The 274,285-nt window shown below is 41.5% G+C and overlaps 7 protein-coding genes, 2 long non-coding RNA genes and 1 other non-coding gene across 33 annotated transcripts; 4 read left to right on the forward strand and 6 right to left on the reverse strand.

Moving 5' to 3' along the window:
- The first annotated feature begins 5,059 nt into the window (after positions 1 to 5,059).
- On the forward strand, positions 5,060 to 15,429 carry LOC134734651 (acidic mammalian chitinase). 2 transcript variants are annotated; one of them, XM_063628021.1, is made up of 11 exons: positions 5,060 to 5,162; positions 6,656 to 6,685; positions 7,157 to 7,358; positions 9,502 to 9,558; positions 10,232 to 10,397; positions 12,642 to 12,766; positions 12,940 to 13,063; positions 13,348 to 13,533; positions 13,975 to 14,094; positions 14,182 to 14,323; positions 15,069 to 15,429. In XM_063628021.1, exons 1-11 carry the CDS (start codon positions 5,138 to 5,140, stop codon positions 15,332 to 15,334), a joined length of 1,443 nt encoding a protein of 480 aa, XP_063484091.1. In that variant the 5' UTR covers positions 5,060 to 5,137; the 3' UTR covers positions 15,335 to 15,429. The 2 variants fall into 2 exon arrangements, with proteins under 2 accessions (XP_063484091.1, XP_063484092.1); XM_063628022.1 differs by lacking the exon at positions 7,157 to 7,358.
- On the reverse strand, positions 9,874 to 19,704 carry LOC134734652 (uncharacterized). The gene is made up of 3 exons (XR_010117766.1): positions 19,594 to 19,704; positions 11,814 to 11,917; positions 9,874 to 10,469 (listed from the first exon to the last, which is right to left on the reverse strand). It is a non-coding gene; the product is annotated as an uncharacterized lncRNA (long non-coding RNA).
- A 153-nt stretch (positions 19,705 to 19,857) lies between these two features.
- Positions 19,858 to 49,273, forward strand: CIMAP3 (ciliary microtubule associated protein 3). Of its 9 annotated transcripts, none has more exons than XR_010117387.1 (9): positions 28,336 to 28,480; positions 35,772 to 36,093; positions 36,332 to 36,471; positions 37,084 to 37,182; positions 38,250 to 38,380; positions 39,841 to 39,958; positions 47,835 to 48,292; positions 48,471 to 48,572; positions 48,858 to 49,273. XR_010117387.1 is itself a non-coding variant. In XM_063624634.1 (7 exons), the coding sequence occupies exons 2-7, from the start codon at positions 36,075 to 36,077 to the stop codon at positions 41,333 to 41,335; spliced, it is 576 nt and encodes a 191-aa protein (XP_063480704.1). In that variant the 5' UTR covers positions 28,293 to 28,415; positions 35,772 to 36,074; the 3' UTR covers positions 41,336 to 43,032. The 9 variants fall into 9 exon arrangements, 4 of the variants coding, with proteins under 4 accessions (XP_063480702.1, XP_063480704.1, XP_063480706.1 ...); XR_010117385.1 differs by lacking the exon at positions 28,336 to 28,480 and having other exon boundaries at positions 35,657 to 36,093; positions 47,835 to 48,028; positions 48,249 to 48,292; XR_010117388.1 differs by lacking the exons at positions 28,336 to 28,480; positions 37,084 to 37,182 and having other exon boundaries at positions 35,643 to 36,093; positions 47,835 to 48,028; positions 48,249 to 48,292.
- A 29,142-nt stretch (positions 49,274 to 78,415) lies between these two features.
- On the reverse strand, positions 78,416 to 101,978 carry OVGP1 (oviductal glycoprotein 1). 3 transcript variants are annotated; one of them, XM_063625650.1, is made up of 11 exons: positions 91,834 to 91,873; positions 91,204 to 91,233; positions 90,580 to 90,784; positions 89,527 to 89,583; positions 87,688 to 87,853; positions 87,072 to 87,196; positions 85,713 to 85,821; positions 85,424 to 85,609; positions 83,761 to 83,877; positions 80,467 to 80,602; positions 78,416 to 79,483 (listed from the first exon to the last, which is right to left on the reverse strand). In XM_063625650.1, exons 1-11 carry the CDS (start codon positions 91,856 to 91,858, stop codon positions 78,561 to 78,563), a joined length of 2,079 nt encoding a protein of 692 aa, XP_063481720.1. In that variant the 5' UTR covers positions 91,859 to 91,873; the 3' UTR covers positions 78,416 to 78,560. The 3 variants fall into 3 exon arrangements, with proteins under 3 accessions (XP_063481720.1, XP_063481722.1, XP_063481721.1); XM_063625652.1 differs by lacking the exon at positions 85,424 to 85,609 and having other exon boundaries at positions 91,204 to 101,978; XM_063625651.1 differs by lacking the exons at positions 85,424 to 85,609; positions 91,204 to 91,233; positions 91,834 to 91,873 and having other exon boundaries at positions 89,527 to 90,669.
- A 2,558-nt stretch (positions 101,979 to 104,536) lies between these two features.
- On the reverse strand, positions 104,537 to 113,561 carry WDR77 (WD repeat domain 77). Of its 4 annotated transcripts, none has more exons than XM_063625654.1 (10): positions 113,352 to 113,561; positions 112,915 to 113,100; positions 111,756 to 111,897; positions 111,416 to 111,465; positions 108,378 to 108,448; positions 108,191 to 108,245; positions 107,647 to 107,718; positions 106,973 to 107,081; positions 106,315 to 106,383; positions 104,537 to 105,678 (listed from the first exon to the last, which is right to left on the reverse strand). In XM_063625654.1, exons 1-10 carry the CDS (start codon positions 113,464 to 113,466, stop codon positions 105,519 to 105,521), a joined length of 1,029 nt encoding a protein of 342 aa, XP_063481724.1. In that variant the 5' UTR covers positions 113,467 to 113,561; the 3' UTR covers positions 104,537 to 105,518. The 4 variants fall into 4 exon arrangements, with proteins under 4 accessions (XP_063481724.1, XP_063481725.1, XP_063481723.1 ...); XM_063625655.1 differs by having other exon boundaries at positions 104,537 to 105,672; positions 113,352 to 113,486; XM_063625653.1 differs by having other exon boundaries at positions 106,315 to 106,419; positions 113,352 to 113,486.
- Positions 113,562 to 113,593: 32 nt separating this feature from the next.
- ATP5PB (ATP synthase peripheral stalk-membrane subunit b) lies at positions 113,594 to 125,799 on the forward strand. Its single transcript, XM_063625657.1, has 7 exons — positions 113,594 to 113,869; positions 114,125 to 114,161; positions 118,473 to 118,618; positions 120,334 to 120,497; positions 120,871 to 120,996; positions 123,623 to 123,802; positions 125,391 to 125,799. The coding sequence occupies exons 1-7, from the start codon at positions 113,830 to 113,832 to the stop codon at positions 125,466 to 125,468; spliced, it is 771 nt and encodes a 256-aa protein (XP_063481727.1). The 5' UTR covers positions 113,594 to 113,829; the 3' UTR covers positions 125,469 to 125,799.
- A 13,545-nt stretch (positions 125,800 to 139,344) lies between these two features.
- Positions 139,345 to 144,081, forward strand: C12H1orf162 (chromosome 12 C1orf162 homolog). The gene is made up of 6 exons (XM_063625658.1): positions 139,345 to 139,606; positions 141,588 to 141,635; positions 142,374 to 142,443; positions 142,910 to 143,004; positions 143,295 to 143,344; positions 143,552 to 144,081. Exons 2-6 carry the CDS (start codon positions 141,599 to 141,601, stop codon positions 143,690 to 143,692), a joined length of 393 nt encoding a protein of 130 aa, XP_063481728.1. The 5' UTR covers positions 139,345 to 139,606; positions 141,588 to 141,598; the 3' UTR covers positions 143,693 to 144,081.
- Positions 144,082 to 148,883: 4,802 nt separating this feature from the next.
- ADORA3 (adenosine A3 receptor) lies at positions 148,884 to 224,049 on the reverse strand. Of its 7 annotated transcripts, none has more exons than XM_063625664.1 (6): positions 223,930 to 224,049; positions 156,185 to 156,291; positions 154,207 to 154,554; positions 152,107 to 152,173; positions 151,269 to 151,369; positions 148,884 to 149,296 (listed from the first exon to the last, which is right to left on the reverse strand). In XM_063625664.1, exons 2-6 carry the CDS (start codon positions 156,222 to 156,224, stop codon positions 149,226 to 149,228), a joined length of 627 nt encoding a protein of 208 aa, XP_063481734.1. In that variant the 5' UTR covers positions 156,225 to 156,291; positions 223,930 to 224,049; the 3' UTR covers positions 148,884 to 149,225. The 7 variants fall into 7 exon arrangements, with proteins under 7 accessions (XP_063481734.1, XP_063481732.1, XP_063481729.1 ...); XM_063625662.1 differs by lacking the exon at positions 223,930 to 224,049 and adding an exon at positions 171,456 to 171,526; XM_063625659.1 differs by lacking the exon at positions 223,930 to 224,049 and adding an exon at positions 167,850 to 168,510.
- Positions 155,847 to 155,953, reverse strand: LOC134734966 (U6 spliceosomal RNA). The gene has a single exon (XR_010117833.1). It is a non-coding gene; the product is annotated as a U6 spliceosomal RNA (small nuclear RNA).
- A 33,091-nt stretch (positions 224,050 to 257,140) lies between the features above and the next one.
- LOC134734152 (uncharacterized) lies at positions 257,141 to 270,968 on the reverse strand. 4 transcript variants are annotated; one of them, XR_010117496.1, is made up of 4 exons: positions 270,706 to 270,968; positions 264,756 to 265,975; positions 264,495 to 264,627; positions 259,021 to 260,219 (listed from the first exon to the last, which is right to left on the reverse strand). It is a non-coding gene; the product is annotated as an uncharacterized lncRNA (long non-coding RNA). The 4 variants fall into 4 exon arrangements; XR_010117499.1 differs by lacking the exon at positions 264,756 to 265,975 and adding an exon at positions 267,324 to 267,523 and having other exon boundaries at positions 270,706 to 270,769; XR_010117498.1 differs by lacking the exons at positions 264,756 to 265,975; positions 270,706 to 270,968 and adding an exon at positions 267,324 to 267,713 and having other exon boundaries at positions 257,141 to 260,219.
- Between the last annotated feature and the right edge of the window lie 3,317 nt (positions 270,969 to 274,285).

Raw genomic sequence — 274,285 nt, forward strand, 5'->3', positions numbered from 1 at the left:
CCTCCCAAGACTAAACCAGGAAGAAGTTGAATCCTGAATAGACCAATAACAGGCTCTGAAATTGTGGCAATAATCAATAGTTTACCAACCGAAAAGAGTCCAGGACCAAATGGATTCACAGCCGAATTCTACCAGAGGTACAAGGAGGAACTGGTACCGTTCCTTCTGAAACTATTCCAATCAATAGAAAAAGAGGGAATCCTCCCTAACTCATTTTATGAGGCCAGCATCATCCTGATACCAAAGCCCGGCAGAGACACAACCAAAAAAGAGAATTTTAGACCAATATCCTTGATGAACATTGATGCAAAAATCCTCAATAAAATACTGGCAAATCAAATCCAGCAGCATATCAAAAAGCTTATCCACCATGATCAAGTGGGCTTCACCCTTGGGATGCAAGCCTGGTTCAACATATGCAAATCAATAAATGTAATCCAGCATATAAACTGAACCGAAGACAAAAACCACATAATTACCTCAATAGATGCAGAAAAGGCCTTTGACAAAATTCAACATGCTAAAAACTCTCAATAAATTAGGTATTGATGGGACGTATCTCAAAATAATAAGAGCTATCTATGACAAACCCACAGCCAATATCATACTGAATGGGCAAAAACTGGAAGCATTCCCTTTGAAAACTGGCACAAGACAGGGATGCTCTCTCTCACCACTCCTATTCAACATAGTGTTCGAAGTTCTGGCCAGGGCAATTAGGCAGGAGAAGGAAATAAAGGGTATTCAATTAGGAAAAGAGGAAGTCAAATTGTCCCTGTTTGCAGATGACATGATTGTATATGTAGAAAACCCCATTGTCTCAGCCCAGAATCTCCTTAAGCTGATAAGCAACTTCAGCAAAGTCTCAGGATACAAAATCAATGTACAAAAATCACAAGCATTCTTATACACCAATAACAGAAAAACAGAGAGCCAAATCATGAGTGAACTCCCATTCACAATTGCTTCAAAGAGAATAAAATACCTAGGAATCCAACTTACAAGGAAAGTGAAGGACCTCTTCAAGGAGAACTACAAACCAGTGCTCAATGAAATAAAAGAGGATACAAACAAATCGAAGAACATTCCATGCTCCTGGGTTGGAAGAATCAATATCATGAAAATGGTCATACTGCCCAAGGTAATTTATAGATTCAATGCCATCCCCATCAAGCTACCAATGACTTTCTTCACAGAATTGGAAAAAACTACTTTAAAGTTCATATGGAACCAAAAAGTAGCCCGCATCGCCACGTCAATCTAAGCCAAAAGAACAAAGCTGGAGGCATCACACTACCTGACTTCAAACTATACTACAAGGCTATAGTAACCAAAACAGCATCGTACTGGTACCAAAACAGAGATATAGATCAATGGAACGGAACAGAGCCCGCAGAAATAATGCCGCATATCTACAACTATCTGATCTTTGACAAACCTGACGAAAACAAGAAATGGGGAAAGGATTCCCTATTTAATAAATGGTGCTGGGAAAACTGGCTAGCCATATGTAGAAAGCTGAAACTGGATCCCTTCCTTATACCTTATACAAAAATTAATTCAAGATGGATTAAAGACTTACATGTTAGACCTAAAACTATAAAAACCCTAGAAGAAAACCTAGGCAATACCATTCAGGACATATGCATGGGAAAGGACTTCATGTCTAAGACAACAAAAGCAATGGCAACAAAAGCCAAAATTGAAAATGGGATCTAGTTAAACTAAAGAGCTTCTGCACAGCAAAAGAAACTACCATCAGAGTGAACAGGCAACCTACAAAACGGGAGAAAATTTTCTCAACCTACTCATCTGACAAAGGGCTAATATCCAGAATCTACAATGAACTCAAACAAATTTACAAGAAAAAAACAAACAACCCCATCAAAAAGTGGGTGAAGGACATGAACAAACACTTCTCAAAAGAAGACATTTATGCAGCCAAAAAACACATGAAAAAATGTTCATCGTCACTGGCCATCAGAGAAATGCAAATCAAAACCACAATGAGATACCATCTCACACCGGTTAGAATGGCCATCATTAAAAAGTCAGGGAACAACAGGTGCTGGAGAGGATGTGGAGAAATAGAAACACTTTTACGCTGTTGGTGGGACTGTAAACTAGTTCAACCATTGTGGAAGTCAGTGTGGCAATTTCTCAGGGATCTAGAACTAGAAATACCATTTGATCCAGCCATCCCATTACTGGGTATATACCCAAAGGACTATAAATCATGCTGCTATAAAGACACATGCACACATATGTTTATTGCGGCACTATTCACAATAGCAAAGACTTGGAACCAAGCCAAATGTCCAACAACGATAGACTGGATTAAGAAAATGTGGCACATATACACCATGGAATACTATGCAGCCATAAAAAATGATGAGTTCATGTCCTTTGTAGGGACATGGATGAAACTGGAAATCATCATTCTCAGTAAACTATCACAAGGATAAAAAACCAAACACCGCATGTTCTCACTCATAGGTCGGAACTGAACAATGGGAACACATGGACACAGGAAGGGGAACATCACACACTGGGGACTGTTGTGGGGTGGGGGGAGGGGGGAGGGATAGCATTAGGAGATATACCTAATGCTTAATGACGAGTTAATGGGTGCAGCACACCAACATGGCACATGTATACATATGTAACAAACCTGCACATTGTGCACATGTACCCTAAAACTTAAAGTATAATAATAATAAAATTAAAAAAAAAACTATTCATTCTATGACTCATAATGGCAGTAATTCTTTCCAATAACCAAGTGCTCAGATGGGATGCAAGTTTGCTGGGGCTCTTAAGGAGCTATTAAAAAGAAATGTTTAATCTATAGGTCATGCCATTTATTTAGAACCAGGGATGCCAAATTCAATAGAAAATACCTCACTAGATATAAATGATAGCTACACCCGATAGTCCTGAATACGATAAACCTGGAGCTACTGGCTTTGCTGTTTGTTTTTGCAAATCCTTGACTTTAATTTGACGTTCTGACTCTTTGGCTCAACTGTATTCTCTTGACTACCTTGGGAAAATGCCTCACGCAGTTTAACTTGGACCAAAACTTACCTACTTAATGCAGGGATCTGGATCTGGTGTTTAATAGCTGATTAATTTTCTCATCAGCAAAATTGGTGTGATAGTAATAATCTTCTTTATAGGGTAAAAGAAACAATAAAGTCAAGCCCTCTGATGATAGTCATTTTTTTTAGTCACTCAGTTTTCACTTTTTATTCTTTTAGAATTTCATTTTGTGACCAGTCCTTGTGAAAATGTAAATCCAAGTGCCCTGCCCTTTCCCTAATCGCGGGTCTGGTGTCATACAACAATATGCTTTTTCCCCGGGATTTAATTCTTGTCATTCATGGATGGAAAATAAAATCGGAGTTTATTTCTCCTAAGCCTTCCTCCCACACCCCTCCCCATAGAAAGACTTGGTTTCTATTGTATTAGAGGCAGGTTCTGTATTCTTTTTGATTATGTGAGTTTCTTCATGTCTTTCAAATATATTGATTTGTGCTTCTTAGAGTTGGTTTTGATTGCTTACAGAATTAAAGCCTAAGTGATACAAGCACCAAATACAGTCTCTGGCACATAGTAGGTACTTGTAGTGTTTGTTGATATGATTATTTTCACAATTGAAATGTTCCCTGAACAACACACACTAGGGCCTGTCAGTGGGGGTGGCAGGAGGGAGAGCATCAGGAAAAATAGCTAACATATGCTGGGCTTAATATGTAGGCGATGGGTTAATAGGGACAGCAAACCACCATGGCACATGTTTACCTATGTAACAAACCTGCACACCCTGCACATGTACCCTGGAACTAAAATAAAATAAAAATTTTTCCTGGCAGCACTTCTGTTAGACTTTCTCTGGTTCTGAGAGTAGAACAAAACACTTAACCTACTGATCACAGGAAGAATGGATACAATTTAGTTTCCAAATGTGATAAATGGATAAACCTGTCCGGACTCACAAGAACTCTGCTAAGGTGCTGAAATCCCATAATGATCACCCATATTCCTGCCAACTGCATTCCTGGTATTGTCACAAGACAGTATCATATAAGCAATACAGAAAATATGTGCTAGAGTACATAAAGTAAATCAGAAGAAGGAGAGACCATTAAGATAGAAAAGATCTGAATTGGACTTTGAAGAACTGCTAAGATTGGGATAGGCAGTGAGGATAAGGAGACACTGCAGGCAAGACATTACAGGCAAGGCGTGGAGGGATAACTCGAGCAAAGACATGCAAGGCATGTTTGAGGGCAAAGAATAGACCTTTGGCCAAAGGAGAAATGTATTATAGAACAATGGTAGTGAATTATGTTTGGAAGGGGTAGATTGGAGTTAATTTAAATACAAAATTCCAGAAATGGTCAAATGCAAATATTTCTATGAAGAGACTCATTTCAATATCATCAATATTATTTCTATGCATTAGCAGCACAAAGTTTTTAGGGGATGTAATTTGAAACTACAGAACACTAGAGAGTTCTTGGTGACCTTTAGAGGGGACATTTTGGGATCCAAACATTCTTAGATAAAGTTATCATATAGTCATGACTTGAAGACATTCCAAAGAACATGTGTGAGTAGAATATTGAGAAAGTAGCACCTAAAGAGGGAAGATTTCTTAGGCACTGATTGTATGAATTACATATGAATAATTCCATGAGGAAAAAAAGGTTTACGAACAGCTAATAACTTCCAAAGTTTCTTTTTATTTATTTTTTCATAAAGACTTGCTTTGATGCCAGATACAAAATGTCCACAACAGAAAATCTAACCACAGTATCTAAATAGTTGCTTATCAGCCCTTGGAACTGCCAAAAAAGCTATTAAACTGGTGCTTTCCATGGTGATGGTCTCCACCACCCTGTTAGGAGCCATGACATTGTTCTGTCCTTGTTGGGCAGAGAAGGTGGTGGGAGGGTGTAGGTTGAAGGTCTTGGGAGGGTGTTTGTAGAAGAGAAGGTCCGTTGATTTACTGATTAACTACATATACATCTGGGTCAAATTGTTCTCCATTTAGAAGCCTTTGTGATAACCACGGAATCAGAACATACAAAAAGCCAATCTAGGCTCTGTGGGACTGGTGCTGACTGCAACCATGACAAAGCTTATTCTCCTCACAGGTGGGTTTGTAATCAGAGATTGACCCTTTATCTTATCTAGTTTCTTTTTCTCTCACAGGCTCTGACAATCATGAAGTGGTCTTCATACTACATCCCTATACTTTTCCATTCTTCTTTCATCATTTCAAATTTCAAATGAATCTTGTTATATACAAATCAGTCTGCCTTTTGTTCTCTTAACTTCAGCTGACTCTGGTAACATTTCTGCTTTTGTTAATCCCATAGACTTTGTCCTAAAGGAAAAGCATACTTTCTCTTAGTGTTAGCCTTACTCTTTCTTTTTTTTTTTTTTTTTTGAGGCAGAGTCTCGCTGTGTTACCCAGGTTGGAGTGCAGTGGCGCGATCTCCGCTCACTGCAAGCTCCGCCTCCCGGGTTCACGCCATTCTCCTGCTTCAGCCTCTCCGAGTAGCTGGGACTACAGGCACCCGCCACCATGCCCAGCTAATTTTTTGTATTTTTAGTAGAGACGAGGTTTCACCGTGGTCTCGATCTCCTGACCTCGTGATCCGCCCGCCTTGGCCTCCCAAAGTGCTGGGATTACAAGCATGAGCCACCGTGCCCGGCCGCCTTACTCTTTCATCTTTTGTTCAGCCATTCCTTTTTCTTTGCTCTTCTTCCTATGCCGTCTCATTTTAATTGGAATAATGTTTATTTATTTGCTTATGTCCTTGGACTAGCTTTTTCGGGGAAGAAAATCAGTAGGAACTGAGATAGAGTTATGCAAGTTGTCATTGTTCTGCTGTTTTCAGAATTATTTCTCTATTCCCCTATTATCCTACTGAGTTGATGATGTACCATAAACATGTTAGAAATTAAATTATTCAAGGAGGTTGATTCAGTAAGTTGTTTAGAGCCAAGTCATACCAAGAATTTATTAGTTGCTCTAGAGCTGGGATTTGCAAACTGTTTAAGCTTCAGAACCTTTTCCAAATGAAACCTCAAGCTCAATTTATAAAACAATCAGAGTAGAAGAGTTGCTTTGTAGAAGTCAGGGAAAGGCATCTGGAGTCTCACCCCATAGTTCCTAGCTCTTCTCTCCTCATATAAGGCCTCCTGAAAGTCATTCCAAAAAACCCCTAAAGCCCAGAAGATACTGAATTCTCTGATTTAGCAGATGCCTTATCTGTTGGAAGGCTGTGTTCTATCACTCAGGTAGGGGAAGAACGAATGGATGTGTCATCATTGAGTACAGTGATCAGTTGGTGATTTCAGTAACTTCATCTTCCATAGATAGTAAACTTCGGACTCAGCATTCAGTAACATTTATTTGTGACATGGAAGGTGTGAGACGAAGGCACCATGGTCATTTTTGATAAAGGTGGGGAAAGGTAGATCTACTGTTGTATTCACTGAAAAGCCTTTGGAATCACCAGCAAATTTCACTGAGGCTGTAACAATTTATGACAAATTGGAAGGCAATCAATCCTTCAGAATTAGATTCTACGGGGTACAGACAATTGGTTCAAACTATATGCTTTTTCTTTCTATCTAGGTCTTGTCCTTGTACTGAATTTGCAGCTGGGTAAGTCATGGACTCCGTGTTTTATCATTGAATGTGTATATACGAGATAAACCATACTAGGGAAAGAGAGCCGCTGTTTGCTTCACAGACAGATGGGTTTGATTTGGGAGTAATCTAGTGTTTTGGATTGGCTGTCACTGCTATACTCTCCAGCATGACCATCTGAATTATAAACTGGTATTCACTGGGCTTCATAGGACTATGGGCATCTTTTCTTAGAAGGCTGCAAGCTAGGCTTATCCAAAATCCCAAAATGAATCTGTCAACGTTAAAAATAAACAACTCCAAGTTAGTGACCAGTTCTGAGTTAGAATCTTAGGATGCATCTGCAAGAGTGTTCATACTAACTACCTCCACACAGAGATCAGGCATCTGAGGCACAGTGTGGGAAACAGAGGCAGGGCCAAAATTCACAGCACACTTCAGCGGATCCTAAACCAGGCCATTATCCCTCCTGCTGACTACACACAGGCTCTGCCTACCAGCTGACATGCTACTTCATCAACTGGGCCCAGTACCGGCCAGGCCTGGGGCGCTTCATGCCTGATGACATCGACCCCTGTCTCTGTACCCACCTGATCTACGCTTTTGCTGGGATGCGGAACAACGAGATCACCACCACGGAATGGAATGATGTGACTCTCTACCAAGTTTTCAATGGCCTGAAAAATAAGTAGGAGGAGGGAGATATTTAATGTGGTATCCCCTTTTTCAGTACTTCCCAAATATTAATGCTTCTTAAAATGTAGTTCAGATCCATGGATCTGAGATGGGGACCAAGACTCTGCATTTCATTTTTCTTTTATAATTGACAAAAATTGTGTGTGTTTATTATGGACAATGTAATGTTTTGAAATATGTACACGGTGTGGAATGGCTCAATCGAACTATCAACATATGCATTTCCACAAATACTTAATGTTTTTTGTAGTGAGAACACTTAAAATGTACTGTTAGCAATTTTCAAAATACAATATATTGTTACTAATAATAGTAACCATGTTGTACAATAGACCTCTGCAACTTATTCCTCATTTCTAACTGAAATTTTGTATCCTTTGACCAACATTACCCCCAACCCCCATCCCCACACCACCCTCAGCCTCTGCTAACCACCATTCTACTATATACTTCTATGAGTTCAACTTCTTTTAGATTCCACTTATAAGTGAAATCATGTGGTATTTGTCTTTCTGTGCCTGGTTTATCTCACTTAACATAATATCCTCCAGGTTTATCCATATTGCTGCAAATGGCAGGATTTCCACCTCTTTTTTAAGACTTACTAGTATTCATTGTATATAAAGACCACATTTTCTTTGTCCATTCATCCATTGATGGGCACTTAGGTTGATTCCACATCTTAGCTATTGTAAATAGTGCTGCAATGAACATGGAAATTCAGATATCTCTTCAACACACTGATTTCATTTCCTTTGGATATAAACCCAGTAGTGTAACTGCTGGATCATATGGTAGTTATTTCTTTGATTTTTTGAGGAACATCTATATTGTTTTCCATAATGGTTATACTAATGTTCATTCCTACCAACAGTGTGCAAGAGTTCCTTTTTTTTCCACGTCCTCTCCAACACTTACCTTTCATCTTTTTGATAACAGCCATTCTAACTGGATTGAGTGGTGTCTCATTCGATTTTGATATGTATTTCTCTGATGATTAGGGATGTTGAGCATTTTTTATACACTTGTTGACCATTGGTATGTCTTCTTTTGAGAAATGTCTATTCAAGTCCTTGGCCCATTTTTTAATCAGGTTATTTGCTTTCTTACTACTGAGTTGTATAAATTTCCTATAAAGTTTTGATACTAACTCCTTACTTGATATATGGTTTCCAACTATTTTCTCCTATTCCATAGGTAGTCTTTTCACTCTGTTTCCTTTGTCATGCAAAAGTTTTTTAGCTTGATGTAATCCCATTTGTCTATTTTTGCTTTTGTTGCTGCACTTTCCAGGTCATATCCAAAAAATTCTTGCTGTAGCTCTTGGAGCTTTTTTTAAGGTTTTCTTTCAGTAGTTTTACAGTTTGAGGTCGTAAATTTAGGTCTTTAATCCATTCTGAGTTGACTGTTCAGTTTAGTCATATTTAAGAGAAGGAAAGCTACAGGTGATTGCTACTATCAGTAATGACATTATCGTGAATACAGCTACTAGAATTTAAGTTACAATGACTAAGAGTAAATAAACTCCTTTACAGCAGTGTTTTGTGAAGTGTGGTCCATTGACAACTTGCCTCAAAATCATGTGAGGTACTTGAGTAAGTGTTAGTCCCTACTGCAATCCAGCCGAATTGGAATCTCAGAGGAAGGGGTGATAAACCCAGATTTTTAATGTTGTCCTCCCACAACCCTTGCACTTAATTATTATGTATGTTAATGTTTGGGAATCTCTATTAGAGAGAATGTGTATAATTTCAAGCCAATTAATTTATTTTAACATTACAGAGGCTAAAAATGTAATTAAGCTCAAGCAACATTTACCATTTTATCTGATAGAATAGAATATGATATTAGCTATTTATGCTTTTTAAACTTACACATATCAAAGATACTGCCAATACACAATATTTTTTAAAGCCCAGTTTCAAAATTTAGATTTCCCTAGGGAACCCTGAGTGCATTCATGACAAGAACACCACAAAGAATTTTTATAAAGGAAGTTTTCAGTAGGGGAGGAAAATCGTTCTACAAAAGGCAAAACAAAAATATCTGACCAGATCCAATACTAAAGCAATGTATTTTAAATGGAGGGAGTCATGAATTTTGAAATTTATCTGTTTCTATCCTTTGCTTTACAGAAACAGCCAGCTGAAAACTCTCCTGGCCATTGGAGGCTGGAATTTCGGGACTGCCCCGTAAGTCTTCTATGGAGAGCATGTTATTCGTTTGCTATTGAAAACAAGTTAGCCCCATGTGATCACTGTCCCCTTAGACTTCACAGTCTAAGACAGGGTATTGAGGATGTACATAAACAAATATATGAATTAAATAAATTGCTATACCAGAACCTCAATATTAAGTGGAACACAATTTATTTCATACATTTAATTTGGTGGACATTTGGGGGCCCTATCCACAGAGGTTTACTTACTGAGGTTCCCAAACAACCTCTTCTTAAAGTATTTCAAGAGTACAAACCCTGAGGAGAGTGTTATAGTGCTTCCCTCTATTTATCTTCTGGTGGGAGGAGGAATGAGAAAATCACACAAATAAACAAGAGGACTTCTTGGAGGGTACATGTTTGAGGAAGGAACACAGTGTGCTGGATTTGCCAGGTATTCAAAGAAACAATGGCAACTTGAGAGAAAGAGCAGAGTTGAGGGGATAACAAAATAAAGGGAATGTTAAGGTACCATGGCTGGGAAGAGTAGTGATTACAAAGGAAGGAGAGGAGAAAACCAAGAACATGCTTTACTCTGGGCTATGGGTCCTGATGAAGGGCTCTGAGGCAGAAATTGAGAGCTTGATTTTACTCCAAGGTGTTGGGACCACCAAGGCCTCACCCTGCCTTCTTTGGGTCTCCCTCAGTTTCACTACCGTGGTTTCTACTCCTGAGAACCGCCAGACTTTCATCACCTCAGTCATCAAATTCCTGCGCCAGTATGAGTTTGACGGGCTGGACTTTGACTGGGAGTACCCTGGCTCTCGTGGGAGCCCTCCTCAGGACAAGCATCTCTTCACTGTCCTGGTGCAGGTGGGGAAGGAAGTCACGGTCTTTAGTCCAAAAAAGATTCAAAGTCTTTCTTTCCGAGGAGAATTGGTGGCTCTAGGGTAAAACAAAACTTGAATTTAAACTGATAGAATGTTAGCATTGCGAAGATTCTTATATATCATGCGTTCATTAAACAAACATTCAATGGCAACAACAAAACAACATGTGAGCTCTGTGCCAGGCACTGCTCTACATGTTGTTTTAAGAACCATAACTCATTTCATCTTCATATTTACTCCATGGCATACATACTATAAGTATTATAATCTTTATTTTAAAGATGAGGAAACTAAAGAACAGAGAGGGTTTAAGTAACTTGCCCAAGATCACACAACTAGTAGGCATCATAACTTCCTCTGCAGTTTGGCTACAGAGTCCATTGCTTCTAAGCATTACAGTAGGCTGCCCATTATTACTGAACACATATTCTGTGGCAGACACTGTCAGGCTAAATGTAAGAATAAGACACTATCCTTGGCTTTGAAGAACTTCTGAGGTGGAAGACTGAAAAAATATGAACAATGACAGTGCATTGTGATAAATGCCATGCTAGAGGTCTGCAGAGTACAAAAGTAACAAGGAAAGAGGGTAACTAATTCTGCTCTGGGGCAGGATCAGAAAGCGTTTCCTAGAGAAAGTAATGCCTGGGCTCAGTCTTGAAAGAAACTGGTGTTAACCAATTAAGTGAAGATGGGAATGGCACAAATGATATACAGATAAGTGTGAGCAAGTGGGTGAGTAATGGCTGTGAAGTTGCATGAAGAACCAGATAATGTGAGAACTTTTATATTATGTTCAGGAATTTGCACTTTACCCTTGATTCAATGGGACTGTTTTGAAGAATTTTAAATAGTAGAGAGCTGGGTTTAACCATAGAGGATAAATTAAAAGGAGATGGGAAGGCATGGATAGAATTAGGAGGTTATTGCATTAAATCAAGCAAGAAATGATCAGGGCCCCAAAAAAGGCTCTAACACTGAGAGAAGAAGAGGATATACATAAGAGATATCAAGAGGATAGAATCAATAGGATTTGGAGATCAACTGGAAATAGGAAACGGAGAGGACCTCCAGTTTTCTGACTTTGAGGATGGGTTTGATTTTAATGCTATTAACTAAGACGGTAAATACAGGAAGAAGTGTAGATTTGAAAGAAGAATTGACCTTGAACTTGATGAGTATGAGGTATCTGTAGAGCATCCTAACGGAATGCCCAGTAGGCATCAGATAAATACCAATCTGGAGTTCAGAACAAAAAAGCTTGACTTGATATACTTGGTTTTTAGACTTACTGTCTCCCAAGACAGATCGTTTGCTATACCATTCTATGTAACAGATCATCACCCAGCCTCTGAATAGTTTCAATGTTAAGTAATAGGTGAAAAGTCAATTTACTTACTTGTTGAATTGCTCTAATGATCATAAAGGAATATCTCTTTCTTGGCTGGAACATGCCTCTAGTCATAATTTATAACTTCTGGTCATTGTTTCTAGTTCTTCCTGCTGAAGCAACAGAGAATAAGACTGCACCTTTTGCAGTATATGGGCTTAATGTCTTAAGACAGCTGTAATGCTTTGCCTATAATTTCTCTTATTCCAGTTAAATATCTTAATTCCTTCAATCAGTAACCACATGACAATTTTCGGAACCAGCCTTCACTGGAACATACTCTGGCACGCCCTAATAGTGTAATTATAAGAACTAAACCCAGTACTCCAAATGAGATAACAGTCGTGAAGATACAGGTGGATTAATCTCTAGTATTGAATGGGAACCTATCATCTAGCTGTTACCGCCTTCCTTATTGGCCAATTCACCATTTTATTTGATGGGATGTCAGTCCTATAAAGTAGTTCATCTACTTTATGAAACAAATTTCTATACTGCTGGATGTAGGGTATCACTGCAACTATAGCTTCAAAGTATAGAGATACAATGGAGTCCTGATGGTCATCTGGGATCTGGGTTTTGGTCATGACCTACCTACTAACTCACTGTGGGACTTTGGTGAAGTGTCCTAACTCTTATGCATATTAGATAGCCAGAAAATTCAATAATATTATCTATCCTATCTACTTTATTAGGTTGTTGAGAGACTAAAGTAAAATAAAATATGTGAAAGCAATTTAAGAGAAAGAAGCATTATACAAACATATGTTTATTATTATTATTTAAGGAGCTAAAATCAGCATCACAGATGTCCTATTAAGCCTTATTATTCTGCAGGAAATGCGTGAAGGTTTTGAGCAGGAGGCCAAGCAGATCAACAAGCCCAGGCTGATGGTCACTGCTGCAGTAGCTGCTGGTATCTCCAACATCCAGTCTGGCTATGAGATTCCCCAACTGTCACAGTGAGTGATGTGCCTTATCTTCAAACTCCTGGAGGTGTCACTCGGGCACACTAGACTTGTCTGGCTTGCTATTCAGGGACCTTGTTTAGGAGACTTTGGAAGTGGTGTCCTGTGCCTGCATAGGTGTGGGAAATGACCATCAGAATGATTTTAAAGCCTCTGTCCCACATCAGGTACCTGGACTACATCCATGTCATGACCTACGACCTCTATGGCCCCTGGGAGGGCTACACTGGAGAGAACAGTCCCCTCTACAAATACCCGACTGACAATGGCAACAATGCCTACCTCAATGTGGTGAGTCCCTGTAAAGATGCAAGAGCAGACCAGAGATGATGACGAAAATCACATAGAGACTGGGACGCAAAGTAAACATAAATTCTGCAAGTGTCTCATTTAAACAACTGTCTCAAGTTGATCGTATTTCATTAACTACAACTTCACCAAAATGTTTTGAAAAAAACACTAATCCATCTGCAATTAACAGCATAGAGTTTTACCTGTTGGAATAGGGGACTAATATAACTAAGCACTGGATCCTCAGCTGGTTGGGCCCTGTAACTAACCCACTGACATTGCAGGATTATGTCATGAACTACTGGAAGGACAATGGGGCCCCAGCTGAGAAGCTCATCGTTGGATTCCCTACCTATGGACACACCTTCATCCTGAGCAACCCCTCCAACACTGGAATTGGTGCCCCCACCCCTGGTGCTGGTCCTGCTGGGCCCTATACCAGGGAGTCTGGGATCTGGGCTTACTATGAGGTATGTAGATTGGACTGAAAAGTGCTCTGCGAATTCCATGCACTGTGCCTTAGGGCTAGAATCTGCTGAAATCTTGAATGTTCATTCTGTCTCCTACCTAAGTGCTTTAAACACAGCTGCTTAAAGTGTTTAAATAACATTCATTTACATAATCCAAATGAAGAGCATTTAACAATGCATAATATCCCTTCACACAACAGACTACCTTTTTAATGTAATTTATATTAGCACACAGGTAATAAAATAAATATGCCTCTCATATTACTGTGGGTTCCCAAAATTATTTGACAAGCAACTTGATCCTCTTTACTACAAATAAAAGCCTGTAATTAGAAATTGAGCAAAACCCCAACTGGAAACATGAAAGAAGAAAAATTTGAAACATGTTTTTCTTTAATGGGAGTAACATTTAAAAGATTTGAATCTCTTGACTTTTGAAAGATCTGTACCTTCCTGAAAAATGGAGCCACTCAGGAATGGGATACCCCTCAGGAAGTGCCTTATGCCTCTCAGGGCAATGTGTGGGTTGGCTGTGACAACGTCAAGAGCTTCGATATTAAGGTAAGATCAGTCCCTTAAATGTGCTGAGGTCCCAGCCCTGAGTCCCAAGAAAGCAAATGATTCCTGTTATCCTCTTTCTTTAAACAGGCTCAATGGCTTAAGCACAACGAATTTGGAGGCGCCATGGTCTGGGCCATTGATCTGGATGACTTCACTGGCACTTTCTGCAACCAGGGCAAGTTTCCCCTAATCTCCACCCTGAAGAAGGCCCTCGGCCTGCAGAGTGCAAGTAAGTGACTGAGGGGGAATGCCAAGGTGTATAAATGCCTCTTCTCCAACTCAAAAAGCAACCCTGATGTCTTCCCACCTCCCCCCTGCCCAGGGATCCTCTTTCCACTTCACCTCACTGCTCTTGCCCAAATGAGAGACGAGTTTTACCCTTGAACGGCCATGTCAGGAACATGATGCACTTATGGGAAGCCAGGCCTAACTGGGTGGGTGTTCTAAGTCTGCTAAGTCTTAAGGGTGTGGAAGAGCCTCAAGAAATTATACTAACATCAATATAAGTATCTGCTTCTCTATGAATCCCTTATTCAAAGTCTTTCTCAGCCCACCTGGGGAGATTTAAGAAACCCTCACCAATGCTCACATACCTCTAATCAGTGATTCAGGGGACGTATCAATTCTCTAAATTTTTTCCAGATTTTTCCTAGAATTCATTTGTTCACCATTTATGCCCAGATTCTAGAAAAGTGTTTTGCATACATTTGGTGGTTAGTAAATATTTTTTTGAAAGATTTAGATGTTATAAGGAAAGAGCAGCCTTTTTTTTACAATTAAAAGCCAGGCTGACTTGACATAATAGCTTTACTTATCTCCTGAATATGGAGCTACTTTCTCTTCTCAGTTGCAGGGATCCAGAGCCAACTGCACCCCACCTCCACACTTCCACTCCCACAGTTCTCTTCACCTCTAGGTGAAGCTTAGAGCCTCTCCCAAGCCCACTAGTCTGCTCTTACTGCTGTATGTTTCAGGTTGCACGGCTCCAGCTCAGCCCATTGAGCCAATAACTGCTGCTACCAGTGGCAGCGGGAGTGGCAGCGGGAACGGGAGCGGGAGTAGCAGCTCTGGAGGCAGCTCGGGAGGCAGTGGATTCTGTGCTGGCAAAGCCAATGGCCTCTACCCCGTGGCAAATAACAGAAATGCCTTCTGGCACTGCATGAATGGAGTCACGTACCAGCAGAACTGTCAGGCCGGGCTTGTCTTCGACACCAGCTGTGACTGCTGCAACTGGGCATAAACCTGACCTGGTCTATATTCCCTAGAGTTCCAGTCTCTTTTGCTTAGGATGTATTGCTCCTACCAAAAGTCCTGCAATAAAATCAGGTCAAAACATGACTGTCCTTGCTTTTAAGTGATTTGGGTGGAAACCTTTTCCAGATATGAAAATAGGAGCTATGCATGGGGGTGGAGTGGTGGAGTAGAGTGTGGGAGGAAGTGGTGGAGCCAACAGCACCACAGTCTTCTATCTGCCTGTGTTTGTCTGCATGAAGTTTGGAAGCTGTAAGGAGGAAATGTCTGAATGTTTGGTGCATGGGAGGGATGAGGATATGAAGAGGATAGGTCTGTCACCAGGCAGTTTTCCTCAGGAAGGAGCTGAAGTGCTTCTGTAAGACTGGGGGACATGGGCAGTGCTGCCTGGCTTGCTCAAGGAGTGGAAGACTGGGACATCCTCTCCACTTCTACTGAAGACCTAGATCTGGTCCAACACCTCCTGGACTGGCAGCTTTGGGAAGATTTGTGCAGTAGACTCCATTTAGGGTGTCTGCCTAGCCCATGGGCCAGCCAGGCTCCCTTTCTCAGGAGACGACACCTACCATTGGAATTGTAGTGGTGGCCACCAGCTGCTGTGCTTGTATGCATACCCCCTCCCATGGCTTGGCTGATAGACTGGGATAGACATCAGGCTCAAGAGGGCCAATAAGATCATCACACCTCAGAATTTGCAGCTCGGAACAAGGAATTGCCTGTCATCACTCGTGTGGGTGGGTCTGCAATATGTAAGATCAGGAGCTGTAGCGAGGGACTAGGGGGAAGGAAAAGTTATCCTAGATGCAGAGCTGAGCTACAGACAAAAGCCAGGATGTGAGATGAGAGAGAACATTTACTGATAGATGGCTTTCTTCTTCTTTTTTTTGAGATGAAGTCTCGATCTATCAGCAGGCTGCAGTGCAGCGGCGTGATCTCGGCTCACTGCAACCTCCGCCTCCCGGGTTCAAGTGATTCTCCTGCCTCAGCCTTCCAAGTATCTGGGATTACAGGCACGTGCCACCATGCCCAGCTAATTTTTGCATTTTTAGTAGAGACGAGGTTTCACCATGTTGGTCAGGCTGGTCTCAAACTCCTGACCTCAAGTGATCCACCCACCTCGGCCTCCCAAAGTGCTGGGATTATAGGCATGAGGCACCATGCCTGGCCAGATAGATGGCTTTCTAGCTTTTGATTATAGTTCCTTCCTGAGGCACAGATGCACTTTTGCCTGTGGATTTTGTGAAATATCCCTATAACAACATAATAAATTCCTCTTTGCTGCTTAAGCTGACTAAAGTTTGTTTCTTTTACATGCAAATGAAAGAAACCTAAATAACGTAATGAGAATATAAGGGCTCATTTCTTTTTTCTGGCATTTGTAGTATGTGTCAAACTGTTCTAAGTGTTTTACATGTATTTTCCTATTTAGTTTTCCTAGCAACTTTATGAGGTGGATAACGTTAACTCCAGGAAACTGAAGTAGAGATGAATTAATTAACCTGCCCCAAATCACACAGCTAGTTAGTTGCAGAGCCAGATACATAGCCAGGTGGGCTGGCCCCAGAGCTCACAGTCTTATCTACTATGTTTTACTTGCCTCCCTTGACACACACCACATTGTTCTCATGGGAGATGACAGCACTGGTGGCAGTGAGGAGGTGCAACCACTCTCTGGGCAACATCATTTATTCATAAACTCACACCATTTATTGATTATTATGTGTCATGTGATATTCTAGGTATGGAAGACATAGTGGTAAATAAGACATACTCTACTCTCATGGGGATTATATTTTGCTTGTGGAAGTGTTAGATGATAAATAAGCAAATGAACAAATGAGAAAAGTAAAACAGTGGCCGGGCGCGGTGGCTCAAGCCTGTAATCCCAGCACTTTGGGAGGCCGAGGCAGGCGGATCACGAGGTCAGGAGATCGAGACCATCCTGGCTAACACAGTGAAACCCCATCTCTACTAAAAATACAAAAAATTAGCCGGACGTGTTGGCAGGCGCCTGTAGTCCCAGCTACTCGGGAGGCTGAGGCAGGAGAATGGCATGAACCCGGGAGGCGGAGCTTGCAGTGAGCCGAGATCGCGCCATTGCACTCCCGCCTGGGAGACAGAGCAAGACTCCGTCTCAAAAAAAAAAAAAAAAGAAAAGTAAAACAGTGATAGAAAGTGACCAAAAGAGGACATTACTTTATTTGGAGCAATCCTAGAAGGCTTCTCTGAGGAGGTCCTATACAAGATGGCCTTGACAGTCAAAAAGAGTTGTCTGTTTTGGGATCTGGGAAAAGTGTGTTTTGGGCAGAGGGACTAAGTGCAAAGTCCTTGAGGTGGAAATGAACATGGAGTGTTAGATACAAGAAGCCCAGCATGGCCATGAGGTGGTGGGCACAGAGAAGAAATAGGCAGGGGTCAGACCATGCAAGGTCTTGAAACATGGTTAGAAGTTTGTGTTTTATTGTAAGTGGGCTGTGAAGCCATTGGAGAGTGATAGCGGGGATGAGGTTGGTGACAGGATCTAAATTCAACATTAATGAGATGAGACTGGAATAGGATTAAAGAATATAGGAAAATGGCACTCATGGTGATGGTAGCCAATGGATTGACTGAGCACCTTTGCGACATGCCTTGAAGATTGAAGACAGAAGTGGGGGACTTGTGTCTTCAATGAACAGAGGAAGGCAAGAGACAGTAAAAGTGGGTATCACTAGTAATGTCATTATATTTCTAGTCAAAGAATGATGAAATCTGGAGTAAAATAGAGCATAGAAATTTTGGGGGTGGATTTTGAAAGCGATTTCCTATTTAGGTCACTACTAAAGTAAATAGCACTGAGTGGGGACATGGGGATGTGGGACTCTGCAGTTAATGAAAAAATGACATGACATCAGCTGTTGGCTTTGAGGAAGAGCATCTTTGAACAACATGGTGTCCAGTGGCTAAATCAAAGTGGTTTTCAAAACTAGCACCTTTTTCAATGCCACTATTTTCCCACAAAGATGAATTCTGCCACCATTTCTAGAACAGGGAAATTATTGCAGCCAAAAAAAGTAGTGTCCCCTCCATTTTTCTTCCTATTTTTACATATTAATTGGTCATTCAAATGCATGTTTACTGTGCACCTACTATGTGCAAAAAGAGGGTGAGCATGAGCTAGCTCCCCTGACCACTCTGACCTCACCTCCAACAATTCTCACTCACTCCATTTCGACTATGTCATCTTCTTGCTGTTTCTCAAGAATTCCAGGCATGTGTTGCCTCAGAGCCTTCATACAAGCTAGAACACACTTTCCATAGATTTCCATTTGACTCTTTCCCTCACTTTCTTCAGGCTTTTCCTGGAAGTCACCTTCTCAGTGAGGTCTTTCCTGGCCACTCAACCTAATTTTGAAACCCCGTTTCTCCGCCTCTCCCTGCTGTGCTTCTTTTGCCTTTTCTTGACACTTGTCACTACCTGACCTACCATTCATTTAATGTATTTATCTTTTTTATCATCTACCTCCCTCACTAGTATTAACCTCCATGAGGAAAGGCATTTCTGTTCACTGCAACATTCTCACTGCCTAGAACAAGACCTGGCATATTATAAGGGAATAAATACTTGGTGAATTAATAAATGAATGAGGTAAAGGAAGTGAGATAGGAATTAACAAGCTGACGCCTCATGTCAGGTGGTGTGTGGTCCATGGCAGACTTCTCTCAGCAGACACAAAGGGTTGGGTAGGCCTGTAGTTTCATGCAGGCCAGTCCTGGGTGCCTACTACTCACAGGAGGATGAATTCTCTCTTCTTGTTACCTGCCTGCAATTTCCCATCCCCAGGCATAGAAGATAACATGTTATGCCCTGACTGTGCTAAGAGAAATAAGAAGATGATAAAAAGATTAATGACAATAGAGAAGTAGCAGCAACCTGTTTGAATACAATGTAAGAGACCAGAATATGCCGCCTCAAAATAAGTATTATTTTGATTTGAAGGCAACTGAAAAGAGTCACATACAAGAGAAATTCTCTACCTTCCCACTATAGGCTAAAAAACAGGACATAAATTTATAAAAGTCTCTTGTCCATTCTCTACCAGGAAAGACAAATGGTGGTGAGCCTGTAGATGACTTGCATCCCAATCATTGCTGTGCGGTGTCCTGACCATATTTGGTGTCTCCTGATGCCTTCAGTACTGACTTATTAAACATTTAGCTGTACAGAAAAAAAAAAAAGCTGAATATTTCAAACATCAGGCAATGTACTTTATACAGGTTATCTCCTACTTAGTGAGTATTATCCCCAGGTTTCAGGGTGAGGAAATCAAGACCTTGTGATGATAAGCAACTTGCCAAGGATCACAGAGCTGGTAATTAGTGGACCTCATTCTCAAAAATTAGGCCTCTCTGGCTCTCTTTAAACCACAATGCTGCCTTGCACAAATCAATGTCACAATGACTTGAAGAGGGACTTCCAGAGTGGGGCTGTTGCTTAGCAGCCATTCTTAGTTACACCCTTCATTTTCTTGATTAAAGTCCCCATGTGAGAGTGGCAACTCATGGAAATAATACATGAGAGATCCAGGCTTACTGGAAGTTCCCCTGAGGACCTGTTCTTGCCCAGAACGACTGAGAAATCCAGAAGGTCCGTGCTATCTTCTCCACCTGGGAGCTTGAGAGGCAACAAAACCATATCATGGATCAGACAGCCATACATCTGGAACTTTGGTAATGGTAATCATGTTCTTGGATTCTAGTAGACGTATGAAAACTCATCCTTTTAGCATTGGAGTCTAACCGGAAAGATGGAGAATATTCACAAGGTCTCTGATTACACAAGTTCTCCGATTCTGGATGGAGGCAGAAAGAGTGTTCCATTCACCAAATTATGTGCTTCAGCAAGGGCCAGCTCCCATCTTAGTAAACCTGCACTGTTTTTTCATTTGCACAAAGATACCCTTGGAGCTAGCTGCAGCCCTGGGCATGGAGGTGGTAAAGTGGAAGTGCCTTAATATTTGTTAAACACCAAATACAGGTTAGTCCCTCACTGTATACGATTTGTCCTTGTGTTAGCTCTGAAATTCTTATGGCATCCTTAGGAGGAAAGAAATGATGCATGCCATTTTATAGATAAACAAAGGCTTAGGAAGTTTAAGTAACTTCCACAAGGTCACATAGCTAGTCAATGACAGAATAATACTTACTGAAAGCCAGTGCTGAGAAATTTCAAAGCCTTTATTCATTCCTCTACCACCAGATGGTAGATGTAGGTTTTAAGAAAGTTTGGAAGATAGTATATAGAAAGTATATTTTCCTCCTCTCTTTCTCTCTTCTCCAAAATAGAGATCTCTATTCTCTTGGATAGGGATTCTCAAGCTTTGAGTGGTAGATTATTTTATAACACCCTATTTATTATCCTAAAATTAGAATTAATTCATGGATAACATAACCTACTACATATAATTTCACAAACAACTTGGTATAATGCCCTAACTACAAAGTAAAGGAGAAAAAAAATTTCCAACAAAATAATATGGATTTCAGTATATAAATGTTTAGATGTAACTACTTTAGAGACAATGAAGTACTCAGATTCTTGCACCATATGTGGTATAATGAATTAGTCTAGAATAAAGAGGTCAAAAGTCCTTTCATACAAGCAGTTTAGGAAAATAAAAGAATCTAGTTATAAGTGGACACCAGAACAAAAACCAGAATTAGGAGAATTAATAACGCTCCAGATTTACCAATTTCTGATAGCAGAAAAAGGTAAATAGCTTTAGTTGAAACAGGAATAATAACTAGACAAATTACAAGCCATTGAAATGAAAAAAGGAAGAGAGTGTAAATATGCTATTTTTTTACTGATGCATTATATTTTACCTATTTATGGGGTACATGTGATATTGTTACTTGCACAGAATGTGTAATGACCAAGTCAGGGTATTTGAGGTGTCCAGTACTTTGAGTATTTGTCACTTCTATATATCAGGAACAATTCAAGTCCTCTCTTCCAGTTACTTTGAAATATACAATTTCCTATCAGTAACCATAGTCACTCTGCTGTTGAATGACAGAACTTACACCTTGTATCTAAGTGTATGTTTGTACCTGTTAACCTATCTCTGTTCATCCCCCACCACCCACTCACCCTTTCCAGCCTCTAGTATCTATCATTCTACTCTCTATTCTCTACCTTTATGAGATCAACTTTTTTAGCTCCTACATATAAATGACATTGTCTTTCTGTGTCTGGGTTATTTCACTTAACATAATGACCTCGGGTTCCATCCATGTTGCTACAAGTGACATGATTTCACTCTTTTTTATAACCAAATAGTATTTCATTGGGTATATATACTACATTTTCTCTATCCATTCATCTGTTTATTTAATATCTTTACAATTGTGAATATTGCTGCAATAAACACACAAATGCAGGTATCCCCTTGATATACTGCTAGATCATATGGTAGTTCTATTTCCAGATTTTTGCAATTTCCATACTGTTTCCCATAGTAGTTATACTAATTCCCATTTCTGCCAACAATATATAAGAGTTCCCTTTTCTCCACATCTTCACCACCATCTGTTATTTTTAGTCTTTTTAATAATAGCCATTCTAGGCTGGGCGCGGTGGCTCACGCTTGTAATCCCAGCACTTTGGGAGGCCGAGGCGGGCGGATCACGAGGTCAGGAGATCGAGACCATGGTGAAACCCCGTCTCTACTAAAAATACAAAAAATTAGCCAGGCGTGGTGGCGGGCGCCTGTAGTCCCAGCTACTCGGAGAGGCTGAGGCAGGAGAATGGCGTGAACCCGGGAGGCGGAGCTTGCAGTGAGCCAAGATTGCGCCACTGCACTCCAGCCTGGGTGACAGAGCGAGACTCCGTCTCAAAAAAAAAAAAAATAGCCATTCTAACTGGGGTAAGATGGTATCTCTTTGTGGTTTTAATTTGCATTTTTCCGATGATTAGTAATGTTGAGCTTTTTTTCATATACACATTAGTCATTTCTTTGTCTTCTTTTGAAAATTGCATATTCATGTCTCTTGTCCAATTTTTAGTGAGATTATTTGTTTTTTATTTTTGAGTTGTTTTACTTCCTTGTATATTGTGGATATTAGTTCCTGTTTATGAATACTTTGCAAATATTTTCTCCTATTCAACAGGTTATCTCTTCACTCTATTGATTGCCTCATTTGCTGCACAGAAGCTTTTTAGTTTAATATAGTCGATTTGTCTATTTTTTAATTATCTGTGCTTTTGATGTCTTAGCCATAAAGTCTTTGTCTAGACCAATGTCCTGAAGTGTTTTCCCTATGTTTTCTTCTAGTAGTTTTATAGTTTCAAGTCTTACATTTAAATCCTTGATAAATCTTATGTTGATTTTTTTATATGATGAGAGATAGAGGTCCAGTTTCATTCTTTTGCATTTGAATATCCACCTCTCTTTGTTGTGTCTGTGCCAGGTTTTGGTATCAAGATGATGCTAGCCTCATAGAATGCGTTAGGGAGGAGTCCCTCCTCCTCAATTTTTTGGAATCATTTCTGTAGGAAAATGGTCCCAGCTCTTCTTTGTCCTTCTGGTAGAATTCTGCTGTGAATCTATCAGGTCCCAGGCTTTTTTTTATTTGTAGGCTATGTATTACTGATTCAGTTTCAGAGCTTGTCATTGGCCTATTCAGGGAATTAATTTCTTCCTGGCTCAGTCTTGGGAGGGTGTGTGTGTCCAGGAATTTATCCATCTCTTCTAAGTTGTCTAGTTTTTATGCATAGAGGTGTTCTTAGTAGTTTCTGATGGTTGTTTTTATTTCTGTGGGGTCAGTTGTAACATTCCCTTATCATTTCTAATTGTATTCATTTGGATCCTCCCTCTTTTCTTCTCTATTAGTCTAGCTAGTGGCCTATTTTATTAATTTTTCCAAAAGCCAACTCCTGGATTTACTGATTTTTTGAAGTTTTTTTTGTCTTAATTTCCTGCAGTTAAGCTCTGATTTTTGTTATTTCTCATCTTCTGCAAGCTTTGGGGTTGATTTTTTCTTGCTTCTCTAACTCTTTCAGTTGTGAAGTTAGGTTAATTTGAGATCTTTCTAATGTTCTGATGTGGGCATTTAATGCTATGAATTTTCCTCTTAACGCTACTTTAGCTGTGTCCCAGAGATTCTGGTATGTTGTTATCTTTGTTCTCATTATTTTCAAAGAAGTTCTTTTTTTTTTTTTTTTTTTGAGACGGAGTCTCACTCTTTCGCCAAGGCTGGAGTGCAGTGGCGCGATCTTGGCTCACTGCAGGCTCCACCCCCTGGGATTCACACCATTCTCCTGCCTCAGCCTCCCGCGTAGCTGGGACTACAGGTGCCCACCACCTCGCCCAGCTAATTTTTTGTATTTTTAGTAGAGATGGGGTTTCACCGTGTTAGCCAGGATGGTCTCGATCTCCTGACCTCGTGATCCACCCGCCTCAGCCTCCCAAAGTGCTGGGATTACAGGTGTGAGCCACTGCGCCCGGCTCAAAGAACTTCTTGACTTCTGCCTTAATTTCATGATTTGCCCAAAAGTCACTCAGAGGCATATAGTTTAATTTCCATGTAATTACATAGTTTTGAGTGATTTTCGTAGTCTTGACTTCTATTTTTATTGTGCTGTGGTTTAAGAGTGTGTTTGGTATGATTCTGGTTCTTTTACATTTGTTGAGGATTATTTTATGTCCAATTATGTGGTCGATTTTAGAGTATGTGCCAGGTGGCAATGAAAAGAATGTATATTCTGTTGTTTTTAGATAGAGAGTTCTGTAAAGGTCTATCAGATCCATTGGGTCCAATGTTGAGTTTAGGTCCTGAATATCTTTGTTAATTTTCTTCCTCAATGATCTGTCTAACACTGTCAGTGGAGTGTTGAAGTCTCTCAATATTATTGTGTAGGAGTCTATGTCTTTTTGCAGGTTGCTAAGAACTTGCTTTATGAATCCGTGTGCTTCTGTATTGGGTGCATATATATTTAGGAAAGTTAGGCCTTCTTGTTGAATTGAACCATTTACCATTATGTAATGCCCTTCTTTGTCTTTTTTTATCTTTGTTAGTTTGAAATCTGTTTTGTTGGAAATTAAAAGGCAACTCCTCCTTTTTTCTGTTTTCCATTTACTTGATGGATTTTCCTACTTCACTTTATTTTCAGCCTATGAGCGTCATTACTTGTGAGATACGTCTCTTGAAGACAGCACACCATTAGGTCTTGCTTTTTTATCCAGCTTGCCACTCTGTGCCTTTTAAGTGGGGCATTCAGCCCAGTTACATTCAAGGTTCATATTAGTATGTGTGGATTTGATCCTATCATTGTGCTGTTGGCTGGTTATTATGTTGGCTTGTTTGTTTAGTTGCTTTACAATTACACTGGTCTGTGTGCTTAAGTGTGTTTTTGTGTTAGCTAGTAGTGGTCTTTCTTTTCTATATTTAGTGCTCCTCTCAAGATCTCTTGTAAGGCAGGCCTGGTAATGAATTCCCTCAACATTTACTTATCTGAAAAGGATCTTATTTCTCCTTCACTTAGGAGGCTTAATTTGGCTGGATATGAAATTCTTGGTTGAATACTGTTTTTCTTTAAAAATGTTGAATATAGGCCTCCAATTTCTTCCAGCTTGCAGGGTTTCAGCAGAGAGGTCCCCTGTTAGCCTCATGGGGTTCCCTTTGTAGGTGACCTGACCTTTCTCTCTAGCTGCTTTTAACATTCTTTCTTTCATTTGGACCTTGGAAAATCTGATGATTGTATGTCTTGGGGATGATCTTCTTGTGTAGAATCTTGCAGGAGTTCTCTGTATTTCCTGAATTTGACTGTTGGCCTCTCTAGCATGGTTGGGGAAGTTTTCATGGATGATATACTGATATATGTTTTCCAAGTTGTTTGCTTTCTTCCCCTCCCTTTCAGGGATGCCAATGATTCATAAATTTGGCCTTTTCACATAAACCCATATATATACGTGTATATATATACACACATATATATATATACACGTGTGTGTGTATATATATATATATATATATATACACACATATATATATTTTTTTTTTTTGAGATGGAGTTTTGCTCTTGTTGCCCAGGCTGGAGTGCAGTGGGGCACAATCTCAGTTCACTGCAGCCTCCAACTCCCAGGTTCAAGTGATTCTCCTGCCTCAGCCTCCTGAGTAGCTGGGACTACAGGCACGCAATACCATGCCTGGCTAATTTTGTATTTTTAGTAGAGACAGGGTTTCACCATGTAGGCCAGGCTGGTCTTGAACTCCTGGCCTCAGATGATCTGCCTGCCTCAGCCTCCCAAAGTGCTGAGATCACAGGCATGAGCCACCACACCCAGTCATAATCCCATATTTCTCAGAAGTTTTGTTCATTCCTTTTCATTTTTTTCTTTATTTTTGTCTGACTGTCTTATTTCAGAGAACCAGTATTCAAGTTCTGAGATTCTTTCCTCAGCTTGGTTTATTCTGGTGTCAATACTTGTGATTGCATTGTGAAATTCTTGTATTGTGTTTTTCAGCTCTGTCAGATCCTTTAGGTTCTTTTTTATACCAGCTATTTTGTCCTTCAGCTCCTGTATTGCTTTATTGTGATTTTTATTTTTCCTGGATTAGGTTTTGCTATCCTCCTGAATCTCGATAATCTTTGTTCCTATCCATATTCTGAATTCTATTTCTGTTATTCCAGCCAGTTCAGCCTAGTTAAAAACTCTTGTTGGAGAGCTGGTATGGTCATTTGGAGGACAAACCACAGTCTGGCCTTTTGAGTTACTAGAGTTCTTGCATTTGTTCTTTCTCATCTCTGTCTGTGGATGTTCATTTAACTGCAGTGTAGACTGAGTACAATCACTAGACTTCTTTTCTGGATGTTTTCACCAGGCTGAGGCTTCGTGCAGGGCCTTTATTTGAAGCTGACTTCTTGTCTCTGGTTTCAGAGGGAGGTTTGTTAGTGAGGTATTTTTGGTGTTGAAGCTTTGGGGTGTGATCCAGCAAGTGGCACTTGGGCTTATTGGTCAGTCGGTAGACTCTTGCTCGGTTATGCAGCTTCCTATGTTTCTGCACAGTTGCAGCATTTTCTTTTTCAATGCTCTGAAATTGCAGAGTTCCTCTCCCGCTTCAGTGCTGGCTGTAGATTGTGACTTGGCACTCCTGATCTGCCCACTGCAGCTCTGGGGTGATCTCAGTGCTTATGTTTCTTCCCCACCATGGAGGCAGCAGAGGAAGAGATCTTAGCAGTGGTTGTGGCCAAGGGTTACTTGCTTGTCTCCTGGGGGCTCCACCCCAAAGAGATGCAGTTCAGCAATCACTCAGTGCAATCAACCCAGGATGGAGGGCCTGTGCTGTGGGCCCAAGCCAGGGGTTCCTCGTCTGGTGATGAGCAGTTGTGGGGACCCATGGGAGATGAACTGGCCTCTTCTCCTCTCCTTCATTTCTGAAAAATATCTTTACTGGGAATAATATTCTTGACTGGCAGTTTTTTCTATTCACTTTGAAAACTCAAAGCACTTTGAAAATATCAAACCCATTCTCTCCTGCCCTATAAGGTTTCTGCTGAGAAATCTGCTACTAATCTAATAGTTGAATAGACATTCCTTTGTGTGTGACTTGATACTTTTCTCTTGCTGCTTTCAAAATTCTTTCTTTGTCTTTTACTTTTGACAATTTGAATACAATGTGCCTCAGGACCTGTTTGGGTGGAATCAATTTAGCATTCTTTGAGCTTCCTGAACCTGGATGTCTGTCTCTTTCCCTAGACTTGGGAAGTTTTTTGATATTATTTCATTTAAATATGTTTCTCTCACATTTTCTCTTCACTTCTGCAATGCCCATAGTATGGACTTAATGATGTCCATAAATCCTGTAATCTTTCTTCATTCTAATTCTTTCTTCTTCTTTTTTTTAATCTGCCTGTGTTATTTCAAAGGACATGTCTTTTAAGTTCAGAAATTGTTTCTTCTACTTAGTCTAGTCTGTTTTTGAATCTCAATTAATTGTATATTTATTTATTTCATTCATTGAATTATTCAGCTCTAGGAGTTGTTTGGTTCTTTTTTATGATATCTATCCCTTTGTTAAATTTCTTATCCAAATCATGAACTGTTTTCCTTATTTCATTGAATTGTCTACCTGCATTCTTTGTAGCTCACTAGGATTCCTTAATATTATTATTTTAAATTCTTTTTGGGGGGTGGCGTTCCATATATTTCCTTGTGATTGTGGTCTGTTACTGGAGAATATTTTTTTGGTGTATGGTGGCGACATGTTTTCTTGCTTTGTCATGTTGATGTGTCCCTACATTGATTTCTACACATCTGATAGGAAAGTCATCTCTTCAAATGTTATGCAGTAGGTTTCATAAAGAAAGACTTATTTATATGAATGGGTCTTGGGATGTCAGTTCAGGGAGGGTGCATTGGTCTTGTTCTAGGTGGAGTAGTAGTGTGTTCTCCATGTAGTGACCAGCTATAAACCACAATGATGGCATTTGAGAGTTTCTCAGTGGCTTAGGCTAAGAGAATTGGTGGCAATGATGATTTAGTTTTGTCAGAGTGGGTTCACTAAGCTGTTTTTCAGATCAGGGGCATGTGTATGCATAGGGTGGGTTGGCCAACTTGGAGTCTGGCTCACCAGGATTTGAGCCACACGGCTGTTATTCTGGCTAGTAGAATGGGCATGTGGTTACTTGGAGGTGTGCCTGCCTAGGCAATCTGTGGGGCTGTTATGCAGTTGTTTGGATTTTTGGTTGGCCTGAGGATGTGTCTTCTGGAGACAACCCACAGCAGTTTCTCAGGTCTGGGACCCAGCTCTATGACTGCTTCGTTGCCCTAAGGCCATGTTTGTCATATGTAGCCCATCAGGCTATTTCTCAGGCCTGGATTGTGGTCATATGGCTTCTTGGCTGGTCTAGTTATGAGTCTGCAGTGGGAGGCCTATAAAGCTATTTCTGTGGCTTGGGACACAGACCCACAGCTACTTGGCTGGACTGGGGGCATTTCTGCAAACAGTAGACCACCGGAATGTTTCAGAGGCCTGAGACGTAGGCACAGGACTGCTCAACTGGCCTAGGAGTATCTTTGCTTGAGGTGATCTGTGGGGCTGGTTCTCAGGTCTGGCATGTAGGTTCAAGGTTTATTTGGCTGGTCTGGAGGTATGCACAGGACTTTTCTGAGACACAGACACAGGGCTGCTCAGCTGGTCTGGAGGGGTGGCCTGTGGGACTGCTTCTTGGGCCTGGGACAATGGTGCATAGCTGCTTGGCTGATCTAGGGATGTGTCTGCAGGAGGTAACCCACAGGACAGTTTCTGAGGCCCAGAACATGAGCAAACAGCTGCTCAGCTGGCCTGGGGGCTTGCCCTCCAGGGGCGACCTGTGAATTTCTCAGTCCTGGGGCATAGATACATATTTGCTCCACCAGCCCAGAGGCGTTTGTACAAGGTGCCACCTGTGGAGCTGTTTCTCAAGCTCTAATTGTGGGCACAGGGGCAGTGGACAGGTCAAGGGCCTGTCTGCAGTGAGTAGGGCATCTCAGGGCTGTTTTTCAGGCCCTGGATGCAGGCCCATAGCCACTCCACTGGCCTGGGAGCATGTCAGCTGCTCAGAGGCTTGAGAGTCTCTCCTGTTGGGGGAGTGTGAACAGCAGTTTGGCTGGCCTGAAGGCAAGTTCACCCTGGATGGAACTTTCAGGCTATTCCCCTGGCTGGAGGTGAAAGCAGTGGGAATTGTTTTCCCTGCTGTGCAGGACCAGCATCACAGCCTATCCTAGATCAGGCTCCACACTGCTGGGGTTGCAACTTTCAACCACCAGTGGAAGCTTGTGGAATAAAGATGGAGCTGCAGTGCTGGAAAGATGCAGTGGCTATTGGCCCCCAGAGAAGGAAGCACTCCAGAAGTACCTCAGGTCTCAAGATGGCTCCATGCTGCAGCAGCTTGGCTCATAGAGGGGTGAGGTGTATATCCTTGTGCTCCTAATCTGGGGCAATGCAGCTGTGTGATTTCCCAGCATATCTCCAAACTGGGCTCAGGGCTCATGAGGACTGTGGTATTCTCCTGTTGTAAGGACTGTAGGTGTTTGTGGTGACTGGTGGGAATCTTCTGCTTACCTTTTCCCCACAATGGGAAGTCCCTCCTGACTCCCAGCAGATTTGATTCAGGTGGGGAAGGAGAGGCTGCAGAGGAAGGGTGCCTCCATTCTGCCCTCCTGGACTTCCCATGACCACAGATGCATCTTTACTCCCCCACTGTACTATAGCACTCTCTGTCTGATACTCTGGTCAAATCTTAGCTGTTTATTCATTGCCTTGGTAACTTCTTCTTTTGGGGAGTGTGAGAAACAAATGTCAGGCATCTGCAATCAGCCCTCTTGCTGATGTTCAGAACCTCACAAGCTGAAGTAGGCAATTCCGAGCTGGAAGGCCTGGTCTGTCATTCTCATTGCATATGCAGTCCATCGTTGATCAAAATGTCTTTATGTGGTAAGTGACTGTATTGGTATAGATTTGATGCTTTTTACTTTCATTAATAGTTTAGGTAGTATTAATATTTGTAGGTAATCACAGTGTTTTTTGAAAACAGTGTTTACATTATCAGTGATATAAAGCATATTTCACAAAGTACCTTGAAAATATGGTAATCCTTTCTTGCATCGGTAAACTGGTTTGCTTCAGACTAATTCTCCAGCTGAGAACAGGTAGAAAAGGCTGGACTAAATAACTAGAATATATATGTTTGACGATATCAAAGATATACCAAGAAAGAAAGAACATGCAAAGCCAAAATCTCAGAGAGAAAAGTGGCGACAGTTTAGGAAGCGCAGAGCTCCAATCATTTACTAGAGCTGAGGCAAATCTGGGCTTAGAGCACCACCTAGAGCTCAAAAGGAGGCAGCGACCTAGCAGTAAAGAATCTAATAGTAAATATATCCAATAAAAACCAAAACAAGCCAGACGGAGAAGGCATACTTCAATGCCAAGACACAGATGTACATTCACAAGAAACAGAAGCAGACAGGGAACCATCACCTCCCCAAATGGACAAAGCAAGGAACCAGTAACTGACCCTACTGAGATAGGATATGTGAGTTCTCTGACCAGAAATTCAAAATAGCAGTTTTAAGGGAACTCAGTGATCTCTAAGATAACACAGAAAAGCAATTCAGAAACTTATCAGAGAAATTTTAAAGAAATTTAAATGACAATTTTTAAAAATTTTAAAAATGGAACTGAGAAAATAATTTTCTGAACTGAAAGATTCATTAGAGGCTCTCAACAGCAGAATGGATCAATGAAAGGAAAGAATCAGTGAGCTCAAAGATGGATTATTTGAAAATAAACAGATGCCATGCAAGGTGGCTCATGCCTGTTAATCCCAGCACTTTGGAAGGCTGAGGTTGGCAGATCACTTGAGCTCAGGAGTTTGAGACCAGCCTGGCCAACATGGCAAAACTCTGTCTCTACCAAAAATACAAAAATTAGCTGGGCGTGGTGGTGTGCACCTGTAATCCCAACTACTTGGGAGGCTGAGGCAGAAAAATCACTTGAACATGGGAGGAGGAGGTTGCAGTGAGCTGAGATTGGGCCGTTGCACTCCAGCCTGGGTGACAGAGTGAGTCTCTGTCTCAAAAAAAAAGAAAGAAAGAAAGAAAGAAAAGAAAAGAAACAGAGAAGAAAAAGAAAAAAAAAGAATAAAAAACATAGAAAATTTCCTACAAGATATACAAAATTACCTCAAAAGACCCAATCTAAGAATTATTGGTGTTCAAGGGGGAGTCGAGCAGGAGCAAGGGATGGAATCTCATTCAAAGAAATAATAACAGAAAACTTTCCAAAACTTGAGAACGATATAAACATCTATGTACAGTAAGGTCTGACAACATTAAACAGATATGACTCAAATAAGACTACCCCAAGGAATAAACTCTCAAAGGTCAAGGAGAAAGAGAAGATCCTAAAAGCGGCAAGAGGAAAGAAGCAAACAACATATAAGGATCCCCAATTCATCCAGCAACAGATTCCTCAATGGAAACTATACAGGCTAGGAGTAAGTGTAATGACATTTTCAAAGTGCTGAAAGAAAAAAACTGCCAGCTAAGAATACCGTATCCAGCCGGGCGCGGTGGCTCACGCTTGTAATCCCAGCACTTTGGGAGGCCGAGGCTGGCGGATCACGAGGTCAGGAGATCGAGACCACGGTGAAACCCCGTCTCTACTAAAAAATACAAAAAATTAGCCGGGCGTGGTGGCAGGCGTCTGTAGTCCCAGCTACTCGGAGAGGCTGAGGCAGGAGAATGGCGTGAACCCGGGAGGCGGAGCTTGCAGTGAGCCGAGATTGCGCCACTGCACTCCAGCCTGGGCGACAGAGCGAGACTCCGTCTCAAAAAAAAAAAAAAAAAAAGGAATACCGTATCCAGGTGGCCATGTCTAAGTTCTGTACATGAGTGGAAATGATGTGTCCAACTTTCAGGCCTTGCCTTCTTGGTCCCTTTCTCTTTCCACAAACTGAGACCTAGTAAGAGCATCAGCCTTGGAGCCAAAAGTGGAACCCTTTGTTGAGATATCCCTTGTTGAGATAAATTCTTAGTGTGAGAAGGCCAGCTAGGGGTTTGTGCCCAGGAGACCTGTGGGATGAACTTCCTACAGCTTTGCGCTGCTGAACGGCCACTGTGATTTGGCATCTCCTTTAGCTGAGTTACAGAGTTTTCAGGGCTGGTTAGGTAATCCTGCCTCCTCCCTTTGCCTCTGCCTGTTTTCAGGTATATTTCTCCCCCCAGGCACTGTGATGCTTCCTGTGGGTTAAGGCCGGGGCATATCTTCTGCAAGGAAACCCAAGATAGTGGGAAAACTGGTTGTCCATCTCAATATCACTTTTTCCAATGCAGAAACTGAGCTGGAGGAAAATTTTCCACATGCTTGTTCTGGGCAGAATGGCAGGAGGGGTGCCACAGATGTGGAATTCCAATTCTCTTACCATCTGCTTGGAATTTTTTCACTTCTCATGGCCCTGGCAACTGTTTTCATATTTGAATTCTGGGATATTGTTGGTGATAATCCCAGTGCTGTATATTTGGTTTTGGTTTTCTAGAGGAGGCAAAGAGTAAAGCCAGTTTGCTTCTATGCTGCTATTTTGGAACTGGAAGTCCATTCATTCTTGTTTTTCAGCTTTTCTAATCTGCTGTTAAACCCATACGTTGAATTATTATTTTCAGCAATAATACTTTTTATTTCTACAATTTTATTCGATTCATTTATTGTTTCTAAATTCTTCATCTTGTCATTTAATTTCTTAAATATGGTAATCAGCTTTATCCTCTGTGTTGAATTGATTATTATTTAATTCAGTAATTCTAAAATGAGACAAATCTATTTAAAACATTATACCAAAAATTGAATCTACTTATCCTCATTAAATTAGACCATTGCAACAGAGCAAGTAATCCCCTGGAATAATAATAATTCTTATATGTCCTCAGAGACAGCCAAGTGAGAAAAGCCATTAACTGTCTCATAAAGCTATAACAGTCTCCATAAACATCTGGCATCCTCTTGATACTATAAAATGTGCATGATGGAAACTACTGAATTCTTAAGGTCTTCATCAAAACTGGCTACACTATAAAACTTTGTCTAAGTATTCCCTGGTACTAGCAGACACCTGCATGAGTTCCTTCGTGCATGGTCATCATTCAAAAACTGGCATTTTGGCATTTCTTAGAGCTACCTGAAATTCTGCATTAGCCTCTTATCATTACACTGATGGTTATACAGGAGATACACATGACACATAGACAGTCTGTCTTTGACTATACAATGTTCGGTCTGGCTTTACTGAAAAGTTGATAAATTTTGCATCAATCAGGATGTAGATGGGCCCAGTTAAGTTATGTTGATCACATTGGTAATATGAACAGAGATTGATGGGAAATTTCTCTTTCCTTGGGTATACTGGGATCTTTATTGACTTTGTTTTTAGAGTCTGATCTTTTTCTTTTAGCCTCTTACCTAAGAAGTCAAGCATTTGCTTTATGTTATTTCCTTGCTTTCTTTGGCTTCCCTATGTTCACCTTGCAGTCCTGTTGCTTTCTCCAAAATCTCAAACCAAGTATGGTTATTTTAAAGTCCATGTTTGATGGCTCCGATATCTGGATTTTTCTGTGGGTCTGTTTCTACTCTCTTTTATTATAAGCTCTTGTTTTATATCAAATGCCAAACATTTTGCATGAAAAAGATTGTAAAAATTAGTTGAGTCTCTGGATGATATCTTCAGAAAATACTTTTGTTTATTACATGCAATAAGGATAGAAGTAGATCACTTTAATGCAACTGGGAACTGAACTGGTGCAAAGCTGAACTTCAGGGTTTTTTGACAGCTGGTCTATTTCTTGTTTACCCTTATTCCTAGGGTTTATCTCTTTGAAGTTCCGACTTAAACTTCAAACTGTGTTTTCCAGTCTCCCCTTCTCCATGGCCAACCTAAATCTTGTTTCTAAGTTCTCAGAGGCTGTCTAACCAAAGTTCTGCTCAAATCTTCTGCTTCTCAGCCAGCTTTTTATTTAGCAAGCGTTGCAATGGAACAGCAGCACCAAGGTTGAACTCACCACTTTGGGCTTCTCTTCTCTCTGAGATTTTGGCTCTGAATGTTTTTTCTTTCTGGGTATATCTTTGATATCTTCAAACATATATATTTTACTTATTCAATTCACCTGTTCTCAGCTGGAGAATTAGTCTGAAGCAAACCAGTCTACCAAAGTAAGAATGGCTTACCACATTTTCAAGACACTTTGCGAAATATGTTTCATGTCACAAATAATGTAAACATTATTTTCAAAAAGCACATTAATACCTACAAACGTTAATATTACCTAAATTATTAATGAAAGTAAAAATCATCAAATCCATACCAATACAGTCATACACCGCATGAAGACATTTTGATCAATGATGAAGTGTATATACAATGGTGGCTCCCTAAAATTACAATGGAGCAGCCCTATATAGGTGTACCATTTTTAATTTTAAACCATAGTTTTACTGTTCCTTTTCTATGTTTAGGTAAGTTTAGATAGACAAATACTTGATATCATGTTACAATTGTCTACAGTATTCAATACGGTAATGTGCTGTACTGGTTTGTAGCCTAGGAGTAACAGGCCATACTATAAGCCTAGTTGTGTAGTAGGCTATACCATCTAGGTCTGTGTTAAGTATAGTCTATGACGTTCGCACAACAAAGTCGCCTAATGACACACTTCTTAGAAAACATCCTCATCACTAAGTAATGGGTGATTGCATTTCTTTACATTTTATTTATTATCAGTATTATTGCAACTGTATTTTAAGTAGACAAAATGCTTGGCGTAAATTATACAATAATTTTCAGACCCTGTCTTTATTCCATTTAAGCTTAGCTCATCATAACAACCTTCTATATTACTGGGCTTTCTGCATTATTTCCTATAAATGTCTTCACAATGTTAATATATATGACTACTATTAATTATTTTTGTAGAGTCCAACAGGACATATTTGAATGTCATGTGGGACATGGGACAATTCACTGTATGCCTGGGCAATGCAGTGTAGGATGTCTAGCCTCCCTAGCCTGTTGACCAGGAACAACACCCCAACAATTTTTAACAAGCAAAAATTCTTCCACAAATTTCCAAAACACCCTCTGGGAGTCACTGTCACCCTTTTAGGAAAGTCTACCTTAGATCTATAAAAATCATCCCTGAAGGCCGTGCTAACGCGGAGTATGTGTGGATTCCAGGGTCAACAGCTGTAAAGGGTCAAAGTATGGACCAGTCACCCTGGGTGTTCTGTTACCTCTAACACCTGGACAACTCCTAAAGCCATCCTAAAAATCTAGTGAAAACAAGCTAGTATTAATAACCACGGCAAAGGCAAAAAAGACAAAACACACTCTGATCTTTTTTTCTTCAGTTATTATTTTCAGTGATAATAACCTGTTGTATGTCACCCACCAAGTACCACGTTCTGAACTGTTTTAATCCTGTCATCTTGATCCTCTCAATAACCCTATATAGAGGAATTTTTATTCCCAATTTAGAGATGAGAAAACTGGGGCTTAGAAATTTGACTGCCCCAACTTGTGAAAAAAAAAACTATTAGTCTTCTCTGATTCCGTGGCATTCTACCCGGTCCACGCAAGGCCTCCGGTTCTTTTAAAACCTCGCGCCCCCTCCCCCGGCCCCCCGGGATAGAATGGGCAACCTGATTGGAGGGGCTTGAGGAAAAGGAAAAATGGTCTAACAGCCTAATATGGAACTAGCTGTCAGCTCAACTCTGCCCCCTACTCCTCTGCTGGGGTGTTACCCAGGGAGTCCACCCCGGTACGCTGCAGCGGCTGCCTTTCTACTTTCACTTTACTTGCTGGTGGCCTGGACTTCGGGACGTTCAGAACCCCACTGTCCTTCCCTCTACAGCAGCGCATTCCTCTTGGCCCAGCTTCCAAAGCTATTTGCCGCCCCGTCAACCCTGCAGCCCCTACAGCCGCGAATCCAGGAAACCCTCTACCGGCAGCCCAGCTACTGAGTTTACAATCCCCTGGGCTTTGGGCTCCAAGGTGCGGGTTCCTGCCCCAGTAATGGCTCGGTGGACGCCGCAACTTGCCGCGCAGGCGCGCTCGGGCCCTCTCCCCATCCCCGCTCTCCGCAGCTGGGAATCACGGGACTAGCCTTCGTTTCCTTGGCAACGCAGTACACAAGTGCTAGCCCTAGCAGCTCGCGATGTGCTACAGCAAAGCAGGTGAGGAGGGCTGCCAGAAGCCTAGAATAGAGGGCCGGTAGGGGGAAGGGTGGGGAATTTGGGAAAGACGAAGTGGGAGGAAGTGCATTTCGCCCCCCTCCATGGAGTTTGGCGAGGTTTTGTAAGCTCACGGTTGGGCCCTGTCCTCTGCTCAGTCTCCCCGACCTTCCCCTCCCGGAACGCGCTCACGTAGACCCAGGTGCCGTCCCTCACGTGGAGCCTCTCCTCTTTATTTTAGACGCTGCGGATAACTACCCTTTTGGAACATGTCAACAGAGGAAACTTTTTCCTCACTTCCATCTCCCAAATTTGCTTGGGAACAAGTTTGTCCCTCTTAGGGGATCACCCCACAGAGGGCCTGGGTGTTACTTATCAGATGTGAGTATTTACCTCCCCTTAGATGCGCCTCCGTTCCCCGGCTATTGACGGATAGCCAAGTTTCCAAGTTTCGTAAAAGAAAAAATTATATGGGACTTGAGATCTTCAGAGTCCCAGCATAAGAAAGCGCTCTGTTCTTCTGCAAGCAGCTGTTTCAGCCAATGCCAGAGATTAAAGGATTATTGCTCCCCGCCTTGCACCTCCATTAAACGCAAGCCCTAGCTTCATATAATCCCTACTCCGTCCTCACTTCCAAAGGCCTCTGAGCCAATACCAGTTACCCTCCCATTCCTCCAAACCTCAGGCTGACAGTTGCATTAGAGTAAGTTCAGCTCTGTGGGGCTCCGAAGACTGATTCATTCGAATATATGGCAATGTCCTATAGTCTACGTATCCAGCCACACCCCTCTACAAAGTTACCTGTATTACTTGTGTAATTCTATGGTCTTGACCTCAAAGGAGTCAAGACAAGAAAGAATAATCCCTTGCAGAGAAGGTTCAGATGGGAACATGCTAAGCTCACTCCATTTCGATGGCCCTGATGTTCTCTGACTATGCGTTGTTTTTTTGTTTGTTTGTTTGTTTGTTTGTTTTTTAATGTACCACTCAAAGGGATATGGCTTGGCATACGACTTATCTAAGATCCCAACCAGTATAAAAGGATATACTTTGGGAGCCAGAACAGCTGTGAGGTTTAAGCCAATACAGAAGGTAATGTGCTGGGATTTTAGTGTTATCCACATTCTTGCACGCATTTGCACAGGAGTGCAAAGGGCAGAGAGCAAGAGGGGGGTGATCTAAAAGAATATGCCCTGAAATTAAAGAAAAGTAGGCATTTAAGCAAAAGCTGTTAAGAAGCCTATCTGAGGCCGGGCGCGGTGGCTCAAGCCTGTAATCCCAGCACTTTGGGAGGCCGAGGCGGGCGTATCACGAGGTCAGGAGATCGAGACCATCCTGGCTAACACGGTGAAACCCCGTGTCTACTAAAAATACAAAAAATTAGCCGGGCGTGTTGGCGGGCACCTGTAGTCCCAGCTACTCGGGAGGCTGAGGCAGGAGAATGGCGTGAACCCGGGAGGCGGAGCTAGCAGTGAGCCGAGATCGCGCCACTGCACTCCAGCCTGGGGGACAGAGAAAGACTTCGTCTCAAAAAAAAAATAAAAATAAAAAAAATAAAAAGCCTATCTGAAAAGCTTGGGCATTAACATTGCAAATATGGGTGTGAGTGTACTGGGGAGAGTGGAAAACAATTTAGTGAAGAAATGGTCCCAACACAGGGCTTTAAGTGTTGAGATGCCTGAGGTTAAACATTTGAAGCTTGTGTTTATATACATTATATTATCTTGTCAGTTAAAAAACAAATTCCAATTTTTCCACCCTTTTGTACGATTGGGTTTCAAGTGTAAAGTTCAGTAGGGGATCCTAATCTCTTATTGGACATTTTCCTGACTCTTGAGCTTTAGGAGCAGAGATACTGTCTCTAAAAATCTCTGAGTGAGATGTTAAGGGTAGTGGCTGTGATAAGTTGCCTTGGTTCTCTACCCATCCTATATTTATTTCTACAACTTATACAGTATGTATCACTAGGTAGCTGAACCACACCCATATGTCGGTTTTCTACCTACCGAAGACTTATTTCTGTAGCTTGAGGTGGCTGAACCATAGCTGATTTATGAACAGAAAGAGGATGATTCTGTTTTTTCTACCTGGAAGGCTTTATGTGTATATATATATATATATATCACTCTGTAACATAATGATCTTTTTCTTGGAAACAGGAAACAACACCTCATGCAGGCATGTACCAGAAAGTAAGTCCTCAGCAGGAAAAACACAAACAAAATTTTGCTCCATTTAATGTCTTGGTGCCTCGATTTAAGAACTACCCAAAGGACACTTACTATCCCAGGTATGTCTCCTCTCTTTTGGTGCACTTCAACAAAAAAGCAATAGGAGGAAAAGAAGTACGTAATAAGAAAAGAAGCACATAAAGAAGGAATGACATCCAAACCATCCCAGTTAAATAAGGAACCATTCAGAGATTTAATTAATTGTCTCATAGATTTCTGGCATTGTAGAATGTAGAATCATAGTTACTCATTCAATGAATTTTTACTAATATGCCAGGCAGTTTTGTAGGTTTGATAGATTTTGCAGTAAATCCATCACACAAGGCTCCTGATTTCTTGGGGCTTACATTCTAGAGTCCAGACAGAGCACAAGCAAATACGCAAGAAAATATCGATAGTAATAGAGTGACCATATAATTTGTTAGTCAAACCATGACACTTCTGAGAGTAAAAGGGGGCCTATTAATAATTCTACCAAGACAATAGCCATAAGGTAGGGACTGTCATGGACAAACCAGGAAGTAGGTTGTCCAGGCTACAAAGAAGGTACAACAGGATGACAATATGATAGGGAGTGATGGCCTGGAGTCTACTTTAGAAAGGGTTGAAGAAATGGCAGTTAACCTGAGATGTAAATGACAAGACTGAGCCAGCCCTGTGAAGATCTGGGGACCAAGCATTCCTAGCAGAAGGAACAGCAAGTGCAAAGGCTATAAATTGGGAAGGAATTTGACGTGAACAAAAAGGCATGCTAGCATGGCTAGAGTGTAGTGAGCAAGTAGGAAATGAGACAGAAATCGAGGGCATGCTGGAGCACATAGGCCTTGCAGGCCAACAGGCTTACTCTCAATGCTTTAGGAAGCTATTCAGAATGTATAGACTTGTAGGGCAAAAGATCAAGGACTTTCTCTTATTGATGAGAAATCCAAGGATCACAGAGTGAATGTAACTTTCTCAAGTTGCATTAAGGAAGTAGAAGCATTGAGTCTTGACCCCCATGTCCAGTCCGTTATTTCCTGACAGTAAAGAGTCTACACCAAAAGACAAAGTGTGATGAACAAAGACAATTTTTAAATGACCCCATTGTCAAGAAAATTTAACTGGCTATGCTTTGCTTTGCTTTGCCTACATTGCAGGTAGATTATCACTGCACTTTTATCACCAACTTTAAATAGTGGGCAGTACTAATTCATCACTGCTTTAGATCTCTTTCATCACCCACCGCTTCTAGGACCTTCTCGTCTCTCAGCTATAGATACTGAGGTACAGAAATATCTTTTAATCTGGAGTCGATCTGTGCTCTAACTGGATGTCAAGATTGTCAAGTTAGATGTTTAACGCTAACATCTAACTTGAAATACATTAACAGGTAAAGGAATCCCATGCTTAATTAAAAAGCTAATCAATCTGTTGCCTTTTTCCAAGAGGTTAGGCCTAGTTCAGGGACGGCTCTGGTACTGACGGAGTTTGTGTATGGTCACTAACTCATTAGACACGATGCTTGTATTTTTATTTCTAGCCCTGGTGCATACAACCCAGAGAAGAAGCCACCACCAAAAATTGCCTGGCCAATGAAATTTGGATCTCCAGACTGGGCTCAGGTTCCATGTCTACAGAAAAGAACCCTAAAAGCTGAGGTAATAAGATTGGACTTCTGTAGAAGACTCTTATTCAATCTAGTACTTTCATAGGTATCAGGGACTCTTTTTTTTTTTTTTTTTTTTTTGAGACGGAGTCTTTCTCTGTCCCCCAGGCTGGAGTGCGGTGGCGCGATCTCGGCTCACCGCAACCTCCACCTCCTGGGTTCACGCCATTCTCCTGCCTCAGCCTCCCGAGTAGCTGGGACCACAGGCGCCCGCCAGCACGCCCGGCTAATTTTTTTGTATTTTTTTAGTAGAGACGGGGTTTCACCGTGTTAGCCAGGATGGTCTCGATCTCCTGACCTCGTGATCCACCCGCCTCGGCCTCCCAAAGTGCTGGGATTACAGGCTTGAGCCACCGCGCCCGGCCTGGTATCAGGGACTCTTAATTAGGGGTCTGTGAATGAACTTCAGGAAGTCCTTGATCCCAAAAAATTATATGCACAATTTTGTGTGTATATGAATTTGAGGAACTTTTTGGAGAATTACACTATTTCATTAGATTCTTAAAGGTATATATGACTAAACAAAAGTGACATTTTCTTATTTGATCCCTAAATAACTTTGGATTAAGTGATTTGTGCAGGTTTCACAACTGGAACCCGGATCTTGTGACTCCTAATACATTGCTCTTTCCAACATATCCCTTGAGTACTAGATCACTGAGGAGCCATAGAGAATTCAGCTAAGAGCATGGATTCTGGGGACAAACTGCCTGGATTCAAATACTAGCTGCAGTATTTACTTGTTGTGTAATCTTGTGCAAATCTTTTGACTTTTCAAAGCCTCAGTTTTTTAATCTGTAAAATGGGTATTACAATAGAATGAATCCGATAAGGTTATAAAGAAAATGTGGAAAATCATTTAACACAGTACCTGATAACATAGTAATTGTTCAATCTGTTAGCTATCATAATTCCAGAGGTGCTTTTTTTCTTTCCTAGTGGAAATTTTCATTAATTCTACAATTATTTATTAAATGCCAAATGTATTAACATTATTGCATTAGGGCCTATGGGTAACAACTCAAGAATTAAACATATAGTCCTTGACTTCAAGAAGCCCACCAACTGCTTGGGGATTTACTAAGTACTAATAATTCCTAGCATGGTATACACTATAGTAAGATGATAAAGGGTAGATGTACATACAAATTTTGGGAGAATCACTAAGGCTAGATTACTATGGAGTTGGGATTCACCTCCATAATGTACAGTTTTTTTTTTTTTTTTTGCATAACTGGGAAGACCAGAGGCAGAGGGTTCTCATTAGAATATTGATCTAGACAACATTCTTTCATTGCAGCTGTCCACAGACAAAGAGTTTAGAAAGCATCGGAACCGTGTGGCCTACCTAAGCCTGTATTATAATTAAGCAGCTGTGACTACCTTCACGTGCTCCTCTTATACACAGACTCTCCAGGACTGAGGACAGAGCTGCTCTTCTTCTTCTGCATTACTGTGGCCCTCTGGTCTGGCAGCCTGGAGCCCAGGGAGGGACAGGGGCTTATAGCTGCTGTATGAGAACATAAAGACTAGTGCACAGTGCTATCTCCATCTACTGACTTGTGGTGTACACATGTGTGTCTGGCTCTGTGGGTTCCTGTTGGGTGCTGAGTTGGGTGATTTCATTTTAGTGAAATATTTGTGGGCCCCTGCTCTCTAGTTCTAATTCCCAGGAGCCAATTTTATATATTCTACCACTAAGCCCTGGTCATAGGAGGCTGTTAGCCTATACAAATCAAGGGTTTGGATGGGATTTGGGCTTGCTAGATACAGAAAACACTTAAGGCAGATTAAAACATGTATTGGAGCTCTTCCAATTGTGTTCCTCAGTGTGGAGTGGGAAGGTCTTGATTTGGTTGACTTTCCCAGATTGACATAAAACTCAAAAACCAAAAAATTGCCCCTTTCCGATGACATCATCCATTTAGTCTGTGAGTCAACATATATACTGAGGTCCTACTATGTGTTGAGCAGAGCAGTAAGCACTGGGGATATGGCAGGAATCAAAATAAACTTATCTACTAAGTCCTTGGGCCTGGCCTGAAGTCAGAGGAGGACGCCCCAGGGCAGCTAGTGGATTGGGTCTGCCCTCCAATCTGAATGACCCCCTAGAACCTTACAAGTCATTCTGGGGTTAAAAAGGTCATAACATTTATAGCACCAGACTGACTTGTAAGCAGCTACATTTAAAGTACTTACCCAGACACTCAGGCCTGAGAGGTAGACCCCTTTCCTTCCAGAACTAGCTGAAATAAGTATAGTTTGTTCAGGATTGGCACTAAATATGATCTAATCTTTTAATAAGAGGGTCTTTTTGTACCCACTTAGGCTTCTTCGTAATTACCAGAACGGTGATAAGCCTGCATGTGTCTGGACACCAAAGATTGAGAAGTTCCCAGTGGCTGCAAGAGAGCCTACTGTAACCTTCATGGCCACCCCCTGATGAGCGTTAGCTGGGGAAAGGGCTAGCAAGAGGTGAAGCCTCCTGGCCATATGATGCTGGGGGTGCCTAATTCCTTAAAGGCCAAGGTCTTCTGAAATAATAATGGTGAAGGACAGAAAAATCTTTATGAGAAATCACATAGGATATATTAAGATAATGATAAAGATGCCACAGCAAGAACATACCTAATATATACACTTCTTTTAATCTGATGATTTAATGATTTCTGTTATCTTGTTAAGAAGTATTTATGACTTGAGATAAGTCAGGATTAACTCTTATCACCTCTCCTGCACACCTCCCTCCTTTTTCTCCTTTGTACCCACATGTGCAGATTTTTTCAGGGGTGATAATTTAGCATTTAATGTTTTTCTTTTTCTGCTTCAAGGTCTTAGGTCCCTTTGGAGGATATTGATGGGGGTGGGGGTGAGGATAGAACATCTTTTACACTGTTTGGTACATAGACGCTCAAAGCTTTTCCCAGGGAAGGGAACTCTCTAAAATAGTAATCTGATCTGATGAAAGATAAAATTTTAATATAGCTTCAATTAACCTTCAAGGTCCTTTAAAGTGCTACATTGTATATAGAAGTAATAAAGTACAAATGAACACGAAGACTAAAACATACTGTGCCATATTTATTTTACATCTAGACTTGGTTCGAGTAGTTTATAGTATTTTTAGGTCTTAATAGAGTTAAGCTTTATTATAATGCTGTTTTAGTGGGGTAAAGCTTCCAATGTGACAGATTTATATAATATGTAGACTACATGACATATTGGAGGATGTAGTTTGACATGCAGACAACAGAATCTGTGACACTAGGATTTTACGAGTACGTTTAAGGCCAGTTGCAACACTTACAGTTCTGCTCCAACCTTGGGCATACTTGAGGTGAAAGGTATTGCCTTCCACACACCAGTAGAATTTGTTATTATCTTCAGGATTACTATAAATGCCGTCTGCTTTACCACTACAGAAAGCTCCATCTCCCCTACTACCCCCATCACTGCAGCCTTCTCCATCACTTCCCCCATCACTGCCACCTTCTCCACCACTGCCACTGCCTCTGCCAATATTAGCACAGAAGCCTTCACTTCTGGGTGTCACAGGTCGGTTATACCAGCTGTTGACAGCTAGTGGAATACATTCTGAAAGAATAAAAACATTTCAAAGCATCATCATGACCTCTTTTAAACATAGAAACAAGCAGCTCTGGACATTCCCCTATATCAGTTCTGTTCTCAGAGAACTGGAGGGAAGCTGTAGCTGGGAAGAATGCTGCACGGGGACAGATGTCCAAAGCAGGGAGGAGGGAAACAAAGGCCTCTGGGGTCCTAGCAGGATGTTAAGCCTGGGCTTCCATTCCAGTTCCACTAGAGGGGAAATAAACCCAAACCTACAGTGATAGGAAAGGACTTTATGTTGAGATTCATTAATATTTGGGTTTTCATAGGGGAGGCTTATCTGTCAGTATTTCTGTCATATGTAATATATTTGGGTTTTTGTTACCTTGTTATGCTTTGTCTTTTTTTTTTTTTTGGAGACGGAGTCTCGCTCTGTCGCCCAGGCTGGAGTGCAGTGGCACAATCTCGGCTCACTGCAACCTCCGCCTCCCGGGTTCAGGCCATTCTCCTGCCTCAGCCTCCCGAGTAGCTGGGACTACAGGCACCCGCCACCATGCCCGGCTAATTTTTTGTATTTTTAGTAGAGATGGGGTTTCACTGTGTTAGCCAGGATGGTCTCGATCTCCTGACCTCGTGATCCACCCACCTCTGCCTCCCAAAGTGCTGGGATTACAGGCGTGAGCCACTGCGCCTGACCTATGCTTTGTCTTTTGTGCTCTGCGTTTGCTTGCTTTGTTTCAGCACTGTTTTTCCCTTCTTTCCTCTTCCACGATGATTCAGAAGTTAATATTTCATTTTCCTCTACCAGTAGAATGCTCTCAACCACTAAAATTTTCTGGCTCACTGTTTAATTTGAGCAAATAATTTTTTTTTGTTTTTTTGAGACAGAGTCTCACCCTGTCGCCCAGGCTGGAGTGCAGTGGCACGATCTTGGCTCACCGCAACCTCTGCCTCCTGAGTTCAAGCAATTCTCCTGCCTCAGTCTCCTGAGTAGCCAGGACTACAGGCACGCGCCACCACTCCCAGCTAATTTTTTGTGTTCTGTAGTAGAGATAGGGTTTCACCATATTGGCCAGGCCGGTCTCGAACTCCTGACCTCATGATCCACCTGCCTCAGCCTCCCAAAGTGTTGGGATTACAGGCATTAGCCACCATGCCCAGCCAAGCAAATCATTTTATAATCTCTCATAGGTTTTTAAAGTTCTAAAAATCAATAATTATATTAATTTCCTTAGAGACCTAAGGAACCTCTCAGATAGCATCTTCCACTTCTCTATCTCCACTTTTGGACCTGCCCCAAGGGATGCTTAATCCAAGGAACATACAAAGCCCATGAAGGGCAGGAGTTTCTTGCTTCATATGTTGAGACCCATCAGCCACCTGAGTGTTTGTCCCTGATCCTTTTTATGATGTCCCTCTAGCCATCCTCATCAAGACCCAGACAACAAAATTTATGCATCTAAATTAGGAAATGGTGCACTGCCATGAGTGAGAGAATTGATCTAGCTCAAAGATAAATGCCAGTATATACAGGCATACCTCAAAGATGTTGCAGGCTCAGTTCCAGGCCACCACAATAAAGTAAATGTTGCAATAAAATGAGTCACACAAGTTTTTTGGTTTCCTGGTGCATATAAAAGTTATGTTTACACTCTACTGTAGTCTATTTAGTGTGAAATAGCATTATGTCTAAAACAGTGTACATACCTTAATTTTAAAATATTTTATTGCCAAAAAATGTTAACAACTATCTACACCTTCAGTGAGCCATAATCTTTTTGCTGATGGAGCATCTTGCCTCAATGTTGATGGTTGCTGACTGATGGTGGTTGCTAAAGGTTGGGGTGGCTGTACCAATTTCTTAAGATAACAATAAAGTCTGCTACATCAAATTCAAATTGACTTCCTTTCATGAAAGATTTCTGTGTAGTCTGCAATGCTACTTGAAAATATTTCACCCACAATAGAACTTCTCTCAAAATTGGAGTCAATTCTCTCAAACTCTGCTGCTACTTTATCAACTAAGTTTATGTAATATTCTAAATCCTTTGTGGTCATTTCAACAATGTTCACAGCGTCTTCACCAAGAGTAGATTTTATCTCAAGAAACTACATTCTTTGCTCATCCATAAGAAGCAACTCATCATTTGTTCACGTTTTATCATGAAATTGCAGCAATTCAGTCCCATCTTCAGGCTCCACTTCTAATTCTAGTTCTCTTGCTATTTCCACCACATCTGCAGTGACTTCCTCTACTAAAGTCTTGAACACATCAAAGTCATCCATAAGGGTTGGAATCAACTACTTCTAAACTTCTGTTAATGTTGATATTTTGACATCTTCCCTTGAATCACACAGGTTGTTGATAGTATCTTAGAATGGTGAATTCTCTCCAGAAGGTTTTCCATTTACTTTTCCCAGATTAATCAGAGGAATCACTCTGTACAGCAGCTATAGCCTTATAAAATGTATTTCCTAAATGATAAGACTTGGAAGTCAAAATTACTATTGATCCATTTGCTGCAGAATGGATGTTGTGTTTAGCAGGCATAAAAACAACAATAATCTCTCTGTATATCTCCATCCAGGCCCTTTGGTAACTAGATGCATTGTCAATGGCCAGTAATATTTTAAAAGACATTTTTTCTGAGCAGTAGGTCTCAACAGTGGTCTAAAAATATTCAAGAAGCCATACTGTAAACAGATGTGCTGTGATCCATGCCTTATTGTTCCATTGATACACCACAGGCAGAGTAATTTGAACATTAATTATTAAGGGACCTAGGATTTTCAGAATGGTTAATGAGCATTGGCTTCAACTTAAAGTCACCAGCTGCATTAGCTCCTAACAAGAGAGTCAACCTGTCCTTTGAAGCTTTGAAGCCAGGCATTGACTTATCCTCTGTAGTTACAAAAGTCCTAGATGAGCATGTTCTTCCAACAGAAGGATGTCTTGTCTACCTTAGCTACCTAAATAACTAAATCTGTTATTTAGTGTAGCCTCCTTTACCAATGATCTTAACTACATCGCCTGGATAACTTGTTGCAGCTTCTATGTCAACACTTGCTGCTTTGCCTTACTCTTTCGTGTTGTAGAGGTGGCTTCTTTCTTTAAACCTCATGAACCAATCTCTGCTAGCTTCACACTTTTTTTCTTTAGCTTCATCACTCCTCTCAGTCTTCATAGAATTGAAAAGAGTTAGCACCTGGCTCTGGATTAGTCTTTGGCTTAAGGGAAAGTTATGGCTGGTTTGATCTTCTATCTAGACCACTAAAACTTTCTTCATATGGCAATAAGACTGTTTTACTTTTTTATCAGTCATGTGTTCACTAGACTAGCACTTTTAATTTCTTTCAAGAACTTTTTCCTCTGCATTCACAACATGGCTAACTGGTACAAAAGGCCTAGCTTTTGGCACATCTTGGCTTTCAACACGCCTTCCTCACTAAGCTTAGCTTTTGATTTAAAGTGAGAGATATGCAACTTTTCCTTTCACTTGAACACTTAGGATATTGTAGTGTTAGTTAATTGGCCTAATTTCAATTTTGTTCTGTCTTAGGGAATAGGGAGGCTCTGGGAGAGGAAGAGAGATAGGGAAACGGCCAGTCAGTGAAGCAGTCAGAACACATACATTTATTGGTTAAGTTCATTGTCTTACATGAGTGCTATTACTGGTGTCCCAAAACAATTAGAATGACAACATTCAAGATCACTAATCATAGATCACCATAGTAGAAATAATAGTAGTAAAAACATTTGAAATACTGTGAGAATTACCAAAATGTAACATAGAGACATAAAATGAGCACATGCTGTTGGAAAAACAGCCCTGATAGATTTTCTTATCACAGGGTTGCTGCAAACCTTCAATTTGTGAAAAATACAATATCTGCAAAGCACAATGAAGTGAAGTGCAATAAAACAAGACATGTCTGTATATTAAGCTGGTTTTCAGGATTTTCAGTTCCTGGCCTAAATTTTTCTGAGCAACAAGGCCTAGGTCTAGGGTATCTAGTGTATTCAAATTCTAGCTATCAAACTTAGCACTGGTCCCACAACTAAAAAACAGATTTCTAAGAGGGCACTTTCTGTAAGTGTATCCCTTTTTCTCAGCTGTGAGGGCCTAGAAGTTCCCTGGCTGTCTCCATGCACCCTGGTCTCTCTATCTTTGCTGTTCTTTGCAGCCTAACCTGCATCTTCTTCAGAACAGCATGTTGGACTTAGTCATGACACACCTGAGGACAGACTCAGGTGTGACTTCAGCTTGCTTATGAGCAGGTATTTCCTCTCATTGCAGAAGGACCTTGAGAAGTCACCCAAATCAATGGTCCAAACCATGGACCCAGCAAAATTGTTCCCCTTGAGAAAGACCACCTGTGGATAAAAAGTGTACTTGGACCAGAATCAGATGGCATCCATTCAACAAGCAGACAACTGAGTATGGGCTGACAGGTGACAATAGGGAGATAAATGCTTTTCTTCTATAAAAAGGTATGTGCTTTGTGGATTCAAGACATAATTGACAGACTCAGCTCTTTTCTTGTTTTCTTGTCCTATTTAATAAACTCTTGGGTAGTAAATATAAATAAAGCTATTATTTATTTAATTCTAGTATTAAATAGCATTAGGCTAAGCTATATTTTTACATTATTACTCAATTTTCACAATACTTCACAACTACTATATAGATTCTATTATTATTCTTTCATAGATTTTTGGAACTCACCCAGTCTCAGACTGAAGATTTAGAACAAGGTATAACTGATTCCAAAGCCTAAACTCTTAACCACTGCACTATAAGGCCCCTTCCTTCCTCCTTGTCAGCCACCTTTCTCCTGACCCACATTCTGTAATGAACAAACAGAGTGATATAGTGGAAAGAACCTAGACTGTGAGCCAGACCACATATTCAATTACTGCTTTTCTTTTCCAGCTATGTGACCTTGGACTAGTCTATGAGCATCTATGATCCTCAGCTTATATACCTGTAAAATGGAGAGGCTGTTTTTTACTACACTGGATTGTGTATAATCAAGTAAGATAATGGTTGTAAATTCTTGGTTTATAAGAGTAAAGCATTTAGGTAAAAATATAAAGGGATATTTTTATTATTGTCATTAAACGTGATGGTCTTCAACCAATCTTATAACGATATAATCTTAAAATCATCACATATACTAGTAGAGATTCACAATGGACAAACATTGGGAAACTTTAATCATATTGGAAAATTCTAGTATATTTTGGTATATTGTGCTATATGTTATATATTGTATTATTGAATATTATATTTAATTATATAATTTTCTCTGTCTTGGAGAAAAAGTGTCAGGCCTCTGAGCCCAAGCCAAGCCATCGCATCCCCTGTGACTTGCACAGATACACCCAGATGGCCTGAAGTAACTGAAGAATCACAAAAGAAGTGAATATGCCCTGCCCCACCTTAACTGATTTCCACCACAAAAGAAGTGAAAATGGCCGGTCCTTGCCTTAAGTGATGACATTACCTTGTGAAAGTCCTTTTACTAGCTCATCCTGGCTCAAAAAGCTCCCCCACTGAGCACCTTGTGACCCCCACTCTGCCCGCCGGAGAACAACTCCCCTTTGACTGTGATTTTCCTTTATCTAAACAAATCCTATAAAACGGCCCCACCCTTATCTCCCTTCGCTGACTCTCTTTTTGGACTCAGCCTGCCTGCACCCAGGTGAAATAAACAGCCATGTTGCTCACACAAAGCCTGTTTGGTGGTCTCTTCACACGGACGCGCGTGAAAGTAAGTAATAATAAGGTTGGTCTACCCTTTCTCTAGTCATATTTAAAATCTTGAAATCACATGTCTTAGGAAAGTGGTCTCCTGATGAATGTAGGATTTGAAGCCAGAATTGTTATTTTTTAGTGATGCTCATACTTTGTACCCATTGCTTTCAATGGTGTCATAACCAATCCACTCAGTGTTTTTGTAAGCATATGGGACTTTTTGATCTTCAATCCATGTACTTGTGGCTCCACTTAAGAATGTGCAGATCTATGGGGGAATGGAGAAGGCAATGTTGAGTCCTTTACAGATCTATGCCATGTATTGGAGGAGAAAGGACTTAAACAGGAGAAAAAATAAGAAGGAATGGGAGGGTGTGGAAAAGAGGACATTAAGAAATCTACAGTAATCTCACATATTTTTCCAGAAAGTGATTTTGTCTCATAAAATGAAGACATAAATTTCCATGAAACCAGGCTACAAACAAGTATAATTCTAATTCTATACCCAGTTTATTTGGGAAATGGTAAGCACGGCTATGTGTGCTGTGGTTATGTTTGCTCTTGAGTTTTTAGCAAACACTGCTTATCATTCATCCATCGGTCTCAGAATTTTCAGGACAGAATTCAAGTAAACACAATTAATTCAACTTGTAAGTAAGATTGAATTATTTATTATACCTGGGCTAGCCTATTAAAATCTTTCTTTTTTTTTTTTTTTTTTTTGAGACGGAGTCTCGCTCTTTCACCCAGGCTGGAGTGCAGTGGCGCGACCTCGGCTCACTGCAAGCTCCGCCTCCCAGGTTCACGCCATTCTCCTGCCTCAGCCTCCGAGTAGCTGGGACTACAGGCGCCTGCCACCGCGCCCGGCTTTTTGTATTTTTAGTAGAGACGGGGTTTCACCGTGTTAGCCAGGATGGTCTCGATCTCCTGACCTCGTGATCCGCCCGTCTCGGCCTCCCAAAGTGCTGGGATTACAGGCGTGAGCCACCGCGCCTGGCGCCTATTAAAATCTTTCTGTGGTTGTTTACATGGGTATAGTAGAATCTGGTATTACTTCGAGGTTGTGAGAATGATGGTATGCTTCAAAGCCCAAAAAGGAAATTCACATATTTTTTCCCAAGTGAAACTGTTCCACAGCCATCAAGCTGCTTATTCTCAGAACAATGAGAAGCCAGGGTATAGGAACTCAAGAGAATAGTGACAGGGTGAATTGGAGAGTGAAGGAATTTTCCCCAGTGCATCTGAAGTCTGAATTAGCCATGTCAGTTACCTCATAGTAAGTCCTGAACCCAGCCTCGCATGCAGGAGGACCAGATGACCCTGCTCTACCTGAGGTGTCAGAGCTTCTGAGCCAGAAGGTCCTCCCATAGGTGGAGAGCTCTGTGATGAGCTTCTCTGCTAGGACCCCGTTGTCTCTCCAGTACATCATGGCATAGTCCTGAAGAAGGAAACATTATTTCATCACCAGTGTTTGTGAAGGGGTGTCCTGCCCCTCCACACCTGTGGGCGTTTCTCGTCCGGTGGGACGAGAGACCGAGAAAAGAAAGAGACACAGAGACAAAGTATAGAGAAAGAAAAGTGGGCCCAGGGGACCGGTGCTCAGCATAGGGAGGATTCCCACCGGCGCCGGTCTCTGAGTTCCCTCAGTATTTACTGATCATTATCTCTACCATCTGGGAGAGGGGGATGTGGCAGGACAATAGGGTAATAGTGGGGAGAGGGTCAGCAGGAAAACATGTGAACAAATGTCTCTATATTATAAACAAGGTAAAGAAAAAGGCGCTGTGCATGGATGTGCACATACATAAACATCTCAATGCATTAAAGAGCAGTATTGCCACCAGCCCTAAGGCGGTTTTCTCCTATCTCAGTAGATGGAATACACAACCGGGTTTTACGCCCAGACAGTCCATTGCCCAGGGACGAGCTGGAGACAGATGCCTTCCTCTTATCTCAACTGCAAAGAGGCCTTCCTCTTTTACTAATCCTCCTCAGCACAGACCCTTTACGGGTGTCGGGCTGGGGGACGGTCAGGTCTTTCCCTTCCCACGAGGCCATTTTTCAGACTATTACATGGGGAGAAACCTTGGATGATACCTGGCTTTCCTAGGCAGAGGTCCCTGCAGCCTTCTGCAGTGTTTTGTGTCCCTGGGTACTTGAGATTAGGGAGTGGTGATGACTTTTAACAACATGCTGCCTTCAAACATTGAGACAAGACCTCCCTCATGAGAGGTTTTGACAACAACATCTCTCTTTGATCTGGTAATATCCATTTCCCTTCTGTGTTCTCTTTAGCTCCATTCTTACTAACTTCTCTTTTTCAATGGAAGAGAAAATGGGGGTTGCAGTAGGAGAAGGAAGGCATGGATTTAAATGAAAAACAGGTGTTTCAGAATAAATGGCAACTAGCTTTGCTATCTGATCTGTGAGATTATTTCCCTGACTTATGAAAGACAAGTTCTTTTGATGCCCTGGGACATGTACAATAGCTATCTCTTCTGGCAATTGGAGATTGTTGAGGACATGAACAATTAGTTCTCTATGAACTAAATCTTGGCCTCTACTATTGATAAGACCCCTCTCCATCTAAATTTTTCCAAATGTGTGTGCCACTCTAAAGGCATACTTAAGAGTTGGTATAGATAGTTCCTTCTTGGTTTGTAAATGTTCTAAAGCTTGGCTGAGTGCAAACAGTTCACACATCTGGGCAGACCAATTATTAGGCAGTCTTCCTGATTCTACTGCTTCAAGCAGTTCTCCATCAATTACTGAATACCTAGTAGGTCTTTTCCCTTCAAATACCCAGGAGGACGTATCTATGAATAAGTGCCACCCTGTCTTGAAGGGAGTTTCTCCTAAGTCTGGTCGAACTTTTGTGTGGTAATCAATCAAATCTAAACATGTATGCTCTCTTTTTAAGCTTGGATCCCCTGTTAGAAAGCCTACTGGATTAAGTGAATTATCAGTAGTTAATATTAAATCATCTTTTTCCAGTAGGATAGCCTCATATTTTAAAATCCTTGAGTCAGTGATCCACCTTCCTGCTTTCTGATTTAAAATAGTTCTAACTTGGTGGGGCATGCTTACTGTTAATTTTCCTCCAAAGGTTAACTTCCTACTTTCTTCAACTCATACTGCTGTAGCCATGGTGGATTAGATATATTGGGGCCACTTATGAGTGACTGGGTCTAAGACTCTTGACAGGAAGGCCACGGGCTGTCAGCGGCCTCCATGATCTTGGGTAAACACTCCTAGAGCTACCCCATTATTCACGTTAACAAAAAGGTGAAATGGCTTTTCTAGGGAGGGTAGAGCTAGAATAGGGTGGTTATGAGCATCTCTTTTAACTCTTCAACTTGCTGGATTTCCTCAGAAGTCTACAAGAGACAATAAGGCTTCCACTGGGTAAGTTTCTCATATAGAAGTTTACTTTTTAATGCATATGAGTCAATCCATAAATGGCAATGTCCAATTAGTACTAAAAATTTCCTGAGTTCTTGTTCAGTTTGAGGCAGGGGTAGGGAAACAATTCCCTCCACTCTTTTAGGCCATATTCTTCATTTACCTGCACTGATTAGGTGACCTAAGTATTTAACTTCAGGTTCTACATACTGAAGTTTCCCTTTTGAAACCTGCAACCCCTCACATTGCAAGTGATTGAGAATATGTGTAGAGAAGTCACCTACTTCCTTTATATCTTTACTAGATATAAGGAGATCATCCACTTACTGAAGCAGACATATTTGCTTAGAGACTATGACTTTCTCTAGTACTTATTCTAGAATCTGACCAAAATGGTTGGGGGAGTCTGTGAACCTTTGGGGCAAGACTGTCCATTGATATTTTTGTCTCTGCCCCGAATGGGGATCTTCCTACTCAAAAGCAAATACATTTTGGCTATCCTCAGCCAAGGGGAATGCCCAGAAGGCATCCTTTAAATCTATCACTGTAAACCGCTGATGATTGTACGGAATTTTGCTAAAAATAGTGTAAGGGTTAAGAACAACGGGATGAGTAGTCTGTTTGATTAATGGCTCTAAGATCTTGCACTAATCGATATGACCTATCTGATTTCTTGACAGGCAGGATTGGGGTATTGTAAAGAGAAATACAGGGCTCAGGAAACCCATCTTTAATGAGACTTTCAATTACAGGCTTTAGCCCTACCCTGCCCTCTAAAGGAATGGAGTATTGCTTTCTCCTTACTATTTCCCCAGGAGTTTTTAGTTTGATATGTTATTGGAGGGATTTGGAATTTTCCTCTATTTCCTTCCTTTGACCAGACATCAGGATGAATACATTTCTCATCCACAGCAGTGAGTAAGTGTAGTGAAATGAGGAATCCCTTAGGGCTCACTTGAAGGCCTATATTTAGCCTTAGCATTAAGTCTCTTCCTAATAGATTAGTTCCAGCTTCAGGAATTAATAAAAATTGAATATGAGTAAATCAATCTTGATATCTGACTTCCGTGCTTTCTAAAATTTTTGCCTTAAATCCTTCTTTTACCCCTGAGACTAAAATTCTTCTGAAGGGCAGGTAAGACCAGGTGGAGGGAAACAAACAGGAATGTGAAGCCCCTGAATCGACTAAAAAGGTGATAAATTCACGTTTAGGTCCCACCTCCAAATTTCAAGGGCTCCTGGTGGGACTCAAAATAAAAGTGGCGGAGTCCTTGACTCCCCTATTGTTCTTCAAAAGTCATGAGTGTGAAAGTTGCTCTCTCTTTCTTTAGTTCAGGACATTTTCCCTTGAAGTGTCCTGTTCTACATTTGTAGCATCTATCTTGTCCTTCCTTCTCAGTTTTATTATTCTCTGCCTTTGCTCCCCTATACCCCTTAGAGGGTTTGTTAAACAAGGGCCTTAATCCTCCAGATGAAGGCTTGGGTCCTCTAAAGGAGGGTTTCGGCCCCTTATAATCTCTGGTCCCTTGAAAGCCCTGCTTAGAGATATACGGGTTTGGAGCCATCTGTTGGAAGGTGGATAATATGTTTTGTCTTTTGTTTTTGTTTTTCCTCATTTCTTCTCACATATACTTTTTGAGCCTCCCTGAGAAGTTCACTCAGGGGATGGTCCTCCTAATTTTCTGTCTTTTGTAGTTTTTTGGAAATGTCTGGCCAACTTTTAGTAATGAAGTGAAGTTTTAACATTCCTTGTCTAAGGGGATTTTCTAAATTGAGGCCTGCATATTGTCTCATTTGCTCCCTCAATCTATTTAAGAATCTAGTGGGTCCTTCATCTTTTTCCTGTTGAATATCAAATGCTGTAGAAATATTTTGAGTTCGGGGTACTGATTCTTGAATTTCTTTTATTATCTTCTCCCTTAGGTCCTGCATGTTTTCCCAGTGATTTGCATTGTTATTTTCCCATTGGGGGTCTCGGGCAGGAAATTTATGGTTCACAGGTGGAACATTTTGACCAGGAGGGTGCTCACGTTCCTAAACCGCCACAGCAGCCCTGCGAATCATACTTTGTTCTTCCTCTGAAAAGAGGATGTCTAAGATGGACATCAACTCGGCCCAAGTGTATATCTGAAGTCCTAGAAATTGATCAATTTGATCTGCTACTCTAAAAGGGTCATCCAGTAATGGCTTAAGCTCCTTTTTAAAATTCTGGACTTCTGAACTAGTCAAGGGAGCATTTACAAAGCCAATGCCCACCCCCCCCAACCCCCCTTTTGGTACTTCTCTTAGAGGAAAGAAAGTTGGATCTGGCTCTTTAGTTGTGGAGGGAAATGGAAAGTTTTGAATATGTTTTTACAATGCCCTATCTCACATTGAAGCCCCTTTAAGGAGAGATACTTAATAGGTTGGGGGGGCAGCCTCACAAGACGGTAATTCCGCAAAGTCTGGATTATAGGGAGGAGGAGCAATATAAGTAAGGGAAGAATGTGGGGCGATAGTCAGAGAGGCACCACAAGCAGGTGAGAGATCCGCAGCAGCAGCTGGAGGAATGGAACACAGGCAAGTGACACAGGTGAGGGAGTGGCCTGAAATGGCTGGGGAGTAACCTGAAACCACAGCCGGAGGGATGGTACAGGCTAGAGAGTGGCCTGAAATGGGAACCAGAGGAGGGGGATGGGCGCGGGACAGGGGGCGGGGCAACCAGAAGAGTGACACAAGCAGGGGCGGGGCTTGAAATGGAAATGGAAACCGGAGGGGCGGGATCCGGGACAGCCAGAAGAGTGATGCAAGCAGGGGAGGGTCCTGAAATGGAAACGGGAACTGGAGGGGCAGGATCGGTGATGCAAGTAGGGGAGGGATCTGAAGCGGCAACCAGAGGAGCGGGATTGGAGGCACTGAATGGAAGAAGGTGATCTAGAGGGTCCCACGTGTTAGTGGGTGTGGGTTGTCTAGATATGGGTACTCTTTCCCTTCCAGACGGGTTGGTTTCTGGCTTTCTCCTTCCGGATTCTTTTTTTTTTTTCGAGATGGAGTCTCCCTCTGTTGCCCAAGCTGGAGTGCAATGGTGCAATCCTGGCTCACTGCAAGCTCTGCCTCCTGGGTTCATGCCATTCTCCTGCCTCAGCCTCCCAAGTAGCTGGGACTACAGGAGCCTGCCACCATGCCCGGCTAATTTTTTGTATTTTTAGCAGAGACGGAGTTTCATCACGTTAGCCAGGATCGTCTCAATCTCCTGACCTCGTGATCCACCCACCTCAGCCTCCCAAAGTGCTGGGATTACAGGCATGAGCCATTGCACCCAACCTCTCCCTCCAGATTCTAAAGGGTAAAGGAGGGCAGGTCCCTGCCTCCAACAAAGTGTGTAATCAATTTTTTCCTGGGAGACAGGGCTTTGATCATTAACATGCTCGATTAAGAGCTGACAAATTCACTCCTCATTAGACTTAAGTTTTCGCCAGAAAAGTGAGGGTTTAAGGATGAGTTCTCGAACCTAAATAAAACAACAATATTTTATCATCTGCTGCTTTTGTTTATACTTGGTTCTCTCATTATCTTTCCAATACTTTAGCATAAGCCCCAAGGGGCTATCAGAAGGAATTTCATCACTCCCTTGACTGTTTATTTTTCCTGTCTTACTTGAAATGTTCCTCATCTTAGGGGTTATTGGGGGGGAGTCCTCCAACCTCTCCAGTTAGAGGTGTCTACCCACCTCTTTCTAGAGGCTTGCTGAGGCTTTAAGAGGGGGTTCAACCTCTCCTGTTAGAGGTGTCTTACCCCCCCTCTTTCTAGAGGCTCAGCCCCTCCCGTTAGGGGTTTCCTGCCTATCCTATAGCTCACCTGCTGGAGTTTCCTTACACCCTTCTTTCTCTTTGTCTACTCTGACTGTTCCTTCCCCTAGCAGACAGATGGCAGCATGAGACCACAGAGACGACTTCCTCACTCCACACAAAATAATGCTTAACACCATTCACACACTCTCAACCTCCAAATTATCCTGACCACCAAGGAAATACTTTGTCACCTTTGCAAGGTATCCTACCTTGGTCCATGCAGAAGAGTTATCTGGTCCTCTTATTGCCATAGTCTTGCAAGCCTCTCCTCCCCACTTTGCTGAGAACCCAGATTTATTTGTCACAATGGGGGGCCCTGATCCCCTTGGGCCACTGTAACTAGACAGTGGGATGCATCCCCACTGAGTGCGGTGACCGAAGACCCCCTCCCGAATGAGAATATTTGCCCCACGTTGGGCGCCAGAATTGTTAGAAATAATGCTCAAAATCCTAAGGAAACTGAATGCTCAAACAATGGATTTTCAGCAAAGCAATTTTACTTCTGTGCAGAGAGGTGCTCCTCCTTGGCCAGTCGCTGTGAGAGCACACCTGAACAGAAGGGCACAAGAGCCTTTATTCCTGACTCAAGTCCTGCTCCTGTGCCCTTTCCCCATTGGCCAGAGTCGAGCCGCTCAATCTAAACTAGTCTTGGTTGGCTAAACATTTGAACTTTCTTTAGATAATGTGGGCACGGAACGGAGAGAGGGGAAACAGGAAAGTGTGTCTGCAGTGAGCTAGAGAGCTAGTCTTTCTTCCAGATAAGGAAAGGAATGTGAGCTAGTGCTGATAACACCTGGTACTGTGGCGTGTCTGGGCAAGTAACAAAGGCTGAAAGGAAGAAAGACGAGAAAAGGGAAAGGGGGGTACTATGAATTAAAGAATAAAGGATTGATCAGGCTATTTGAAGAGAAACCTCATCATATCCCACAATTCCCAGCTTAACCAGGATGGTAAATTACTGTTTGTCCTCAGGTGGGCTTCCCTGAGACCCTGGATATTTGATATTCAGGTCAATGCCATCAAATCCATGTTGGCAAAGGAAGTCAATGACAGAACAGTTGAAAATCTTGTGGTTGGCATCTGTGGCACCAATGGTTATGAATATAGGCAGAGAGCTTGTCTATATTAGCATTAGCGGACCCCAGGAATTCTCCCCACATGATCTCTGATAGCAATTCTTATTCTGTATTTTATAATAACCCCTTCTGGATTTTTAGAGTTAAGATAAAGAAACCCAAAACTGTAAATGTTAATCAACAAATAAGTGTTTTTAATTTAAATTTTTTCTTCAGTGTACTTATTGAATAGTATGTTTCCATTTATTTATAACATCAAAGTACATATACATTTTCTTTACTAGTGGGATCTTTCACAGGGCAGTGGTTCAAATATTATGTTTCTTTAACTCTTGGATGTTTATTTCTTAATACTTACTATTTCCAAAATTAAGATGTGACTTACAATCTGTATATATATTTAATACGGCATTTCTGCCCCCCAAAGATGTACTATTAAATTTAAGCTGAATCCAACATTTTAAAGTGCCTCAATATCTAGAACAGAACTTATAGGTATTAAAATTCTGTCATATCCTCTGCCATAGTCAACAATTGTATAGCCTATAAACACTATTTAAACACTCTAGGTTTGTTCCTGTTTATGATAAGCCTGTAATTAATGTTTTGTAAACCATATCACAACTTCTCTAATTTATCTGTTTTGTTTTTTAAGTTCAAGTATTTAATAGCTAGAAAGGTTTGTTTGTTTGTTTGTTTGGTGGAAGTAAATTGACTAGCACCAAACTGGATAACTTAAAATGGGGAAGAAAAGATGCAGTTTGGAGTTTTGGGTGCAAAGACTTATTTATTTGAGTTGTGGAGGTGGAAAAAACCATGTTGGTGGAAAGGACATCTCAGGAAGAAGAAATATTGGTCAAATACCACAGGTAAGAATTAGCTTGTTAACTTATAGGTAACCATCAGAAAGTCTATTGACTATTACAGTGAGAATTTAAAAACTTAACTGCAACTTGTTCTAACCATCACACTGCTACCTCTAGATAATTGGGGAGGGGAAGAAGGAAGAGGAGCAAGTTACTTTTTATGTCAAACAATCTTGAGTTATCTGATTTTTAAAATAATTGTGGGAATGCATTACTTTCATAATCTAAAAAGTAGCTTAAATGGCTTTTTTATATACGAGTCAAATCTATTTCACCATCTCCTTTTCCAACCCCAGAGTCCACATGCCTGTGATGCTGATTATCATTTCTTATTACTTTCCAGCAGCAAAGCCTATGACTGAGCCCAGGGCTCTTCCATTCTCATCAGCAGACAATAGCTCTTCTTTACCACCAACCTTCCTCCCTACCATGCATCATTCTCTATATTCTTTTAAGTACTTGATTCTCACTGCACCATTGCTATCTCTCCATAGCTGCTGTAGCCAGCCCTTCCCACTCAGATATCATCTTTGCAGGTGCCAAACTTTTTCTCCTCTGGAATAACCATCTTCACCTCCTTCTCTGGCATTACTGTTTCCCACCTCAGCCTTGGGGACTCTCTTGCCTCCACCCTCATCCCCTGGCCAAGAGAAGGCTCTACTTCTGAGTACCAAAGTTCCATCTACCAGTGGCCAGCAAGTTGACCAGGTCACCATTGCTGCAGAAAGAAACAAAATGTGCTTCTGTGAGATCTCCGTGAAAACTCTGTGAGCCTGCAGGATGCAGATATCACAGAAAGCAACTTTTCTTGCCCTCATTCATGACTCTCTGGGGAATGGGCAGCTGCCAAGCACAACTTCTAAAGTCCCCATGGCAAGCATTCCTCCCCAACTGCCCAGGTAGTGTTTATGTTATATTTTACCATAACTGTCAGAAATGTGCATATTCTTTTCAGGAACAAACTGTCTGCAAAGGACTTTGCCTCTCAGAAACTTATGCTAGTGAGAATGAACTGGAGACTGAGCTTGGGCTTTACATTATCCCTCCCTGTCTCTCACTCACTGCAGACTCAATTCCTACAGATTGTTCTTTCAGGGCTTGGAACTGAGGATATAGGACATCACTATCATTCCATTCATAAGAAGCAATTTTGTCATTCACAGTGGCGAAGGCGTACATCAATCATATACAGATATGGGTTCACATAACTTGGCTGGTTCTGGTCAATATGGCAACCAGTTGGTAAAGTAATACACTAGCTTATAGGCTGAGCCTAAGAGGAGAAAGCAGCAGTTATTGTGGCTCAAGTCCCCCAGTGCATGTCTCATTTGCTGATAAACTCTTCAAGGGAAGAGTAAGTAACCTAAGAATTAGCATGGCATATAGCTGGTAGATACTGCTACATACCTTTCCTATGTCCACGTAAGACCTTGCTAAATAGTCATGACATTTTTTTCCATAGAGTCTCAGCAAGACCTAAGCATCTTTCATAGCCAGAAAGCTTTAAAATTCAGTAAGAGTCAAGATATAAAGTAAAATGAATTTGCCATCACAGAAGCAAGTGGTTGGGGTAATGATGTTCCTCAGATATTATGCATCAATTTATCACAAGAATAGACTGTTAAACGTTATTATCAATAAAATGGTAACCTTTTGTAGATGGTATATGAGGTGACTGATGCTTTATTTAAAGGCTTTATATGCATCTTTTTGCTTATATTTTTAATTCTCATAACAATCCTACAAGGGAAACATTATTCTCTTCTTTTCAGATGAGATTCAGAAAAACCGACTTGCTCAAGACTGCAAGGTTAAGATTAATACCAAATCATTTATCCATCTATTCCCCAGGTATTTATTGTGCATCTACTATTTCCAGCCAGTCTTACTCCAAAGTTCATGCCCTTCCCACTCTACTCTCCTGACTCCCCCTATCTAGGTCTTAGCCATGTCTCATATATATAGCCCAATGCCCAGGAATTAGAAAAAAATGTTGGGACATTTGAGGGGAAAAAAGACAAAACAAAGAGGAGTGGAGAGTAATAGATAATAGAGACTACACCAGGCTTAGCATCAAGACATATGTTTAAATCCTGATGCGAGTGGTGTGGGACAGGTCACTTCCCCTCTCTGCACTTTAGTTTTCTCACCTATAAAATGAGGAGTTTGAGATTAATGATCTGTATGTTCCCTCCCAGTTCTAACAAACTGGGATCCAGCAAGCAGGCTGGGGGCTTGGGGCTCTAGTCCTGACTTCATCGTGGAAGGAGAAAGAAATGAAGAAAGAGAGAGAAATGTAGAGCTGGAAGAAAAAAGAGAAAGAGGAGTTAACTATTCAGAAGAGTGGAGTGTAGGTAGGAGGCTATGTTATTCCTTCCCTATTTGCACCTGCAGTAGAGCAGCTGAGCCTGAAACAAAAAAAAATACAATAACAAGAAATCTTCATATGGACTTCCTGGTTAGGATCTAGTGCTAGCGAGGAGACTCACAGGGTTTCAAGGACCCAAGGGCTTTTGGACCTATCAGTGGCGATTCCCAGGGCCCCATTTTATTATTCCCAGGCTTGGAGCTCAAGTCCCTCTGCTCAGAGGGACTCCATATAGAAATCTCCAGGTTTATATCAGGACCCCACATACAAATCTCACTGGAACAGATTCTGGCCTTCACACCCCATTCCCAGGACACCCCCATGACCTATAGGATAAAGGGCAAAAAGAATGGGAGACTCACAGGCCCAGGGCAATATCCTCTCCATTGTGCCTCCACACCAGCTGCCTTGCTCAGCCTCTTGGTTCAGCCTTATTTAGGAAGAGGTCCCTTTTATCATTGCGGGAGCAGCTTAGCTGCCATCTCATGACCCCAAGTCCTGAGACCATCATGTTCCTGTCTCCTATCATTCATGAGAGCAAGTACCCCTACCCCACCCAGAGGTACAGAAACCTAGCAAAGCCCACAAAGACCCCCTCACCAGCCCAGGCCCGGCTACTCTGACAGAACTCCTTGCTGTTGGAAGCCTTAGCTGGGCACTGAGGCTGAGTTCTTCCCTCAGAGAATGCAGAAGCCCCGGGAGAGAATGAAGGGTGCTATGCTGGGACTTAGGGTCCCCAGGTCCAGGGCTCAGGGCTAGAAAAGCTCATGGGGGATAGAGCCAATATATTGGAATGCTCATTTAAAGCATATAATTTTCCCCCTGATGGACCAAGCCCAGTGCCCAAAGTCAGCAGCAGGGTCTTGGAAGGAATCCAGTTCAGGAAAGTGGGATGATTATCCCTGTGCGTCATCTCCTCTTCAGTTCCTTGTGCTTTTGCTGCACAGCTGTAGAGGAAGGACGGAACAACTATAAGATGCTGCAGCTGTCAGCTCTTCAGCTTCTTCTTCCCTTATTGCAGCCAAGGGCAAGAATGGGGAGAGGGCAGCTGCTGCCAGAGAAACATTATCTCTGTACCCCTGCCCCCTTCTCCTCATCCTAGGAGAAGTGGTGGAAGTATGGTGCAAAGAACATTGTAACCTACTTTGCTAGAGTCTAACTCCCTAGGGAAAAAACAAAAACAAAAAACAGACTAGATTTGTGAGTAAGAGAGATATATGGCTGAAAGAGGGGTCAGACGCACTTGGGAAGCTAGGGTTGCAGGTGCCAGGCTCTGTTTTATCTCACCTTGATAACCCCAAGGCCATAGATTTTCCACTGCCGGTGGCTGTACCCCTCAGTACTGGGGCTAAGCCAGGCAGATAAGAGAGGGCACAGGTGCAAGGGCTGCTGCCCACTTTTGCTTGAAAGCAAATCCTCAGGCTGAGCCAAGAATTTCCTCAAGGATTCTAGCCTCCTTTTAGCCCGCTTAAGAAGGAGGTGGTTCATGGCCATGTTCATAGATATGGTTTGGCTCTGTGTTCCCACCAAATCTCACGTTGAATTGTAATCTTCAATGTTGTGGGAGGGATCTGGTGGGAGGTGATTGGATCATGAGGGTGGTTTCTCCCTTGTTGTTCGCCTGATAGTGAGTTCTCACGACATCTGCTTGTTTGAAAGTGTGTAGCACTTCCCCCTTCTCTTTCTCTCTCTCTCTCTCCCACTCTGCAATATGAAGAAGGTGCTTGCTTCCCCTTTACCCTTCCACCATGAATGTAAGTTTCCTGAAGCCTCCTCAGTCATAATTGACTAACAGTTCCTCACAGCCTGCAGAACTGTGAGTCAATTAAACCTCTTTCTTCATAAATTACCCAGTCTCAGGTAGTTCTTTATAGCAATGTGAGAATGGACTAATACATTCATCTTTAGATATGTGGCACCTGGCACAGACTAGGCACTTGATAAAAATTGGTTTAATTAATAAATGTCTTGTCTTCAACTGTTCTGGTGTTGGCAGTATTCAACCAACAAGCTACTAGTGACCCTATTCATTGTCTATTGCTGTATGGCAAATTACTCCAAAGCTTAACCACTTGAAACAATAAGGCAATATTTATTATTTCATGTAGTTTCTGTAATTCAGGAATAGCTTACCTGAGTGGTTCTGGCTTGGGTTTTCTCATGAAGTTGCAGTCAAGATGTTGGCTGGGGCAGTCTTTGAAGGTTTAATGAGGGCTGGAGGATCCACTCATAAGATATGTCACTCACATGGCTAGCAAGCTGGTGCTGGCTGTTGGCAGGAGGCCTCAGTATTTCCTCGATGTACTTTTCCATAGGGATCCTAGAGTGGCAGGCAGCTTCTCCCAGAGTAAGTAAATCAAGAAACAGCATAGTAGAAGTCACATTCCGTCATATCCCCAATATCCCATTGGTCAGATCAGCCAAAAATTGATGACACCATCCCTGCCCTCCAGGAACTCAGAGACTAGTTGGGGAGATAAGGCTATTGTGGGGTGCCGTGGGAGCGCAGGGCAGGAGTACTTGGCCCCAACTGAGTTGCTTACCCATAGCCTCCCAAGTCTCTGACTCATCCAACTGGAGTTTTTAGTAGGGTTCTCAGATTTTTATACACTTACCCACTGTCCTCCAGGGACATGTGCCTGGCACATGGAGAGTGCTCAATAAATCTTGAGTTTCCTTCTTCTTTCTCCAGACATGATTCCTGTCTGAGGCCCACTTTATTGGTAGAGCCCCTGATGGGTCTTACTCTCCCAGTTTGCTTACTGGGTCTGCCTAGCTGCTTTGCTGTCCACTGTGCACATATCTACAACTCAGGATGGGACTTGCCAGACTACAGCCCATGTCTTGGCTTCCATCAACAAAGTTACTCCCCAAGCAATGGAACAGTCTGCATCTTTTAGGTTAAAAGATGTGCACTCTGTTCTTCCTTTCTTCTTTGAATGGTAAAAATATACATTGGCATACAGAAGGGCAGATAACCCAGCCCAAGATCTTTTGGAAAATTAGTAAAATCTTACCAGGTATATAAATCTTACCAGTATATCCAGCAAAATCTTACCATGTATATAAAAATTATTGCTCAAGATTCCCAATATTCTCACGTCTTACTATTTGTCTAACACCTAACACCTAAGATATATTTTTCTATTACCTTGACCCAAAACACTTTTTTCCATTTCATAGTAACTTGAAAATTGGCCTAGAAATATTTCTGATCCCTTGGAAAAGAAACACTGAAATTATCATTCACCTCCTACTTCTATCACTACCTGAGAGCCCCCCACCCCCCGCCCAATAGGCTGACCTGCATGAGCACTGAACCACGCACATGGAAAAAGGAAAATTGCACATCATTTAAGGGAAACAAATAGCCTAAAGAAGGAAAACCAAATACATTTCAATAAATACAAAAGTAATTGTGAACTTTGTATTATTTTTCATTAATAAATGTTTTATGTAATATTTTTGACATCTCATTAGACAAGTCTTTATTACTTTTATTTTTTAAAAAAATATTTTCAGTTCATAGGGAGAGGAAGCAGAGCAAGATGGCCAAACAGAAACCTCCAATGATCATCCTCCCCACAAGAACACTAAATTAAATAACTATTCACACAAGAAAGGACCTTCATAAGAACCAAAAATCAGGTGAGCAATTACAGTAGCTGATTTTAACATCATAACAAGGAAAGAGGCCTTAACAGGATAGGAAAGACAGTCATGAATTGCTGGCACACCCTTCTTGCATCTCCTGGCAGCAGCAGCAACTGCATGGTGCAGAGAGGGAATCTATATGCTTGCGGAGGGGAGAGCACAGTGATTGTGGGACTTTGCATTGGAACTTAGTGCTGCAAAAACCAACACAGGATAGAATTCAGTGGGTACCAGGCCTAGCCAGAGAGAAATTGCCCATCCCAGTGGTTAGAAACTGAGTTCCAGCTAGCCTTGGCACCACAGGCTGAAGTGCTCTGGGGTCCTAAATAAACTTGAAAGGCAGTCTAGGCTACAAGGACTGCAATTCCTGGGCAAGTTCTAGCGCTGGGCTTAGAACCAGCAGACGTGGAGTGCACACAACCCAGTGAGACACCAGCTGGGGCAGCCAAGGAAGTGCTTGCACCACCCCTCCCTCAACCTGAGGCAGTACAGCTTGCAGCTCTGAAAAAGACACCTTCTTTCTGCTTGAGGAGAGAAGAAAGAGCAAAGAGGACTTTGTCTTGCAACTTGGATACCAGCTCAGCCCCAATAGGATAAGGCAGCAGGCAAAGTCCTGAGGCCTCCATTCCAGGCCCCAGTTCCTGAATGACACTTCTAGACACACCCTGGGTCAGAAGGCAATGCCCTGCCTTGAAAGGAAGAACCCAGCTATGACAAGATTCATCACCTTCATTCAAGGGCCCAAAGGCCTTGAATAAACATCAGCAATAGTCAGGCAGTACTCGCCACAGGCCTAGGCTGAGACCCAGTAACATGCTGGCTTCAAATATAACCCAGCACATTGCCAGCTATGGTGGCCACAGAGAGAGACTCCTTCTGCTTGAGGAGAGGAGAGGGAAGAATAAAGGGGACTTTTTATTGCAGCTTGGTTACCAGCTTGGCCACAGTTGGGTGGACCACCAAGTGGGCTCCTGGGGTCCCCAATTCCAGGCCTTGGCTTCTAGATGGCATTTCTGGACCTACCCTAGGCTGTGAGGGGGCTCAGCACCTTGAAGGGAAGGACACATGTCTGCCTGGATTCACACCTGTTGACTGAAAAGCCCTTGGGCCTTGAGTGAAAATCCATGGTAGCCAGGCAGTGGTCACCCTGGGCCTTGGGCAAGATCCAGTGGTGTACTGGCTTCAGGTCTGACCCAGTATAGTCCCAGTGGTGATGGCCACAGAGATGCTTGTGTCACCCTTCCCTCAGCTCCAGGGAGCTTAGAACAGAGGGAAAGAGACTTTGTTTGTTTGGGGGAAAGTAAGCGAAGAGAGGAGAATAGGAGTCTCTACCTGGTAATTCAGATAATTCTCTTGGATCATACCAAGGACCACCAAAGCGGTACCTCTACAAGTCTGTAAGAGTCACATAGTTTACTGGGCTGGGGTTGCCCCCCAATGCAGACACACTTGCAGTGACCAAAGACTTAGATCACAACACCCAAGTCCTTTCATTTTTTTGGTTTGTTTTTGTTTTGGTTTGTTTGGGTTTTTTTGTTTCTTTTTTGTTGTTGTTGTTTGTGTTTTTGAGACAGAGTCTCGCTCTGTCACCCAGGCTGGAGTGTAATGGCGAAATCTCGGCTCACTGCAACCTCTGCCTCCTGGGTTCAAGCGATTCTCCTGCCTCAACCTCTCAAGTAGCTGGGATTACGGGCATATGCCACCATGCCCGTCTAATTTTGTCTTTTTGGTTTTTTTTTAGTAGAGATGGGGTTTCACCATATTGGTCAGGCTATTTTCGAACTCCTGACCTCCAGTGATACTACTGCCTTGGCCTCCCAAAGTGCTGGGATTATAGGCATGAGCCACCACACCCAGCCCAAGTCCATTCAAGTACCAGGAAAGTCTTCTCAAGAAGGATGTACAAACAAGTCCAGACTGCAAAGACTACAATAAATACCTAACTCTTTAATACCCAGACATCAACCAACATTCACAAGTATCAAGACCATCCAGGAAAACATGACCTCACCAAGCAAACTAAATAAGGCACCAATGATGAATCCCAGAGTAACAGAGATATGTGACCTTTCAAACAGAATTTGAAATAGCTATTTTGAGAAAAAAAAAAAAATCAAGACAACACAGAGAGGGAACTCAGAATCCTATCAGATAAACTTAACAAAGAGATTGAAATAATTTTAAAAAATCAAGCAGAAATTCTAGAGCTAAAAAATTCAACTGACATACTGGAGAAAGCATCAGATTCTCTCAACAGAAGAATTGATCAAGATGAAGAAAGAATTAGTGAGCTCGAAGACAGGCTATTTGAAAATACACAGCCAGAGGAGACAAAAGAAAAAAGAACAAAAAAGAATGAAGTTAGCCTTAAAAAGGAAGTAGAGAGAAATAGGGGCAGAAGGTTTATTCAAAGGGATAGCAGAAAATGTCTCAAACCTAGAGAAAGATATTAATATCCAAGTACAAGAAGGTTATAGAACACAAGCAGATTTAACTCCAGGAAGACTACCTCCAGGCATTTAATAAGCAAACTCCCAGAGGTCAAAGGTAAGAAAAGATTCTAAAATCAGCAAGAGAAAAGAAACAAATAATATTCAAAGGTGCTCCAGTACATCTGGCAGCAGACTTCTGAGTGGAAACCTTACAGGCCAGCATCGGACAGATCATCTAGACAGAAAATCAACAAACACTGGACTTAATCTGCGCTATAGACCAAATAGACCTAATAGATATGTACAGAATATTTTATCCAGTGGCTGCAGAATACACATTCTTCTCCTCAGCACATGGATCATACTCAAGGATAGACCATCTATTAAGTGCTGAAGGAAAAAACTTTTATACTAGAATAGTATATCCATCTGACAAGGGATTAATAACCAGAATATATAATATGTTTCATTTGTTTCAAGAAACAAATGAAAATGTAAACACAACATACCAAAACCTATGGGATACAGTTAAAGCAGTACTAACAGGAAAGTTTATAGCATTGAATGCCTACCTCAAAAAAGTAGAAAAAAATTAAAAAAACAACATAATGATGCGTGTTAAAGAACTAGAAGAGCAAGAGCAAACCAAACCCAATATTAGTAGAAGAAAAGAAATAATAAAGATCAAAGAAGAAATAAACAAAATTGAAAGGGAAAAACATACAAATATCAATGAAACAAAAATTGGTTTTGTGAAAATATAAACTAAATTGACAAACCTTTAGCCAGACTAAAGAAAAAAAGAGAGAAGACCCAAATAAAATCAGAGATGATAAAGGAAACATTACAATTCATACTTCAAAAATCCAAAAGATCATTAGTGGCTACTATAAGCAACTATATGCCAATAAATTATAAAATCTAGAAGAAATAGACAAATTCCTAGATACATATAACCTACCAAGATTGAACTGTGAAGAAATCCAAAACCTGAACAGACCGATAACAAGTAACAGGATCAAAGCTGTAATAAAAAGTCTCCCAGCAAAGAAAAGCCTGGGACCCAAAGGCTTCACTGCTGAATTCTACCAAACATTGAAAGAACTAATACCAATCCTACTCAAACTATACTGAAAAATAGAGGAGGAGAGAATACTTCCAAACTCATTCTACAAGGTCAGTATTATCCTGATACCAAAACCAGACAAAAACATATATATATATATATATATATATATATATAAAAAGAAAACTACAGGCCAATATCCCTAGTGAATATTGATGCAAATGTCCTTAGCAAAATACTGGCAAACTGAATTCAACAACACATTAAAAATTCATTCATAGTGACCACCTGGGATTTATCCCAGGGATGCAAGAATGGCTCAATCAGTGTGATACATCATATCAACAGAATGAAGGACAAAAATCATATGATCATTTCAACCGATGTTGAAAAAGCATTTGATGAAATTCAATGTCCCATCATTATAAAAACCCTAAAAAAACTGGGGATAGAAAGAACACATTTCAACATAATAAAAGCCATACATTACAGACCCAGAGCTAGTATCATACAGAATGGGGAAAAACTGAAAGGCTTTCCTCTGATATCTGGAATAAGACAGATATGCCCACTTTTACCACTGTTACTCTATGTAGTACTGGAAGTCCTAGCTAGAGCAATCAGACAAGAGACAGAAATAAAGTGCATCCAAATTGGAAAGCAAAATGTCAAATTATCCTTGTCTGCAGATGATACAATCTTATATTTGGAAAAACCCAAATACTCCACACACAAAAACTATTAGAACTGTAAACAAATTCACTAAAGCTGCAGGATACAAAATCAATGTACAAAAATTAGTAGCATTTCTATATGCCAACAGCGAACAATCTGGAAAAGAAATCAAAGAAGTAATCTCATTTACAATAGCCACAAATAAAATTAAATACATAGGAATTAACTAAATCAAAGAAGTGAAAGATCTATTCAATGAAAACTATAAAACCCTGGTGAAAGAAATTGAAGAGAATACCAAAAAATAGAAAGATATTCCATATCATCCATGAATTGGAAGAATCAATATTGTTAAAATGTCCATAGTTCTCAAACAATCTATAGATTCAATGCAATCGCTATCAAATTACCAATGACATTCTTCACAGAAATTTTTTAAAAATTTCAAAATGTATATAGGACCACAAAAGACCCAGAATAGCCAAAGCTATCCTAAGGAAAAAGAACAAAAATGGAAAAACCACGTTACCCGACTTCAAATTATACAACAGAGCTATTGTAACCAAAACAGCATGGTACTGGCATAAAAACAGACACATAGAACAGTGGAACAGAATAGAGAACCCAGAAATAAATCATACATCTACAGTGAACTCATTTTTGACAAAGATGCTGGGAAAACTAGATTGTCTATATGCAGAAGAATGAAACAAGATACCTATCTCTCACCATATACAAAAATCAAATCAAAATAAATTAAAGACTTAAATCCAAAACCTCAAACTATAAAACTGCTAAAAGAAAACATTGGGGAAACTCTACTGGACATTTGACTGGGCAGAGACTTCTTGAGCAATAACCCACAAGCACAGGCAACCAAAGCAAAAATGAACAAATGGGATTACATCAGGTTAAAAAGCTTCTGCACAGCAAAGGAAACAACAAAGTGAAGACACAACCCACAAAATGGGAGAAATATTTGCAAACCACCCATCTGACAAGGAATTAATAACCAGAATATATAAGGAGGTCAAACAATTCTATAGGAAAAACCTAATAATCTGATTAAAAATGGGCAAAAGATCTGAATAGACATCTCTCAAAAGAAGACATACGACTAGCAAATAGGTATGGAAAGGTGTTCATATCATTAATCATCAGAGAAATGTAAATTAAAACTACAAAGAGATATCACCTCACCCTAATTAAAAAATGGCTTTTACTTAAAAAAATAGGCAATAACAAATGCCAGCAAGGATGTGGAGAACAGAGAAGCCTTATACGCTATTGGCAGGGATATAAATTAGTACAATCACAATGGAGAACAGTTTGGAGTTTCCTCAAAAAACTAAAAATAGAGCTACTATATGATCCAGCAATCCCACTTCTAGGTATATACCTAAAATAAAGGAAATCAGCATATAAAAAAGATATCTGCACTCTCATGTTTATTGCAGCACTATTCACAATAGCCAAGATGTGGAAGCAACTTAAGTGTCCATTCACAGACAAGTGAATAAAGAAAACATGGTGGATATACACAATGGACTACTATTCATCCATAAAAAATCAATGAGATCCCATCATTTGCAACAAAATGAATGAAACTGGCAGTCATTATGTTAAGTGAAATAAGCCAGGCACAGAAAGACAAACATTGCATGTTCTCACTTATTTGTGGGAGGTAAAGATTAAAACAACTGGATTCATGGAGATAGAGTAATAGAAGGATGGTTACCAGAGGCTGGGAAGGGTAGTCAGGAGGGAGAGAAAAGAAGGATGATTAATGAGTTAAAAAAAAAATAAGTAGAAAGAATAAATAAGATCTAATATTTGCTAGCACAACAGGGTGACTATATTTTAAAAAATTCAGTTGCTCATTTTAAAATAACTAAAAAAGTATAATTGGATTGTTTGAAACACAAAGGATAAATTCTTGAGGTGATGGATACCTGATTTACCCTGAGGTGATTTTTATGCATCGCATGCCTGTATCAAAATATCTCATGTAGCCCATAAATATATACACCTACTATGTACCCACAAAAATTAAAAATTAAAATTTTTTAACAAGTGCATTACATCTGCACAAATAGCAATTAAATAGGAATTCCAATACTTATTTCCATCTCCTAAAGAATATTTAAAAGGCTCTAATATGTAAGCATTGGCAACATTTTTCAAAATTGCCAGTCTACATTCTCCTCCAGAGATATTGGGCTGGGATATTTCCCCCAACAAAGCCCAAATCCCTGTCTTCACATCCACCCTTCACAGTTTCTGTGCCTTTTCACGTCCCTGTTATTTTCCAGCTCTTTCTAATTCTCTCATCTTTCCTTCTACTTCTGCAGACCTTCCCCTCTCTCTCAACCCAGTCCACAAATTTTTTTCATGTTTTTAAAGTTGTCTTTTTTTGTGTTGGAAACTGAAACTGTCATTAGCTATCCATGTGTTTTCTTTCTCTTTTTGTTTTTTATTTTTATTGTTTTTATTTTTATAGATTTAGGGGTACAGATGGAGGTGTGCTACGTGGATATACTGTGTAATGGTGAAGTCTGGGCTTTTAGTGTACCCATCACCTGAATAGTGCACATTGCACCCAATAGGCAGTATTTCATCCATCATCCCTCTTCCACCCTCCCACCTTTTGTAGTCTCCATTGTCTACTATTCCACTCCGTATGTTCAGCTTCTTCTTACAAGGGAGAACATTTGGTGTTTGACTTTCTGTTTCTGAGTCATTTCGCTTGTGATAACAGCCTCTGATAAGGACTACGGTGTCCTTAATGTCTACGCTGCAATTCCATACTTAGGCAGAGACTGCCTCCTTATTTTTCTCTCCCATTGATTCCATCCATGTTGCTGCAAAAAAACATTTTTTTTTGGCTGTGTAGTATTACATGAAATATGTATACCACATTTTTTAATCCAATCATCTGTTGATGAACACTTAACGTTGATTCCATGACTTTGCTGTTGTGAATTGTGCTGCAATAAACATGTGAGTGCAAGTGTCCTTTAGAGATAATGATTTCTTTTCCTTTGGGTAGGTACCTGGGAGTGGGATTACTGGATCAAAGGGTAGTTCTATTTTCAGTTATTTGAGAAATCTCCTATTGTTTTCTATAGTGGTTGTACTAATTTACTTTCCCACCAACCGTGTATAAGTGTTCCCTTTTCTCCACATTCTCACCAATATCTGTTGGTTTTTGGCAGTCCCCCAATTCTCTTTCACAAAAATATAGGAATTGGACAGCCAAGGTCTTTATTTAGTACAATGAAGACAGAAGGGTGTTAGAGGAAGGTGGAGAACACTCACATATTAATAAGTCTTGTCCCCACCCCACAAATGATAAGCAAAGTGGAACAGACCTTAAGCTATGGGGGAGCTTTTGTTGGTTGTTATTTTCTTTCTTTTTTTTTTGATGGAGTCTCGCTCTGTTGTGGCTGGAGTGCAGTGGCACGATCTCGGCTCACTACAACCTCCACCTCCCGGATTCACGCCATTCTCCTGCCTCAGCCTCTCTGAGTAGCTGGGAGTACAGGCGCCCGCCACCACGCTCGGCTAGTTTTTTTGTATTTTTAGTAGAGACGGGGTTTCACCATGGTCTCGATCTCCTGACCTCATGATCCGCCCACCTCGGCCTCCCAAAGTGCTGGGATTACAAGCGTGAGCCACCGCGCCCAGCCTGCACTTCTTTACTACTCTCTGTAACCATAAGATGTTACAGTCTTTTCTTCTACTTTCTTCACCTCAGCCCAAGAATCAGCCATTTCTTCAGGGACTCCTGGTTTCTTTTTATTGAAGAATGGAATTTAAAAACCAATATCTGGGCACTATATATACTTATTGCTACTGGAATATAATTGCTTCAAGGGCCTCTCAGCAGTTAAAGCTGGGAAATATATTTATGTTTACATATTTTATATCAATTTCTGCATGGATATATAATCATGGTTTTAAATATATTTTTAAATACATATTTATAAATATATTATTATAATATTATAATTGTTTCAAGGGCCTCTCAGCAGTTAAAGCTGGGAAATATATGTTATACATATTTTTATATCAATTTCTGTATGGATATATAATCATGGTTTTAAATATATTTTAAAATATATTATTATAATATATATTTTAAAATACATTTAAATAAAAATATATATTATAATAATATATTTTAAAATATATTTTAAAAAACCATAATTAAATACTGAAATACCTTCAATTCCAATACCAAACGGTTCATTCTAGCCTCTTCTCTTTCCCTATTTATAATTTATTTCTCTGACAGTGAGAAACACAGGTCTCATTATCTACAGGATATTTATTTACTTGCTTACTTTTGGAAGATACATGAGGTAGTTTAAGAATTGTTCCTAGCCAGAGTAATCAGGCAAGAGAAAGAAAAAAAATGGCATGTAAATAGGAAGAGAGAAAGTCAAACTATCTCTGTTTACAGACCATATGATACTATATCTAAAAAAACCCATAGTCTCAGCCTAAAAGCTCCTTCAGCTGATAAACAACTTCAGAAAATTTCAGAACACAAAATCAATGTACAAAAATAACTAGCATTCCTATACACCAACAGCCAAGCCAAGAGCCAAATTAGAAAGGCAATCCCTTTCTAATTTGGGAATTACAATTGCCACAAAAAGGATAGAATACTTAGGGATACAGCTAACCAGGGAGGTGAAAAATCTCTACAATGAGAATTAAAAAACACTGCTCAAAGATATCAGAGAAGACACAAACAAATGTAATAATATCCCATGCTTGTGGATAGGAAAAATCAATATCATTAAAATGGCCTACTGCCCAAAGCAATTTACAGATTCAATGCTATTCCTATCAAACTATGAACATTCTTCGTAGAACTAGAAAAAACTATTTTAAAATTCATATGGAACCAAAACAGAGCCCGAATAGCCAAGGCAATCCTAAGCAAAAAGAACAAAGCTAGAGACATCACCCAACTTTAAACTATACTACAGGACTACAGTAACCAAACAGCATTGTACTGGTACAGAAACAGGTACATAGACCAATGGAACAGAGTAGAGAGCCCAGAAATAAGAATGCACACCTATGACCAGTTGATCTTCAACAAAGCTGATAAAAACAAAAGAGAAAGGACTCCCTATTCAATAAAAGGTGCTGGGAGAACTGGCTAGCCATATGCAGAAGATTGAAACTGGACCCCGTCCTTACACCATATACAAAAATCAACTCAAAATGGATTAAAGACTTAAATGTGGCCGGGTGCGGTGGCTCACGCTTGTAATCCCAGCACTTTGGGAGGCCGAGGCGGGTGGATCACGAGGTCAGGAGATCAAGACCACGGTGAAACTCCGTCTCTGCTAAAAATACAAAAAATTAGCCGGGCGTGGTGGCGGGCGCCTGTAGTCCCAGCTACTCGGAGAGGCTGAGGCAGGAGAATGGCGTGAACCCGGGAGGCGGAGCTTGCAGTGAGCCGAGATTGCGCCACTGCACTCCAGCCTGGGCGACAGAGTGAGACTCCGTCTCAAAAAAAAAAAAAAAAAAAAAAAAAAGACTTAAATGTAAAACCAAAAACTATAAAAACTCTGGAAGGCACCTAGGCAATACCATCCTGGACATAGGAACGGGCAAAGATTTCATGACAAGTTGCCAAAAACAATCACAACAAAAGGAAAAGTTGACAAGTGGGATCTAAAACTTAAGAGCTTCTGCACAGCAAAGGAAACTATCAACAGAGTAAACAGACAACTTACAGAATGGGAGAAAATATTTACAGACTATGCATCTGACAAATATCTAATAGCCAGCATCTATAAGGAACTTAAACAAATTTACAAGAGAAAAACAAACAACCCCATCAAAAAGTGGGCAAAGGACATGAACAGACACTTTTCAAAAGAACACATACATGTGGCCAATAAGCATATGAAAAAAAAACTCAACATCACTGGTCATCAGAGAAATGCAAATCAAAACCAGAATGAGATACCATCTCACACCAGTCAGAATGGCTATTAGTAAAACGTCAACAAATAACAGATGCTGGCAAGGTTGCAGAGAAAAGGGAACACTTATACACTGTTGATGGGAGTGTAAATTAGTTCAACCGATGTGGAAAACAGTATGGCTATTCCTCAAAGAGCTAAAAGCAGAACTACCATTTAACCCAGCAATCCCATTACTGGGTGTATACCCAGAGGAATAGAAATCGCTCTACCATAAAGACACATGTGGCCAGGTACGGCGGCTCTCAGCTGTAATCCCAGCACTTTGAGATCAGCCTGGGCAACATGGCCCATCCCTGTCTCTACCAAAAATACAAATATTAGTTGGGTGTGGTGGTGCATGCCTGTGGTCCCAGCTACCAGGGAAGCCGAGATGGGATGATCACCTGAGCCTGGGGAGGTCAAGGCTGCAGTGAGCCATGATTGTGCCACTGCACTCCAGCCTGGGCGACAGAGTGACACCCTGCCTCAGAAAAAAAAAAAAAAAAAGAGGATACAGCACACGTGCAGGTGAATGTTCATTGCAACGCTATTCACAATAGCAAAGACCTGGAATCAACCTAAATGCCCATCAGTGAGAAACTGGATAAAGAAAATATGGTAAATACACACCATGGAATATTATGCAGCCACAAAAAAAAACAACAAGAACGGCCGGGCAGGGTGGCTCACGCCTGTAATCCTAGCACTTTGGGGGGCCGAGGCGGGTGGATCACGAGGTCAGGAGATTGAGACCATCCTGGCTAACATGGTGAAACTCCGTCTCTACTAAAAAATACAAAAAATTAGCTGGGCTTGGTGGCACACGCCCGTAGTCTTACCCATTCTGTAAGTCGTACTTCGGAGGCTGAGGCAGGAGAATGGCGTGAACCCGGGAGGCGGAGCTTGCAGTGAGCCGAGATCGCGCCACTGCACTCCAGCCTGGGCGACAGACAGAGCGAGACCCTGTCTCAAAAAAAAAAAAGAAAACCACACACACACAAAAAACAAGATCATGTATTTTGTGGGAGCATGGATGGAGCTGGAGGCGATTATCCTTAGCTAACTAATGCAGGAACAGATAAACAAACACCACATGTTCTCACTTACAAGTGGGAGCTAAATGATGAGCACTCATAATCACAAAGAAGGAAACAACAGAAACTGAGGTTTTCTTGAGGGTGGAGGGTGGGAGAAGTGGGAGGAGGGGAAAAAGGTAACTATTGGGTACTGGGCTTAATACCTGGCTGATGAAATAATCTGTACAACAAACTCCTTGTGACACAAGTTTATCTTGTGTAACAAACCTTCACACCTGCCCATGAACCTAAAATAAAGGTTTTTTTAAAAAAAAAAAAAAAATTGCTAATGTATACACCGGTAAGAAATAAATTTACTAACTAGAGTACAGTATTTGTGTATAGTTCTTTTTGTCTTTAGCCTTTCCATATAAATTCAAAATCCTATTTTCCAAAGTTAAAATTATCAAGATTAGTACTTTTCTTTCCTAACCTCTTCAGTGCAGTTACATTGTTGTTGTTAAGTAGAGTTCATTTGTTACGGTTCGTATTCCATTTTTAGTTGCCCCCATCACTACCACATTTTCATTGAGAGGATGAATTTTTGCATTATATTAGGTAAGGGCGCTTTTTGCAATTGTTGTTAGGATACTCAAGTATGAGAAGAATAATTAATATGTATGTATGTATGTTGCATACCCCCAGAGTGATCCTTACAGCTGTAACATTGCCTAACTCGGTACTCATTCTAACCCCCTCCAGTGTGCTTTCCTGTGATATAGGCTAGCAAGCTAAACCTAAAATTCCCAGATTCCCTGAAGTAAAGATTTCATCTGTGACTTAGGTTCTGCTAAGCAAATGTGCCTATAGGAAACTTAGGTGAATTATAGAATAAAGGTAATTAATGTATAGGTGAGACCAGCTCTTCTGGAAAAGCTGAGGTAGAGATTCTAGTATCCAGTCTCCAACATCATGGATGCTGAGCTGCAGGCAGTGACAGCAGTGGGATTACTGCTAGAATCGTCCCAAGGTATTCTCCATGGATCTGGCCTTTCTGCACATCTTGGACTATCTTTTCAAGGATATTCGAATAGCAAATAGCCTTGAGTACTGCAGATAAATCTCTATCTCTCAACAAGGAAGAAGAGGGGAAAAATGGGCTGGTCATCAGCAGCCATATATATAACATCATAGTTTCCTAATTTGGGGTTTCTCTCTTGAAATGCACCCACTGAATGTGCAGGCACAGTTTGGTCCTCATTGCATCTCCCTGGTAGCTTGTGGAACTGGCAAAAGATTTTGATCTGGCTTTTGCTATTATTAATACATTGACTTGTCTCTGACCCACAGGTCTTGTTTTTCTGTAGTGTGCATACACACACGGCAAAAGGCTAGGTTGTTAGGTTGCAAGTAGGGTAAAAGCTGAGACCTTTAACAGTATGTCTTAAAAAGTGAGTCATCCATATCTCCTGGACATATTGTTTCCAGATGTATACTATCCCATTCTGGTTTCCTGATCCTCCCAGAAACTCTAATACCATCTAATGTCTTTTTTCTTAAATTACCTTTAGTGGATTCCATTATCTGCAACTAACAACTATCATAAACAGAGGCAAGAATCTTGACCACCCATTGATCTATGCTTTGGATTAGATGATAGACAGAAGACCCAATCAATGTATGGCTAAGTTCAAGGAAGCTTATAAATAAGAAAAAAAACATAGATAAATTAGAAACTGGAAGGCAAGTTGCCCTTGAATAAAGTGCATGCAGAAGACGGGACAGAAAAACAACTCAGATTCATCAGAAATATTTATTTATTTATTTATTTTGAGACAGGGTCTTGTTTTGTCACCCAGGCTGGAGTGCAGTGGCACCATCGTGGCTCAATGCAGCCTCAATCTCCAGGGCTCAGGTTATCCTCCCACCTCAGCCTCCCAAGTAGCTGAGACTACAGGCACGAGCCATCATGTTCAGATAATTTTTTTTGTCAAGGCAAAAAGGTTTCATATGTGACCTAGGTACTGTTAAACAGATGGCCATGTGCTTTCACATGCTTCAATCTTTATGGCAGGTGCCTGGTCCTATGGACATTTTAATTTCAGACTCCGGCTTAAAGACTTGTAGGCTACACTTCCAAAAGAAAAAGTAACACAATAATAGGTATGGCACCCACTCTGTGTAGCACTAGCTCCTAGAATTGGAGGGCTAGAAACTGATCCGGCATCTATAGCAACTTATGAGGGACAGTCATGCCTAGGAAAATGTTCTCTGGGTGGATTAAAGGTTTAATGTGTGAGAACTGGTGTTTCTAGAGGAGACCTAGCAGAAGTGTGAAGGTAATACTATAAGAAAATAATTTTTAAAGTACCTTTTTTATACCTTTTCCTCAAACACTTCTTGAGGAGAGAACAGATGGGGTTGTTTTTTCAGGGAAAACAAGGATTTTACCAAAGAGAGAATATAATTGGAAGACTCAACTTCCCCCTCCCCATATCAGCTCCCCTTGAGGATGGTGGAAACTGTTCTAGAAGAGATTCTGGCTCCAACCAACAGTGAAGTGAGCAGTTGCTCATAGCAAAGAAGGAGGCACATAATCCACACAGGATAGCATCATTGTAGACTAGACATAAACTCCCTCTTTCCAAAAATAGCAGTGGGGAAAATGACCTTGAAAGGGAGAAGCTGACAACTGAGTTGCAGAGTTCAATTCAAGAAAAGAATCTCAGAGAACTCAATGGGTTCTTGTGTTTACAGTTTATTTAATGGAAAAGAGATTGGCCTATTGTGGTTTTGATGCCTGCTTTGCCCTGGGATGAGGAGGCTTCCAACATGTCACTTGGAAGAAAAGACAAGGGTTTTCCCTGGTTTCTGACACCAGCGGGGCCTAGGCTCCTTGATCCACAGCAGAGTTTTCTGGGATTTCTTTTTTTAGAGAAAGAGGACTTGTTTGAGGGGTTACTGAGTTGACAGAGGAATGGTTTCCATAGATGGGAACAAAGCGGTTGTCAAAAACTAGAGGAGTGTGTTCCGGGAGCTGGATGACAGGGCTGGAGGACAGCATCATCCTGTTTTCAGCTTCCATCTGAAGACCCAAGTTACCCATCCTGGGGTGAGTGCCCACCTCAGAAGTCAAATTCTCCCCTCTTAAAGGCATAGTCTGCCCTTCAGGGGTGACTGATATGTTTCTGGAGGGGACAGTCACCTTTTCACGGGCCACAGCCTTCCTTCTAGGGGCCATTGTATTCTGTCTAAGGGTCTCAGTCTGAAAACGGGCAGGGATCATAGTCATTCCTCCAGGGTTCACAGACTGATGACTCACAGAGGTCACAGATTGATGACCCACTGGGGTCAGGGTCTTTTCCCCAGGAGTCACAGACTGATAACCCACAGAGGTCAGGGTCTTCTGTCCAGTGGTCACAGACTGATGACCCACAGGGGTCAGGGTCTTTCCAGGGGGCTCAGACTGATGACCCACAGGGGTCAGGGCCTTCTCTCCAGGGATCATGGACTGATGACCCACAGAAGTCATGGTCATTGCCCCAGTGATCTCAGTCTTCTCTCCTAGAGCTACAGTGTGCTTTCCAAGGGATACAGTTTCCTTTGTAGGGGTCACAATTGTACCTCTAGGGGTCATAGTCATATTTTCACACTTTCCATGGATCTCGGTGACCCCAGCTTCTCCTCCTGGGGGCAAAATCTTACTATCAGTGGTCCATGCCTTGGTCACAGCCAGCCTTTCAGGGTCAGTGCTTGAAGAATTCACAGCAGATGACAGCCAAAATTGTGGTAAAGAAGTTGAACTGAACTCTAGAGAAAATCAACAGAAAAGAATGAGATTCCTACCACTTCATTCTCAGCCCATTAATTACTGGCAGAACTAGAACCACTCCAGGGCTCAAGTACCTGCCCCAAAAACTCAGAAGTGTAAGATTTCATACTATACCTACTTGAGGACATAGATGAAATCCCATCACATTGAAGCCTTGCTCCAGACCCCATCATGTTCGCAGGTCCCAGACACCAACAGGCAGGCATGCAGTGGATTTGCTACATTTTCCATGAATGACCCCAGAAAGGAGCCCACCCATTCCTTGTGCTTAAGCCCTCACTTTGACATCTCTGACTGCACCATCAGCAAAACTTTGCCCTCAAGGCCTAATTCTAAATAATTACTTGATGAATGCTCAAGGAGAAGCTTCTTATGTCTCTATGTTGTAGGAGGCGCCAGGAACAAAGCCAGGGGCAAGGAGGCTGGAGACAGCATGCTGTGAACAATGGGACGGGGGCCCACCTAAAGACTTGACCTGACTGAGCTCCAGTCGCATTACCCATAAAATGAAGATTATAAACCATCTGTAAGGATGCTTCACCTCTTGCATGCTAGCTTCCATTTCCTAATTGCCAGGGTAGCCTCTGCTATCAAAAAGAGATATCAAAAGAAACCTAATTCCCTCAGCCCTTGCCCATGAAGGTAAGAGAAAGAGAGAAATAAATAACATATATTGAGTGCTAACTATGAGAATTTTAATTCCATAGCTCACTTAGTTCTTATAATAATGTCATGAGTATACAGATTATTCCCATTTTAGATAGAACAAAGGAAGCTCAAAGAGGTCAAATAAGGGCCAAGTATCCCAACAAAGACTGGAAAACATATTGGCCTGGTAAAGCTTTTTCTCTCCCCTCAATGTCATGTTGCCTCACCAAGGCATTTAGATCTAGCAGAAGGGACTCAACCAGTGCCTGGTTATGCAACTTCCAACCCCAGCTTCTAGGTCACAGCTACTTACCAGCCCGCACCAGGATATCATTTAATACGTAGACAAGGGGGAAAGGGCCAGTGCCACAGAAAGTGCCCCTGACGTCATCCATGTCCAATGTCCACACCATGGCCCCCCCAAAATGCTCTCGCCTTATAAACCATGCCTGTAAAAGTAACAGTCAGTCAACCTGCTATACTTGTCAGTCTCCAGACTGGGTACAATGGCAAAAAACTGAAGATAGTCCCTCAGGAAGCAATGTAGCAGGGTGGTTAGGAGTGTAGCCTGCATTTGAATCTAGCTTTTATTGCTTATTAGCTATGGGATCTTGAAAAAGTTATGTAACCCTTATGTGTCTTAACTGTCTCATTTGTAAAAAAAAAAAAAAAGAGAATAATAACATGTCCAACATTTTCAGACCCAAAAGAGTCTTACATGCACATACTACATACAATATGGATGAAGCGTGAAGACACTATGCTAAGTGAAATAAGTCAGACACAAAATAAGAAACACTGTGTGACTCCATTTATGTGTGGTACCTAGAGTACTCAAATTCACAGAAAGAGAAAATAGAATGGTGGTTGCCAGGGGATGGGGGAAGGAGGAAGGGGAAGTTACTGTTTAATGGGCACAGGGTTTCCATTCGAGAAGATGAAAAAGTTCTGGAGATGGATGGTGGTGATAATTACACAACAACATGAATGTATTTAATGCAACTGAATTTCAGACTTTAAAATGGTTAAAATGGTAAATCTTATGTTTTGTGTTACATAGGAATGCTACATAAGTTTTCCTAAAGAGTTCCTATGCATAAGATATTTGGATCAATACCTGGCACATAGTGAATCTTCAATAAAAGTTAGCTACTAACGCTCTGGGTTCCCCACCTCACTAATCACCATTATTATCGTATTAAACTGTAGATATTGCTCTACTGTTTAAAATTCATTTCCTTATCTCACAGTGATGCTATAAAATGCAGTAGAGGACAAAATATTATATTCTTCTCACAGATGAGAAAATAAAGGCTTTCATCCACACTTTTTAAAACCTCTGCTACAACTAAATGGCAGAGCTTAGATTCAAGTCCAGGTTTTATTATTACCTTGCCAGCACTCTCTGTCAAGTCTGATGGAAAAGACAGACTCCATCAGGTCCAAATAGCTGTGTGCCTTAGCCAAGTCAATTGGCTCCTTTCAGGAGTTGACTTTCCCCAAATGTAAAATAAGAGGAAGGAGGAATCCAATCATTAAGTCTGAAACTGTGAAGTTTCTGAGACTTTTATGCTACTTACAAGCTAACAAATTAGTCTGCCAGTTTTGTGTGTATACACACACACACACGTATATACACACACATACTCACGTGCCCCAACACCCCAGACCTCTGGATCAGAGGACAGAACATCTATTATTCACAGAAAAACAAAACAAAACAAAACAAAATAGCCAGAATAGCACCTTGAGTCAGTTTCCATGTTCCAACTACCCAAAGGACAATGTGATGAATGTCAGATGTTCATTTCACCTGCATATGCAGTGGGGTCTGTGCTGCAGAGAAGAACCCTGAAATTATGAGACTCAGAGCTTATATAGGATGGTTGACATATGTGGCCCTCCTCCCTTCCAGAGAGGAGAGAACTTGGAATGTAAACAAGTCCTCCCTGGGAAGGTGACTTTCACAATCATTGAAGGTAAGCAAATGGCTCTGGGGGAAAGAGGAAAGCAGCTCTCTATTTTTAGTATAGCTTGTCTGCTTCTTTTGCCCAGAATCCTCAAACTGTGCAGGAACTCTGAGAAATCCAGGGTATAATTATCTCCCAACAATAATCCCCAAGGTCTCTTTTAGCTCTGATATTCTATGTCAAAATCCCTTAACCATCCCCTCCTAGTTCTGCAAGTTACAGTAACTGCACCTCAAAGCAAGACCACCCTCTGCTGCTCATCCCAGGGCCTCCCCCAACACGTGGGGTCAATCCCCTCTCTGATGTCCTATGGGTCATAGGGAATTAAGTTAATTCCATCCAATTGGGTAAATCCATTGAGTCATTAATCTTTCTTGTTTGTGTCTTCCCATTCCCAAACCACTGAGCTAGATCCCAGAGGGGAGAACCCATGCTCTTTTATCTCTCTCCTCCCCAGCAGGCCTCACCCAGTGTTAATGCACAGAAGACCTAAACAGTGAATCTTCATGAGTGCCTTCCTCTCTGGTGCTTCCCACACAAACTTCCCCCAAAAAACAAAAAACAGCCAACACCTGCCATTTCTGTATCACCGTTAACAGGAGAACTGTGAATTCTCTCTATTTAAGTCTCAATATCCAAGCAGTTGCCACATTCTGACAATTTCTCACCTTTAAACTGCTGCTCCTTCCAACTACCCTAGTCCAGACCCTCATTATCTCATGCTTGGACACCTCTGTGTCCACCCCCAGAGCTCCCAAATTGCCAACTTAGCATTTGGAAGGATCATATGTGGAGGCATTCTGAAATAGTTTCCAAAGTTTTTCTAATACCTACTGAATATTGAGGAGTGGAACCATGATTTCTATATGTATCCAGTCTCTCAGGTGATTCCAAAACAGAGGCAGGTTTAGGAACTACTGGAGCATGTCAGTTCTCTTTTAGTTCACTATAAAAACCTGCCAGATTCAACTTCATAAAATACCACTTACATGAAGGGAGGGTGGTGGTCATAGTTTGGCTCTAAAAGTTTGAAAATTAAAGGTCATCCACCTGTAGAAACCTGATTTTGCCTTAAAATATCCACAGGATGAAGACTGAACACCTTTACCAGCATTCAAGTCCCTTTATAAAAAGTCTCTGCTTCACCCAAATTCTTCTTTGAATCTGCTATAAGCTTTCTACACCACTGAGCCTTTCCCCCATGTCATAATCTTCTCCTACACCTACTCACCTCCCTCAGGAAGCCCTCCCAGACTTCCTCATTTCTGCTACATGTCAGTAATATTTACAGAGCACTTACCATGATCTACTTTGTGTTGGTATTTATCTGCTATGAAATTAGCTGGTCCAAATGGAAAGGAAGAGACTAAAAAGATCATCAAAAAGCTGTAAGAATTGGGAGAACTATTTATTCACTCAGAATCTGGATTCCTTCTCTTCAGAATAGAGACTTGGAACAGATGGGATTATAAAACCCCAATTAGAACTAAAATGTAGGCATGCCTGAAACTCCCCTGGTCTAATCATCCTCACCTTTCACCCTCCACCCAATACACATATATGCACTGTACAAATAAGGGCCCCATGGAAGACAGTAGGAAACCATGTGCTGGAGCACGAAAGAGCCAGGGTCTCACCTTGTAACTGAAGCTGATGGCATCGTCATAGCCAACCCATTCTTTCCCCTTGTTGGCATATGGGACATACTGATAATCAATCCAGTGCTTCTTCGCTCCCCACACAAAGGAACAAATCTGCCAAGAGGACCACCAGGTTAGTTGTGGGAAGTGCCATGGAGATAAGCACCAGGAGACAGTTGTTCCTTGCCCAAGGATAAAGAATCCAAGAATCCCTAACCAGCGAATGAGAAGAAGGTAAACCAAAGAGAGAATGGAGAGGCCACTCACAAATGAGTTCCTCTCTATTTTGAATAAATTCCTGCTGTTACCCGTTCCTTCCTCTACTGTCCATGATGGAAAAAAAGGAACCAAAGAGTGGATGACATCCTTATGAAACCAAGCCAGGGGTATAATGCCAGTACCAAAACAGTAAGAGTAACATACATGATCCTTGACCAAATCTGTACCTCATTCAAAGTGTTTTCATAAACAAGTGTCTCCTGTTCATTAGATCCCAGCACAAACTACCCCATATAGGTAGTTCTCAAACTAGCACCTGAACTTCTAGTAGATTTAAAGTTCTTGAAAGCATGGAGAACTAGGTTGCTACAATCAATTAAGCATTCGCGTGTCCATGGGCTGCCCAGCATTGTGCTAGAAACTATATGCTGCAAAAAAGTAGAGGTATGCAAGCTGTGCTGCAGAAATTAATGTCTAAGTCATTCCTTTTTTCTTTTGGTGCTTTAAAGGGTCTGTCTATCAAAGCTTCTTTGCCCTTCTAGAACATTGTTTCAACTATGCCAACACTCATAAAAATGCTTCATTGGGTTAGCAGAAAAACACCCTCATCCATCCAGCACAGAGCAGAGATTGGAGAGACTTGCAGCACCTCCACTACTGCCTAAAGTACTCACCTTGTCCCTCTGTACCTGCTGTCCTCTACCTGGGAAGTCCTTCCTGTCTAGTCATTCCTGTCCTTCAGGATTTTCCTTTGCTTGAAACTCTGCTCAAACTCTACCTGCTCCATAAGACCTTTCCAGGTCACTACAGCCACACACTTATGCGGCTCGTATTGTCACCTCTGGTGGTTACATTCCCTTGGAAACATGTCTCTTTCCGCCACCCAGTAGCAAGCTTGGTTGAGATGAAGATAAAGAGGGCAGAGCTGGAGTGGAGAGAAAGAACCTGTAGTAGATAATGTCTTGGAATTGCTTCAAAATAATCTAGTAGTAGGCAGGGAGGGAGTCAGTAGAGATGAGACAAAATTGTCCATGAATTATTAATGATTGAAGCTGAGTGAGTAGTATGTGGGGGAGGTACAGAGGCTATACTATTCTTTTAATTTTGCATATGTTTGAAATTATATATATTGCAAATATTAATGATTTTTATTTAGGCCTTACAGAAAGTCAGGGTTTACCTGTATAGCATTTAAGATCCTTTTTTGGGGTGCAATGAAACACTTCCATCCAGATTCCACGAAGTCCTTCGTCCCTTACTCAAATAACTTACCCCAAAGAAAAAGAAAATATCCCAGAGAGTGGATTTCCCTTGTACTAATAGACCACCTCTTTGCCGTTTCTACAGCTCTCACCCTTGTCATTGCCCCTTGTCCTGGCCTTTGCTCTAGCTGGGGGTGGGAGAGTCCTAACTGCTAGACAGAGACTGATATTCCCATCACCTCAAAATAAGCCAAGAAGCCTTCTTGCTTGGTGTACTTCCCTGGAGATGCTGGTCCGATCGCTCTGGCCTGCAACCCATTCTTAGAGGCTTTGAGGAGGCGAAAGGTACGTCCATAGGTGGGGATCCCCATGATGAGCTTCTCTGAGGGTGCCCCAAGCTTTCTCCAATAATTCATAGCATATGCCTGCAGGTAAGAAGAATCCAGACTCCTCCTTGTTACTAAGAGCCAATGGCCTGAGCTCAGAGGGGCAGATGTCTGGACCACCTGAGATCTTTCCTTTGCTTACCGAAGATTTGGGGTCTTCAGGCAGAGAGAACAGGGGGCTATTATGTCCTGTGAACCTTTCCCAACTTCCATGTATGTCATAAGACAAGACATTGATGAAATCCAGGAGTCTGTAAGGGGCAGGAGGAAGAGATACAAAGACTGGGCTAGCCAGATTTTCAAGTCAGAGCATCACAGCACTGTCTAGCTAACTAGCTAGACATCGGTCACCAGAGCTTCCCTGCTCCTTCTGCCTGTGGGGCCTGCCCAGGCTGTGCTATCCACCTGCCACTGGAACAAACAGCTGGTTAGGAACTGCTGTGTAGGAGGAGCTATGCATCCTGAGAGTATCTGTGGAGGTAGGCAGGAGTTAGATGAGAGAAAATACACTCAGGCCTGACATAAATGCTAACAGGCGTCTGCACAAATGGTCATGAGTAAAAGCAGTCTGTTCCATAGCTTGTCTTTCTACAATTCCATGAGCCATTGAAACCCACCTCCTCTAGAAAGCTTTCATCATTACCAGGTCACAGGGATAAGGGTTTACATTGAATATCTAATTTTATTTTAATCTGGCTAATTCCCTAAGTAGTGTTACTATCTCCATTTTAAAGTTGAAGAAATCGAAACTCAGATGGGTTAACTAATTTGCCTAATGTTGCCCAGTTGGGTGAAGGCAGGACTATCTCAATCCTGTCTGGCTAAAAGATCAACACTAACATACTCCATGTCCCCTGAGTCTCTCACCATCCTCCCACATTGAAACCACTCTCTAGCACACTCACACAAAGGAACATCCCATTTCTCTTTTGGTCTGCATCTGCCTCAGTTTCCTCTTCTGTAAATACTTGATTCACAAAATTCTAGAAAATATACCTAGAGATGACATGTCCAAAAAGATTTATGTGCTGCTCTTTGTCTAGCTTTTTAACTTTTGCATGAAGAACTGCTCTGAATACTGGGTGTGACTGGGCATTCCTATTTTTGTGTTTGTGACAGTGATTATTAATTCATCCATCTCTGATGCCAGCATCCACTGCATAGTGTATGTCTACGGATATACTCTAGGTAGAAAGAGGACAGGCCCCTGGGATTCTCTCCTTGTGAGACCCAGCAATAGGCTGTGCAGAAGACTCTACCTGTGCTAACGTTGTGGGCATATATTACATCATCTCCCTCTGAGGTCTAAAGAAACCCTCAGGGTATAATGGAGCTAGCCCTTGTCCCCACCCATGCTCCTCAGTCCAGCCCCAAACTTGCACTGACGTCAGGGCAGGCACACGGTGAGCTCAAAAACAGTGCTTGGGAAGCTCTGGGGTTCTGAGCTCAAGATACCTGCTTCCCTCCAATGTCCTGCCCCACTAAGGCAATATACACTCACCTTCCTAGAAAGCGCACATCATAGGATGTTTGGACGATGTGTGGAACCCCAGAAACAGCAGCAGACAGCAGCAGCCTTGGGCGCATGGTGAGCAGTGCCTCCTTCCGGAAGGCAAACAGGAGCTCCTAGGAGGAAAGACAGAAAGACACAGAGAACTGGACAAACAGAGAGGCGGGGCCTCGGGGGAGTGTCATCCAGGAAGCATTTACTGAGCTCCTGAGCCAGGCTCTGGGACACGAAGGTGAGTTGGACATGGGCCATGCCACAGGCTCATGAGACAGGCAGATGAGGGCTGATGTGGTGAATGATTTAATAGTGGGGAGGCGAGCAGGCTCAGGAGCACAGAATTCAGACAGACACTGCCTGAGAGAGTGCACCTGAGAGAGTGCAGAGAGAAGGCATCCCTTAGGCTGGAGGACTGGAGCAAGCCCCAGGTGCAGAGAAAAGAGCAACCTCAAGGAGTTACAGGTATTACCCTCCAAGTGTTCACAGTAAAAGAACATTCTGTCACCCTCTTCTGCCCCTGGCCCTGGACTTATGCTCCTCTCCTGCCATAAGCCCAGATATATAAAAGTAGAATCGTTTTTGGATTCTGGTGCTTCTAGACCAGACTTACTTCAATTAAGAAGAGAAAAGTCCACCGGTCATGCATGGGGCTGCCTCTTAGTCCAGGATATAAGAAGAAAAGGTCAAGACCATCAAAGTCATGTGTCCTCAGAAGGGATATAACTGAAGCAATAAACTTTTCACGGTTGGCAAATGTGGACAACATAGTGGTGAATCTGCAGGGAGACCAGGGGTAAGGCAAAGAACTCTATCCACAGAATCACAACCTCCTACAAGGCCCCTCGCAAGCTTGGTGCCCTGTGGTGGGCCTGGCAGATGTGGCTGGAGGAAAGGAAGGCAGATCTCCAAAACTCTCCCACCTTCTTACATGCCTCTCCCAGCACCAGGAGCTCAATACCCAGGAGCAGGGAATTCAGGCAGCTAAAAGATGTTGAAAACCACGTACTGCCCCGAGGCCAGACGGCACAGGGAACAGCAGGCACAGAACCAAGTATGCAGCCTGGGGTGTGGAGAAATGGCTCAGCCCAGCTCTGCCCCCAAAACATGGTATGCCCACTGGCAAGGCACCGTCCCTCTCTGTGCTGTCTCCTCATAGGTAACTACTCAATTCCCACAACCTGTCCTAGCACTGACATTTTCTACCTGACTGGATCAGGGGAGAGAGCATGAGTCAAGGGCCAGCATGTCCAGAAACATCTATGAGTTAATCTGGGCCTGGGCTGTATAACTTGGCACAAGAGGCCTGTGCTCTGATAAGGGGCTCCTGATCCTGTGTTCTTTTGTTCATTGTTTATTTGATATTTTTCTATTTTACTTGTTTGCTCTTCTGTAGTGATGACACTTTGGAAAAATTCTAACTTATTGCACCTGACTTTAAGCAACTCTGGGGTAGTCCTGAGATAAGCCATGATTAGAAAATTAACCAGACTCATAAATAGACCTGGGTTCCATGGTCAGTTTGCCACCTCCTTGCTGGGCAATCTCTGAGGAATACCTGTGACAAATCTGGCAAGTTCCTTAATACCTGTGACTTGTGCTTTCTGCTCTACCAATTTTGAATACAACCACTTTGTAAAGCTTCCTCCAAGTGTTCATGGGATAATGCGTGTACAGCCCTAGCCCAGCATCTGGAGCACAGGGAGTGTTCAGAGATGGGAAGAGGTGAATCCTGGGCTGGGCAGAGCTAGTTCTCACTCCCCTGCCCTGAATCTCTCCCCCATCTTGTAAAGTGCATCCTCACACGCTCCCAGCCCACCAGCCCTCCCTCTCGTGCATCTCACGCCTTTAAGGCAACAAGGCAAGCACGGCCTCTAATCCAGGCCTAAGCCATGAAATAGGGGAAATGTTTCTTCAGAAAATATGAAGGCAGTTTGTTATTTCCACGTTGCCTCATGGAGACTGAAGTGCTAACAAGAGCAGCTGCTACATACTGAACATGTACTATGTGCCAGCACTAAGCTTAGCATTTTGTTATTTCCTTTCCTCTGATCCAACCCTTTGAGGTTGATATCCCTGGATCCACTAATAAAGTGAAGAAACCCATGAGGTTTGGGAGTTATTCTCATCCTGCACCTGATTCCTCCCCTTGGAGACAAAATCCTTGCCTCTTATGAAAGGTTGAGGAAGCAATTATGAGTGCCTCATTTTGTCTCTAATTTTCCCCCAGCCCCTTTCTCATCACCTGCTAGAACTTCCTTGTCTTCCCTGACCCACTATGGAGAAGAGGCCAGGATGTCCCTTGAGTGCAGGGGTCTAAGATTCATGAGTTGGGGAAGTGCTTGCGCTAGCTTTGCTATCCCCATGGCCAAGATGCCTTCCCCCTCTGTCTTCACGTCTAGCCAGCCTGCTCCACCCTCCCAGGGAGAAGAGAATAACAGCAAAGTCTCACCTTGAGGTGCCAAAGTTCCACCCACCGATGGACAGTAGTGTTTTCAGCTCTCTGTTCCTATGATGTGGGAGAGAGGGTTGATGAGCTGGGTCCTTCACTCCGGTGGGCAGCTGCTGCCACATTGTTTTGTTTTGCTCATTGGAAGAAAACAGGAAACAGGAGAGATGGGAGGTAAGGAAAGGAAAAGGGGGAAGGTGATAGAAGGAGAGAGATGATGAGTGCAGGAGAGAGGAGGAAAGACAGAGAGAACAATCAACCCAAGGGCCATCACAGCCCAACAACTCCAAGGTTGCACAAAGTCTGCCAAACTCACACATGTCCCCATGATGCTTCCAAAAAAAGAGTAGTCTAAAGTGTTTCTCTTTTTCCTATTCAACAAATATTTATTGAGCAATGTCTATGTGCCATTTACTGCTTTAGGCACTTTAGAACAAAGAGCAACACAGATAAGCTCCCCACTTTCAGGGAGTTTATCATCTAGTGGCATAGAACTTTTACTCCACTCATCTATAACCATTAATGCAGTAACAAGCCTTCCCTTGGGCACAGAGAGATCCCAGGAGTTCTGGAGAGAGGAAAATATAAGCAAACACTTACTGAGCACCAACCCTGTGTGAGACACTGACCTAGCCACTGGGGATACAACGACACAGCAGACACTGCCCCTTCCCTGGAGTAGCTCACTGGTAACAAATGGTAATAAAAACACGAGCATTTGTTGAGCATTTGGGATGTGTAGGCCCACTTTAACAGCATTAATACCTAAAATCCTCACAACTAGGTTCAAAGGCTGAGTTGGGTTTTGCCAGGCAGAGAAGAGAGAGAAGCACATTCCACGCAGAGGCAACAGCAACTACAAAAGTAAGGAGGCAGGAAAGAGCTCAAGGTGTCTGTGAGAAGGAGTTCTCAAGTTGGGGTGCTCTGGACCCCTATTTGAGAGGAAACTAGGACTGGAAGAAATAGAAGAAAGTTGAAGAGTAACAAGAGAAATAGACTGTTATCTTATACCTGTGAAATCTGAAAATACAACCCCCATATCCAATATAAACACACCTCTCCTTTAGTTTGTTGAACTCTGGGTAGAGAATTTCCTCATCCTGGAGATCCTTAGCAACAATCTGATTGTTGTTCATTGAGGCAAAGGCAAATATCAAGTGGGTGCAGAGAAAGGGGTCCAGGTCATGGGGCAAGATCGAGGCGGGGCCTGGCCGACTGTGTGCCCAGTTGGTGAAATAACACACCAGTTTATGGGCAGCACCTGGTAAGGGAGAGCACACATTAGTTGGCAGAAACCAAGGGAGGGGATGGAGCTCAGCTTCCAGAAAGCAATGTGAACGCAGCCCAAGAGACCAGGCCACATTTTCGCATCCTCTCTCCCGGCCCTGAAGTACACCTCAAAACTACACTGAGGTTCTATTCCTCCCCCACTGCTGAGGTCTCAGGAAGAAAAGAATGCCTTGTGAAATCCTGGTCAAAACGGATTCTCAAGTCTGGACCAAGGCACACAGTCAGCGACACAAACAGCAGGTGACCAAAAATCCTCTGAGAAACTGTGTTGGAGCAATAATCCCTGTCAGAGGAGCCAGGGCAAGGCAGGCTGCAGGGGACACTCAATGTGGAGGACTTCTCAGCCAGAGATGCTCCCTGGCTCTGGAAGGGAAAACACAGTTTCCTTACCATCGTGGTGTTTCAGCACAAGAACCAGCCCTGCGGGAAACAAAGGGAGGAGTCACACAGAGATTCATACCCTCACCAGAGCTGCATGCCACAGCACACCCTCTGATTAGCAAGGGTGCCCAACACAGCACCTTATGCAGATGCAGACACACAAATGGGGACACACACACCATTCACTCATTTCCTAGTCTCTAAAGTTGGACCAGTGGAGCTAGATGTAAGTTCCTTTCTTTCTGATGAACATGTGTATATGCTCATGCTTTGCCCAGGGACAACGACGAGTGTTAGAAGTCCCAGAAAAAGCTTGAGGCCAGTGGTTCTCAACCCTGGCTGCAAATTAAGAAGTGCTGATATCCTGGCTGGTCATGCAGAGATTCTGACAGAACTGGTCCAAGGTGGAACTCAGGCATTTAAAATTTCTAATGTGCCACCAGGTTTGAGAACCACTGCTCTGACCACTTCTCCCTGGGTCCCTCTGACCTCTGACCGTTAACTATGGCCCATCCCATCTCTACCTAATCTAGGCTCCCTGAGTCTCAGGCTGCTCTCTCAGGCACCAGAGAGATGACAAACTCATAAAGCCTGGCACCTCCTGGACTGAGTGACACTGCTGGGACTTGCCACACTCACCAATCCACAGCAACAACTTCAACATCTCAATGGTCTGATAGCTGTGAGGCCAGAGATGGAGCCCTTTATAGGAGCTTCCCTGTGGATAGCGCTGGGACAGCCCAGCTACACACACACACACACACACACACACACACAAACACACACCCCAGTGCCAGGATCAGTAATTTATTAGAGTCATAGTGACCCCAGAACCACCTGTCCTCCCTCTCCAACAAAGCAACAGCACCAGGTTGGCATTGAATACCAGGAAGAGGTACCGTCGGGGGGAGAAACCCCATATGGTAGCAGCAATTCTATTATTAAAAGATTATTGGCTGGGAAGCAGCGTAATTTTAAAAAATAATTTAAACTCTAACTTTGGATTTAGGCTTTGAATCCAAGGTTTGAATTGAAAGTTTGAATCTCAGTGTCACCACTTAGAAGTTTTGTGATCTTGCACAAATTACCTGCCTCTGTGAGCTTCAGTTTCCATGCTTGTAAAATGGAGATGACAGCTCGGACTTACCTCATAGAGCTTTATAGAGATCAAAGAGATAATGGGTCAAAAATTGTTAGTTTTGTGCTTGCATATAATAAGGGCTCCGTGAATGGTAGCTATTATTAGGGATGTCAAAAGGGTTGCCCAGCAGAGCAGAGTTCTCAAACTCAAAAGACACTTGCCAGGCAGGTAATGTAAATGGATGGCGTAGATGCAATAAAACAGCTCTCTCCATTTTATTAGAAAAGTAACAGTTCATGCCCAATGATGTACATCAACTGACATGAAGCCTCTTTGTCAGGAGACAACAGAGATCAGTATAAAGAGGGACAGCACTCTGGGCAGCTGCTAATGGTTTCCCTGAAGGGAAACAGACCCAGTGTTGCTGGATCCTTCAGTTTCTCAGAAGAAGACAAAACCTGAATTTTTATAAGTCAACAATATTTGAGTCAGTATATGAGCCAATTGTGAGGATGTGTTATGAACCTCAAGAATATAATGGATACAATTCTGGACATCTAAGAGCCAGTTTTTAAAACATGCAACAACAGGACTATGAAAGATTAAAAAAAAATACCGTTTTTATTACCAGACTGCAAGCCACATGCTTTTATGATTCATCAGTTTTCTTTCTCTGCTACAGAGGGTCTTGGACCCTATGCCCACCTTCACAGAGACTGATGCTGCTCATCTAATCCAGATGAACTACCACGAGGTATTAACCAGATGTCAATATAATCCACAACACAGGGAAATAATGACTGGTGGTCAAATTCATATAACATCTATCCTTCATTTCCAGTATGAAGAAACCAGGAAAGTCATTGTTTTAAATCAGCAGTTTGCTTGGATATGATGGAATAAAAGCAAAAAATTGTACAGAATGTTTGGAGTATTTCACTGAAACTCTGGGAAAGCCTGATGGAATACCCCACCCAACCCAGACTATATCTCCTTTTCTTCATCCATCTTTGCCTTTCTTTATGTATTCAACAAATAATCACTGAGCATGTGCCACGCCCTACTCGGCACTTGAAACAGTTTCTGCTTTCAAGGAGCTTATGATTTAGTGAACAGACTGATCATATCCCTAGAGCTAGACTATGTGTCTCTTTCTTGGAGAAGCAGCATGATGAGCGCAGTGAGGAAAACATGAGTTTTGTTGCCAAAATGATTTCAGATGCAATTCTCACTCTGTACCATCACTGAGGCAACTTGGGTCCCACTTGCATGCTCAATGCCACCATCCATTCCTTGGACTAATATTCACCTGAATTAGGAGAAAATTAGGCCTCCTGAGACCAACACCGGATCATGCTTGGCAACAACTTGTACCATTGGTTAGACTACCCCTGGTATGTTTTCTGACTACAACGACCATGCTCTTGTTCCCCCATTCCTAGCCCTTGTGCCCTCATTCTTGTAACTGGGTCTGGTCCCTGCTTTGACTTCTCTTCCTGTTCTACAAACTGCTGGCACCACAGTTGGTTCTTAGGGCCTGGGTCTTCTGACTCTGTCTTGCTAGGTTCCTCATATCCTATAGCCTAAACGCCTCCTGTCTTTTAAGACCTCTTTGATGTGGAATGCCTATCTTCCTCCACTTCTGAGCCTCCTCCCACAGTATCCCCTGCCCCTCAAGATTTCACATCACTGAGATTGCCCACTAGGCTGTGGCCTTCACTGAAACTCCTAATAGGGGCACTAGCTGCTAATGCTGTACCTAACACAGAAGCCAAATTGGCCTGCCAATTTGAACTTAATTCATCTGCACCTGAGTCATCCTCTGGATTCCTATTCTGCTGCATTGAGCACGGCTAGATCTCAGACCTGACCCCTCTGTGCCTTGCAAAAATGACTGATGATTCTGAGAATGCCAAGATATAACAATGGATGCCCAGGAATGACCTCTGCATAATGCAGGGATGACCGTGCCAAAGAGCTGGCAACTATGCCTCTATATGTTCAGCGGATGATGAATAGTAAAATGCTGAATGGGGGTTATGTTGAAAATCAGTGTGTCGTGTCGCTCTGTGTGTTCTCAATCCTTTTCCTTCAGTTCTTGCTGTCAAAAAAAAAAAAAATTACAACCATTGCTTTTTATTTTTACCCAACCACCTGGATACTTAGAAAATATCCCTCCCTAGTGCTTAGCCTGTTCTCATGAAGTTAGAAATGACATTTGCAAATGTCCTTTACTGAGTAACTGAAGAAATCCCTGCAGCAGTGTGACACCTCTCACATTTTACAACAATTATCAAGATGAAGGCAAGATCAAAGACGTGAAGTGCTTTGGTTTTAACAGAGCATTTGGCCAAATATTTCATGTGAATGAATTAGCGAAGTATGACTTAAACAAAATCAGTTGGTTGAATAATAAAAAAAAATCCAAAGAATATTGACCACAGATCACTGTATACTTGAAGGGAAGACTCTTTTCTAGTCAGTTACCACATCTTTAAAGTGAAGGGAGTGTTCTAATATTTGGTGTAAAAGATGATTTTTGGTTGTGCATGAGGGATTTTTTAAAGTATTTAATGTGTTTATTTTAATGTATAGTAGGAAAATGAATATTATCATATAAACCCATACTTTCATGGATCTTATTTAAGTTTAAAAATTGAGGAAATTCAAAAAAGAATATTTGTAATAAAATAGTAAAGGTAGTGCTATTTGTTTAATGTCTTTAGAGGTCATAGAGCCAACATCACAATCCTAAATATAAAATCTTGTAACCTAGCAATTTCACTTTTAGAAATGTATCATGCCCAAGTACACAAAGAAACAATGTTCATTGCAGCTTTATTTGTAACAGCAAAATACTAAAAACAAAACAAAAATCCTAACTGATTAAATGACATCATTAGGAAATGGCTAAAGGTGTTATTGCACATCCATGCAATGGCCTTTTTCCTTTTAAGCCAGTGATTCTCAACTGGGTAAAATTTTGCCCAATCTAGCAATATCTGGAGATATTTTGGTTGTCACAACAGTGGAAGAAGGTATGCCATAGTACGTAATGGGTAGAAGCCAGGGATGCTGCTAACCCTCCTTTGATGCACAAGACAGCCCTCCACAATGAAGTATATTCAGTGCAGAGGGTCCTTGACTTATGATGGGATCGATAAACCCATTGTAAGTTGAAAATATTAATGTTTATGAGAACACATGGACACAGGGAGGGGAATATCACAAACTGGGGCCTGTCGGCAGGTTGGGGGCAAGGGGAGGGAGAGCATTAGGACAAATACCTAATGCATGTAGGGCTTAAAACCTAGATGACAGGTTGATAGGTGCAGCAAACCACCATGGCACATGTATATCTATGCATCATACCTGCATGTTCTGTACATGTATCCCAGAACTTAAAGTAAAATAAAAAATATTAATGTTTTCAACTAACCACTATTTTATCAGGATGTAACTCCATCATAAGTCAATGAACAAACTGACAACACTTTTTGTTGTTGTTGTTGCCGTTGTTTGCACTGTTGTAGAGTTGAAAAATCGTAGGTTGAACCATCAGAAGTCAGGGACCGCCTGTACTGATAATTTAATAGTGCCAAGGGTGAGAGACCCTGGTTTAAGCAGAATTGCTTTTTTGTGGTCATCAGTTATTCTTTTCATTCCAACAGAAGGTTGACAGTGTGCTACTACTTAAACCCTTATAACACTAGATCTAAAAATTAAACTGTTTCATCTATTACAAAGCAAGCTCTTTTAGTGAAGGATTCATGATTGATCCACCTTTGTTGCCCCAAATCCAATGGTTAAATGGTCTGTCTTTGGAATGAATGAGCTGAGAAAAAGCATAGCCAAAGAGGTGGGCACACCCCCGCTTAGAAACAGGCAGATTTGGGTTACTAATTGAGAAACTGTGGACAACATATTTGAAAAGTAGCAATAATGACACTTTTCTTGAAAGGTTTAAAAAAATAGAGATTATAAATGTAAACTGTCTGATTCATGGTAGGCACTCATAGCGGTGACTGTTGTTATTGCTGCTAATGGTTATTATCATTGGCAGTGAGATCAATACCTAACAACATTGAACTAATTGCTCAACAGTTTTAACTAATAGATCCTTAAGGCCCTTTCCTAACATTTTGTGGCATAGTCCTGAAAGCAATTCATTCATTCATTCATTTTTCTAACTTATTCAACAAATACTTATTTTCTACTCTAATGGAGCAAGCAAAAACTAAAATCACAAAAATTTAAAATATAAGCACGTAACTTAGATGTTAGAGACTCCCTGCCCCTCAGTGGTCTGATTACACTCTGCCTATATCCCAGCCCCACTCCCTGTGTCAGCCCAAAGTGTCCCCGATAATCCAACAAATTCTCAAGAATTCCTCCTTATGTTCTTCTCTACTCCTGTGCTCCTGCATCCTTGGGTGTAGACTGTTTTTCTGCAAAGCTTCCTGGTGCATGACTTAACCTTTTTACTGGCATCTATAAGAAATCCTTACACATCAAGTTCTTGGTAGTTTTTACTAAAAACATAGGGGTGAGGGGTGCCTGTGAAGTGTCACATCCCCTAATGCAAAGACTTCACCAACTCCTGGCTCCTCTCAGCTATCCCAGTGTTCTCTCTCTCTCCCATTCCAGAGTCCCTGAAAAACTTCTCCCTTGTTTGCTACAGTTTAGTTCTAACCAGGCCCAAAATGCTTGGGCTTTCACTATCTATACCCAAGGCATATATTAGGGTACTTTCTCTAATAAATCCAAAGAGGAATTCCAATAGCAACTGTTACTATAATTGCCTTTTCCTATTTACTTGTATTTTGTATATGTATGATTAAGAAAACATGCAGGATGTACTGTTTGGGAAGAACATGGTTTAGAAACTTCTTTACCATGGAAGGTATCTGGGCAGGAAAGGGAAACAATCAAAAGGATATTCTAGGAAGATGCGTATAGACAAGTAAAAGGAGGAATGGAGCAGAGACCCACTGGATGGCAAGAAGGGGGCAGGGTGCTAAACCATCTTGAGTTTATCTTTTCCCACCTTCCCAGTGCTGTGCCTTTGCTCATGGTGACTGATTCCCAATTCAGAAAGGTGCAGCTCTATGGTGGCTGTCCTCTGTATGCTGGAGATAATGGTAGGAATAGATACAAGGGAATCAGTTCCCTGATCAATCAGATACAAGCTAGGCAGTGACCACAATAAACCCCATAAGAAAGAAATGATACTCATGGGCCACACGCAGGGCTCACACCTGTAATCCCAGCACTTTGGGAGGACGAGGTGGAAGGACCACTTGAGCCCAGGAGTTCAAGACCAGCCTGAACAACAGAGAGACCCTCGTCTCTACAATGAGTTTTTTAAAAAATTAGCTGGGTATGTTGGCACATGTCTACGGTCCCAACTATTTGGGAGGCTGAGGTGGGAGAATCACTTGAGCCCAGCAGTTCAAGGCTGCAGTGAGCTGTGATTGTGCCACTGCATTCCAGCCTGGGTGACAGGGCAAGATTCTGTCTAAAATAAATAATTAAACTAAATATAAAGAAATGATAATCATGGTGTTTTGACCTATAAGAATTTGTAGTGATGACTAATTGATGGTAAGTTCCCAAGAAATGAAATAAATGAGCAGCCTACTAAGGTGCAGCTAGACATAAATTTCTAGGTCTACAAGACAGAAACCTAACCCAGATTACTATAGAAGGGATTCACAGCTTTTTACCCAGTTCCCAGATCTAAGCTAGTTCACAGTCCTGGAGCCACTTAACTATGAGGAAGCTGGGTCCTTCTGAGAAGGGATCCTGCAATGTAGCCACAGGTATGCATTCAGAATTTTCACCCAAGCTTTCCCCAGAGATAGTGTGGGCTGCAATGACTTCACACGGGGAAAAAGAAATGCCTAGACTATGCAGGGGCATTAGATACTGTCTCTAAACTTACACCGATTCTCAGAGACTGGAAACACCAATGTACCTAACATGTCACTGGGGGCTTATAAATTTCAAAGGGTAAATGAAGTCTTGGCCTGAGTCCATCTAGGCAGCATAACCACGGACTTATTATGTGATTCTTCCCAAGTCCCAGAATGTATACTGGGAATAGATATCAGTAACAAGCAGAGTCCTTACGTTATTTCCCTGGCCTCTGGTAGGAGGACTGTTATGGTAGGAAGGGTCAGGCAGAAACCTCTGGAGTTGCATATATGTATGCGTGTGTGTGTTGTGTGTGTGTTCTAAACTTTATAGTTTAAAAAAATAGTAAAAACACAAAACAAAACAAAAAAAACACTATGTCCCTAGAGGTATTGCAGAAATAATGCTACCATCAAAAACCTGAGAAATGCAGAGTGATGATTCTTACCCCATCATCCCTTAATTCACCTAATTGGCTGGTGCGAAAACCAGACAAATTCTGAAGAATTACAGTTGATAATCAGGTTGTGCTGCCAATCACAACTAAATTCCAGATGTGCTGTTCTTTAATGGAGCAAAAGGACATAGCCCCTTGGACTTGACATACAGCTACTTACCTGCCTTATCTTCCATTCCAATCATTAAGGAATTTGGGGAAACTGCACTTGTATGGTAGGGACAAGAGCATAATTTTATTAATACCATCTTGCCCCAGGACTGTGTCAACTCTTCCACTTTTTGTTATAATACAGTCCAAAGGGAACTTAAATTTCTTAGTAGCCCACAAAACATTATACTGGTCCACTGTATTAATGCCACTATGCTTAAATCAGGGAGAATATATGGTGTCATCTCTCCCAAGGCCAAAATGCATAGCTGCAATTAAGAACCAAGGGGTAGGAACAGAAGTTGCCTTTTTTACTGTTATATCTAATAATTCACTTGAAGAGTTTTTGCTTCTTATTCGGTAGTCCTGGCTAAGTAGGCTTGAAGATTCTAGCATTAAATGAGGAATATTTCACCCAATACAGTTATGGTCTCAATGAATTAGAAGCTAAGGCTACCTCTTGGCCATCTGGGGCTCCTTAGGCCACTGGAAAAAAAAAAATGTAAAGAAGCCATTGCACCAGTTGGGGTAATTGATCCCAATTACCAGGGGGGAATTGAGTTGCTGCTACACAACCAGAGAAAGGAGGACTGTGTTTGCAACTCTGAGGACTCACTGGGACATCTTCACTACTCCCTTGCCCAGTAATTCCCAGGACGGAAAGCTGCAGAAGCCCAATAAAGAGCAAATCACTAAGAACTCAGACCCCGCACACAGGTTTGGTCATCTCACCAAGTTTCTCAGAGGGTGAGGGGAACCTGAACGAGGGGTTCTCAGAGGGTGAGGGGAACCCAACATCGAATGGATGGTAGGAAAAGATGGCCATGATACTTAGGCTGTATGACCATTTACGAGTAGGAACTCTAACAACTATATTTCGTTACTTGTTTTTGTCTTCTCACTTTTCTACTGCTGCTTTATATGAGGACACTAATGATACCTAATCCTTTAGGTTTAAGGTGGAAGCATAAACAAATGGTTATCACCCCATAATGATAAAATAGTTGATGGGACTCTAGGCATCTCTTGTGTTAAGGACATGAAACTTCACCTATATTAAGGACAAGAGAGGACGACAAGGGGCAAAAAGGTAGACTAAACATATTTTTCAACTGCCCTTCAATTAGTATTTCCCATCTTTCTCCACCTTGCTTGCTGCCCCTGAAAGTCTGTCTGTTTGGACTACATCAAATGGGCTCTGTTGGGTTCAGCCTGACAGAAGAGTAGAGGAAGGGAGGACAGAAATCGGCATATTCATTCTCCTGGATCACCCCGTGATGTGGCATCAAGGTAACTCCATCTCTTGATAAAAGTCACTGCTGCTCTCAAAGCAGATGCTCTACAAAACTATCTTTTCTTCCAGTTTCAGGTAACCACTCCCTTCCTTTGCCCTTGGGCACTAGTCCTTTGATTCTCCTACACCATTTCCAAACCTTTCTAATTAGTCCCCTTATAAATACACTCTCTGAAACTATATTGAGTGTACCATTTGCTTGTTGTGATAACTCATTACACGTCTATCAAATAATCATGTTGTATACCTTGAATATACACAATATTTGTCAATTAATTTTTTCTTTTGAGACTGTTTCACCCCTGTCGCCCAGACTAGAGTACAATGACCCAATCTTGGCTCACTGCAACCTCTGCCTCCCAGGCTCAAGTGATTCTCCTGCCTCTGCCTCCCGCGTAGCTGGAACTACAGGCACACGCAACCGTGCCCGACTTTTGTATTTTTTGTAGACATGGGGTTTCACCATGTTGCCCAGGCTGGTCTCGAATTCCTGAGCTCAAGTGATCTGTCCACCTCGGCCTCCAAAAGTGCTGGGATTACAGATGTGAGCCACCACACCTGGCCTAATTATTACTTTTTAAATTTAATCTAAATGTTAAGCAGGGAAAATTTACACTTTGATGACTGGGATATGAACCCTTGTTTTCTACGAATCTTTACTTTTGACTAGCACCTGAACACTTAATTCCATTCTGTCTCTCTCTCTAGACTAAGCCGCTGAATGCAGGAAAACCATCTGTCTTTCTCACTACCAAACCACAAAATGCCTAACAGCTTCGGATACACCATAGCTTCTCACTACTGAGTATTTGTCTGGTTTCTGACCCATCTGGAATTCTCAAAAGGTAATCTAAGTCAGTGCTTCCCAAACTTTAATATGCATGAGTCACGTAGGAAGCTTTTGAAAATGTAAATTCTGACTCAGTAGATCTGGACATTCTGTATTTCTAGCAAGTTTCCAGGATATGCAAATACTGCCAGTTTATAGAACACATTTTGAGGAACAACACCTTAAAAAAGCCAGAACCCCCGTCCAAAAAAAACCAAATATTGTATGCTCCCACTTACACATGTCTAGAATAGTCAAATTTATAGAAACAAAGATGAATGGTGATTGCCAGGGTCTCGAGGAAGGGGAGTTACTGTTTAATGAGTACAGTTTCAGTTTGGGATGATGAAAAAGTTTTGGTGATGGAAGTGGTGAAAGCTGCACAAAAATGCAAATGAACTTAATGCCACTGAACTGTACACTTAAAAAGTTAAAATGACAAATTTTACATTAAAAAAGACTTTAAAAACTCAAACAAGGCCCAAGTTTACCTTGCTTCAAGGAGTCCACCACAACAGGTCCAGGGACGGTGGTGCACGCAGAGCCTGTCTTACCTGCCTCCAGGTGCCTAGATCAAAGGTTAGCATTATGCAGTTTTGCCAAGCAAACTGCAGTTGGATAATGGTCTTAAAGGGTCTCATACATCAGTTCTACTCAGAGGATTTCTGAGACAAGTTGCAGAAACTACAGAACATGAAGCTAATTTAGGCTGTATATAAAAAGTGCATTTTCTAATCTAAACAATTTTCATGACTTAGCTGACACTCCAGATAAGAGTTGCTACCAGAATGGAAAATTAGTTTGCAACTGAAATTCCTAATGCTTACAACACGGTGCCTCCCAAAGTGAAATGCTTGACCGGAATCTGGTACCTCATGATCACAGGGACAGGTGAAATATAGCTATATCCACTGAAGGCACTTTCAAAAAGTGACACTGGCTGGGCTTTCACCAGAATGGTTAAAGGATGTTGTTCGGGAATTAAATTCCTTATTATATTTTGAACTTTGATTGTCCATCCACTACATACTGAAGCTGCAGAACATCATTTATGAAACAAGGCGCGCCGGGCGCGGTGGCTCACGCTTGTAATCCCAGCACTTTGGGAGGCCGAGGCGGGCGGATCACGAGGTCAGGAGATCGAGACCACAGTGAAACCCCGTCTCTACTAAAAATACAAAAAATTAGCCGGGCGTGGTGGCGGGCGCCTGTAGTCCCAGGTACTCGGAGAGGCTGAGGCAGGAGAATGGCGTGAACCTGGGAGGCGGAGCTTGCAGTGAGCCGAGATTGCGCCACTGCACTCCAGCCTGGGCGACAGAGTGAGACTCCGTCTCAAAAAAAAAAAAAAAAAAAGAAACAAGGAGTTTCCACAGTAAGTAGAATGCTACTATATTAAATATTGTACCAGATAAAAGATTATGGGATCACTAATTGTGTCACAACTTGTTTTGTCTCTACAACTTAAAACAAGAGCTAACCTTTCTTCTCAGATGCCCACAGCTCCCTCAGTTCGCTGGATTGCAGTAGTCCTGTGATCACTCAGTGAGACCAAAACTCCAGAAATGCCTATTTTTGATGGAGAACTAAAAAAGAAAATGTGTTTGGGGTCCCAGAGTTGTCTGCTTACCTTGTTTACTCTTCCAAAACTGTATCGTGTGAGCTGTTGATGAAGTTCTTGAGAAATTTCAATTAACTCAAAATTGAGACTACAGCTTGCATATCCTTTTTTGAAACAAAATCAATTTCACAACTGATTCTAATATGTTCAGTGTGACCATTACTCATGCTGTCCAAATGCAACAAGAATCTGCCTCTTAATAATCAGAGCTCTTTACTTTCAGGTCTAGATGTGGCAAGAAGTTTTGGAGCCCTCTGAAGTTCAATCTGATTTTTAAAATCTCCTGTCCTTTCTAACATGCTATCTGGAGGAAACATGGCTGGAGGCCCACAGCAGTTACAGCTTGGGTGTTTCTGCTGCTATAATATGATTGTGAACCAGTAAGTAAGGTCCATATAGCTATTTATTAAAGAACCAGACTCCAACTGTCGTGTTGGGAAGGAGAGACACCTTGAAAATTAGCCCAGTGTCTGATGCCACCTGAAATCACAGGCAAGCCTTCTTCAGTATTCTTTGTGGTTCTGAGCACCATCCAATGGGTGAGCCTCATAGCCCTTGGTGGACCAGAGAACAGCCGTGGAAGAGTAGGTTTGATTAGTGGACTTCAGAGTAAGGATGTAGATAGGGAAATGGGTTTACTCTAATGTTAAGACATTTTAACCAATGAAATTAAATGCAAAATATTTGTATATTTTTAAACAAATAGATTGATCTCATTTCTACCTGTCATCAGCTCTGCACTCACTCTACTAAAACTATCCTCAAGTGAAGGACCTAGCAAATCACCCCACATGTGACAGTACCATTTCTAATTATTCTGTGGTCGTCTTTTATTTTAAACTATCTTCTTTGTTCACTGCAACATATACACTTACCCAAAATTGTGCTCGTTGTTCTTCCTACTGTATTTGAGAAGGTTTATAAATATCTTGGTGGTGGTCACTGATAGATGTGAATTACTCTCATCAGCACAGATCTATCTGAACCAAAACATTTTTTTACAATAAAATATGGTCCTTCAAAAACCATGCTTTCTGGTCAGGCACGGTGGCTCATGCCTGTAATCTCAGCACTTTGGGAGGCCAAGGCAGGCAGATCACCTGAGGTCAGGAGTTCGAGACCAGCCTGGCTAACATGGTGAAACCCTGTCTCTACTAAACACACAAAAATTAGCTGGGCATGGTGGTGGGTGCCTGTAATCCCAGCTACTCAAGAGGCTGAGACAGGAGAATCGCTTGAACCCAGGAGGCGAAGGTTGCAGTGAGCCAAGATCATGCCACTGCACACTAGCCTGGGCAGCAAGAGTGAAACTCCATCTCAAAAAAAAGAAAAAAAAAACCTATGCTTTCCTTCCATATTGTAACCACCTTGACACATACACACATTTCCTTTCTTATCTCTTTCACTGAGTTTTTTCTCCATCATTCTTAAGTCCAGGAAGAAAAGGGCTACGCAAATTCCTACTCACCTCAAGCTCCCCCACCCCTTACTTTCTCTAAATGTCCACAAAATTAAAGTTTTATCTTTGAGAGGCAGAACTTAAGTGATTGTACCTACCCATTCTATTTCCTCCCACATTATAAAAATGATGCAAGACTTTCCTACTCCACATCAACACCAGAAGATCACACAACTACAAATTCCCATGTTTTACTCAAGGGTAATCATGTCAAGGGTGAAGCATGGAAGCTTTGCTGAGAAATATTTTGCCCATATTCCTTCAGACTTTCCCAGTTTCATAATGTGATTTTTACCTAAATTGAACCTGCAAAGCTCAAAAGTACATAATTGATTATAGTTTCAATATAATCAGTAATTGATCCATGACTCCTAACTGGCAATATCCACTCCACCAACCCAATAATAAATGTTTACCTTAAGTTCTAACTAGCTACTTTGGGAAGCTGGGGAAGCACAGGAATAATAATGGTCTACAAGACCGACACCATGATGACTCACATACGTGAAATATGTCTAACTACACATAACACACATGCTTCAAAAAAGGCAGGCCAACAATGCCTAAACTCTTTATTTCACCAACCAGTATTTCTGATTTTCTTCTTGATACTGGATTTTAAAACCTTAGAAGTCTATAAATACTGCATTCAGACTTTCCACATCAAGAGAAAGGGGCCCAGGGCAGAAGATGTCAGGCCCCAGGCTGTTTTGGAGTGGGAAAAGTGGCAAAGATTTCTCAACAGTCTGTATCAGTTTTCTAACTTATTTGAAACGCCTTTAAGCTCTACTTAATCACCAAACTTTCCCCTATGGTGTCTATGATAGAAAAACACTCCTCTCTCATATACGTCCCATCACTAGGGAGCTGGGGGGAAGGGAGTGGGCATTACACAGGCAAGCCAAACTTTTTATTCAGCCAGAAAATGGATTTCTGATTCAGTTGAATGGTAAGGAGTTGTGTAAAACCGTACCAAGTCCTGCTTCTTCCTCAGAGTGAGCTGGGCTGCATTTTTGTGACTGGAAGCATTTCTCATAATGGTGAATTAAGCACCATAAAAAAATAAAATCAATCCCATCTCTATGAGTAGCATAAGAGCTGCTTCCAAGAACCCAGGGATGCCCACATCCCATAACCCACCCAGACACGGCTAATTCCTCATAGACAGCTACATGGGAAGCATAAAACCCTTTCGTCAACTTGTTTTGGGGGGTGAGAGAGAGGCAGTGCTTAGGGAAGATGTAGGATGGATTTTTTTTATTCCTGCCACTACCAAAAACTACAGATCTACACACACACTCACACACACATACATGTCCATTTTTAAGAAAGCTTTTCCTCCCTGTGACTACAGGAACCCAGAATCCAGCCTCCCTCAGGCTGAGGGACGATGCCTATTAACGGCACAGATCTAGCATATCAACATACTATAGAAGGCTCCTGTGTTGTCTCACAAGCTGACAGGGCAGGGCAAAGAAGTGGACACTCATGGGGGACTTGCTTTTTGTCTTAAATCCAATCTACTCAGTAACACTCGCAGGTCCAGGGGCTGGGAGAGGTTCTGTGGGCACAATGTGGTGGACGACCTGATGGTCCCAGCCCACTGTGGTAAGCAGGGAGTGATTGAGCGGGGACCAAGTCGCATCTCTCACAAAGTCTCTGTGGGCTCGGCTTCTAAACCTAGAAGAAAGAAAAAAAGTCGGGCAGAGTAGAGACAAGAAAAGCAGACCTGGAGAAACAAGAGAGCCCAACACATCTGGGGCACATTTTTAGGGTGTGTTACACACATTTCACCAACTGTATGGCCTCATCGCCAGGATAGCAGTGTAGCTATCCACAGTGGATGTCATCAGTCATCCAATCCAGTCCTCTATTTTCATAGATGAAGAAATGCTGGATAGAACAAGACAGTGATGTGGGGCAGTAACAGGCAGCAAATCACAGCAAGGAGGGAAGTACAACTCAGGTCTTCCAGGTGCTGCCTTTTACCCTACAGCAAGCAGGCTGCATTTCATATGCCGTTCTTTATGTGAAAGGGTAGACTGCCGCCCCCTTGCGGGAGAGGGCTAGAGTGCTAGACTTAAAAATTCCACCTACTCCTCCCTCTGCCAAGGACAGGGCTTGTCCTTGGGGTTGTGAATGTGCCCCAGGAATGGAGAGGGTCAACAGCCAGCCTGCTTCCATTACCAAGTCCCTTCGGATACAGATGGAGAATCTGTTCTCCAAAAGCACAACACACTTTTCTGAAGAGGAAAATGACTCGCCCACCCACTGCTCCCCTTCCCTGATTCCCAAAGGATTCCACTTCACACTTACACCTCAGAAAGGCTTGAGTCCAGCACAGCAAGTGAGCAGTCTTCACTGAGAGAGGCCAGGAAGGGAACACTATCAGTGGGAGGAGAGGGTTGTGAAAGGTCAAGCCTGGATCCCAAGACAAAACCTTAACTGGGCCGGCCCCACCGCCACTGTAAAGTGACCCAGGAAAGGCAGCCTGATTCCCACTTTTGCTAATCTGGCTACTACAGGTCCACACTAAAAGTTTCAAGCAAAGATGAGGGAAATGAAGCAAAGTTAGGGTTGACAACCATCCTGGCAACTAACCACCCCTTCTGGTCCCTCTCTATAGCTTCAGCAATAATCCAGAAACACAGGCTTTTCCAGTCTCACAGTCCTAGAATCCCAAATATCCCCAATATATCCCAAATATCCCCAAAATATTAACCATTTTGGGTGTTGGGCAGGAATGAGATCACATTTTAGCCATTTCAGACAGAAACTATCTAATCTGAAAAAATCCTTTGATTCCCAAAGGATTCCACTTCACACTTAAGAGATCTTTGATGTTCCGAAACCTCAGCTAGAACACTGTCTGCTTTAAGGAACTACTTCATCAGCTAACGCTTTGAAAACATACACACACACCCTCACTGTTCCCATTTATACCCATCAGGCCCCTGATGACAAAGAACAGTACCTGTGTGGGGAGAACACCAGCCCAGTGACACACTGGGAGTGTACAGCTGAGCTCAGGACACAGCTTGTACTCTTGGTGTCCACAAGGGAGACTGTCCCATTCTCATCACCTGTAGAAGAGAAGGAACATGTCATAGTGATTAAGAGCATGGACTTTGGTGCCAAAGATTTGAATCCTAGTTCCTCAAGCTTGGAAAAGTTAACTATACTGAGCATCAGTTTTCTCTTTTGCAAAGTAGGAATAATAAGTCACTGGATGATTGTGAAAATTAAGTTAATGAATGAAGCAGTTATTATTTTAACCACAAACTACGTCACCATATACACAGCCTCATGACCACGATAGCTCTACACCTACCCACAGCAGAACAGAATTCACTATATAGCAATCCACTTGCTTTGTGGCTCACTGACTTATAGCCATGCCCAGAATACAGACACTGGATCAATCAATCAATCAAAAATCAAATCCACTGGGAAAATAATCATGTTCTCCAAAGCTACACTAAAACTACATTGGCATCACCCCACCTCCCCACCCTCAATTCATAACTCATCTAGTGTCCATGAGGGCTAAGACTGAGCAACAAGGGCCTTATGCGTTGTGGAGTCAGCTCTTTCTCTTTCCTCCTCCCCTTTCCCAGAGTCAATATGAAGTCTGACATGCTGCCTTACCAAAGACAAAGACTTCACTTTGCTGAGGATGCCAAGCCAGTGAGGTAGGAAGGTAGCCAGGTGCACTGCAGCCTGCAAAGGAGAGATGAGGGTCTGGACCAAAACTCAAGAGTACAGGAGAAGCAGTTTCTCAGATGATATCACTCTAAATCCTGGGAGCACCTTTATTTGATTTCCCAAACCCTGCTAAGGCAGCAGTGTCCTCATCCTTGAGCCTCATAACTATTTATCCACCAGCCTCCTGCCCTTTCTGGACATGAGTCACAGGCAAGTTTCAGGCACAAATCATGAAGATAACAATTCTGGCCCCTTTGTCCTCCCATCTAATAAAGTAAATCACCCACCCAGGAACTGGCCCTTCCTCTTGGTATTCATTGCACAGAACGGGGTTAGCAGAGCCTCACTGGAAAAGAAGGAGATTATGTCACTCATGTCACAGTAACTACACTGGGCATCTAGCAACTATGCCTTGACACTGGCCAAAGAAAGTCTCTTCTGTCAGGGTTCCAAGTACTATTCTCCAACCAATGAATCTCAGACTCACCAATCTGTGATGCTGGCTTGGGACAACGGGTATCCCAGAGTAAAATTCTATTGTCCTAGAGGAAGGCAGAACAGAAAAAGGATTTCACAATCCAAAGGAGCAGCTGCAGGCCAGAAAGTCTCCACACTAGAGACTTTGGCCTATGGAGGGCTGGAGTGTGTTTAGGGAAGAAGGAGCTATCTCTTACCTCGCTGCATGAAAGAAACACAGAGTCCTTGTGAGGAGAGGCAGCAACACAAGTGACCTGAGCAGCATGAGCTATAAAGGACACAGAAAGAGAAATATGATAGAAAACAAGCTGAAGCATTACAAGAGGGCCAGCCCAGGAATAATCAAGGGGCAGGAGGGAGGGAGGGCTGGTCTCATGATGCAATTTAACAAATTTTGTGGGAGATTATGGATTAGACAAAAGCTAAGAGGAGAAGTTTATAGACTTATAAAACCTAAAAAGCCTTGTAAAAAAAAATGTATTAGTAAAGACAATGAATGAGAAATTAGGGGCTTAGTAAGAGTAACAAAGGAATTTCCAGTTAAGGCATCCTAGATGTGAGGGCTAAATAATTTTAGAATAGCAGTCTTCATACTGGAGTACACACACCTCCAAGTAGTATACAAAAACTTTTGAGGGAGTTCTGGGCGCTAATAGCATTAAGAGAGCCAATTTCTCTAATGCTCTCTTTCTTAAAATTGAACTGCCTCTATTTTCAATCACGTTTCTCCCACTTTATAGAAACAACACATACCTGTCATTCATCCCAGATCTTTCCATGGTACAATGCTCAGGGGTATAAAAATACAAGGGTTCTAAACTAAGGGACAAAAGGGGCTTTTCCGTAAGAACCAAAGAGCAAAAAGAAAGAGCATCTAGGTAAAATTCAATGAAGGGGGCTGATCTTGTTTCAGTCACACCACAAACACAAGTATGGCTCTGTGACTTAACTTCGTTTCTGTCTAATAATGAGAACTAAAAAATATAGTAGATCATTGTGATAAGGACATATTCAACAACTTTATCTGAATTTAAAAACAAAGTCAGACTTTTTCTGACAGAAAATTTAGTCTAACTTGGTCCACTGGCTTTACAATGCAGATTGGCTTTTGCCAATTAGGCTATTTGGTAGACATTCGTACAAACTAAGTAGGGTTAACCTGCGAATCTAAAATTTTGACAAATATATGCTTGAAATAAGTATACAATAAATTATATGCCAGAAATTACCTTCTCTGCAACTACTGAAATAAATTTTTTTAGGTATCAATTTAAAAATGTATCAGGCAGCACAGATTTTCAAAATTGTTTTAGGAGGTCTACATGTAAAAAACTTTAAAGTCACTCCTACATGTTAATTAGAAACTGTGGAAATCTTTTCTACAGTCATTTTACCAGACTTTCCCAGGTAGTCTGAATGTGGCCCTTCCCTGAAGCAGAAGGATGGAATTAAAACAGCTTCCATAGTTCTTTCCTAGCCCTAGAATTCACAGAAAGCCAACAGGATAAGAAGTAAGAAAAGGAATTTATTGCTCACTTGAAAAAAGCAAAGCTCTGGGACAAGCACCATGGTGGTGTACAAAAGATGAAGAATACATGGTTCCTCTACCCTCAAAGGTTTTGGGGCAGGGTGCAGTGGCTCATGCCTGTATCTCTTAGCACTTTGGGAGGCCAAGGCAGGAGATCACTTGAACCCAGGAATTTGAGACCAGCCTGGGCAACATAGCAAGACTCTCTACAAAAAATTGAAAAATAATACGGGATTTGGAATTCAGCAGGGGGTATAAGACACAAACACAAAGAACTAACAAAAAGGCTGCATGGTAGAAATGCTGAAAAAGAGTTAGCATTAACCAGGAAAGCATATCATATGTCTAAGAAATAAAAAGCAAATATAATAGACATAGGGCATTGACTTTTCTTTTCCCTGAGACAGTTTCACTCTATCGCCCAGGCTGGAGTGCAGTGGCGTGATCTCAACTCACTGCAACCTCCGCCTCCAGGGTTCAAGCGATTCTCGGGCCTCAGCCTCCCAAGTAGCTGGGATTACAGATGTGCACCACTACGCCTGGCTAATTTTTGTATTTTTTAGTAGAGTCAAGGTTTCGGCATGTTGGCCAGACTAGTCTCTAACTCCTAGGCTTCATATGATCCACCCGCCTCAGCCTCCCAAAGTGCTGGGATTACAGGCATGAGCCACTGCGCACAGTTGGGCATTCAACATTATTGTAAAACTATTTGCAAGTGACCCTGAAGGTCCAGGATACTGGATCTTGGATATGAGTCTGTGATTTCTCTGGCCTATAACTTAATCATGTACTTTGAAGTAAGAAATGGCAGGGAAAGGCACTTAGCCATTCAGAGAACCACAGTGATCACCCAGCATCTAAATCTTGGAACCATGCACACATTAAGGCTGTAGACATTATCTTCACAAAGAATGGCTCCCAAGATAAAGTCAACTACTAGTGCTGTTAATGAAAGTGAGCAGAAAGAGGGGCATTAAAAAAGTAATGGTTCTCACCAGAAAACAAACATTTTATGAAGGTAAATACTCAAAAGTTCAAGATTTAAAAGTCTCAAGATTTATCCCTCAAGAATGTCAAGCATCTAGTAAGCTTGAAGAGAGGAAATGGAGTAAAAGGGCTTCAATGCCACGACAAGAAAATGGGATTTTAATCCACAGGCCACAAGAAACTAATAAAAGACTAAAAGAGCTAGATTGCTAGTGGAGAGATGAGTGCCACTGCCTGTGTAAGGTAAAGCCTGAAAGCGAATACGGGCATAGAAATGGACAGGAAGGTGACTGACCAGTGGAAAAGACTAAAAAGAACTTAGTGGCCAACGGATGGTGGGAAAACAGAAGGGGTGGAAAAGGACCAAGAGTTTGAGCCCTGTGTTGCCAAGGTGGTGAGGCCATCAGTAGAAACAGGGAAACTGGCTGATCTGAAGGTAGCGAGTTATCTCAATTGATTGTTCAGTCAGTTACAGATTAAACTCCTTGTTCTATTCTTTCCTCCCTTTTCACTACTGCACTTGACTAGTCGAATTAAAAAAAAAAAAAGAAAGAAACAAGGAAATTGAGAAAAGGACAAGGGGTAGATACTGGAGCCTGACTATTGTTTTACAAGAAAACTATCAGAACATGGAATTGCTGCTCCTAACATCAAAGCAAAGTTCAAAATGTCCAAAAACACAACAGCTAACACCAGCGCTAAAAATGAAAGAATACTCACCTCGGTATGAATTCAGTACCACCTGCTGAGCAAGGTCCCAAACCTTGATGCTAAGAAGCAAAAGCAAACAGACATTTAATCTTGACCTACACTATCAACATAAAAACGTGTTCAAACAAGAACTTCCTGTAATCAACATTCCCCAAGTCTTTGCCTCCTGGACTGCTGCTATGGTCTACTTACAATGGACTGCAAAATCCCTAAGGAAACCTTATAGACATGCTAAAATAAGTCACTGGATTCTTAGAATAAGCCCGAAATGTTACCTAATGAGGTTAACGGGATAGGAAAGGCACCCACAGGAGGCTTAGAGACAGGAGCAATGAGAACAGGGACCCACCAGAAGTCTTTGCTACCACTGACAGCTTGTGTGCCAGAGCTCAAGACACTGACTGTAGACACAATGTCATCATGCTCATACTTGCAGAACTTGCTGACAATAAGTGTCTCATTCTCATCTAGTTCCCACAATTCAACAGCACCTGTTGGGGGTAGAGTAAGGAAAATATGAGCTTGGATTATACCAAGGCAGTAATTCACTTCTAGGATTCAAAGAGCCATTTGTCACTAAATTAACAAAGTAAGTTAGTTATTCCTGTAAAAGCAAAGTCCACATCATTGGAGAGTTTAGCTAATTTCTAAGCCTTTGACTTTATTCTGCGTTACTGTTTTCCTAATGACAGCCCAGACAAGTAGGTGCAAAAAGCTTCTAGAAAAAGACAAAGCTGGAACAGTCTGTAAAATTCATTATCTGCTTTTAGTGAGAGAATAATGGAAAATGAGCTGCAAGGGGACAAGAATGAAGTTTCCACAACTGTTTAAGCGGCACACTATCCAGTGATGTTAACACTTCCCCATTATTTGGACACTAGTAAGTGTTTGCTGAACTAGTTGAATAAATGTCTTGCAGAGTCTTTAAAAATATGTTGAATAATTGAACGTCTTGCACAGTGACTGGTTAAGTATAGAGAATCCGCCAAAAGTTGTCTTGATTATGTAGTGTTCGAGCTCAACTGTCAGAGAGGTTAAATCTATCAAAAAGTGGGACTTTTAAACTTTCATGCAATGCCGGCCAACTTCCAAATTCTGATTAAAAAAAAAAAAAAATGCCAAAGCCTGCATCGCTAAGCCTAACAGTCAACACAAAGAAGGCAGAATGAAGACAAGAAAGCGGTAAGAAATGGGAAGAGACACGTAGCACAGATTGGCTTCGGTGTCATCTTAAAATCAAGATTATGCTTGGTTACACAGAAGAAAAATGTTTCCAATCCGTTGCTTAATTTTGTTACGGATTTTTCTAGGAAATCTCACCAGACAATTTAGAATTTTAGAAAAGGTATTTCCCACCTACACAAAAGTTTGCATTCGGGGCCAACACTCTCAGGCAATGAGTATAGGACATTAGATTGAGCTCAACCCTACCCGTACCCCAAGCCTCCATTCTACCGTTCCACCCGGGGGTGGGGGGGTGGGGGGTGGATGAGGGGAAAGTGACTCACCTGAATCGGAGGCCACTAGAATACCTCTCTCCCCAACCCAAGTGAGGTCAGCCACTCCAGCCTCCGTTTGGACTCCGGCGGAGCAGAAGCCTTCGTTGGGGGCGGCACAGGGGTCCTTAAAAAGCCAGAGGGAGCCGGCCCAGCAGCGGCCACTCAGGCTGGAGGCCCCGAGGAGAAGCGCCCCATCTACGGGGGGTACAAGCTGTCAGCGCGTGAAGGGTAGAAGGGCTCGCCTCCATGGAGGCCGCACAGAACAGCGTTCGGGCCGGGTCTGGATCTGCGCTCAGGAACGCGGGGCAGGGCTAGGGACAGCTCGGCGACGCGACCCAGGGGTCAGGATAACATGCAGGGCGGGGATGGGCTGGGAGGGTCAGTCTCCGGGGAGGGGCGCCCTGGGCCGGGGTAAGGGAGCTCCCAGGCCCGGGATCTCGGCTCACCGGACCGGTACCGCGCAGCCTCCAACTGCCGTTCCATGCAGGCGGGCGCGTTAGGGGGAAGATTCCACTCCCGGGCCGCCTGGGGCACTAGCGGGGGTGGGGTTTCCTTCCGCATCTCCACGGTTCCAACTCCAACCTAGACTCAAACCGGACGCCGGCCGCAGACTCACCTCCTACAGCAAATCCCACGTGGTGCGCCTCTGAGCCTCCGCCCCTCTCCCGAGGCTACTTATCGCGAGAATTGCTTCTATGGCTCCATCCTGCTTTCCGGCTGTCACCCTCCTGCGATAGGTTCTCAGCGTTACTTGCCTCTTCTCGCGATAATTTTTTTTTAAAAAATCTCTCGAGGAAAGTTGTAGGAAGAGTACAAAATTTTCATCTCGCGAGATTTGTGAGCGGCCATCTTGCTCCTGCCCTAACAGATTCTCCTATCGGGGTCACAGGGACGCTAAGATTGCTACCTGGACCTTCGTTGGCCATGCTGTCCCGGGTGGTACTTTCCGCCGCCGCCACAGCGGGTGAGGGGTATAGACCCTGCTCTGGACTATCAGAGTGATTGGAAAGAAGCGAATCTAGGGGTGACAGGGAGGGGAGAAGGGCGCAGCGACACGGGCCTGAGCGGCGAGTGGTCAGTGCAGCTCGGAAGGGAGCGTGGGGTCTTGAGGGACGGGAAAGAGGAGTACATAGCCTTAGTGATAGAGCCTGGCGGGGATGAGGAAGGGGCAAACCAGATTTCATTTGACTTTGCTGACCTTCGCCTTGTCTATCTGCAGCCCCCTCTCTGAAGAATGCAGCCTTCCTAGGTCCAGGGTAAGTGTGAGGATAATGCTCCCTTTCGTCTTTGTTTTTACTTTTATTTCTCGATTCCTGCCCCCACCCCCTTAGCTTTAGGTCAGAAATTTATTTCCGATAATTTTAGGACACTTAAACCCTCTTTCAGACAAGACATTTGTTTCTGTAACTGCCAGCAATGCTCTTATATCACCTAATGACCAAGATTTTAACAGGATAAGTAACGTATTCTAACTAAACTAGAAATTGGTTTTGCTGTCTTCTATACCCGCCCCTCTCTTTTGTGACCTTCCCTTGGGACCTTATGACATGTAGCTTCCACAGCCTGAATCGGAGTAGATTACATACCCAAGAACAAATTTTGTTCAATAAAACAGTAAAGCATGTTGTTTGCAGTCGGTTTCCCAGATATCTAGTTTTTTGCTGCCATATGATAACAATCAGAGAAATCATTCATTGATTCAGTAAATATTTATGTTGCCTAAACACATAACCAAGGATACAAGAATGAGTATGGCTAATTACCTGCCCTCATGGAGCTCACAGTCTAGGAATGGGAGGCACCTTAAGAGTATTGGTTTAGAGTGAGGGCTCCACAGCCAGTACAGGGTCCCTGGCCCCTCCACTTACTGGCTGTGTGACCTCGATTTCCTCATCTACAAAATGGCGATAATAGTGCATTGTGGCTTTTGAGAATTAAGAGACAATTTCTGTGAAACTCAAAAACAGTTCTTGGTACCTGGTGTGTGCTTAGTAAATTTAGCAGCTGTTACCGTTAAAATTGTTCCATAAGACATGTCCATTTTCCTAGAGATTCTTCTTTTTACTTCCAAACTTAGTTCTAAAGCTTGCAAAATACAGTAACTAAAATTGAAAAAAAATGGACTCGAAAAAGTGGTCTTATCTATAATTAAGTCTCATGTATGCAAAAAGTAAGGCTATAATTGACTGCTTCCAACTTAGAAGAAAAAGGACCCCATACAGACTTGTAAACAAATAATTGTAATACCAGTAGTAAATAACTTATATTTACAAGATACAAGGAATATCCTTGGTTTTCTTTCACACTCCATGTCCAGTACCTCAGCAAGGCTCTTCCTCTAGAAATTTGGACTCTGACTGCTGCTTCCACTACCGCTAAAGTAGGAACCACCGTAAACTTTCACCTAGGTATTTTAGTAGTCTCTTAATTAGTCTTGCATCTCTGTTCTTGTCCCATTACAGCCCATTCTCATAATAGCCAGGAGGATTATGTCAATCTCCCACCAAGACCTTCCAAAGCTCCCCATCCCACTTGAATAAAATCCAAACTTAGCATAACCCAGAAGGTCCAACATGAATTGATCCCGTCCTGTCTCTTGACACCGTCTCCTTGTGTTCTCTTTTTAGCTCATTCTCCAACCTTGGTGTTCGTCTGAAAACTACCAAGCACATTCTTGCCTCGGTATCTTTCTACTTGCTCTTCTCTCTTCCCCAGATCACTGGGTCAGATGTCATCTGACTGCCTACCAAAAAACTCTTCCCCATTTTGTTGCTCCCTATCCCCTTACCTTGCTCAGTTTTTCTTCATAGCACTTACAGCTGCCTGAAATTTTGTATGGAGATACAAAATTCCCATACCCCCACTAGAATGTTGAAGGCTGGAGCTTTGTTCATTGCCATGTTATCGGTGCCTAGCATTAGTAGAAAGTCAGTAAATGTTTTGTTGATTAAAAGAATGAATGTTAGCCCAAAATGGGGGGAGGGCTTTACAAATCTGGAGGCTGATTGGTCTTGGTAGTCACTGTTCCTGATTGGTCTTGATAGTCATTGCTATGAAGTCATGGTATGAAGGGCATACAAGACAGAAGGAGCAGCATAAGGCAATTTTTTTGTGGTGTTTCTTCGTTTGTTTTTGAGAGCTGTTAAGTAATTCCAGGAGAGTAAGAGAATGAAGGAAGATAAGGTTATAAAATTTGGCAGGACCAGGCACAGTGGTGGTTCATGCCTATAATCCCAAGGCCAAGGCAGGAGGATCACTGGAGCCCAGGAGTTTGAGACTAGCCTGGGCAACATAAAAACAAAACAACAAAAATTTTTAAAAATTTTTTAAATTAGCTGGGCATTGTGGTGTACGCCTGTACTCCCAGCTATTGGGAAGGCTGAGGTGGAAGGATGGCTTGAGCCCAGGAGGTGGAGGCTGCTAGTGAGCAGTGATGGCACCACTACACTCCAGCCTGGGTGACAGAGTGAGACCTTGTCTCAAAAAAAAAAAAAAATGACAGATACTAGATTACGTATGTTAAATTAAGTAGTTTTCTGTAGGCAGGAGAGAGCTTGTTGAGTTTTCAAGTCAGATTTTCATTTTAGAAACATTGGCAGTAATGTGAGTGGGCTAGGTTTAAGTTGGGGTATTTAATAAGAAGCAGAGGCCAGGTGTAGTGTCTCACACCTGTAATTTCAGCACTTCGGGAGGGTGAGACGGCAGATCACAGTAGTTTGAGACTAGCCTGGCCAACATGGCAAAACCCTGTCTCTCCTAAAAATAAAAAAAATAGCTGGGTGTGGTGGCACACGCCTGTAATCCCAGCTACTCAGCTACTTGGGAGACTGAGGCACAAGAATCGCTTGAGCCTGTGAGGTGGAGGTTGCAGTGAGCTGAGATCATGCCACTGTGCTCCAGCCTGGGTGATAGAGCGAGATTCTGTCTCAAAAAAATAAAAAATAAAATAAGCAGAGAGACCAGGTTTTGGATTGTTAAACTAAGCAAGAGGTGATAAGGACTTGAACTAAGGTAGCTAGTTAGGGAGACTTGTCAGCCTAAGCATACCCTTTAGTGCTATGATTTAAATCAGTGCTTCTTAGCCTGGGGTGGTTTGCCTGCAGGTGACATTTAGCAATGTCTGGAGATATTTTTCAGTGTTACCATTGGATGGGTTGGGGAGGGAGGGGCTACTGGTATCTATTGTACAAAGGCTACAAAGATACTGCCAGACATTCTAAAATGCACAGAACAACCTCTTACAACAAAGAAATATCCAGTTCAAGCGTCAGTAGTGCTGAATTGAGAAACCTTGATGTAAATGAAGGAATCTCAAGCGTGATTCTCAGATTTTAAAACCTGGTGGGGTAGCTAATATATTTGGAGGCAGAAATAATATTCAAAAGATAAGCATTGTACCAAAATAAATGAAATAATGTAAATTCTTATATTACAAGGAGATAAAATTTGAGAGATTGAAGAAATGGAGGGTAGGAAGTTGGACAGAAATACACTGAAAACTTGAAGGAGACTAAACGACAGCAGATATAAAGGGACTAGATTTTATTTCATCAGAAGCTTAAGGAGACATTAGTATGCTGTAACTGTTAAAAGTGTAGTCTTAAGCTGCTTTAGTACAAGAATAGTTTCCAAATCCACTATTGATAATAGTTCAGTTGTTCAAGCTCAGTACAACTTGGCAATAGCAAGTTCTCAATAAGTATTTGTAGGATGAATAAATTGGCTAGACTATACTTAGAGTATTATATTCAGTTCTGTATATCTCATTTAAAAAAAAAAAAAAGACAAAACCAGAGAAGTCCTTATGGGCAATCAGGATTGTGAGGGAACAGATGTTTGACCCAGGTACATTTGTGTTATCTTACATAGAAAAGCAAAATTAGAACTAAGAATGGATTGAGGTTCCAAGAATGTATGTAGCATCTCATTTCAAAGATGAACATAATTAGACCTACCCAGTACTGAAAAAGTCTGTTACATATAGTGATTAGCACTCTCATCAAAGAGAGTATTCAAAAAGGTCCAGGAGCTTACAACACATCAGGCATATAATAGCTAACCACTGACATAGAACTTTTCCATGTGCCAGGCATCATTCTAAGCACTTTACATATATTAACTCAATCCTCAACAACCATATAAGGTATTATCTTCTATTTCCATTTTACTGAGAGAAATCTGAAATTACAAAAGCTTAAGTTCTTTACTCAAAGTCAAGGAGCATGTCTAGGATTTGAACTCAAGATGTCTATCTGGCTGCCACATCCACATTCTTACATATTTCAGTGCTACTAATAGACATACAAAGTGCTAGAGAGATGATCTGCAAGGCTGATAGAAAGGATTCCAGTATTGGGTAGAAGGTTAAGTGTCTGCGATTAATTCTTTGCTGTTGTCACAGCTGATTACTGGACCCTAACCTTCTATTCCCAGTCCATTCTCTTTCCATTATGAGAGTTAGAAAACTGCCTCAATCATCAACCCCATTTATTGTTTCTGCTAATTATTCATACATTGTATTCTCCTTGAAGAAACAGGCTTTACATTTGTACAATTACTACCTGTAGGGTATTGCAGGCAACAAGGACCTTTCATACAGGGCAGCCACACCTTGCCCCTGTACCACCTCTTCCTGAATATGGAGGAAAAGTTCGTTATGGACTGATCCCTGAAGAATTCTTCCAGTTTCTTTATCCTAAAACTGGTGTAACAGGTGAGCATTTTTGCCTAGTCTTTGATAATATGTTTTGATGGCACCACTAAAATCAAGTTAGGTGGATTTTCTTGGGTTTTTTTTTTTTTTTTTTTTTTGAGACAGGGTATTACTGTATCACCCAGGATGGAGTGGTAGATCATAGCTCACGGCAGCCTCCACCTCCCCAGGCTCAGGTCATCCTCCCACCTCAGCCTCCCGAGTAGGTGGGACTTGGCGTGCACCCGGCTCATTTTTCTGTTTTTTTGTAGAGACGGACTTTCACCATGTAGCCCAGGCTGGTCTCCAACTCCTGGGCTCATGGGATCCACCCACCTTGGCCCCACAAAGTGCTGGGATTACAGGCTTGAGCCACCGCCTGCAGCTGCAAGTCAGCTATTTTTAAAAGGAAATTGTAGCAATTGATTTGATTGCTCCAACTTGTCTTTGGTATAAATTTATTTGGGATTTTAATTTAATTTTACAGCATTATCTCTGTTTGTTAGTAGATCAAATTTTTTGATGCCTGCTCTATGCCAGGCACTGTTGCAGCCATACAGTGTTGAACAGTGTTAAATGCCTGCTGTCCTGGAACATACCTTCTGTTGTAGGATGACAATAAAGAAATGAGTAACTGTATAATATACTATTAGATAATGAAAAAGGTACGAATAAAAATGAAGCCGGGTAAGGCAAGAGTCCCCTGATTAAATTTATGATTCTCTCTACTACATGTACTGCCTTTCTTGGCCCATACCCAAGTATTGCTATGACTGGAACATTGGAAACCAAAGATTGTTTTTTTTTTTTTTAGCCCTGGAGTCACCTAAAGTAGCATTTTCCTAACTGAAATTGCTAGAAACGTTAGTCTCCTCAGACTTCCGTAGGTGATAAAAATGTTACATATGATAGAAGTTTCTTGCAAATTCATATTTAAAATTTGTATATTAAAGGCAATTAAAAAAAAAAACTGTTGGAACTTTGTATGGGAAACCGGGTAAAATGTATTTGAGTTTGTAACCCTGTTATTCTCATGATACATCCTGCCATCCTATGATTCTCAGAAATACTGTAAAATGCTTTCCTAAAAGCCTGCTCTGGGCCTCCCTTACATCCTGTGAGGCGCGGAGGAAAGACTAAAGAAATGTAAATCATGGTTTGCATCCTTTCAGAACACATGGCCTGGTTAAAGGAAAAGCCATATTTGAAGCATTGTAATTAGGTGCTACAGGAGTTGAGAATCCTAATATTTATTCATCCTTTTATATACATATCACTTTATAGTTGTTTTTTGCTTGTTTCTTGTGTAAATTTTATCCGGTCTAGTGTCCCATTCAATAAATAGTATATTTTGCTGGACAAATTACTTCAGAAAGTTATCTGACATCTTTGTAGAATAGTTTAATTTACTGTGCGGGGGATTGTGCTTAACATTATTTCTCAAATTTATCAGACTGAAGAAGGTACTGTCCCCATTTTACAAATAAGGAACTAAATTCAGAGATTATTTAGATTGCTCAGTTTCTTTAAAATTGTAGAGTCAGTTTACAGATTTCCCTGAGTCCATATCTTTGTTCTTTCAACTCTACCATACTGCTTCCCAATCCAGTGTTTTGTCTTTGAATCTAATTAAGTCATTACTTTGCCTTCAGCTAATCAAATGTAGAAGTACCTTTCTATCTTCCCTCTTTTAGGCATAGCATATCCATTCATAAAATAACTCTTTCTTCTTTTAGGACCCTATGTACTCGGAACTGGGCTTATCTTGTACGCTTTATCCAAAGAAATATATGTGATTAGCGCAGAGACCTTCACTGCCCTATCAGTAATAGGTATAATGGTCTATGGAATTAAAAAATATGGTCCCTCTGTTGCAGACTTTGCTGATAAACTCAATGAGGTAAGAACCATAAACTTTATTTCCTATTTTAGACTAGCAGAAATATGAAGGTCATCTAGTGATATTTTTGATATGAGTGTTAAGGGAGCAACATATAGAAATGAATCTAATGCTTCAAATAAGTGTTAACGTTAGTTACTAATTTGAGATTTTTTTATATCTACTAAACACTTTAGCTTTTCTATAGTTTAATCATTCAAAAGATATTGTATAGTTATTATGGGCAATTCTTTTTAAGGATTTGTGCATCTCTATGTTTCTTTGTGGGTGTTTTTACAAATGAGAGATACAACTTTGAAGAAGCATGAAATGAGTCTCCTTTTTTTACCCTTTGTGCTTTCACTGATCTTTGTTGTTGCTATCACAATTGTAGCAAAAACTTGCCCAACTAGAAGAGGCGAAGCAGGCTTCCATCCAACAAATCCAGAATGCAATTGATATGGAGAAGTCACAACAGGCACTGGTTCAGAAGCGTCATTACCTTTTTGATGTGCAAAGGGTAGGTTTCAGAAGTTTCTAGGAAGAATGAAGTTACTTGTTGTGTGCATTTTTTTAATTCAGAATTTTTTATGAAGAATGGTTAAATAGATTGAACATATTTTATTTAGAAAAGAGAAGATTTGTGTAGGAGTTGGCATTCACGGCTATTCAAACATTTAAGAACTGTCAAGTGGAAAAATAGTTCAAATTATTATAAAATTAGAAACAATAGAAGCTATTAAAAAAACATTTTGGATCCACACCAAAGGAAATAGTCATTAAGTTAAAGCTGATTTAAAAATGGCATGCACTGTGTAAGGAAGGCTAGGTAAAATACATCCTGTGTATTTCATACACACTTGCTACAAGAACATCTTAACATCTTTGCTGTAAGGAAATCTGATACTGTACATTCTAAATCCACAAAGCAGGCGGGGCACAGTGGCTCACACCTGTAATCCTAGGACTTGAGGAGGGTGAGGCAGGAGGACTGCTTGCACCCAGGAAGTCAAGGCTGGAGTTAGCTATGATCCCACCACTGCACTTCAGCCTAGGCAACAGAGCAAGACTCTCTGAAACACACACACACACACACACACACAACAAATTTAGATAGCAGTAGAGCTTTTTATCATGGTCAGAACATGATTAGATTCTAAAATATGCAGCTTCCAAAACAATCTTTAGGAATATGTTCAGGTATTTTGTTATTACTGTTTTTATTTTGAGCCTTTTACTTTATGGCTAATATTTAAAAGTGAGGTGCTGTTATGTCAAAGTTTTATATTAAACAAAATGAGAAATGAGATGCTAAGATAGAGTAAGCATCTGAAATAGTTAGGATCTTGGCCAATGTGGTCTCGGTACCATATGGATTAGAGTTATCTTTGGTGTTAAGTTTTTTGTCCCTTTCCAAGACTTACGGAATCAGAACCGTTCTTAGGAGCTATCCAAGAATCTGTATTATTTTAAACAAGATCCCTAAAGACTCTTAAGCACGTGGATATTTGAAAATCTCAGAAAATGTTAATTCCATGTATATTTAGGTTACAAAGGGAGAATGCTTCCTGCTTCTTGCATAGCATATACACACACGTGAATGCATGCATACATATATTTTGGCTTTTTTAAAAAACCGTATTGGAAAATGTAGCTTTTTCCTAAGAGTCAAATGATAGTAATTTAGGTTTTTATTTATTTATATTTACTTGATAGATATTTATTGAGTTCTTCCTATGTAGATATTCTGATCAAGGCAGAGTGCTGAAAATATAGTGGAGAACAAAAAGCTTCTGCCTTCATGGAGTCTTATTTTCTAGCCAGCCTTTGGGAGAAGCACAGAAAATAAATAATTGAACAGATGCAAATGTCAACAGGTAATAAATGCTAGATAGAAAAATAAACTAGTATTAAAAAGATTGCAGGCCAGGCACATTGGCTCATGCCTGTAATCTCAGCACTGGGAGGCCAAGGCGGGAGGATCACTTGAGCCCAGGAGTTTGAGACCAGCCTGAGCAACATAGACCCCCTTTCTACAAAATTGCAGGAGGAGGGAGTCACTGTTTTTATAGGGCATTCAAGAAATGTCTCTAATATGATATTTGAGCAGAGACCTGAAAGAACTAATAGTGCAAAGTATGTGGATTTTGGGGGAAATAAGTTCCAGGCTGAGGGAAGAACAGCTTCAAATGCCCTAAACCTGGAAGTTTGCTTGGTATAGTCAAGGAGAAGTAAGCCCATACAGCTGAAGTAGAATTGGTCAGAGGAGAATAAAAGGAGATAGAGGGTGGCCTGGGACTATGATATATAAGACCTTAGGCTCCTATAAGAACTTTAACTTGGACTCTGAGAGAAAGTCATTGAAGGGTCATTCTGATTGCCTTGTTGCCAATAGCCTTCAGTTTGGTATGCATTGGTTTGTGATGCCTATGGGTTAGCCAAGTAGAGATATATAAGAGCTTGGCCTTATGTAGCTTTACTGCCTGTATGCTGATCTTGGCTTCACAGTTTATTAGCTCTGTAACCTTGGGCAAGTTTCCTAACTTCTGCCTCAGTTTCCTTACTGCAAAATGGATACAATTATAACAACTATGCCATAGTTTGGTTACAAGGTTTAATTGAATCTAAACACAGGAGTGTTTAGGGCGTAGTCAGTACTCTACAAATGTTAACTGTTATTTGATCCAGCAAGTATTATGACATAAACACAAAGACAAATCTACAGTGTATGCACCATTATTTGTAGTACCAAAAAATGAATTATGGAATACCAGTATAGTAGAATCCAGTGTAACTTAAAATTGAGGTAGGTTTGTGTGTCATAATTAATAAAAGTGATGTGTATATGCCTATATTTTGATGGGTATACCTATATTTTTATTAAATATTTCTGGGAGGGAATACAGGAAATACAGGAAGTTAATGGCCTATGGGAGAGGCTGAAGGAGACATTTCATACAGCTTACACTTTTAAATATGGTTTTGCCATATGCTGTTATAATTTCTAGGTACATATTATCTATTAAATAAAAGAATTTCACATAAGATACAAAAGAAGTGGGGCATTCTCACTGGCAGAATCTTCAGAGTAGAAGTATTCCTTCAAGTATACAAACAATATTTATCATTTCTTAATTTTGCCCCAGAATAACATTGCTATGGCTTTGGAAATTACTTACCGGGAACGACTGTATAGAGTATATAAGGAAGTAAAGAATCGCCTGGACTATCATATATCTGTGCAGAACATGATGCGTCAAAAGGAACAAGAGCACATGATAAATTGGGTGGAGAAGCACGTGGTGCAAAGCATCTCCACACAGCAGGTACACAGCATTTTTGTAGGTTCTGATGTTGTACTGGTATCTCTTAACAAGTATCTGCTGATGTTTCATTAAGGTAGGAATAGCTGGCAAGGAGTCTTTAGCCTAGAAGTAGCAGTGTAACCCCGGTTTGTTTTCTGGATAGTGATAAGCAGGAAGATGCTGCATACCTGTTAGGATGGCTTTTCTCTTTCCTTAAATTTGGGTAACATTAACTGATATATTTAATTTCTCTATAAAACAGACTGGGCTGGGCATGGTGGCTCACGCCTGTAATCCCAGCACTTTGGAAGGGCGAGGCAGGAGGATCGCTTGAGGCCAGGAGTTCAAGACCAACCTGGGCAACATAGCGAGAACCTGTCTCTACAAAAAAATTTAAAAAGTAGCTGGGTGCAGTGACAAATGCCTGTAGTTCCAGCTACTCAGGAGACTGAGGTGACAGGATGTCTTGAGCCCAGTAAGCATAGGCTGTAGTGAGCTGTGATCACACTATTGCACTCCAGCCTGGGTGAGAGAGCAAGACCCTGCCTCAAAAAATAAAATAAATAAAAGACTGAACAAGGCTATTTCTAAGCCCCTTCCATTTTCTAATTCCATGACATTCCATTTCTTCTTTTCACCTGCATAACTTGTCTGCTTTGAACGTAAATGTTTGCTATTTGCTTAAACTGAATTAATTTTTTTTCATTTATATTTTTGCTTTAATATGACCTGATTTTTTTTCTTTCTCGAGTTTATAACATTTAAGTATTTCTGGTCGTTTTCAGCATAACCTATATAGGATTAGAAAAACAGTGTCTATCAAAGTTTTTTTCTTTTTTTGATAAACTGTCTTTTACATAAAAGTAATATACATGCTTAAGAAACTTAGAAAATACAAAAGAAGTCTAGAAAAGAGATTAAAAATTATTTTCATTCTTAACATTTATATATTACTAATATTTGTTGAATTGGTCTTTTTCAAGCAACTGTTAGTTGTACAAGCCAACATCAGTGGCAGATGGTTACAGGAATATCTGGCCTCAAATTCTATACAGGTTTCACCCATAAAAGCTGTGAGCCAGGCCGGGCACGGTGGCTCACGCTTGTAATCCCAGCACTTTGGGAGGCCGAGGCGGGCGGATCACGAGGTCAGGAGATCGAGACCATGGTGAAACCCCGTCTGTACTAAAAATACAAAAAATTAGCCGGGTGTGGTGGTGGGCGCCTCTAGTCCCAGCTACTCGGAGAGGCTGAGGCAGGAGAATGGCGGGAACCTGGGAGGCGGAGCTTGCAGTGAGCTGAGATCGCGCCACTGCACTCCAGCCTGGGCGACAGAGCAAGACTCCATCTCAAAAAAAAAAAAAAAAAAAAGCTGTGAGCCAAGGAATTTTAACTAACCCCCTGGATTTGCTTAAAATAAATTGTATCTCCTCTCTGTTAATTAATTTTCCTTCTAAACCTGTCCAGTAGCCGTATAGTGTTAAGCCAGTAATCATCTTGAGGTTCTGGTCTGGTAGGAGGTGTCTTTTAGAATAATGATGTTTATTTATACTCTATACTTTTCTGTGTTGTGGAAAGGTCTAACCAGATTTCTCTTTCCTTATCACAGGAAAAGGAGACAATTGCCAAGTGCATTGCGGACCTAAAGCTGCTGGCAAAGAAGGCTCAAGCACAGCCAGTTATGTAAATGTATCTATCCCAATTGAGACAGCTAGAAACAGTTGACTGACTAAATGGAAACTATTTGACAAAGTCTTTCTGTGTTGGTGTCTACTGAAGTTATAGTTTACCCTTCCTAAAAATGAAAAGTTTGTTTCATATAGTGAGAGAACGAGATCTCTATCGGCTGGTCAGATGTTTCTTATGCTTCTTGCTCTGCCTTTGAGTTGTTCCATGATCACTTCTGAATAAGCAGTTTGCCTTTATAAAAACTTGCTGCCTGACTAAAGATTACCAGGTTATAGTTTAAATTTGTAATTAATTCTACCATCTTGCAATAAAGTGACAATTGAATGAAACAAGGTTTCTCAAGTTGTATAATTCTCTGAAATACTCAGCTTTTGTCATATGGGTAAAAATTAAAGATGTCATTGAACTAATGTCTTGCTTATGAGACCATTCAGTGGCGAACTATTTCTGGCTGATAGGTTATGAGATATGTAAAGCTTTCTAGTACTCTTAAAATAACTAAATGGAGTATTATATATCAATTCATATCATTGACTTTATTGTAGTATGCCTATAGAAAATATTATGGACTCAGTGTGTCATAAAATCACTCTTAAGAATCCATCCAGCAGGCCAGGCACAGTGGCTCACACCTGTAATCCCTGCACTTTGGGAGGCCGAGACAGGCGGATCACTTGAGGTCAGGAGTTTGAAACCAGCCTGGCCAACACAGTGAAACCCTATCTCTACTAAAAATACAAAAGGTTAGCCAGGCATGGTGGCAGGCGCCTGTAATCCCAGCTACTCAGGAGGCTGAGGCAGGAGAATTGCTTGAACCCAGGAGGCAAAGGTTGCAGTGAGCCGAGATCATGCCTCTGCACTCCAGCCTGGGCAACAGACCTAGACTCCATCTAGAAAAAAAAATCCAGCAGACACCTATCAGGAACATAGAAAATAACAAGTGTTGGCAAGGATGTGGAGAAATTGAAACACTTGTGCACTGTTCGTAGAAATAATATGAAATGGTACAGCCACTATGGAAAATTGGTGATTCCTCATAAAATTAAAATGGAAATACCATGATCCAGCAATCCCAGTCGACATATATACTCAAAAACATCAAAAACAGGGTCTTGAAGAGATACTTGTGTTCCATGGTGATAGCAGCCATTATTCACAATAGCTAAAACATAGAAGCAGCCCAATTGTCCATCAGTAGATGAATGGATAAGCAAAATGTAGTATATCCATGCAACGGAATATTATTCGACTTCAAGGAAGAAAATTCTGACACTGGCTGTCGCATAAATGAACCTTGAGGACGTTATGCAGTTTTACAGGATGAGTTATGGAGCTGGATAGTGGTGATGGTGGCACATTAAGGATGTATTTAATACTGTTCTTAAATGGTACACCTAAAAATGGTAAATTTTATGTGTATTTTACAATCTTTTTTTAAATTGAAGAAAAATCCTGTAGATAAATTAGAAAATTCTTCCCTTCATAGGTTTATCTGCATTTGATTCTCCCATAATTGTACAAGGATTTATTTGTATTCAAATGGACAAATTACGTAATAGGAAATATTTGAAAATATTTATCATGGGTAATTGCTGTTTTCATTGACTTCCTAAGATTTTATGTAATAATCATTTGAGTCAATATTGGTAGCTAATGTACTAATCTAATATTGAAATCAGATTGATATCTTTGTTACTTAAAGATAATTTGATTGGATCAGCAGTTATTTCAAATTGATTAAACAAAAAATTATAAAACACCTAGTTTGTGCTAAGCAACATAATGCAGTGATCATACAAGAGATAAAAGTCCTTACCTCGGAGTTAAATATCTACTAGGAAGACAGCAAGAATATGTGATAATACAAACTTGAGCACAGGGTGCTCTGGGAGTGTGGCAAGCACCATTTTAGGTAGTCTCACCAGCCTCTTGTTTCCCTCATATACATCATCCAGGTCAAGGTTCAGTCAGAGAAGCAGACTATATGTTTATATATAAGGAATTTTGACTACGCTGTTGTGGGAGCTAAACAATCTGTAAAGCTGTTAGTGTTCTTTCTGATGCTGGAGCTTAGAGTCCACACAGCAGTCAGTTAAGGGAAGATGGATGTAAAATGGGAGGCAGTTAAGAACAAGTGGAAATAAGCACAGACAAACCCATGTCAGTTTTATCATCTCTGGCCTTGATAGCGGTTGTCCTGTATAACCCCATATCCAACACAAACACGTGGTTTAGAGAAACCTGGTTAGAGAAACGAGTGATCCAGGGAAAGGATGGGAAGTTGTCCAGCTGCAGCTTGTGAGCTAACACAACAGGTATAAGCTATAAAACAGCTGCTGCTTCACATTCATCCTCCAAATTTTGCTCAAGACTTGTGGTTTACCCTAACCAGAACATTGAGGCAAGATAATTCTGGAAAATGTAGTTCTGCTTAACCAAGCTGACATTACAAACCACCACAATAACTATCCTATCAATAATTGTTAACCTGAATGAATAATGCTTAAAAATTTCAGCCCCAGGAGATCAAGTAAAACAGAGAGAGAGGAAAGTGACAGATTCGAAAACAAATGGTGTCTGAGCTGGCATTTGGAAGTTAGCCAAGAGGGTGTCGCAGGGATTAGATAGAGTCCAGGAAGATGGAACAGCATAGACGTAGGAGGGTGTGACATTTTAAAAACTCTCAAGTTTGAGTGAAATATAAATATTTAACAAATTATATTAATGGGTTTTTTTTTTTTTTTTCTTTGAGATGGAGTCTCGTTCTGTCGCCCAGGCTGGAGTGCAGTGGTGCGATCTCTGCTTACTGCAAGCTCCGCCTCCCGGGTTCACGCCATTCTCCTGCCTCAGCCTCCCAAGTAGCTGGGACTACAGGCGCCTGCCACCATGCCCGGCTAATTTTTTGTATTTTTAGTAGAGACGGGGTTTCATCGTGTTTGCCAGGGTGGTCTCAGTCACCTGACTTTGTGATCTGCCCACCTCGGCTTCCCAAAGGGTTTTTTGGGTTTTTCTGTTTTTGTTTTTGTTTTTGTTTTGAGACAGGGTCTGGCTCGTCACCCAGGCCAGAGTGTGCAGTGGTGCAATCTCGGCTCACTGTAGTCTCCGCCTCCTGAGCTCGAGTGATCCTCCCACCTTAGCCTCCTGAGTAGCTGGGACTGCAGGCATGCACCACCATACCCGTCTAATTTTTGTGGGGCTTTTGGTAGAGACGGGGTCTCACCATGTTGCGCAGGCTTGTCTCAAACTCCTAGGCTCAAGCAATCTGCTGGCTTTAGCCTCCCAAAGTGCTGGGATTACAGGCGTGAGCCACAACACCTGGCCTATATTAGTGTTCTTAAATGATGTGCTTAGAAGTTGGATTTTATGATGACAGAGGGCAGCCTCCCAAAAGTTTTAGGCAATAGGAATGACGACTAGATTTTTGTTTCAGAAAAATCACTAGCGACAGAGGATGGTTTGGAGAGGCAAGACTAGTTAGGTTGTTAGATCATTCTGGCTAACCGACATTGAAGGCCTTAATCAAAGGCCTTGGCAGTACAGATGGAAAGAATTGACGAGAAATATTAAAGGCAACATTTGTAGGACCTGGCTGAGGAGAATACAGAAGAAGGAAAGAATCAGGTTGAGTCAGGATTCTTGTTTGAGAGAGTAGAAGAGGGAGGCACTATTCACTGATTTGTAATACAGGGGAAACTGTGCTTCAGGAAAGGAAAGAATAGGGCTAAGTATACAGCCATGAAAACACATCAATGTTTTAGTCATGGCAGAGAAAAAAGAATTCTGCAAAAGTGGGAATGGCCAGTCATTGGACGAAAACCAGGGGAGAGTAGTGTCGTAAAATTCAGAGAGTGGAGAATTTCATCTAAGAAAGTCAATAGTAACCAATCGTTTAGGGAGATTAAGAGAAGGACTGAAAGTGCCAATTAGAGCTAAGAACTTAGATGTCTTTGATGCCCTTACAGTAGTTTGGTTGAATGGTAGGGACAGAAGAAGATTACATGGGGTTAAAAGGATTGAACAGCAATGAAGAAATTGACTTAAATATAGAATAATTTCCAGAACATTTCTCACCCCAGTAACTAGAGGGAACCAAAGGTTGGCTCGGGGGAATGTTGTTTTAAGATAAGAGGCTTGAATGAAGAAAAAGTCAATAGAAGATGAGGATGAAAAGAAAACAGTGAAGGAAAATAAACATAGTAAAATCCCTAAGTGAGAGAATAATATTCAGATGACAGGAATTAACAGAAGGTAAACATCTTCCATTGAAACTAGAAAGATAAAGATGGACCTTGAAAGAATGAAGTTTTTCAGTGGGGGAACAGGAAGCTCATTCAACAATCATTTATAAAAAAAAAAAAATACCATGTGTCATGCTTACTGCTAGAAATTAAGATAAGACAGTATGTCATCTCATCTCCACAGACTTTACAGTCTAGCAATCTAGACATAGAGTAGTATAAGGGTTGCCATTGTTAAAACTGTAGGGTGATGGGGCATATATAAGTAAACTTAATCTAGTGTAGGAGATTATGAAAGGCCTTCTGGAACAAGTAATGTTTAAACTGGTATCTGTAGAAAAGAGAGATCATCAAACAGAGGGAATATTAATACCTTGTGCAAAGCGCCTGAGATAGGAAAGAACACGGCACCTTGAAAAACAACCCTAGAAATGAATGACTGGAGCAGAGAGAGGGAAAGGGAGGGTGTGGGAGATAATGCTGGAGAAGTGGATCATCCAGATTATGCACATTCATGGCCTTTTTGACCATATTAAAGAATTCTATGTTTTTTTTTTTAAATAATGGAAAGCCAGTTGTTGTTTTTTTTAAGAGACTTTATGCAAGGTAAGTATGGATAATGTATTAAAAGAGTTGCCAGCAAACTTTTCCTCTTTAGGACCAGATTGTAATAGTTCAGACTCTGAGGGCCACATACAGTCTGTGCTACATAATTGTCTTTATGTTTTGTTGTGTTTTCTTTTTACAACCGTTTGACCCCTGTAAGACAGTAGAAAATAGTAAGAGTAGGTGGTGGGAGCATCTAGGAAGCTATCAGAGTAGTCTAAGGAGGACCTGATATGGCTTGGGAGAGAATGGCCATAATGAGAAAGAAGAGACTTGCCACAAGATTTTAGAGTTTGAATTGACCAAGCTTGCTTGTAGATAGGAGGAGAGGAGGATGTGAGATTGAGGAAAGCATGTAAATTGCCTCGTAGGGTTCTGGCTGTGTGGTACTGTTAATTAAGATACAGAATAGAGGAGAAGAAGCAGGTTTTAAGGGAGAAGCTACTGCATTCAGTTTCATTGTTGAATATAAGTTGACAATTAGATGGTTCTATGGCAACATGAGGAAATGAGCTTCAGATCTGGTAAAAGTAATGGCCAAAAAAATAAAGTAGGGCATCGTTAGCATATAGATAGTAAGTCCAGGGAATGGCTGAGATAACATAGGAAAATTGTATGGAATAAGAAGAGAGGGCTGTCTCAGCCAGACTGGATGGAGGAAATCAAGCAGGCAAAGGAGACTGGTGAGAAAGGGCCAATTTCAATTATGATTTTTTTGACCTATGATTTACTTAAAAGTATGTTTTTGAAATTTCTAAACATATTTGTTCTTTTAGTTCTTTTTATTGTTGATTTCTAACTTAATTACAGGCTGGTCAGAGAATGTGGTCCGTATGATATCAACTTGAAATGATTGAGAGTCACTTTTAGCCTAAAACGGGTCAGCAAACTGTAACCTGTAAGCTAAATCTGGCCTGCCACCTAGTTTTGTACAGCCTGGAAGCTAAGCATGATTTTTACATTTTAAATATTATACATAAAAATTATACAAAATTCAAATTTCAGTGTTCATAAAGTTTTATTAGAACATAGCCACACTCATTCATTTACATATTGTAAATTGGCTTCTTTGTTACCATGTTGGCAGAGCTGAGTACTAGCAACAGAGACCATATGCTCCACAAAGCCCAAAATATTTACTATCTGCCTTTCACAGAAAAAGTTTACCTACCCCTGGCTTCCAATGTGTTCAATTTTTAATGTTTTAGGTGTTCTTGAAAAAAATCTGTACTCTCCAGATAACATATGCAGGGTTTTATATATGTTTATTACATTAATCTTACTGACTGTATTACACAAATTTATATACTTACAACATTTTGTCTGCTTAATCTACCAAATACTGAGAAATGTAAACTAAATTTCCTAATTTGGCGGTGGATCTGTTAAGTTTGTTTTTTTTGTTTTGGGGCTTTTTTTATAGTTCTGTCAATTTTACTTTATAAATTTATAGTTTAGGTAACTAGAAGCAAATAAGTTTAGAATTGTTATCTCTTCTCACTGAGTTAAGCTTTCATCAGTATGTAATGATGATCTCTTTTTTTAACTAATAGTGTCTACATTAAGGTATATTTTGCCTGATATATGAATATACCAGCTATCTTGTTAACATTTTCCTGGTGTAACATTTCATCCTTCTTCTTTCAACCTTTATGGCTCTTTAAGTTCTATATACATATTTTCAAACAGCATGTAGCAGATTTTTTATTCAATCTGGCAATCTTTGACTTTTAACTAAAGAGTATAGTCCGTTTTCATTTATTGTAATTAGCAATTACTGTTCTATTCTGATTCATTCCCACTAATATATTTTATATTTTCTGTTTTGCGGCCTATTCTGGTTTTTGCTATTCATTGTTTTGGATTGACTAATTTAATTCCAATTTTTTTTTTCTCTAATAGTTTGAGTTACTCTATTTCTGTTATAATGATCACTCTAGAAATTTTAATATTTTAATATCTCTTTTATGTTTTATCTTTTTGTCTGTGTTATGTTTCTAGTCCACTGTTTTTCTCTTCAAATGTTTTAAACTTGTTATTTATCCCCACTATTGAATTTCTATCTTAGTCCATTTATGCTTCTATGACTTGAGACTGGATAATTTATAAAGAAAACACAATTAATCTTTCACAATTCTGGGGGCTGGAAAGTCCAAGATCAAGGTGGCAGTCAGATTGGTATCTGGTGAGGACTGCTCCCTGCTTCTGAGATGGCACCTTGCTTCTATACCTTCTGGTGAGAAGGCATACTATGTCCTCACATGGCAGAAGGGACAGAAGGGCAAGAGAGGACTCTTTTCAACCTTGAGCCCTTTTGTAAGGATGCTAAATCCATTCAGGGGGCAAGGTCCTCATGGCTTAATCATCTACCAAAAGGCTTCCCCTCTCAAAACCATCATAATGCAGATTAAGTTTCAACATGAATTTTGAAGGGGACACATCCAAACACAGCAATTTCTAATTTCAATGATAGGTTTAATATCTTTACATTCTACTTATTTCTTTTCAAATTTGCCTGATTATTTTAGTACTTTTTTGTTCCTTCATTACACTTTCAATATCCACTTAATTTACTTAAAAATATTAAGCATACTTTTATTTTGAATCTGATCATTCTTATACCTACAGACTTTGCAGGTTTCTGTCTCTAACCTTTGTGGTTTGTTATTTCTGCTGTCTCTTTCATGATGGCTTGATTACTTTTTGTGTTTTTGTGATTTGTCTTGTTGTTAGCTCACATTTATTGGAAATGTGTCTGTGGAAGTCTTTGACACTTGGTCTACAGATAACTTGCATTTTCTTCTCCCAGCGTCCAACTTGACCAATTTAAACTTGGAATTTTGAGGTCCACAGACAGTACAAAGTCTGGCCTAAAACCTCCTAAAGTTAGGTTTGTGGTTAGCAATGTCCAAAGAAAAGGTATTTTGTTTTGTTTTTCTTTTTGTCCTCTTCTATCCAGAGCCTAGCTTGAGATAAGCAAGTGTGACAGGCAGAATTCTACAATGCCCCATGATCTCTGCTCCCTTGTGTTACCCCAAGTATAATCCTCCCTCCCCTGAATGTGGGTGGAATCTGTGACTTGCATCTAATCAATAGAATATGGCAAAGGTGACAGGCTGTCACTTCCATCATGACATTACGTTATATACAACTTTGTCTGAACAAGCTAGAGAGACTCTTCCGTGGCATTCAAACTGCCATGTTGTGAACTGCCTGTGGAGAGAACCACAAAGCAGGGAACTGTAGACAGCCTCTAGGACCTGCAAACAGACTCCAGCTGACAACCAGTAAGAAGCCAGTCATATAAGTCACAAGGAAATGAGTTCATACAACAACCAGAGGGAATTTGGAAGTGTATCTTCTCCTAGTCAAGCCTCTGATAAGAACACAACCCCAGCCAATACCTGGATTACAGCCTGGTGAGACCCTGAAGCAGAGAACCTTGATAAAACATGTCCAAGCTTTTAACCCATAGAAACTATAAGATAAATGTGTATTGTTTTAAGCCTCTAAATGTGTGATAATATGTTAGGCAGCAATAGAAAACTAATACAGCAAAGGTCTCTCCCAGCTCCATCTGTGGCATGGATTTTTTTTTCCTCGTTCACCCACCAGGGGTCCCTTTTCAGAGGGTACAATCCAAATCGCCACCTTTGTGCAGGCTCTAGACTTTGTTTCCTAACCTTGCACACATGGCCTTTAAACTCAACCTTCAGGTCACCAAAAATTGGTAGCTATATCCAGAGCAAACACCCGTTTCAGGTCTCAATCAACTTTCTTATTTCTTTGAGGATTTCCCACATCTACATCTACTTTAGCCAAGTGCTTTTAAATTATGGTGTTTAAAATATTTTATCCAACAGGTGTTGGACACTTGTTGGACAGTCTTGTAGTTTCCTTGAAAGTTACCATGTTGACAGCTTGAAAGTAGGGACTTCATTTATTCCTTTTCATGACTCACTTTGAGGGCCTGATAGAGTGCCCTTGGCAGGGTTATCCTTTATGGTTTGTTGACTGACTCCAAAACGATTTGAAATATGTTTTTTAACAAGAGGATTTCTTTACATACCTAATCTGCTGTACACCTGGGAATTTCCATTACTCATCAGCCCATTGAAGGTAAATTTCCTACTACTACCAAACCCCAAGCTACTTAAGCAAAAGAGATTATGATCTCTTAATTGCCAAATCCAGTCAACTCTTTCCAGTCTTCATGTTACTTGGCCTCTCTCTTTCAGCAGCATTTGGCACAGGTGGCCACAGCTTTTCCTTCCTTTCTTTCCTCCTCTGGCTCCTAATCACATATGTTTATGCTATTTCTGCTGTCACTGTTTCTTCTCAATTTCCTTAGCTGACTCTACTTTTTCTGCCTCCCTCTTAAATCTTGGTGCTCCTCAGAGTTCTATCCTAGGAATTTTATTCTCATTCTGTAATACATACTGTACGTGGATTACCTTATCCATTCCCATGGCTTCTACTATCATGAGTATGCTGGTGACTTCCTAATCTATATCTCAAATTGTATTTGGAAAGGTAGATTAGGTTAAGCGAGATGATATAATAGCTGGGATCATAGACGGGTGTGACATTGCACGTGTCAGGTGTGACATTGCACGTGTCAGGTGCAATGATCCCAGCTATTAGGGGGGCTGAAGTGAGAGGATAGCTTGAGCTCAGAAGTTCAAGACCAGCTTGGGCAACATAGTAAGACCTGTCTTAAAAGAAAAGAAAAGATCTACCCAAAATCTCAGTAGATATGGAAAAGTTTACTTTTTGCTCATATAGAGTCTACTGCAGGTCCAAGTGACTCCCCAGAGAAACTGTCCTCCATATGCTGACTCAGTGATCCAGGGTTAGAACTCTCACCTTCACCTTCCCATCATAAAATCTCCATTGTTGTGGGAGGGGGTCAGAGGAGGGTTTGCATCAGCAATTAAATGCTTTGACTAAATGAGACATGCATCACTTCATTCACTGCCCATTGGCCGGAACTTGTGACATGACATTACCCAACCACAAGGGAGGCTCCACACAAGAAGGAGAGGAGAACTGGTTATTGGTGAGAACTGGTACTGTCTACCACACAAATCTAGATCTCTTTTGTGAGCCCCAGATCCGTGCATCCAACTGCTCTCTCAACATCTTTACCTGAATGTTCCACAGGCACCCCAAACCCAATGTGTCCAAAATTAAACTCATTATTTTTTCCCAATCCTATAACCCCTTATTTTATATTCTCAACGTTAGTTGATGGATACAACACAGGAAACGTAGTTATTGCCACCTCCCCTCTCTCTCTTACTTTCCTCTCACACCTAATAAATGACTAGACTTATCACCTATCTGCTCTACCTCTTCCCCATGGCCATTGCCTCTATTCAGATCATCCTAGTTTCTCACTTGGAATTCAGCAACACCAAAGGATTCTTCACCCACTGTCTAGCACCTCACCAGTTCCCCCTACACTCTGTTGCCTAAACCCAAATGTGCTTGTGTTAGTCCTCTTCAGCAGTCTTTCCATCGCCTATAAGGGTAAAATATGTTTAGGGCCCGCCATTACCTGGTTTTATCTATCCTCTCCAGGCTTTCCTCTTCCATTACCCACCCTTATCCTATCCTCATTCCCCATAGCACCACCTATGGTGAAATACTTGCATTTCCCTAAACTCAACCATCATGCCAAAGCATGCCCTTGTTTACCCTGTCCCTCTACCTGGAATACACTTCCTCCCTCAGTCTGCCTAGAAAATTATTAATCTTTGAATGTGCAACTCAAACATTGTCTCCTCTATGAGGCTTTTCTTGACACCTATCCTCCCTCCTTATCGTGTAGTCTGACCCCTTTGTTCCTTGCGTCTCACTCTATCCTGTATGAATGTCTCACACCTACAATATTTCATTATGCTTATTTATGTGACTGGCCAGTCTGGAACATGCTTTTGTAGATGAATGAAGATATCTGTCTCTCTATAACAGACAGATCCCTCAAGTCAAGAACTATTGTCTTACTCATTATTGAACCTCCAGAGCTTGACAGGGTGTTTGAGTAGGTGCTAAGTAAATGTCTGATTAATTAGTTAATCCTCCCTCTAAGTCTTGAAATACCACTGTTTCCTTCTCTGTCTCCTCTTCCTCCTTCTTGCCCTTTGGTTTTATCTCTGATCATTGTCTGATCTTTTATCCCCCCTTGTTTTTGCTGCCACTTTCCTAAATCTCTCTCAAATCCATATATATCTCCTCATCTCTACTGCTACCATCCTAGTCCATATTACTATTACCCTCCTCAACTGCATCACTGCAGTAATCTCTCAACCAGTCTATTCATATCTATTCTGGCTAACTTCCAATCTGTTTGCTCCAGTTTTAGTGATTGTTCCGTAATGCAAACCTGATCATGTCACCCTTGCTTAAATATTGTTAGTACAGATAAACCCACTTCTCTTAAAGACAAAAGTTGTGAGGGACTGGCCCCTTCCTGCCTATTCAACCTCATCCTCATCATGCTCCACCCTCTGCCCACGACCCAGTACCACCTCACATACTTCTTCTTTCAGCTTTTGTCAAACTAGTCTTTTTTCTTTTTTTTTTGCCCTTCAACTTCCTACCCTCCTTCTGGCACAGGGTTTTTAAATGTTCTGTTCCCTCTGAACTTTCCCTTCCTCTTGGTCTAGTGGAACTGCAACTCACATTTCCGATTTCAGCTTAAGTGTTGGGTCATTTTGTTGTTTTGTTTTTTTGGCTCTAGGAAGGCTTCCCTGGTCCTCTTCCCCTCTGTTGTAGGCATCCATGGCACAGGGTCCTGATCCTTCACAGCACACTTAACAATCACAATTTACCATTTCTTTATGTGGTAAGGGCCTCCTTTACTAGTCTGAAAGTTCCATGAAGGCAGGCCCTCATGCTCGTCATAATATCCTTAAAGCTTAGAATGGTACATAGCACATAGTAAATGTTCAATAAATGTTTTGGAGTAAGTGAATGAAGAAATGAATCATCTCAGCAACTGAGGTTCAAAAACTTGAAGTAATCATTGACTCATCCTACTGTTTTATTCCCCATATCCAGGTCCCAAGTTATATGTCCTCCAATTTTATGATCCCTGTGGTTTCAGCCTACACCCTTACTACACAATACCCAGAATATCACCATACCGTCTAGCTTCTTTGTCTCTACCCACAATTTATCTTATATGATATGGTACAATCTGTCATAAAGGCTATGTTTATCATGTTATATCTCAATCAAAAATATTTAGTGTTTATTTTTTAAATATTTCAAATATATCTTACTTGGATTTAAAGCTCCCCGCCATCTGGCTGCAATCCATCTAAGTCAACTATTTTTCATCTCCCACCCTCTCCAAATGCCCCTCCCTATTTATTTATTTATTTATTTAAGCACTCTGTCACTCAGGCTAAAGTGCAATGGCATGATTGTGACTCACTATAGCCTCAAACTCCTGGGCGCAAAGGATCCTCCTGCCTCAGCCTCCCAAAGGTTGACGCCTGGATTACAGGCGTCAACCACCACACCCAGCCAAAATGTTCCACTCTTGAACTGTGCTAATATCCCAGAAATACATCACTTGAATTTCAGCAACCAACCCTGGGCCTAGGGCACCCTTCCCGCAGCCGTTTCTCCCTCCATCCATCCAAAGCCTATCTGCGCTCAAGGTTTACCTGAATACCTCCTTGCCTGATTTCTCCAGGTCTGCCAGCTGTGAGTTACTCCTCTCCACCTGGAAACCTCGTCCTCAGACTCTATGCCTGGCTAGCTCCTTCTCATCCTCGAGTTCTATAAGTGGAAATGTCCACTCCTCAGAGAAGCCTTCCCCAGTCCTCCATCTTCTCTAAAGACATTCTCCCAGTGTATTCTGTCTAGCTAGCACTCTGGTTTTTTTTCCCTCAAGGCCCTTAATACAATGTGTCATTGACTTATCATTTATTTGTTTTTCATTTCTCTTCTCAATTAGGTGGTAGAGTCTGTGAGGCAAGGAACTTTCCTGCCTTGCTCTCCGAAAAACCTGTAATAACCTGGTCAGTTATTAAACCTATATAACCTGGTCGGGCACGGTGGCTTATGTCTGTAATTCCAGCACTTTGGGAGGCCAAGGCAGGCGGATCACCTGAGGTCGGGAGTTCAAGACCATCCTGACCAACATGGTGAAACCTGTCTCTACTAAAAATACAAAATTAGCCGGGCATGGTGGTGCATGCCTGTAATCCCAGCTACTTGGGAGGCTGAGGCAGGAGAATTGCTTGAGCCCAGGAGATGGAGGTTGCAGTGAGCCAAGGTTGCAACATTGCACTCCAGCCTGGGCAACAAGCATGAAATTCTGCCTCAAAAAAAAAAAAAAGAATAAACAAAAAACCTATAACACCAGCTCACTGTATGGCCTATAGCATTTACTTAATAAGTATATTTATTAATATTATTTTACAAATAAATATTTATAAAGAAATGATTTGCCTTCCCTTTGAAGGGATCTTAACACTCTTAACACATTTGAAGTCTGCACAGCTAGTACTTAACTCTTAGCACTGTTTGCTCTTCATTTTTCATTATTAGCCTCATCTCCCTGGTTAGAATAGATGAGATTATAAGGTTTTTGATGACAATGATAATGTCATACTGATGCGACCTCCACAGTAAATCTGGCACAGTGGTTAAAGTAAATATTTAATAAATATTTAATTAGCAAGAAACCTGTCTTACCTCCTTATGTTCTGGCATTCATGTGTCAGACACAAAGAAAAGGTACAAAAGAAAGATTAAAAAATCGTAATGTTGGGCCGGGCGCGTTGGCTCACGCCTGTAATCCCAGCACTTTGGGAGGCCGAGGCGGGTGGATCATGAGGTCAGGAGATCAAGACCATCCTGGCTAACACGGTGAAACCCCGTCTCTACTAAACAAAATACGAAAAAATTGCCGGGCGTGGTGGCGGGCGCCTGTGTAGTCCCAGCTACTAGGGAAGCTGAGGCAAGAGAATGGCGTGAACCCGGGAGGCGGAGCTTGCAGTGAGCCGAGATAGCGCCACTGCACTCCAGCCTGGGCCACAGAGCGAGACTCCGTCTCAAAAAATAAAATAAATAAATCATAATGTTGACCTCAAAGAGGAAGTCTACCCTTGAGTTTAGTAAGATCTTTGCCACACACAACGTGACGCTGGCAGTGGCAGGGGCAGTAATCTTTATTTCGTCATTTCTGAAACACAGGAGCAGTAACGGAAGCAAGTGAAATGCTCAGTCTTAGACGATTGCGTCGTGCTATGACCGGACTTTTTCTTGAAAGGTAAATGCATTTACCACTTGCTTTTAATCTAGATTAAATAATCACTCACCAAAAGAAAGTGTCGTCTAATTGTTAGTGGTTTCTATCACTTGTTTTCTTTGGTGCGGGAAGGGTTGTATTTGAATGGTTCTATTTAGTTGATGGATTTTACGCAATCGGTAAGATTCTCCAGTGCTGGATGAAACGTAAAAAAGTATATATAGCACCGCTTCTATTTTAATTTATGCTCCTGCCAAATGTTTGGATTGTGCTGAAAGGGAAATGTATTTCCTGCTTTTCTTGGCCTGGATTTGTGAGTAGCTGTTTCCCTGTGGTATTGTGAGATGATTTTGTCCATTTATGTGAAAGTTAGGTAGAGTGGCCTAACGTTTTCACAGTGGCTATGGTAACATTTTTGTAAATTCAGAACTGCTACTGTGAATTTCAGGATTTTACAGAAACCTATGATCCTATCTTCTTCCACCTCTCCAGTGGCAAAGCCTAGTGAAAGCTCATATTCTGTTTAGCACCAGCATATATTTCAATATTTTAAAAATATTATGTCAATATTTTATGATGGTCTGGAAAGAGCACCATTGACTTAGAAAAGGAGCAAGAAGTGTGAGAAAAATTACCACTGCCGATTCTGCTGTGGACCGTGGGCTTCCTATTCTCATGGCTCAGATTCCTCACCACATCTTCCCGTTGGCCCCTTTCTTATCTGATGTTGCATGATCTAAAAATGTTTGGTGAATTGTAAGGTACTTGGTAATGTTGCTGTTGCTGCGATTGTAACAGGTACGGGGAGATGAGGTGTCCTTCTCCCAACCCTCCCACAGGTCCAAGGACTTGGAAGTTAACTTTTGAGAGCTGAACAATACAACAATAAATAATTGAGGACATTTGTTTAAAGAAAGGACCTTAAAATATAGAAGAAATAACAAAGCCCAAACATTTTCCCATGAGTTTTTCTAAATATGAAGTAAAATTCTGGCCTCCTAAAAAAAAAAATCAGGGATGCATACAATGTTTTATGCACAAAATATCTGTTTCATTGTTATTGATTTAAATAAAAATGAAAACAATTCTATCAGTAAGTGGGGAATTCGTTAAGCAGGTTATAATACATAGCTATAATGGAAAGACCCATCACCACTAAAAATGTTATAAAAAGTTTTTAGTGACATAGAAGAATGTGTATGGTAAAATGCTGAGTATAAAAGGAAGATATGACCTCTTATAAAAAGAAATATCTCAACTAGCTTTTTAAAAAATGCATGGAAGTCTGACTAAAAGGAAAGACACTAAAAATATTAATGAGTAGTAGGAGTTTGGGTGATTTCACTTTTCTGCCTTTAGATATTTTATACATTTTGATATAAAGCCTAAACAAGAATATTGGCAAACTTGAGAAGATAATACGTGAACAGATTAGAAGCGTCTAATGAGGTCTAGAGTAAGGGTCTCCAAGAGCAAGTTTGTCAAAGTTTATGTAGCAATGCCAGGGAAGAAAGAGTAAGATTGATACATCAGCCCCAGTTGGCAGTCAATATAAAAATCATCCATTCATCTTCTCTCATGCTTACTTCAGTTCAGTGCTTACCAAGCAAATTTATTATTTTCACTGGCATTCTTATATGTTCCCCTGATAGGTAAAATTCACTGATTGCACCAACATGTACCTTGTGTTATTTCGGCTTATACATCAGTCTCCTGTGAGTTGGTTGGTGGGAATCAGTTCTGGAGAAATCAGTCATTTCTTGGTGCCCTGATAAGATCAAATTTCTGGACCTGCAAACCTGAAGGCTGGCTGCTGAGCTGCAGAAACAACACCAGAATTGTTGACCACTGATGAGTGGTCTGTGACCACTGATGGCACTAGAACACCCACAAATTGCCTCTCATTGTTACTACTCTTATATGACAATCACAGTCTCAGAGCTGGCCCTTAAGCTGACTCTCCCTTCTAAGCTTTCTAAAAGATACCTTGTTTTATTCTCAGGGGATGACAGCATGGGAGGAAATGGCTCCACATCTAAACCCGACACTGGTGAGTTTATGACAGGAATAATTACCTGCCTCACATCTGAGTTAAAATAACTAGAAATTGTGCTGAAGGGCTGTAATGGAAAGGCACTAGCTAGCGCATTTCTGAAGTTGGAAGAATCCAATTTTACCAGGACACAGAATCTAATGCCAGGAGGGGTGAAAGGGGGAACCACAGAGACCTGCCTGGCCCTCCAAATCTGAGTAAAGGGTGTCTCTGCTCAATATCAAACTAGGTGGGTCCTGCTCCCCTATTTGTAGTGTAGGCATTGGGAAAACCACTGTGGCTGTTTTTGGCTAGGCACTATTAATAGCTGTTCTGCAAAAAGAGCAAACATAAAAGGGCAGCAGTTTCAAGGTCAAATTCCCCAAGGACTTTGGGAAGCATTTGTTGTTTCTCCCTAGCTGGGAGATGCTTTCCTTAGGCCAGAGGGAGCATGTCTCTTCAGGAGTTCCTATTAAAGTCTTTGAGGAGGGCAACACATGAGATTTTTTTTTTTTTTTATCAAAGGGACACTAGGCTTGTATTTCATGTATGTAGTTGATTTTTAAGTTCTAATTTTCATTTAAAAGTAGTACTTGGAATCTAAAAAACAATGTTCTTTCATTTTTGTAAGAGTTGCAGCCCCATCCTTAATTTCCACTGGTTGCTTGGGTAGAATGGGGCACCTGGAGACACTTAAGCTGGAAGGGTATCATGAAAAGTGACAGATAAACTAATTCCTTTTGTGTTTTCTTGTAGAAAGACAAGGCACTCTCCCCACAGCAGCCCCAACAACTAGCCCTGCACCCTGTCTCTCTAACCACTACAAGTAAATGAGCATTCTCCCATCTGTTTCGTCTTGTACCACATGGGATTTGATGTTGTGTTGACAGCCTTGGCTTGGGGACTTGGGCAGGGAGACTGGGGACAAAGGACTAGAAACAGTAAAAGAACAAAGTCAGTTTGTGATCTCAGGAGTATGGCTTTTAATTTGGCATCCCCTAAGCTTCAAGAGATCCATGGATCCGCTAAGCTTATAGGTAAAATTTGCTGGGTGGAGAATTATGAACATTGTGTGGGTTGAGGGAGGAGGAAAGGAAGAGGCCACAGCTTCCTCTGAGGCCTCAAATAAATGTGAAATTCAAAAGCAAAAGCCGAAAACCACTGGGTGAAAGTTCATTAATCAGTGTGAAAACCATTTCAGGAGTCCATCCATAGGCAGAAAAGGTTTCGCTCTTTAGGAAAGGCCTTCAAAAGCCCAACAGTTCATCCTCTGCCTTTCTTTGCCAAAACAGCAAAAAACATTTAATCCTTGCCTTTTGTGCTGGGGTTCTACTGGCACTGCTGCTGATAGCCTTTATCTTCCTCATCATAAAGAGCTACAGAAAATGTAAGTGGTCTCCAAGGGATAGGACAGCCCTTCTCTCTCTACCATTGATACTAGAATTAGCTATGGGTGAGTAACGGGAGGAGGTAGGGGAGGGTGCAGTGTGATAAAAACTGCTTATCCCACCCTGTCTGCAGACTGAAGACTCAAATCCCTTCATTTTTCTTCGGCCCTGCCCCCCACCCACCTGCCAACACCTCCTCCCCACCCCACCCTTCACCCAAGAGCGAAGGGAGAGTCTTCCCATTTCCCCAGGCCCCATTGCTGAGATGGGTCCCTCTTCTTTCTGGCAGGTCACTCCAAGTCCCGGGCCCCAGATCCTCACTCAGATCCTCTGGCCAAGGTAAGATGACCACACTGTTTTGGGGACACTGAAGGGCTACCGTCATTGGAATTCCCCTCCATACTCTTCATTATCTACTAGAATGGTGGTATTGATTTCCAGACACTGGGCAAGTGATTCTTTGACCAAAGTGCTCAGGTTGCTTCTACAGAGCAACCTTTTGCTCCAAACTGAACTCACTCATTCCTCCTTTTTCTCCCTTTGCAGCTTTCATCCATCCCAGGGGAATCACTTACCTATGCCAGCATGACTTTCAAACCCTCAGAAGAAAAGAGCAATCACTTGGCTGAGAACCGTTCTGCAGACTTTGACCCCATTGTCTATGCTCAAATTAAAGAAACAAACTAACCCAGCTTTTCCAGTGAGGCTTGAATCCATTTCCTCTCATCTCAGCCCTATCTTCACACATCACTTTCCCTTTTTTACAAATTTTGGACCACCACCTGTGTGGAAACTGCAGTCGGAGTTGTTTAGATGTGATCTGGCAATGCTATCTAGCAGCTTTGGAGACCAATGGTCAGTCTTTTCCTGGCCAGAGAAAAGATTGATGGCCCTCCCACTTGAACTGACAGCCTGTGAGCCCCTTGGGGGCATAGACTGCCTTCCTTGGAGCCTTCCAAAGTGTGTGGTACGGAGCTCAGTGCACAGAGTATTCACCCAGCATCATGAATCAACTTGGGAGGAGTCAACCAAATGAACAATCTACCAAGAATTTCAAATAAAGTCAAACCCCCACAGTGCTGCCTCCATCTTTATTATTTATTTGTCTGTTCCTGCCACCTTCTCCAGAGGTCAAGATTAAAAGTCCAGAGCTCATTCACAGCCAAAAACACCACCAAAGGTGATGGCACTTGGAAACAAGCTCAGATTTTATTGGGGTGCAGGTACCAAACTCTGCCACTAACTAGCGGCATTCATTTAGGCAAACTTGTTAAACTTTTCAAGCCTTAAGTCTTTCGTCTTGAAAACAGAGATAACACTTACCACTAATAGTTAGTGTGAAGACTAAATGAAGTACCTTATACATAAGCATTCTATACCTTCAAGAGCTCTGCACAAACACAAGTTCCCTACTGTATAAAGCACTATGCAAATGGAGATTTCTACCTCCATCTTATAGCATAAGAGGTATGCATAACAATATTATATGAGAACCAAAGATAAAGATTAATCTAAACATTAATTCCCCCAAAATCCCAATGAATAATCACATATAAAAATCCCATTAACAATATCATCAGATGAGTCCCAAAGGTGAACAACAACAAAATATCAATAAGATTATTTTTCACCGGGCAGGCTTACTCTAAATTTCCTATGTAAACCATAAACAAGACAGCAAATCCAGAAAAATGTATAAAAATAAATAATAAAAGTTATATGGGAAGGCTAGCCCTTGCAGCTAACTAAAAGTACCTGTTTTATTAAACATCACTAAAGCAATATGTTAATGGTACATGAATAAATAAATCAATTGAATAGAATTTAAAGACAAGAGATACATCAAAATATATAAGGAAATTTAGAGTATGATGAAGATGGAATATGAAATCATTTGGGAGAAACTGGTTTATTCAATAAGTTGTATTAAGATAACTAGATAACCATGTAAATGAAAATAAAGTAGGATCCATATTTCACTTCTTATATGAAAATAAATCCCAGATGTGAAAAATTTAACTGTAAAAAAATCATAAAAGCACTAGAAGAAAATATGAGAGAATTTTTAAAAATATTTTTGTAGAGCATGCCTTTGAATGTATGTCACAAATCCCAGAAACCAGAAAAGATTAACTTGACTTCTAAAGTACAATTAAAAAGTCCAAAGTACCGTTAAAAAGTCAAAAGGCAAATGACAAGCTTAGAAGACACTTGCAAAGCATCTTATAGACATATAAAGATCATTTGTAAATCAACAGGGGAAAAAATGATCAACTCAATAGAAAGGACAAGGGATAGGGGTGGGCAATTTGTAGGAAAGAATATATAAATGGCTCAAATATATGAAAAGATACTCGACTTCACTCATAATAAGGGAAATAATGATTACAACTACAATTAGATAATTTTTTCTATCAGTAAGACTGGCAAAATTCAAAAAGTTTGCTAACTGTGTGGGCAAAACTCGGGGGGAACCAAGACACACATACACTACTGGTGGGAGAGCACATTGGTACAGCTACCACAGAAGACCATTTGGCAATAGCCAACAACATTCTAAATTCTTTTCTAAGAATTTATAAATAATCCTATTTCTAAGGATTTATTCTACTCAAATACATGGAAAATTGCCTACATAACTTGAATTGCAGCAGTAATCAAATTGGCTAGAACTTACTGAGGCTTATTACACTTTTAGTACGATTCTAAGTGCGTGGCATGTATTCATGGAATCCTCACAGAACACTGTGAGGTTACAATTATTACTCATTTTAGATACAGAAATGGAGGCACAGAGAGGTTAAGTAACTTGCCCAAGTTCACACTGCTAGTAGTAGTGGCACCGGAACTCAACCCTGGGTAGGCTGGCTCCAGACTTTGCACGTTTATACATTGTGCTCAATTCTCTGAAACAGCAAAAGATTGAGAAAATCTTCATTGTACATGGAGAGGGGACTGGTTCATTGAGTGCAATGTAGCCATTAAAAAGAATAAGGCAGCTCTATATGTTCTAATAAAAACAGATATCTATGATATATTGCAAGCTGTTGAACAGAATTATGAATATGCTCTACTCACATGTAGTAGAGCATATATGTATCTCTATATTTACTATACCTCTGGAAGAAAACACAATGAACGGTCTTGGTGATGGCCTCTGGGGACGGGAAATTGCTACCTGTGGGACTGAGGATCCCTAAATATATATATATAAATAAGAGGACTCAGCAGACAGAAACCAAAATATCATCTTTATTATGAACATGGTCAACATTGGAGAATAGAGCTTATACTACAGCTGCAAAGAAGTTCAGGATACTGAACTCCACAACTGAGTTATAAGCTGCACCAGAGCAAGCTCACCCCTCCCAACAAGCAATGCAGTTGTTCAACCTTCCCCTAAGGAGTTGCAGAAGAGCTCACGTGCTCTTTCAAAGCTGCACCCAAAAGAGTAAAAGAGGAAGAGGAAGAGAGAAAGTATGTATGCCCAGTTCCTATTCCCAGTCTCCCATGTCAGACAGCCCCCTCTACCTCCCATGGGCAGGGGGTCACTGAGGAGTGTTGCCTTAACGGAGCTCAGTCTACACCAAAGGAAGCAGGAGTGGGAGAGAAGCATCCACCACAGATCTTTTAAAAATACATTAAATAATATTTTGGGGTCTGGGTGTAGTGGCTCTTGGCTGTAATTCCAGACCTTTGGGAGGCCAAGGCAGAAAGATTGCTTGAGCCCCCAAATTTGAGACCAGTCTGGGCAACATAGGGAGACCCCATCTTTACAAAAAATAAAATAATTAGCCAGGCATGGTGGTGCATGCCTGTGGTCCCAGCTACTTGGGAGGGTGAGGTGGGAGGATTACTTGAGCCCAGGAGGTTGAGGCTGCAGTGAGCCAAGATTACACCACTGTACTCCAGCCTGGGTGGCAGAATGAGACTCTGTCTTAATAATAATAATTCTTATTATTATTTGCAAAATCAAGTTAAGAAAATTGAAGTCCAAGGAGATGAAATAATTTACTCAATGACATCTGGCTAAAAATAAATGGCAGAACAAAAATTTAAATCAAGTCCTCTGACTTCAAATTCTTTGCATCTGGCCTCCACAGCAAGCCGCCCCACAGCACTTACGGTGTGAAGGAGACGAGAAAGGCAAAGAGTCAGGTGACATGATCCAGAGATCGTGTTCTTTCTGAGAGAGAGCAACTGCTCCTGGAAGCTGGATTTTGAGGGAGAAGCCAGTGGAAGACAGTTTGATTAAAAAAAAAAAAAAAGTAGTCTCTCTGTGGGAGTGAACAGGTCTAGAAGAAAAAGAGGTTTAAGAGAGATAGTTCAGTGAGGTGGCCACAGCACCACCAGGGCAGCCGCCCCACGAGGGCAGCAGAGACCCAGGAATGGCCTTCTCCCGTTCGCTGACTGTGAAGTGCACACAGGGAGGCCTCTTAAGCTTTCAGCTGTTCCCAGACTTGGGGCTGACATCAAACAATTCTGCCATCCCTGAAGCTAGAGGCCATATCAGCTTTCCAGTTCAGGGCCAGCACCTTATAAACATAGCTGCAAGAGTAGAGTAAGCACTATCACATGGCTATCTACTTGTACAAGAAATATCAAATTAATTGCTCTTTCCTGTTTTCTTGATGCTGCCCATTTTTTTTTTTAACGGTATAGCCCTAAACAGAGTCTTGTTTTTTGTCTTCACATTATGCATCCAGCCTTGCTAGAGGATAAAATGAGTAATTAAATGATTGACCCCAGATTCAAAGATCTTTGCTAGGTAAGAGCAGAACAAAGCTCTTGAATCCTGGATCATGGAATCAGAACAAACCTATAGGGAAATGGTTCTCCAGACATTGTGAATGTAAATCTTCCAAGACAGCTGTAGATGTCTTCATCTGCTGCGGAAGGTCTATGTCTGCTATCTCGCCTTGTAGAATGGAATGTCCTAACCAAACCCAAACTGGATTGCTATCTGCAGAACTGGTGGGTTAATGATCCCGTTTGTTTAAATTCAATACAGGGCCACAGGGGAGGAATTGCGGCTGTTTCATGGCTAAGGGAAAAGAGAGCACTTTTGATGTTGTTTGATCTGAGCCTCTGGCAAGGAGGTGGGTTGTATAGAAACACAGAGGTGTGGTGTCCACACCCTCATCCCTTCCCATCAGGCCATTGAGTAGCTTTGAATTCCCTACCTTTGGGGAGAGGAGTTAGGGTGGAAGCTGAAGGAAGTGTGTTCATGAAAGATTTTGTGGGAGTCTGGATCTAAACACTCAGGGCATGTGCAGAATCATTTCAACAAACAACCTCCCTGTTCCAACTCTGCTCAGACCAGAAGGCCACTTGAGTATCCTGAGGACTGAGGCTGGCCAGCATGCCCATTAGAAGAGATCATAACACAATGAAAAGCAGGCTTGTGATGACGGCCGCACAGACAGTGATGGGGAGGCCCTGGGAACTCCCAGAAATAGTAGGAGAGACCCTATATGGGGAGAGAGGGTGTAGATATGCAGGTGGGAGCTAAGAGTGTTGGTAATTCTGGCATGAATGGCAATATAACCTCATTCGCACCCATGGCTTCTGATGTCCTGTTCTTGATTTGTGTTTCCTGATTTGAATGAATATTTCACTTAAGTTATCACACCTTGGGTTCTCACTGATCAAAAGCAGCATCCCTTTAATCAGGTGGCAGTTTCCCATTAAGGATAAGAGGAATGGCCTTTTCACCAAGAGAATCTGAGAACCACTGATTTAGTCTATCTCCCTTTCTTTGGGTTGGGCAGCATTTGATACCAATTCAGAAATGAGTTAGAATGTTATTCTTTGAAAGAAACTTTTCCAGAAATATTTTTACAGTGATACCCTAGAAGAAGTTACTCATACCTTGGAGTTCATTCAACACTGGCTAGGAATTTATTGGCTAACAAAATACAAGTGATTTCCTGGTCCCCGATCCAGATTCTCCACCTCTTCTTCACTTCTGACTGATGGAATGCATAAGAACTAAGATCTTGAGATGTTATTTGAGGGCAGCCTTGCTCAGGTGTGGTCTATCATAGCTCCTCTGACTACCGCCATTGTTACCTGGCTGCAAATGATTGTTGTCAAGGATAGAGGGTCCTTCAGAATTCCTGGGAGATCAGAATCAGTCTCTGAGGTGTGGGCCAGTTGTCATGGTGATTATTCTGTTGTAGCATCACTTTACTTATGAACTAAATAAAAAAAGCTTCAGTCACATCTGTTCAGTAGGAGCCATTTCCTTTGGAGTCAGGACACGCGAGAAGTGCTTCAAAGAGTTGCCTACTTTGTTGGGGAATAGAAAGGGAAAATCGAGTGAGATCTATTGCCTACCCCTGAAGAGTATTTCTGCAGCAAAAGTTCCAAACTCTGTCATGGGGCTTTCATGGGGACTAAACACAAGTTTATTTTCAGGGCTGAGATCAGATATCATTACTGCAAAGCTCATCAGTAGGAAAGTCAATAGAAAGGCTTGGTACACAGGGCTTGCATTCACCTCTGTGAACACAACTGAACTTCTTCAGAGCCCAAGAATGTCAAAGCTAGGAGCCTTGGTTCAGGCTGCCACATTTCATCTGCCTGAGTTTGAGGAAGCAAGCCACGGCTACCACAGGCTGTACAACTTCTTGCTAAAAGGAAATAGCGTTGAGTTCTACTGCCTCATCTTTCATAGTATCACGTGCCTTTCCTTAAGAGCACCGACTCCAGGTGGCAATGTTACATTTGGGTGTTGATGTGTGATAGTTTGTCTTCCTTCCCCTCTACAAGTTCCATGGACACAGATGGCATTTCTTTTGCCCATCTTTGTATCCCCAGCATCTAGCTAGCATTGTCCTTTTTTGTTGAACTAATGAATAAAAATATTGGAGAGTATGAGAATGAGACCCTCAATTTATAGAAAAGAAAACAGGCCCAGAAAAGTATAAAGTTGCCCAAGGTCACACCTTTAAAAAGTGACAATGGTTTTAGCAAAAACCTAGACTACAGTTGTGTCCCAAAGGGACTGGTCTTGGGCAGACCTGAGAAAGGCATTGTCTTGTCCACATGCCCCACCTTCGCAGTTCCCAAGGCTGTTAGAGGACAAAAGGTCAAGAATGCTGTGGGAGCCACTACTTTGCTTTATTTAGGGCTCCTATTCTGACCACAGGAACAAAATATCACAGGGAAAGTATGAGGCCTTGCAGCCTTTGCTTTGCATTTCAGATTCTTCTGGCTATGGATCCTGGTGTGTCACTAGCAAGGGTTACTAGGAGTATTTTTCTGTCTTTTTCTGAAATATTGTTCTTCTACGTTTCCATACCCATGGGAGGTTGCAGCCTGTTTTTAATTATGCCTACAGACTCTTCATTGCCTAAGGTGTTCCTGTGGTTTCTGAGCATAAAAAGAAAAATGCAAAACTACTATTAGCCAAACAGTGGCAACTGTGCAATGTTCTTTCTGCTCTGTGTACACTTCAGAGGTTGGCCTATTTGCCACATGCTCTGAACAGTAAGACCAGCCTTGTCTTACTGACCAGTCATGTCTCTGATGCTGCCCTAAAGGGAAAGGTGGGCACACAGTCCCTTCTCTATTTAGGGATGGGGAGACCTAAAGATCAGTCTTGAGGCAGGAGAATCACTTGAACCTGGGAGGTGGAGGTTGCAGTGAGCTGAGATCGAGCAACTGCACTCCAGCCTGGGCAACAGAGCTTGACAATGTCTCAAAAAAAAAAAAAAAAAAAAAGTTAAAATTGGCCAGGCATGGTGGCAGGCACCTGTGGGCCCAGCTACTTGAGAGGCTGAGGTGAGAGGATGACTTGAAGCCAGGAGCATGAGGCTGCAGTGAGCTATGATCACACTTCTGCACTCAAGCCTGGGCAACAGGGCAACACCCTGTGTATATGAAAAAGGAGACTCTTCTATACCTGCTTACCCAGGGGTCCCAGAAGCTCATTCCTTTGACAGGAGCCCAAAGTTTGTATGCTGGGGAGGTAGGTGGCTCTGCAGATGGGAACCTGGTGTGGTTGTCTCAGGACCTCCTTCCTTCCTGACCTACACATGTATCCACTTAAGAAAGCTCCAGTGCTCCCTCTGTCACTTCTCGTGATGCCTTGTCACCATCAAGCAGGTATCTACCCCAGCCCATGTCTGGCTGCATTGGTCTCCAGGTGACTAGGCAATATGAAGAGGCTCTCATTCACCCATTTGAAAGCTGCTCCTTGACCTCTTTCATTTTCTCTAATTCTTGCTCACCCCCTCCCTCAACAATAGCTACTTACCCCTTCTATTCCTTTGACTTCTCCTCCTTTTGGTCAAATGACTGATTACAGAGATGATTCCCAAACCCGTGATCAGTATGCAAATGATGAGAATGGACGTCCTAGAAGGAACCACAGCAGATTTCATGTTCCTTGGAAGAAACTGCCTATTGATTCTCAGCTCTGGATCCCTTTTCCTGGGATTTGCACCCCTGCCCACCCCCCAATCCAGTTACAGTAGCTTCTGGGAACTGTATTCCTTTAGAGTGACCCTGTCCTTTGGACCACCCTTGATGGGACCTGCTGAGCATCTGACTAAGCTGGGCCAATGAACCCCTTCCTCAGAAATTAACTGTGGGTTGGGAATAGGAGAATTCAGTCTCAGACTGGCCAGTCTCTTGAATGGAGAGAAATAAACTCAGGAACCATAAATGGATGACTATTAGGGGAAAAAAGAGAAATATACAAGGGCAATACAGAGACAGAAGGAAGGAAACACAAAGATTCGAAGCAGATTAGAGACTGAGGTAAATTTGTGATGATGCTCCTGACAATTTCCAAGGGTGGCCACATCCCTGCTCTTGCATTTGAAACACCTCTCTCTCTTCATGATAAATGTCCCCTTTTAATTAAAATAGCTAGAGGGCCTTTTTGCTGCTTGCAACCAAGAGTCCTAAACTGTATTTTTTTTTTTTTGAAGAAACCAAATACATTAAGGATACATAGTTAAGGTGGAGAAATAATGTGCAGTAGAAAAGTTGTCGGTGCAAATCAACTGTCATATCATACTGTTGCCACCCCAGCCCCTACCTCCACCCCACCGCCCCAAGGCCATTCATCTGCTGAGACTATGACTCACCTGGAGCGGTCAGCCTTGCGGACAACTTCGGGAGCCTTGCACCTTCTGGTTTTGTTGCCTGATAGGTCTGAATCAGAAAGGATTTGTTAAGTCAGGTGAGGCCCATAGCCAGGTCCTGCCTCTGTCTCCCAGCTGCAGCTCTGCCTGTCATTCTGTCAATCTCCAGAGAGTGAGTCCCCTGGTTGACTTCAGAGTAAAGCAGAGGCACCAAGTACAGTTGTATAAATGTGCCCTGCACAGGGAACAAGGCTGAGGAGACAAGCAGGGGCCGACATTTAGCCCACACTCTGCTTGCTAGGCCATGCACCCTACCACTGGACTCTATGCACCTGAAGGAAGGGGCCCCTTTTCCAGATTTGAACAAAGGCCCCACGTGGACTAGAAGTGGCCCATGATTAGAGTCCCACACTGAGGTCTCCTCCCCATAGGAGGGGATGCCAGAGGCCCAAGAAGGCCAATCCTATCCTTAAAGAACTGCTCATTTGGTGATGTAATTGCCATGTTTTTCTTACGACAGCCACCAAAACCCAGTGGGAGCAGTGGCACCACGACCACTTACGATGCCCCCTCTGATAAGACGTGGCAGAGGTCTGTGTTTCATTTAAACTAAGGAGTACGTTCAGGTGGGAACGTTCTCTTGTCTGAGCCTAAGATTCAGGTCAAGTTGCACAGTTAAGTAAAAGCAGAATCACACAAAGTAGAAACGCTGTGGGTGTGAACGATGTTACATTCTGTAAGATGCTTGCTGAATCAATCACTAGCTGGTCAAGTGTTAGCAAAACTCTCTTTCTAGCATGGGGATAGGTTTCCAAGGGCACCCCTTAAGCCCTTCTGGTTTGTTTTCCTACCAGCATTGTGCTCTGGACTGTGATAGAAAAGGACATCCTTTCTAGAAATGGAAACAAGGAGAAGGCACAGGGGAAAGAAAAAAAAAAAAGAAAGAAAGGCTAGTGCCTTCCATAAGTCGTCTGTCTGAGAGACAGAGGTTTTCTGGTGCAAAAGGAGGCTTTCATCATTCAACAGAAGGAACCTGAGTGAACATCTGGAAATCCTATGTCTTAGCTCCAGCCAAGAGTCATAATTGGTTAACTCAGACTTTTCTGCTGTGGGTTCCAGTTCCACCCACAGCTTCCCAGTGGTCTCCAAATATAAACTGCACATTCCTTAAAAGCAAAAGAGGGTGCTTACTAGTTGGACCACGATATTTATATCTGTAAATTATTATTATTATTTTCTGAGACAGGGTCTCATTCTGTTGTCCAGGCTGAAGTGCAGTGGTGCAATCACGGCTCACTGCAGCCTCAACCTCCCTGGACTCAGATGATCCTCCCATCTCAGCCTCCCGAGTAGCTGGGACTACAGGCAGGCCCCACCACATCCAGCTAATTTTTGTATTTTTTGTAGACACGGGCTTTCTCCATGTTGCCCAGGCTGGTCTTAAACTCCTGAGCTCCAGCAATCCACCCACCTCAGCCTCCCCAAGCGCTGGGATTATAGGAGTGAGACACCGCACCTGGCTACCTCCGTATATTATTAAATTATTTAAGTTGACAGTTACCAGGCACGTGGGTCATTTTTCCAGCCTCAGACACCTCTCAAGAAACTAATCTTCAAGATTCTAGACCCACAAGTCACATAGACTTTTTTTTTTTTTTTTTTTTTTTGAGACTGAATCCCACTCTATCGCCCAGGCTGGAGTGCAGTGGCGCAATCTTGGCTCACTGCAACCTCTGCTGCCTGGTTCAAGTGATTCTCACGCAGACATTTAATAACAACTTCAAAGCCTTTCAACACAAAGATCTCACATCTATTAGACCCTATCAGCCTCTTCTAAGGTCCTTAAACCAGATTGCTGCAAGGGAAGAGAAGTTCTAAAAGTGCTGCAGGGTGCAGCCACCCTCCTTGCCCCCAACTTCCAGCTATTCCCCAGCACTGTTAATGACAACCCTACGTTTGCTGGAGGAAGAGAGAGGCCAGGTAGGCCCAGAGTACCAAGTAGGAGTCTGAGATGGGGCTCACTGGCTTCTGAGTGTGCTCTCTTAGCAGCAAACACCCATGGCCATGGGTCACATCCAGTCAGACCCCAGGCAGGCTCCTTACCTTTCCCAGACCAAAAGTGATTGGCCAGGGTTCCTTTGTTGTCAGTTACAATCAGCTCTGTAAAATCCATGTCATCCCTGGCAAAATCCCGCTGGATGCCACACCAGTACCAGCCTGTGTCCTCTTTGGTCAGGCAGGACATAGTGACAATGAGCTGGTTCCCTGTGTCCCTCAGGGCCACATGATTGGTGCTGTTAGGGGAGAAGGCGATGATGTTGCAGTAGTCACGGAAATAGCCTCGGCACCAGTATTTGGGGTGATCCTTGTAGCGGGCATTGTAGTTGCAGATGGCAGAAGCTGTGTCCAGCACAAAGCTTTCCTTGACCTTTTCATCCATGACCATGGCATCTGTGAAAACACACACACACACGCACACGTGTGCACACACATACACACCATTGTTCTCTCAAAACATTGCAGCTCCTGCCCTCCTGAAGGATAATTAATTAAAGAATCAGAGGCTGATTTTTGCCTCTTTTTGATTGGCAACTGTTATGGGCTCAACTACGTCCCCTTCAAAATTCATATGTTTCAGTCCTAACTTCGTGACCCCAGAATGTGACTGTATTTGGACATAAGGCCTTTAAAGAGATAATTAAGTTAACATAGGGTCATTGGGGTAGTCCTTAATTCAATTCAGCTGATGTCCTTATGAAACGGAGAGATTAAGACACTGACAATACAAACAGAGGAATGGCCCATGAGGACACAGCCGGAAGGCAGTCATCTGCAAACCGAGAGATGGCCTCAGAATGAAACAAAACTTGCCAAATGCCTTGATCTTGAACTTAATCACCTTCATAACATAAGGAAATAAATTTCCATTGTTTCAGCTACCCAGACTGTCGTTTTGTTGCTATTGTTATCACAGCCCTAGCAAACTAATAAAGCAACCCTGGAGAAGTCTTTTTCTCTGGCCTAAGGGTGGGTAAAATATGGAGGCCTCCTACCATTGCTTGACGGAGGGCCTTGAAGAGCCTGAGGCTTACCGTTAGGAGGCCCTCTGTCCCTAGCTCCCACACCACCTTAGCACCCTCAGAAAGAAAGTGAGGTTTGGAGGCTTCTGCTGGCTGCACAGGGCTGAAAACAGAGGAAGTCATGTTCTGTCGTTAGGGGATAAGAACTTCATGTTCCCTCTGTACAAGACCAGCATAGGCACCTCTATCATCTCAGGATATTGCACAATGAGGAAGTCGTGCATACCATGTCCAGCTTAACCATGGTGGGGAAAGTGTCTGACCAAGAAGAGGAGATGGGACAGCAGAGCCCATCCTCCTCTCAGCCTTCCAGATGTATAGCAGAGACCATTAAAATGTAGGCTCAGGTTCTTTGTAACATTTTGTTTTCATAACAACCCCACAAGGAAGGTAGCATGATCTTCAGTTTGTAAGTAGGAATGCTGACCCAGAGAAAGGTTCAGCAACTCTAAATGCCACACAACTGAAGGTCAGACAGAGCTGGGAAAATGCCAGTGTTCCAAGTCTCATCTTTGGGGTCAAGCACAAGTGGAAAGGGGAAAGTCGTGTCCTCATATATGTGCACATATATTTTTGAGGGGAGAAGGGGGAACCCGGGTGAACTAAAAGAGAAAATACAGAGCTCTCGTTTTGTTTTATTTTACTTTAGTGGAGATGCTGGGGAAAAATATGGAATGCATAATGAATTTGCATGTCATCCTTGCACAAGGGCCATGCTAATCTACTCTGTATCATTCTAATTTTAGTGTATGTGCCGCCAAAGTGAGTGCAGAGTCATCATTTTAGTCAAGCTTTTCAATTTCCCCACAAATCTCTTATGTGAGCTAAGAACAAGAACTAATATGGACAAGACCTATTTTCATTGCCTTTTATTTTCCCATCCCACTCCTTAGATGGTTTGAGCTAATAAGCAGGGACTCCAAGTAGGAGAGGACTTCAGTGCAAAGTCTGTGGAAAGGCCACAGCTTAAAGGGCTGGAGCTGTTCCGTCCCCCATCCTACCTGAAATGAGAGCCAAGGAGAGTAGAATGAAGAGCCACATGACTGGAAGGAAGCAAACTTTCAACTGGAATGATAGAATGCACCCAGGGAGCCCAGGAATTCTGAATCTGTTTAAGGGAAACAGATATGCTTGAGCTTAATATGGCTTTATCCTGGTTTGAAGAGACCAGTGAAAAATGAAAACAACCAGTTAGTCCAAGCAGTGCTGCCATGTATAAGTACACTGCACAACGCACCACACCACATGCTCTTCATAGACCTAAACTTACTGACGGGGCAACCAAGAAAATTCTGGGCAGTAGAGATCTCCCTCCTGCATAAATGGGCTCTGGCCCACACTCAGAAAAGCACATGTACACAACCATCACTGGTACCCATTTGTATGTGCTCTATTGTGCCCTGTCCTGCTGCCAATGGTCCTGGCATCATCAGAGGCCACTCCTTTTGTCTGTCTACCACTCTTGGAGGCCCAATCTCTTATATAGTTGAGAGGAATCCTAGTAATCAGATTCCTAACTAACCCAGCTCCCAAGTGGACACTGTAGGCTCATCTGGGGAGTACGGCCAGGGGTGGAGCATGCCAGCTGTCATTAGCCTGCGTGCCTGGGACCTGGAACAAGTGAGCAGGTGGAAGTATGGGTGTTTGGATGGCCGCAGTTTGGGCTGCAGTCTTCAGACTTCCTGAAAGCTCTGTTGAGAAGAGCTGGGACAAAGCAAGGAGATTTGTCTATGCAGCAGCAGCAGCGTCTCCTGATTCTACTGGGACTTATGTGCTCTGACCACTGGCTTTAAAAGTTTGAATTATTGAACCACCTCTCAGGTGAAATTTAGCTGGGTGCTTAACTTCCCAGAGCCAGCACGTCCCATCAAGGGTCATACATAGATTGTCCAGGTTATGCAATAATGTCCTCTCTGGAGGAAGGAGAGCCTGTCTCCAATTCATGTGAAGTCAGCATGTTGGCAAGCAGCAAGCCTGCATCATGGTGGGTTTTTATCTACATCACCTCAGTTGCTCCTCATCAAAAACCTCTATGAGTTTCACAAATAAATTACATAAATAAAAAAGGAAGGAAGGAAAGGAGAAACTATGGATCAAAAGGGACTTAAGAGACATACTGACAAATTATAATATGTGGAAATTATTCGGAACCTGATTGAAGCAAACAATTTAGAATCTATGGACAGTGATACTATTATGATATAATTCTTCAATTTATTTTTTGAGATGTGATAATGGCATTACCATAGCCAACCTTCACAATGGCTCCTGGAATTCATGCCCTTATGTAGTCCCTTCCCACACTGAATCAGCACTGGCCTGTGTGATCAATAAAATATTGCAGAAGTTATGGCATGTGATTTCAGAGGCTAGGTCATAAAAGGCGTGCAACTTCCACCCTAGTCTCTCATGCTGCTCCCTCTTGGGAAAGTCAGCCACCATGCTCTTGAGCAGGCTATAGAGGGGCCCATATGGAAAAACCAATTCACCAGACATGTGAGAGTCATCTCAGAAGTGGATCCTCCAGCCACTGTCAAGCCTTCTGATAACTGCAGACCTAGCACCCTCATGAGACCATGCATTAACCACCCAACCAAAATTCCTGACCCAGGGAATTCCCCCTGAATTCCTGACCCATAGAAACCATTAGAGATGATAAAGGATTGCTATTTCAAGCCTCTAAGTTTTGGGTGTAATTTATTGCACAGCAATGAATAATTAATGCAAATATTTTGGTTATATTTTTAAGAGGCAGTCCTTATCTCTGACAATACTTCATGCAAAACAAACACACTCAGCATTGCTCAGAGATGGCAACATGAAACCAAAGAAAGCAGCAAAAAGAGAATTGGATTGTGCACAGATATCAGCAAAATGCCCAAGACATGAAAAAATATCTCTAAAGTAAATGAAAGTGCTAGAGTTACAGAGAATGAATGATGTGTCTACTAGTATTCTGAATATTACTTGGTATATTAATTCCATAGAATTAACTTTGATTCTATTTAGATATATAAATAGGAAGGTAAATAGGCAATAAGAATAAACCAAATAATTTTTAAAACATCTTTTAGAAATACAAAATGAAAAGTTTATAGATGAAATAACTTCATATCTAAAATTTCAAGATAGGCAGGGTAAGTGGATACAGGCACAAATGAAACAAGATTGGCCATAATCTGATAATTACTAAACAGGATAATAGATAAATAAGGGGTCCTTCTAGTCTGCTACAGTTTGCATATTTGACCCTCCAAACCTCATGCTGAAATTTGATCCCCTATGTTGGAGGTGGGATCTAGTGGGAAGTATTTAGGTCATGGGGGTGGATCCCTCATGAATGTCTTGGTGCCATCATTGTCATCATGGTAATGAGTGAGTTCTCAATCTATTAGTTCCCATGAGAGCTGATGGTTTCAAAGAGTCTGGCACCTCTCCCCCACCCTGCTTCCCTTGCTTTCACCATGTGATCTCTGCACGCTGGCTCTTCTTTGCCTTCCACCATGGGTGGAAGCAGCATGAGGCCCACACCAGAAGCCAAACAGGTCCCAGCACCATGCTTCTTATACAGCCTGTAGAATTGTGAGCCAAATAAACCTCTTTTCTTCATAAATTACCCGCCCTCAGGTATTGTCTTATAGCAACACAGACTAAGACATAGTCACTCCACTTTTGTATGTTTGAAGTTTTCCATAAGAAAAAGTAAAAATCAAAAAACAAAACAACTTCGACACAGGTTTTATTAATCTGATCTTACAAATGAAGAAAATTGAGGCTCAGAAGCTTAAGTAGCTTGCCCACATTCACACAGCTAGTAGAGCCACTATGATTTGATGGTAAATCTGGGAGGAAAACAAACATTGTGCTGCTTTCCCAATAGTTATAATACTGTAAAATTGTAGAGCATATTAGAATTTACAAAGGGTCTTTACAGATATCTGTCATCTGAGTAGTTGGAGCAAGGTGCAGCCCAAGTGTTCTTATTCCCATCATACTCAGCTATAGTAGCTAAGAGCAGAGTTTCTCTAGAAAATGTGCATTTGGTTAAAAGAAACTGAATATACAAGTGGACTATGGCCACACTATATATGAAAATAGAATCCTGACCTGCAACCTGCACAACCTGCTCAGGAAACCAACTGCTAATCAATAAATAGTAAGCCAGCCTGTTATAAGTCAGACTTATAGGAAATCAAATTGCTATCTTAAGCCAGAAAGCCAAACAATAGCCCCTTTAACAATCAACCCAAAATGGCCAGGACTCAAAGCAGTCAGGCAAGAGGCATAAATAAAGGGCATCTAAATAGGAAGATAAGTCAAACTATCCACGTTTGTGGATGACATGATTCTATATCAAGAAAACTCCATAGTCTCAGCCCAAAAGCTCCTTCAGCTGATAAACAACTTTAGCAAAGTTTCAGAATACAAAATCAATGTATAAAAATCACTAACATTCCTATAAACCAAGAACAGCCAGGCCGAGAGCCAAATCAGGAATTCAATCCCATTCACAATTGCCACAAAAGAATAAAATACCTAGGAATACAGCTCACCAGGGAGGTGAAAGATCTCTACAATGAGAATTACAAAACACAGAAAAACATTCCATGCTCATAGATAGGAAGAATCAATATCATTAAAATGGCCATACTGTCCAAAGCAATTTACAGATTCAATGTGATTCCTATCAAACTACCAATGACATTATTCACAGAACTAGAAAAGATTACTTAAAAATTGATATGGAATCAAAAAAGAGCCCAAATAGCTAAGGCAATCCTAAGCAAAACGAACCAAGCTGGAGAATATGACATTACTCAACTTCAAACTATACTACAGGACTACAGTAACCAAAACAGCATGGTACTGGTACAAAAACAGACACATAGACCAATGGAATAGAATGGAGAACCCAGAAATAAAGCTACATACCTACAACCATCTGATCCTTGACAAAACTAACAAAACAAGCAGTGGGGAAAAGACTTCCTATTCAATAAATGGTGCTGGGATAACTGGCTAGCCATATGCAGAAGATCAAAACTGGACCCCTTCCTTATACCATATACAAAAATCAACTCAGATGGATTAAAGATTTAAATGTAAAACCCAAAACTATAAAAACCCTGGAAGGCAAACTAGCCAATACCATTCTGGACATAGGAACTGGCAAAGATTTCATGATGAAATGGCCAAAAACAACCATAACAAAAGCAAAAATTGACAAATGGGATCCAATTAAACTGAATAGCTTCTCTGCACAGCAAAAGAAATTATGGGAAAAGTATTTGCAAACTAGTCATCTGACAAAGGTCTAATATCCAGCATCTATAAGGAACTTAAACAAATTTACAAGAAAAAAACAAACAGCCCATTAAAAAGTAGACAAAGGACATGAACACTTTTCAAAAGAAGACATACATGTGGCCAAACAGCATGTGAAAAAAAGCTCAATATCACTGATCATTAGAGAAATGCAAATCAAAATCAAAATGAGATACCATCTCACACCAGTCAGAATGGCTACTATGAAAATGTCAAAAAATAACAGATACCGGTGAAGCTGCAGAGAAAAGAGAACACTTATATGCTGTTGGTGGGAGTGTAAATTAGTTCAACTAGTATACTAATCGAACCAATTACTAAACAAAATTAGTTCAATTCATGTATAACTAATTTGTGGAAAGCAGTATGGCAATTCCTCAAAGAGCTAAAAACAGAACTATCATTCAACCCAGCAATCCCATTACTGGGTGTATACCCAAAGAAATATAAATCGTTCTATCATAATGACACATGTGTATGTTCGCAATAGCAAAGACATGGAATCAACCTAAATGCCCATCAATGGCAGACTGGATTTTTAAAAAGTGGTACATATACACCATGGACTACTATGTGACCATGAAAAAGAACAAGATCGTGTCCTTTGCAGGAACATAGATGGAGCTGGAGGCCACTATCCTTAATAAACTAATGCAGTAACAAAAAAACAAATATTGCATGTCCTCCCTTATAAGTGAGAGCTAAATAATGATAAAACATGGAGAAAAGGAGGGAAACAACAGACACAGGGGCTTACTTGAGGGTGGAGGGTGGGAGAAGGTAGAGGAGCAGAAAAAATAATTGTTGGGTTCTAGGCTTAGAACCAGGGTGATGAAATAATCTGTACAACAAACCTATGAAGTTACCTATATGACAAACCTGCACAGGTATCCCTGAACCTAAAATAAAAGTTTAAAATATAAAAAAATTAAAATTTTTAAAAAGAGACATTAAAAAATAGCCAGGACTTGATTAATAACTGAAAACTCCCCTAATTTTTGTCCCCAGTTTCAACTTAGGATCAACCAAGAAAGCCAAATGTGTGCCCCCAGTTAATCAAATAGGCTGCCCTACTTCTAGTTACCCTGCCTTCAGCTTTCCCAAGCCAACAGCCTCCAATCAAGGCACACCTAAAGCCTTTCCCTTTCTTCACTGATGAAAAAAATTAATCGGACAGCCATTAGACAAAGATGGCTCTGGTGCCTTGGATTCCTACATAAAGCAAACCGAAACCCAACTCAGTGCAAACAGTAAAACAAAACTTAAGCTTAACCTATCAGAAACCACCAAGCTAACCTCAAACTAGGGACTTTCCACTTTAACCAATAAAATATATTTTCTTTGTCTTACTTTCACAAATACCTCATGAAAGTTTCCTCTCTCACCTCCTTTGGTGGAGCACTGAACCACTTGTAGTCTGGTGCTGCCCAATTCATGAATCATTGAATGCTCAAATAAACTCATCAAAATTTTAATGTGCTTAAATTTGTGTTTTGATGCTACTATAAATGTTTCCCACTCTTCTGCCTACCTTTGAGTCTCTGCCAAAATGCAAGTGACTACAGCTGACCCCCTTGCTATAGCAAGCTCAGAATAAATAGCCTTTGCTTCTTCTCATTAGATGGGTCTCTACTTTTTTCCCCAGTTGTTTTGATTTTTAAAATAAGGCAAATAAACCCAGTTGCTCAACATCCACCCTAGTTCCTGCTTATTCATGTGGAGGAAAGGGAGGAAGCAAACCTCAGTTTTGTCTGGGTGGCCTTTTTAATCTTATTCCTTTAGAATAAAAGCCCGCAGTTATCCTTTACCATTTAGCTGAGAGAGCAAGTCAGAAGAGGGGCTCCTAGGAGATTCCTGTGACACTAATCTCTCTCTCTCTTTTTTTTTTTTTTGAGACGGAGTCTCGCTCTGTCGCCCAGGCTGGAGTGCAGTGGCACGATCTCGGCTCACTGCAAGCTCTGCCTCCCGGGTTCACGCCATTCTCCTGCCTCAGCCTCCCGAGTAGCTGGGACTACAGCTGCCTGCCACCACGCCCAGCTAATTTTTTGTATTTTTAGTAGAGACAGGGTTTCACTGTTTTAGCCAGGATGGTCTCGATCTCTTGACCTCGTGATCCTCCTGCCTCGGCCTCCCAGAGTGCTGGGATTACAGGCATGAGCCACCGCACCCGGCTCCTGGGACACTAATCTCTCTAAACCTGAAACCAGAGTGGATCTTGTCACTTCTAACCAAGGTCCTCACCAGTGATTCTTCATTTATCTTTTTTGAGTTTACTTTGAAAGACATTTATTTTCACTGTAAGGACTTCTGGGCTTAGGGAACACCTTAAGTCAGGAGATTCCCGTTAGACAAAGATAAAAAACACAACTCCCAGCAAGCCATCAGTGGACTTGCTAAGCTGTGGCAATCAGGAAAAAAAAAAGAGAGAGAGAGAAAGAGACAGAAAGGAGGAGGAGGAAGAGGGAAGAAAAGAAAAAAGTAAAAGCAGTTCTGAAACTCAGGAGCTAAGGATACCAAATGACTCAGGAAAGAATGCTGTTTTGTCTTGAGGGAAGTGGTCCATTTAAATCAAGTTTTAAAAAACAGGGCAGTGTTAAGTGTTCCTATGGCAACGTAGTGTACAACGTAGTGTATCTATGTTAGAAGCTGTTTGTAAATTAAGAAGCATGGTGCAGGGATTACCAAGAGACTGAGGGCTGCAGGACCCTTCCTCTCATTTCTCCAATGGGGCAAAAGTTGTTCCAAGCTGAACAGTGTGCCCGAGACACCCAAAGCCCTAGAATAAACCTAGGGCCTCACCCTGGAAGTGCCTTTTAAATACCACAAATCAGAGGGGAAACACCTAGAATTCTTGATTGCTGGGCTGACAGGAGGAGAAGCAAGTCTCCTTTGCTGAAATGAAATGTTAACAAGATACATTTGGTTATCAGGCTGTGGCCTAAAATTAGGTTCAGGATAAACCTTCAGGACTGGCTAAGAATGAATCTCATTTTCAGATACGCTTACCCACTTTGATGTTGTTTAATTGAAATCTCCATCTTGTTGCTCTTTTCTAACTAAAATATTGCCTTGAAAGTGAGAGTTCACAGCAGCAAATTTGGATAGATCAAACCAGAGATGACACCTTGAATCTCTAGAGCCACATTCAATGCTCAGAAGATGTGACTGGCACTCTATCCTGTCTAGTATCCTGATTAATTAGAGATCAGCAATAGTAGCTAAGGCAAAAATCTGGAAGTCCTCAAGCGTACAAACTGTAGTTTGTGCCTATCTGTTAATTGTACATAAGATGAGCTTGAAAGTTTGGGCTTTAATGTTACAAGTTCCTCTTTATGTCTGAGAATAGGTGGCAAGAAGCTTGAGTTCTCCTGTAAGGCAGGGTTAAGCTTAAATTCTGGCTCTATTATTTGTTAATCATGAAACTATGGGCAAGTTACTTAACTTCCCTGTGCCTCAGTTTTTTCTTCTGCAAAATGGAGATGATCATTATAGTGGTACCTACCTCACAGATTGTCAGGATCAAAGGAGGTAATGCATGCAAAGTACTTAGTGTATAGAGAGTGCTCAACAGGCCAGGTACAATGGTTCATACCTGTAATCCCAACACTTTGGCAGGCCAAGGCAGGAGGATCACTTGAGCCCAGGAGTTCAAGACCAGCCTGAGTAACATAAAGAGAACTTGTCTTTATAAAAAATAAAAATAAAAAAAATTAGCTGGGCTTGATGGCATGTGCCTGGTCCCAGTCACTTGGGAGGCTGAGGTGGGAGGATCCCTTGAGCCAGGGATGTTGAGGCTGCAATGATCTGCGATCAAGCCACTACACTCCAGCCTGGGTGACAGAGCGAGACCTTGTCTCAAAAAAAAAAAAGAAAGAAAGAAAGAAAAGAAAAGAAAAGAAAAGAAAAGAAAAGGAAAGAAAAGAAAAGGGCTCAACAAATAATAGCTATCCATTGTCTCTTTTTGCCCTATCCCCACTACTCCTGTGAGAATGAAACACCAGGGGAAATGAATAGTATTCTTTCTCTCACAGTAGATGAATGGTTCATAAAGCTGACAAATGCTCTGATGAACCCAGGAATAAGGATCAGGGTGTTCTGGGGCTAAGAATAGGAAGGTGAGTATGCCACCACATGGCTCCAAGTAGCAAGCAAGCTTAGTGCCAAAGACAGCCAGCTGGGTCTTTAAGTCCCAAGTTACCCCAGCAAAGAGCTACACTTCAGTTAGCTATAAGCTTTTATTTACTCAAAAACATCCACAGGTGAATTCAGCAGTTTAAGTCCCCCTTAAACTCAGTTTATTCCTTCTGTTCCCAACATCTCCTAGGCATCCTCCGAGAGCAGGTTCTCTGCTCAATTCCACAATGGCATGGAAATGAGTCACCACCACACACATGTTCAGCCCAACTAGAACCTTTTGTCAGTAAGTCACCTAGGCACCCTTCAGGCTCCATGACTTATTCTTCTATTTGAGAAGAAGGAAAACAGACAATAGTATCAATAATACGTTGTCCCCAAGTCAGGCCTCCAAAACATTCAATTAGAGAGAAAGGACAAGGGAAAAATGAAGTGGAGGAAGACAGTAGTGGAGTGGGGGAGATATAATTGGGGAGCACTGGAGATGCTCCCACCTCAGTGGAAGTAATCAAGGATGTAAAAATCCCTTGGCCCAGGCATACAGGCCCTCAAGTGTTTGTTGATGGTGAATCTGAAGGTCAATGAGACAGAGTCATCTCTGATGGATAACTACTCAGAATTCTTCTCAATGCTTGTGTCCAAAGAATCAGAGGGATGGCAGACCACACAGGCTTTGAGGATCAAAAGGTAGGTTTCCTTGAACTTCTTTATTTTATAGGCATAGACGATAGGGTTCATCATGGAGTTGGCATGGGACAGCAGGATGCCCATGTACAGCACAAGTTGTGGTACCTCACCATTAAAGTAGATGATGCAGTTGATGATAGATAAAGGCAGCCATGACAGAGCAAACAAGAAAAGAACCAGAAACAAGGACTTAGCCGTCTTGAACTCCCGTCCATAAAATGCACCTGTCTCTTTGGAGTTAGAGAAGTTCGGATTGAGTTTGTTCCGAATGATGTAAAAGATGTCAAGATAGATGGCGCACATGACAACCAGGGGGATGAAAATCCAGGTGAAGAAGCTGAAGTATACCATGTAGTCCATTCTCATGACGGAAACAAATTGGCATGAAAGGAAGGTGACATTTCTGTGGTATTCTGAGGTCAGTTTCATGTTCCAGCCAAACATGGGGGTCAATCCCACCAGGAATGACACCAGCCAGCAAAGGCCCAGGGCCAGCCATATTCTTCTGTGAGTGGTGACCCTCTTGTATCTGTGTGAATGAAGAGAGCCAGTGAGTCCACAGCAGTAATTGCTAAAGGGTAGGGGAGATGGAGCTGGTAAAGGAGAGAGAGAGAGGTGAGATAAGGCATATACTCTCTTAATTCTCCAATCTTCTGCTAAGAGAGGGCAGCATTGATATTCTATGGTGATTCCAGCTAAACTCCACTGAATACGAAGACAAGATGAGCAGACAACCATTGGAGAAAAATCCAGGAACCTTCCCTGGGGACTTTTCTAACGAAGAAGAACACTCTTGGATGGATAAGGAAGATGTTGCCTAGAGTCAAGTGCTTACGTGCTTCACTCAGGGCTCCACTTCCTGAGAGCTATACAACAGTTACCTATCTTTTTCTTTTTCTTTTTTTTTTACTCAAAAACATCCACAGGTGAATTCAGCAGTTTAAGTCCCCCTTAAACTCAGTTTACTCCTTCTGTTCCCAATAAGGTGTAAGCCCAAGAATTATTCAATTCCTGGGAGCTGAGATTCATCTAAGTCTCCTAGGATTGTCTGCCTGGTGAGAAATGATACTCTCAAAGCAAGCTTGCCTGCTGTTCTTGGCACTGTTCTGTTTGGCTGTTGTGCAGATTCTCATAAATTATACTATGCCTCCCCGACACTTCCCCTCTACCTGTGCCTGCTCCTGCTTCTCTATCTTCATGGGCATCCATACTTGGTATTTGAGTTAAATGAATCAATGAAGTTACAAAATTGTGTTGAAGTGTTTCAGAGACCTTAAAAGACTCATCCAGTAAGAGTCCCCATTTCTCCTTAAACTGTCCTTCCTAACAACAGCCTATACAGACCACAAAAAGGAAACAAATATAGTTAAGTTTCAGTAGATTTTTATCTCAATTAAATCTCACAACAAACAGGAGATATTTTATCATAACCTCAATTTTATTGATGGCAATCGTGAAAATAATAGTAATGATAGCCACCATTTATTGAGCAGAGATTGTGTGACGGGTATGTTTCTAAGAGCTTTACATATGTAATGCATTTCATCTTATGAGGATAGTGCAATTATCCCCATTTTGTAGATTAAAAAGTGAAACACAAACAAGTAACTTCTACAAGTTAGCAGTGGTGGGGCTAAAACTAAAACAAGGTAAGTCGGAGTTCCGAGCATCGTAACCACTGTGATTCAGAGTGGAAACCAAAGGAGATAAAGTTAAACAGCTTGTTCAAGATCGGATCTCTAATCTGAGATTTGAACCCAGACTGTCTACATCTAAAGCTTGTTTGTAGCTCCCTCACTCTGCTCTTTCCTCCAGAGAAGTGAGGAGAAACACGAGACCAATGCAATTTAGGTCACCCAGGGAAGTAGATTTCTCCATTTGGCAGTCCGTTCTCTTCATGTGGTCACATGTAATGAAGAATATTTTTAGGAGAAAAGCTCTCACATCTCAGGAGGAGGAGGAAAAATATACATATATATATTTAATATTATAAATATATATATATATAGGAATATATATATATATTCCAAGAATCCCTTTCTCAACATTAAAGTGGGCACAGAATAGGAAGCAAAGATAAAATAATAATCTACACTTGCAAAACAACAGAACCATCAGTTTATCTCCTCTTATTCTTATCTGCCTGCTTCTCCTAAAATAATAAGTCTTATCTAGTAGGCTTTTATCATTTCTAAAACTGAAGAGCATTTTTTACCAATTAAAGATGCATCAAGATTTCATCATTTTTAGCCAAGGATTAGTAATTATAGCTGGAGGGATTGAGCACCCACCCCTAGTCAGTGGAGAAAGGATTGGAGCATTCCTCTGATTCTAGCTCCTGAATCCCAGCTCATTGTTGCTAACCCCCTCACAGACCATATCACAAAAAGACACTTACTCCCCTCTTTCAACATCAAGGGCCAATTTGGATTCATTTTTACTCAAAAAATCTGGGCTCTGGGCTTTGTAGCCTCATTTCCCAGGTGCCTCAATTGCTGCCCACCCCACGCCGCAGGCTACCTGACGGTAAGCTTGACCCGCAAGTATCGGTCCACGGCGATGGCCAGCAAGGACAGGATGGAGGCGTGGGTAAAGATAAGCAGTAGGCAGCTCATAAAAAGGCAGCTGTAGAAGTGGATTGTGATGCCCAGGCTGACAACAACGGCCAAAGGCATGACCAGCACTCCAACAGCAATGTCAGCCAGGGCTAGAGAGACAATGAAATAGAAGGTGGTGGTCTGCAGGCTGGGGTTCAGCTTGACCACGCAGATGACCAGCACGTTGCCCACTATGGCGCAGAGTCCAATGAAAATTTCCATGGTGATGTAGGTAACATTGGCCAATGACAGAGCCGTGCTGTTGTTGGACATCTTGCCTTCCCAGAGGAACCTCCACAGGGACAGGTGAGCCAGCAAGATCCGTCTGTAGGGCCAGTGGGCCTAGCTCTCGCCAGACGTCTTCCCAGAGGTCCATGTGCAGTGACAGTCTCAAATTCCCAACTTGCTCATTCCTACCCTTTTCTGGTGGGGTGATCTCTTGGAAACCCCTCTCCTTAGAAAGGGCTCATCACAGGTGGGTCACTTCCAGCCCCCTTATGCGCCGCACATCCTCAAGTTTCCAGAACGCTGTAGGACAGCTCTATATGGACTGAATCTGAAAGTGCTGCTGCTCTTAGTTCCCCAAACAAATGTCCTCAAGGCCTCTGCCTGCAGCTTTTTGGCTTTTTGAGTTCCATCAAGATAAGCAACCCTCTTCAGGGGTATTTCAGGAAGTGAGATGGGCCAAGAGGAAGTACAGAGCCTGGAACTCTCAGCAAAAAGATGGAAAGCACAGAAGAGGAGTCATGAGTGGCACAGAGAAGGCTCGAGACAAGACTGGGTATCAGAATTCATTCATTCAGGGACCAGATGACAGTGCAGGATCAGGTGGGAGCGGAGCTGGAAGCACTGACTATGCAATCTTTCTGCCAGCTTAGCAAAAGGATCTCATGATAAGGAGGCAAACGGGAGAAGAAGAGGAACAAAAAAGAGACTTTGGTGGCAGCCTCCTAACCTTAGCCAGAACTATTCCTGCTAAGTTCTTGCACGAGTTGACGCTTTGCTGAGCACAGCCGATACCCAGCCTTTGCAGCAAAGATCCTTGGTCAAAGGGATAAGCAAAGATTCCCCGCTCAGAAGGGCAAAAACTCAGCACCTCTGTGAAGCATTACACCTGCTTAGCCTCCACCTCTCTTTCTCAGCTCACACCCCAGCAAAATCACACTGGCCCTTACACTGGCAGCCGGCCAATGTCCAACCTATGTGAGGAACGACAGAATGGCAGAATGACCAGACATACAGAAAGAAGGGAAAAGAACGTGTGCAACAGAATCAAATGGCATATCCTCCTGCCCACACTCCCCAAGCCTCAGCCCCATCCCCGCAGGAACAGTCGACTGTCTGGGAATCAGCCCCCTCTCCCTGAAGCTGCTTACCTAGTCACCAGCTTCTGGGAACTAAACACTTGCACGCCATTGTTATTTGGGGAGCCCATCTGGTTCAGGTGCTTCTCGGCACCACCCAAAGGGATTATTTTAACCAGGCGTGTTAGAGAGGCAGCAAGAAGGAACACTTGGACGGAAGCCCACACAGTGGCTTGAGGGCTTTATCATTTTTACCTTAAGCATCTAAATATGTACAGCCCAAAATAAAATTCAGCAGTAACAACAGTGGTGTTCTGGTGTTTACTAACAAACACTTCGGAGTGGGGCATAAGGGAGACGCCTCTGCCTGGGGCTCGTCAGGGTCCTCTTGTTAGTTGCTCTGCTCCGGCACCATTCATTGATTCCGCTCCCAACCCCCACCCTGTATCCCAAGTTGATCCAAGTCTTAGCAAATCCCATACTCGTCCCCGCCAGACTTGTCATTTCTCCCTGAGCAAACTCCCTAGACATTAAAAAGGGCAGTCCTCTCCAACTGAATTTCCATCATTCTAGTATTTTCCAATGTCAGTTCTGCCCACATCCCTGCACTGCTGGAACTTGAAAAGTTTCATCAGCCTCCAGTGTGTCCCTCATAAATGTTTTCTACTGTAATTGTTTTCTTTATCTGTGCTTCAGAGAAGGAAGTTACCAAAAGAAATTTCTAGGAGACTGCATGTTGCCAAAAAAAAAAAAAGAAAGAAAAAAGAAGCCTTTCTCACTATATAGCACTCTTTGAACCTTGGTTAAACACTGGAAAAAACCCTCCCTCCCCTACTCCAGTACATAGGTGAGTTCTTTTGGAATCAGTCCATCTCAGCTGGGTCAGAGAAACCAAGGAAAGGGGTTTGTGTCCAAACACAGCATGCTGTAGGCAAGATAACACATGAAAGAATAACCCACTAGAGAGAATAAAGGCAGGAGACACACTTAGGGTCACCAGCCCAGCCACCTCTTCCCATCTGGGAATTCTACCCTCAGAATTCTCTGCACATACCATGTGGGTTTCTTTTCTGTGAACAAGGGAAGCCCTTCCTTCATGTTCTCTGAATAGACAAGGTCCATCACTGCTGGAGTGGGGTGATTTGAGAACAGAGGGTAAGGACTTTCACAGTCACTTAACATTTTGGCCTGGAACCTGGCCCTAGACTGAAAACCAAAAGGCAATCTGGGAAAGAGGACAGAGAGGCTGGGGCAGAAGGTCACCTCATTTGCCCATTCCTACCGCTGCACCCACAGCCCATGGCGCACGGCTACTCTTGGTCATGTGCCTCATCACATCTCAAGTAGGAGATGCTGCAGCCTTCTACTCGGCGCCTCAGGCAACCAGAGGAACCATGCCAGAGCTCAATGCCCAGGATGACCCCTGCCCCTTCTAAACCATTTGGTCTGCGCATTGCCTCAGGGTCAAGTTCAGACTCCTTAGATGTGGCTTATACCCTTCTGATGGGTCTCCTAGCCTCTGCAGTCTCCTGTCACCTGGGTCTGCACAGACACCACTGGCTCCACTACGCTGGGCAACTCGCGGCTCAGAGTCATTCTCTTTCACCTCCTCTCCCCTGTGCACACACTCTTTGTCTGGTTTGCAGGGCCCTTCTCCCCCAAGTCCACCTAGAAAACAAATACTTTTCCTCCAAGACTGTTCCCCAACAGGACCTTGAAGAAAACTTCCCAGTCTTCACCTCTCCTCTGGGACCGCACTGTGCTGTGTGTATATGACTTCCCCGCTTAGCCTGTAAGTTCCTGGAGGGCAGGGACCACCACTTTCCATTTCTGCATCTCGCCCCTACTATGATGTCTGGCAGATCATAGGTGCTCAGTACATTTTTGATGAATGAACAGGAAAGCACCTCAGTGAATCAGGTGGCATAAACTAGGCATTGGGTATATAAGGAAACAATAAATCAGCGAGGACTCTTAAGTGCTGTCCATCATACCAACTACTCAGTGTTAAGCAGCTTATATTCACAGACTCATTCAATGCTCTCGAGTGAAATAGATACTACCATTATGCTGAGCAAGTTGAGGCTCAGCGGGGTTAAATAACTTGCCCAAAGTTGTAAGCTAGGCAGTGGCGAAGCCAGCATTCAAACCCAGGCTTCTGCTTCGGAGCCCAGGTTCTGAATGGCAGCCCTCAGTAAGTAAATGAGCAAATAAACTCTACAAACCTTTCAAAAGTACAAGGAGTCCGTGGGTTTGATGTTGCCATGCTATCAAAATCAGTAGAGATCAGTATTCTCAGACCTAAAAAAGAAAGTAGCCACCAAGACTATGGGCACAAAGCGCAAGTATAATGTAGATTTGGCAACTGCTCTGAGCTAGGAAGAGGTGGCAGGACCAGAGAGATGACTGCATGAGCAGGCCGCTGGTGAGGCTGGGGCCCCAAGATGAGCTCTGGGCCAGAAAGGAAGCCATTTTTATTGGATCAAGGTACGAATTTTTTCTTAAAAAAAAAAATATATATATATATATACACACACACACACACACACATATATATATACACACACATATATATACACATATATATACATACACACATATATATACACATACACATATATACACACACACACACACACATATATATACACACACACACACACACACACACACACACACATATATATATGTTAACTGTGGTTCAGGAGAATTTCCCACCTAAAAGAAAGGCCATGGCTGTTTTCAATTTTACTAGAAGAGGCTGGGTGTGGTGGCTCAGCTTGCAACCTTAGCACTTTGGGAGGCTGAGGTGAGAGGATTGCTTGAGGCCAGGAGCTCAAGACAAACCTGGCCAACATAGTGAGACCCCATCTCTATTTTTTTTAATTAAAAATAAATTTTAAAATTCTACTAAAAGAACCTGAACTCCATCAGGGAAGCAAAGATCTAGGAGAAACCATTGGCTTAAATCACAGGAAGAGTGACTGGAGGGGAAAGGCCTCACCTGTCCCAAACCCTGGCCTGGGGCCTACTTGGGTCTGATGCCACTGGGCACAGCTCAACCACAAGGCTGCAACCTTGCCCTTGCGGTTCCGCTTAACAATCTGAGAGGCTGGCAGGAGAGATGATTCATCTGATCCTTTGCAGCTTCTCAGAAAAGCCTAAAAAACCCCAGTTGCCAGCCTACAAAAACAGCAAGACGCAGTGTTAGCAGGAGCCCAGGGAAAAGGCCTCTGGAGCCCTAGGGCTGGTCCACGGGCAGCTGAGACCGGATGTCAGGCAGGCGAAAAGTGGGGCTTCTGCCCAAGGCTGTCTCCCTCCCCACGGCCGTCTGCAGAGTTGCACAAAATCAGCTTGCTCACTTCCTCTTGGCCCCATCACCACTTCCCCAAAGCCTTATATTTTTATAGAGCTTCATGTTTGTTAGCCGACAGCTGAGGCTTAGAAAAGACAAGTGCTCAGGGTCAGCCCTGAAGGTGGCGCTTCCTAGGCCCCTCCCCCACCACTCTCCGGGCTCTGCCTCTCCATCAAGCCCCGGGGGTCAGGCTGGGCTTTCCCGCGCCAGGGGCTGATCTGGAGCCGCTGTCCACACGGGCCTTCTAACCAGGGCCCAGCCACTGAGGCCAATCCAAGGAGCCCAAGACTCACAGGCTGTAGTCTGAGTACAAGGAGTTTCACTCCGTGCCAGTGTTGGTGGGAGGGAGGGTGAGGCCTGGAAAGGGAGGTCAAGGTTCCTTCACACTGAGCAACAGGAAATCCTGCCCAACGAAGGGGAGCTGCTCTGGGCGCTCAGCCTCACCCACCAGACCCCCCCACCCACACCGAGTGTGTCAGGAGATCTCCAGGCCCTGGGGGAAAGAGAAGGGTTCAGCTAACTGAACTCAAGGCACTCAGAAAGTGAGGAAGCGTTTCAGCTGCCGGAGACTTAGCACGGTAGCATCAGCTTCAAGCGTCTGAAAGAATTGACTCCTGCGTCCCAGCTGAGGCGCTATGCTCAATGATGGCCACCAGAGGGCAGCACGTTTCTGTTGTCATTCGGGACCCACGCTGCTGCCGAGAAAGAAAACGGGAAGAACTTGAAATGCTCCTTTGAAACTGCTTAACCAGCAACCTCAGATGGTGCAGAAAATGAAAGAAGTGAGAATTAAGGGAAGGCGAAGGGGACGAGAATAGGTAACCAACTGCCTAAAGTCGATCCAATCCCGTAGAGTATTCCTGGGCAATACCAAATTCAGTCCTCCTGACTCCAGAAGGTTGAGAAGCAGCTTTGCCTTTCAAACCTATGACTTGTTCCAATAAACACAGTATTTGTGTTTTGCTTTGCCATGTGCAAAGCTCCTCCCACAATCAACTTTACTGAATTAACAACCCCACAAGGCAGGTATCATCAATCTCATCTCACAGAGGAGGAAACTGAGGCAGGGGGAATGAGTGATCTGCTCAGGATCATACACCGCCAGGCGCGGTGGCTCATGCCTGTAATCTCAGCACTTTGGGAGGCCGAGGCGGGCGGATCACGAGGTCAGGCGTTGTAGACCAGCGTGGCCAACGTGGTGAAACCCCGTCTCTACTAAAAATACAAAAATTAGCTGGGCGTGGTGGCGGGCGCCTGTATTCCCAGCTACTCAGGAGGCTGAGGCAGGAGAATCGCTTGAACCCGGGAGGCGGAAGTTGCAGTGAGGTGAGATCGCACCACTGCACTCCAGCCTGGGCTACAGAGCAAGACTCCCTCTCAAACAAACAAACAAACAAACAAACAAAAGCAGCTCTCCTCACTTAAGATGAGAATGGGGAAGACCAGGAGGGATTTGTCAGTAGGGGGTTGCAGTGGAATTTTTAGCCACATACATCATTGATCCTTCCCTTGGCACCTGCCAACCTCTGACCTATCCTTCCCCTCCTGTGAGCTCAGGTCCCACTGGTCAATTTTCCCAGCCTTTGCTGGAGAGCTTCCAAGATTTCTTCAAATGCCCTCATGTCTCTTGGCCACCCAGCCTTCTCTTTATCACAGTCCTAGGCTTCTGGGTGCTCAGGCCAGGTGTCCCCACCCCTATCAGGGGTTATTCATGGTGGTAGGGCCTCATCCCTTGATTTCACCCAGGAAGACTTTGGATCCTGATGTCGATTCTCATGCCCTTTATCTAAACACCGGGAGGCGTAGGAATGAGTAGGATATACCAACTACTGATCCCAAATGTTTACAGTAGGGTGATGTCCTGGTCTCCTTCTTTTAACCTGCTACCTACCAAATGGGACAAAACTTCTCACAGAATTGCATGCAAACCTTACCGCCACAGTGGGAGATAAGCAACCTCCTGATTTTGATGGCATGTGTCTTCCCCTCCTACTGCACAAGGTCCTTTCATAATTATTACTGTAAGAGCTGCCATTGATAAAATGCCAATTCACATGTGCCAGGCACTTTGCCAGGTGTTTTGCATACATCACTCACAATTCTATATCAGTCCTGCTGGGAAGTATTATTAGATCCATTTCACAGATAGAAAACTAAGGCTAGGAGAGAATTGACTCACTCTGGGCAGCACAGCAGCAAATGGCAGAGCTAGGGCCTGAACCCACGTCTATCTTGGCTGCAAAGCCCTGGCTCTTTCAATGAGCCACACAAAAACAGTCCAATATCAATTATGCCAAAACCCAAATTGCCGTTTTGGGCAGACATTCTTCAGTATCGTAATGGGTAGACTTGCTTCCTAAGCTGGGCCAGCTATTGAAGGCTGTGCATTCTGTGTCAATTGTCTACTCTCCAGCTCCTGTCAAAGCTCAGCCAAGAGTTTTATTCCAGGCCCATGGAGAGCAGCCAGCAGGCCCTTCCTCTACACTCCCTACCCGCAGCTCCTGCGTCTACTCCCTGACCAGACAACAGCACTGCAAAACTGTTTTACTTTAGTTCCCTGCTGACATGCCTTCCCAGATGACCTTAGTCCCTCTGCTTTTTATGAAAGGTTAATATAAAAAAACTGTCCTATGAAGTATCTTTCGGCGTTTCATCATGATTGAAAATACTATCTGTTGCTATGTCTCTTACTTAAAGTTCCATAGGATAAATTTCTCTGAGGAGTTTTGGTGCTAGAAAAGAGGTCGTTTTTCTTAATAAACTAGACTGCCTTGTTCATCTGGTTAGTGGCAGAGCTTTGTCTCATTCATTTTTGTGTGAGCAGCCAGGATTGTCAGAGCTGATGTTCGGTCACACTTGGCTTGGGTTTTCTAGGATGTCTTTGTGCCCCATATCATTCCTTGGCTACTGGTGTTTTAGTAATTCTGTCAGGCTCTGCTTTTCATGAGGAGCTGCACATCATTTTTGGCAGTATGCAAGGTATAAGAAATAACTCCATAGAACTCACATTAGAAGGAGTACGCGTTTATTTTCAGGCATATTGCAGGTTGATTGGTCCAGTCTGTCATGCAGGGATACCTGTCAGTACCCCCATGATTTGGGGATGAGGATTTTTTTCTCCCACAAGTGGTCCAAAATAACATTTTCAATGATCAATTTTGGCAAAAGAGAAAAAACTGATGAGACTGAAAATGTCCCCTCATTTGAAGTGAGTCTTTTAATACAGCACTCACAGGCACCCACATCCAGCAATGGAATCACACTGGGTAAACCATAATGCTATGATTCCCCCAGGAAGAATGTATTTTTATTGATGTGCGCCCCACCTATTTCCACAAAGTATTGAAGTTACTGTCAGGCTGAGTTGATGGCTTCTTCCTCTGCACTCCCACATGGCTTTACACATTCCTCTCTTGGAGCACTTACTACACTATTCTGTAGTTATTTATTTACATGACTGCTTCTCCCACTAGCTGGTAAACTCCTTAAATGAAGAAATTATGTCTTACTCATTTTTGTGTCTTCCTCCCACTCCCCTTCTCCCCAAAGCATGAAGATCCTAAAATATACCTGCCACATAAGAAACCTGCAATAAATTCCAGTTGAATGTACTATGTATTGTTCTCAGGTCTGTCTTCTTCTTACCTGTAAGAATGCTGGCTATACCTCTCTATGTCCAGTGAGGAATCAGAAGGGATATTGGGAAGACCTCTTCCTCAATAAAAAGTAGGTTTTTGCATCTTCTAACTTCAATCACAAACCAGTACAGATAGAAAACACCACGTGACCTATTTGGGTCTAGTTAAAGGAACCCTCAGACAGAATGTATAATATTTACATTACAGCTGCTATTTCAGCATTTTTACCTGTAACAACCCATTTCATTCCCTCATCTCTGTGATCTGTCTCAAATGGTGCCCTTTACACACACACACACACACACACACACACATCCACATGCTCTCTCCATGCTCTCTGTTTATTTCCTATGTCACACCTTTCACAGTCAGAGCTCGTTTGTTCATTTACTTGTCTTTGGTCTGTCCCCTTGCTTGTCTTGTTCACAGTTCTATCTGCCAGACCTGGAACCACCTCTGGCCCTAGTTACCAGCTTAGTCTGACACATTACTCCTGATCACTGACCACTGATCTTGCCCCAAATCACAGTGTTCATGATGGGGTTTTTAGGACACAACACATTTGGAGTAAGATGGAACACCAGAGGGAACAGAGGCCCAGAGTAGCCAGTTCAGGGTCAAAACTAGAAAAGCAGCCAGGTTTCTTTGCTAGCAAGCCCCCTTCACTGGCTCCTTTGTCACTCTGTCCCCATTTTCTGAAACCTGGGCCAAAGAGCTTAGGGCCCTCCAATCGAGCACACAGCTGACCCTTCCTTCTTCATCACTGCACTTGCCCTTTGCCAGTTGGCCAGTCAATCCATGCTAGTGGGTAGAATAGTGGGTGCTAATCAGTTACATTACCCACATCAGCAGTGCCTTTCAGGCCCTCTCAAGCTGTGCCTAATGGATGTTCAGCTGCAGTGAGACACAGCCACCTGTGTGTCCAGCATAGCACGCACTCTAGTGCCTCCTCACTGGGCATCAGGCCCGCCCCACTCCACTTACCCCAACGTGCTCCAGAGGAGAAATCACTGTCAGGCTCCAGCCATGTGTTTCTGAATATGCTGTGTCTTTCTTATCTTGAACTCTGTTTCTAAATGGATGACCTTGGCCAAACTGCTTAATCTCTGTGCCTTCATTTCCCCCTTTGATAAATAAGATACCCCTCTGCAGACTGGATGAAGTAACCCAGGCACGGCAGTTGGCACAGCACTTGGTCCCCTGCACCACCACCTTGGGCAGCTACCAGGAATGTGAGTGCCACAGCTGGGTGGGGCTGGGGGTTGATGTTTCACTGTCAGAGCCACTCCAGTGCCCAACCAGTGCTCCACTTCCACTTACAAGGTGCTTGGTAGAGGTTGAATTAAAGGAAAGTCATTCCACACCCACCACCCTGTGGGCTACTGAACTGTGAGATACAGACTTGTTGGGATGTGTTTCACAGACCCTGTGTTTCTGGAGGGCTAATTGTCTCAGTCTTTCTCTGGAGGTGCTCTATCCCTGTTCCAACTGCGCCAGTGGTACCTCCAGCTTTAGAAATAGGAAGTATCCAAAAGAGACTGTGGGAGGCAGTACCATTTTCCTCTCCTTTCTCCACCCTTGCCAGGAAGCAGTGGTTTGTCAGCATAAGCAGGCCTGCTGGGTGGACTTTGTGAACCCCGGGGAAAGGCTGCCCCAGCTCTGACAGTTCACAGCTTCCAGACATTTAGTCTTCCAGGTCACCAGCCCCCAAGAGCCACCCAGGCCCCCTCAGTTGCTGCAGGTGAAGCCCTCTAAGGGCCAGATATGAAGAACTAGAGTATTCAGAGCAATAATCACAGTTTCTGTTTCTCAAGTGTCATTCACTTTAGAAGGCCTGGCGGATCACTCAGTACTACTCACTACTATAAAGGGGCCACCTCCTGCACAGGGTGTGAGGGTTGCTGAACAACAGCAACAAGTGGGGATATTATAGCCAACTCCAGCCAAAACAACTGCACATCGGCAAACACGGAGGCACATGAGGCCAGTAATTTAATTTGCATTACATTTATTTGTATTTTCTCTTGACCTGAAATACAAAACATCCTCTAACCTTTCATTAACCCTGGAAACATTTCTGCTTTCAAAGAAGTAAATAAATAGAATTTATTCTAGGTTTGGAGTTTAGCCTCAGGGCTGGGCTGGGGAGCCGGGCTCTCCAGTCTCTCCCAGGCCTCCAAGATAAAATCTCATTCTGTCCTCGTCCCTCTAAGATAAGTCAACTGGCCTGCTCAGTCCCAGAGGAAAGTTCGACATGGTTTCAGTGACCATGACTTCAGCAGGGCCAACAGAACTCTAGGTCACTGCAGATGGTCCATCCTATGCCCCCTCCCTCCCTCTACCCCACCCACGCCTAGTGCCCATGACTAGAGCTTTTTGTGTTATCTCAGAGTTGGCACCCTCTCCATTTCCTGCCAATAATGCTAGCTGTTGTTTCTGAGCAAATGGAACAAATGACCAACGTGAACTCCATGCTGTCTGCAAACTGGAAACATCTGCAGGGAGGCAGGGCATCCCCTAGTTGGGGTGGTGTTGCATGGGAGCTGGTGGGAGGGGTTGTGGGAAGAAGGTCCAAGAATCTCAGGGAGGAGGGCAAAGGGTGAAGCCTCAACAGAAAACCGCACATAGGCACATGGGCCTCACAACCCCGTCCCTTCTTTTACTTTCCAAACATTCACTCTTTGCAGTGTCTTGACCAAATGAAGGGAGGATGCACATACCCTTTTATAAATATCATTTAAGATGTTAAACTCTTGTGTGGTAAAGCCAAAATGGCTTGTAGAAAGCAATAGGTGCAACTCGCCATTTCAGAGATGATGACAAAGGCCCAAAGAGGGAGTAGATGTAGTAGCCACAAGTAAAGTCTGGGATGTGCGGCAGCTCACACCTGTGATCACAGTGCTTTGGAAGGCCGAGACAGGTGGATTGCTTGAGCCCAGGAGTTCAAGACCAGCATGAGCAACATAAGCAAGACCCCGTCTCTACAAAAAAAATTCAGAAAAAATTAGTTGGGCATGGTGTAAAAAAGTATAGACCTGCACCTGTAGTCCCGGCTACTTGGGAGGTCAGGGAGGTCAAGCGTGGGAGGTTGAGGCTGCAGTAAGCAAGGATTACACCATCACTGCACTCCAGCCTGGGTGACAGGATGAGACCTTGTCTTAAAAAAAAAGCAGCAGCAAAGTCTGAACCATACCCAGAACCGCCATCACCTTACTGCTAGTATATGAGTGTGCATACAGTGTGGGAACACACACACACATACACACACAGACACACACATCATACCATGCTGCCTCCCTTAAAGTCATGGTAAAAAGAGTCATGCCTCCCTTAAAGCCAGGAGCCATGCTCAGACTTCCCCATGCAGTAACACAATAATGGTAACACTCCAGGGCTCCCTCAGGGCCTGGACCACATTAGCACATCCTCTAATCTTTCATTAACCTTGGAATACTCTGTCAGAGGCTCTCCCTTGATTCTTGGCGTAGCCCTATAATAGAGCCTGTCATTTTCATCACCTCTTCTTTTCACAGGTAAGAATATTGACACTGAGCAAGGTCAAGCAACTTGCCCAAGTTTGCGCTGCTAGCAAAGGGCAGAGCCCGCCTTGACCTCAGGCAGTCCCATGCCCAGCCGCCTGTGTTACACTGCCTGGAACCCCTCATTGAACCCAATTGCAACCTTGAGAAGTGAGATTTGCTCGTTTCTGCAAATGGGAAACAAAGGCTGAGAGTTTAGAATCCTGAGTTCAACAGAAAGACAGCCCTTGGTCAGCTCTTCCACTGCTGAGGGAATCTCTAGAGTGAGACCTAGTTCTTGACCCAGACTAACCTGGAAATGATTTTCTGAGCATCACAGTGGTGGGCGCAAGGGTCTTCCTGCGCCCGCAGGATCTTCCTGCCTGATTTCACTAGGGTCGCTGAACCAGAACTCCCACCTACTAAAAACTGAGCCTGGCTTCTCCTGCGCCTTGGGGAAGTGCCAGTTCCCTACCCTGTGGCCTGCGGTCCTCAGCCCTGCTTGTGTGAGGCAGGAGTCGACGCTGAGAGGCTGTTCATGCCCTGGTTGTAGAGATTGGCGTTCCCCGATGGGAGCTGGGGACGCTGCCAGTCCCCTTTCAGCCGATGACAAGGAAGGAGGTCTCTGCAGCAGCCAGCTGCCCCTTGCTCCAGAGGCGATGAGCACCGGGCCTCCTGGCAGGGGCTGGGTTCCGCGGCTGCACGGGCCGCTCCCCTGAGCCTGGGAAGGAGGACACAGAGACGGCCCAGGAGCAGCGCTGAGGGGGCCCTGGCGCCGGGGACTGTGGCCCCGACAACCCCCCAGAAGTCGCATGGCGTCGGCTCTTCTCCCTTGCTCTACTGCGGCTGGTGGAGAGGGCGGGACTGTCTACCCGATTCATCCGAGACACAATTTGAGGATGCTGGTGCTGCGCCGGCCGGACGCACTCCTCCGGAACTCCGGGAGCCGAGGAGGCCGGAGGGGGGGTGTTCCCCGCAGCTCGCAGAGGTCAGCACAGCCCCGGCCCAGACTGGAGGAACTGACCGCCGCGTTCCTACCATTTATATGTCAGGGAGCGGCCGGGACCTGCAGGTGGGACCGCATGATTCCTGCCGGAGGACTGATCTGAGGCGAGTCTCCGGGAGGCTGGGAGTCCTCTGCACAACCCCGTCATGAGAGCAATTGGGTTTGCCCCCTGCCTGCCAGGACAGCGCCCTCAGCACCCCTGTTGGCAGGGCCGCTGTCCCAGGCAGACAACCCTCACCTCCCAGGGCCTTGCAGGCAGCACCTTGTGCTAAAGTTGGCCTAAGCAGGAAGCTGCTCTCAGGGCATTTGAGAGAGGGGAGTGAGAATGCGAGCCGAAAGGAAGTCACAAAGATCAACTTAAAAATAGCTCCCCTCCAGGTCAGTCAGGAGGAGGAACTTGCAGAAAAGCCAAGTTCTGATGGTGATGGCTCGGGGCGATGTCAGAAAGGCCCAAAAGCGAATCAGCAGAGGCGGGGCTTGGAGCACATCTCATGCTCTTATCAGCCTCAGCAAACCACTGCCAAGACCCCTTCTTCTCCTTAGACTTCCGCCCCGGCCAGCATCTGTTTCCTCTCCTAAATTTAAACAACCAGGTTAGTGAACTGGAGAGAGCATTTCTGCCCAGGAAAGAGCAGACCCTCCTACGCCCTCAACAGAACACACAGGACACACAATGACACCAACTCCTCCTCAGCTTCTGCTGGGTGAGTGGGGCCCAGGGTTTCTGAGAAGGCCTCAGCTCCCATTATTCCAGGCAGAAAGCCACAAAGCTAAAGTCTGAAGAACACCTCTGCTTGAAAGATAGTAGGGCCGGCCAGATGGCTGCGTTGCCCCAGGATGAGCAGTGTGTGATGCCTTCCAACACGGGATAAGGTGAAGGGGGCCCTCAGGAAAGCCAGAAATCCACAAAACAACACTTGTTCCATGGCCCCAGCCCTGAGTGTTGATGCATAAACCTCTTAACACAGCTAGTCTTGGGATAAATCAGACCTTTTGGCTTTTTCTAGGCACCATGCTCACTCTTATCTAAGTAGAGCTGTTTGCTTACGGGAAGGCAACAGCAACTACCTAGAACCTTTCCCTGGTTCTGCTGGCTTCTCAGTCCCAGGCTATTATGGCCCCATCCCACACTCTCTCCCTCTCCCTCTCCCTTCCTCCCTCCCTCCCAAGTGCAGGAGTGCAAGCTCATGCTTGCGCCTGTGTACACACACACACACACACACACACACACACAAGCCTCATGGAAACATTTAGGGCAATGAGGGATGTCTGAGGAACCCTCGATAAAATCTCTCCTGGAGAGACTGAGTCCATATCCTTTCTCTTAGGCTATCAGGCCTCAGACATTTCCAAGAAATGTTCTTCCTAAGTAGCTTTATGCTGCTATGGCAATACAGGGTGACTTCCTTGGATTTAGCAGTAGTCATTGGAAAAAAAAAAAAAAAAAGCCAGGACTGCTCCTGTTAATTGCATCCTGCTGTCCAGATTGCCTGTCACTCTCTTCTCTACATACCCCAGGCCATTTGTCGCAGCCAAGCTACTAGAGCCAGAGGCTTGGTTTTAAATTTCTCTTCCTTTCCTTACATATAGAAAACTGGTTAAATGTTTCATATTCTGAGAATTTGCCCTGAGTAGAGCATTTCTGAATTTCAGTCCACAAAAAACACACAGCAGAATCACACTAGGATTCAAAACCCCAGCCCTGCCACTTGGTGGCTGTGTGAGTTTTGGCAAATTACTTTAATTGTTCTGAGTTTATTTTCACATCTGTAAAGTGAGACTGAAAGAGGTTAATAAAAGCCACTTCAAAGAGCTGTGAAGTGGATTCAATGAGACGTTAGTTATCGATACCTGGCACCTTGCCCAACAACCAATAGTGGGTCCTCAGTGGGTTGATGCACTTTTCTACTGCTGCATGGATTATCTATTTCTGTTTGGTGTGTTCCCCTTCATACTCCACATCAAAAACTTCTGAGCTTCTTATTAAAACCAGTGCCCCTCTCAGCATTAGCCTGATAACGACTCCCCAGTAATAACAGCAAATATTAGTTGAGTACTTTCTATGCAGACTGGGTTCTTTTGTATCTTAACACATCCCTGTGAGGCGGATATCATTTTGTACCCATTTTATAGATAAGTAGGCTGAGGTTCAGTGACTTCCTCAAGAACAGACACTTTGCATACATTATCTCTAAACTAGGGTTTCTCAACCTCAGCCCTATTGACATTGTGGACTGGATAACTCTGTTGTGAGTAGCTGAATGTGCACTGTAGGATGTTTTGCAGTAACCATGGCTTCTGCGCACCAAATGCCAGTAGCATCCCCACATCCAAGTCATGACAATCAAAAATGTCTCCAGACATTACCAAACATTCCCTGGAAGAATATGGAGCATGAGAATCACTCCCAGTTGAGAAACAGCGATCTAAACGAGAAGCCTAAAGTTCAGAGAGGCTAAGCAATTTTCCCAAGGTCACAAGGCTAGCAGGCAGCAGAGACAGAATCTGAACCAAGCTTTGGCTAACACCAGGGTCCAAGTGGGATCATTACATCATGCTCTCTCCTAGTTCCTAAATAAGGAAGGTGTGAACTAGATACTGAAATCTATTTGCCCAGAAACAATACCATTAATGCATTCTGATTCTCCTATGCCAATATGGTTCAAATTCTGAACTTACAACCTCTGGCTACTTATCAGAGCACAATCTAGATGTAAGGTTTTTGGATGTAAGGTTTTGGAGCTAAATCAACTGTGACCTAGGCCATCCTTCCCCAACTAGGAATATTTTCATTTTTTGTTTGTTTGTTTGTTTGTTTTTTGTTTTGTGAGACGGAGTCTCACTCTGTCACCCAGGCTGGAGTGCAGTGGCATGATCTCGACTCACTGCAACCTCTGCCTCCTGGGTTCAAGCAATTCTCCTGCCTCAGCCTACCAAGTAGCTGGGATTACAGGCACCTGCCACCACGCCCACCTAGTTTTAGTATTTTTAGTAGAGACGAGGGTTCACCATGTTGGCCAGGCTGGTCTCAAACTCCCGACCTCAGGTGATCCATCCACCTCAGCCTCCCAAAGTGCTGGGATTACAGGCATGAGCCACCGCACCCAGCCCCAACTAGGAATTTAAGCTCTTGTTTACAGTCCTGTGTCCCCTGAGTGTGCTACGAGGCTTGGTATGAGCATCTACTCCACTAGTTCTTCTGGAACCACTGAGAAGATCATGGTCTTGGGAAATAATGGCAGCACTTTGTGTTTCTTATCTTCAGCCATTGTTTAAAAAGAGCTGAGGGCAGAATCACAACTCAAACTTCTGCCTGAGTTTCATTTCCTTTTGGTTCCAGATTAATTTATTAAAATCTTTATGAACACAAAATGGACTGAATTTGCAAATGACTCCACAGCCTGTGACACGGAGAGATGTGTAATTGAAGAGAGACCACCAGGCACATAATTATCAAGTTGCATACAGGAAGACTTATTCGTAGCAGAGTTGAAACTAACCCAAGCCCAGGTTTCTTTATCATTTTTTTGTTCTCTCTTTCCCTCCTCGAGCTTAATGCCTTTTTCTCTTCTTTTTTTTTTTTTTTTTTGAGATGGAGTCTCGCTCTGTCACCCAGGTTGGAGTGCAGTGGCACGATCTCAGCTCACTGCAACCTCCACCTCTCCCAGGTTGAAGTAATTGTCCTCCCTCAGCTTTCTGAGTAGCTGGGATTACAGGCACCTGACACCACACCCAGCTAATTTTTGTATTTTTAACAGAGATGGGGGTTTCACCATATCGTCCAGGCTAGTCTCAAACTCCTGACCTCAGGTGATCCACCCACCTCGGCCTCCCAAAGTGCTGGGATTACAGGCGTGAACCACCACACCTGGCCGCCTTTTTCTCTTCTTTGCTGGGCCCTGTTGTACACAGACCCGGTTAACCATTGTTAATGTACTGTACATTAGCAAACAGGACGAACAGGAACCTCTTTCCATATGGTCTTCAATGCACAGTCAAAAACAACAACTAATAGTAAATTCTGCAGGAAACTAAATAGGTTGTCATAAAGAGTGGGTTCACTGCCAGAGCCAGTTTGCTTTCTTTTATGGAGGAAACGATAGTTAATAGCAGCTGCTACCCATGTTAGTGAAGTCCAAAGGCCTTGGCAACCTTAGTACATGTGCAGTCAGGTAGCTGCCATCTCAGTGTTCCCCAAAAGCTCGCCATGTGTTCCTCCTGACTAGAGTCATCACAGAAAAGTTTTATTACGAGATCATAAAATCAACAGTCTCCCCAACAAGATAATAAGATGATGATGGCAAAAGGGTGAGAGTAAATCTCAGTCTCCAGTGCAGGGAACTGGAAGATTAGGACTTTTACTTTAAGGCTATACAATTTCTTAACCAGGTGAATAGAAGGGGAGATGAAATTTAGTAGTAAGGCAGAAACTGTCTCAGAGGTGCTTGTCAATGTAACTAAGAGGCTGTTTTGGGTGGAAGCCATTCATTTTTCAAATATATCTGAAAACAGTGTTTTTCAAATTACAGGTATCAACTCATTCAGGAATCCTGAAATCAACTTAGTGGATCATGACCACGTTGCATTTTCAGTTAAATGGAGTGGAATGGATATGTCAGATTACACTGTACATGGTAATGGTATTTTTGTTTCAGTTATATGTTTGTGTGCTGGTAGGTAGTAATCTGAAATGAATTCTTTTTGTTTTATACCTTTATTGAAGTCTAATTAGCATGCAATAAATTGCATATATTCAAAGTGCACGCTTTGACTTATACAAGTTTTGGCATATGTATACACCTGTGAAACCATCACCACAGTCAAGATAATAAATATGGCCATTGCTCCCAAGTCTCCTCATGCCTCTTTGTAATCCCCCCCTCCCACCCCTGCCCACCCTATCCCCTAACTATTGATCTGCTCTCTATTATTACAGATTAGTTTGTATTTTCTGTATAACTTTGGCATTCATCCATTTGTTGTGTGCATCAATGGTTCATTCATTGTTAATGTTGAGTAGGATTCCACTGTGTGGATCTATCATAATTTGCCTGTGCATTCACCTACTGATGGACATCTGGATTGTTTCCAGTTTGGGGCTATTACAAATAAAGTTGTCATAAATATTTGTGAAGAAGTCTTGTGAGGACATGTTTTTTGGGTAAATATCTCTTTATGGGGTGACTGGATCATACAGTGGATGTATTTCACTAAAGAAATTGCCAAATTTCCTTGTAAAATGACTATATCATTTTACATTCCCACCAGTAATGAATGAGAGTTCCAGTTTCTCCACATACATCCTCACCTGTGCTTGGAATGGTCAGTTGCTTTAGTTTTAGCCATTTTGGTTACATAATGGTATCTCATTTTAATTTGCATATGCCTACTAACCATTGAGACTGAGCATCTTCTTATGTGCTTTTTTGACATTTGTATATTATCCTTGGTGAAGTAACTATCTAATTATGTGCCCATTTTTCTATTGGGTTATTCATATTCTTAATGAAGTTGTTAGAATTCTTTGTATATTTTAGTTATAAGTCTTTTGTCAGATATAAGATTTGCAAATCTTTTCTCCTGGTTTGTAGCCAACCTTTTACATTCTTAAGAGTGCCTTATGAAGGACAAAAGATTTCATCTTTATTGTTAATTTTTGCTCGTATATTTTGTGCTTTTGTGTTATATTTAAGAAATCTTTGCCAAACCCAAGGCCACTAGGACCTTCTCCTATGTTTTCTCCTAGAAATTTTATAGTTTTAGTCTTATATTCAAGTCAATGTTACATTTCAAGTTAATTTTTGTATATGGTATGAGGTAAGGGTTGAGGTTCATTTTATTGCATATGGCTATTTAATTGCTTCAGCACCATTTGTTGAAAAGATTGTCCTTTACCCATTCAGCTGTTTTGGCACCTTTCTTGAAAATCAATTGACCATATAGGTATGGGTTTATTTCCATTTTTGCTCTGTATTGTGTTACATCAATCTATTTGTCTATCTTTATACCAATACCACATCATCTTGATTGTTGTCATTTTACGGAAAGTCTTTAAATCAGGTATTACTGGTACTCCAACTTGGTTCTTTTTCAAAGTTGTTTTGGCTATTCTAGGTCTTTTGAATGTTCACATACATTTTAAAATCAGCTTTTCAATTTCTTCAAAAAAGTCTTCTAGGAATTTGATTGGATTGTGTTAAATTGACAAATCAGTTTATGAGAGAATTGCCAATTCAACAACACATAATCTTATAATCTATGAACACACACATCATATCTCTCCACTTTATTTGTCCTTCTTTAATTTCTCTCAGCAATTCTTTGTAGTTTTCAGTGTTCAGATTTTACAAACCTTTTATTAAATGCATTCTTAAGTATTGTTTGCTGCTATTCTTTTTTTTCTTTTTGAGACAGAGTCTCACTCTGTCACCCAGGCTGAAGTGCAGTGGCATAATCTCAGCTTACTGCAACCTCCACCTCCCGGGTTCAAGCAATTCTCCTCCCTCAGCCTCCTGAGTAGCTGGGATTACAGGCGCGTACCACCATGCCCAGCTAACTTTTGTATTTTTAGTAGTGATGTGGTTTCACTGTGTTGGTCAGGCTGGTCTCGAACTCCTGGCCTCGTGATCTGCCCACCTCGGCCTCCCAAAGTGCTGGGATTACAGGCATGAGCCACCGTGCCTGGCTGGTATTGTTCTTAAATTATTGATATCATTGGATTTAAATCTATCATCTGGGCATTTTTTTTCTATTCCATCTGTTCTTGGGTTTTTTTTCCTCTTTTTATGCATTCTTTTGAATTAAGCATTTTGAATAACTTTTTAAAATATACTTTATTTTTTAGAGGAGTCTTAGGTTGACAGCAAAATTGAGTGGAAAGTACGGAGTACCTATATGTCCCCCTACCTCCCCGCCACACACACACTCTCTCTGATACGGTTTTACTGTGTCCTCACCCAGATCTCATCTTGAATTGTAGTTCCCATAATCTCCGTGTGTGGTGGGAGGGACCCAGTGGGAGGTAATTGAATCATGGGGGCGGTTTCCCCATGCTATTCTTGTGATAATGAGTAAGTTCTCATGAGAGCTGATGGTTTTATAAGGGGCTTCCTCCTTTGACTGGCTCTCATTCTTCCCTCTCCTGCTGCCCAGTGAAGAAGGACTTGTTTGCTTCCCCTTCTGCCATGATTGTAAGTTTCCTGAGGCCTCTCCAGCCCTGCAGAACTGTGAGTCAATTAAACCTCTTTCCTTTATAAATTACCCAGTCTTGGGTATGTCTTTATTAGCAGCATGAAAGCAGACTAATACACTCTCCCATGAGAGTGGCACATTTGTTACAATGAAAGAACATCCCCTGCCAGAGTGGTACATGTATTATAATGAAAGAACCTGCATTGACACATCATTATCACCCAAAGTTCACACTTTATATTAGGGTTCACTGTTGATGTTGTTCATTCATTGGGTTTTGACAAATGCATAATACATGTAACTACCATTATAGAATCATACTGAATAGTTTCACTGCCCTAAAAATCATCTGTGCTCCATCTTTTCATCCCTCCCTGCCCACCAACCCCTGGAAGCCACTGACGTTTTTACTTAATTTTACTGCTCTTTGCCCATAGCTTTGCCTTTTTCAGAATGTCATATATTTGGAATCATACAGCATGTAGCTTTTTTAGATACACCTTTTTCAGTTTGTAATATACATTTAAGTTTCCTCAATGTCTTTTTTTTTTTTTTTTGAGACTGAGTCTTGCTCTGTTGCCCAGGCTAGAGTGCAGTGGTGTGATCTCAGCTTATTGCAACCTCTGCCTTCTGGGTTTAAGTGATTCTCCCGCCTCAGTCTTCCGAGTAGCTGGGACTACAGGCTCATGCCGCCACATACAGCTAATTTTTTGTATTTTTAGTAGAGACAGGGTTTCACCATGTTGGCCAGGCTGGTCTCAAACTCCTGACCTCAAGTGATCTGCCTGCCTTGGCCTCCCAAAGTGCTGAGATGACAGGCATGAGCCACCGTGCCTGGCCCTCCATGTCTTTCCGTAGCTTGATAGCTCATTTCTTTTTAGCACTGAATAAAATTCTACTGTCTGCATGTACCACAGTTTATTTATCTATTCACCTACTGTAAAACATCTTGTTTACTTCCAAGTTTTGGCAATTATAAATAAATCTGTTACAAACACTCATGTGTAGGTTTTTCTGTGGACGTAAATTTTCATCTCATTTGGGTAAATACCCCAAGGAACATGATTGCTTGATAGTATGATAACAATATATTTAGTTTTGTCAGAAACTGCCAAACTGTCTTCCAAAGTCGCTTCACCATTTTGCATTTCCCCCAGCAATGAATGTATCCTGTTGTTCTATATCCTCCCCAGCATTTAGTGCTATTAATGTTTTGAATTTTGGCCATTCTAATAGTTGTGTAGTGTTATCTTATTGTTGTTTTAATTTGCAATTTCTAGTGACATAGGAGATGGATCGTTTTTTCATATGCTTATTTGCCATCCTTATATCATCTTTGGTGAGCTGTCTGTTCAGGTCTTTTGCCCATCTTTTAATTGTGTTGCTCATTTTTTTATTGTTGAAGTTTAAGAGTTCTTTGTATATTTTGGATAACAGTCCTTTATCAGTTATGTCTTTTGAAAAATTATCTTTCAGTCTCTGGCTTATCACCTCATTCTCTCTTAACATTGTTTTTTTGAAAAGTAGATTTTTTTGTAATGAAGTCTAGCTTGTCAATTTTTTTTTTCATGGATCATGCTTTGGAGTTGTATATAAAAAGGCATCATTATATCCAAAAGTCATCTACATTTTCTCTTGTGTTACCTTCTAGGAGTCTTATAGTTTTGCATTTTACATTTAAGTTTATAATCCATTTGAGTTAATTTTTGTGAGAGATGTAAGGTCTGTGTCCAGATTTTATTTTATTTTATTGCATGTGGATGTCATTTGCTCATCACCATTGGTTGAAAAGACTATCTTTCTTACAATGGAGACATTGTATTGCCTTTGCTCACTTGACAAAAATCAATTGACCATATTTATGTATGTCTATTTCTGGCCTTTCTATTCTGTTCCACTGATCTACTTGTCTGTTCATTTGCCAGTACCACACCGTCTTGATTATTATAGCTTCATAGTGAGTCTTGAAGTCAGGTAGTATCAGTCCTCTGACTTTGTTCTCCTTTAATGTTGTGTTGGCTATTCTGGGTTTTTTGTCTCTCCATATAATTTTGGAATCAGTTTGTTAATATCCACTAAATAACTTGGTGGAATTTTCAGAACTATAGATATAGTTGGGAAGAACTCACATCTTGAGAATATTGAGTCTTACTATCCATAATAATGGAATATCTCTACATTTATTTGGTTCTTTTTTATTTTTGATCTGAGTTTTATAGTTTTTCTCATATAGACGTTGTACTTATATTGTTAGATTTATACCTAAGTATTTTATTTTGGGGATGATAATATAAATAGTATTGTGTTTTTAATTTCAAAATTCAATTGTTTATTCCTTGTATAGAGAAGCAATTGACTTTTGTAATATTCACCTTGCATCCTGAAACTTCTTCATAATTGGTTATTAATTCTAGGAGGTTTTTTCTTGCTTATTCTTTGGAATTTTCTATAATCATGTCATTTGCAAAAACAGACAGTTTTGTTTCTTTCTTCCTATCTGTATACCTTTTTTTTCTTTTTTCTTGTCTTATTGCATTAGCTAGGACTTCCAGTACAATAATGAAAAACAGTGGTGATAGGAGACATCTTGCTTTGTCTTTATAATTGAGTATTTTAAATTATTCTGTTTTATCTTTTGTGTTGGCTCATTAACTATAACTCTTTTTTATTATTTTTGTAACAAAGAGTTTATAGTATACAGGCTACCCTCAAATAATATACCATTTCACACAAAGTATGTTAAAACAATATATCCATTTTCCCTTCCTTGTGTTAATGTTATACATTTTACTTCTTTATGTTATAAATCTTTCAATATAATGTTACTGCTTTTGTTTTACACAATTATTTTTATTTTTTTATTTTTTTTACACAATTATTTTTAAAGGGATTTTTTAAATAATAAAAGATCTTTTGCATTTACCTATATATTTACCATTTCCATTGCTCTTTATTCCTTTGTATAGATCCAGATTTCCTTCTGATATTGTTTTCCTTCTGCCAATAGAACTTCCTCTAACATTTATTGTTGTGCAGCTTTGCTGGTTACAAATTCCCTTACTTTTTGTATGTCTGGAAAGCCATCTGAAATGCCTGAAATTGTCATTGTTGAAAGACATTTTTGTTGGCTTTTGACAAATTTTTTTCTTTCAGTACCTTAAAGATGTTGTTCCACAGTCTTCTGGTTTATATTGTTTCTGACATGATGTTTTCTGCCATTTTTATCTTTGTTCCTCTATATGTAGTGTAGGGTTTTTTTTCTGAATGTTTTTAAGATTTTATCTTTATCTCTGCTTTTGAGCAATTTGATAATGATGTTTCTTGATGTAATTATTCATGATGCTTTTTATTTATTTTGCCTGGGGTTCATTAAGTTTCTTGGATATTTGACTTTGCAGCATTAATCAAATTTGGAAATTCCTCAACCATTGCTTCTTCAAACATTTTTGCTGTCCATCCCTATTTCTCCTCTCCTTTAGAGAACTCTATTTACCAGTATATTTGGATGTATGAAGCTTTGCCATAGCTTACTCATGCTTTTTCACTTTTAAACATTCTTTTAGGCCAGACACAGTGAAGGCAGATAGGTTGCTTGAGCTCAGGAGCTCCAGACCTGCCTAGGCAACATGGCAAAACTTCGTCTCTACAAAAAATGCAAAAGTTAGCTAGGAGTGGTGGCATGCACCTGTAGTCCCAGCTACTCTGGAGGCTGAGGTGGGAGGATCGCTTGAGCCTGGGAGGCAGAGGTTGCAGTGAGCCAAGATCATGCCACTGCACTCCAGCCTGGGTGACAGAGCAACACCTGTCTCCAGAAAAGAAAAAAAAAAAAACCCAAAACATTATTTTTCCTCTTTATGTTTCATTTGGTATCATTTGTATTGCTATGTCTTCACATTTACTGATCTTTTATTCACAGTATTTAATCTGCTGGATGTTAAATCTCAGATATTGTCATTTTCATCTCCAGAACTTCATTCAGGTCTATTTTTATGTCTTCCATGTCTCTATCTAACATGCTCTATCTTTGCCTTTTGAACACATAAAATACATAACTACTACTAAACGTTGTCTACTAATTCTATCAAGTGTGTCATTTCTCGGTCTGCTTCTTTTTATTTTGCTCCTCACTGTGAATCACATTTCTGTTCCTTTACATGCCAGATGATTTTCTGATTGGATAGCAGGCCTTGTAAATTTTACCTTGTTAGTGCTAGATATTTTTGTATCCCTGTAAATATTATTTTTTAAATTATTTATTTATTTATTTTTAAAGAGACTGATTCTATGTTGCCGAGGCTGGACTCAAACTCCTGAGTTTAAACGATCCTCCTGCCTCCGCCTCCCATGTAGCTGGGACTACAGGAATGTGCCATCACACCTGGCTTCCTATAAATATTTATAAGCTTTGTTTTGGAACATAATTATGTTACTTTTAAACTTTGTTAGGTGAAAAAAAAATGTTTTAACAAAAAATAAAGAAAAAGGAAAAAAACTTTGTTAGATGCGACCAGAGCCGCTGTTAGTCTAAGGCTAATTTGTCCTACCACTGAGACAATATCTAAGTATTCCACCCAAAACCCTATTAATTATGAAGTTTTCACTCTGGCTGGGAGGAAAGATTATAGCCCTGTACTCTGCTTCTTTGGCATGGTTCCTTTCCTAGCTTAAGTAGTTTTCTCACATGCATGTGCTGACCAGCACTCACTCAGCTGAAGGCTTCGGGGAGACCCTCTTCAAATCTCCCAAGCTTTCTCTCTCTGGGTACAACTCTCTCCTGTTCAGTACTCTGTTGTGCAAACTAGCCACCTTGGTTTCTCTGGACTCCCATGTCCATCTCCTCAACCACAGGAAGGAGATATGAAGATGGCACCTCTTTATATTTATCACAGTGAAAACATGCCGTGCCCTAAAATGAAGTCCATCCAGGCCCAGGAAAAACTAAGAAAATCTCATTTGCACTCGCCAGAAGTATTCCAAGTGAATGGCTGTTCTTGGACTTGGCTGATAGTCCTTCAGAGGCTGCCTTTCCCAGAGACTCAGTCCCTGGGCTGGGTGCAGTGGCTAATACCTGTAATCCAAGCACCGTGGGAGGCTGAGACAGGAGAATCACTTGAGGCCCGGAGTTCAAGGCCAGCCTGGGCAACATAGCGAGATCCTGTCTCTACTTTTAAGATTTTTAAAAAGAAAGACAAAAAAGAAAAAAGAAACTCAGTCCCTCTTATAAAAGTGCCCCCTGTGAGCCCCTGAAAGGGGTGGTGGTCTCTGTGGCACACCACTCAGGGCTGAGTGTTGCCTAACTGTGGCTTGTACCAGGAAGGCCCTGGCATGAAAGGCAATGGCACACTCCTTCTTCCAGAAACCTCAGCTCTAGTCCAAGTGTGAAGGTGGATGAGCTGATAGCAGACCTGGTTAAAGAGCTTCTGCAATCTATTGGAGTGAGACTACCTCACAGAAGCCTGAGGTGTCCCACTAGTGTGGTTGTGGGTGGCCCTGTTTATCCACACTGCTCTGTAGAGGGGAAGAACAATCTGTCTTTGCCTTTTTCAAAGACAAGGAGACCACTCCTGCTTTAAAACAGTAACTGCCCCTCCTAACCAGAATATCTGGTCTCAGGATGGAGCCAAGCATGTTATGATTGGATCCCCGGGGCCCTCTGACTATCCGCCAAAAGGATAATTATTGGTTAACTTTTTAAATATGCAAAATACTTCATTTCTGTACATGGAGGACACAAGTTTTTTCCCCTCCACTGAGACTTCATATTTAAGTGTGGGTTATTGAAGCTGACAGTGTTAAATATCCAAATTCCTCACCATCCCTTGATTCCTGGAAATAATCTGTTCAATCTTTTTAACTAGGCTACCACAGATTCAATGGTTATCTGCATTCCTTAATGGAATTTAAAAATTGTAAACAGGTAATAAAATAGTTTAAGAATGATACCAAAAAGTATAAAAGTATATAAAATTAAAATATCCTTTCCCATCCTTCGTCCTACCTGTCATTTCCACATCTCTTAGCTAACCATTATTAGCAGTTTGTTGTGTATTTGTCTAGAATATTTCTGTACTTACACATTACTTATGGTAGAACTTTATTTATTTATTTTTGAGGCAAGGTCTCACTTTGTCACCCATGCTGGAGTGCAATGGCATGATCTAGGCTCACTGTAGCCTCCACTCCCTAGGCTCAAGTGATACTCTTGCCTCAGCCCCCTGAGTAGCTGGGATTACAGGCGGGTGCCACCACACTTGGCTAATTTTTTGTATTTATCGTAGAGATGGAGTTTCTCCATCTGGTCTCTCCAGGCTGGTCTCGAACTCCTGAACTCAAGTGATCCACCCACCTCAGCCCCCAAAGTGCTGGGATTGTAAGCATGAGCCACCATGCCCCGCCAGTACAGCATATTGGTTAATAATAAACACTTCGGAGCCAGTATGCTTGAGTTTGAATTCTGACTTGCCCATTTACTAGTTGGGTGACTTTGGGCCAGTTACTTAACCTCTCTATACTCTGGTTTCTTCATATAAAATTGAAATACTATTAGTATCCACTTCATAGATTCATTCTGAGGATAAGTTAATAAATGTAAAACACAATAATGCCTCTATATAACAAGAACGATATAGATATTATTGTGTATTTTATTATTGCTATTATGCATGCATTTTTATCTTCGTTATACAAATGGAATCGTGCCTTGCATGTTGTTCTACAAACTTATATCACCTAATGAATATATCATGGGTATCTTTCAATATTAATACAACGTCATTCATTGTAATGATAACACAGCATTCAATTGTGTGATTGCAGGAGTTGGAGTTGTTTTTAAATCCAGGGTGTAAGAAACGGGTGTAGTGTACATGAGAGCATATCACAAAACATGTCCCAAAACGACAATCTTGGCATCCTGGGTTGTAGGAATGTCAGGGAGAGGAGAAGTCAGAATTGGTGTTTGCTTTTGTCTATGCTGAGCTCCTGAAGGACAGGACTGGTTTGCTGCCATGATCTGAGAGTTGATGATTGCATTGTCTCACTCTTAGAAGTTCGGCATTTACGGTTGCTATTTAATTGATCAATTTTTATAAGTGTTCTCTCCAAACATGGTTTTCTAGCAGGCCCTTTGAAAAGAAGTCATCTTTTTCCTGCCCCTTCCCATGACCTGAAGTGGGAAGAACTGATCCCTCAGGGAAGGTCTATGTATAACCTGGCAGGAAAGGAGCCTTTGGGAGCATATGAATTATGTAAATGTAAAATCAAGGGGGCAGATTTGTGTGTGTGTGTGTGTTTTGTGTGCGTGCATGTATGAGAATGTGCATGTGCGTATGTGTGAGTGTGGACTCAATGCTGACTTCCTCCCTTACTCTCCACCCCCTATTTACTCTCCCATCACTTTCTACTCATTTCTTGTATAGGAATCAGCGCATAAAGTCAATGAACAGTTAAGAGCTGTATTCCAAACTAAAACACAACATGGCTATCAGGAAACAAAGAGACACAAAAGTTAGGGGAACACCCAGCTCACAGGAAATTAGTATAGTATCTAGCTCTAAGTATCAGATTTAGGATCCTGGCTCAACTACCTATCAGCTTCATGACAACCTATTTGTGCCTCAGTTTTCCCATTTTTAAGGTGATCAAGAGAATAACACCTACCTTATAGAGTAATATTGAGGATTCAATGAATTAAATTCATAAAGTAACTCAACAGTGCCTGACACTGAGAAGCACTGAATAAATGTCAACTATTGTATTGAAACGTATCCACCCACCCCACCTCTAAACTCCAGCTTCCTTTTGTGCCAACTTCCTTACACTTCATTCTGTTGAAAGAGAAATCACAGAAAAAATATCACACAGAGGCTTAGTGCAATAAACATATACATATCACTCTAGAAATTGTTCCAAGGAGAGGTTCAGAGCCATTTCAGGCACCATCTGATTAGATGCTGTAAGCAGTGGGCATGGAATCCCTCTGGACTTTTGAAATCAGATGGGCATTTGTTCAACACATTCCTGTAGGGGTAGTTTACCAAATTAAACTAACATGGCAAAGGGACCCAGCAGTCCAAGAACTTGCCCACCTAAAATGGTGATCGTAGGCAGAGCAAATGTTTAAAGTGAGGATACAGCGTTTAATTGCCCCTTGTCTTACTGAAAGGCGTTATTCACATATTACTCAGCAATCACTGAGAACATGTGCCAATGAGGGCCGATAGCTCCTGTTTGGAATGTGCTGCTTGTTTCTGAGACTTTACAACAATGTCTGGCTAGGATTTTACTCTCCAGACTCACGTAGAAACGAGTGTGTCCTGTGGGATGTCTCCAACAGAGAACAATCAAAAGGAATCAAAAAGATGTTAACCATTGAGCTCTAGAAATCCAGCTGCCTTCTCCCGGCCTCCGGACACACAACAGCTTCATTGTATGAGGAGAGAGCATTGAACTGAAGCTTTCCTGCAAGCATATTTGAACTTGGACCTTCAGTGCACAGACCAGCAGCCAGCTTCCAGCCCAGGCACCCCCTCCTCTCCTCCCTTCTCTTCTCCATCTCTGCAAGAGAATTTAGTTCCATTTAAGTCCAGGAGATATGGCAAAAACAACACTCCAAACACCACTTCCATTTATGGCAACGGGATCCTCTAAACCAGTGAGAAATAGCCCTTCAGCTCATAAGTCCTTTAGCTTCTCCTGTGCCTCATACATTCATTTTCTCTGCTCACATCAGAGGGAAGAAATAGGCCTAAAGAGTTGGGGTTTATTTTTTAAGTTTTTTTTTTTTAAGGAGAAAAGAAACACTGATATCAACAAAAAGAAGAGTCACTCATTATTAATATTAGAAGAACATTAGCTAGACACAGATCAACTTCCACATTTTTCAGATGAGGAAACTGAGGCCAAAGAAGCTAAAAGCCCGAGCAGCACTTCGGGAAAATCCCTAGGATGAGCCATCTTAGGACACAAGATTGAAAGCCATGTCCTCATTTCCCTTACTTACTTGCACTATTAACTTCCTATTAATGATTACAATAAATTGCTGTATACTAAGTCCTATACTCAGGAGAAGGAAGCGAAACTGTACCCATCAAGAGTTTACCAGGACTGAGTTAATTTCTTTTTTCTTTGAATCAATTTCATCGCTCATATCCCCAATCCCTGTCAATGCAATGATAAACCATTTTTTGGTCACTTATGTTCAAATCCTTAGAGTCATAGCCATGCTTCACGTTCACCCCTTTTTTTGATACTTCAAGTCCTGTTAATTATCCACTTAAATATTCATTCTCTCAACAGGTCATTCTCTCAACAGGCATGTATTCATCTCCTTCCCTGTGCCAAGCACTGTTCCTGCTTGTGGTTGTCCCTTCCTTTCCTCTCCAATCCTTCATTCATCCCCCAGGCCCAAGCTTTTTCACCTTCCAATGACTGGTGCTGCAAGAACTACATGGTTGCCTCCAGGCCACCTGTCTCCAGTACATTATGTCTGGCCAATTTTCCTTCAATATTGCACCAGTCATGCCATCAGGAAGTCTGCAGTTGACTGCTTCCTAGTACTTAGCAATTCAGGTTCAAATTCTTCCCCCTGGCTTTCAAGTTTTCCTGCAACCACCTTAGCTACCCAAACTTATGCCCCCACTATTTTCAGCTAAGTCTTCTTTAACTGGTGAAATTGCATTCATCCTTCAAGGCCTAGAGTCATGTATCACCTGCTCTCTGAAAAGTCCCTCTTCCCCACCATTGGAGCAATGGCTCCCTCTTACTCCTCCCAGGGCACTCACTTCTAGCACAAGGCTGTCCCAATTGCTGTATGCCTATTTGTTCACCTGGATTCTGAGCTTTCTGAACATAGGGACTATCCTTTTAAATGTTGTATTCCAGTGTCCAACACAGTGGAGGAGCTCAATAAATATCTTGTGTTGGATTCATTTATAGCTCCTAGCACAGCATAGAGCTCTCCACGGTGCTCAGTGAAGACTTGCTGAGCATCTGACATCAGGGCATCATTCAGTGATGCAGGCAAGCGTATAAACAGCAATTATGACACAAAAGATATGTTCATAAAGCACTCTTTTTTTAAAGAAGAAATTTCCCTTTTTGAGAAAATGAGACCAAAGAGATCAAAAGTCCAAGCAGTACTTTAAAATTTATCTTAGAACATCAGAAAGGATACCAGAGATTTCATCTTTAAAGAGGAGCTTTCCCTTTTATTATTTTAAAGGAGTGCCCCCATTATTTTAAAGAATTAGAAAGTAGTCTGGATTCACTCCATAATTGCTAAGGAATAAAAATATTACATCTCTGAAAGAGCAATCTTATTTTACCAAGCCTAAAGACATACCTAATCTAGAATAATACATTTTAAGTAAAATTAAAACAATATAATTAGCAATATGAAACATATGGGGGCTATGATGACCAGGATGAAAACAGATGTGACCTTTTTTGTTGGACCACTTTACTATTCATTTATTTAAGGGCATTTTCCTCCCTGTACCCTTACTACTCAAATGGCCCTCTTACTATTTTTTTTAAATACTTTCCTTAAATACCTTAACATTTAGGATATCATACCACTTATTTGCTATTTGTTAGCTCATATGGCATTTTCACAGTTTTTAAAAAGAGTTGGCTCAGAAAACTGAGCATATCAGGATGATGTTATGGATGATACCGGCCATGAAAAATACACTTCCTATAATGTGCAGAAAACCACATCAATTTCACCAAAAAAACACAATTTGTGCCTCTGGAATTGGATCTCATATCAAACACTTATCAAATACATATGATGGACAACATCCTGTGCAGAAAACTAGGTTGTACCTGGGCGACTCCTTGCTCTCAAGTTGACCATACAGGGAAGGGGCATTTGAGCTAGGAAGTTTTTCACTCACTCCCCTCCATGTGTCAAAGAAATGGCGAGGTCTTTCCAGTACCAGGCTCACTGTTTAGAAACACTGCACATCTGTGTGTGACTAAGGGCTCTGAAAGCGCATGAGGAGGAGGTTCTGGTGAGGATGTCTCTCTTTTGTTGTGGTTGCTGAGTCAGCCTACTCCCCACATCTGGCCCTTCATGGGGGGCATCTACCACTATTCATTTTGTCCTAAATGCATTTGTTTACCTTTGATGTGCCAGGAACCAAGCCTACTGAGTCTCCTTTGGGTTTAGAACCATATTGACTACAAAACAATCGCAACATCTATAGTCACTGAAAGGCATTTGGAGAAACATTCTCAAGAATTTGAGAATTGAAGTTACATAAAGCATGTTTCCATCTAAATGCACCGGGGAATAAAAAAGGGTTCACAGGGCCTCTGGCATTGCTCCAGGAAAGGACTATTACACCACAGAGGAATTGGGTTTTTGCCCAGTGGCCTTTGGAATGACCTGAACTTTATATACTTTTTAAAATAGATGCCCTGTATAGTCATCACCTGGCAGTAGAGAAATTTCCCAAGTCTACTCTATGGAGTACATGTGATACTTACATTCTTCTGCAAGCATTCATATATTCTACACCCCCAATGAGCCTGATCCCCAGGACCTACACTAAAGGATCTCTCCCACTTGCAAATGGTAGTGATATCCCACCCTTAGCAATAGGTCCTTGCCTTGGAGACACTGAATTCCTATCAGTTGTGTTAGGTTTATCTTTTTTAATTCTTTAAAAAATAATTTCAACTTTTATTTTAGATTCACGGAGTACAAATGCAGGTTTGTTACTTGGATATGTTGTGTGATGCTGAGGTTTGGGATACAGAGGATCCCATCACCCAGGTAGTGAGCATAGTACTTGATACTATGTTCTTCAGCCCATGCCTGCCTCCTTCTCTCCCCCTTCTAGTAGTCCCAGTGTCTATCGTTCCCATCTCTTTTCTTTCTTTCTTTTTTTTGAGACGGAGTCTCGCTCTGTCACCAGGCTGGATCACAGCTCACTGCAGGTGCGATCACGGCTCACTGCAACCTCCATCTCCCGAGTTCAAGTGATTCTCTTGCCTCAGCCTCCCGAGTAGCTGGGACTACAGGCATGCACCACCAAGCCCAGCTAATTTTTGTATTTTTAGTAGAGATGGGATTTCACCATGTTGTCCAGCATGGTCTCCAATTCTTGACCTCATAATCTGCCTGCCTCAGCCTCCCAAAGTGCTGGGATTACAGGCATGAGCCACTGTGCCTGGCCTATGCTATTATATTTTACCACAATTAAAAAACACAAGGAACTACAGAAAAAGCAAGGAAGCTACTCATAATCTTACACAATATCCCCCTACTCCCAGTCTCCATTGTCAATCATAACTTTCTGGAGAAGTAAATGGAGAAAGCATATTGCAGGTCAATTTACATTTGAGGCAGCTTATACCAGCCATAGAAAGGGGACGGATTTAAGCAGGACAAAAGGAGAGGCAGGGAGGCTGGTGATGCAGTGACAGCAATAAGACAAAAGATAATGAAAGCGTTAACTAGCTAGCTCCCTGCTAAAAGACAGACATTAGAAACACATTGAGAACCTAAATATGTTTGGTGAGTGACTAATGATAAAGATGAAAAGGAAGAAATCTAGGTACCTAGCTTTAGAAACTTAGCGATGCACCATTACTTGAGACCAGATACACAGGGAAACTGAAATTTAATAATTTAATTAGAAATTTTAAATATTTTCACTAAAATTTTAAATAATTTGATTACAATTGATAATTGGAAATGTGATTATGGTGGTTTGTAATTTGTTAACTTGGTTAAAATGGCTATTTCCCAGACTACTCTTCCTTATATGTTTCTGGCTGGGGTAAACCATAAGAGACATTTTATGTGAGTTCTGCAAGGTGGAAGTGAAGCAGCACCCAGAATGTTTTGACATGCAAAGGGTTGGTGCAGGAGCACTAGGCACTGATGCAGCTCACATGTACGTGATATCATTTATCTGCTGCTTCATCTCCTTGGCATGGGGCAGCAGCCAGTCCTGCAGTTAGCTTCTCCACCTCCTCCTGGATCTTCCTTCAGCTTTTCTAACTCTTGAGCCGGGGAGTATTTAGCTCCAAGACAAAGTGTGCCAGCTTCTCCTGTAGACACCCACATCATCAAAGTTAGAGGTGAGAGAGACTGACACAGGATCCATCTATCTTTCTGGGTTCCAGTTGATGGTTCTAGGATTCAGCTTGTTCCTCCTCCTTTTCTCCATTTACATGCATCTTCCCACTTCCTGACTGCCAGTCATGCAAACTTCATGCTCCAGCATGAGACACAAAGACAATAGCCTCACAGAGACTGGCTAATCACATCTCACAATTGTGTAAGGTTCAACTTCTGGTGGTTTTGCTTCCCTGACAAACCCTGATAGAGAATTTGGTAGCAGACAAGATTCCAGGGGTATAGAACCTGAAGAATGAGTTGTCTAAACAGGTTCCAGGTTACTTGGAATTCATCCTCTGATTTTCCTAATGCCCTGTTTCCAATGGTTAAGAGGACACTAGTATTATGCAGTGGCAAACAGTTACACAAATTATCACATTGACACCTTTAATCAAATGCCTATAGAACGACGGTTGGCAAACTTTTTCTGAAAAGGGACAGATGATAAATATTTTAGGCATTGGAAGCCACATAGTTTCGGCTGCATACACTCCACCTAGACTCTGCATAGTCTCTGTCTCTACTCAACTCTGTGGTTGTAGCACAAAAGCAACCACAGACATATGTGTATGAATGAATGTGGCTATGTTCCAATAAAACTTTATTTACAAAAATAGGGGCAAGCCACATTTGGCCCAGGAGGCATAGCTTGCTGACTTCTGCCATAGAAGGAAAGCTTTGGATGAACAAGTATTTGCTGCCATAGAATATTTCAGTGAAAATACAAACCATAATGGGATTGATTAATTGCTTCTAAGTGTGCTGGAGAACTTCAGAAAAGAAAATGATGAGCTCTGGGCTTTACATTCTTAGCTCAAGGTCTATATAAGGAAGCTAAACTCTTCTATGATTACCCTAAAAGAATTCTGACTGATACAGTGAAGACTGAACTAAAATCAGTAGATGTTTTGCAGGCTAACTTTAAAAAGAAGCAATAAATTCGTAGGGGAGTTAATTTGGGACATGCCAAGTCGGAGGTGTCAATGAAGTGTCCAAGTGGTGATGCTTGGCAGACAGTAAGATGCATAGTCTGAAAATCTGGGAGAAATGTCCATTTGGAAATCACTCACACGTACTCAATTGTTATAATCACAAGAATAAAAGAGATAACAAGGAAAATGAGAGAGACAGAGAAGAGAGAGAGAGAGAGAGAGTGCAGGAGGCTAAAGCAGACCCTAAGAAACCCAACATTCAGTGGAGGGACAGGGGACGAGGGGCCCATAAAAGAGCCTGAGAAGTTGAAGACCCCAGAAGAGAGTGGCATCACCAAGACCAAGGAACTGGAGAGTATCAAGAAACTGTGAGTGACTGCAATAAAACTGCACATGGCAGAGGCTGAGAAAGTCCTAAGTCAAAATTGAAACAAAAGATCCACTGCCTTCAAAAGAAACAACTGGAGAGGAAAGGCAAGGTGATGAATTTTTATGAGGTGTGTCACCAGGAACGCCATTCATTCCATAAGCATTCCTTTCTTTAAAGAGGAATACCTCTCTTAACAGCTTAACTCGGGGTGATGCAAAGAAGTTTTTTTTTTTTTTTTGAAGTGTTTTTTTCAAATGTTTATTTTATGTACAAAGAACTATCATGGTTTTTCACTGAGTAGATGCCTTGGATAATCCTTTGAAGGAAGATCGTTTAGTCCAACTTAATGAAACCGACATCCTTCGCGTACTGACGGAAACACTGGCGGCACATTATTGAGGCCATATTTCAGGATCAGACCGTGCCGGTTCCAACAGACGCGACAACAGCAAAGAAGTTAAAAGAGAAGTGTCTGTGTGGCTCCTTCCACGTGGGTGAAGGACTGTGCCAGCTGAGAGGTGGTAGAGCAGGAAGCTGCCTAGGGACCTCCGTTTATTTGATAAAAGACTGGGCTCCGTCCTTGAGAGAGCAAGTTGACGGCTGTGTAGGAGTTGGAGGAGAGAAGTGAAATTTTGGAACAGTCAACAGAAGGTGGGAAATTTTTATTTCATTTACGGCAGTACAGACTTCATGCAGCCGAAAGTATGAATGCCCTTTCTTCTGTGACTTAAACTGTAAAGGGAGCATTTCTCTTACGTGCAAACTAACCATAGTGGACATGTTTGTCTACATCCAGACCAGTTCCTAGATTCAAAACTTGTCTTTTGTTTGTTTGTTTCTTTTTTTGAGATGGAGTCTCACCCTGTCACCCAGGCTGGAGTGCAGTGGTTCTGTCTTGGCTCACTGAAACCTCCACCTCCCAGGTTCAAGTGATTCTCCTGCCTCAACCTCCGGAATAGCTGGGACTACAGGCACGAACCACCATGGCTGGCTAGTTTTTGCATTTTTAATAGAGATGGGGTTTCACCATGTTGGCCAGGCTGGTCTCGAACTCCTGAACTCAGGTGATCCTCCCACCTCGGCCTCCCAAAGTGCTGGGATTACAAGCGTGAGCGAGCCATGGCGCCCGGCAATGTATTTGTTTTATAACCATGAGAAACTGAAATCAAAAGTCTATTTGTAGATTCTCCCAGTGGGTTATAAAATCTGGAATATTTCTGAAGAAATTATTTCTGTTACACACACACAGACACATACACAGAGAGACACACACACAGCGCAAGTGACAGCTCTTTGATAACTCAACTATGAAGTATAGTTTTTAGAATATTTTCACTGATGAAAGATCAAACTACAGTGATTCTGTGTGAACTCTGGTGTGCGTGCTTGTTTCTGTGTGTGTTGTATAAATATGTATATATATATATTTAACCTTAAAATCAGAGAAGAACCTGATTTTGAAAGAGCAACTGACAAATCTTATTTCCAAGGAGATTCGCTGCCAAAAGGGAAAAACCATCCTGTCTGGTCTCACCAAATATCATCTCCCGTCTATTTGCCACTCAGCAACCAGAGTGATCTCTTAGAAACATAATTGGGTCATATCAGTCTTCTGCTGAAAACTCCCAATGGAGAATATTCACCAAAATGTTAACACAATCCTTTCTAGGTGTCTTAATGCTTTGAGAAAATGAACTGTAGATTTTCCTCATTAAAAGATTAGGCCCTCTGTCTTAAGGAGGAGGAGGAAGAGAAGGAGGAAGAAGAGGAGGAGGAAGAGGAAGAAAAAGGAGAGGAGGAGGGGGAGAGGGAAGGGGAAGAGACGGAGGAGAAAGAGGAGGAGGAAGAGGAGGGAAGAAGCCCTACTGCAGATTGGACAGCTTCAAACAAAAACAGCATTACCCCTACTCCTACATTTCATTCATTTTGTTATCCCAGGGTGGGCCATTTTGAAGTTGGTAAGGGTTTATTTTAAAGGATTGGGCCTTCTCAGAGAGAGAGTAGACGGTGATAGGCAAAGACGGGGCTCTCTTCTTAGGAGGCATTTCATACTCCCAGTCCCTACTAGAGTCTATGTTGAAGGTTTCTAAATTTTATTTCTAACCCTGAAGTCTCACTAGGTATCTACTGGAAGTCGTAGTTTCCAATCAAATGTAGAGCCTTCAGTTTGAAGCATTTGAACATGTTTAAAGTTAAATTTGCCATTTGTCCTAAAATAGCAGGCTCCCTTTTCAAACTAACTCATCTCTGTTAATGCAATATTATTCTCTAAATTTACCCAGGCATAAAATCTAAAGTGGAGTCACTCATCTTTGATTTATCCCTTTTTTAAAAAGTTGAGATCAAATCCACATAACATAAAATTCAGCGTTTTACCAACTTTAAGGTGTATAACTCAGTAATTTTTAGTATATTCACAATGTTGTACAACCGTCACCACTATCCAGTTCCAGAGTATTTCCCATATTTCCCAATTTCCTCCTCCCCTCATCTTGGCACTACCCATCTACAATCTGTCTCTATGGATTTGACTATTTTGGACATTTCTATAGATGAAATAATAGAATATGAAGTCTTTTGTGTCTAACTTATTTCTTTCAGCATAATGTTTTGAAGGTTCATCCATGTTGTAACATGTATCGTATCAGTATATCAGTCATTTTTGTAGTTGAATAACATTCCATTATATACCACATTTTGTTTATCCCCTTATCAGCTGATGAACATTTGGTTTGTTCCATTTTCAGGCTATTATGAATAACACTGCTATGAACAGTGGTGTACAAGTTTTTGTGTGAACATATGTTTTTGAATTACACATTCAAAATGTACATGAACATCCATTTTTGAAATTACCCAATTTCTTGGGTATATATACCAAGAAGCAGAATTGCTGGATCATACAGTAACTTTATGTTCAACTTTTTGAGGAGCCACCAAACTGTTTTCCACAGCAGCTGCACCATTTCATTCCCACCGGCAATGTATGAGGATTCCCATTTCTCCCTATCCTTGCCAACACTTACTTTTCCTTTTTTTTTATTAAAACCATCCTGCTGGATGTGAAGTGGTATCTCATTGTAGTCTTAATTTACATTTGTGTAATGACTAAAGATGTTAAGCATCTTTTCATATGCTTATTGATCGTTCGTAAATTTTCTTTGCAAAAATATCTGTTCGAGTCCTTTGCTCATTTTTAAACCGGATTATTTGTCTTTTTATTGTTGAATTTTAAGGGTTCTTTATGTATTCTGGCTACTGGACTATTATCAGATATACGATTTACAAATATTTTCCCCCGTTCTCTGGTTTGTACTTTTATTTTCTTGGTAGTGCCCTTTGGTGCACTAAAGTTTTTAATTTTGATGAAGTGCAATTTCTCTATTTGTCTTTTGTTGCTTTTGCTTTTTGTGTCATATTTAAGAAACCATGACCTAATCTAAAGTCACAGAAATTTACACCTGTTTCCTTTGAAAAGCTTTGTTATTTTAGCTCTTATAGTTAGTTCTTTGATCCATTTTGACTTAATTTTTGTATACAGTGTAAGCTAGGAGTCCAACTTCATTCTTTGATATGTAGGTATTCAGTTGTCCCAGCACCATTTGTTGAAAAGACTGTCCTTTCTCCCATGGAACAGTCTTAGAAACCTGTTGAAAATCAATTGTCCACAGGTGGATGGACTTATTTCTGAACTTTCAGTTTAATTCGATTAGTCTGTATGTCTAGCCTTATGCGAGTACCATACCCTTTAGAATACTGCAGCTTTGTAGTTAAGTTTTAAAATCCGGAATTGTGAATCCTTCAATTTTTTCTTTTTCAAAACTATTTTGGTTATTCAAGGTCTCTTGCATGGTCCATATGGATTTTAGGATCTGCTTGTCCATTTCTGCAAAAAAAAAAGGAGGCAGTTTGAATTTTTATAAGTTTTACATTAAAATTGCAGAGTGATTTAGAAAGTACTGCCATCATTTTTTCCTCTCTTCTTGTTTCAATTTGTTTGGTGCTTTGTTTTACCATTTTAACTATTTTAAGTATTTTAACTGTACAGCTCAGTGGCATTAAGTACATTTACATTGTTGTGCAACCATTACCACCATCCATCTCTAAAACTGTTTTCCTCTTCCCAAACTGAAACTCTGTACCCATTAAACAGTAACTCTCCATTCCTTCCTCTCCCAGCCTTTAGGAAGCACCATTCTTCTCCTTTCTGTCTCTGTGAATTGGACTACTCCAGGTACTTCATATAAGTGAAATCACATAATACTTGTCCTTTTGTGACTGCCTTATTTCACTTAGCATAATGTCCTTAAGGTTCATCCATACTGTAGCATGTGTCAGAATTTTCATCCTTTTCAAGGCTGAATATTATTCTATTGCGTGTATATACCACATTTTGTTTATCAGTTCATCCATTGATAGACACTTGGTTGCTTCCACCTTACAGCCTATTGTGAATAAGGCTGGTATGAACATAGGTGCACAAATATCTATTTAAGTCCCTACTTTTAATGATCTTAGATGTATACCCAGAAATAGAATTGCTGGATCATATGGTAATTCTATTTGTATTTTTTTGAGGAATTGTCATATTGGTTTTCACAGTGGTTGCACCAGTTTACATTCCTACCAGCAGTTCCCAAGGAATTTAATTTCTCCATATCATCACCAACATTGTTATTTTCTGTTTTGTTTTGTTTTTAATAATAGGCATCCTAAGGAGTGTAAAGCGGAATAATGCCCAAGGATTGTGTTCTTTTTGATGCTGTTGTACATAAAATTATTTTCTTACTTTCATTGTTGGATTTTTCATTGCTAATATGTAGAAATACAACTAATTTTTGTATATTGGTCTTGTATCCTTCAGCTTTGAATAGAAGTAGTGAGAATAGTAATTTTCATTTTTTTCATGATATTAGGGAGAAATTTTCAACCTTGCACCATTAAGTATAATGTTAGCAGTGGGTTTTTCAAAGATGATCTTTATGAGATTGAAGAATTTCCTTTTTTTTTCTGGTCTGGTGTGTTTTTAAATCATGAAAGGGTACTGGATTTTGTCAAACGCTTTTTCTGTGTCTATTGAGATGATGATTTTTTTCCCTTTATCCTATTAATATTATGTTGATTAATTTTTATATCAAATCAATCTTTCATTTCTGGAATAAACTCCACTTGGTAGTGGTGTACAAGGAGACTTCAAATGTTCGTGAAAATGGAGTTAAGAAATATAAACGATAAACTAATTTCTCAATATTAAGCTCCATCAATTCAAAACACTTTTGTAAGTGATGATACTGGCCACTTAGTTCATCCCTAGAGAACTGAGGCTCCTGGAAATCTGACGTCAATGCCATTTTTTTACATTATTCACTGAAGAAAAATTGGTGCCTTTAACAGATTTTTCAAAGATTAAGATATACGAAGAAGTCAGAAGGAGCCAAATCAGGACTGTAAGATGGATGCCTAATGATTTCCCTTCAGAACTTTCACAAAATTGCCCTTGTTTGATGAGAGGAATGAGCAGGAGCATTGTCATGGTGGAGAAAGACTCTCTGGTGAAGCTTTCCTGGGTATTTTTCTGCGAAAGCTTTGGCTAACTCTCAAAACACTCTCATAGTAAGCAGATGCTATCATTCTTTGGCCCTCCAGAAAGTAAACAAGTAAATGCTTTGAGCATCCCAAAAAACTGTTGCTGTGACCTTTGCTCTTGACCAGTTCACTTTTGCTTTGACTGGACCACTTTTTTTTGTTTGTTAGTTTGTTTGTCTTTTGAGACAGAGCCACACTCTGTTGCCCAGGCTGGTGTGCAGTGGCACAATCTCGGCTCACTGCAACCTCCACCTCCTGGGTTCAAGAGATTCTCCTGCCTCAGCCTCCTGAGCAGCTGGGACTACAGGCATGTGCCACCACACCTGGCTAATTTTTGTGTTTTTAGTGGAGATGGGGTTTCACCATGTTGCCCAGACTGGTCTCAAACTCCTGGCCTCAAGTGACCCACCCACCTCGGCCTCCCAAAGTGCTGGGATTACAGGCGTGAGCCACTGCACCTGGCATGGACCACTTTTTACCTCTTGGTATCCATTGCTTTGATTGTGCCTTGTCTTTAGGATCATACTGGTAAAACTATATGTCATCTCCTGTTATAATCCTTTAAAGAAATGCTTCAGGATCTTGATTCTGCTTGTTTAAAATTTCCTTTGAAAGCTCTGCTCTTTTGTGCAGCTGATCTGGGCACAATGGTTTTGGCACCCATCAAGTGGAAAGTTTGCGCAACTTTAATTTTTCGGTCATAACTAGGTAAGCTGAACCAACTGAGATGTTTATGGCATTGACTGTTGTTTCTGCTGTTAATCATTGATCCTCTTCAATTAGGGCACAAACAGGATTAATTTTTTCCTCATAAATGGATGTGGATGGTCTGCCACTGTAGGCTTCATATTCAATATCATCTCATCCTTTCTTAAAACGAGTTATCCATTGCTGATTTCTTTGGGGCGTTGTCCCCATAAACTTTTTGTAAAGCACCAATGATTTCACCATTCTCCAACTCAAGCTTCACTACAAATGTGATGTTTGTTCTTGCTTCAGTTTTAACAAAATTCATGTTGCTCTGATACGGGCTCTTTTCAAACTAATGCCTTATCCTTCTTAGTGCCTGTTATAAGTTAGTACAAGTTTATTTTAGTGCAAAAAATTGAAATCCATGCATTCTCTTCTCAGACGTGTTTTCCATGAACTTTTGAAGACCCCCTCAGATAATCATTTTCATATGCTACTGAAGTCAATTTGTTAATATTTTGTTGAAGATTTGTACATCCATATTCACAATGGATACTAGAAAAGACACAGTCTTTTCCCTGTTGTCTTTGTCTAGTGTTAGTATTAGGGTAATATTGGTCTCATAGAAGGTGTTAGGAAGTATCCCCTGCCCTTTATTTTTTAAAAAAAAGTTTGTGGAAGCTTAAGGATAATTATTTGAAAATTTGGCAGAATTTATCAGTGAAGCCATCTAGTCATGGCCTTTTTTTTTTTTTTCTTGTCTTTTTCCTTTTTTTCCTCCTTTTAAGACACGGTCAGGCCGGGCATGGTGGCTCACGCCTATAATCCCAGCACTTTGGGAGGCTGAGACAGGTGGATCACCTGAGGTCAGGAGTTCAAGACCAGCCTGACCAATATGGTGAAACCTCGTCTCTACTAAAAAATACAAAAATTAACCCGGTGTGGTGGCATGCGCCTGTAGTCCCAGCTACTAGGGAGGCTGAGACAGGAGAATCTCTTGAACCAAGGAGGCAGAGGTTGCAGTGAGCCGATATCGTGCCACTGCACTCCAGCCTGGGCAACAGAGTGAGACTCTGTTTCAAAAAAAAAAAAAAAAGACAGGATCTCTCTCTCTCTGTCACTCAGGCTGGAATGCATTGGACAAATCATAGCTCACTAAAGCTGCAAACTCCTGGACTCAGGAGATCCTTCCACCGCAGCCCCCCATGCATCTTGAGCTACAGGTGCACACCACTATGCTCAGTTAATTTTTTTTAAATTTTTTTGTGGAGACAGGGTCTTGCTATGTTGCACACACTGGCCTTAAACTCCTAGCCTCAAGTAATCCTCCTGTCCCAGCCTACCAAAGTGCTGGAATTACAGGCATGAACACCACAGCCAGCCTTGTTTTGGGTTTTTCTTTGTTGGAAGTTTTTTGATTACTGATTCAATTTGTTTACTTTTTATACATCTATCTAGATTTTCTAGTCTTTCTTGAGTGAGTTTTAGTACTTTGTGTGTTTTTAGAAATTTGTCCATTTTCTCTAGATTATAAAATTTGTCATGCAATTGCTCATAGTATTGCCTTATAATTCTTTTTATTTCTTTAAGATTGATAATAAGGTGCCTGCTCTCATTCCTGATTTTTGTAATTTCAGTTTTCTCCCTATTTTTCTGGTCAGCATAGATAAAGGATTGCCTATTTTGTTGACCTGTTGAAAGAACCAACTTCTGGCTTCATTGATTTTCTCTAATATTTTTCTAATCTCTTTTCCATTTACTTTCACTCTAATCTTTATTATTTTCTTCCTTTGTCTTGCTTTGGGTTCAGTTTGCCCTTCTTTTTCTAGTTTCTAAAAATGGAAGATTATGTTGTTGATTTGAGATCTTTCTTCTTTTTTAATGAAGGTGTTTACAACTAACTGTAAATTTCCCTCTAAGCATCCTTCCAACATTCCCTGTATCCCATACATTTTTCTATGTTATGTTTTCATTTGTATTCACCCCAATATTTTCTAATGTCTCTCATAATTTCTTCTTTGACCCATTGGTTGTTTAAGATTTTATTTGTTTAATTTCCATATATTTAGGAACCTTCCTGATTTACTTCTGTTATTGGCTTCCAACATTTTTAAAGATGGGGTCTCACTATATTGCCCAGCAGGCCTTGAACTCCTAGGCTCAAGCAGTCTTCACACCTCAGCTTCCTGAGTAGCTGGGATTACAGGCACATGCCACCACACCCAGCCCAATTTCATCTTAATGTGGTCAGAGAACATATTTTATATAATTTCAACATTTTAAAATTTATTCAGACTTGCTTTGTGGCCTGTCTTATAGTTTAACCTGGAGAATGTCCCATATTGTTAGATGTATACATGTGTATCATTGTTATGTCTTCATAGTGGAGTGACTCTTTTGTTGTTATAAAATGTCCTTCTTTGTCTCTCATGACAATTTTTGTCTTAAAGCCTGATACACTTGTCTGGTTTTAGGATAGCCACTTCAACTCTCTTTTTGCTACTGTTTGCAGGAAATACTTATCTTTTCCCATTCTTTTGCTTTCAACCTGTTTGTGTCTTTAAATCTAAAGGGAGACTTTTACAAACAGCATATAGTTGGATCATGTTTTTTTTTAATTCGTTCTTCTAGCCTCTGCCTTTTGAGAGTTAATTCGTTAACATTTAATGTAATTACTGAAAAGAAAGGGCTTACCTGTGCCATTTTGCTATGTATTGTGTATATGTCTTACATCTTTTTTGCACGTCAGTTCCTCCATTACTAGTTTCTTCTGTGTTAAATAGACACTTTTCTAGGGCGCCACTTTAATTCCTTTACCATTTCTTTTACTACATACTTTGGAGCTATTTTCTTGGCGATTTCCCTGGGAATTATAATTAACATCTTAATTTATAACAAGGTAATTCGGATTAATACCAACTTACTTTTAATATTATATACAATTTTGTTCCTATATAGTTCAGTTTCTTGCTTTATGCTGTTACTGTCACAAATTACTTCTTAATACATTGTTTTTCCATCAGTATAAATTTATAATTATTGCTTTGTGTAGCTATCTTTTAAATCAGATTTTAAAAAAGGGAGTTACAAACAAAAATACATTAATAACATCTTTTATATTTATCTATGTAGTTATCATTATCAGTGGCAGTGGTTTTTTGGTTTTGTTTTGTGGTTTTTGGTTTTGTTTTGTTTTGTTTTGTTTTGTTTTTTTGAGATGGAATCTTTACAGAGGGATTCTGCGACTTTATTGGGGTATGCCTTCAGCACTCAGCCGAGCCGTTTACAACTCGGCCTTGGCCTTCACTTACTGTTTGCTCAGGTAAACTAGAGGGAAGAAATTGGGACTTTCTCTGGTCTTTCTTGAGCATGTGAACAGTTCTCGGAATGCACATGGCCTTCTAAATTCTCAGAAATGTAAGAGATTTTCAAAGTCCTTATTCGCCAAAGCATCTCATTTAGGCTTTTCTCCCAAGATATTTGGTTAATCTATTGTTTGCCCCAACTGTTATCCATTGTCTCAGTAGCAAAAGCTAAAACATTTACTTGTGTTTTCAACAAATGACTCCAGATAGTGACTTTAGGGCTGGGCAAGCTCTGAAACAAGATAAAACATGACTTTTGAGCCCATCTCTTGGGCAGTCACCAGACAATCAACCAAGGACAAATATTTCCAAATGACGACATTCATTCTCCTTCTTCTGGTACTGGTGCTAGAATGCAGGCTGTTATCTTCAAGTGGCTATCTGCCACTGAGCTGGGGAGCTAGAGATGGAACGAAGGAAAGTTATAATGTCACAAGTCTGTCTCTCCTATGAAGACTCAGCTATTTTTCCTGAATACGTGTTCCCTGAGCTGCTGCAAGCATTTGGTTAATTTCCAGGGTTCTGAAAAAGTAGATTCTGGTCATTTTGGCAAATTTGTAGTTGCTTTTATGTTGGAGTTCATTTTCAGAGTACCTTACTCTACCATATTCACAGAGACCACAACTCACCATTTTTTTAATCCACTATATCCAGAAAATCACCAAAGCCAGCCAGTTATTCCTTTAAAAGTCACCTTTATCTATTTTTCTTAATCACTACCACCACCAGGCAGGCCTGGAGAGGCAATTTATTATACTATTTAAAACCACCAGTTCTGGAATCATATGTTGGTGTTTGAATACCAGCTATACCACTTCCTATATGTATGACCTGGAGCAAGCCAATTAAAACTTTTTATGCCTCAGTTTTAACATCTGTAAAATGAGATAATAAAAGTATTGCTATGAGGATTAAATGAGTTAACACTTGTCAAGTGATTAGTACTAGGCCTGCGTATTGTGAACACTCAAAAATTGTTAGGCACTAAATGCATCCAGCAAATATTTATTAAAGCTAAATTTATTAAGATTATATACTCATCTCTAGGACTATTACAATGAGCAAGACTGACAACAGGTAAGATCTCTACTTTTGTGGAGCTTACATGAAATGCCCCAAACACTTCATATGCAGATTGCTATTTCTCAGATGACTTCTGCTGGGAAACAATTTCTCATGAATTTCTCATGTTTCTTCCCATCTTGTAAGCAGAGGCACAGATGGCCTTATTTTTGGACTGTCTTCCTCTGGAGCAGAGAACAGATTTGTTTATTGTATGGTATAATAAAAATGTCTTTCTCCAAGGCAAAGGCCAGGCAGGTATGTATACATTCCATTATAGAAGATTTGAGTTTCCTAGGCTTGGGATTCCTCAGCTCTGGCAAAAACTCATGACCTATACAGCATTCATTCTGCATCACCTCTGTGGAATTCGAGGAGCATGGGAAATGGATATGAAACTGACATTCATGCTGCCACTATGCTATGATTAATAGAGTCCTTTGTCTCTGACTCAGGAGTCTCATGTCGTCCACCATCATCCATGCAACAGGATAACTTTTTAGCTTACATGCAGAGTAAAATCTCAGGTGTTTCAGTTTTTGACAACTTCTAGCCGGTATGCTGTTACAAATTAAACCTAATTTCTACTGATTACATCTAAATTTCTTTATCTGGCTTTCAGGCTCCTTCCTACCTACTCAGCTGAATATCTATTTCTTCTTGAAGAAGACTTTCTGCTTCATAGACCAGTATTTTCACACATATACTGTGATGGTCCTTTCTACCTCTGACATTAGGCTCAAATTCCACTCCACCCCCTTTTGTTGGAATTCCTTTCCTTTCCTCTTTTTTCCTATTTAGTCAACTCAAATCCATCTCTTAACACCTGTATCAAGTTCAAAACTGTCAAGAAACTTCCTCATTGATCGCTCTTTCTGCAAACATCTGTAGAACTTAAGAACCTATACAAAGAGTTTGAATATATACTGTGTTATTTTCTAGTGGTTCCATATGGGTATACCTTGCTTCCCCATTCTGACTGTAAGCAAGAAGGAGGAGTGCAGGCACAAAGCGGAAATGGATTGTGACTGATTGGAATGGTTAGGTGCATATGCTCTAAAGCCAGAATTCCCAGATTTAGATCCCCACCACTTATTAGCTATGTGGCCTTGGGCTTATTACTTAACGTCCCTACGCCTCAGTTTCTCCATCTTTAAAATGGAAATAATTATAATGATAATACCTATCTCATAGACTTCTTGTGAAAATTGAATTAACACACATAAAAACATAGATCAAGTTAGAAACATCCCAGAGTTTAGAACTGTAAGAACCTGTGGAGGTATATAGTATTACAGAGGAATTTGAAAAACCTTTCTTAAAAACCACTCAAAACTACCAGATAAAAAATTAAAAACATCTTTTGTTTGACAAGAAAATATAGGAAATATTCAAAAGTCAAAGGTGGCATGGCACAAATCTAAAGAGGAGGGTGAATGCTAAAGCTGGTAGCTGTTCTAGAACATTTGCTGGTCCACAGTAATCCAGAGCATTTGTTTCAGTGGCCACTTGGCTGCAGGACAATAAGTCTCAGGTCTACACAAATTCAAAAGTAAGATTAGAAACCCAAACATTTATCCAGGATTGCAAAGGATCATATGCTCAGTGAATAATTAAAAGAGACACACATATACCCTCAAAGGAATATGGTGAAAAAATAATGGCACTTGGTACAAGGTCCAAAAGTCTTCTCTTGAGAATTTTTAACCATATGTGAGACTTCAAATAAGGTTACAGCCTGAATTCACATTTCCTTCATGTTTCTTCAAAGTGATTCAAGTTGGTAGACCCCAAGCCCCCAGCAAAAGCAAACATAAATTCTCTCCACTCAGGAATCTAAGAATCTAAAAAAATTCCAAAGAATGTTAGCTCACAATTTACAAAAGTCACAAAATACACAAGGAAACAAAATTCCCTGAGTAAGGGACAGCAGAAACACCATGTAAGGAAAAAATGACCTACCGAGACTTTAAATGTAGTTATTAATGGCTACAGAATATTTTTTAAGTATATATAACACATTTAAAAGTAAGAGAACTAATTGAAAATAGGAGAAAAGAAAAAGAGGCTATCAAAAATGATCAGACAGGCGGGGCACAGTGACTCACACCTGTAATTCCAACCCTCTGGGAGGCCGAGGCAGGAGGATCAGTTGAGGCCAGGAGTTCGAGACCAGCCTGGCCAACATGACAAGACCCTGTCTCTACTAAAAATACAAAAACTAGCTAAGCGTGGTGGTGCATTCCTGTAGTCTCAGCTATTCAGGAGACTGAGGCACAAGAATTGCTTGAACCCAGGAGGCCGAGGTTGCAGTGAGCCAAGATTGTGCCACTGCACTCCAGCCTGGGTGACAGAGTGAGACTCTGTAAAAAAAAAAAAAAAAAAAAAAAAATTACCAGACATATTTGAAAAATAACTAAATAGATCCAGAAAAAAAATTTTTAATGTAATAATTAAATTTAAAACTCTGTGGACAGGTTAAATGGTAGACTGACGTAGAAGAATTAGTAAATTGAAGAATAGCTGAAGACATTTTACAGAATTCAGCTTAGAGAAATCATGAAATGGAAACTACAAAATATTAAGAAACACGGAGAATGAAGTGAGAGCTACGTATGTATCTATTTACCTTCCCAAAAGAGGGATTAAAAAGGCAACATTCAAAGAGATCACTGTCTTTTCAACAAATGGTGTTGGGAAAACTGGATAATAACAAAAGAATAAAGTTGGGTGCTTATCTTATACCATATACCAAAAATAGCTCAAAATGGGTTAAAGGCCTAAACATAAGAATTAAAACTATAAACCTCTTAGAAGAAAACTTAAGGGGAAAAACTTCACGGCATTGGATTTGGCAAGGATTTCTCGGATATGACACCAAAAGCAAAGGCAACAAAAGAAAAAAATCGATAAATTGAACTACATCAAAATTTAAAACATTTGTGCATCAAAGGACACTATTGATGGATTGAAAAGGAAACTCACAGAATGGGAGAAAATATTTGTAAATCATGTATGTGATAAGGAATTAATATATAAAATGCACAAGAAACTCCTGCAACTCAACAATGACAACAACAAAATACACCTTATTTTTAAAAGGGGCAAAGAACTTCAGTAAACGTTTTCCCAACGAGATATACAAATGGTCAGTAAGTACATGAAAAGATATTCAACATCACTAATTATTAGGGAAATGCAAATAAAACCCACAATGAGATATCACTTAACACTTATAAGTATGGCTATTACCAAAAAAACACACACAGATAACAAGTGTTGGTGAGGATATAGAGAAATTGAAATTATTGTGCACTGCTGATGTCAATGTAAAATTGTACAAGTGCTATATAAAATAGTATGGCAGTTTCTCAAAAAATTAAAAATAAAATTATCATATGACTCCCCAGAAGAATAGAAAGTGGGGACTTGAACAGATATTTGTACACCCATGTTTATAGCAGCATTACTCACTGTTGCCATAGGGTGGAGGCAACCCAAATGTGTATAGATGGATGAATGGACACACAAGATGTAGCATTTACATACAATAAAATATTATCCAGCCTTAAAAAGAAAGGGAATTCCAACACAAGCTACGACATGGATGAAACTTGAGGACATTATGCTAAGTGAAATAAGTCAGTCACAACAAGATGAATATTGTATGATTCCATTTATATGAGGTACCTAGAGTAGTAGAATTGGGACAGAAAGTATAATGGGTTGCCAGGGGCTTGAGGGAGGGCGGAATGTATAGTTAGTGTTTAATGGGTATAAAGCTTTACTTTGGGAAGCTTTTTAAAAAGTTCTGGGGATGAATGGTAGTAATGATTGCACAACAATGTGAATGTGCTTAATGTCACTGAACTGTACACTTAGAAATAGTTAAAATGGTACATTTTACATTTTATATATATATATATATATATATAACCACAGTTTTTTCAAAGCTTGGGGAAAAATAGTGGTTGAGAATTTTCCAGAACTGATAAAAGATGCAAATATTCAACTTAAGGAATCACAAAGAATCCCTCACAAAAGAAATACATATCTAGACATTTTGTAAAATGTCTTTGTAAAACCACAGATCTACAAAGAGAAATGTTAAGACTAGTTAGAAAGATATTACCTACAGAGGAATGACATTTAGACTGACAACTGATTTTTCAACACCACAGTGGAAGGCAGATGGAAAAGCATCATTTCTTCAAAAGACTGAAATGAAAAATAAGTTTACCTAAAAGTGTATGTATTTTAAAAATCTTACAGAAGGCCAGGCACGGTGGCTCACGCCTGTAATCCTAGCACTTTGGGAGTCTGAGACAGGCAGATCATGAGGTGAGGAGCTCAAGACCATCCTGGCTAACACGGTGAAATCCCGTCTCTACTAAAAATACAAAAACAATTAGCTGGGTGTGGTGGCACCCTCCTGTAGTCCCAGCTACTCAAGAGGCTGAAGCAGGAGAATCGCTGGAACCCGGGAGGAGGAGGTTGCAGTGAGCCGAGATCGCACCACTGCACTCCAGCCTGGGCACTTACAAATCTTACAAAAATAAGGAGGAAAATAAAGAAAATTTTGGATAATTAAAAATTGGAACTTTACTAATAGACCCAAATGAACTTCTAATGAATACATACTGAGAAGTAGAATGATATCAGAAAAAAGGTTTGAGATGCTAGAAGGGATACTAAACAAATAGCTTGACAAATATATAGACATAGACAGAAATCTAAAAACAATTGATTACATAAAACAATAAGTAAAATAGCTAATTTATAGGATAAGAAGTAAAACAAACAGAAATGTGAACAGTGACAGCATAAAAATTGGGGGAGATTAATCTGAGTAACAGCACTCTAATCTTCCTTAAATTGTTAGAAGAGAAATGTACCAAACAGCTTTAGCCTGTATTAAGAAAATTATGAATGTTAAGATTTCTAGAGTAACCATTATAAGAATAGAACATCTATTAAAGGGGAAAAAGTTGAATAAAGGCATAAAATCCGAATCCAAAAGAAAGAGAGAAAGGAATGGGAATAAGCAAACAGAAAAAGCAGAAGAAATAGAAAGTGCACATTTAGATAATAGAAATTAATCTAAATATAACAGTAATTACAATAAACAGACCAAACTCTTTGGGTTAAAAAAGTCAATATGGAAATTTTTTTCTTTTTATTTTGAGACAGGGTCTTACTCTGTTGCCCAGGCTGGAGTGCAGTGGTGCAATCTTGGCTCACTGCAACCTCCACGTCCCAGGCTCAAGTTGTCTTCTCACCTCAGTTCCCTGAGTAGCGAGGACTACAGGCACATGCCACCACTCCCAGTTAATTTTTCTATTTTTTTTTTTTTTCTTAAGACAGGGTTTTGCCATGTTGTCCAAGCTGGTCTTGAACTCCTGGGCTCAAGCAATCTGCCTGCCTCAGCCTCCCAAAGTGCTGGGACTACAGGCATAAGCCAAAGCACCTGGAGGGAAATAATTTTTAAAAAGTACTTTTTAAAATCCACATTTGCTATTTATAAGGTGAACACTCAGAACAAAGAGACAAAGAAAGGTTGAAACTTAAAGAATGGCAATGTAGTAACTGAAAGAAAGCTTGTGTAGTTATAATACATGACTGTCAGACAAAAATTTTGCTAAAATAAATGGGTTACTATATAACCATCAATGTTTTTATTTCCCAGGAAGATATAAACTTCTAAACTCTTATGTATCTAATAAAATTTAAACTATATAAAGTAGAAAATAACAAACTTACAAAAAAATTGACAAATACACGACCATCGTGACAGATTCTAGCATACCTCTTTCAGTAACTGATAGAATCGCTGCTTAAAACATCTACAGGGGATTATTTAAACAACAGCATAAGTTTGATCCAACTGATTATATGTAAAACATAGTAACAAGTGAAAAGTATACTTTTACAAAAATCAAGCATCTATGAGGTCATAGATTATATTCTAACATATTAAAAATAATCAGTTTCACAGAGACCAAGTTCTCTGAACATAATGCAATTAAATTACAATATATATCCAGTTTTAAAAGATAATTTTTAAAAAAAATGTATTTAAACTTTAGAATTTGAAAATATCTAGAACTAAGTGATAAATAATAATAATGAAAATACATATCAAAACTTGTGGGATACAACTAAACTAGTATTTAGAGGGAAATGCACAGTCTTAATTGCCTATATTAGCAAGAAAAAACACAAATATTAATGAGATAATCAACTAACACAAGAAATTAGGAATGAAGCAATTAAAACAGATTCAAAGAATTGGAAGGGAGGAATTTATTCACACATTAAACTAATGTTTATTGAACACCTACTATTAGGAATTTACGATTCAGCAGTGACCTAAAAAAAATCCTTTTCCTTATGAAACTTAGTGCCTCTGAAACCAAATATGGAAATCAGCATAATACTGGTCATCAAGAGATTTGAGTTGACGTCCAATTTTTCCAGTACCCAGCTGTGTGTCTTTAGGTAAATCATTTTTTCTCACTTTGCCTCCTTTTTCTTTTCTGGAAAGGAGATCATAATTTCTATCCTATTTGTCATGATATAATCAAATGGTATCCAATGACACAAACTATATTTTGGAAAAGTATAAGCATTATACATATATAAAATTATTATTATTAATATTTAAAACATCCACGTTTCTTTTGCTATCACTGCTTTCCTAGTCTTAGGGAAATAAAATGACTGCTTCATTTAAAACTTTCCTTCCTTCAATTGGCTAAAAGCCATAACATGAGTCTAGCTATGAGGTGGCTTCAAATCTTAATGCTGGGAGAGACTGAGTGTTGGGTCACCTGTTACTGTGAAATCAAAGATGCAGCATAAATTACTAAGTCTACTCTCATGTATGGCTTGTATTTCTGCAACTCCGAACAGTGGAATTTTCACAGTAAGTTTTAGCACTTATCAGTTGTCCTGTCCCACACTTCAAGATCAAAGGTTCTTGACACATCAAACACTGAGTTAAAAATTGCCGCTCAGAGCAGGCAATTTTTTTTCATTCAACACTCTTTTACTGAGCATTGCTTATGTGTTGGGTAATAGACTGAGCATTGGAAACTCAGAGATTACAATTTAGTTGATGAGGCTGACAAAATTGTCTAGCATTCTCTTAGCATACTTATCTAAACACATGAGATCACAAGAGAAGACTCCCCCACCTACACACAAGCCCAACCTCGTCTTACCATCTTTAGAGCTGAACTAACAAAGAGTGAGGTCAATCGTTCTCAGCCTTTTGGCTAAAATCAAGAACGGAGAGTGAGGGCAGAGGTAGATGGTCCTGGTTTCATTTATTGTTTCTGTATTTCTGAGGCCTAAGGCAGGGGCTGATATTCACTAAGTTCTTAACAAATATTTGTTGGGTAAATGAATAGACTGTGTGGAACAGATTCAAAGAAGCCCTTGGTAGCAGGTACACAATATCCAATAAATACTTTTTAAATGTTTTACTTATTAATTAGAGATAGGGTCTTCTGTCACTGAGGCTGGAGAGCAATGGCACGATCATAGCTCACTGCAGCCTCAAACTCCTGGGCTCAAGCACTCTTCCTGCCTCAGCCTCCCATGTAGCTGGGACTACAAGCATGCCTCACCACATCCAGCTAATTTTTTGTCTATTTGTTGGAGAGACAGGGACCCATTTTGTTGCCAGAGCTGGTTTTGAGCTCCTGGCTTCAAGTAATACTCCAGCCACAGCCTCCAAAAGTGCTGGGATTACAGGCACACACCACAGCACCTGGCTGGGTAAATACTTCTTGATTGTCTTAGAGACCAAGGAAAATGTATCCAGCCAACTTCCCTCCATCCTCCCAAACCCTTGCCAGGCCTTTCCTCTTGCCTCAGGACCTGTAGCCCAATTTGCTCTTCCTCCTGTAACAACCGCACCAGATCTCTGGCTGGTCCAGAAGTCAGGTGAAAGAGTGCTGTCATCCTCTGAAAACCCATCCTATACTAGGCTGAGTTTTGCCTTGTGTCCAGTGAACAAGGCTGACTTGAAAGAAGACCATACCCTGAAGAAGAAAATAATAGGACTTTCCATCTCCAAAGCTCTTCCATACACAATTTTGTTTGTTGATTTGTTTGTTTGTTTTTGAGACAGGGTCTCCCTCTGTCACCCAGGCTGGAGTGCAGTGGCATGATCATGGCTCACTGCATCCTCAACCTCCCAGGCTTAGATGATCCTCCCACTTCAGCCTCCCGAGTAGCTGGGAGTACAAGTGCACACCACCATGCCTGGCTAATTTTTGTATTTTTTGTAAAGACGGGGTTTTGCCATGTTTCCCAGGCTGGTCTCAAACTCCTGGGCTCAAGTGATCCACTTGTCTCAGCCTCTCAGTGCTGGGATTACAGGCGTGAGCCACCATGCCCAGCTCCAGTCATTAATTTTGGATGGAGGATCTGGTGACCAGCTGGCAGCTATTATTAATATGTGACACAGAAGCAGATTGTGTGTGTATTAGGGGAAGGAGGGAGGAAGGGAGGAGGAAATACAAACTGAGATACAGAGGTCATAGTCTCCACATCAAGGCCACATGGTCAGGTCAAACACAGAGCAGAAGGTCACAGAATTTTATTCAATCATAGGCAATTACTCTTCTCTCCTACTGCTCACTGCTATAGAATTTTTTTGTAATTTTTCATTCTCATTTATGGAAATGTCTCTTAATGGAGTCTTTCTCTCATATGCGTGTGTATTTGTGTGTATGTGTGTGTACGTATAATTGGAAGAGGGCCCTGTGTTGGGTCCATTCTGTCAGAAGTATGTCTGAATTTGATCCCCTTTCGCCATTCCCATGGCTATAGTCCTAATTCAGGGCCAATCATTTTTGGCCTGGACTTTTTCAGCACTCTTCCCCATCTCCTCTTTGCCCCTGGCCCCTCCCTACTGCATTTACCCTCCCTACTGACACCAGGTCATCCCTAGTTTAAATTTCTGCTTATGATAGAATTCAAACCCTCCACACTCTGAACGCAAATTAACTTTTCAATCTTTTCTCTCAGCTGCGACAGCCACCCCACCCTGTGATTCAATAACATCATATGTGTCTCCAGGTCTTTGCTTGTGCCATTTCTTTTCTATGAGATGGTCTTTTCTTGTGGGCAACGTGGACAAATCTTAGCTGTTCTTCAGATATGCCATTTCCTCTGTGAAATTTGTTCTGACCCCACCACATCTTCCCCTATCTTCTATATCCGTATCATTTTCTATGCAACCCTTAGAACAGCACTTCAGCATTTCAATACAGTTATGTGTCTGTTTCCTCAACCATAATAGGAGGTCAAGAATTATACCTTATCTTTGACCCCTAGAACCTGTTGGTAGAGTTCAGTAAGAGTTTTAAAACTGTTGTCTGTGTGGTTAAATTAAACAAATAACCATAGAAATAAAATGTTAATCATTATTGGTCATGTACACCTGCATTTGTGTCCATCAGATTTCCTGAACAAAAATCAAAATGTGTGGTCTGAAAATGTGACAGATGATTTGAAAGTGGAAAATGTCCTAGAAAATTTGTGTCATGCTGCCCCATACTTGTGTCCCATAAACATCCCACCAACATTTCAGGACTAAAATTGCCAGTATTCCCTCACTCTACCTAAACCCACTGCCATGTTTCAAATGAAATTTTTCCATTGTGAATCCAAGAAAATAAATTGCCTCTATATTACTGTTTACTTCTCTGCCTGGATCAGGAGGCCATACACCTTTCAGTTCCTCTTGATAGGCTGGAAGACTAAAACCAAGATTAGCTTTGAATTACTCTGCTTTCTTTGGTTTGCTTTTAGTTCTCAATCAATCAAGTATTTTAGAAAAGCCCAATACTAGTAGATGCTTAGCCTTGTGCTGGTAGCTATTGCCAAGAAGATACATTGATTAGTCTCTTACTATGTACCAGGTACTGGGTTAAGAACTTTAGATAGATTACCTTTTGTAATTCTCACAACAGCCCTTTATAAATTATTATTATAATGTCAATATTGTGGATGAGAAAACTAAGGCTTAAAGAGAGTAAGCAACGTACTCAAAGTCCTACACAGCTAGTAAGTAAGCAAAGCTAAACCTTAAACGCAATACTGAGGCTGGGCGCAGTGGCATGTGCCTGTAGTTCCAGCTACTTGGGTGGCTGAGGCGGGAGGATCGATTTAGCCCAGGAGGTTGAGGCCACGATAAGCCGTGATTAGCACCACTGTACTACAGCCAGGGTGAAAGAGTGAGATCCTGTCTCAAAAATAAATAAATAAATAGGTAAGTAAGTAAATAAATAAATAAACCCAGTACTGAAGTCTGTGCTCTTCACAACAAGCAGCTTACTGTCTATCTGGGGAGATAAGACATTCACATATGAAATAATTGGAAAACAGTATTCTTTGAAATGTCAGGATGTGGCTCCTTAAGTTCTCCAAGGCCAGATTGAGATTTGTTTTTCTGAACCTTGACGGACATTCAGGAGAAATGAGCCTGAGTTTTATATAACAAAATAAAAGTTTACAAGAGCCCTGAGTTATATACAACAAATTCATTGATCGAAAGTGTAGGGCAGATAGATAAGAGAATTCATAGGAAAATGCCTCCAGAGCTAATAACTTGTATTTGTCAAACACTTTCCAGTTCACAGAGCATTTTCACATATATTATGTCACATCATCTTCACAACCCTGTGAAATACAAATTATCCCTATTTTACAAGCTAGGACAAAGCATTGATTAAGTAGCTTGCCCCATATCATGAATAAATGTTTCAAAGTGGTCAGTATGCAGACTCAGACCCCAATCTCTGCCTCCCAGCAACTATATTTTCTGCTATGACTCACTGTGACTCAGGACTCGAGCAGCCCAGTGTCCAGTCTGGCTGCTCTTCCCAGGAGCTTTCCCACCTGGCCTCCTTCTGCTCAATGGGTCCTGCTGGAGTCCCTTCCGTTGGTCCAACCGGTGGTCTCTACCAACTGCCACAGAAGCTTCCAACAGCCACATTCCACCCATCCAACCCTTCTGCCATTAGAGAACCAGGAATTCCCTGGTTTTGGGAGTAGAAAATTGGACATACTCATAAAGCCTCAAGCTCCTAAAACTCATGACTATCCTTTTACTCATGCCTCAAGTTTTACACATAAATCAATGAAAAGCTGGTCATTGGGTGGCTTTCCAAGCCATTTGGACGTTGTGAAACTTGAAATGGGAGAAACATTGAAATTTTTGGAACTCTGCTTCTGAGTACCTTATTGCCTTTTCCCATTCCCTAACCTTCCCTGTGATAGTCTTAACATTTCTGCAGTCAATAAATATTTATCAAGCACCTGTTAGGTGCCAGAAACTATTCTAAGTTGGGAGTACAGGTCTAGCACAGTGGCTCATGCCTATATTCCTGACTATTTGGGAGGCTGAGGTAGGAGGATCTCCTAAGCCCCAGAGATTGAAGATGCAGTCAGCCATGATCGCACCACCGCTGCACTCCAGCCTGGGCAACAGAGTGAGACCCCAACTCTTTTTTTTTTTTTGAGACGGAGTCTCGCTCTGTCACCCAGGCTAGAGTGCAGTGGCACGATCTCGGCTCACTGCAAGCTCCAGCTCCCGGGTTCACGCCATTCTCCTGCCTCAGCCTCCCAAGTAGCTGGGACCACAGGTGCCCGCCACCACATCCGGCTAATTTTTTTTATTTTTAGTAGAGATGGGGTTTCACTGAGTCAGCCAGGATAGTCTCGATCTCCTGACCTCGTGATCCGTCTGCTTCGGCCTCCCAAAATGCTGGGATTATAGGCGTGAGCCACCGCGCCCAGCCTGCGAGACCTCAACTCTTAAAAAAAAAAAAAACTTACTTCGGTGAATGCATCACTGATCACCCCAGAAAAAGCCCCCCATGCTTGCTATCATGAAACTTGCATTACAGTGGGGACAGACTAACTAAATAATTAACATACCAAATAGTGATGGACATTGTGATGAAAAATACACTTAGGAAATTAACTGGTAGAATGGGGTCTATGTTGGAAAGAAGTTGGTCAGGGAAGGCAGATTTAATAAGACACCTAAATGCAATAAGTGAAGAAGCAAAGCAAATTGGCCCTCAAGAGAAGGGTTTTTCCAGGCACAGAGAACATAGTGTAAAGGCCCTAAGCTTCACTCATACTTAGGTTATTCACAGAATGGGAAGGAGGCCAGTGTGGCTGGAGCAGAATGAACAAAGGAGAGTGTGGTAGAAGATGAGGTCAGAGTGAGCAAGTGAAGGACGTGATTTTGTAATGCCTCATAGGCCCATAGAAGATTGTTGTTTTTCAGGCATTCAACCTCGTTCAAACAAACCAAGCAATTATTTTAGGCCAGAATTGTTGGGTGCTGATGATACAGAGATGAACAAGACAAAGGCGTTACTGTCAAGAAGCTGAGTCTGATGAAGAACAGAGACAAGTAAGCAGACAGCTATATCACAGTGTAACTGGTACTGCAAGAGGGTTAAGCCCTGATTCCTGTAGTAACATATGGAGGGCAACTACTGCAGATGGGATGTCAGAGAAACTGAAGTCTAAACCTGTGCCATTCAGAAGGAGACCACTGGCCCAATGGGGTTATTAAAAATGTGAAATGTGACTAGTATGGCTTAATATTAATTAATTTAAATATAAAACTGAAGCAGTGTGAAACATTTTTCCTTTAAATTCAACCTTACAGTTTTGGTACGACTACTTCTACTTTTGTCGTTGCATCCCATAAGATTTCATGATTGTTTTGTTAGTGCTCATGTACTTTTTACTTCTACTTTTAAAAAATGTGGCTACTACAAAATCTACAAGTAAATAAATATGTGGCTCACATAATATTTCTACTGGACAGCACTAATCGAAACTCAAAGTGGAAGAGACAAGCCAGGGATATAGAAGAAACCTCAAGGCAGAGGGACTACATGTGCCAACGTCCAGATCGCAGAGAGAGCATGGCACCTTCGAGGAGGAATAAATAACTCAGGATGATGAGTCCTGAAGTGCCAGCAAACAGGTAGGCAGAGATGAGGAAGAAAAAATAAACAGAAGCTGGGTCTGAAGGTCTCGTGTGTAATTCAAGGGAATTTGAGCTTTATTTTGAGTATAACAGGGAGCTACCGAGGGAAGACAGCCAGCCAGCTGGGATTGTTGCAAAGGTCACTCTGGCTATCATGTGGAGCATACACCGAAGTGGGGCAAGAATGGAAGGAGGAAGACCAGTTAGTGCTGGTTGCAGAAATGAGGCAAGAGTCAGGGGCAGTGACAGTGGAGAAGAGAGAAGTGGGCTAATGTGAGACATTATGAGAGGTCAGGTTGGCTAGACTTGTCATTGGATAGGTATGAAGAATGAGGGTAACAGGATGGCTTAAAGATCAGTCCCTAACACTGCAGGCTCTGAGGAGCAAATGACTACTGCCCTCCAAAGCTGAGTGTCCAAGCAAATGACTGAGCTTCTAAAGGGATGCAGGGTGTGAGGGCTGACTTCAGTGGCCATATTTCCCCCCGACCATAAACATTATGAATAAAGAAACATCTCCTGGAATTCCACCTGGGCATCTTGTTTGTCTTTGATTAGTATAATTTTTGGAAGTCAATGTATTCCATGCTGTCAGGTACACTGCTCCAACATTTTCATTTCCTTTGATCAGATGATGGCTAAGTAACAAGATTATATCTCTCAAAAATAATCTCAGGAAAGGAGAAGTGTATTTGGGGTGCTTCCTTCTCCTCCAATGGCAAACAGGGAACATAAATTAAATAGAGCCACACTCCATCTCAGCAACCCAGGGGCATGCCCAGGTTTTGTGAAGCCTAAAATTTATATAGTTGTTGGTTGGGTTTTTTTTTCTTTTTTTTGGAAGGGGGAGGAGGAAGGGTCTCTTTAAGTAAAATAATACCCAATTATGAATTTAAAATCACTAGGTAGGTTCTCATGCAAACGAGGGGCCCTGACACTTAAGCTTCATTAGTGTCATGGTATATCAATAGTTTTAGAAGGCCATTCGTTTTCATCCATTAAACATGTATCAGCTGATGGGTTATGGGCACTGAGCAGGGCATAGGGATATAAACATGAATAAGAACAGACATAGGCCCTGCCCTCAAGAAGTCCACCGTTTAGAGCAGGAGATAGATAAATAGGTCATTGTAGAACTACGTTATGAATGCAGTTATAAGAGCTCTATCCACAGAATACAGTGGGTGCAGAGAGGAGGAGCACTCAACTCACTTGAGGTGAAAGGTGCTTGGGTACCTTCCTGAGGGATGTGCCACCAGCAGGATGTGTAAGATACGTGAATTACTTAAACACTAGGTAGAAAATAGGTTTTGGATAATATTTTGTGCCCCAAGAAGCTGGAAACTTTGTCAGCTAAAAGTAGAAAGGCCTTAAATGGCAAACCCAGTTCTTGCTAAAAGTCTCATCACTGCCAAGATTAACTCTGTACTACTAGCTGGAGATTCTCCCCAGAATAAAATGACAATCCTATTGTGGACTGAATTGTGTCCCCTAAAAATTCTTCCATTGAATCCCTAGCCTCAAATGTAACTGTATTTGGAAACAAGGTCTTTAAGGAGGTAACTGAGGTTAAATGAAGTCATAAGGGTAGGACCCTGAGCTGATAGGATGAGTGTCCTTATAAGAAAAGGAAGAGACACCAGAGACATATATGTGTGTCTCTGTCACTCTTACTCTTTCTCTATCTTCTCCACCACCACCCCCAACCTCTGCAGGGCAGTGGAAAGGCAGAGGAAAGGCCTTGCCAGACATACTGAGAGAGTGACTCTCTGTAAGCCAGGAAGAGAGTCCTCACCAGAAACCAAATTTTCTGTCACCTTGATCTTGGACATCCAGCCTCCAGAACTATGAAAAAATAAATTTCTGTGGTTTAAGCCACCCAGTCTGTGGTATTTTGTTATGGCAGCCTGAGCAGAGTAATAAAGATCTTTAGACAAATATGGTCCATTCTCCCTATGCCTGGTCCCTGAGCAGAATATCCAGAAACAGTGGGCCATTGCTGTGCCTCCTTGTCCATATTTCCAGGGGAAATGCAAGAATGATGTTTAGTGTCCTTTTACCACCTTGGGCTTTATTCCTTCCTTCTCACACCTTAGACCCTCTAGGCTACTCTTAGAGTCATCCCCCAAGGGTCATAGACACTGTGTTACTTTGTTCTTGCATTACTGTAAAGGAATACCTGAGGCTGGGTAATTTATAAAGAAAAGAGGCTTAATTGGTTCATGGTTCTGCAGGCTGTACAGGAAGCATGGCTCTGGCATCTCTACTCAGCTTCTAGTGAGGCCTCAGGGAGCTTTTGTTCATGGTGCAAGGCAAAGCAGGAGAAGGCAGGTCACATGGCCAGTGAGGAACACAGACGTGGTGGGGAGGAGGGCAGGCTCTTTTAAACACCCAGATCTCAAGTGAACTAACTGAGCAAGAACTCACTCATCACCAAAGGGATGGTGCTAAACCATTCGTGAGGGATCCACCCCCATGATTCAATCACTTCCCACCAGGCCCCACCTCCAACACTGGGATTCATATTTTTCAACATGAGATTTGGAGGAAATGAACATCCAAACCATATCAATCACAGCTAGCTAATGATTCTTTGCTCATTCATTACGGAGGTAGCCTAATAATGCTGAAAGAGTTCTAGTAATACATTTGACCCCTAAACGACACAGATTCAAACTGCACAGGTCCACTCGCATGCAGATTTTTTCAATAAAAGTCACACTGAGTATGCCTGCCTCTCCTGCCTCCCTTCCACTTCCTCCATCTCTTCCGCCCCTGCCACTCCTAAGACAGTAAGTCCAACCTCTCCTCTTCCACCTTCTTCTCCTCAGCCTACTCAACATGAAGATGATGAGGATAAAGGCCTTTGCGATGATTCACTTCCACTTAATTAATAGTAAATACATTTTCTCTTTCTTATGATTTTTAATAACATTTTCTTTTCTCTAGCTTACTGTATTATAAAAATACAATATATAATACATATAATATACAAAATTTTATTTTGCATATTATTGACTGTTTATGTTGACTGTGTTATCAGTAAGGCTTCTATTTAACTGTAGGCTATTAGTAGTTAAGTTTTGGGAAAGTCAAAAGTTACACTTGGAGGCCGGGCACGGTGGCTCACGCCTGTAATCCCAGCACTTTGGGAGGCCGAGGTGGGTGGATCACGAGGTCAAGAGTTTGAGACCAGCCTGAGCAACATAGTGAAACCCTGCCTCTACTAAAAATACAAAAATTAGCCAGGAATGGTGGTGCACACCTATAGTCCCAGCTACTCAGGAGGCTGAGGCAGGGGAATCTTGAGCCCAGGAGGTGGAGGTTGCAGTGAGCCAAGATCGCACCATTGCACTCCAGACAGAGTGAGACTCCGTCTCCAAAAAAAAAAAGTTACACTTGGATTTCCGACTGTGCCAGGGGTCAGCACCCCTAACCTAACCCCTTCATTATTCAGCAGTCAACTGTACTTAGAAATAGCCTAGCTCAGCTGCTGTACTGGGTGCAAGGTCCCAGGCAAATCAAGTTCTGTCTCTGTACTGGAAAATTAAGGACATGAGCTAGATTATTCCTAGGCTGTCTTCTACCTGGGTGACTCCAGGGTTCTAAACTGTTATCTTTCTGGGGTTCACTTTTAAGAGCCTCCAAAGACTTCATGAATGTCTCCAAGTCCCACGTAAAGGAATCATTCTCTAAGATGGGGAGAAAGACTTCTTCCCAGAAGTCTTCAGATCGTGTTTGGTGTACAGGTAGCTGTACTACCTGCTCAGAAGTATTAGAATCTCCCACTTTTTAGCACTTTTGGATCCACAAAATGTTTGGGGGACACAGGAATTCAAAGGTCTCACTGGAAGGTTCTGATTAACAAGAAATATTAAAAAGTATTTTCCCAGTGAGAAGAGGAGTCTCTGTGGTATTCCTTTCACTTGGACAGGGAAAAAATAAAAGCAAAGTGTAAAATGCCAGGGAGGAAACTGCTTGAGTGCTATGTCCTGACTGTGTACAGAGGGGAACCTTCTTAATGTCCCAGGGGACAGGCAAAGTTGTGCCAACCTAACCTGCATTTTGGCATGAGATCTCAAATGCCCTGTGAGCAAACAGCCAGCACCCTGTTCTCACTGCCATGCCAGCGTTGTGATTGGTGAGTGTGGCAGATCCTCCTGGAAACAGGCTTCAAAACCAAGCCTCAGAGGCCACGTAAGAGGCAAGGAGCCATTTCACAGTCCTATTGTCTGTGTGCCTGAGAATCATAGAGTGAAAATACACTAAAGTTGAAAGGGACTTCAAGGTCAAACCAAGGTTGAAGGTTGGGCACCTATCAAAATGGCTTTGAATTGTGCATTTTTTCATGTGCATTTGAACCCACAGTTGATTGAAAACTCTGTAAGTAACCATCTATTATTTTTGTGTCTCCTCCTTGGTACTTAGTATGTTCATTGTATTTTCTGATGCCAAATGTGGGGGAGCAGGCAGAGGAGGGATTCCACACTGATTCTTCAATTCTCCAACACCAACTTGGTGTCCGTCTTAGTCCATTTTGTGCTGCTACAAAAGAATACCTGAGACTGAGTAATTTATAAAGAGGTTTATTTAGCTCATGGTTCTGCAGGCTAAGAAGTTCAAGGGCATGGCCCTGGCTTCTGGTGAGGGTTTTTGTGCTGTCATAACATGACAGAGAAGGTCAAAGGGGAAGTAAACGTGTATGAAGAGAGAATAGCCTGAGGGACATCTGGCTTTATAACAAATCACTCCCACAGGAACTAACCCAGTCTGGCCAGAGCAGAACTCACTCACTACCACAAGAGCAGCACCAAGCCATTCATGAGGGAGCCACCTCCATGACTCAAACAACCCCCACCAAGCCCCACTTCCCAATTCAGCCACATGGGGACCAAATTTCAACATGAGTTTTGTTGAAGACAAACCATAGCAATGTCCAACAATTCAATTCAATTCTGACACTAACTACTGGAGCTGGCACAGACCCCACAGGGTAAGGGCTCAGTCTCACAAGACTGCCCCCACTTCAGGTGCCCAGGTTACCTGCACTTCCTGCCTGACTACAAATTCAAGGGTTCCCATGACTCCCTCTCAGGTTTAATCATTGGCTAGAATGACTCACAGAATTCAGGGAACCACTTTGCTTACATTTACTAGCTTATTTTAAAAGATGCAACTTAGGAATAGCCAAATGGAAGAGATGTCTGGGGCACAGTATGAGGCAGGGCACGCAGAGTTTCCATGCTCTGTCCAGGTGCACCCTGTCCCAGCCCTTCCCTGTGTTCACCAACCCAGAAGCTTCCTGGGTCCCATTGTTCAAGACTTTTTATAATCAATTTCAAGAGCCCTGCCTCCCACCCTTTCTGGAGTTCAGGGGATGGGACTGAAAGTTCAGCCTTTCTGGTGACCAGCCTCCATCCTGGAGATATCTAGGTGCTCCAACCTGAGTCACCTCATTAGCATAAATCCAGATGTGGTTAAAGGGGTTCCTTGTGAATAACAAAAGGCACTCCTGTCAGTCGGGAAGTTCCAAGGGTTTTAGGAACTTCTTGACTTGAACAAGAGACTAAAACTAAATATATTTTTTTATTGTACCACAGTTGCACACAGGTTCTTAATTAAACACGTATCAGTTAATTCACTGACTAGCTTGGAACACAAGAAGCCTGATGAGGGGCTGAAAATGGCTAATAAATCCCTTATCTCTGAAATCAGAAAGATTACAGGAAACCCTTTAGTTTGGGACAGGTCATTCTGCTAGAAGAACATATAACCCCAACTTCATATATAACCTTGAATTTGGTGAGAGGATAGATAAAATGGCATACATTTTTGGCTATTTTTGTAATTTAAAAAGGCTAAATTTCTTATTTGGGAGGTTTTCCCAGATTTAGCTAATTATGAGGTTCTCTGATTACTCCTTATTCCCTGACCCTCTTTATTGAGGGGTCTAACAGAATGACAGAAAGCAGGGGCTGCAGCACAGTGCCCTTGGCACATCTGCGGCTGAGAAACCTGCTATTTCCATATGCAGAAGCTTGCCAGAGCTGCATCTGAGCAAGTTGCGAAGAGACAACTGGCAGCAGAAAGATGCATCAGCACCAGGGAGGTATCAGAGCAGGTCAGCCGGGGTATGCCGCGGCAATCAATTATGTAGTAGGATTTGGCTGCCTTTCAGAAGCTCCTTTCACCACATTCCAAAGGCTCTTGCATTAAAAAACACACAATGCTCTTCTCTCCTCAAGATGGCAAACTCAGAGAGGATTGCCTGGGCCACCCCACAGCTTCCTACCATTCGAGTTTCTTACATGCTGTGAATTGAAGCTGAGATTAAGGAAAGATGCTTGGAGGTTTGCAACTCAGGATTCCTCAGCCTGAAGTACCTCAAGAGATCATCTTGTTCATTTACAGCATGCATGCCTACATTGAGAATGGGCAATGCTTGAGATGTTCCATTTATCCCCCGATTCACTTCCCATCTTTGGAGGCAATAGGCTGGACCAGATTATTGCTACTTCAGCAGTAGAGACAGGCCTGAGTGAAGCCAAAGTTTCACCACCCCATCAATCTGCTCTGATTCTGAAGTTAGACCTACTTATGTGATGCTTGATCTTTCCTCATCCTCTAGCTTTTCAAGGCCCAGGCTAAGAAATAGGAGGGTAACCAACTATCATGGTTTCCTCAGGACTGAAGAGGTTACTGGAACACAGAACTTTCTCTTTTTTTAACTTTTATTTTAGGTTCAGGGGTATATGTGCAGGTTTGTTATATAGGTAAACTCGTGTCACAGAGGTTTGTTGTACGAATTATTTTATCACACCGGTACTAAGCCTAGTACCCAACAATTATTTTTTTCTGCTCCTCTCCCTCCTCCCACCCTCCACTCTTAGGTAGGCCCCAGTGTCTATCGTTCCCCTCTTTGTGTCTATGTGTTCTCATCATTTAGTTCCCACTTATAAGAAAAAATGTGCAGCATTTGGTTTTCTGTTCCTGTGTTAGTTTGCTAAGGATAATGGCCTCCAGCTCCATCCATGTTCCTGCAAAGGACATGATCTCATTCTTTATTATGGCTTCATAGTATTCCATGGTGAATATGTACCACATTTTCTTTATCCAGTCTATCATTGATGGGCATTTAGTTAATTCCATGTGTTTGCTATTGTGAATAGTGCTCCAATGAACGTATGTGTGCATGTGTCCTTATGGCGGAACAATTTATATTCCTTTGGGTATATGCTGAGTAATGGGACAAATGGTAACTGTTTTTAGCTCTTTGAGGAACTGCCACACTGCTTTCCACAATGGTTAAACTAATTTGCACTCCCACCAACAGTGTATAAGGATTCCCTTTTCTGTGTAACCTCACCAGCATCTGTTATTTTTTGACTTTTTTTTTTGCCTCCCGGGTTGAAGCAATTCTCCTTCCTCAGCCTCCAGAGTAGCTGGGACTACAGGCATGCGCCACAATGCCCGGCTGATTTTTGTAGTTTTAGTAGAGACAGGGTTTCACCATGTTAGCCACGCTGGTCTCAAACTCCTGACCTCAGGCAATCTGCCCACCTCAGCCTCCCAAAGTGCTGGGATTACAGACATGAGCCACCGCACCCGGCCTTGACTTTTTAATAATAGCCACTCTGACTGGTGTGAAATGGTATCTAATGTGGTTTTGATTTGCATTTCTTTAATGATCAGTGATATTAAGATTTTTTATATGCTTGTTGGCCACATGTAAGTCTTTTTTTGAAAAGTGTCTTTTCATGTCCTTTGCCCATTTTTTAATGGGGTTGTTTTTTTCTTGTAAATTTGTTTAAGTCCCTTACAGATGCTGGAAATAAGACCTTTGTCAGATGCATAGATTGCAAATATTTTCTCCCATTCTATACTTTGTCTGTTTACTCTGTTGATAGTATCTTTTGCTGTGCGGAAGCTCTTTAGTTTAATTAAATACCATTTATCAATTTTTGCTTTTGTTGCAATCGCTTTTGGCATCTTCATCATGAAATATGTTCCTATGTCCAAAATGATATTGCCCAGGTTGTCTTCCAGGGTTTTTATAGTTTTGAGTTTTACATTTAAGTCTTTAATCTATCTTCAGTTGATTTTTGTATATAGTGTAAAGAAGGGGTCCAGTTTCAGTCTTCTGCATATGGCTAGCCAGTTCACCTAGCACCATGTATTGAATAAGGAGTCCTTTCCTCATTGCTTGTTTTTGTCAGCTTTGTCGAAGATCAGATGGCTGCAGGTGTGCGGCCTTATTTCTGGGTTCTCTATTCTGTTCCATTGGTCCATGTGTCTGTTTTTGTACCAGTGCCGTGCTGTTTTGGTTACTCTAGCCCTGCAGTGTAGCTTGAAGTTGGGAAGCAGGATGCCTCCAGCTTTGTCCTTTTGCTTAGGATTGCCTTGGCTATTCAGGCTCTGTTTTAGGTCTATATGAATTTTAAAATAGTTTTCTCTAGTTATGTGAAGAATGTCACTGGTAGTTTGATACGAATAGCATTGAATCTGTAAATTGCTTTGAGCAGTTTGGCCATTTTAATGATATTGATTCTTCTGATCCATGAACATGGAAGGTTTTTCCATTTGCTTGTGTTATGTCTGATTTCTTTGAGGAGTGTTTTGTAATTCTCACTGTAGAGATCTTTCACTTATCCTGGGACACAGCACTTTCATGCTAAAACTAGTAAAGTCCCAGACAAACTAAGATGAGTCAGTAACCGTAGGAAATAGTTGGAACTGACCTGAAACAAGTATAGTCACAGATAGGTTTTTGGGAAGCCAAATTCAGGGGCTGGTTTTGTTTGGAAGGCAGTGGCTCTGCTGTACTGTTCTTTTGAATTTGGCAAGAAATAATTATGTGATCTGTGGCTACACAAAAAAATGAATCGCTATAGCAGTAGATAGTGTAAGCATATAGACTCCAAAATAAAAATCCACAAAAATGTATGTTTTATGATAGAAGGAATAATTATTTCTGTACCTCTATCACTTACTACAATGCAAGCCACATAGTAAATATTCTAATAAATATTTGTGAAGTAAATGAATAAATGAATTCCAGCTCTGTCTGGCTCTATCATTACTACCTGTATGACATTAACTAAGTTACCGAATTTCTGTCTTTCTTTCTTTCTTTTTTTTTTTGAGATAGAGTCTCACTCTGTTGCCCAGGCTGGAGTGCAGTGGCACGATCACGGCTCACTGCAACTTCTGCCTCCACAGTGCAAGCATTCAAGTGATTCTTGTATCTAAAACTGAGTAGCTGGGATTACAGGCATGCATCACCACACTCAGCTAATTTTTGTATGTTTAGTAGAGACGGGTTTCGCCATTTTGGCCAGGCTAGTCTCAAACTCCTGGCCTCAAGTGATACGCCTGCCTCAGCCTTCCAAAGTGCTGGAATTACAGGTGTGAGCCACCACACCCAGCCTGAAGGTACTAAACATCTTTAAGCTTCTGTTTCTTCATCTGTAAAATGGGGATGATAATAATTAGCCACTTCATAGTTGTTATGGGCTAAATGAATTGTGTCCCCCTGCCCAAGTTTATATGTTGAAGTCAACCCCCAATACCTCCAAGTGTCCTTATAGGAATTGGAAGTATTGACACAGAGACACCAGGCACACGTGCACACAGAGAAAAGACCATGTGAGGACACAGTGAGAAAGTGGCCATCTGCAAGCCACAGAGAGAGGCCTTAGGAGACACCAAACCTGCTGACACCTTCATCTTGGAATTCTAGCCTCTAGAACTGTGGGAAAATAAATTTCTGCTGTTTAAGCCACTCAGCCTAGGGTATTTTGTTATGGCAGCCTTATCAAACTAATACAATAGAAGAAATAATGTCCGTAAATCACATAGTACACGAATGCTCAGTAAATATTTCTAATAATAAAAATATCTGAGCAGGGCACTGAAAAATATATAATATACACAAAAACATACAAAAGGGAATCAGTAGAATTATTTGTCTACACCTGAGGACCTTGGGGGACAGAGAAAACTGAACCTGCCCTGCATACTATTCTCTGCACTGGGATCATGAAAGAGTGTATCCACAAACGACATTCTAGTCCAGAACATCTCAAACTTTAAAGTGCATATGGATCACCTGGAGAACTTGTTAAAATGCAAATTCTGATTCAGTGAGTCTAGGGTCTGCATTTCAAACAAGCTCCCAGTTGATTCTGATGCTGCTGGTGACAGGACCACACCAGGCAACACTGAAGAAATAGGTTGCTGAGTCCTAAGGAGGGTTATAAACCACTGGATACACAAGACACAAAACGAAATACATCAAGTGGCTAGAAAATACTCAGTAAGTTGAATCCTATATTTGCATATATCATGACTAGAGATGGCAGTGCCACTTAAGTATATATATAATAATTCAGGACCATGGAGTTAAAGTGCTCAGACAGGTAAAGTCATCTGGAGAATTCCTGAAGGAAGAAAGGAAGACACTTGATTCAGCAGGGGAAAATAAAGAAAACATTCTCTGTAGGAGAACCCCTCTGGGTTAAAGCGACCTTAAATAGTTCAAGTCGAGTTGTATTTAGTTCCTTACTTCCCTACCCTAATAAGTACAGGGGCGGCATTTTGCTGCTCCTCTGGAAGGGTGAGGGGAGGGAGGAACGTGTGGGTGTGCTTATGGCACTGTTTGCTCCGGCTAGCTAATGTTTGGTTTCCTTATCTTTGGAGAGTGTAATGAGTGTTGGTGCCAGCTTGGAGGCCACCTGATCTCAATCAGACTCTAAAGTCATTAACGAAGCTACTAGGAGGTAGGCCTCCATGTGGCCTGAAGCCAGAGCTTTAGGAAGCGGGAGTATGGAGAGGGAAAACAAACTCAACCTTGGGTTACCTAAGATGAACATCTTTACTAGAGCTCCAGAATCTGCATCACGAAGGCTCTTAGTATGCTCCAAGATGTGGTCCCTTCCAGGTACCTGACCACACACAGGTCAGACTTTCCTTGTCCCCTGAGACCCAGGAAGTTCCATGGGGCAATCAGATGTGGATCCAAACACTTGGGGATGTTTATATTTTTAGTGGTTTTTCTAGAGTTGGAGGATGAATCATGAAACAATAGCAGAAATTCGGTGGGGTGCAGTGGCTCACACCTGTAATCCCAGCACTTTGGGAGGTCAAGGCGGGCAGATTACCAGAGATTAGGAGTTTGAGACCAGCCTGGTCAACATGGTGAAACCCTGTCCCTACTAAAAATATAAAATCAGCCAGGTGTGGTAGCATGTGCCTATAATCTAGCTACTTGGGAGGCTGAGGCAGGAGAATCCCTTGAACCCAGGAGGCAGAGGTTGCAGTGAGCCAAGATCGCGCCACTGCACTCCAGCCTGGGCAACAGAGCAAGACTCTGTCTCAAAAAAAAAAAAAAAAAAAAAAGAATAGCAGAAATTCCAGACTCTGAAAACTTGGATTAATCAGCTAACATATGGGTATTCTTTTGTAGAAACATGAGTTTCTTGTATGTTAAGTGGTCAAGATGATCCCTGATGGTAATTTCTCCATAAACAGATTTTTTTAGGGCTTCATTCAAACTGTAGGATCAAATATATTATTGGGTTTAGATTAGGAGCTTGGATTTTGGAGGTTTGCTAGCTGTTTCACCTGGGCAAGATCCTTAACCTCTCTGAAGTCTCAATTTCCCAAATTTAAAAAATTATATAATGGATTAAATGAGACATAAAGCATATAAAGTGATTGGCTTTTGTTATAATTTTTTCTCTCCTTATCCCACTTAATTACATTCTTCCCATGAAGTAATGTCAGGCTCCATAAAGGCAGTTGGGGCTGTGGGCCTATTCCCCTCCTCTCCACCCGTGTTAAGTCTACTACACTGCTTCTCTGTTAGAGAATATTTAATTGAACATCTCCTGTATGCCAACTAAAAGACACAGTCTTTGCACTTAAAGGAGTCCACAGTCACTTAGAGGGAGACAAGATGAGTCAGCAAATAAATATAATCAAGTATCTTAGGTGCTCTGGCAAATGTCTAAATGGATAAGGAGTGATGAAGCAGAGCATGTTTACTTTTAGTTTGGAGACTTAAATAAGAAAAGGATTAAAAGTGGATGTGTTTGAACTGAGTTTTGAGAAATGAGAATTAGCCAGGTATTCTAGAGTGTGCGTTTTGTGTGTGGGCACTCAGTGGAAGGGGAGGATTGATGGGCATGGGTCACCAAGAAACAAGCAACAGCATGGCTTGTCAGGGACCTGGAAGAGGTTTGAAGTTGCCAGAGGGTGGGATGTGTGGGGGAGGTGGTAGAGCAAGAGACAAGGTTACACAGCTAGATCAAGGTCAACTCACAGAGGATCTTGTAAGCCATACTTAGAAGTTTAGGCAATGAAAAGCCAATAAGAGGGGAGTGGTTTGGTCAGACATATGGGTAAGTGTTATAAGGAAAATTTTTTCTCTAGTTGCAAAAATAGTTTATTTTCAATGGGGGAAAAAAACACAAGAAAAAAATTACATATGAACTCACTACTAATACCCAACTCGTAATGTACTGGAGTGAGTTTTCCAGAGAGAATAACAGAGTGTAAAAGGAAAAAAAAAGCTTTTTTTCCTACTCGCCCTGCTCCCTATTTACTCAAAACAGAACACTTCTTAGACCAGATGTGTGTTTTTCCCCACACACCAAGCAATTCCCCGGCAGACCCTCACTGGGTATCCTAGAATCCAATTCTGATTCTATCTACCTGGATATAGCATCATATCCTAGTGGTTGTGGGCTCAGTCCCACAAAACTGCTCTCACTTCAGAGGCCAATTGCAAGTCTGGGCCACCTTTATTTTTCACCAACTGGCTATAAACTGAGATTCCCTCAACTTTCTGCTGGGGTTTGATTAATTTGCTGGGATGGCTCACAGAATTCAGGGAAACATTTATCAGCTTATTAACTGTTTTACCAGTTTAGTACAAACGATATTACAAAGGATAAAGATAAACAGCCTGATGAAGAGATGCATAGGGCAAGGTATTGCAGGGCAGTTGCAGAGCTTCCATGCCGTGTCTAGGTGAGCCACCCTCCTGGCGTCTCCTAGTGTTTAGCAGTCCCAAAGCTCATCAACTCTTGTTTGAGTGTTTATAGAGCTTGATGTTCAGCAACACCCTCCCTCACTTCCTTGGAGGTTGGAGGGTAGGGTTGAAAGTTCCAATCCTCTAATCACTTGGTCTTTCTGGTGACTCGTCCTATCCTGAAAAACTAGGGCCCCCACACTAAGTCACCTTATTAGTATAAATGCTGGAGTTATTAAAGGAGCTCATTTTGAATAACAAAGATATTCCTATCACCCAGGAAATTCTAGGGGTTTTAGAAGCTGTGACAGGAACCAGGAAAAAAGACCAAAGATATTTTACATTATATCACAAGGGGAAAGGGAGCCAACATGTACTGAGCACCTACTATGTGCTAGGTACTTTATGAAGTTTATCTCATTTAATGTAACACTGAGGTTTGCTGCTCCATGTGGGTCCACAGCCAGAGAGTTTTGAAGAGGGTCTAGAGAAGAGGAAGAATAAACTCAGTCTTGCATTATAGAGGCTCCTTAACTTATGATGGGGTCACATTGTTGTAAGATGAAAATATAATCTAAGTCAAAAATGTATTTAATACACCTAACCTACTGAACAGCATAGCTTAGCCTAGCCTACCTTAGACAAACTCATAACATGTATGTTAGTTTACCTTGAGTAAAATCATCTAACACAAAACCTATTTTAAAATAAAGTGTTGAATATCTCCATTTATTTATTTATTTATTTATTTGAGACAGAGTCCTGCTCTGTCACCCAGGCTGGAGTGCAACGGTGTGATCTTGGCTCACCGCAAGTGATTCTCTTGCCTCAGCCTCCCGAGTAGCTGGGATTACAGGTGCACACCACCATGCTTGGCTAATATTTTTGTATTTTTAGTAGAGTCAGGGTTTCGCCACGTTGACCAGGCTGGTCTCAAACTCCTGACCTCAGGTGATCCACCCGCCTTGGCCTCCCAAAGTGCTGGGATTACAGGTGTGAGGCACTGCATCCGGCTGCCTGTAATTTATTGAATACTGAACTAAAAGTGAAAAACATAATAGTCGTATGGGTACTCAAAGTATGGTTTCTACTGAATGTGTATTGCTTTTACACCATTCACAAAGTCAAAAAATGGTAAGTTAGGGACTGTTTGTATCAGGTAAACTAAGGAGAACATCTTTACAAAAGTGCCAAATATTTGCATCGCCAGGATCTAATGCTCTCACTGTGCTCCATGGGTAGATAAGATGGAGCATGGGAAGGTGGGAGGAGAAGCAACTTTGGGAAGATGAGATGAGGATAATAAGTCCCCTTTGAGATGGTTGTAAGGCACACACGTGGATGTATAGGTTTAGTACTCAAAAGAGAAATTGGGGCTGGAAGTAAAAACTTTGGAATTGGCATTTACATTAGATTTAAAGCCATGAGAATAAGTGAATATGCCCCAGAAAGACAGAAGACAGAAGCTCAAGACTAGAGCCCTAGTTGCCAGGCGTGGTGGCTCATGCCTGTAATCCCAGCACTTTGGGAGGCCAAGGCAGGCAGATCACGAGGTCAGGAGTTCGAGACAAGCCTGGCCAAGGTGGTGAAACCCCGTCTCTACTAAAAATACAAAAATTAGCCAGGTGCAGTGGCAGGTGCCTATAATCCCAGCTACTCGGGAGGCTGAGGCAGGAGAATCACTTGAACCCGGAAGGCAGAGGTTGCAGCGAGCCGAGATCATACCACTGCACTCTAGCCTGGGTGACAGAACAAGACTCCGTCTCAAAAAAAAAAAAAAAAAAAAAAAACAGAATAGACCCCTAGGGAATGCCAGAATTTAAGAGACAGAGCAAAGGAGATACCACCAAGGCCTGTGAAGGAGGGTCAAAGAAGAACCATGAAACAAAGATCCTGGAATTCACCAACTGTCAAATGTCACACAGGCCAATCAAGGTGAACAGTGCAAAGAGGACACAGGGTTTCGCCATTTCTCAGTGGGAGCTTTGCCTGGGCCCTTTATGAAGTGGGATGCAGGGAGCTTCACCGCAGCAGGTGGAAGGATGGATGGAAAGTGACAGTAAATGCAGTCTGTATTTTTAGAGAGCTTGACTATGATGGGAGAAGGTTTTGTGGTAGATTGATTTGTTTTGCTTTTAGAGACTGGAGAAAATAGCATATTTTTATGATGGGAAGGAGCCAATAGTGGCTAAACAGGAAGACTGGAGAGAGGGAATAACCAAGGTTGCAAAGTTCTACAGCAGTTTTTCTCAACCAGGGACATTCAATATCTGGAAACATTTTTGGCTGTCACAACTGGGGTAGAGGAGTTGTTACCAGCATCTGCTAGATAGAGTCCAGGGATGCTGCTAAATATCCTTTAATGTACAGCACAGCCCCTCATGACAAAGAATTATCTGGCCAGTGCCAACAATGTGGAGGTCAAGAAACTCTATTCTAAAGGAAGAAAAAACAGACCAAGAATGCAAGTGATAGGATTAGCTTCCACCTGATATAACTCAATGCATATTTGTTAAATAAACTAATGAATTTAAAATTCCATAAATAGATTCCATCCTGTTTCATCTGGAAGCGCTATAACTTAAGCATGGCATGAAAAATTTGAATACTATGTAGGTACTACAGACTCAAAGATAAGACACAAGCTCATACTCTAAGTTTTGAATAAAATGATGTTACCTAGAGAATTCAGGGAAGCCTTGGAAGATGGGAACAGAGAAATAAAATTGACTTTCATTGAGTGTCTACTTTATATAAGCACTTAAAATATGCTTTTATACAAGCACTTTAGTTGTGTGACTTAATATACACCACACTCCAGTGAGTGAGATATTAGCTCCATTAACTAGGGAGGAAACAGAGTCACAGAGGTCAAGTTAACTTGTCCAAGGTCACTCATCTAGTGAGAAATGGAACCAAGATTTGAACACAGTTAAGTCTCACCCTAAAATCTAAGTTGTTTCCATTGTACTATGCTGTCTTCATGCAATAACCAAGTCAAGTGACATCTCAGCCTTGAACGATGAGCAGGAATTTGCAAAACAAAGAGAGGGGAAGAGAGGACTGGGCATTCCAGATATTATGGAGCACATGCAAAGGCCCTGAGGTATGAAACAGTCGTTTGGTGAGGCTATGTGACTGAAATAAATGGCACAGGGCAGGGCGGGGGCAGAGGTGGACCACAAGGAGTGGAGAAGTACCATGGCAGTCATGCAGCTAAGTCTTTTCTAGAAGTCAGCAGCTCTTAATTTTAGACTTTCCTGATGCTATTCAAATAATTGAGCCTCCCTATCCTCTGTTTTACACGCTTTTCCTTTTGCCCAGTACTAAATTTTTCATATTCCAAGCACAGAGGTGTCTAAATATTGGTTTAGGGTTTAGTAAATCTTTTTCTTTCCTATGACAGCAAAAACGAGCTATGTAACTTACAACTCCCTTGACTGAGGCATTCATTTTACAAGCAAAATGAGTTATGGATTGATTTGGGAATATTTAAGCTCTGGTTAAGCAGCAGTGGGCACACGATTGCCTAGAACATAAAACCAGGACAGTCAGGGAGCATCTCTAGCTTGTTAACTGTAATGCCAGATAAATATCACCCTCTGCTCAGGCTTTTTAATCATTTCTTAAAAAAATAAAAAGTACTCAGTTGTACTTCCTAAGGCATTTCCTGTTTAGAGGGTGTGTATTCTAACAGCTGTGTTAGAAAGTGTGACCTAAGAGCTTTAAGACTGCTTGTCCTTTGAAGCTCCTGAGTGCCAAGCTAGGGGATTACTCCCACCTAGGCCAGAGCCTGGTCTCCTGGCCTGAACCTGGCTATCTTGGGTTCCCAGCTCCTACAACCATACAGTCCTGTAATAACTGCAGAGGATGAAGGGTGCATGGAGGTCTAGAGGCCAATCCGCTTTCATGGAAAGTATCATTTAATTGGAAAGTGGGAAAGAATAATGTTTACAAAGTATCTTGCAGAGATTTCTATATTTCCGGGTCACAGAGCAGAGGCTGACAGGCACAGATCACCACTGAACCTCTAAACATTCCTGTTCTCCCCCACCCCCAATGTGTTTCCCTGTCCTGGAAAAGTGCAAAAAAGCAGTATACATCCCAGGCTGCTGGACATATGCCCAATTATTCTCTAGGGCAAGAAGTCTACCCCGATAGTGATATATATAAATGCTCATGCTTTAAAAATAAAAATACAGTGAGTTTAACCAGGCGCAATAGTTCACACCTGTAATCGCAGTGGCTGGGAAAGCTAAGGTAGGAGGATCACTTTTAGCCCAGGAGTTCAAGGCTGCAGTGAGCTATGATTGCGCCACTCCACTCCAGCCTGGGCGACAGAGCAAGACCCCATTCAAAAAAAAAATACAGTCAGTTTAAGCACGATGTATCACTTTCAGGTCACAAGTTCACTAATTTCTACTCCAGTATATTTTTAAAATACCCAGTCATAGTTTTGCAATTTCTATGTAAGTCTCATTTCACACAAAAGATTAATGCATAAAATTGTTTAAAATAGCATTATTTACAATGAAAATCTGAATTGCAAAAACAAAAAAAAAAAACTGAACTAAAAAATAGCCAAAAAATTAAATGCAGTTTACAATCACAAGAGAATGGGTAAAGAAAGTTATGGTACATTAACAGTAGATATTTTGCAGCTATTAATAGTTATACTTAGCAAGAGTAATAGTAACACAAGGAATGATTATATAATAATGTTGAATAAGCAAAACAAGATACACAACTGTCTATACAATTGTTATTTCTTTTTTTTTTTTTGAGACAGAGTCTCACTCTGTTGCCCAGGCTGGAGTGCAGTGGCACAATCTCGGCTCACTGCAACCTCCGCCTCCCAGGTTCAAGTGATTCTTCTACCTCGGCCTCCCTAGTAAGCTGGGATTACAGGCACCCACCACCATGCCCAGCTAGTTTTTGTATTTTTAGTAGAGATGGAGTTTTACCATGTTGACCACGCTGGTCTTGAACTCCTGACCTCAAGTGATCTGCCCGCCTAGGCCTCTCAAAGTGTTGGGATTACAGGTGTGACCCACTGCACCTGGCCACAATTGGTATTTCAACTGTGAATATCATGCATAGAGAAATGATTGGAGATGTACAACAAGATGTACCACAGATTAATTTTACCACCAGAAAAGGCCAAATCTCCTGTCTGTTTGCTTGGGCTGCTATAACAAAATACCTTACACTGGGTAATTTATAAACAACAGAAACTTACTGCTAATAGTTCTGGAGACTGGGTAGTCCAAGATCAAGGTGCCAGCAGACTCAGCATCTAGTGAGAGCCGGTTCTTCAGAGATGGTGCCTTCTGTGAGTCCTTACAAGACAGAAGGAGCAAGAAAGCACCCTCAAGCCTTTTTTATAAGGGCACTAATCCCATTCATTCAGGTGGAGCCCTCATGACTTAATCACTTCCCAAAGGTACCGCCTCTTAATACTATTACACTGAGTATTAGGCTCTAACATATGCATGTGGGGGGACACTGCATTCATCCCGTAGATAAAAGGAGCCGAAGAAACAAACAGCCTCTCTCATAGTGCTGTTTACATCCTTCTAATGTCTCTAGAGCAATTCACATATAAATAGGGAATACTTTATATGCCTGATGTGGCTGGTGACCAGAATGCCGTTATTTAGGAAGAGTAGAAAAAGTAGCAGCTCTGATAACTAAGGGAAAAAATAAACCCACAAATATGAGGCTTATTCAGTTAAAATACCAAACCTAGGAGGATGAGCTTCAACTGCTGGCCATAAAAATCTCACTACAAGAGTCTACAGCTTTCCACTGCAAAACTAGAAAATTAAATATCTTTCATCTTTATTTTCACACCCTTTACTGTATTTTCTAACTAATATTAGGAGCTGCAGATGGCAAATCAATAGATTGTTTCAATGATAGCATGGACCAAAAAGAATGGGGTAGAAAGAGATAAGTCTGTCTCTAGCTATTCCATCGTGGCTTCATCAATTGGACAGGATAAATGTCACCTCTGTTCCCGATTTAATCCTCCTCTTTCAAGTCTGGACACCTGCATTCCTCAACTATCCTAGCTCCAGGGGAGGATTAACAGGGAGGGAATTTGTTTTTTTAGGTATTGAAAGAAAATCACATCAAATAATAAATTACTCTCTATATCTATTTTAAAACTGTCTCATGTGTCTTTAAAATGTCATGGGAAAAATAAAAAGGTACACTGAGAGAGTGTGCTCAATGAAATATTTAAACCATAAAGGCAGCAAGGCTGGTGATTAAGGAGATTAAATAGATCTGGATGATGGATATAAATCAGAAGCATGTTGTCAAAGATTAGTAAATATTAAAGCTGTTTATCGTCCTTCCAACAGAAAAAAAAAAAGCAATCATACGGTTTTTAGTGTCAGTCTGAGCCATCAAGCCATTATGCAATTTTTATCTTTTCTTACTCCTTTTGCCATGAGGCAAGACAATTTATTTCCCCTGTAGTAAATAAATTTCCTCTGCCTCAAACATGCTCTGAGTGTAATCCTGGGCTAGCCACCCACCTCTTAGGATTCACTTTCCTCATTTGCTAAAGGAGGGAATTGGTTCTCATAGTTCTGACATTCTGTGTTTCTCTGAAAGACGTTTAGAGAGTTCTAGGATGTGAGTTATCATATATCATCTACTCTAAGACACATTTAATTATAAGATATGCCATTATTTTATGTACTACTAACAAAAAAAACATCCTGCCAACTAAACTATGACACAATACCCTAACTATAGCCCTGTGACCCTGGGATTAATCACACCAGCCTCTCATGCTTTGAAATAAAGGACAATTCCTACCACCCTCCATTGCATTGCTTGGTTGATTTTAGACAGTTCATTTGTATGTATCTCACTAATAAAACAACACAATTTTTCTTGTAGGTATCTTTCTTTCTCAGGTCCCATAAAACTCTTGATTGTTGTTTTTTTCAGAATAATATATGGAACTGCAATCATTTCTCTGATGATTAATATTTGCTTCACTAATATCAAATTCATGCCCCACTATGTTCACGCCTTCTACAAATACGGGAATCATAGGGTAATTTTTTTATAATTTAAACAACAAGTAAGCTCAACATGTTATTACCAACAGTGTCCTTAACTAAATGGAAGTCATGACAATGTGAACAGCTATGACTAATTTTGAACCTGGGCAGACCAGGACAACTACATCGTGACTACAGTCTAACTGACATCCCTACTGACTTCAGAGATGTTAAAAAACAACCAGGAACCTGGGCAATATGGTGAAACCCCATCTCCACAAAAAACACAAAAACTGGCCATGCATGGTGGCATGCACCTGTAATCCCAGCTACTCAGGAGGCTGAGGTGGGAGGATTGCTTAAGCCCAGGAGGTCAAGGCTGCAGTGAGCTGAGATTGTGCACCTGCACTCCACCCTGGGCAACAGAGTGAGACCACATCTCAACAACAACAAAAAAGTGGAGGGTGGTGGCAAGGAGAAAAATATGTGGTATAGAATTGATGAATTGAGATGTCTTCTTCACCTCCAATGAGAGAGGAGTGGCATATAGTAAGTGTTCCCTAAATATTTGCAGGTTATTGAAGGACTGAATGAAAGTATAGATGAAAGGATGAATGAACAAACAAACAAGTAGCTAATTGAGAATGCTGAGAAGGCACTTTACTGCCTTCTTTGAGATTGCTTCTTATGACAAACTGCACTGCAGTCTTGAATCACCATGGCTGGCTAAAATCATGACGCCCCAACCTTCACCTAAGACTTTGGAATCTGATTCACATTCGCATCCCAGCCCCTGCTAACCTCTCATGCCTCTATCAGACTGTGAAACTAAATGCCAAGGTCCACGTAGAGGACTCAATGTAACACAAGAGCTTACATTTCCTTGACTCCTCAACACCAGTGGCCTTGCCTTCTTATCCTCCCCTGCAGCTGCTCTCAGCCCTCCTCCTCCTTGTCCTTGTTTTTCCACCATTCTATGATGTCCCATCCCTGCATATTGACTTCCTGCCTTCTGCATCCAGGTGGCTACAAGCAATTATACAGATTCATTTGCTCCAACTTTAGGTGACTCTCAAGCTGCTGCTAACCTGTTCCTTCTGTCATTCTTCTCAACAGCTCTCTCACGCATTCTCTTTTTTTCCTTAAACCCTCAACACCTTTATCACCTACAACTTCAGTAAATCATCTTTCTACTTTATGAGAAAATTAAAGCTATCAGGTTGGAACTCCCTGAGCTCCATCAGCAACACCTAAAAACTCTTAGTCTAATTCTATCCCTTCTTCTTTCTCTCCTCTCAGGACATTTTCTCTAGTTCAAAACTAATCCCTCCATCTGGCCTCTGCCTACGCCTCAGGAAACTGTTACTCTATTAGTTATCCTCTCTATCTCCTTTACTCCAAGCTTCCCCTCTACTTGATCTTTCCTGGCAAAATATAAATATTATCATCTCTAATCTAAAAACAACTTCCACTCGCCCACTCTTCTCTTCTAGCTCTTAGTCATTTCTCTTTTTCAAAGCCAAGTTTTTTAAGTCTACCTATTATTGTTGCCTCCACTTTCACCTCCCATTCACTTGCAAGTCTAGTGCAATCTGGAAAACATGTTCACCATGCCAACAAAATTGTTCCCTAAAGTCACTAATTACCTGCACAGGGCCTATCCTTATCTCACTTGACCTCTCTACAGTATTTAATACTGTGAAATAGTCCCTCCTCAACATCTCTTCCTTTTGGTTATTGTGATACTGTTCTTTCTTCCTTTTTCATGTCCTCCGTTTTATTCTTTGGTCAGACAGAAAAAAAGGTTTTTGCTTTCCCCAGTCTACTTATGAGTTCTCTTTAGTGGTCACAAATACGCTATTTCAGCTTCTGCATATGACTCACAGCCTCAAATCTCTATGCCCAACTGAAACTTCTCTCTGCATTGATGATAACAGGTCTCAAACTCATCATCTTCCCCCATAAGCCTGCTTCTCTTCCTGCCTCAGGTGTCAAGCCATGCACACAGGTGTCAAGCTGGAAATGCGCCCTTCCCTTTAGATGTGCCCCTCTTCACCCACACATCTGATTGGTTACTTAGGCTTTTAGAGCCTGTAAGCCACCCTCTCTGTAATCCACTTCCACTGCTTCTACTTTAGCTGAGGCCCTTACCATTTGTCACGTGGATCATCATAGTGGGCTGCTGGGTGTTTCTTCTCTAATCTATCTGCCACACTGCTGCCACATATCACATTACTACCAGAATAATCTTTCTAAGATGCAAATCAATCAGATCATGTTTTTTCCCTGTTTAAAAATACTTCGATTGTTCTTCCAGTAGCTTTCAGGATGGAATTAAAACACGTAACACACAAGATCCCCCATGATATGCCCCTGCCCACATCTTTAGCCTCTTATTCCACCAGGTACCTCTAATGGCTTCCTGTTTTCTGATCACACTTGACTGTATACACATGATGTTTCATGCCCCTGAGCCTCCTCTGGGGATACTCTCTACCTTCTTATCTCTGGCCCAGCTTACTAACTGCTGAACATCCCTCTCAAGCATCTCTTCCCTAGGAAGCTTTAACTACTTCAACCCAATTGGGAGCCTCTCTTCCATTCTAGAAGAGCAACTGGTGCATACCCCATCACCTCTATTGTCATTAATGATTTGTTTATACGTCTGCACTAGAATATACCCTCCATGAAAGCAAAGACTGTATGTTTTTGGCTGAAGGTGTTATAAATATTAGCATTAAATGAATGACTAAATGAATAAACCACTGAGCTTTTGGGTCTAAAAACAAGGTCAAATGAATAAGGTGTTTTTTATAATCAAGACAGAGTAAAACTTGTAGAAAAATTAAGTAGTGATAACAGTGAAAGAACTGTAAAAGAAGTGCTTTATTATAATTAGATATCTATATTTATATCTTTCTCTAAATTATATCATCCCCTTAAATGCGTTAACACAGCTATTATTGTTTTGGTGTCTTGATGATATTTTAATTTTAAGTGAAGAAACTAATTTTTTAGTTTTAACATCTGGATCCAAATTCCTAATAAAATAATTCAAGTGGAGCCAATGTACCTGAAACACAATCTGGACACCACAGTACACCTTAGGCAATTCAAGTTTTCTTACCAAATACCTTAACTGGGTATTTCAATTTCTCCAAAGCCAGGCATAGTGGCACATGCTTGTAGTCCCAGCTACTCAGGAGGCTGAGGCAGGAGGATTATTTGAGCCCAGGAATTCAAGTCAAGCTTAGGCAACATAGCAAGATCCTGATTCTATAAGATCATAAAATAAAATGTTTCCAAGATTTTATCCCAACATACCTTTCACCATTATTCAGCACTAAATCTACATTCAAGTTAAATTAAACTTCTAAACACTCCCTGAAAATGCTCCACATTTTCCCAATGTGTTATTTCCTCTACATGGGCCTTAATTCCTTACACTGAGAATCTCTTTGCTCCATTTCTACCTGTTTAAATACTAAGTCCAACTCCATGCACATACAGTTTTCTGATTCCTTTCAGAGAGATTTTGTGCTTTTTATCACATCCAGTTTTATTTATTTATTTATTTTTATTAATTTATTTTTGCAACAGGATCTCACTTCGTCACCCAGGCTGGAGTACAGCGGTGCTATCATGGCTCACTGCAGCCTTGAACTCCTGTGCTCAAGTGATCCTTCCACCTCAGCCTCCTGAGTAGCTGGGACTACAGACACATGTCACCATGTCCAGTTAATTTTTGCTTTTGTTTTTGTTTTTTGTAGAGATGAGGTTTTGCCATGTTGCGCGGGCTGGTCATGAACTCCTGAGCTCAAGGGATCCCTCTACCTCAGCATCCCAAAGATTTGGGATTACAGTCGTGAGCCACTGCACCCGGCCTACTATACTTTCTAATTGTTTGTTTTTTCTTACATTGGGACACAGCTGATTTTTGCATTTTAATCTTGTTTCTATGGATTTTGCTGAACTCTCTTAATAGTTTGTTGATTGTCTTCGATTTTCTATGTAGATAATCACATTGATTGTGAATACAGTAGTTTGTTTCTTCCTTTCAAATCCTTAGGCATTTAATTTTTTTAACTTATTACTGCTTGCTAGGACCCCCAGTACTAAATTTAATAGAGGTAGTGATGGTAGACATTCTTGTCTTATTCTTGACTTGAAGGGAATGCTTCTAACAAATATTTAACCATTAAGCATGCATACTAAGCATATTATTTGCTGTAAATTTTGGATGAATATCCTTTATCAAGTTAGGGAAGTTCCCTCTGTAATGATTAGCTAAGAATGTTTACTGTGAATTAAATTTTATAAAATGTTTTCTCTGCATCCATTAAAATAATTTGAATTTTTTCTCCTTTAATGTATAAATGTAGTAAATTATAATAATACATTTTCTAATGGTCTTTTTTTTTTTTTTTTTAAAGAGATGGGGTCTCATTTTGTTGCCCAGGCTGGTCTTGAACTCCTGAAAGTGATCCACCTGCCTCAGCCTCCCAAAGTGCTGGGATTACAGGTGTGAGCCACTGCGCCCAGCCTCTTCAATGTTCTAATATTATATTCTGGGATAAGCCCAAAGGGATCACAAATATTAACTTTAATGAATTACTAGATTTAATTTTCTATTATTTTGTTTAGAATTTCTACTTCTGCATTTATGAGAGATTGGTCTATAATTTTCCTTGTCTGGTTTGGTATCAAAATTCTGCCAGAACCATAAAATCAGTTACAGTCATTTCCTCCTTTTCTATTGCCTGGAATAGATTGTACAAGATTATGGTTATCTTGTTCTTAGGTGTTTGGCAGAATTGCTTATAAATCCCCTTATCCCTGGTATGTTTTGTTTTGTTTTTGTAGGTAGATTTTAAACTACCAATTCAACTTTTTAAAAATAGCTATAGTTTTCTAATCAGATTTTCTATTTCTTCTTGAGTCAGGTTTGTAAGTTTTATTTTTCTAGGGAACTGGCCATTTCACATAAGTTTTCAAATTTAGTTGCGTGAAGTTTATAATCATCTCCTATTGTTTAAAAAATGTTACATATGTAGCGATTTTCTTTTTTTTATTCCTGTCAGTTTTATTAGTCTTTTCAAAGAACCAGCTCTTTGTTTTCCTGATCCTTTCTATCATAACTTTGTTTTAAATTTTATTAATTTCTGCTCTGTTAATACTTCCTTCCATTTACTTTCTTGTGTGTATGCTATTGTTCCATTATCCAGTGTCTTGAGATGGACATGTGGCTCATTAATTTCCAGTGTTTCTTCTTTACTAAATAAACGTTTTAAAGCTTTTGTAAATTTCTCTATGTAAGTTTTGGAATATATTTCATTATTTAGCTCTCTATATTATCTAACTTTAGTTATAATTTGTTCTTTTATTTAGGACTTAATCACAATTGATTTATTCCTAAAGTTATTTAGAAGCGTTTTAAAATGTCTGAGCACATGGTGTTATTAAAGCTTTTTTTAAAAACTGATCAGATGACATGATCTATATGATACTGACTTGTCTGGGCTGAGACGGTGTCATGATGGCATCAGAGACCTGGATCCTTCTATCTTTCTGTTCTGTCATCCTAATTCATGGCTTCCATCACAGGCGTTTTTTGTATTTCCCACTGTTTTCAGTAAAATGGTTTGCACATAGCAGCTGTAGGGTACATCCTACATCATGCTACATAAGAAGGATTTAACAGCCCAAACTCAATAATCATGAGATTTATCATGAATCAGTCTCATCAGCTTTTCTCTTTCAGAATTCAGAATTTGAAGTTCAGAGTCCCATTTTGGATTTGCTCATCAGAGATCTGGACTCTATCCCACGCCCCAGCTCTGGACCTGGAGGGCTGGCTCCAACATTAGGCATTTGGGGAATATTTATTAGATTAAAGAATACATAATTAGAAAAGAATGAATACTCTCTGCATGCTAATCCTGCTAGCCCCAAACTAGAAACGGATGGCAAATGTCACAAATAGTAATTCAATACTCTTTCTAAAGAGATTGGAACACAGTCTACAACAAGGCAGGCTTATAATGCAAGCAGAAGCATCATGTGCTGCACATTCTTGGGGAGAACAATTTAAGGAAAATTAATTTATAAACAATAACATTCTGAAAGCCTCTCAAACATATATGTTCACAAATCTCCTGGCTGACCTGTCACAAAGGGTCACTGTTGTTCACAGCACAAGCAGTGTCTGTCTACTCAGGACAGCAGCCACTCAACCCCAGATATTGTCCACAGAGCAAATCTAGGTATATGAGCCAAAGGCACATGTATATTGGGGAGTAGGAAATCTGAAGTTTAGGGTAAATGATTTCTATCATGTTCTGTAGGCCATGCTTGACTGTCCTGTAACTGCACCCTTCCACCTTGCTTTGGCCAAGTCAACACAGCTTGGGTGTGGTTGCTCATAAATATTCCCAAAGAGCAATGACGATTCTTTTGGATTCCTGAACACACCATCTCTGTTGGGGGAGAACTCTGGGGTATGTTTCCAGCTCTCTCAATGAACTTTTAATCAAAGCACTGTTTCCTTCCCGTTGTAGTGCTTTTGGAATGGCCTTGTTCTCTGAGTCCTAGCTTTGACAACAGCAACTGTGCTGAACTTTTCCACAGCAGCTCTTGGATTTCTGCCCCACCCCCTCCCATCTGCACGCCCCCATTTCCTCTCTTCTCTGTTTTGGCTCTGTGTGGCTCTTCTGAGTAAAGTGGCTGAAGAGTAATGAACCCAAAATACCTAAGTAACAAATGAGTCACCACACTTCCACAGCAGAGCTCTGAGGATCAGCGGGTGTGTTGGGGGGTAAACAGCAGAGGAGGTGGCTGCCCAGAGAGAGGGAGAGAGAGAAAAAATAGAAACAAAACGAGCAAGTTGGCAGAAGTGGCGAGAGCAGCTGAGTGGGCGGAGGGGGCAGGGAGCTGGGTTGTGTTGGCTTGCAAAGGTGAGATCAGTGCTGTGGCTTGTCACACCCTGGCTGACTCAAGCTAAGCCCAGGCCCCTCGGGAACTGCTAATACTGGGCTGTCTAGTAAAAATCAGCTAGACAAGTCGCCTAACTGCTGTTCTCTTATGTTTACAAGTTCTGAGTTGTAGGGCTTGGAATTCTTTGTTCAAGTTGCTGCAAAGCTGCTAATTAGGAACCTGCAATGATATTGCTCCAGGGCCATTCCCTTTCTGGTTATATGGTATCTGGGTGATAAGAGTCAGGGCAGAATTTAAATTTCTTCTTTGTACCTTTTTGTTTGTTGGGAATGTTTAGAATGCATCCTTTTTTCAAAACCTTATCTTGAAGTGTAGTGGTGGAGCTGGATCGCCACCTCAAAGCTAAGGCTCCAGACAGCATTGATCCTGACCATGCCCAGCACCCTAAGAGGATGAGGCTCTGCTGAGAGATCCTGGGATGCTGCCCCATAGGGCCAGCTTTGCTTAGAAGCCACTGGGAATTTCTCCTGGTAGCTTAAGATATGACTCCTACTTTTTTTTTTTTTTTTTTTTTTAACCTTTCTAAGTAAAAAAGGAGTGGAATAGGCTGAGCCCTTGGAACAAGACAAATGGTTTGATTTCATGAGGTTCTGCCTGGCCAGCCCACAGTGGACTTTTAATCTGTCACAAAAAGACTAGAAAGAAAATCCATGTATGCAAAGAACAAGGCCTAAGATTCATTCAGGACTGTTAATGTGAAATGACCTCCAGGAGAATCTTTTGAAAAAAGAATTATAAAATGTCCCCTGAGACAGGTGGTCTCAGATCACGAGGATAACAGGATTTGATCACAAGCTGTCTGGTTTTCTCTTAGGTCAAAACCAGGAAGTTTCCAAACAGAGGAAAAAAATAAGTTGATTTCGATTTTTAAGCCTCCAGCAACGTTTCGCTTCGCTTGACCCTGCAGTGGGGGCTGGTGTCAGCCTTTGGTTTTATCTTCTGCAGTTCTCCCACCCCTATCCCGCATAAGTATAAAACCAGATGCCACGATTTGGAAGGAGCAAAATTTGATCTTGAGAGGAAGTGGGAAAATGTAAAACTAACACAGCTTTGGCAGTTAGAAAGAAACAACTATAGCCCCTGCAAAGAAAGATTTACACCCTAGGCAACATAGTGAGACCGCATATCTACAAAAAATAAAAAATAAAAGAATTAGCAGGGTGTGGTGGTGTGAGCCTGTAGTCCCAGCTACTTGGGAGGCTGAGGCAGGAGACTCACTTGAGCTCAGGAGGCCAAGGCTGCAGTGAGCCGTGATCATGCCACTGTGCTCCAGCCTGGGCAAGAGAGTCAAACAAAAAAATGGAAGGAAGGAAGGAAGGAAGGAAGGAAGGAAGGAAGGAAGGGAAGAAGGGAGGGAGGGAGGGGAAGGGGAAAGGGAAGAAGGAAGGAAGAAAGGAAGGAAAGAAGGAAGGAAGGAAAGAAGGAAGGGAGGGAGGGAGGGAGGGGAAGGGGAAAGGGAAGAAGGAAGGAAGAAAGGAAGGAAGGAAAGAAGGAAGGAAGGAAGGAAAGAAGGGAGGGAGGGAGGGAGGAAGGAAAGGAGGAAGGAAGGAAGGAAAGAAGGAAGGAAGGAGAGAGAGAAAAGAAAAAGAAAAAACAAAGACTGAGACCCAAGACTTGATAAAGGTGAACTTTCTGAACCCATAAAGGTCCTTAAGTGCTGCCTCTGCTCATTTTGTCTTCTGCTCAACTGAGCCCACTGGTGAATAAATGAAAATCTTCTTTGGAAATGATTCATGAAAATCATCCCAGGGAAGCATATTCTTGGCCTCTGAAGTCTTCATTTCAAAATGAAGTTTATAGTTTAAGACTATAAACAATACACGATTCTTATAAAAATAAAAGTAGAAACAAAAAATATTAGCCATAGTTCCAACCCTCAAATGTTAACACTTCAATGTGTTTCCTTCCAGTTCTCTTACAGGCATATAGACTTATTCTTGTAACACAGTTGCACTCATTCTGTATATATGGAATTGTGTATGCAGCTTTTTGCTAAATATATATTACTGTTATCATATAGAAAATTATGCAACCATCATTATTAATAGTTGCCTAATAACCAATACAGTTAATCAGCCCATCTTCCCCCACTATGTTTTGGACATTAAATTTGTATTCAGCTTTTTAAACTATAAGTCTTGATTTAATTAATGTACAAAATTTAGAGCTTTTTGAATCAGCCCCACTACTTAGCCATGTGGCAAATCTTACCAATATCTGGACCAGCAACCTGAAGCTGCAGGAGGAACCTATAGGACAATCAGAAGGAGGTACTAGTACAGTTTCCTTGGGCTATAGGAGTTTCTGGTACAGGGGTCTTGAAGGACAAAGAGATTGCCTGAGGTAAGGTCACCAGCCCTCTAGCTGTGTATTCCCTGTCTAATGTCACCCACAAGCCTCATCTCCAGCTCAACATCTTCAAGCATCCTAGAGAAAAGAGATGACATTTTCAATGAATGAAAAAAACAATAAAACAAAGGACAGGGATAACACATGGCAAAGCTGAGGATCTTTTTTGTTTTAACACAAAGTGTCATATTGTCTCTTATTCTCATTTCTTATTGGAGCATTCTGACATCTTTATTTTGGGCTTCCCTGATTAGGTTACCTACTGGAGAGGTGTGTTTAGAGCTGCAGTTAGGCAGCAAAAGCAGAGAGAGTTGGCACCAGTGAGGATGGGCAGAGTTGGCTATGGATATAATCTATCATTTGCCAAATAGCTCAAAGTTGTATGAATATCATTAAATATTTCATGTAAATGCTGTTTTTTTTTTCAAGGGCAAGTCCCATTTCATAGAAAATATAGTTCCTGAGCTTAGTAAAGGAGGATGTGCTCCATACTAAGCACTTCTAAGTGATTATTTCATTTAAGAATCTCAACAATTCAGAGTTAAGTGCTCTCTTCTCCAGTTTGCACATAGGACAATTAAACAGCAGAAAAGTAAAATAACTTGCCAAGGGGACTTGCTAATAAATGTTTGAGCCAACATTAGAACATAGGGCTGACTTCAAAGTTTGTGATCTTTGCTCTACATTATGCTGCCTCCCTTGTTAAACCTAATAGATAAGCATACCTGCAATTTTAAAAAAGAGTTAATGCTTATTGATTAAAGGCAGGGCTTTCTCTGGGATCCAGGAGTCACCATTATGGGTAGGCAGGATCATTTACAACATTCTTTTGAGGAGCCCTTTAAAAAAAAATGACTACTGGGTCCAGCCAGGTCAACTATGGATGAGGAACTCTTCCATGGAGTTCTGAAAGGCCCTACAGAGGCTCTGACAACAAGGAAGCCACAGGACAGCTTCCACCTCCCAGTTTTTCCTAGGCCAATACTTGGGACATAGTATGGTTGATGGAAATGGAAACTATTGCTTCTTGGTGCATTTTTTAAAGGAATGGTTAAATTATAACATAAGAGTCTGTTTTCCCACTAGACTTGAGTTTTATAATATCAGGGACCATGTCTGTCTTCTTCATTGCCATAGTCCCATTCCTTGTACAGTGCTTGGTCCATAGCAGATGATCTTAGTCCATTTGAGCTGCTATAACAGAATGCCATAGAGTGGGTAGCTTACAAACATCAGAAATTTATTGCTCATAGTTCTGCAGGCTGGGAAGTCCCAAATCTGCAGTGCTGAGAGATGTGGTGTCTGGTGAGGGCCTGCTTCCTGGTTCATAGATGGCAGTCTTCTCACTGTGTCCTCACATGGTAGAAGGAGTGAGGAAACTCACCAGAGTCCTTTTTATAATAGCATAGCACTAATTCTGCTCTTAAGGGCTCTACCCTTATAACCTAATCACCTTCCAAAGGCCTCACCTCTAAATATCATCACATTCAGGATTAGCTTTCAATGTATTGATTTGGGGTTAGGGGGTCATAAACATTCATTCTGTAGCATAGATGCTTAACAAAGTTTGGTGAATGAATAAATAAATGAAAATATTATCTGGGCCAAAGGTGTGGGCTGGAGTTAAAGATGGCTCATGGTCAATGCCTGCATATAAATGTATTCCTCAAGATGTGTAGTCTGAGTTGAGGTGGCTTAAATCAAGATATGTCAGGAGTATATGTAGTCAGTTTCCACTTTTTAATATCCATAATAAGCCCTTGGTCATAAGCATGAAGGCATCTGAAATGAGGAGTGAAGAGTTTCCTTTTTTCCCCTGTCATTGCAGTACGGAGTGAAGAAAAACTTTATTTTTCTTACTTCTCCTTGATTCCTCAATCAAACTGGATTTATGTTAGGCTTAGGAAGACAATCCCTACTACACAGAGTGTTTATAGGATCCTGCTTGTTTCCCAAAGGGAGAATTGGGGCTGAAAGTGTGCATTAAGCCCAGTCTTTAAGCAATTAATATTGTGCCCAAGAACTAAAAAGCATGAACATTACAAGTGGATTTTGTCATAATCCTATATATCCCAAATGTGTATACTCCAGGAAAGTCCAGATCCCCAGCAGAAGCCCATCTGCTATATTTCTAGTGTGATACTCCTCTGTTTATATTTGCTCATTTCTCTTACAGAGTGCCAGGAAAGAAAAAGCGATATTTAAAAAATTCATCTGCTAGTATTTATGCAAACACATTTCTCTCCAAGTGTGGGTTGAGCAATGTGAGTAAAGCAGACATAGATGCCTCCAACAGACCACAGAGCAGTTTTCATAAAGAAAGGGGAGAAATATACACCTAGAACAATTGAAGTTGTTGGTGGAGGGGTGGGAACTGTCCTCTGACCAGGCAACACTCAACAGGGGAGATATTCTAGGTCTCATGCCCCAGACTTGGAGGCTCATTTGAACAGTTAATGACTCTATTGAGTTTCTACTATGTGCTAGCCAGTTTGGAGATTATAAAAGCTTAAGACTCCTGGTTGAGAACATAATAGTAAATAATTATAAGACAGCATATTACTGACATAGGAAAAAGGGGAAGAAACACTGTAAGCCTCAGTTAGGTGCCACTCTTTGCTAAGTGTTTCACATATATTATTTCATTTAATTCTCACAACTATCCTATGATGTAATCATCCTCCTTTTTCAGACAAGGCTCACAGTGGCCATACAACTTGCTCAAGACTATATAACTTAGGCTATTTTGAAAATCCCTGTTCTTTCTGCTATACCATACATAAGACGTTTCCATGGCTTATAATTGAACGTTATATATGTTTGGAATCTAAATAGCTAACATTTGTTGAGTGCTTACTACGAGACAAGCAAAAGTCTTTTTTATGTATGTTAACAGATTTAAACTTTGTAACAACCCTAGGAGGTAGTTACTGTTATTATGCCATTTTAGGATGAAGCAACTGAGTTTACATATAAGTAAAGTTGTCCACATCACCAGGAAATACCAGAGCCCAGTCTGGATCCAGATTCCATATATCTAAGCATGACACTATCCTGCCTCCCCTTTGAGGAGCACTTTTTTTTTGTCCCACAGACTTCAAAACTGTTGAGGAGCACTTTTAAGCACCTTCTATTACTTACCCCGGACCAACCATCCCAAGCCTACATTGAGCAATGTTCAGCAAACATGGTGTGGAAGTGGAAAAATTCAAACTGTGTTTCTCCTCTGCTTTCACACCACAACAATCATCGCAGAAGACTTCTGTGATGAACAGAAGTCTGTGTGACCACAGAAGTCTTCTGTGGCCAAATGTGTGTGGGTTTCTCCTCACACACCAAGCAAGCAAGCAAGCAAGCAGTTCTGCAGTGGATACCAGCTGGGCTCCCTCCAATTCTGTTCCAACACTATCCACCTGGTGATAGCAGCAGAAACCACAGGTTGAGGGCTCAGTCTCACAAAGCTGCCCCTACTTCCTATCAGTCAGTCGCAAGTCTGGGCCTCAGAACTTCCGACCAACTGACTTCAAGTTGGGATTCCTATGATCCTCTTTTTGAGGTCCATTGATTTGCTAGAGTGGCTCAAGGAACTCAGAGAAACACTTACATTTAACTGGTATATTATAAAGGATATTACCAAGCATACAGATGATGAGGTGCATAGGGTGAAAAAGGGGCACAGAGCTTCCATGCCCTCTGGACATGACACTCTCTAGGAGCCTCCAGATATTCAGCTATCCAGAGGCTCTCTGAACCCTATTCTTTTGTGTTTTTATGGAGGCTTCATTACACAGGCATGATTCATTATTTTTATTTATTTTATTTGTTTTTTGGTTTTTTTTCTTGAGACGGAGTCTCGCTCTGTCACCCAGGCTGGAGTGCAGTGGTGCGATCTCAGCTCACCGTAACCTCCGCCTCCCGGGTTCAAGTGATTCTCCTGCCTCAGCCTCCTCAGTAGCTGGGACTACAGGCACACGCCACCACGCCTGGCTAATTTTTTGTATTTTTAGTAGAGATGGGGTTTCACCGTGTTAGCTAGGATGGTCTCCATCTCCTGACATTGTGATCCACCCGCCTCAGCCTCCCAAAGTGCTGGGATTACAGGCATGAGCCACTGCGCCAGGCCACATGATTAATTAAAACACTGGCCATTGGTGATCAACTTAAACTTCGGCCCTTCTCTCCTCCCCAGAGGTTGGGGGTGGGCTGAAAGTCCCAACCCTCTAATTATGACTTGGTCTTTCCAGTGACCAGCCCCCATCCTGAAGCTACCTAGGGGCTATGAGCCACTAGCCAATTATTAACACATAAAAAGACAGCACTTTGGAGATTCTAAGAGTTTTAGGAGTTGTATGTCAGGAAGAGGGGTTGAAGACTGATATGGTTTGGATGTTTGTCCCCTCCAAGTCTCATGTTGAAATGTAATCCCCAGTGTTGGAGGTGGGGTCTGGTGGGAGGTGAGTAGATCACGGGGGCGGCGGGGGGATCCCTCATGAATGACTTAGCACCATTCCCTTGGTGATGAGTGAACTCTCACTCAGTTAGTTCTGTCTCGTGAGTTAAGGTTTTTTTTTAAAGTGTGCGGCACTGTCCCCTTCTCTCTTGCTCCCTCTCTTGCCATGTGATGCACTGGCTTCCTCTTCACCTTCCATCACGATTGTAAGCTTCCTGAGGCCCTCACCAGAAGCAGATGCCGGCACCATGCTTTCTGTATAGCCTGCAGAACCATAAGCCAAAATAAAACATCTTTTTAAAAAAGTTACTCAGCCTCAGGTGTTTATAGCAACACAAGAACAGACTAACACAAAGACCAAATATGTATTTCACAATGTCACACACAGTATTTCCATTCCTCTCTAAACCCCTCTTCTTTCAGCTCACATTGCAGAGGCCTCGCCTGGCCTAATGCCTTGGCAAGTCAGGACTGGTAATCACAACAGCTTGAAAAACAAACTAGATATTCTACAATCTCTAGAAGTTCAAGAACCAAGTCTCTGATCTTAGAGTTTCCCTTAAGTGTAAATGGATATTCCTCTGCCTGTGATAGAGGCTAGCAAGCCTCCTCTTCCAGCCAATGCTACAAGAGGTAGGGAGTGGCCATATGCCAGGCAGCAAGGCTGTTTGTCTTCTCCTAGCCTCCCCTCTCCAGCGTTCTGCCTGAAGAATGAAATCAATTAGAGAACATCAAGAGCAGGAGAGCTCTTTCCCCATTCCCTTTGAAATTCCTTGTTAGGACACTGCTTTGTAGATGGCCCCGCACCACCATATTTAAGAGGGCAGAGCAGTGTGGGGAGGGCACCAGGGGACCTGGTCTGAGAACCACTGGTGCCATCTACAGAGAAGAAACCATAAGAAGCAAGGAATCTGAAAGCCTCCTTTATCCCAAAGTCAAAAATTAAGCCTAAAGAAACTGCTTAAATAATTGTATCAGACTAGTTTTAAAATCTATTGAGCTAAAATTATTTTTTTCTCTCTTGCTACCCAGCAGGTGAGGACTCATAAGGGAGATCAGGGTGATTAAGAGAAAAAAGAAACTATACATTCTTTATGCATGTGAGTGGAGTGAGTAATTTTGCAACCCTGTTTACACATGAAGGGTAGGCAGATGTGAGTTTCAGCAGTCAAAATCAGAAGCTGAGGTTGCTGCATCTGGCTTACTCCCCTCTCCATAACAGCAGAATGTGGGATTTCCAAGACCTTTCTTGAGGGCCTGGTCTCTCCTCAGTGAGGTCCACATACTTATATTTAGACCATGTAAGAACGCATTCATTAACCTCAATGACAATGTTCAGTGTGGGTAAACCACCTGCTTCTCTTTGGTGAGGCCTATGATCACCGTGGGATCTTTTGTATCCAAGAGGTTGAATTTCAACCACTCTCTAATTTCAACCACACCCATTGTCCTGGGTGTCCAGGACAATAACCCTAGGAGAGAGTGGTAACCCACTGCTGAGAAAGGAGATCCTTGTCTATGACCACCCCTCACTCCTAACACAAGAGGAAGATGCCAAACACTAGCTGAGGAGAAGGAAAGGGAGGAATAAAGCTATGTAATGACTAAGGAGGACTAAGGGATTTTACTGAATAGACTTATCTAGCAGGTTAACATGAATGGGGGTAAAGGGATTTGGTGCTTTCTGTGGCAGAAGGTTGCTATTACTCTAGAAATGGAAAATGAGAAAAATATCTCCCTCTCCATCAGAGAAACAAAAACTCAGGAAAAAACTCACCCTTCCTGTTTATGTACCATATTCCCTGATGACAGGTAGCAGAAAGTATAGTTGAGAGGTGCCCAGGTTTGAAAGCTCAAATCCCAGTTCTGCCATTTCTCTCCTGTGTAACTTTGGACAAGTTTCTTAACCTTTTCGTGCCTTTCATTTGTAAAAAAGAGAAAATAATAATAACTTCCTCATAGGATCACTGGAGGGTTAAATGACATATATAAAGCCTAAAGAACAGCTCCTGGCACGTGATAAGCCCTCAATAAATGTGGCTATTATTATTTTTATAACTAGGGTAGGAGGAATATGATTTCAAAGGTCCATCTAGTTTAAGGCATGTGTAAATTTACTGACAAGTGATTCAGGGTAAACTTTAATTGAATTTTCAATAAACAAGCCATACGGTTTCTTCCTCTACAGTCTATGACCCTTCACCAGGACCTGCATCCCACACCCTGGAAAGAAATGTGTTCATTCAGTGAATTAGATCCTTTAGCCAAACAGCGTTTGCAAACAACCACTTGGCATCCTGACCCTTTCTGTCACTGAGGGTGTTCTAATAACCATGTTGGGTAAGAAGACAGTACCCATCGGCGGTCTCTTTCTTCTTGTAGGTTATGTTCAGGATCAAGTCAGTCTTCATTTGAAATCTGCACTTCAGCAGGATAACAGGAAAGAAAGAGGATTTTGGAGTCAGGAAGCTCTGGCTTTTAAATCTTGGTCTCATGGTTTCCTAATTGCAAGAGCCGAATAGTTATCTTTAAAAATGGGGATAATAATATCTACATAGTAGGGGCTTGTAACGGAGGATTAAATTAAACTATTTATATATAGTGACCAATATAGAGTTGGCACTCATTAAATGTCAGTTTCTCTTCCTCTTTCCCCTTTTCCTGCTGAGACACAGAGTTAGACTACTCTGTGGGGTGGGACATTCATCAGGTGGTGTGTTGGTTTTTTTTTTCTCCCACTTTTCTGAGGCAAGAGAACATGAAGATGATGGGAGGAAACAAACATCTACTGCTCTAACCTTTTCTACCTAGTGAACATTGTTCATCCTTCTCTTCTGCCACTTAAAAAAATAATCAAAGTCCAGCTGACACAGAGTTATTTAGCCACACTGGCCATTTTTATCAACCTAGAAATAAGTGTCCTGTTTATTTCTATTAAAGGTGGATACAAATAAGACCTCAGGAAAATCTACCCCAGTATCTACATGTTATGCCCCTTTCCAAAGTTGAAGGGATATACCTAACACCCAAGGGAGCAGGGCAAGTGAAGTGTGGGGTCAGGCGTGGCCATGGCACTATGATGCATCATTATCAAGGGAGGACATAGTGAGAGTCCCGCCAGCTCTTTCCAATCCAATCACCTCTCCTTATAGTAATTCACAATCACAGAGCCCTTCTTCCCCTCTTAGATTTCCATTCAAGCACCCAACCATCAAACTCACTGAGGCCTCACCCTACTTCCCCAACTACCCCATTCTCTTCAACTGCCAGAGGGCTTTCCTGAGATGAAGCAGAGGCTGAGGGCCTGGGGCCCTTGGACGAGAGACTTAGCTACTGACACATAAAAGTGCTGAAACTGGAAAGTACCAGTGCTGAATCAAACAGCCACTTCCCAGAGATGACATGAATGTTCAAGGTTTGGTTCCTGGAACGCCACTGATTTGGTCCTGAACCTTGAAGCCAACATCTTACCTCTGTTCTTCCATGCCTCAGTTGCCCAGTATGTGGGAAGGGTAATGACAACAAAGGAAAATTGCCACCTATCGCCCAACCTGTCATCACTATAATTTGAATGACTTGGCCAACTTTAGAATGCTGTGGAAATTAGTGTTTACTGGGGACTCTGAGATGAAAGGTGCCAAGTTTGGCAGAGCTGAGGCCATTGGTAGGATGTTCTGGGGTGCACTGAAGATTCAACAGAATGTTCCTTTAGCTTGTAAACTGAACTTTCATTTTTGTCAAAGTAGAAAATTTTAGGTAACAAATATTTCATTTTTTCCTTTGTAAAATGTTTTCTTCTCTCCCTTCCCAAGTTTGGGGCATGACCAGTTGTGTTGGAATACGAAACCCACTCCTCCTAGTTAAAATGTTCACAAATGCAGTTTAAAAAACGATGAACATCTTTTAGATTATTTTTCATACCATGCCAACTAAGGGGGTACCATCTAGCTTTTAAAAAAACTTCCTTCTCTTTTTAACAAAACAAAAAAAATTTGCAGGATTGCAACTCTGTGAGATCCTGCCCAACTTTGACCCTGAAAGCTGTCTTTGCCTCCAGCTACATTTTCAGATGAGCTTCACCTCAGACTCATTTTAGAAATGTAGACATTTTGCTCCTGGGCCACTTACTCTTTGCCTCTCTGCTTAAACTTCAAGAGCACAAAAGGAAAAGTTTGCAAAGATCATTTACAATATGCCATCCCAAACCTCTGATGTAAGTGATGCAAAGCAGGCTCCAGTGGGCCTTGGTGTCTCTGATGAGAGGAGCAACGTGAATGGGGAGGAAGTGGGTAAGTAAGAAGAGGCCCTGTGGCTGCGGTGGTGACTCTACCAGCAAAGTCAGCACCTACAGACTGATGAAGGCAGCAAATGAGCTTGTGTAGTGCTCCACAGTGAAGCTCCCCTATCTGTCAGCATCAGGAGGGCTGACGAGCCAAGTTTCTGCACACTGTACACTGCTAAATGCTGTCAGTGACACAGGCATGCTTTAAAGTCAGGCGACTGTTTCCTGCAGGACTAAAGCCTCTGCCTCACACTCACCTGCTCAATGCTTCCCCTCACTGCCATGCTTTGATCCAAATTCTTCTTGTGAGGGGACTCCCCATTACATTCTGTTTTTTTTCTACTTTAACTTAATTCCCAGTGGCAGGACGTCCACAGTTCAGCTTATACCCTTAAAATATAAAAACAAAACAAAAAAGTCATCATTATCGTCAAAATAATTTTTAAAAACAGTTCACCACCTCTAACAATTTTGGCTTGGATTTCTTTACAATGCTACAGCTTCTACCCACTTCTTACCTTGTATTTTCATTTATCTTCTTTGGTGCCCTTTTCCTTGTTCTTCCTTTTGGGCCAATCTATTGACAGCCATCCTGCAAAACGGCTGGGAGGTGAATCTCCTTTCTTATAAATTCATCCTCAAAATAATTGCATGATTAAAACAGTTGTGGGCCCTCCATCAAGAGTAATCAGCAATGTGCTTTGAAGCCTGGGATCTGTTGACTCTCTGATGGCACCTGGGACCATGTTTATCTCCATTTATATGATTCAGCCACCGTTCTGCCTCACTGGGTTCCCTGATGTTAGATTGCTTTGGGGTCATTTGGAAGAGAAGATCTACCGCCAGAGCTTCAAGTTAGTAGTGACAATTCTCCATTGAACTCAGACAGGAGACTGACATGGTTTCTTGCCAGGCAGCAATTAGTGACTACAGGACTGAAGTGGTTTCCAAGATTCAGGATTTGCCTAGTAGTTGTAAAAGATAACAGCCAACAGGGGAAGAGGAGACCCAAACCCAGCCTATCCTGTGAAGTGTAGGGCATGACTGGTATTCTAAGGATGGTAGTTTCCACATTTTTGTGGCCTGTGAATCACCTTGGCAGGATAAAATTTCCCAAGGGCAAATTTACCTGACCGATTGCCACTTGCCAATGCAAAACCAAATAAATGTACATATGTTTATTGGGAAGAAAACCAAAGCTTTGGAGAGGACAGGGACAAAGTCTTTGGATCCCCAGGGCCTAATGATCTCAAAAAATATTTACTGAGGTCATCTGATTCCTCTGAGAGGTTAAGAATACATAATTTTCCAATCATTTTGGTCTTCGTACTATATTCAGAGAGTGAATCTCTGTGTTAAGTACAACCAGGTGATGGACAATGGGCGGATTTAATTTTTCATTTTTATCAAGCATGGTATGGAAGAAGCAGCAGTAGCTTGACCTTCTCAACTGCTTGGAATTCATGGATTAATTTACTGATGATTTGTTAAAGATGTTTCTGTCTTGATAGGTGAAGAAAGGAGGAACTAAAGTGGTCACCCAAAAAGCCAGAAATCCAAACACTGTTACAGGCCAAAGTCTTGGCCTAAGAATAAAGAAAATTAGGCAATAGGATTGGGTTGTGCCTTTCTGAAGTCATGTTAGCAGTCTCCTGGGCCACAGCTTTGGCTTGCTCAGATGCAATTTGTTCAGGCAGTGCAGCTGGGGGTAGCAGGGCTTCGGCTACAAAAGTGTTGGCTGGTAAGAGAAAATCAAAATAATCCCCATTAAGTTCCCATTATCTTAAAAATTAGAAACTGTAATGAGAGGCTTCCAGAGCAAGCTGAGCAGCAGGAGGGCACCTCTGATGGATGCTGTCCTCTGTAAGGATGTCACTGTTGTCACCAGCGGCAAGCTGAGGGCCCAAATGCCTCTGACAGTTTCCCTGGAAGCAGCCAAGATTGATCAGGCACCCCAGGGCTCAGGAGCCATAAGAAAAGACAGAGAAGCAGCCCAGAAGCGAGGCTGGCATGGAAGGAGACCCTTGACCTGATGGGTGATCATCTTTAACCCTGAATTCTGTTAACTGTTTCTCAGAAACTCTCTCTGAATTGATTTAACTTTTATAGTCCTGGATTCTTTTAGGTGTGGTGTTGCCTAAAGACAGGTAAAATGCCCCCTAAGGGAATTCCTCACCTCTATGGTTCTAAAACTGGGTTCTTGTCATATTTCAGGGTGGGGAACCTTTTTAAAAAAAAAATGCCTTCATTCTCAGAGCACGAAGAACCTTTTATAAGAAGAAGGTAGCTGCAGAATGCTTATTCTCCTGGCAAATAGCAACTGTGGAAACACTATTTTCATATAGACCTGGCAAACAGCTTCCAGTATTTTCTGTCCAAATACTACATCTCCTCACCAGCTTTGCATATATCTTGGCACTGCACGGCCCAGTAGTGCCACATCATTTCATGGCACTGAGCCAAGAGTGTGTCCAGCCATGCTCAGCACCATACAGGGAGTCTGCAAGGCCCTCCAAGCTCCCACCACCACACTCCTACTGGAGCAAAAGGGGAGATTATCAGGCAGCAAGTCACGGTGTTGTTATTATTACCCTGATGTGTAATAAATCTGTGTAGTGCAATAAATTAAGGCAAGGCTCTGTTCTCACTTTACAGGCTGCCAATAGTTTTATTGTAACAGCTCAAAGATGTGAGTTTTCCCTTTTAGGCAGAGTAGAGGAAGCTGTGAAATTTGAAGAGAGAACAAAAGGATACTTGAGTGTAGTTTGTAAAACAGGTATTGTACAAGAACTGGCTCATCAGGACATCCAGCACCTAATGTTTTTCTGTTTAATGATATTAGAGAACAGCGAGGCCTTACAATGGCCACAAGAGTTCATTTGAATTCATTTTCATATCAATGTCTCACTGCTGAGTTCTGCTGAGATGACCTCTTGCACTAGACTTACAGTGCTTTCTTTTGGTGATAAACCTGAGCAATTGTAAGATCACAAATTGGTTCTGGAACTCATTAAAGTCAGCAAATGAGCATTAAAAGATACTTGCACAGGTTGAGTTTGTGCTAATCTGTCTATTTTGGCACTTACAGCTCAGAGGATGAACAGAGGGGTGGTGAGAAAAAACCCTCCAACTCCCAGCAAGATGATGATCCATTTCAGATGTCTGTCAAGGATGCACACGCTCGCCGGGCGCGGTGGCTCACGCTTGTAATCCCAGCACTTTGGGAGGCCGAGGCGGGCGGATCACGAGGTCAGGAGATCGAGACCACGGTGAAACCCCGTCTCTACTAAAAATACAAAAAAATTAGCCAGGCGTGGTGGCAGGCGCCTGTAGTCCCAGCAACTCGGAGAGGCTGAGGCAGGAGAATGGCGTGAACCCAGGAGGCGGAGCTTGCAGTGAGCCGATATCGCGCCACTGCACTCCAGCCTGGGCGACAGAGCGAGACTCCGTCTCAAAAAAAAAAAAAAAAAAAAAAAAAAAAAGGATGCACATGCCCTGGCTTTTCTTCCTTTACACCTTGAACCCTGGGTGTAGGAGGCAAGGGAAGGATTTGAGAATGCTTCACCTCTACCCTTTGCCAAGTTCAAAGCCCAAGTGAGACCTTCAATCAGGTCCCTGGCACACCTGACACTTCGTTATTATTATTATTTTTTTATCAAAAGCCCCCTTCTTTGGTAGCAAATTCTATTTCTATTCTCTGTTTTAGAACTCGACCCTTACTTTTTTTTTACTCAAATGTTAGTCATTCAAGATTTCTTTAACCCTTTGGTTACAGAGTCTTCCATCTTTTTCTTCTGTCTTCATCTAGGCTCATAGGTTATTTCTCCCTAAACTAGACACACTGGGTGCTGGTGCTCCGCTCTGTGTCATTATATCCCCTGAATAATGGGAGGCTATTGAGCACAGAGTTGATATTCAATATATAAATATTGATTGACTTTTTTTTTTTTTTTTGAGATGGAGTCTTGCTCTGTCGCCCAGGCCAGAGTGCAGTGGCATGCTCTCAGCTCACTGCAACCTCTGCCTCCTGAGTTCAAGTGATTCTCCTGCCTCAGCCTCCTGAGTAGCTGGGATTACAGGCACACACCACCATATCCGGCTAATTTTTGTATTTTCAGTAGAGACGGGTTTCACCATGTTGGCCAGGCTGGGTTTCACCATGTTGGCCAGGCTGGTCTCAAAATCCTGACCTCAGGTGATCCTCCCAAAGCGCTGGGATCACAGGCATGAGCCACCACATCTGGCCTGATTGACTTTCAAAATGGCCTTCTAGTTTATTGTGTAACCACCAGCTCTACTAATTTAGTTTAACATCATTCACGTACTGCCCTGAAAAACTATACGCCCCTTATGACCTTACAGTCAAAAATGACTGACTCCCTTGGTAATCCTCCTTGCAAAACCCTAAGACTCACCCCCTCACTCTTCCTTAGAAAAATACTATATTCCTTTGCTTGAGTCTCATTTATTAGCAGCAAATGCGAACACAGGAAACTTCATTCTCTGAGTTTACATATTCTTGTGAATTTTATTTTTCTCTCATTTTTCCCCTAATACAGTCTACCCCTGGCCAATCTATAACAATTCTAATCAGTAGAAACTCTGGAAAAACTGAGGTCATAATTTCTGAATCTGGTTTGAATTTGGAATTTGCTCCCTCAGCTCAAAATTAATATTGTAAATTTGCTGGAAATGTGTTTTCTACTTTTCGGACTCAGCTAGTAGTTTCATACACAAAGTTTGGTATCTGGCTTAACTAGTTACTGAAAGAAAAAGGACATCTCCAGCTCCTTTTCTGGCCTTTCTCCTATCCCACTACTTCCCTCCACCCAATACAAACACACACACACACACACACACACACACACACACACACACCCAACACCAGTCACTGAAGATGGGGAAGATGGAGTTCTTCCTTGAATTCCCCTTCGGTTGTATCATTGTTTGGAAGTTATTGGTTCTTATCCAAAAGCAGACGTGGACAGAGTAAGGAGTTTTAGCTCAGCCATATAAAGTAGCATAAGCCCCAGGCTTTAATCTTTCTGTAAGGCTGCACTGGTATATAGTCTTTCTTCTATTGAATATAACAGATCCGTATTAACAAGCATTTATTGAGTGCTTACTTTGAAAACCAGTACTGTATTGTCCGTTATATTATCTCTTTTAACTTAATTATTGCTCTTTAAGGTAGTAATCCCATTTTATAAATGCGAAGCAAATATTCAGAAAGTGACTTGTACTGAATGGGAGAAACATATTTTTTTTTTATTCCAAGCCCATTGCCCTTTCTTCTTGTTTGATTTTTAACTTTGTGATAATAGAGCTCTATTACAAGAACTGGAACTGTCTGTACAGTTGGTTATTCTTAAGTGATCTACACAGAGTGCAGAAATCCTATTACAACAAATACCATTGTAACAATACCTCTCTCTAAGAAAATCCCATTCTAGAGCTGTCATTGGCTCCTAACTTTTATCTAGTAAACATTCAAGGAATATTTTGTAAAAGTTTACCCAAATTTCTCACTGGAAATTTCGTGCTTAGGATGCCTTCAAAATTGAGTTCACGTATCAGGCACTAAGGTAAGGAACAGGAAACCTGATGACATTGTACAATATTTGGTGTGTATTCCTTTATACCATAAACAGTGAGTCTAAAAGTTGTGTTAGCTCAATTTGTTGTAAAGTAAAGCGACAGTACCATGGAAATAGAAGGGAATAAAAAGCTCCACTTTAGATTTTTTTAAAGGTACTTGAATCATAATGTCAATTTAAAAAAAGTAATTTGGTTAATGAATAACAGTTATCTTTCCTATAAAAATAGCTAATAGTTTTTGAGCACTTATGATGTATCAGTTAACATTGTAAGTTTTTAAATGTATTATTTAATCTTCATGACAACCCTGTGAAGTAAATGTTATCCTAATTTTACGCACAAGGGAACTGAAGCTCAGAACGGTTAAATAATTTGCCCAAGGTCACACAGCTGGTAAGAAGCAGGATCAGAATTTGAACTCATGTTGTGTGACTCCAGAGCCTACCTGTTTAATCACACTTAGGGTTGCCAGATAAAATACAGTTACACTTGATTTTTGGATAAACAAATCCTAAATATTGCATGGAACATATTTTTACTAAAAGCATATTTTTTGTTTATCTGAAATTCAAATTCAACTGGGGATCCTCTATTTTTATTTGCTAAATCTAGCAACCCTAACCACACTATTCTGCCTTCCGTAAATTCAGATATCCATATATTTGGGTTGTTTAATTTGCAGTTTACACATGCTTGAGTTCTGTTTTTTTTACAGAATAAATGATGTTAATTCACATCTACAAAGCTAGGCTCCTGGATTTCTGTTTCCCTCCATTTATTGAAGGCTGGGTTGGTCTGATGCTAGTCTTCTCCCTGATAGTGCAGCTAAGTGCAAGCTTTTCTCTTCTGATAAGAAAAGACTTCACTTACTGTTGGCACATTCTGGCCTTCTGCCTACACTGGGCTCTCTCTCCAGTGGCCAGCTGTGTCTTGCCTGGTGCTCATCATTATCCAACTTCCTTGCCTCAGGAATCCTTGACTCTTTCCAAGATTTGCAGAGGTGCATGGCTGAGTAGCAGCTTCCTTCCAGACAACAGTGTTCACAGAAGGAAACAGAAAAGAGTCAGTGGGTTAGAACTTAGAAGAACTTTATATATAAAGTCTGTTGAATAAAACTTATAAATAGGCAATATATACACCACCAAATGAACAACTCTTGTTTCTCCATGGGTATCTTCCACTCTGATTTAGCTCTCTCACAATGCACAATATGCACCTGCCTGTATACCTTCTTTCACCACTCGGATCACCTAAGCTGAAAATATAGAAACTGTTTTCAATGGCCATCTAGAAACCAACTGTATTGCCACTCAAATCACACAATGCATTAAAAAACAAATATAAAAGCCTTGGAGTTGGCTGATCTTTATCATCTTTTAACAATGTGAATAACCAAAAAGTAACTGTCTATAAGCCTGGATGTTTATAGAATTACCTCTATAGTCAAGATCTTTTAAATATTTCAAACAGCTTGAATTTCTATAATCCAAGAATAGAATAATAGTAATAGATACATTTATTATAACATAAAAATAACATTTGGTCAGTATGTGCCAGTCTCTATGAAGAGTATTGTCCATGCATTTTCTCTCTTAGTTTTTACCAAAGTACTACGAAATTTTGTACTCTTTTTAGCATCAGATGACAGACAAGAACACTGAGGCTACAAGAGGTTAAGTAACTTATCCAAGGCTGCACAGCTAGTGGCAAAAGCTGCATTTAAAGCTATGTAGCCTCATTCCAGGGATCATATACTTAATTACTGCATAACAATACCTCTACATCGTAAGATCAGTGGTAGATAGCGCTTTTTTGGTGAAAACATAGGGTTTTTTTTTTTTAAGTTTTAAATCTGTTGCAAGCTCTTTCATTTCTGTTTTTTTTTTTTTTTTTGAGACAGAGTCTCACTCTGTCACCCAGGCTGGAGTGCAGTGGCACAATCTCGGCTCACTGCAAGCTCCGCCTCCCAGATTCACGCCATTCTCTTGCCTCAGCCTCCTGAGTAGCTGGGACTACAGGCACCCGCCACCATGCCTGGCTAATTTTTTGTATTTTTAGTAGAGACAGGGTTTCACCGTGTTAGCTAGGATGGTCTCGATCTCCTGACCTCATTATCCGCCCACCTTGGCCTCCCAAAGTGCTGGGATTACAGGTGTGAGCCACAGCACCCGGCCAGCTCTTTCATTTCAAAGGCATGAAGTGTTCTCTTTGTTAAATAGTAAAGAACACCTAGGAAGAGGAGAAGTTGGGCAGTAAGTGGCCAACATGATAGGATTAAATGAAACGCTATGTGACTAGTACATAGCTTATACCTCATGTAACCAACCACAATACTTGAACAACACCTGGACTGGTCCATGCCCTGATTCACCTAGACAAGGCCACTAATCACTTGCTTGGATATCATAGCAATGTCAAGTTGCCAGAAAGGATTCTAAATGCTTACTCTCATTTTCTGTACTTATCTCAAGGTCAACTGGTCATTTTGTGGACCAGCACCAACAATCTATGGACCACGTTTTGAGTGGCACTAATATAGGTAACATCAGTTTAGTTAATTCAAGTATACAAATAACCAGTGAAGTATATGGCTTGCTTATATTCTCTCTCTCTATGCAACACACAGACACGTGCTCCTGAATACTTATACCTGAAACATTTACTAAGAACCTACTATATTCTTGTTACTTTTCTAGGCTCTGAGAATACAGTAATGAATAAAGCAAATCAAGTACCTGCTTTCAGGGAACTTAAAATTCTAATTCAATCAATGTCTTGATACCCAAACATCTGGGTACCAGTTTGAGGCCTTGCCAATTAAGAGCTCTCCGCTTTTGTGTAAATTCATTTAATCCTTCTAAGCAAGTCTTTCCCTTTACAAAATGAGACTAATAATATGTACTTTAATGGCATCATTGGTAGCATTAGATATTGTGAAAACTGTAAAATCACATATCAATGCCAGGTCACATTTTTATCATGTGCCCTTCTTGAGTGAAGGGACGGTATTTTTCCTGCCTTTGTATCCTTAGCAGGAAGCATAAGGGCTTGCTAAGTAGCAAGCTTAAAAATATATTTTCTAAACATTTATTAGATGGAAGCTTCTTTTTATTGATATGTATCACAATCTTCTTAAAGTCTTCAATTGGTCCTAGAAGTGTCTATGCTTGTCCTGTCAGTTCTAAGAATAACGGTGCTCTTTAGCGTTACAAACTAGAACTGAATTGTAAAAGTGCCCTAAGTTTCGGGAGCATTTGGAAGAAATTCTCAGCCAATAACAACATGAAAAGAAATGTACCTAGTCTGTTTCTCTTCAAACGTCTGAACTTCATGTTAGAAAAGTTGCTTCCAGGGTATAAAGACTTTCTTTTTGAGGGCTAGTGATGTTACTGTTAGAGTTAGACGGGTATGGATGCTCTACAGATTTCATGAAAGTGCATAACTTCATTCAGTGGCTATTTGAAGAGTACCTTATTTTATAAGGTGCCCCTTATACTGCAAGGGACATTAACATAATTAAAACACAGTGACTTGCAAGGAATAATATTTAGTAATGAGAATAAAATGAATACACAAAATGCACTATAAAGCAGCATATAAGTGCCATAGGTGTGGAATGAACGGTAACTATGGGACTTCAGAGGAGGGCTCCACTTAGGAGCTGCAATATGAGACAGGCCTTGAAGGATTTCAACAGATTTTAGGTTTGATAGAGGGAATGGAAGGCATTTGTTGCAGGCAGAGAGGTAACTTAAGTTGACTCCTTTGTAAAAAGTTAGTAGGAGTTACAGCAAGTAGTCTGATATACATGTAAGGGTATAGCGAAAGGTAAGGCTAGAAAAGTGGGATGGAGATACATAATTGGGCAAGTGCCAGGTTGAGCAGTTTGTACTAAATTTCATGGGGAACTATTGATAGTTTTTAAAACAAGGTGGAGTCATGATCTGGCCAATGCCTTAGGAAGATGGTTTTGGCAAGAACACAAGACAGACTGAAGGGAAGGCAACTAAGCAGGAGACCAAACAGGAGAGCGCAGCAAAAGTCTCAACCTAGGTTAACCAATACCTGACCTAGGGTCGTGGCAATAGAGCTAGGGAGGTGGGGGCAGCTGGAAGGGCCATTGTGTAGAAAGTATAGTATTTATACCTGTGCAGTCCAATATAGTAGCTCCTAGTTAAGGCTCTTTAAATGTAACTTTAATTAAAATTAAACAGGATTTAAAATTCAGGCCAGGCGTGGTGGCTCACGCCTGTAATCCCAGCACTTTGGGAGGCTGAGGTGGGCAGATCACGAGGTCAGGAGATTGAGACCATCCTGGCCAACATGGTGAAACCCCGCCTCTACTAAAAATAAAAAAATTAGCTGGCCGCGGTGGCCTGCGCTTGTAGTCCCAGCTACTTGGGAGGCTGAGGCAGGAGAATCGCTTGAACCTGGGAGATGGAGGTTGTAG

This window comes from Symphalangus syndactylus, chromosome 12, assembly GCF_028878055.3.
Source record: "Symphalangus syndactylus isolate Jambi chromosome 12, NHGRI_mSymSyn1-v2.1_pri, whole genome shotgun sequence".
NCBI lineage: Eukaryota > Metazoa > Chordata > Mammalia > Primates > Hylobatidae > Symphalangus > Symphalangus syndactylus.

Bases quoted from the DNA above. Each gene is read 5' to 3' on its own strand.
- LOC134734651 (XM_063628021.1), top strand. From the start codon at position 5,138: ATGACAAAGCTTATTCTCCTCACAG. The intron at 9,559-10,231 runs GTAAGTCTTCTA...GGTCTCCCTCAG, and splicing joins TGGAATTTCGGGACTGCCCC to TTTCACTACCGTGGTTTCTA. The intron at 13,534-13,974 runs GTATGTAGATTG...GACTTTTGAAAG, and splicing joins GGATCTGGGCTTACTATGAG to ATCTGTACCTTCCTGAAAAA.
- ATP5PB (XM_063625657.1), top strand. From the start codon at position 113,830: ATGCTGTCCCGGGTGGTACTTTCCGCCGCCGCCACAGCGG. The intron at 120,997-123,622 runs GTAGGTTTCAGA...ATTTTGCCCCAG, and splicing joins ACCTTTTTGATGTGCAAAGG to AATAACATTGCTATGGCTTT. The intron at 123,803-125,390 runs GTACACAGCATT...TCCTTATCACAG, and splicing joins AAAGCATCTCCACACAGCAG to GAAAAGGAGACAATTGCCAA.
- WDR77 (XM_063625653.1), bottom strand. From the start codon at position 113,466: ATGCGGAAGGAAACCCCACCCCCGCTAGTGCCCCAGGCGGCCCGGGAG. The intron at 113,101-113,351 runs GTGAGCCGAGAT...TACCCCCCGTAG, and splicing joins GGCTGCGCGGTACCGGTCCG to ATGGGGCGCTTCTCCTCGGG. The intron at 107,719-108,190 runs GTGAGTCTGAGA...TCTCCTTTGCAG, and splicing joins CAAGCCAGCATCACAGATTG to GCTGCAGTGCACCTGGCTAC.
- CIMAP3 (XM_063624632.1), top strand. From the start codon at position 19,887: ATGGAAATAATACATGAGAGATCCAGGCTTACTGGAAGTTCCCCTGAG. The intron at 36,472-37,083 runs GTGAGTATTTAC...TACCACTCAAAG, and splicing joins CTGGGTGTTACTTATCAGAT to GGATATGGCTTGGCATACGA. The intron at 39,959-41,266 runs GTAATAAGATTG...CTTTCATTGCAG, and splicing joins AAAGAACCCTAAAAGCTGAG to CTGTCCACAGACAAAGAGTT.
- OVGP1 (XM_063625650.1), bottom strand. From the start codon at position 91,858: ATGTTGAAGTTGTTGCTGTGGATTG. The intron at 85,822-87,071 runs GTGAGTGTATAT...TGCCCCTTACAG, and splicing joins GATGTGCGCTTTCTAGGAAG to ACTCCTGGATTTCATCAATG. The intron at 79,484-80,466 runs GTAAGTAGCTGT...GATTTTCTCTAG, and splicing joins TGATATCCTGGTGCGGGCTG to AGTTCAGTTCAACTTCTTTA.
- ADORA3 (XM_063625659.1), bottom strand. From the start codon at position 168,199: ATGTCCAACAACAGCACGGCTCTGTCATTGGCCAATGTTACCTACATC. The intron at 156,292-167,849 runs GTAGCCTGCGGC...TCCCTTAAACAG, and splicing joins CGGGTCAAGCTTACCGTCAG to ATTCAGAATTCCTGGGCTCC. The intron at 151,370-152,106 runs GTGAGTCATAGT...GGTTCCTTCTAG, and splicing joins CGCAAGGCTGACCGCTCCAG to GACGTCCATTCTCATCATTT.
- C12H1orf162 (XM_063625658.1), top strand. From the start codon at position 141,599: ATGGGAGGAAATGGCTCCACATCTAAACCCGACACTG. The intron at 143,005-143,294 runs GTAAGTGGTCTC...TCTTTCTGGCAG, and splicing joins CATAAAGAGCTACAGAAAAT to GTCACTCCAAGTCCCGGGCC. The intron at 143,345-143,551 runs GTAAGATGACCA...CTCCCTTTGCAG, and splicing joins ACTCAGATCCTCTGGCCAAG to CTTTCATCCATCCCAGGGGA.